Source organism: Ranitomeya imitator, chromosome 3 (assembly GCF_032444005.1).
Source record: "Ranitomeya imitator isolate aRanImi1 chromosome 3, aRanImi1.pri, whole genome shotgun sequence".
Lineage (NCBI taxonomy): Eukaryota > Metazoa > Chordata > Amphibia > Anura > Dendrobatidae > Ranitomeya > Ranitomeya imitator.
In genome coordinates this window covers 321,380,250-321,668,607 of record NC_091284.1, presented here as the reverse complement: position 1 = coordinate 321,668,607, position 288,358 = coordinate 321,380,250, and the positions used below count along the sequence as shown (strand labels likewise).

General features: G+C 44.8%; 2 protein-coding genes across 2 annotated transcripts; one reads left to right on the top strand and one right to left on the bottom strand.

Annotated features, from left to right (window-relative positions):
* Positions 1 to 67,503: 67,503 nt before the first annotated feature.
* LOC138672066 (uncharacterized) lies at positions 67,504 to 72,034 on the bottom strand. The gene is made up of 2 exons (XM_069760132.1): positions 71,023 to 72,034; positions 67,504 to 68,823 (listed from the first exon to the last, which is right to left on the bottom strand). Exons 1-2 carry the CDS (start codon positions 71,998 to 72,000, stop codon positions 68,764 to 68,766), a joined length of 1,038 nt encoding a protein of 345 aa, XP_069616233.1. The 5' UTR covers positions 72,001 to 72,034; the 3' UTR covers positions 67,504 to 68,763.
* Positions 72,035 to 88,370: 16,336 nt separating this feature from the next.
* Positions 88,371 to 231,741, top strand: DNAJC8 (DnaJ heat shock protein family (Hsp40) member C8). The gene is made up of 9 exons (XM_069756649.1): positions 88,371 to 88,651; positions 105,738 to 105,839; positions 125,621 to 125,677; positions 144,088 to 144,154; positions 146,538 to 146,632; positions 167,932 to 168,003; positions 189,748 to 189,839; positions 190,205 to 190,280; positions 230,489 to 231,741. Exons 1-9 carry the CDS (start codon positions 88,577 to 88,579, stop codon positions 230,609 to 230,611), a joined length of 759 nt encoding a protein of 252 aa, XP_069612750.1. The 5' UTR covers positions 88,371 to 88,576; the 3' UTR covers positions 230,612 to 231,741.
* Positions 231,742 to 288,358: the final 56,617 nt, after the last annotated feature.

Sequence of the window (288,358 nt, the reverse complement as noted above, 5' to 3'; positions counted from 1 at the left end):
CAGAAGCTGCAGTACCACTTTCCTCCACAAACGGAAGATCCCAGAGAGAATCAGCCGAAGTACCACTTGTGACCACAGGAGTGAACTCTGCCACAGAATTCACAACAAATATCACCATTACACACTGAAAGGAAAACCACTGGGTAAATCTGACAGGGAGAAGGACTTGGGGATCCTAGTTAATGATAAACTTACCTGGAGCAGCCAATGCCAGGCAGCAGCTGCCAAGGCAAACAGGATCATGGGGTGCATTAAAATAGGTCTGGATACACATGATGAGAGCATTATACTGCCTCTGTACAAATCCCTAGTTAGACCGCACATGGGGTACTGTGTCCAGTTTGGGGCACCGGTGCTCAGGAAGGATATAATGGAACTAGAGAGAGTACAAAGGAGGGCAACAAAATTAATAAAGGGGATGGGAGAACTACAATACCCAGATAGATTAGCGAAACTAGGATTATTTAGTCTAGAAAAAAGACGACTGAGGGGCGATCTAATAACCATGTATAAGTATATAAGGGGACAATACAAATATCTCGCTGAGGATCTGTTTATACCAAGGAAGGTGACGGGCACAAGGGGGTATTCTTTGCGTCTGGAGGAGAGAAGGTTTTTCCACCAACATAGAAGAGGATTCTTTACTGTTAGGGCAGTGAGAATCTGGAATTGCTTGCCTGAGGAGGTGGTGATGGCAAACTCAGTCGGGTTCAAGAGAGACCTGGATGTCTTCCTGGAGCAGAACAGTATTGTATCATACAATTATTAGGTTCTGTAGAAGGACGTAGATATGGGGATTTATTATGATGGAATATGGGCTGAACTGGATGGACAAATGTCTTTTTTCGGCCTTACTATGTTAACAAGATCAAAGATGCCTATCGGACTGTACCGTGCCATCTGTTAGTACGTCTACCACTTCCAGAATTGGTACCACATTAATAAGCTTCACTGGGTGAGTCTTACATGACTCTGCCTAATAAGCTGACTACCCCTTCTTTCTGTGTACCCCCTTTTTTAGGCTAAGAAAGCTAGAAAATCCAAACACAAAGAATGTGCCTTGTGCTCGCAGCCCCTTCCTGACACCTACATTAAAAGACTGTGTCAGAAGTGTATCAGCCTGACTTTAGAGGAGGAATCATCTGTAAGGTCCGCTGATATACGGTCAATGATAAGAGCTTCAGTCCCTATAACGCTCAAACAAACCTAAGAAACATAGGTCCATAGCAAGGAGTGTCTCCAGCTCCACTTCCGGTAGTGACCAAGTTAGGTCCTCTCGTTCTTTCCATTCATCGTCATCATCTGATGAGGAAGGACGATCCTGTTTCCCCATAGAGAGCATTCATAACCTAGTGAAAGCGGTTAGAAATACCATGGTGATTTCAGATGCAAAAGAAACCGGGACTACGCAGGAGATCATGTTTGTGGGCCTCTTGCAAAAAAAAAGAGATGAGCATTCCCAGTTATTGCAGCGGTGAAAGATTTGGTCAGAAATGAGTGGGACAAACAAGGAAAGCGAGGGTTCCTCCCTTCATCTTCCAAGAGATTATATCCCTTTGATGATGAAGATTTGACAACTTGGTCTAAAGTTCCCAAGGTAGATGCTGCGCTAGCTATGACCTCTAAACATGCTTTCCTACCCGTAGGAGACTCGAGGGTTCTATCTGACCCTGAAGAGAACAATATAACCCAACGTAGGATCTCAAAAATAATAATACAAATATAATAAAGTAATGCAATAAAAATGCCTTTATTACATATTATTTGGCAAACGGTAGCCCTAGTACAATGTGCCCATACTTGGAAAATATAGAATTACAACAGGACAATAATAGTTTAAAAATGTGTACGTGTTATTATAAAATATAATACAATTAAATATAAGATCATATGTGAGCATCAGGAGAAAAATATGCGGGAGTCAGAGATTTTGAGTGCTGTCTAAATATGTCCTAGTAGAGGTCCCGGGAGACCAGGAGGTAAGGGGATTTTATTCCCCTTTGTTCCTGGTCTCCAAGCCAATTGGTTCTTATAGAACCTTCATTAATTTGAAGAGATTAAATACCTTCCTTCGATTTCACACCTTCAAGATGGAGTCTATAAGATCGGCTATTAAACTTTTATTTCCCAGATGCTTCATGACTGTCCTGGACCTGAAGGATGCCTATCAACATCATACATGTCAAGTTCCAGCAGTACCTCAGAATGGCAGCCATCATGGGGAGGTCATGTCCAACATTTCCAGTTCATAGCGATGCCATTTGGTCTTTCCATGGCTCCTTGTATATGCACAAAGTTGATATTGGAGGTGATGGCTTATTTGCGTCTGCGGGACACACTTATTATTCCATACTTGGATGATTTCTTGATAGTAGGGAAATCTGCCTCCCAATGTAGGGGTCACCTTGCTAACATGATTTCATCCTTACAGGCGTTAGGCTGGATAATCAACCTGGACAAATCCAGACTGGTCCCGGTAACTCTTCAGTCCTTCCTGGGGTCTACACCTAGATTCAGTAAGTCTCCTCCCTTGCTTAATAATAAGTAGGGTTAGGTCAGCATTTGATAACCTTCATGTGTCCCTGAAAGATGCTATGTCTGTCTTGGGGTCCCTTACATCCTGCATTCCAGCTGTCCAATGGGCCCAATTTCATACTAGGTGTCTGCAGCAAGAAATCCTCTGTGCGGAAGAGCGACTGCAGGGTCACCTCAAAGGCAGAATGACTGTCATTAGCAGAAATAGACTCCCTGTCCTGGTGGTTAGATCGGGATAATCTTTCTAGGGGGGTTCCATGGGTAGTGAGACCTTCTAGGATAGTTACTACTGATGCTTGTCCCGATGGATGGGGGCTCATTTGGGTGATGACTTGGCCTAGGGGCAGTGGTCCATAGAAGAAGCTGATGACTCCTCAAACTTAAGGGAATTAAAGGCAATCGGTGATGCGACACATCACTTTCTCCCACAGCTGCGGGGGGTCTCATATGAGGATTCTGTCAATACCACATCAGTCACATATATAAATCGGCAAGGCAGAACTTGATCAAAGGCTCTGATGTCTACTGCTGTGGAGATCCTCGAACTGGCTGATGCCCATCTCATATCCCTCTGCCCTTCACACCAGGGGAATGGACAATCTCAAAGCAGACTTCCTCAGTAGCCATATGTTACATCAAGGAGAATGGGTTCTCAGTAGCCAAATATTCAGGAAGATAGTGGAATTGTGGGGGCTTCTAGAGATAGACCTGTTCGCCACCAGAGCCCACAGACCGGTCCAAAAGTTTGCCTCCCTAAACAGAGCAGATCAGCTGGAGATGGTCGACTCCCTCGAGTCCCCTTGGCAGTTCAGTCTAGCCTGTGCGTTCCCTCCATAATGTGCTTCCATTAGTCATCAAGAAGATCAGGGAGGAAAGAGCAAGGGTGATCCTCATAGCTCCTTTCTGGTCTAAGAGACCTTGGTTTTCATGGCTCATTTATGTCCATATTGGACCCTTGGATCCAACCATCAGATCCAGGCCTGCTCTCTCAGGGTCCATTTCATTATCCTCAGGCGAAAGGTCTACACTTGATGGTGTGGAACTTGAGGCAGCTTTTGAGGTTAAGGGGGTTTCTGACAACCTGATCAACACTCTTCTCCAAAGTAGAAAGGAATCCGCAACAAAGATATACAGTAGGATGTGGAGAAAATTCCTTGAGTTCCATACCAGTCCCTTCTCTAGTGAGGTACCAATTTCTGCAATCCTTGTGTTTCTGCAGAAGGGTCGAGAGCTGGGTCTTTCTAACCGAAAGGTTAGAAATCAACTTTAGGAGCCCTATATAGTTACAATATTGGCAGGGCTAGATGGGTTTCATGAATTATTACAGCATGTGAGCGTAGCAACCCTGTACATATTGTTTACCTCCTTGGGTCCTGAACTTGGTGCTTGATGCCCTGACAGGTCCCTCCATTTGAACCTTTAGAGTCTGCTTCTTTAAAATACATATCGTTAAAGACCACGCTGTTAGTGCATTAATATCAGCTAGAAGGATTAGTGACATAAAGGCTCTATCTATAGATCCTCCTTTCCTTTTTAGTTTTTCCTGATAGGATAGTGCTGAAACCAGACTGTCACGGCGCCTGGGTATCAATGCTGCAGGGGAAGCTGCACACAGCAGCTGAGTAAGACGCCAAGTTACTAACCTAAACCCACGGTACCTTTGACATGAAACAGAGTGTACAGGAAATGAACAGGACCTTAGACCATGTGACAGAGTGGGAGGAGGTAAGGGGGTGGAGCCAGACATCGGGGAAACAAAAGGGACAAGCACTAAAGAATACTCAAACAAGCAGAGGTCGTAGCTAGCCAGGAGATTACGAGGTACCAAAACGGAGAGATGGGCTAGTCAGAAGCAAAGCCAGAGTTCAGTAACCCAGGAACACAAACAGTAAAGCACGGAAAGCAAGATAACACTATGCAAGCCGGACACACACTCCAGAAGTCACGTATGCAGAAACAGAATCTATAGCTGACAGAGAAACCAGGTTAGGAGCAAGTATAAATACCCCTCCTATTTTGGAAGAGGCTAGCAACATTATCCCTGAGAGTACAGGACATTAACCATGTCCTGACCATGACAGTACCCCCCTTAATGGGGGGCCACTGGACCCCAGGCTTCTCAGGGTATCGTGCATGAAAAGCCCGCACCAGTCAATCAGCATGCACAGAACTGGCTGCAACCCATGACCTATCCTCAATAGAATACCCCTTCCAAAGTATTAGGTACTGAAGCCTTCGATGCACCCATTGTGAATCAATGATGCGCCCTACCTCGTACTCCAGCCTCTACCAATACTGGCGGAACATTAGATGAGGAATCTTCTCTAACCGTCCCCACAGGTTTTAATATGGACCTATGGAAGACATTAGAAATTTTGAAAGAGGTTGGCAACTGTAACCTATAGGCCACCTGGTTGATCACCTCAATAATCTTGTGTGGACCTATAAACCTGGGCCCAACTTCATAGAGGGATTCTTAAGTTTGATGTTACAGGTAGACAGTCACACCTTCTCCCCCATAGTTAGTGTGAGAACTAACCTCCTCCTGTCCGCAAAAGGTTTGTGCCTCTTTTGGGCTTCGGAGATGTTCGCCTGAACCTCCCTCCAAAGGGTTCTTAACTATTGCACCAAACCCTTGGCACCAGGGCAACCAGAATCCATGTGGGAAAATTCTCCAAACTGCGGAACAAACCCATAATTGACCTGAAAGGGAGATTTGCCAGTAAACTAATTAATATGACAATTGAACGCAAATTCAGCCATGGGTAAAACCTCACACCAGTCCTCCTGTCTGGAAGAGGCCAGGCTTCTCAAAATTTGTTCCAACGACTGGTTGGTGCATTCAGTCTGTCCGTTAGATTCCGGGTGATAAGCAGAGGAGAATGACAACGTAACCCCCAACTTCTTACAAAAAGCACTCCAAAACCTGGCCACAAATTGCACACTTTATTCACTTCATGTAGAAGCAGAGGATAAAAACATCAGCACAATAAGGATAAGAACACTATCTATCTACGCGTTTCAGGTGGCAAAGCACCCTTAATCATGATATCTGATTAAGGGTGCTTTGCCACCTGAAATGCGTAGATAGATAGTGTTCTTATCCTTATTGTGCTGATGTTTTTATCCTCTGCTTCTACATGAAGTGAATAAAGTACCAAGTTTTTACTTTTCACTGTCTCGTTGAGCTGGATATTCTTTTTTTGCTTTTTGGATTCCCCACGCCTTGACACAGCGTTTCCGTGCTCCGAGTTGAACTGTTACTATGGTGAGCTGGATTTTCTTTTTCGTCACAAATTGCACACCCCTGTCAGATACCACATTCCCAGGGACCCCATGAAACCGAACCATATGTTGAATAAACAAGCAAGATACGGTTGCAGCAGAAGGTAACGCAGGTAACGGCACAAAATGGGCTTGCTTCAAAAACCTATCAACCACAACCCAAACTACAGAGTTGCCCTTGGAAGATGGAAGATTAGTGCTAAAGTCCATGGACAGGTGTGTCCAGGGTTTATCCGGAATTGGCAAAGGTACCAATTCCCCAGCCGCCCGGACCAGAGAGCTCTTAGAACGAGCACACACCCCACAAGAATTCACAAACTTATTGATATCATTACCTATAGAAGGCCACCAAAAGTTCCTAGCTACTGCCCCCGGGTAGCTGCAATCCCAGGGTGTGCACTCAACACAGAGTCATGAAATTCTTGCAGAAGTGTGAGATGGAAATGATTAGGTACAAACAGATTACCTTGGGGTTTATTCCTGGGAGCTTGTGCTTGTGCATCCAAAATCTCCCTCTGTAACTCAGATGAGACTTCAGCCACAACCACAACCACTCCAAGTTGAAGAATGAAGGAAAGAGGTTCTTGAGGGGACACATTTTTAGACCCTGGTCGGAACGTAATGGTAAAATGAAACCAAGAAAAAAAAAGTGCCCACCGAGCCTGTCTGGGGGTCAATCTCTTAGCGGACTCAATATAGGCCAAATTTTTATGATCAGTGATGACCGTAACGGGATGAACAGCCCCCTCCAGAAAATGCCTCCATTCTTCGAAGGCCAATTTAATTGCTAACAATTCCCTGTTGCCGACATCATAATTTCTCTCGGCTGAAGAGAATTTTTTAGAGAAAAAGGCACAGGGTTTAAGGTTAGTAAGGGTGGACGGGCCCTGAGACAACACTGCTACCACCCCCACCTCCGAAGCGTCGACCTCCACAATAAACGGTCTCAATGTCAGAAAGGAATTTTTGCGGACACGGACCAATTTTTTACATCCGCCCCTTTGAGTGTGAGGTCCGTCAAGGGTTTCACCACCTGCGAAAACCCTTTAATGAATTTTCTATAATAATTAGCAAAGCCCAGAAATCGTTGCAACCCCTTCAGGTCATGAGGTTGCACCCAATCAGAAATGGCCTGAACCTTCCCAGGATCCATGTTGAATCCCTCCCCTAATACAATTAATTCCAGAAAAGACAGTTCTTGCATAAAGAACGAGCACTTCTCCAGCTTAGCATATAAATGGTTCTCCCTGAGTCTCACAAGAACCTAATGAAGATGGTGTAAGTGTGACTGACTGTCCTCAGAGTATATCAAGATGTCATCCAGGTAAATGACAACATAACGCCCAATCAGGTCAGAAAAAACATCATTAATGAAACTCTGGAAAACAGCAGGAGTGTTGGTGAGACCCGAAGGGCATGACCAAATTTTCAAACAAGCCCTCGGTCATCAGAAATGCTGTTTTCCATTCATCTTCCTTTTGGATCTTTATCAGGTTAATAAGCCCCTCGTAAGTCAAGCTTGGAAAACCATTTGGCCCCAGTGAGTTGATTACATAAATCAGGAATCAGAGGAAGAGGATAGGTGTTTTTTACAGTAATGTTATTTAGTTCTCGAAAGTCAAGGCACGGTTGCAAACCACCATCTTTTTTCTTGACAAAGAAAAACCCCACTTCAACGGGTGAGACAGAGGGCCGAATATGCCCCTTGCGGAGGCTCTCTGTGATGTACTCTTTCATAGATTGGCACTCAGGCCCAGACAAATTGTACAGACGAGCCTTGGATTATTTGGCTCACGGGATTAAATCAATTGCACAATCACCGGGTCGATGTGGTGGAAGCGCCTCAGCCTCACTTTCGGAAAACTTGTCTTCGAAGTCTTTCAGGTACTCTGGAATACCCTCCAGACCAACAGATGACACAGATACAGACTTAATTGGGTTAACAAGAGGTCCCAGGTTAAAACTCGGACCATTACCCTTACATCTCCATTGAGTGATCTCCCCCGCCACCCAATCAATGACAGGATTGTGGCGTTGCAGCCAGGGCATTCCCAGTACCAGTCCTGCAGGTAGATTATTCATCACAAAGCAACTTAATTTTTCCACGTGAGTGGAACCCACTTTCAGAGAAAAAACATCAGTCCTGAAACAAATTCCATCCCGGGTAAGAGGGGATGAATCAACAGCCACAACTTTAACAGGGTGTTTCAACCTGACTGTCCCTATCTTATTACGAGTCACAACTTGGATATCAATCAAATTAATAGAAGAACCACAGTCAACAAAGGCGGTGGTCACCACAGGACCGCCTGCAAGTTCCAATTCCACTTGAAGCACAATTTTGGCAAGTGAGAAAACATGTACCTGGGAGTCTGGACAAGCTCCTCGATTGTTGCCCCGACTCAGTCGTTTCTCAGACAGTTTCACAGAAGGGAAGGATGGACAGTTCTTTTTCCAATGTCCATAGGCTCCACAGTAAAAGCATAATTGATTGTCTCTACTGCGCCTCCTCTCTTTCTCCATAACAGAGACTGACCCAATCTCCATGGGCTCGGATGCAGGTGCAGCGTCACACAATTTGGAAAACAAGGAAGTCTCTTGCTGCATCACTCCTCTACGGAGTCTCCGGTCTATTCGAACTGCCTGTGTCATGGCGTCCTCCAGGGCAGGGGTGTCAAACTGCATTCCTCAAGGGCCGCAAACAGGTCATGTTTTCCGGATTTCCTTGTATTGCACAAGTGATAATTTAATCACCTGCATAGAGAATGATTCGAGCACCTTGTGCAATGCTAAGGAAATCTTGAAGACATGCACGGTTTACGGCCCTCAAGGAATGCAGTTTGACACCCCTGCTCCAGGGTATCAGGAGGAGGATGAATTGCCAGAGTATCCTTCAGACGGTCAAACAGACCCATGTGGGACAACCCCCTCAGGACTGCATCTGTTATGACCTGGTGGTCAGGACAACAATGGACCTGGTGGTTAAGAGCACACGGAATGACCTGATAGTTACTGATAATAAAGGACGAGCTCTGGGACGTGGGAACTCTGCTGACCGCAATCCCTAATCCTATCAACCACACTAGAAATAGCCGTGGATTGCTCCTAACGCTCCCTATGCAACTCGGCACAGCCTAAGGAACTAGCTAGCCCTAAAGATAGAAAAATAAAGCCTACCTTGCCTCAGAGAAATTCCCCAAAGGAAAAGGCAGCCCCCCACATATAATGACTGTGAGTAAAGATGAAAATACAAACACAGAGATGAAATAGATTAAGCAAAGTGAGGCCCGACTTACTGAACAGACTGAGGATAGGAAAGGTAGCTTTGCGGTCAGCACAAAAACCTACAAAAAGACCACGCAGAGGGCGCAAAAAGACCCTCCGCACCGACTCACGGTGCGGAGGCACTCCCTCTGCGTCCCAGAGCTTCCAGCAAGCAAGACAACAATCAAATAGCAAGCTGGACAGAAAAATAGCAAACCAGAGAAAAACAAGCAGTCACTTAGCTTCTGCTGGGAAGACAGGTCATAAGAACGATCCAGGAGTGAACTAGACCAATACTGGAACATTGACAGGTGGCATGGAGCAAAGATCTAAGTGGAGTTAAATAGAGCAGCCAGCTAACGAATTAACCTCGTCACCTGTGGAAGGAAACTCAGAAACACCCACAGCCACCAGAGAAAGTCCATGGACAGAACCAGCCGAAGTACCATTCATGACCACAGGAGGGAGCCCGACAACAGAATTCACAGCAGTACCCCCCCCCTTGAGGAGGGGTCAATGAACCCTCACCAGAGCCCCCAGGCCGACCAGGACGAGCCAAATGAAAGGCACGAACCAGATCGGCAGCATGAACATCAGAGGCAAAAACCTAGGAATTATCTTCCTGACCATAACCCTTCCACTTGACCAGGTACTGGAGTTTCCATCTCGAAATACGAGAATCCAAAATCTTCTCCACCACATACTCCAACTCCCCCTCAACCAACACCGGGGCAGGAGGATCAACGGATGGAACCACAGGCACCACGTATCTCCGCAACAACAACCTATGGAACACATTATGGATGGCAAAAGAAGCAGGAAGGGCCAAACGAAATGACACAGGATTGATAACCTCAGAAATCTTATACGGACCAATGAAACGAGGCTTAAACTTAGGAGAGGAAACCTTCATAGGAACATAAAGAGACGACAACCAAACCAAATCCCCAACACGAAGTCGGGGACCCACACAACGCCGGCGGTTAGCGAAACGTTGTGCCTTCTCCTGGGACAATGTCAAATTGTCCACCACATGAGTCCAAATCTGCTGCAACCTATCCACCACAGTATCTACACCAGGACAGTCCGAAGACTCAACCTGCCCTGAAGAGAAACGCGGATGGAAACCAGAATTGCAGAAAAACGGTGAAACCAAAGTAGCCGAGCTGGCCCGATTATTAAGGGCGAACTCAGCCAACGGCAAAAAGGACACCCAATCATCCTGATCAGCAGAAACAAAGCATCTCAGATATGTTTCCAAAGTCTGATTAGTTCGTTTGGTTTGGCCATTTGTCTGAAGATGGAAAGCCGAGGAAAAAGACAAATCAATGCCCATCCTAGCACAAAAAGATCGCCAAAACCTCGAAACAAACTGGGAACCTCTGTCAGAAACGATATTCTCCGGGATACCATGTAAATGAACCACATGCTGGAAAAATAATGGCACCAAATCAGAGGAGGAAGGCAATTTAGACAAAGGTACCAAATGGACCATCTTAGAAAAGCGATCACAAACCACCCAAATGACCGACATCTTTTGAGAGACGGGGAGATCCGAAATAAAATCCATAGAAATATGCGTCCAGGGCCTCTTCGGGACCGGCAAGGGCAAAAGCAACCCACTGGCACGAGAACAGCAGGGCTTAGCCCGAGCACAAGTCCCACAGGACTGCACAAAAGAACGCACATCCCGTGACAAAGACGGCCACCAAAAGGATCTAGCCACCAAAGATTCCAGGATGCCCAGCCAACACTGAACAATGAATCTCAGAGATAACTCTACTAGTCCATCTATCAGGGACAAACTGTTTCTCTGCTGGGCAACGGTCAGGTCCATCAGCCTGAAATTTTTGCAGCACCCGCCGCAAATCAGGGGAGATGGCAGACAAAATTACCCCCTCTTTGAAAATACCCGCCGGCTCAGGAACACCCGGAGAGTCAGGCACAAAACTCCTTGACAGGGCATCAGCCTTCACATTCTTAGAGCCCGGAAGGTACGAAACCACAAAATCAAAAGGGGAGAAAAATAATGACCATCGAGCCTGTCTCGGATTCAACCGTTTGGCAGACTCAAGATAAGTCAAATTCTTGTGATCTGTCAAGACCACCACGCGATGCTTGGCTCCTTCAAGCCAATGACGCCACTCCTCGAATGCCCACATCATGGCCAACAACTCTCGATTACCAACATCATAATTGCGCTCAGCAGGCGAAAACTTTCTTGAAAAGAAAGCACATGGCTTCATCACCGAGCCATCAGAACTTCTTTGCGACAAAACAGCCCCAGCTCCAATCTCAGAAGCATCAACCTCAAGCTGAAACGGGAGCGAAACATCTGGCTGGCACAACACAGGGGCAGAAGAAAAACGAAGCTTCAACTCCTGAAAAGCCTCTACAGCTGCAGAAGACCAATTGACCACATCAGCACCCTTCTTGGTCAAATCAGTCAACGGTTTAGCAACACTAGAAAAATTAGCGATGAAGCGACGATAAAAATTAGCAAAGCCCAGGAACTTTTGCAGGCTCTTCACAGATGTCGGCTGAGTCCAATCGTAAATGGCTTGGACTTTAACAGGGTCCATCTCGATAGTAGAAGGGGAAAAAATGAACCCCAAAAATGAAACCTTCTGAACTCCAAAGAGACACTTTGACCCCTTCACAAACAAGGAATTCGCACGAAGGACCTGGAACACCATTCTGACCTGCTTCACATGAGACTCCCAATCATCCGAAAAGACCAAAATATCATCCAAATACACAATCAGGAATTTATCCAGGTACTCTCGGAAGATGTCATGCATAAAGGACTGAAATACTGATGGAGCATTGGAAAGCCCGAATGGCATAACCAGGTACTCAAAATGGCCCTCGGGCGTATTAAATGCTGTTTTCCATTCATCGCCTTGTTTAATACGCACAAGATTATACGCCCCTCGAAGATCTATCTTGGTGAACCAACTAGCCCCTTTAATACGAGCAAACAAATCAGACAGCAACGGCAAAGGATACTGAAATTTGACTGTAATTTTATTGAGAAGGCGGTAATCAATACAAGGTCTCAAAGAACCATCCTTCTTGGCCACAAAAAAGAACCCTGCTCCTAACGGTGATGACGACGGGCGAATATGGCCTTTCTCCAAGGATTCCTTTATATAACTGCGTATAGCGGCGTGTTCTGGCACAGATAAATTGAACAATCGGCCCTTAGGAAACTTACTACCAGGAATCAAATTAATTGCACAATCGCAATCCCTATGAGGAGGTAGGGCACTGGCTTTGGGCTCATCAAATACATCCCGATAATCCGACAAAAACTCTGGAACTTCAGAAGGAGTGGAAGACGAAATAGACAAAAATGGAACATCACCATGTACCCCCTGGCAACCCCAGCTGGACACAGACATAGATTTCCAGTCCAATACTGGATTATGAACCTGTAGCCATGGCAACCCCAAAACGACCACATCATGCAGATTATGCAACACCAGAAAGCGGATATCCTCCTGATGTGCAGGAGCCATGCACATGGTCAATTGGGTCCAGTACTGAAGCTTATTCTTGGCCAAAGGCGTAGCATCAATTCCTCTCAATGGAATAGGATACTGCAAGGGCTCCAAGATAAAACCACAGCGCCTAGCATACTCCAAGTCCATCAAATTCAGGACAGCGCCTGAATCCACAAATGCCATAACAGAATAGGATGACAAAGAACAAATCAGAGTAACGGACAATAGAAATTTAGACTGTACCGTACCAATGGTGTCAGACCTAGCGAACCGCTTAGTGCGCTTAGGACAATCGGAGATAGCATGAGTGGAATCACCACAGTAAAAACATAGCCCATTCCGACGTCTGTGTTCTTGCCGTTCAGCTCTGGTCAAAGTCCTATCACATTGCATAGGCTCAGGCCCATGCTCAGATAGTACCGCCAAATGGTGCACAGTTTTACACTCACGCAAGCGTCGATCGATCTGAATGGCCAAAGACATAGACTCATTCAGACCAGCAGGCATGGGAAATCCCACCATGACATCCTTAAGGGCTTCAGAGAGACCCTTTCTGAAGATTGCTGCCAGTGCACATTCATTCCACTGAGTGAGCACAGACCACTTTCTAAACTTCTGACAATATATCTCCGCTTCATCCTGACCCTGACACAGAGCCAGCAAGATTTTCTCTGCCTGATCCACTGAATTAGGTTCGTCATAAAGCAATCCAAGCGCCAGGAAAAACGCATCAACATCACGCAATGCCGGATCTCCTGGCGCAAGGGAAAATGCCCAGTCTTGAGGGTCACCACGTAACAAAGAAATAATGATCTTTACTTGTTGAACAGGGTCACCTGAGGAGCGAGGTTTCAAGGCAAGAAACAATTTACAATTATTTTTGAAATTCAAGAACTTAGATCTATCACCAAAAAACAAATCAGGAATTGGAATCCTAGGCTCTGACATTGGATTCTGAACCACAAAATCTTGAATGTTTTGTACACTTATAGTGAGATTATCCATCAAAGAGGACAGACCTTGAATGTCCATGTCTACACCTGTGTTCTGAACCACCCAGATGTAAAGGGGAAAAGAGAGACAAAACACACTGCAAAGAAAAAAAAATGGTCTCAGAACTTCTCTTATCCCTCTATTGAGATGCATTAGTACTTTGGGCCACCTGTAGTGTTATGACCTGGTGGTCAGGACAACAATGGACCTGGTGGTTAAGAGCACACGGAATGACCTGATAGTTACTGATAATAAAGGACGAGCTCTTGGACGTGGGAACTCTGCTGACCGCAATCCCTAATCCTATCAACCACACTTGAAATAGCCGTGGATTGCTCCTAACGCTCCTTATGCAACTCAGCACAGCCTAAGGAACTAGCTAGCCCTAAAGATAGAAAAATAAAGCCTACCTTGCCTCAGAGAAATTCCCCAAAGGAAAAGGCAGCCCCCCACATATAATGACTGTGAGTAAAGATGAAAATGCAAACACAGAGATGAAATAGATTAAGCAAAGTGAGGCCCGACTTACTGAACAGACTGAGGATAGGAAAGGTAGCTTTGCGGTCAGCACAAAAACCTACAAAAAGACCACGCAGAGGGCGCAAAAAGACCCTCCGCACCGACTCACGGTGCGGAGGCGCTCCCTCTGCGTCCCAGAGCTTCCAGCAAGCAAGACAACAATCAAATAGCAAGCTGGACAGAAAAATAGCAAACCAGAGAAAAACAAGCAGTCACTTAGCTTCTGCTGGGAAGACAGGTCACAAGAACGATCCAGGAGTGAACTAAACCAATACTGGAACATTGACAGGTGGCATGGAGCAAAGATCTAAGTGGAGTTAAATTGAGCAGCCAGCTAACGAATTAACCTCGTCACCTGTGGAAGGAAACTCAGAAACACCCACAGCCACCAGAGAAAGTCCATGGACAGAACCAGCCGAAGTACCATTCATGACCACAGGAGGGAGCCCGACAACAGAATTCACAACATGCATCATTCCACAAAATTTCGGCTGCCAGCGCCTAAACTCTGAGCAGAACCATTCAGCGGAGTTCTTCCCTTGTGTCAAACTCATTACCATATCCTCTGCCAAACGCACTCTATCAGGTTTATCATAAATAAGCCCCAGGGACTCAAAAAACAGGTTCACAGACATGCATTCAGGAGCAGAGGGAGAGAGAGAAAAAACCTATGCCTGTGGTGGCCCCCTTAATAAAGACATAACTACCCCCACCCTCTGTCTTTCATTTCCCGAGGCCCGGCGATGCAATTCAAGAAATAACCTGCATCCCTCCCTAAAGACCCTGAACAACTTTTTATCCCCAGAAAAAGTATTGGGTAACTTTACAGGTGGTTCGGGGTCCACCAGGGATACATCAGTGGGGTCCCCTCCCAGGACCGCAATGGAGCAGACATCTGTAAAGCACCTGCCACATCTGTTATGTTTGCTAATGACAGGTGTTATGAAGGCAATCCAGAAACACAGTGTGCTTAGCGATCAGAGCGCACACAGTGATCTGACAAATACCCAAAAATACAAGAACGAGCTCTAAGACGTGGAAACTCTGTAGACTGCACACCTGATCCTATCCTAAACACAACTAAAAGCGGCTGTGGATTGCGCCTAACAACTACCTAGGCAACTCGGCACAGCCTAAGAAACTAGCTAGCCTGAAGATAGAAAAATAGGCCTGACTTGCCCCAGAGAAATTCCCCAAAGGAAAAGGCAGCCCCCCACATATAATGACTGTGAGTAAGATGAAAAGACAAAACGTAGGGATGAAATAGATTCAGCAAAGTGGGGCCCGATATTCTAGGACAGAGCGAGGACAGTAAAGCGAACTTTGCAGTCTACAAAAAACCCTAAAGCAAAACCACGCAAAGGGGGCAAAAAAAAACCCACCGTGCCGAACTAACGGCACGGCGGTACACCCTTTGCGTCTCAGAGCTTCCAGCAAAACAAATGACAAGCTGGACAGAAAAAAAGCAACAACAAAAAACAAAAAGCACTTAGCTATACAGAGCAGCAGGTCACAGGAACAATCAGGAGAAGCTCAGATCCAACACTGAAACATTGACAAGGAGCAAGGATAGCAGCATCAGGCGGAGTTAAGTAATGAAGCAGTTAACGAGCTCACCAGAACACCTGAGGGAGGAAGCTCAGAAGCTGCAGTACCACTTGTGACCACAGGAGTGAATTCAGCCACAGAATTCACAGCAGTACCCCCCCCTTGAGTAGGGGTCACCGAACCCTCACCAGAGCCCCCAGGCCGACCAGGATGAGCCGCATGAAAGGCACGAACAAGATCGGAAGCATGAACATCAGAGGCAAAAACCCAGGAATTATCTTCCTGAGCATAACCCTTCCATTTAACCAGATACTGGAGTTTCCGTCTAGAAACACGAGAATCCAAAATCTTCTCCACAATATACTCCAATTCCCCCTCCACCAAAACCGGGGCAGGAGGCTCAACAGATGGAACCATAGGTGCCACGTATCTCCGCAACAACGACCTATGGAATACATTATGTATGGAAAAGGAGTCTGGGAGGGTCAAACGAAAAGACACAGGATTGAGAACCTCAGAAATCCTATACGGACCAATAAAACGAGGTTTAAATTTAGGAGAGGAAACCTTCATAGGAATATGACGAGAAGATAACCAAACCAGATCCCCAACACGAAGTCGGGGACCCACACGGCGTCTGCGATTAGCGAAAAGTTGAGCTTTCTCCTGGGACAAGATCAAATTGTCCACTACCTGAGTCCAGATCTGCTGCAACCTATCCACCACAGAATCCACACCAGGACAGTCCGAAGACTCAACCTGTCCTGAAGAGAAACGAGGATGGAACCCAGAATTGCAAAAAAAATGGAGAAACCAAGGTAGCCGAGCTGGCCCGATTATTAAGGGCGAACTCAGCCAACGGCAAAAAGGACACCCAATCATCCTGGTCTGCAGAAACAAAACATCTCAGATATGTTTCCAAGGTCTGATTGGTTCGTTCGGTCTGGCCATTAGTCTGAGGATGGAAAGCCGAGGAAAAGGATAGGTCAATGCCCATCCTACCACAAAAGGCTCGCCAAAACCTTGAAACAAACTGGGAACCTCTGTCAGAAACAATATTCTCAGGAATGCCATGCAACCGAACCACATGCTGAAAGAACAAAGGTACCAAATCAGAGGAGGAAGGCAATTTAGCCAAGGGCACCAGGTGGACCATTTTAGAAAAGCGATCACAGACCACCCAAATGACTGACATCTTTTGAGAAACGGGAAGGTCAGAAATGAAATCCATCGAAATATGTGTCCAAGGCCTCTTTGGGACCGGCAAGGGCAAAAGCAACCCACTGGCACGAGAACAGCAGGGCTTAGCCCTAGCACAAATCCCACAGGACTGCACAAAAGTACGTACATCCCGTGACAGAGATGGCCACCAGAAGGATCTAGCCACTAACTCTCTGGTACCAAAGATTCCAGGATGACCAGCCAACACCGAACAATGAAGTTCAGAGATAAGTTTATTAGTCCACCTATCAGGGACGAACAGTTTCTCTGCTGGACAACGATCAGGTTTATTCGCCTGAAATTTTTGCAGCACCCGCCGCAAATCAGGGGAGATGGCAGACACAATGACTCCTTCCTTGAGGATACCCGCTGGCTCAGATAAACCCGGAGAGTCGGGCACAAAACTCCTAGACAGAGCATCCGCCTTCACATTTTTAGAGCCCGGAAGGTACGAAATCACAAAGTCGAAGCGGGCAAAAAATAACGACCAACGGGCCTGTCTAGGATTCAAGCGCTTGGCAGACTCGAGATAAGTCAAGTTCTTATGATCAGTCAATACCACCACGCGATGCTTAGCTCCTTCAAGCCAATGACGCCACTCCTCGAATGCCCACTTCATGGCCAGCAACTCTCGATTGCCCACATCATAATTACGCTCAGCGGGCGAAAACTTCCTGGAAAAGAAAGCACATGGTTTCATCACTGAGCAATCAGAACCTCTCTGTGACAAAACCGCCCCTGCTCCAATCTCAGAAGCATCAACCTCGACCTGGAACGGAAGAGAAACATCTGGCTGACACAACACAGGGGCAGAACAAAAACGACGCTTCAACTCCTGAAAAGCTTCCACAGCAGCAGAAGACCAATTAACCAAATCAGCACCCTTCTTGGTCAAATCGGTCAATGGTTTGGCAATGCTAGAAAAATTACAGATGAAGCGACGATAAAAATTAGCAAAGCCCAGGAACTTTTGCAGACTTTTCAGAGATGTCGGCTGAATCCAATCCTGGATGGCTTGGACCTTAACTGGATCCATCTCGATAGTAGAAGGGGTAAAGATGAACCCCAAAAATGAAACTTTCTGCACACCGAAGAGACACTTTGATCCCTTCACAAACAAAGAGTTAGCACGCAGGACCTGAAAAACCATTCTGACCTGCATCACATGAGACTCCCAATCATCTGAGAAGATCAAAATGTCATCCAAGTAAACAATCAGGAATTTATCCAGATACTCACGGAAGATGTCATGCATAAAAGACTGAAACACAGATGGAGCATTGGCAAGTCCGAACGGCATCACTAGATACTCAAAATGACCCTCGGGCGTATTGAATGCAGTTTTCCATTCATCTCCTTGCCTGATTCTCACCAGATTATACGCACCACGAAGATCTATCTTAGTGAACCAACTAGCCCCCTTAATCCGAGCAAACAAGTCAGATAACAATGGCAAGGGATACTGAAATTTAACAGTGATCTTATTAAGAAGGCGGTAATCAATACACGGTCTCAGCGAACCATCCTTCTTGGCTACAAAGAAGAACCCTGCTCCCAGTGGTGATGACGATGGGCGAATATGTCCCTTCTCCAGGGATTCCTTCACATAACTGCGCATAGCGGCGTGTTCGGGCACGGATAAATTAAATAATCGACCTTTAGGGAATTTACTACCAGGAATCAAATTGATAGCACAATCACAATCCCTATGCGGAGGTAGAGCATCGGACTTGGGCTCTTCAAATACATCCTGATAATCAGACAAGAACTCTGGGACCTCAGAAGGGGTGGATGACGAAATCGACAAAAATGGAACATCACCATGTACCCCCTGACAACCCCAGCTGGATACCGACATGGAATTCCAATCCAATACTGGATTATGGGTTTGTAGCCATGGCAACCCCAACACGACCACATCATGCAGATTATGCAACACCAGAAAGCGAATAACTTCCTGATGTGCAGGAGCCATGCACATGGTCAGCTGGGCCCAGTATTGAGGTTTATTCTTGGCCAAAGGTGTAGCATCAATTCCTCTCAATGGAATAGGACACCGCAAAGGCTCCAAGAAAAACCCACAACGTTTAGCATAATCCAAATCCATCAGATTCAGGGCAGCGCCCGAATCCACAAACGCCATGACAGAAAACGACGACAAAGAGCATATCAAGGTAATGGACAGAAGGAATTTGGACTGTACAGTACCAATGACGGCAGACCTAGCGGACCGCTTAGTGCGCTTAGGACAATCAGAAATAGCATGAGTGGAATCACCACAGTAGAAACACAGACCATTCAGACGTCTGTATTCCTGCCGTTCAACTCTAGTCATAGTCCTATCGCACTGCATAGGCTCAGGTTTAACCTCAGGCAGTACCGCCAAATGGTGCACAGATTTACGCTCGCGCAAGCGTCGACCGATCTGAATGGCCAAAGACAAAGACTCATTCAAACCAGCAGGCATAGGAAATCCCACCATGACATCCTTAAGAGCCTCAGAGAGACCCTTTCTGAACAAAGCTGCCAGCGCAGATTCATTCCACTGAGTGAGTACTGACCATTTCCTAAATTTCTGACAATATACTTCTATATCATCCTGACCCTGGCACAAAGCCAGCAAATTTTTCTCAGCCTGATCCACTGAATTAAGCTCATCGTACAGCAATCCAAGCGCCAGGAAAAACGCATCGACACTACTCAATGCAGGGTCTCCTGGCGCAAGAGAAAATGCCCAGTCTTGAGGGTCGCCGCGCAAAAAAGAAATAATAATCAAAACCTGTTGAATAGGATTACCAGAAGAATGAGGTTTCAAGGCCAGAAATAGCTTACAATTATTTTTGAAACTTAGAAACTTAGTTCTATCTCCAAAAAACAAATCAGGAATAGGAATTCTTGGTTCTAACATAGATTTCTGATCAATAGTATCTTGAATTTTTTGTACATTTATAACGAGATTATCCATTGAAGAGCACAGACCCTGAATATCCATGTCCACACCTGTGTCCAGAATCACCCAAATGTCTAGGGGAAAAAAAAAGTGAACACAGAGCAGAAAAAAAAAAAAAATGATGTCAGAACTTTTTCTTTCCCTCTATTGAGAATCATTAGTTGGGCTCCTTGTACTGTTATGTTTGCTAATGACAGGTGTTATGAAGGCAATCCAGAAACACAGTGTGCTTAGCGATCAGAGCGCACACAGTGATCTGACAAATACCCAAAAATACAAGAACGAGCTCTGAGACGTGGAAACTCTGTAGACTGCACACCTGATCCTATCCTAAACACAACTAAAAGCGGCTGTGGATTGCGCCTAACAACTACCTAGGCAACTCGGCACAGCCTAAGAAACTAGCTAGCCTGAAGATAGAAAAATAGGCCTGACTTGCCCCAGAGAAATTCCCCAAAGGAAAAGGCAGCCCCCCACATATAATGACTGTGAGTAAGATGAAAAGACAAAACGTAGGGATGAAATAGATTCAGCAAAGTGGGGCCCGATATTCTAGGACAGAGCGAGGACAGTAAAGCGAACTTTGCAGTCTACAAAAAACCCTAAAGCAAAACCACGCAAAGGGGGCAAAAAAAAACCCACCGTGCCGAACTAACGGCACGGCGGTACACCCTTTGCGTCTCAGAGCTTCCAGCAAAACAAAAGACAAGCTGGACAGAAAAAAAGCAACAAAAAAAAACAAAAAGCACTTAGCTATACAGAGCAGCAGGTCACAGGAACAATCAGGAGAAGCTCAGATCCAACACTGAAACATTGACAAGGAGCAAGGATAGCAGCATCAGGCGGAGTTAAGTAATGAAGCAGTTAACGAGCTCACCAGAACACCTGAGGGAGGAAGCTCAGAAGCTGCAGTACCACTTGTGACCACAGGAGTGAATTCAGCCACAGAATTCACAACACACATCGCTCTGCACCTGCTGGTGCGAGTGGACCAGGGCTTGCTTTTCCATAGACAGCTTCTGCAACATCTGGGAGAGCTCATTAATCTGCCCCGTGAGAACCTGTACAGGATCCATGGCATACCAACACCCCTCCCACCAGGGAAAAAGACTGTGTGGTCAGCTATAATGTCACGGCGCCCGGCTATCAATGCTGCAGGGAAGCTTCACACAGCAGCTGAGCAAGACGCCAAGTTACTAACCTGAACCTACGGGACCTTTGACATGAAACAGAGTGTACAGGTAATGAACAGGACCTTAGACCATGTGACAGAGTGGGAGGAGGTAAGGGGGCGGAGCCAGACACCAGGGAAACAAAAGGGGCAAGCACTAAAGAATAATCAAACAAGCAGAGGTCGTAGCCAGGAGATTATGAGGTACCAAAACGGAGTGACGGGATAGTCAGAAGCAAAGCCAGAGTTCAGTAAGCCAGGAACACAAACAGTAAAGCACGGAAAGCAAAATAACATTATGCAAGCTGGACACACACTCCAGAAGTCATGCATACAGACAGAAACAGAATCTACAGCTGACAGAGAAACCAGGCTAGGCCCTCCTATTTTGGAAAAGAGGCTGGCAACAAATGTCCTGAGAGCACAGGACATTAACCATGTCCTGACCATGACACAGACCCTTCCTACTTTCAAAAGGTAGTTGCCAAACTTCACAGATTTTTCTTCCCTCCTTTTTTGATAACCCTTCTGCTCCTGAGGAAGAGAAATCCCACACTTTAGATGTGAGAAGAGCTGTCCTGCATTATATAGACAGAACTTGTCTGTCAGGAACAAGAGGTATTTTGTTGTGTACTATCATGCACACTGAGCTCTGCTACCTCTAAGAGCGGAGAACACACGCTGCGGGCTATTCCAACCCCCTCTTCTCTCACTCTGCCTGCTTGTCTGTGTGTGGAAAAGAATGTTTATTGCCCCCTGCAAATAGCAGTCTCCGGGAAGTCAGCTCATTTCTCCCTCCTCCCATCTAGTACTAGTTGAAACTGGTATCGACCCTTTCAAAAGACACGAGTTTCTTTGTTCGATTAAAGTTACATATTGTGGCACCGATTTGGGCTGGAACTATACGAATTACATATTCCAGATGTCCATTGGTAGGCTTATCACCGACTCAAAGCGCGAGCAGCTAGGTGCAATGAGTGCAAAGTGCAGATTTCTCCTTAAGCAGTTCATGTAATGGCTCTGTATTTACACTTAAAAGAATGCCCCTGACGTGGGGAACATCATAAGCATCGTGTAGTACTTACACAAGGTTCACACAGCGAGATATGTGTAAAAGATGGTTTTTATATTGTAAGTAAGAGGAGGTTACAGCTTCTAAGTGATGTCGCTACAAGGGGGAATGCCTGGGATTTGGGCTAGAATAACTTGCTGAGCCCACATTCCAGCAGTGTCTTTTACCAGGGGATTCAGCCAGGACAGGCTGTGCAATCTGAGAAGAAACTCCATGTGCACTGCTATAGACCGGTGCAGAGACTAGGTACCCAAGCCATAAAGTGCAAAATGAAAAGAAGTCTCGCACTCAACTTAAGTATATTTTGTAGATTTATTGCTGGAAGTAGCACCAGAAACGTTTCAGCCCTGCAGTGGGCTTTCATCAGTCACGTGCTAATGCCAATTAGTTTGTGGCAAAGAGTCCTTATGCATTTAGGATGCAGACCTGAATCAGGTGCAGAAGATGTCCCCTTACTGGGATAATAATAGTAGATGAGAGGTAGATGTAGTTTTTAATGGGGAGTTACTTAGAGATATATATAGAGATGGCAGGAGGAGATCACCTCATATGGCCAAACATGAGACCCGGGCTGTAGAGAAGCCGCTGGAGTATTAGGATTGTCCTCTCAGAGGCGGAGTCCACCGTTCGTCTAGCGGTGGACTCCGCATCTGAGAGGACAATCCTAATACCCCAGCGGCTTCTCTACAGCCCGGGTCTCATGTTTGGCCATATGAGGTGATCACTTCCTGCCATCTCTATATATATCTCTAAGTAACTCCCCATTAAAAACTACATCTACCTCTCATCTACTATTATTATCCCAGTAAGGGGACATCTTCTGCACCTGATTCAGGTCTGCATCCTAAATGCATAAGGACTCTTTGCCACAAACTAATTGGCATTAGCACGTGACTGATGAAAGCCCACTGCAGGGCTGAAACGTTTCTGGTGCTACTTCCAGCAATAAATCTACAAAATATACTTAAGTTGAGTGCGAGACTTCTTTTCATTTTGCACTTTTAGGCTGTGCAATCTGACCTGAGAATAAGTGGGGAAGGTCCCCTCCCCCCAGCTAGCACACGGCACCATTGAATGATATAAAAGAATCGTAAGTCAATTTTCACTGTTAATCCCTTCTAATTTGTAATTGTAATGTACACAAGAATTCGTATTTATATCTTTTAATATTTTTGTAAATACTGCCTACCTGTTTTATGGAGTAAGATATATAATTTTACTAGCTTGTCTCTCCTGCTCTATACGACTGTGGGTCCTCTGAGGTGAATTACACTACTGATTTGGGTTGGCTCCGGACACATCAGAGCTGATGGCAGCATACTTTGTTCTGTGCGATTGGGAATCTCTGTAGCGACGGTGGCGTGGATAATTATTGTTCCCACCCGAGTGGGATTAGTTACATAGCCCTCGCTGTAGCGTGTCCAATAGCCAGTACATAGCAGGCAGCCTTTCTGGCAACTAATTACCCTAGGTGCAGTACCTAGTCCAAACCGGAACTGGGAAGTGGGATATGGATAAATCCCCTTCAGAAGGAACCAGGGTACCCAAACAACCCTGGTTCATGACAAATTGGTGTGAGTAATGGGGACGATCAAGATATCCTCCCCGGGATCCCTGGCATATATGCTGGGATCCGTGACATGTTGTGGGTAGCACGGTGTGAACCGTGACATTGTCCCTGGAGGCTGAGTAGGACACTGTGTCCCTTCAGGGCCATAGGAAGGGGTTTGGAGTCACAAAGAGCATTTTATCATGATGAGATGCAATCTGTCTGGCCTACTCAGCGAAAGGTGAAAATCCCTGGGAAAGAGTGAGGGCCCATTCAGCATGGGCCTCTTTTTATCTGTAGGTTTCCTGTTCCCATGTTCGGGTCCCCTCTCTCAAGTGGGTGCTGTCGTGGACTTGAGAAAACACAATTACCAGTAAATAATCTAGTTTACTCGGCGCTTTACGCTGAGCACTTACTGTACTTTGGGGTTTCCATCTAAATCTCTGAGTGATGTGATTCAGATGAAACCCCCAAGGAATCCATTCCCTATAATGAGGCTGCAGAGTTACACTGGACTCCGTCTGGCCTCTGTTCAGCGGTGTCCTTTTCAGAGGTGCACAAAACTGGTGAATTCCACTTTTATGTATGACTAAAAAGACGGACACCGCCGTATCATAGGTCTTATGGCGTCCACAGTGCCTCCATCTGCCTCATAGGGATTTTCAGGCACATTACATTTTTTGATCGCTTTCTTTTCCAATTTTTCAGAGGCAAAATGAACAAACACTAGCAGGAATTTTTTTTTTTGCATGGTTTTTTTCAATGCCGTTCCGCATGTGGTAAAATTCATAAGGCAGCTTTATTCTTTGGATCAGTTCGATTACAGAGATACAATTATTTATTTATTTTTTGTGTGTGTTTTGGCACTTTTACGCAAAAAAACTTTTATAGAAAATGTTTTTTTTGCATCACTTTATTCTGAGAGCTATACCTTTTTGTATAAATCATTTTTATTGGTCATTGCTAGGGTTGAGCGAAACGGGTCGAACATTTTCAAAAGTCGCCGACTTTTGACAAAGTCGGGTTTCATGAAACCCGATCCGACCCCTGTGCGGGGTCGGCCATGCGGTACGCGACTTTCGCGCCAAAGTCGCGTTTCAATGACGCGAAAAGCGCCATTTCTCAGCCAATGAAGGTAAACGCAGAGTGTGGGCAGCGTGATGACATAGGTCCTGGTCCCCACCATCTTAGAGAAGGGCATTGCAGTGATTGGCTTGCTGTCCGCGGCGTCACAGGGGCTATAAAGGGGCGTTCCCGCCGACCGCCATGTTACTGCTGCTGATCTGAGCCTAGGGAGAGGTTGCTGCCGCTTCGTCAGAAGCAGGGATAGCGTTAGGCAGGGTCCATTAACCACCAAACCGCTTGTGCTGTAGCGATTTCCACTGCCCAACACCACCTTCGGTGTGCAGGGACAGTGGAAGCTACATTTTTTTTTTTTTTTCCCCTCAGCGCTGTAGCTCATTGGGCTGCCCTAGAAGGCTCCCTGATAGCTGCATTGCTGTGTGTACGCCGCTGTGCAAACCAACTGCTTTTTTCAAAGCACAAATCCTCTTGTTCCTTCCTTTCTGCACAGCTATCTTGTTTGTTTGTCCACACTTTTTATTTAATTTGTGCATCAGTCCACTCCTTATTGCTGCCTGCCATACCTGGCTGAGATTACTGCAGGGAGATAGTAATTGAAGGACAGTTCCTTTTTTTTTTTTTTTTTTGTGGGAGATTAAGATTGGCATTTCTGCTAGAGTGCCATCCCTGTCTGTGTCATCTCTCACTCAGTGGGCCATAGAAAGCCTATTTATTTTTTTGCTTGATTTGGGTTCTAAAATCTACCTGAAAAAATCACTACATCAATCAGTGGGAGAAAAATATTGGCCTCAGGGCTTGTGTGCCACTCCTTACTCCTGTGTGTGCCATCTCTCAGTGGGCCATAGAAAGCCTATTTATTTTTTTGCTTGATTTGGGTTACAAAATCTACCTGAAAAAATCAATAAATCAATCAGTGGGAGATTAATATTGGCCTTTGGGCTTGTGTGCCAGTCCTAAGCGTGCCATCTCTCTCTCTCAGATAGTGGGCCATAGAAAGCCTATTTATTATTTTTTTTATTGGGTTTATAAATTTTCCCTGGAAAAAAAAAAAAAAAGTGGGAGATTACTATTGGCCTCTGGGCTTGTGTGCCAGTCCTGAGCGTGCCATCTCTCTCACAAATAGTGGGCCATAGAAAGCCTATTTATTTTTTTGGTTGATTTGGGTTCTAAATTCTACCTGAAAAAATCAATAAATCAATCAGTGGGAGATAAATATTGGCCTCTGGGCTTGTGTGCCACTCCTGACTCCTGTGTGCGTCCTCTCTCACTCAGTGGGCCCTAGAAAGCCTATTTTTTGTTTTATTTGTTTTCTAAATTCTCCCTGAAAAAATCATTTTATTTTATTTGGTTTCTAAATTATTCCTGAAAAAAATCATTTTTATTTTTTTTTTTCTAAAGTCTCCCTGAAAAAAACAAAAAAAAAACAAATCAGTGGGAGATTAATATTGCCCTTTCGGCTTGTGTGCCAGTCTTGACTCCTGGGTGTGCCATCTCTCTCTCTCCAATTGTGGGCCATAGAAAGCCTATTAATTTTTTTGCTTGATTTGGGTTCCAAAATCTACCTGAAAAAATCACTAAATCAATCAGTGGGAGATAAATATTGGCCTCTGGGCTTGTGTGCCACTCCTGACTCCTGTGTGCGTCCTCTCTCACTCAGTGGGCCCTAGAAAGCCTATTTTTTGTTTTATTTGTTTTCTAAATTCTCCCTGAAAAAATCATTTTATTTTATTTGGTTTCTAAATTATTCCTGAAAAACATCATTTTTTTTGTATTTTTTTTTTCTAATCTCTCCCTGAAAAAAAAAACAAAAAACAAATCAGTGGGAGATTAATATTGCCCTTTCTGCTTGTGTGCCAGTCTTGACTCCTGGGTGTGCCATCTCTCTCTCTCCAATTGTGGGCCATAGAAAGCCTATTAATTTTTTTGCTTGATTTGGGTTCCAAAATCTACCTGAAAAAATCACTTAATCAATCAGTGCGAGATAAATATTGGCCTCTGGGCTTGTGTGCCACTCCTGACTCCTGTGTGCGTCCTCTCTCACTCAGTGGGCCCTAGAAAGCCTATTTTTTGTTTTAATTGTTTTCTAAATTCTCCCTGAAAAAATCATTTTATTTTATTTGGTTTCTAAATTATTCCTGAAAAAAATCATTTTTTTTGTATTTTTTTTTTCTAAAGTCTCCCTGAAAAAAAAAAAAAAATCAAATCAGTGGGAGATTAATATTGCCCTTTCTGCTTGTGTGCCAGTCTTGACTCCTGGGTGTGCCATCTCTCTCTCTCCAATTGTGGGCCATAGAAAGCCTATTAATTTTTTTGCTTGATTTGGGTTCCAAAATCTACCTGAAAAAAATCACTAAATCAATCAGTGGGAGATAAATATTGGCCTCTGGGCTTGTGTGCCACTCCTGACTCCTGTGTGCGTCTTCTCTCACTCAGTGGGCCCTAGAAAGCCTATTTTTTGTTTTATTTGTTTTCTAAATTCTCCCTGAAAAAATCATTTTATTTTATTTGGTTTCTAAATTATTCCTGAAAAAAATCATTTTTTTTGTATTTTTTTTTTCTAAAGTCTCCCTGAAAAAAAAACAAAAAACAAATCAGCGGGAGATTAATATTGCCCTTTCTGCTTGTGTGCCAGTCTTGACTCCTGGGTGTGCCATCTCTCTCTCTCCAATTGTGGGCCATAGAAAGCCTATTAATTTTTTTGCTTGATTTGGGTTCCAAAATCTACCTGAAAAAATCACTTAATCAATCAGTGGGAGATAAATATTGGCCTCTGGGCTTGTGTGCCACTCCTGACTCCTGTGTGCGTCCTCTCTCACTCAGTGGGCCCTAGAAAGCCTATTTTTTTGTTTTATTTGTTTTCTAAATTCTCCCTGAAAAAATCATTTTATTTTATTTGGTTTCTAAATTATTCCTGAAAAACATAATTTTTTTTGTATTTTTTTTTCTAAAGTCTCCCTGAAAAAAAAACAAAAAACAAATCAGTGGGAGATTAATATTGCCCTTTCTGCTTGTGTGCCAGTCTTGACTCCTGGGTGTGCCATCTCTCTCTCTCCAATTGTGGGCCATAGAAAGCCTATTAATTTTTTTGCTTGATTTGGGTTCAAAAATCTACCTGAAAAAATCACTTAATCAATCAGTGGGAGATAAATATTGGCCTCTGGGCTTGTGTGCCACTCCTGACTCCTGTGTGCGTCCTCTCTCACTCAGTGGGCCCTAGAAAGCCTATTTTTTGTTTTATTTGTTTTCTAAATTCTCCCTGAAAAAATCATTTTATTTTATTTGGTTTCTAAATTATTCCTGAAAAAATTCATTTTTTTTGTATTTTTTTTTTCTAAAGTCTCCCTGAAAAAAAAAAAAAAATCAAATCAGTGGGAGATTAATATTGCCCTTTCTGCTTGTGTGCCAGTCTTGACTCCTGGGTGTGCCATCTCTCTCTCTCCAATTGTGGGCCATAGAAAGCCTATTAATTTTTTTGCTTGATTTGGGTTCCAAAATCTACCTGAAAAAATCACTTAATCAATCAGTGGGAGATAAATATTGGCCTCTGGGCTTGTGTGCCACTCCTGACTCCTGTGTGCGTCCTCTCTCACTCAGTGGGCCCTAGAAAGCCTATTTTTTGTTTTATTTGTTTTCTAAATTCTCCCTGAAAAAATCATTTTATTTTATTTGGTTTCTAAATTATTCCTGAAAAAAATCATTTTTTTTGTATTTTTTTTTTCTAAAGTCTCCCTGAAAAAAAAAAAAAAATCAAATCAGTGGGAGATTAATATTGCCCTTTCTGCTTGCGTGCCAGTCTTGACTCCTGGGTGTGCCATCTCTCTCTCTCCAATTGTGGGCCATAGAAAGCCTATTAATTTTTTTGCTTGATTTGGGTTCCAAAATCTACCTGAAAAAATCACTAAATCAATCAGTGGGAGATAAATATTGGCCTCTGGGCTTGTGTGCCACTCCTGACTCCTGTGTGCGTCCTCTCTCACTCAGTGGGCCCTACAAAGCCTATTTTTTTTTAATTTGTTTTCTAAATTCTCCCTGAAACAATCATTTTATTTTATTTTGTTTCTAAATTCTTCCTGAAAAATTCATTTTTTTGTATTTTTTTTTTCTAAAGTCTCCCTGAAAAAAAAAAAAAAATCAAATCAGTGGGAGATTAATATTGCCCTTTCTGCTTGTGTGCCAGTCTTGACTCCTGGGTGTGCCATCTCTCTCTCTCCAATTGTGGGCCATAGAAAGCCTCTTAATTTTTTTGCTTGATTTGGGTTCCAAAATCTACCTGAAAAAATCACTAAATCAATCAGTGGGAGATAAATATTGGCCTCTGGGCTTGTGTGCCACTCCTGACTCCTGTGTGCGTCCTCTCTCACTCACTGGGCCCTAGAAAGGCTATTTTATGTTTTATTTGTTTTCTAAATTCTCCCTGAAAAAATCATTTCATTTTATTTGGTTTATAAATCCTTCCTTAAAAAATCTTTTTTTTTTTTTTTCTAAAGTCTCCTTTTTAAAAAAAAAACACAAATCAGTGGGAGATTAATATTTACATTTGCGCTTCAGTGACAGTCCTGCGTGTGTGGCATCTCTCTCATTTGTTGCCACCAACAACAGAGTGTGTAACATTGTGCCTGATTTTCGTTGTGGTCTCACCCACCTGTAAAGGGGTAGCTAAATCATACTGACGTTATAGCTCACCGTGTAAGTTGTGTGACTGCAACAAATACCGTTAGTTTGGTAACGTTTTTAAAACAATGAGGAAGTCTGGTGGAAGAGGTCGTGGCCGGGGGCGTTCATTGTCAGCTGGTAATGAGGGTAGTGGAAGTGGTGGAGCATCAGGTGGTCGTGGGAAAAAAAATATTGCACCTAAGTCTGGAGCTGTGGAGCCAGGTTCGTCGTCTGGCTACACAAGGCCTCGAACGCTCCCTTTTCTGGGAGTAGGAAAACCGCTTTTAAAGCCGGAGCAGCAAGAGCAAGTTTTGGCTTATCTTGCTGACTCAGCCTCTAGCTCTTTTGCCTCCTCTCGTGAAACTGGTAAAAGTAAAAGCAGCGCGTCGTTAGTGGATGTTCACGGTCAGGGACAAGTCGCTTCCTTGTCCTCTTCAGCAAAAACAACAACAGAGAAGAATGCAGCAGGCGACACAACGGGTTACTCCATGGAGCTCTTTACACATACCGTCCCTGGCTTAGAAAGTGAAGCAGTTAACAGTCCATGCCCATTACAAGTTGAATCTGACACGGAGTGCACTGATGCACAGCCACAGCCAGACTACTATGCTGGTCCTTTGACTCAGACCACAACATTGCCCTCGCAGGGTGCTGATCAAGAATCAGACCCTGATGAGACTATGTTGCCCCATCACGAACGCTATACCACCGACCGACAAGGTGACACAGACGAAGTTGCACACGAGCTACAAGAAGAGGTAATAGATGACCCAGTTCTTGACCCCGATTGGCAGCCATTGGGGGAACAGGGTGCAGGCGGCAGCAGTTCTGAAGCGGAGGAGGAGGGGCCGCAGCAGGCATCAACATCGCAACAGGTTCCATCTGCCGGGCCCGTATCTTGCCCAAAACGCGTGGCAAAGTCAAAACCTGTTGGAGGACAGCGTGGCCATCCGGTTAAAGCTCAGTCTGCAATGCCTGAAAAGGTATCCGATGCTAGAAAGAGTGCAGTCTGGCATTTTTTTAAACAACATCCAATTGATCAGCGCGAAGTCATCTGTCAAAAATGTTCAACTACCTTAAGCAGAGGGCAGAATCTGAAAAGTCTCAATACAAGTTGCATGCATAGACATTTAACCACCATGCATTTGCAAGCTTGGACTAACTACCAAACGTCCCTTAAGGTTGTAGCACCCTCGGCCAATGAAGCTAGTCATCAACGCAACATCCCTTCCGGCAGTGTAGGGCCACCATTTTCTGCACCACCTGCAGTATCTGTGCAGGTTTCTTTGCCAGGCCAAAGAAGTCAGGGTCAGGGAATCACCAGTTTCGTAGTAGGAAACACTGCATCTAGGGCACCGGCGGCAACAATACCATCTCCCACCGTCTCTCAGTCTGCCATGTCCACCGGCACCCCCGCTAGTTCCACGATCTCCAGCTCTCCAGTCCAGCTCACCCTACATGAGACTATGGTTAGAAAAAGGAAGTACTTAGCCTCGCATCCGCGTACACAGGGTTTGAACGCCCACATAGCTAGACTAATCTCGTTAGAGATGATGCCCTACCGGTTAGTTGAAAGCGAAGCTTTCAAAGCCCTGATGGACTACGCTGTACCACGCTACGAGCTACCCAGTCGACACTTTTTTCCAGAAAAGCCATCCCAGCCCTCCACCAGCATGTTAAAGAGCGCATCGTCCATGCACTCAGGCAATCTGTGAGCACAAAGGTGCACCTGACAACAGATGCATGGACCAGTAGGCATGGCCAGGGACGTTACGTGTCCATCACGGCACACTGGGTAAATGTGGTGGATGCAGGGTCCACAGGGGACAGCAAGTTTGGGACAGTTCTGCCTAGCCCACGTCTAGGAAACAGTTGGCTGTAGCCATTCGCACCCCCTCCTCCTCCTCGTCCTCCTGCAGAAGCGAGACCTCGTCCACAGACCGCAGTCGCACAACCACTCCATCCGCAGCTGCCACTGTTGCACACCAGGTCTCCCATTATGGGGCAGCTACTGGCAAACGTCAGCAGGCTGTATTGGCTATGAAGTGTTTGGGCGACAACAGACACACCGCTGAAGTTCTGTCCGAGTTCTTGCAGAAAGAAACGCAGTCGTGGCTGGGCACTGTAGATCTTGAGGCAGGCAAGGTAGTGAGTGATAACGGAAGGAATTTCATGGCTGCCATCTCCATTTCCCAACTGAAACACATTCCTTGCCTGGCTCACACCTTAAACCTGGTGGTGCAGTGCTTCCTGAAAAGTTATCCGGGGTTATCCGACCTGCTCCTCAAAGTGCGTGGACTTTGCTCACATATCCGCCGTTCGCCCGTACACTCCAGCTGTATGCAGACCTATCAGCGTTCTTTGAACCTTCCCCAGCATCGCCTAATCATAGACGTTGCAACAAGGTGGAACTCAACACTGCACATGCTTCAGAGACTGTGTGAACAGAGGCGGGCTGTTATGTTTTTGTGGGAGGATACACATACACGGGCAGGCAGTAGGATGGCAGACATGGAGTTGTCAGGTGTGCAGTGGTCGAAGATTCAAGACATGTGTCAAGTCCTTCAGTGTTTTGAGGAATGCACACGGCTGGTTAGTGCAGACAACGCCATAATAAGCATGAGCATCCCCCTAATGCGTCTGCTGATGCAAAGTTTGACGCACATAAAGGATCAGGCGTCTGCAGCTGAGGAAGAGGAAAGCCTTGATGACAGTCAGCCATTGTCTGGCCAGGGCAGTGTACAGGACGAGGTAGCGGGCGAAGAGGAGGAGGAGGACGAGGAGGATGATGGGGATGATTATATTTTTAATGAGGAAGCTTTTCCGGGGCCAGTGGAAATTGTTGGCGCGGCAAGGCCGGGTTCTGGTTTTTGGAGGGACACAAGTGACGTGGATTTGCCTGAAACTGCCCCTCAACCAAGCACAACCACAGATTTGAGAACTGGAACTTTGGCCCACATGGCGGATTATGCCTTACGTATCCTCAAAAGGGACACACGCATAACAAAAATGATGAACGATGACGATTACTGGTTGGCCTGCCTCCTTGATCCTCGCTATAAAGGCAAATTGCAAAATATAATGCCACATGAGAACTTGGAACTAATATTAGCAACCAAACAATCAACTCTTGTTGACCGTTTGCTTCTGGCATTCCCTGCACACAGCGCCCGTGATCGTTCTAACACGAGCTGCAGGGGCCAGCAGACCAGAGGTGTTAGAGGGGCAGAAATCAGAAGTGTCGTTGGCCAGAGGGGTTTTCTGACCAGGTTGTGGAGTGATTTTGCTATGACTGCAGACAGGACAGGTACTGCAGCATCAATTCAAAGTGACAGGAGACAACATTTATCCAGTATGGTTACTAACTATTTTTCATCCCTTATCGACGTTCTCCCTCAACCGTCATTCCCATTTGATTACTGGGCATCAAAATTAGACACCTGGCCAGAATTGGCAGAATATGCATTGCAGGAGCTTGCTTGCCCGGCAGCTAGTGTCCTATCAGAAAGAGTATTCAGTGCTGCAGGTTCAATACTAACAGAAAAAAGGACTCGTCTGGCTACCCAAAATGTAGATGATCTAACCTTCATTAAAATGAACCACAACTGGATTTCGAAATCTTTTGCCCCACCTTGCCCGGCTGACACCTAGCTTTCCTATGTAAAGGTCTTGCCTGTGGACTATTCTGAACGACTTTTCCAATCTCGTAATTTGCAGCACCTGATTGTCCAGCATCCGACATGTTAACACCTCCCTAAATGGCCAAAGTCCCCACACGGGGCTGTGGTATCGCCACTTGGCGCCAGCACCCGTGAGAGTACTGTTTGTCTGAAGAGGTGGGTGTGCCCGCTTTTGGTCGACGGCACTGCCACTAGGTCCCTCATAGTACAATAAAGTGTCTGGCAGTGGTGGTGCGCACCCAACGTCAGACACACCGTTGTAATATGAGGGGCCCTGGGCCTGTACCGCCGGCCACAAGACAGTCCCCCCCCCAGGTCAAACAGTGCTCTACCACTTGCAAAATTTTCTCTCACAGCTCCACCAATGTTTAGTCTATGCGCTGACATCCTTCAATGCCTGGCACTGTCAATACCATTGTATTGACATTTTTCTTATGTTAGGCCTTCGAAGCCTGTCTGCGGTCACTCCTTCCACTAGGCCTCCACTGACCTGTCTACTGCTGCCCGGGTTCCCCTGGAACCAATTTTAAATTACCTACAGCCAGCCCAATTTATTATGTTAGGGCTTTGAAGCCTGTCTGCGGTCCCTCCTTCCACTAGGCCTCCACTGACCTGTCTACTGCTGCCCGGGTTCCCCTGGAACCAATTTTAAATTGCCTACAGCCAGCCCAATTTATTATGTTAGGGCTTCGAAGCCTGTCTGCGGTCCCTCCTTCCACTAGGCCTCCACTGACCTGTCTACTGCTGCCCGGGTTCCCCTGGAACCAATTTTAAACTGCCTACAGCCAGCCCAATTTATTATGTTAGGGCTTCGAAGCCTGTCTGCGGTCCCTCCTTCCACTAGGCCTCCACTGACCTGTCTACTGCTGCCCGGGTTCCCCTGGAACCAATTTTAAATTGCCTACAGCCAGCCCAATTTATTATGTTAGGGCTTCGAAGCCTGTCTGCGGTCCCTCCTTCCACTAGGCCTCCACTGACCTGTCTACTGCTGCCCGGGTTCCCCTGGAACCAATTTTAAATTGCCTACAGCCAGCCCAATTTATTATGTTAGGGCTTCGAAGCCTGTTTGCGGTCCCTCCTTCCACTAGGCCTCCACTGACCTGTCTACTGCTGCCCGGGTTCCCCTGGAACCAATTTTAAATTGCCTACAGCCAGCCCAATTTATTATGTTAGGGCTTCGAAGCCTGTCTGCGGTCCCTCCTTCCACTAGGCCTCCACTGACCTGTCTACTGCTGCCCGTGTACCCCTTGAACCAACATCAGAAAATATAAAAATAAGTATTTTGCTTATAAAAAAGAAAATACTGGAGAGATATCAAATGTAGACATTTTAACATTAAAAACAAACACATACAACAAAAATCTGGTACAGTACTAAAAATGGCCACCAGCTACAATAACTTTCTCCTGCAAGTAGTTAACTGAAAGTTTTTTTCAATTTAAAACACAGATATGGCATCCACCGAGTGTTGTCCTGTCGCGTCTTCTTTATATTATTGCCAAGAAGATGCAAAACAATGAAAATAATAAAATCATTATTTACCAAAAAAATAGAGTAAGTCAAAACCACATTGCAAATAAACATTCATTACAAATAAAGAAGCAGGGCGCGTCCGAGGGTGAGTATATACCTAATAAGAATATAATCACCCTCGGACGCGCCCTGCTTCTTTCCGACAGCCTTCCTTCCTAAGAATCAGCCCTTCCGTGGTGTAGAGAGAGGGTGTGTTACACTCCAAGGTGTTCCCCAGGTTGCCTTTCCTGAGCTTCGATCTTCATGCTCTCGTTTAGTAGTTGTCGGAAAGTAGGCTGCATTAGGCCTACAAAATGGGTATGGGGTGGAGAGAGATGGTGTGTTACACTCCAAGGTGTTCTCCAGGTTTCCTCGCCATTGCTTCGATCTTCCGACTCTCGTTTAGTAGTTGTAGAAAACTACACTGCATTAGGCCTACAAAATGGGTATCGGGTGGAGAGAGATGGTGTGTTACACTCCAAGGTGTTCCCCAGGTTGCCTTGCCATTGCTTCGGTCTTCCGACTCTCGTTTAGTAGTTGTAGAAAACTACACTGCATTAGGCCTACAAAATGGGTATCGGGTGGAGAGAGATGGTGTGTTACACTCCAAGGTGTTCCCCAGGTTGCCTTGCCATTGCTTCGGTCTTCCGACTCTCGTTTAGTAGTTGTAGAAAACTACACAGCATTAGGCCTACAAAATGGGTATGGGGTGGAGAGAGATGGTGTGTTACACTCCAAGGTGTTCTCCAGGTTTCCTCGCCATTGCTTCGATCTTCCGACTCTCGTTTAGTAGTTGTAGAAAACTACACTGCATTAGGCCTACAAAATGGGTATCGGGTGGAGAGAGATGGTGTGTTACACTCCAAGGTGTTCCCCAGGTTGCCTTGCCATTGCTTCGGTCTTCCGACTCTCGTTTAGTAGTTGTAGAAAACTACACTGCATTAGGCCTACAAAATGGGTATGGGGTGGAGAGAGATGGTGTGTTACACTCCAATGTGTTCTCCAGGTTTCCTCGCCATTGCTTCGATCTTCCGACTCTCATTTAGTAGTTGTAGAAAACTACACTGCATTAGGCCTACAAAATGGGTATCGGGTGGAGAGAGATGGTGTGTTACACTCCAAGGTGTTCCCCAGGTTGCCTTGCCATTGCTTCGGTCTTCCGACTCTCGTTTAGTAGTTGTAGAAAACTACACTGCATTAGGCCTACAAAATGGGTATCGGTTGGAGAGAGATGGTGTGTTACACTCCAAGGTGTTCCCCAGGTTGCCTTGCCATTGCTTCGGTCTTCCGACTCTCGTTTAGTAGTTGTAGAAAACTACACAGCATTAGGCCTACAAAATGGGTATGGGGTGGAGAGAGATGGTGTGTTACACTCCAAGGTGTTCTCCAGGTTTCCTCGCCATTGCTTCGATCTTCCGACTCTCGTTTAGTAGTTGTAGAAAACTACACTGCATTAGGCCTACAAAATGGGTATCGGGTGGAGAGAGATGGTGTGTTACACTCCAAGGTGTTCCCCAGGTTGCCTTGCCATTGCTTCGGTCTTCCGACTCTCGTTTAGTAGTTGTAGAAAACTACACTGCATTAGGCCTACAAAATGGGTATCGGGTGGAGAGAGATGGTGTGTTACACTCCAAGGTGTTCCCCAGGTTGCCTTGCCATTGCTTCGGTCTTCCGACTCTCGTTTAGTAGTTGTAGAAAACTACATAGCATTAGGCCTACAAAATGGGTATGGGGTGGAGAGAGATGGTGTGTTACACTCCAAGGTGTTCTCCAGGTTTCCTCGCCATTGCTTCGATCTTCCGACTCTCGTTTAGTAGTTGTAGAAAACTACACTGCATTAGGCCTACAAAATGGGTATCGGGTGGAGAGAGATGGTGTGTTACACTCCAAGGTGTTCCCCAGGTTGCCTTGCCATTGCTTCGGTCTTCCGACTCTCGTTTAGTAGTTGTAGAAAACTACACAGCATTAGGCCTACAAAATGGGTATGGGGTGGAGAGAGATGGTGTGTTCCACTCCAAGGTGTTCTCCAGGTTGCCTTTCCTGAGCTTCTATCTTCAGGCTCTCATTAAATTGTGGTTAAATGGAACAACTGCATTTGGCGTACTAGTTGGTTTGGGGCCTACTAACAGTGTCTGCCGCTCCTTGCTGTTCTCCTGGTTTCCTGTCCTGAAATTCCGTTTTCAGGCGCTCGTTAAGTAGTTGTTAATGTTAGACTGCATTTGGCCTACTAGTTGGGTTGGGGCCTACTATCGGTGTCTGCCAATCCTTGCTGTTCTCCTCCACTGAACAAAGCTGTGCCGCCTGTTTACTACGGTTGCCAATTTTGAACTGCATTTCGACTACTTACTGATTTGGGCCTACTCTCTGTGTCAGCCTCTCATTCCAGTTGTCCTCCACTGCAATGCCCCCTGGTTATTCCTGTGTTACCAATTTTGAACTGCATTTAGCCCACTTTATTATTTGGGCCTATATCTGTGTTTCCTCCTCATCCTGCCCATTGCCCAGCCAGTGATAGATGAGTCTGCTGGTACATTGACCCATAACGCAACATTCCCCGTGCACGCTACACAACAACATTGTGACCCTGCTGAAAGTCAGGTCCCCCTTCCCGCATACCATACCACCTTACACGGGGACAAAGAGGAAGGTGCAGATGAAAGTGCAGGTTCCTTCATCAGGTTGGGGGAGGAATACTAGTTGGCGACGTCACTGGCACAGGGCCTCTCATAGTACGCAAAAGTGTTGCTGCCGGTGGGAGGCGCCCCCGCCGTGCAAACACACCGCTGTACTTTGAGGGGCCCTGTGCCAGTGCCAATGCCAACGAGTGGGCCCCCCCTGCTTGCTCAGGTTCACAGCACTTGCAAAGTTGAAATACTTACCTCTCCCTGCTCCACTGCCGTGACGTGGTCCAGATTTCCTGGGCCCACTAATTACTTGAACCAGCCCTACCCACCACAACTTTAGCCAAATGACCCCCAATTTCAAATGCCCTCCAATTATTATAAGGTAAATTACGCTTGACAAGCTTCATTAAGAAGAATGGATGGTTTTGACATTAAAATGGGCACTCTAGGTGTTTTCCTGGCCCCCACTCACTGCCGACTATGCTGCCCCATTGACTTGCATTGGGTTTCGTGTTTCGGTCGATCCCGACTTTACGTCATAATCGGCCGATTTCACTCGACCCGACTTTTGAGATAGTCGGGTTTCGCGAAACCCGGCTCGACTCTAAAAAGGTCAAGGTCGCTCAACTCTAGTCATTGCAATAAAGAGTAAAGGTAAACAATACAAACTAGTAAATCAGTGCAATGATAAACAATGGTTACAAGTAAGTCAAGTAAGGCATTGTGACAACGTTTAGGTCTTGTAATTCAACTTTCTGGTAAATAATGTTGTTGGTTATCCCAAAATTATGAGTAGTTAATAATAAAAAACAGCTGGGATAGTAGATAGCCATTATTACATTTCTTTGTAATCATTTGACAGTATAATATATGTTCAAACTGGGTAAGAGGAAGACACACAAAGTAAGATAAGGGAAAGAAAGAGGGGTAGAAAGAAGGAGAGGAGTGGATGGGGGAGTAGGGAATGTGGGAAAAAAGTGTGGCTGCCAACCCGCTCCAGCGGCCAGAGCGCAGGTCGAGAAACGGCTCGAGAGTGCACGCGAATGTGTTACATAATGCATTAAGTTCTGGAAATCCAGCGATCTAATTCAGAGGTTTCCCTAAAAGCAATCCAGGGAGCCCATGTGTTGTAGGTTTTTTCCGCATTACCTGTAGACTGATTTATCAGCTGCTCCATTCTATAAATGTCATTAAGTTCTGCCACAAATTCCGCACGGGAAGGGAATTTTTCTTGTTTCCAAAAACGTGGGATTAGATTCCTGACTGCAGTAAGAAAGTGTCTGAGGATGCCCCTCTTGAACCTAGATATCGACAGGTTACACAAAGACAACAATGCTAGACTTGCTGAGGGTTGGATCTGTGTGATAGAGATCCTATTATGAAGTTCAAAGACGGCCAACCACAAATCCTTTATGGGGGGGCAGTCCCACCAGATATGCATGTAAGAGCCTATCTCCTTTAGACATCTCCAGCAGGTGTCAGAAGTCGTGGGGAACACCGCATGCACCATGGAGGGGCATCTATACCATCTTGCTAGAATCTTATAGCTCCTCTCCTGTGATACCGCGCATAATGACGATCTGAACGAGAAGAGAAGAATTTTTCCCCTATCTTCAGATGACAAGGGTCTTCCCAGATCACCCTCCCATTTCGAGAAAAACATTGGCCAACCCTGCAGCGGAGCCCTCCACTCTTGGAAGATTTTATATAGCAGCGAGACAGTATGGTCCGGGGGGCTTGCTGATATGCAAAGCATCTCAAAGGGAGTTAGCGGCCTGCTGATATTGGTTTGTTTAGAGATTGAGTGGATATAACTTCTTAGTTGTTCATAGAAGAACCAATCAACAGAGTGTGATTCCTCTTCTGGGAATAGTTCCCGAAGGGATTTCATCCCAGTTTCTTTTAAGTAGTCGTGGATGATGGGTTTGGAATCCTTTCTCTTATTTAGATATGTCTCTCTATTCAGCCCCGCCGGAAAAGCAGAATTGTCATAGATTGGAATTAAGGGGCCTGGGAGAGTTGTGATCTGAAGGTCTTTGTTTCGGTATTTAATAAGAAGCAATATGTTTCGTGTGAGGAAGGGTATGTAGATGCCTGGCCCTACCCCCTTGCCTCCTGTCCAAAGAACAACTTGGGAGTCGCATCCGTTAAGATCGTTTTCTAGGTTTACCCACTTTTTGCTATTTTTACTGTGATAAAGGTCTAGGATACAAATTCCCATTGATGCATAACTATAAATCGCGAGATCCGGGAGACCCAATCCACCTGTCAGTTTAGATCTACTTAATGTTGTATATGAAATACGTGCCCGATTATGAGACCAAATAAAACGAGTAATTATTTGTTTGAGGCGGGAAAAGAAGGAAGCTGGTAGGTATAGGGGAATTGTTTGAAAAAAATATAAGAGACGAGGTAGGAGGTCCATCTTAACTGCATTGATCCTACCCAGCCAGGACAATTGGAGCCTGTGCCACCTCTCCAAGTCCGAGTTTGTTTTCTGTAGAATTGGCGCAAAGTTGGTTTCAAACAGTTTAGACGTTTTGCTTGTAATTTTGATACCTAAATATGTAAGGGAATCAAAGCGCCATTTAAATGGGAAAGTCTTCCTTAATTGATCCGCCAAGGGGAGTTGGAGTGAAATGTTTAGGATTTCGGATTTATGGGAATTCATTTTGAAGTTTCTTAGGAGGCCAAATTTATGTAGTTCCGAAATAATGTTTGGTAGGCTCGTAGAGGGGGACGTAATATATAGGAGAATGTCATCTGCAAAAAGTGCTAGCTTATGTTCTTCAGAACGTAGTTTTATACCCTTAATTGATGAGTTGTTTCTCAAGGCTACAGCTAAATGCTCCATTGTTAGGATATATAAGAGGGGAGAGAGTGGGCACCCCTGCCTTGTACCATTTCTGACCGGGAACATATCTGATAGTGTGCCGTTTACCTTGACCTGAGCACTAGGAGAAGAATACAAGGCGGAGATCCTACGCAGCATATTTTCTTTTAGGCCAATTTCCTCTAGGGTCTGAGAAATAAATTCCCAATGGACCCGGTCAAAGGCCTTTTCAGCATCAATTGACATGATGCACAGGGGCACATGAAGAAAAGGACAGCACCACAGCAATTGTGAAAAGACAGCTCCAAAGTTTATTCTGCCATCTGCAACGTTTCGGTCCGTGGACCTTTTTCAAGCTTTCTTCATGTGCTTCTGGATTTACCTACTGGGATGGATCCCCTGGTGAGGACGTGCACTCTGCTGTCCATAGAGACATTGCCATTATAGGGTGCGGCTTTACTATTTATATTTGATGATGCACAGGGGGTCCCCCTCTCTGCCCGCTCTGTCAATTAGAGAGATAGTTCGGATTGTGTTGTCTCTCGCCTCTCGCCCTGGAACGAAGCCCACCTGGTCCTGGTTTATTAGTTTTGGTAAAAGGGGGCATAATCTATTGGCTAACATTTTTGCATATATTTTAATATCCAAGTTTATTAAAGAGATCGGGCGGTAATTATCGCACGTAGAAGGGTCCTTGCCAGGCTTAGGGAGAACTGTTATGTGAGCGATGAGTGCCTGTGTAGGGAAAGAGCCCCCAAGAGAGACAAAATTACAAGCCTTCAGAAATATTGGACTAAGCAGAGTGTTGAACGACTTGTAGAAGCCTGCCGAGAACCCATCAGGGCCCGGGCTCTTGCCTTGTTTCAAGGCGCTAATGGTTTCCGATACCTCCTCCACTGAGAATTCCTTTTCAAGATCAAGTAGATCACCTTCAGGCAGAGTGGGTAGTTTATGTTCCTGTAAATATGATTTGATTTTATTACGGAGAGAATGTAGTGGAGCCTCTTTATAGTGTCCCGCTATGTTATATAGAGATTTGTAGTATTCGCTGAAGTTGGAAAGAATATCTCTGGTATTAAACACTTTCTTCCCCTCTTTGTTTTTAATAAAAGGAATGTAGGTATTGGGATTACGTTGATTAAGGGCTCTGGCCAAGAGTCTACCACTTTTATTGCCGAGCTGATAGAAGCGGCTCTTGAGTCTTTCTCTGAGGCATTTGGATTTTTGGTCTATTATAGATAACAATTTTTGTCTGGCCGAGGAGAGCCTAGCAAATGTGCTGGCCTCAAGGTCTCGTTTATGTTTGTTTTCTAATTGGTGGATTTGTTCTGTTAAGCTAAGTATTTCCGCCGCTCTTTCTTTTTTCAACCTAGCGCCATGAAAGATGAGGACGCCTCTTATTACACTTTTCAAAGCTTCCCATTTTATAGTGGGGGACGTGGTGTCTTCCTCGTGGTCAGTCAGGAAATCTGTGATTGTTTGATCAATCTTGGATTTACATATGGGATCTTGTAGCAAGTTTTCATTCAGACGCCAGGAGAAACCTGGTCTCGAGGCAGAATGAAGTGAGATTGTTAGGTATATAGGAGCGTGATCTGACCACAGTATCGACCCCACGTCCGCCTTTACCTGCATGTTGAGCAACTTATGTGAAACGAAAAAATAATCTATTCTACTGTAAGTGTTATGTATTTTTGAGAAAAAGCTATAGTCCTTAGTTGTTGGGTTAAGAACCCTCCAGACATCTACCAGTCTCATGCTGCGCAGCTGGGATCTTATTTTGTTAATAGAAGATGTAGAATATGAAGACTTACCCGAAGAGACATCCACCGCAGGGTTCATAGGAATATTAAAGTCGCCCCCAAGTATCACAGGAGAGGAACCAGCAAACTCCTCGAGACGTCTTTTGCAATCGGCTCCAAACTTCTGCTGCCCTTGGTTTGGGAAATATACGTTAGCTATTACAAGTTTATGAGCTGCCCATGTGATAAGTAGGAAGATATATCTACCATTTTTATCGATTAGTGAGTCCAAGATCTCAGGCATAAAGGATTTGTGGAAGGCTATTGAGACACCCTTTGACTTTGAAAATGGATTTGTGCTGTGATACCATTTGGGGTAATTTTTCGTGATAGAATGTGGCACCACACCAGTTTTGAAATGTGTCTCTTGAAGCAGTAGCACAGAGACCCGTTGTTTGTGACTATCAAATAGGACCCGCCTTCTTTTTTCTGGGATATTTAGCCCCTTCACTTTAAAGGAGCAAAATTTAATTTCATCCATTATCAAATACTTTTACGCCATCTCGCGACACCACGCGCTCCATCCGCCGAAACAAACGACAGCCAAGTGTAGTAGGGAAAAAACACTGGGAGGGAGGGGAGAAAGACAGGGTTTGACGCACCCAATCTGACTTTGCATCTGTGTAGTTAGGGCAAAATAAAGGAGAAGAATAATTCTCCCCTCCTTCCCTCGCCCGTGCACCTTTAGTGGAGAAGGGAAGCCAAGGGGAACACCTGCCCCCCCACCCCCCCGCGAACTTGTTAGGTCCCATGAACAAAAACTTGCAAACGTGTAAAATCTATTTAAGCATAACAATAACCCTTGCATAAGCAAGATGTCCCGCGTGCCATCAGAGAACAATAAGAGAGAAAAAAAAAGAAAGAAAAAAAAAGGGGGGGGAAACGAAAACACTGATGACAAGCAAGACACCACGCGCTCAAATGTCCAGGGATTAAGACTAAACCTCCAAGGCGAACCCACAGTGAAACCATCCGCCCCATCAGGAGATTCAATCAATTAACAATAAGTATCCATGGGACCACTCAACTGCAGCAGAGTGTCTAAATACATTGCAGCAATGAGTAGAGGCTAATTAAAACTAGAGAAAAAAAAATGGGAACAAAAGAAAAGAACTTCATGGAGGATCAGAGGAGCCTTCATTGGTGTGTCGATTCTTGGAACGGGGGACCTTGAGCCACCTTGGAGGAGCATCTGGGAGTGTTGGAGTTAGAGGCCAGTCTGGAAGATCTATTAGTGGAAGTTCAAATGTGCCTAGGAAGTTAGCCAGGTCCCCGATCCGGCGAAAGTATGCGCTTTTGCCACCTTTGGATGCAGTTAGTTGGAATGGGAACCCCCACCTGTAGGGGATATCTCTTTCCTTGAGAGCCGCCAGCAAGGGTTTCAAGGCTTTGCGCAGGAATAGGGTGCGTCTGGATAGATCTGACAGGAGTAGTATTGGTTGGCCTTCAAACTGGAGAGATCCCTTTTTCCTAGAAGCTATCATGATGGCCTCCTTAATTCTAAAGTAGTGCACCCTGCAGATGACATCTCTAGGGCGTGACTCAGACGTGGGTTTAGGACCAAGAGATCTATGAATCCTGTCGAACTCAATGGCGTTGTCTTCGTGATCGCCGAGAATGTCCAGGAATATTTTCTGGACTGTGCGGTCTAAATCCTGAGGACTGACGGATTCTGGGAGGCCACGTATACGGATATTGTTACGCCTGTTGCGGTTTTCCAGGTCTTCAAGGCCAGATGACATTTCCTCCAGTTTCATGGTATGATCCATTAAGATTTCTCTGTGAGCCTGGAGTTCTTGTGAGATATCTTCTTGAGTCTTTTCCACGTCCTCTATACGCGATGTGAATTCCATCTGCAGATTATGTATCTCCTTTTTATACGAGTTCTCAAGTCTGCACGCAAAGCTTTCTAGATCTGTTTTGGTTGGGAGAGCTTTAATATATTTACTCAGCTCAGCTATATTCATGTCCTCAGGTAGGTCTTTGTCTCCATTACTATTGTCTGCTGATTTTTTAGGAGAGATATGTGAAGACTGAGGCTCTTTGGAGGAGGAACCATTTTTATGCGGGGTTTGCGACATTGTTGATCTGGTATTCCTTGTTTGGAGTGGCTGGTTTAAAAACCGTTCCATGTCCTCTAGAGAAGGCTCCTTGTGTAAGCTTGTGGGTTGTCCAGAAATCCTTTTAGTTTTACCCATGTATGACTGCTGCTATGAATTGCCCGTGATAGTGTTCAGGGGAACATGGGGGTGCAGTGATCACCCCATTAGGCTCAGCCCCCCATCAGCAAGCCCCCTCCGAGGTGCATTTAATTACGATCTTAGGGTTAGTGGGGCATGTACAATGTTCTGAGCCAGGAAGGGGGAACCTCTGGATGCTATAATCGATCCCAACACTAGGTGTCACCAGAGGTCTAGATTTGTAGAATGCAGGCTTACTGGGTAATATGCTGGTAGTCTGTGTTTCCAATATTAATGTAAGAAAGGCACAATGACAGCCCCGTATAGAGCAATGGCAGGGTGACTGCACCGCTTCTGCAGCAAGGCTGGTGAGCAGGACAGTATGCTGGCGTGCCGAGAGTCTTAGGTATGCTTTGCAAAAAAGAAAAAAAAGAGCATGAACCGCACATCCCAAAATCATACGTTGATCTAAAGCCGCTAGGCAAAAATTAATATAACTGAATATGAGGTTTTCAGTTTAACATTCTGATCAGACTGTATGAAGCCCACTGCCCCTTCACGGCAAACCTCGTAGTGGGTCCTATCGCCCTCTTCAGTGAGAGCCAAAATGGGCTAGACCCCTTACTTTGCAGTCTCACTGCAGCATGGGTGCTGTGGGGCAACAGGCCGTCCGCCCTGCTGGTGCATGGCCGCTGTGGCGGTGGGCGCCGCACGGCTCCGCTCCGTTAGGGCGATAGGACCCACTACGAGGTTTGCCGTGAAGGGGCAGTGGGCTTCACACAGTCTGATCAGAATGTTAAACTGAAAACCTCATATTCAGTTATATTAATTTTTGCCTAGGGGCTTTAGATCAACGTATGATTTTGGGATGTGCGGTTCATGCTCTTTTTTTTCTTTTTTGCAAGGCATGTTCTAGTCTTCTTCTTGGACCAGCACTCCTCCCATTTGGCTCAGGTGATTTTAATTAGCAGGAGACTGCAAAGTAAGGGGTCTAGCCCATTTTGGCTCTCACTGAAGAGCTGGAGGAAGGTGAGTTTAAGTGCTCCTTTCATTTTGGTGTTGGTGCTGTGTGGCGGCCATTGTTGCTGTGGCTTTGTGCTGGTGGGGCGGCGCGGTCTGGAGTCTTGGGGACTCAGTCTTGCAGCATGGGTGCTGTGGGGCAACAGGCCGTCCGCCCTGCTGGTGCATGGCCGCTGTGGCGGTGGGCGCCGCACGGCTCCGCTCCGTTAGGGCGATAGGACCCACTACGAGGTTTGCCGTGAAGGGGCAGTGGGCTTCATACAGTCTGATCAGAATGTTAAACTGAAAACCTCATATTCAGTTATATTAATTTTTGCCTAGGGGCTTTAGATCAACGTATGATTTTGGGATGTGCGGTTCATGCTCTTTTTTTTTCTTTTTTGCAGAGAGAGTCTTAGGTATGCCCGCACTATGATGGTGTTTCTCTGTAAGGGGATCTGTCCCCAAGATGGCGTCCACCCTCCCACTGGCGGGAAAACGACCAGCACAGGGAACACAATGGCGGGCGTCCCGGGGGGTCTCCTGTCCCACCTGTACCAGTCCTACCTTGGTCGCCTTTCTCCTAGGTGAGGTGTGGTCTGCGCACTCTTCAGGGTCTTCCCTGCAGGAGCTGCAGCTGAGCGCGCCTGCGATGCTCTCCTCTCGGGTGCCGCGGGAGGTCCAAGGGCGGGAGGGCCTCTCTCTCACCACCCCTTTAGCTCTGCGGGGGGTCCGCAGTCTTCTCACTGCCGCCTCGCACCTTACTATGTGCCGTCTGCCGGACTTCCCTTTGCCGTCTGCGGTACCTGAGGAGTCCTTGCTGTGCCGGCCTGTTTCTGGTGCGGCTGTGCTGCAGGGCCGCTCTGTGCCTGAGGGTCCGGTGTGCCGGCTCCTCGCCGTGGGAGATCGCCGGCCAGGGGTCCCCCTTGATCCAGGTGTATTGCCAGGTAATAACTGGTGGTCCGTTCTTGGTTAAGGTCTGGGGAAAGACCTATATCTCCTCTTTGCTGGAGGAGATCTCCACCATGCGTCCTTCTTCTCCAGCAGCTGGACACGCCCCCGAGAGCTATACCTTTTTAATTTTTCTGCGGATGAAGCTGTGTAGCAGCTTGTTTTTTTGCGAGAAAAGATGACGTTTTCAGCATTAGAATTTTTACTTACATTCGTCTTTTTGATGTTTATTCCACTTTTTGTTCAGTATGATGAAAATGCATAATTTTTTGCCCTTTTGTGTTCACTGGTCAGGTTGTTCCAAACGTGGCAATCAGAGGCATAGCTAGGGTTTTGGTTCAGGGGTGGCGAAGCTTCTGAGTGGGCCCCTAAGGCCGGTTTCACACGTCAGTGGCTCCGGTACATGAGGTGAGTTTCCTCACGTACCGGAGACACTGACTCACGTAGACACATTAAAATCAATGTGTCTCTGCACGTCAGCGTGTTTTCACGGACCGTGTGTCCGTTTGGAAAACACGGAGACATGTCAGTGTTCGTGGGAGCGCACGTATTACACGGACCCATTAAAGTCAATGGGTCCGTGTAAAACACGTACCGCACACGGATGTTGTCCGTGTGCAGTCCGTGTGCCGTGCAGGAGACAGCGCTACTGTAAGCGCTGTCCCCCCCGCGTGTGGTGCTGAAGCCCCATTCATTTCTTCTCTCCAGCAACGTTCGCTGGAAAGAAGGAATGAATAATCTTTTTTTTATTTTTGTTTTTAAACTAAAGTTGCCGGTAATCTGCCCCCTCCCACCCCCTGTGCGCCCGCCCGCTGGCATTAAAATACTTACCCAGCTCCCTCGGCGCTTGCATCCTCTCAGCGTCGCTGCTTGTCCTGTATGAGCGATCACGTGGTGCCGCAAATTACAGTGATGAATATGCGGCTCCACCTCCCATAGGGGTGGAGCCGCATATTCATTACTGTAATAAGGGTAACATAGTAACATAGTAACATAGTTAGTAAGGCCAAAAAAAGACATTTGTCCATCCAGTTCAGCCTATATTCCATCATAATAAATCCCCAGATTTACGTCCTTCTACAGAACCTAATAATTGCATGATACAATATTGTTCTGCTCCAGGAAGACATCCAGGCCTCTCTTGAACCCCTCGACTGAGTTCGCCATCACCACCTCCTCAGGCAAGCAATTCCAGATTCTCACTGCCCTAACAGTAAAGAATCCTCTTCTATGTTGGTGGAAAAACCTTCTCTCCTCCAGACGTAAAGAATGCCCCCTTGTGCCCGTCACCTTCCTTGGTATAAACAGATCCTCAGCGAGATATTTGTATTGTCCCCTTATATACTTATACATGGTTATTAGATCGCCCCTCAGTCGTCTTTTTTCTAGACTAAATAATCCTAATTTCGCTAATCTATCTAGGTATTGTAGTTCTCCCATCCCCTTTATTAATTTTGTTGCCCTCCTTTGTACTCTCTCTAGTTCCATTATATCCTTCCTGAGCACCGGTGCCCAAAACTGGACACAGTACTCCATGTGCGGTCTAACTAGGGATTTGTACAGAGGCAGTATAATGCTCTCATCATGTGTATCCAGACCTCTTTTAATGCACCCTATGATCCTGTTTGCCTTGGCAGCTGCTGCCTGGCACTGGCTGCTCCAGGTAAGTTTATCATTAACTAGGATCCCCAAGTCCTTCTCCCTGTCAGATTTACCCAGTGGTTTCCCGTTCAGTGTGTAATGGTGATATTGATTCCTTCTTCCCATGTGTATAACCTTACATTTATCATTGTTAAACCTCATCTGCCACCTTTCAGCCCAAGTTTCCAACCTATCCAGATCCATCTGTAGCAGAATACTATCTGCTCTTGTATTAACTGCTTTACATAGTTTTGTATCATCTGCAAATATCGATATTTTACTGTGTAAACCTTCTACCAGATCATTAATGAATATGTTGAAGAGAACAGGTCCCAATACCGACCCCTGAGGTACCCCACTGGTCACAGCGACCAAGTTAGAGACTATACCATTTATCACCACCCTCTGCTTTCTATCACTAAGCCAGTTACTAACCCATTTACACACATTTTCCCCCAGACCAAGCATTCTCATTTTGTGTACCAACCTCTTGTGCGGCACGGTATCAAACGCTTTGGAAAAATCGAGATATACCACGTCCAATGACTCACCGTTGTCCAGCCTATAGCTTACCTCTTCATAAAAACTGATTAGATTGGTTTGACAGGAGCGATTTCTCATAAACCCATGCTGATATGGAGTTAAACAGTTATTCTCATTGAGATAATCCAGAATAACATCCCTCAGAAACCCTTCAAATATTTTACCAACAATAGAGGTTAGACTTACTGGCCTATAATTTCCAGGTTCACTTTTAGAGCCCTTTTTGAATATTGGCACCACATTTGCTATGCGCCAGTCCTGCGGAACAGACCCCGTCGCTATAGAGTCCCTAAAAATAAGAAATAATGGTTTAACTATTACATTACTTAGTTCTCATAGTACTCGTGGGTGTATGCCATCCGGACCCAGAGATTTATCTATTTTGATCTTATTTAGCCGGTTTCGCACCTCTTCTTGGGTTAGATTGGTGACCCTTAATATAGGGTTTTCATTGTTTCTTGGTATTTCAACTAGCATTTCATTTTCCGCCGTGAATACCGTGGAGAAGAAGGTGTTTAATATGTTAGCTTTTTCCTCGTCATCTACAACCATTCTTTCCTCACTATTTTTTAAGGGGCCTACATTTTCAGTTTTTATTCTTTTACTATTGATATAGTTGAAGAACAGTTTGGGATTAGTTTTACTCTCCTTAGCAATGTGCTTCTCTGTTTCCTTTTTGGCAGCTTTAATTAGTTTTTTAGATAAAGTATTTTTCTCCCTATAGTTTTTTAGAGCTTCAATGGTGCCATCCTGCTTTAGTAGTGCAAATGCTTTCTTTTTACTGTTAATTGCCTGTTTTACTTCTTTGTTTAGCCACATTGGGTTTTTCCTATTTCTAGTCCTTTTATTCCCACAAGGTATAAACCGCTTACAGTGCCTATTTAGGATGTTCTTAAACATTTTCCATTTAATATCTGTATTCTTATTTCTGAGGATATTGTCCCAGTCTACCAGATTAAGGGCATCTCTAAACTGCTCAAACTTTGCCTTCCTAAAGTTCAGTGTTTTTGTGACTCCCTGACAAGTCCCCCTAGTGAAAGACAGGTGAAACTGTACAATATTGTGGTCGCTATTTCCTAGATGCCCGACCACCTGCAGATTTGTTATTCTGTCAGGTCTATTAGATAGTATTAGGTCTAAAAGTGCTGCTCCTCTGGTTGGATTCTGCACCAATTGTGAAAGATAATTTTTCTTGGTTATTAGCAGAAACCTGTTGCCTTTATGGGTTTCACAGGTTTCTGTTTCCCAGTTAATATCCGGGTAGTTAAAGTCCCCCATAACCAGGACCTCATTATGGGTTGCAGCTTCATCTATCTGCTTTAGAAGTAGACTTTCCATGGTTTCTGTTATATTTGGGGGTTTGTAACAGACCCCAATGAGAATTTTGTTACCATTTTTCCCTCCATGAATTTCGACCCATATGGACTCGACATCCTCATTCCCTTCGCTAATATCCTCCCTTAAAGTGGACTTTAGACAAGACTTAACATAGAGACAAACTCCTCCTCCTCTCCGATTTTTACGATCCTTTCTAAACAGACTGTAACCCTGTAAGTTAACTGCCCAGTCATAGCTTTCATCTAACCATGTCTCGGTTATTCCCACTATGTCAAAGTTACCTGTAGATATTTCTGCTTCTAGTTCTTCCATCTTGTTTGTCAGGCTTCTGGCGTTTGCGAGCATGCAGTTTAGAGGATTTTGTTTTGTTCCAATCTCCTCGCTGTGGATTGTTTTAGAAATGTTTTTACCTCCCTTCTGAGTATGTTTTCCTGGGTCTTCTTTGTTCGAGTCTAATGTTTTTATTCCCGTCCCCTCTTCTTCTAGTTTAACGCCCTCCTGATGAGTGTAGCAAGTCTTCTGGCGAATGTGTGTTTCCCAGGTTTGTTGAGGTGTAGTCCGTCTCTGGCGAGGAGTCTATCGTACAAGTAATTCACACCGTGGTCCAGAAATCCGAATCCTTGTTGTCTGCACCATCGTCTTAGCCAGTTGTTCGCATCAAGGATCCTGTTCCATCTCATGGTGCCATGCCCGTCTACTGGAAGGATAGAAGAAAAAACTACCTGTGCATCCAGTTCCTTTACTTTCTTCCCCAACTCTTCAAAGTCCTTGCAGATTGTCGGTAGGTCCTTCCTTGCCGTGTCATTGGTGCCAACATGTATCAGAAGAAATGGGTGGACGTCCTTGGAGCTGAAGAGCTTTGGTATCCTATCGATCACATCCTTGATCATCGCACCTGGAAGGCAGCATACTTCTCTTGCGGTTATGTCCGGTCTGCAGATGGCTGCTTCTGTGCCTCTCAGTAGTGAGTCTCCCACCACCACCACTCTTCGTTGCTTCTTGGCTGTACTTTTTGCTGTCACTTGTTGCTGTGTGCCCTTTTCTTTTTTGCTTGCTGGTATTGCTTCATCCTTAGGTGTGCCATCTTCATCCTCTACAAAGATTTGATATCGGTTCTTCAGTTGTGTGGTTGGTGATTTCTCCATGGTCTTCTTGCTTCTTTTGGTCACATGCTTCCACTCATCTGCTTTTGGAGGTTCTCTGACACTTTTTTTAACCTTCTGTGACCAGTAGAGATGCTTCTGTTCTGTCTAGGAAGTCTTCATTTTCTTTGATGAGTTTCAAAGTTGCTATTCTTTCTTCCAGACCCTGCACCTTTTCTTCTAAAAGGGCCACTAGTCTACACTTCTGACAGGTGAAATTGGATTCTTCTTCTGGTCGATCTGTGAACATGTAGCACATGCTGCAGCTCACCATGTAGGTTGTCACATCTGCCATGTTGCTCCTAGATCCTGCTGACTTGCTGTGTGTTTTCCTTCTTGTGTAATCTACTCAGCCAAGCTTTCTTGCAATAATGTCCTACAGGCGCCGTAAGGCGCGCGGTTTGGTGATGCTTTCCAAGCAGCTGGTCCCGGCTGTACCCAACGATCTTCTTGCTTAGGGAGACTCTTCGCTTTTCCCAGAAGGCACCTGGAATATGCAAATTATCCTCCTCAAGCTTGAATCCCTGGGTAACTTTAGTTAAAAAAAAAAAAATAAATTAAAAAAATTCATTCCTTCTTTCCAGCGAACGCTGCTGGAGAGAAGAAATGAATGGAGCTTCAGCACCAGATGCAGGGGAGAGCGCTTAACTGTAGCGCTGTCTCCTGCACGGTGCGTGTGGTACCCAGTCGGCACACGGATGCCGCACGTGTGCCACACTGATGTGCCACACTGATGTGCCACGTGAGCACACGGACACGGATAATTCCGGTACCGGAATTATCTGGACGTGTGAGACTGGCCTAACCAGGTAACCTTGATTACAATTCGTGGAGGAGAACCAACATAGATATTACCACCATATGGTCAGTGGTAAATACAGTCCTACAGAACTTCTAAGAGATCACAGCACAGTTACAGATAATGTCTTACCGCTTATGTTTTCTGATGGAATCGTTCACTTTTCCCGTCTTTTCCATCTGGCCCAGACCGACATGACAACTTCTTCCAGCCAGGACTCGTCTGCAGAGAATACAACAAAGACATTTCACTTCTCACATTCCAGCCTCACCACCATCTACAGTATTCCCAACCTGCACAAACTCCTCATCCTGCTGATACCCCAATACCGAGTCGCTGCTGCAGTATGTCACTATTACTACACCTGATACCCCAATGCTGAGCCTCTGCCGTATGTGTCCCTATTACTGCACCTGATATCCCAATACTGAGCAGCTGCTGCCGCATGTGTCCCTATTACTGCACCTGATATCCCAATACTGAGCTGCTGCTGCCGTATGTGTCCGTATTACTGCACCTGATACCCCAATACTGAGCCGCTGCTGCCGTATGTGTCCCTATTACTGCACCTGCTGTGTAAATTCTAAAGCACCCACTCTATAATATAGTAATGCCAGGTGCAAGTGCCCTAGAAAACACTGCCCATATTTTGCCCCCTAGAAAGTAATATTGCCCTGTGTGCCCCTTTGATAGTCACAGTAACCCGAGTTCCCCTATAACAATAATGTTCCGAGTCTCCCCTAGTACAGCTCCCCTATACACAGTATGATGCTCCCTCACTGTATAGTACCAACACGGTATACTGACCCCTTAGTAGACTCCAAACTGTTTGGCTCCAACACTGTATGATGGCCCTTTCACTGTACTCCCCACACTGTATGATGGCCCCATAGATAACCTCCATATAGTATAATGTGCCAGATAGTCCAAGACAGTACCCCTATAGGCAGACCCTGTAGTATAAGGCAGTAACCCTATAGGCAGACCCTGTGGTATAAGACAGCCCCACCATAGGCAGATCCTGTAGTGTATAAGGCAGCAGCCCCCCCATAGGCAGATCCTGTAGTGTATAAGGCAGCAGCCCCCCCATAGTCAGATCCTGTAATGTATAAGGCAGCACCCCCCCATAGTCAGATCCTGTAAAGTATAAGGCAACCCCCCATTGTCAGATCCTGTAGTGCATTAGGCAGCACCCCCCCATAGTCAGATCCTGTAGTGCATTAGGCAGATCCTGTAGTGTATTAGGCAGCACCCCCATAGTCAGATCCTGTAGTGTATTAGGCAGCAGCACCCCCATAGTCAGATCCTGTAGTGTATAAGGCAGCAGCCCCCCATAGTCAGATCCTGTAGTGTATTAGGCAGCATCCCCCCATAGTCAGATCCTGTAGTGTATTAGGCAGCATCCCCCCATAGTCAGATCTTGTAGTGTATTAGGCAGATCCTGCAGTGTATTAGGCAGCAGCCCCCCATTGTCAGATCCTGTAGTGTATTAGGCAGATCCTGTAGCGTATTAGGCAGGCCCCCCCCCATAGTCAGATCCTGTAGTGTATTAGGCAGCAGCCACCCCATAGTCAGATCCTGTAGTGTATTAGGCAGCAGCCACCCCGCAGTCAGATCCTGTAGTGTATTAGGCAGCACACCCCATAGTCAGATCCTGTAGTGTATTAGGCAGCACCCCACATAGTCAGATCTTGTAGTGTATTACGCAGCACCCCCCATAGGCAGATCCTGTAGTGTATTAGGCAGCACCCCCCATAGTCAGATCCTGTAGTGTATTAGGCAGCAGTCCCCCCCATAGTCAGATCCTGTAGTGTATTAGGCAGCAGCCCCCCATAGTCAGATCCTGTAGTGTATAAGGCAGCAGCCCCCCCATAGTCAGATCCTGTAGTGTATAAGGCAGCAGCCCCCCCATAGTCAGATCCTGTAGTGTATTAGGCAGCACCCCCACAAAGTCAGATCCTGTAGTGTATTAGGCAGCAGCCCCCTCAGAGTCAGATCCTGTAGTGTATTAGGCAGCACCCCCCCCCATAGTCAGATCCTGTAGTGTATTCGGCAGCACCCCCCATAGTCAGATCCTGTGGTGTATTAGGCAGCACCCCCCCCATAGTCAGATCCTGTAGTGTATTAGGCAGCAGCCCCCCCATAGTCAGATCCTGTAGTGTATTAGGCAGATCCTGTAGAATTAGGCGGCACCCCACCATAGACAGATCCTGTAGTGTATAAGGCAGCAGCCCCCCCATAGGCAGATCCTGTAGTGTATAAGGCAGCAGCCCCCCCATAGTCAGATCCTGTAATGTATAAGGCAGCAACCCCCCATAGTCAGATCCTGTAAAGTATAAGGCAACCCCCCATTGTCAGATCCTCTAGTGTATTAGGCAGCACCCCCCCATAGTCAGATCCTGTAGTGTATTCGGCAGCAGCCCCCCCCCATAGTCAGATCCTGTTGTGTATTAGGCAGCAGCCCCCTCATAGGCAGATCCTGTAGTGTATTAGGCAGCACCCATAAAAAAACTCAATACTCGCCTCTCTTCCTCCTTGTTCCAGCGGCGCTTCCTGCTCCCACTCTTGTCCTGACAGCGGGCGCAGGGCCGTGACGTCACCGCGCCCACTGTCAGTGTTGGCGTCTGCGAGTGACGTCAGACACTGACATGGGGATGATGGGGGAAGAAGCGCAGCACTACTTCCATCATCAATGCGGTGAGCTGTATTGGCTAGTTGCTGATACAGCTCACCATGCGATGACGGCGGGAGTCCACTGCTAGCATCGGGCCCCCGCCTGCTCAGGGACCCCATAGCGGCAGAGCAGGGAGATTGATTCTCCCTGCTCTGCCGCAGAATGTAACTGCATCGGCGCGCACAAGCGTAGCTCCGGGTGGGCCCATCAGAGCGCTGGGCCCGGGGAGATGGCCACCTCTGACGCCCCCCCCCCCCCACTCCCCCCTCCGGTAGCTACGCTACTAGTGGCAATACAAAATTCCTTCTTTTTTTCAGAAAAATATTTGAGTATAATTTTTTTTTTTAACTAAGTCCCTGTATGGCAGGGGTGTGGGATTCTTTTCTGCGAAGGGCCATATAGACATTTATACCATCCTTCGGGAGCCGTACAAACTCCACCCATAAAGTGCATCCTGACTCTGGCACTGGTTTCAGGACATAATTTTTCATTGCATGCCCTTTAATGTTCAGTAGTGAACACTGCGTCTGTGTGCTAACAGAGCAAGAAGAAATTAATGAGCTGGTTGTAATCAAAATACACCTCCCTGCCCAAGAATGCGGTCCCTGATAATCTGCTCGGGTGGGGGGGGGGGGGCTGATAAAAGGTCGTAGAGGGCCATAAATGGCCCTGGGGCATGAAGTTCCCTACCCCTGCTCTTTGGGATTCTCACTTTCTGCAGACTAATTTCATTTCTAATGCATTGCAATAGATTGGATTTAATTTGCTAGAACACTGTACAGGGGTCAGATTTTGTTTTTCTTGGCGACTTCCACAAAAAAAAATTCTGAAGAAGTGTTGGTGTGGTAGGTAGGTGATGTTAAAGGAGATAATGGAGCAACCTGCTTGTGAATACTGGGAACCAAGGTTTCCCAGCAGAACAAAATAGAACACTGACTCCATGAGTTTTGCACCTTCTTCAGAATAGTGCTTTGGTGACCACTCTTCCCCAGGTATGTGACACATGTTCAGGATTCTACATGATGTAACTATCCCATCCCACCTTTTGTTGCTTTACCGTATAATTCTGATGATCACCTCTATTTGCAGTTTCTTTCAATAGATAAAAGATATCAACATGGGCAATCTGAGAGTACTAAAATGTACTGCTCAAAGACTTTCTACCATTGCCAGAATTAAATTCTTAGTGAAATAAGTCTATGGTCACACAGGTTTTTTACTTTGAATTTTGCTTCCTTTCTGAAGAGGTAGAAAATAAAAGTGAATGTTCCTTCTTTGACTTATATTTTGATGTAAATTGCTCCAAATTAAACACTGTCAAAGTAAAAAAAAATTCAAGAAAACAGACTAAATTAATTACCGATAATTTAATTTTCCAGCACCCTTGACAGAACCACCTGAGAAAGGAGATCCACCTTTAAGACAGGAAATGTACAGCATAAAAGGATGCCGCCTCTCCACCACATCAGTTATTTACAGAGCATGAGAGGACACCACTTGATAGTTATGTACACCATTGAAAAAAAAAAGATTATTTTTTTCTTCTAAACACTGAATCCAACACAACAAAGGAAACAAAGTGACCACCCATTACCAGTGACTGGAAGGAATATACAGGTGCTGTAATAGGTTCTGTAAAATTCCATTATTGGTGAATAATTTCTCTTCCTATCACCCATGCATGACAGAACCACCTAAGATGCAGTAGTGTTCAAAATAATAGCAGTCCAATAGGACTATCCAGATTAATCACTGTTTTTGGTATAAATTATATTACCTCATGTCAAACAATTTACCAGTTGGTGCAATAGATTCTTCTTCTCTTAGCAAGAAGTCCCTGCTCAGTCCAATTATAAAAAAAAAAAAAAAGACATGTACTAAAGCGGGTACAATTTGCCAAAGAACACATCAACTGACCTACAAAGAAATAGAGAAACATTGTGAGAATTGATGAAAGTAAAATTGTTCTTTTTGGGGCTAAGGGCTGCAGACAGTTCGGCAAACAACCCCCGAAACTCTGCATCCAAGCCACAGTACACTCTGAAGAAAGTGAAACATGGTGGTGCAAGCATCATGATATGTTCATGTTTCTCTTACTATAGTGCTTACCTATTTACCGCGTTCCAGGGCTCATGGACCAGTTTTCATTTATTAAATTACTTGAAGAGGTTATGTTGCCTTACGCTGAAGAGGATATGCCTTTTGAAATGGGTGTTTTTGTAAGAAGAGGGACCGGACCGGGGGTACCTTTCTTGCCGGGACTGTCACCTTTGTTGTCTGGGGGAAAGCTTAGAAACCTGGACCGACCTTTGCACTTGACAACAGGGGGCATAGCTAGATTAAGGCCTCCGGAGCAGAGAGCACCCACACAGACCATTGTGACTTCTGCACCTCTGGAAGTATTGATGATAGATTATCTGACAAAAGGTCCGGCCCATCAGGGATATGAGCATTGTCTAGTAATGATGGACCATTTCACTAAGTTCGCCGTTGTGACTCCGACACGTGACCAAACTGCCAAATCCGCAGCACATACCATCTGCAAGAATTTAATTCAAGTGTACAGCTGCCCGAAGAGAATCCACTCCGATCAAGGCACCTGTTCTAGGATGAGTGATGGAAGAACTGCATCGCCTGTACCAGATTAAAAATTCTCGGATGCCGCCTTACCACCCTCAGGGAAAAGGAGCCTGTGAGCGGTTCAGCCGGACTCTTATCCACATGTTAAGGACATCAGAGGAAGACCAAAAGGCCCAGTGGCCTGAATTTGTAGCTGAGTTAGTGTGGGTGTATTAGCAACAGAGTACACCGCACCACTGGGTGCACTCCATATACTCTGCTGTTCAGCCAGCTGGGAAGAGAGATTACCGAACTGGAGTTGGACCCAGAGGACTACCCACGCATGGGGGTGTCCACCTGGGTCCGAGAACATCATCATAGTCTGCAGACATTACATCGCCTGGTGCAGACCAAGTTTCAGGAACTTGAGCATCCAGAGACAGCTCCTCTGCGAGGGACAGCTCTCCAAGCTGGGGACTGAGTGTTTGTCTGAGATAAGCATCCTAGGGACAAACTGCAGTACCAGTGGGAAAAAAACCTGTATCAAGTGAAGCGGAGAATCAGTTCGGAAGAGCCTGTCTATGAAATCCAACCTGAAGGGGATGAAAATGCCCCCCCTCGAGTAGTTCACCGGAATATGCTATGTCCCTGTTTGTCGAGGGATCCTGACCAAATTGAAGAGGGGAAAAGTGCTCCTGAAACGTTCCCTCCGGCCGTTACTGTTTGCGAAGAAGAGTTGCCTGATCTGCCGCCTGTAAATCCAGAAGAGGCACAAGTTCCTGAGGTTCCTGAAGTGCTAGCTCTGGTGGAAATGGGCACGACCCCACCCTCGTCTGTTCAGCCCGACTCAACTACCCAACCTGATTCGACTAATCCTTCTGACTTAAGGTGCTCCAAATGGGCCACAGCCGGGAAACCCCCCAGCAACTCCAAGAACTCTCGCCTGTGGAATGGTGAGCAAAAAGAGAGGGGGAGTGTAAGAGGGACCGGACCGGGGGTACCTTTCTTGCGCCGAGTCCAGAACTTTCGGGACTGTCACCTTTGTTGTCTGGGGGAAAGCTTAGAAACCCGGACCGACCTTTGCACTCGACAGCAGGAGGCGTAGCTAGACTAAAATGGGCAGAGCACACGAAAAGAGTCAGACTTGGCGGGAGCACGCAGCGTGCAGCAAGGAAAGTTTGATGCTCCGTCCTCAGCACCATGACAGCACAGGTCCGTTCTATCTGACCCCTGTGGCCACTTACAGAGAATGTGAACGGGGAACTGCCTATGACCCGTTAGCTCCAGTCGCACAAGACACTCAACACTGTGGGTCAGTAAATATCGCATGCGTGGTGCCTAAGAAATACCAGGTGACTCACCGAGAACTGTTCCCTCTCTCACCCGCATACTTCTGCCAAGCTTTGTTCAGCTCCGGCAGTATCAGAGGCTGTGCTCCACTCTGCAACCCGAATCCCAGACCCAGGTCTCCGTGCAAGACATCGAGGACTCTTCGTCACCACCAGGAACCGGATCATCAACGCCTGTAGGACGACACCGGATTCCACACGTGCTAACTGCGTTGGCACCACCGTTTGAGCCTAAAGGTACCGTCACATTAAGTGATGCTCCAGTGATATAGACAACGATCCGACCTAAACTAGATCGCTGGAGCGTCGCTATTAGGTTGCTGTAGAGATGTCAAACACAGCAACTCCAGAACGATGCAGGAGCGATCCAGTGACGTACTTATCGTTCTCGCTGGTTGTTAGCTCTGTGAAAAAACATTGCAGGCATCATTGCTTTTGCTGTCAAACATGACGAATCACGCCGACCTGACGACCAAATAAAGTTCTGGACTTTCAGCTACGACCAGCGATGTCACAGCAGGATCCTGATCGCTGCTGCGTGTCAAACACAACGAGATCGCTATCCAGGACGCTGCAACGTCACAGATCGTTGTCGTTCTCATTGTAAAGTTGCTCAGTGTGAAGGTACCTTAAGACTCTGCAGTCAGGAAGACGTCAGACTGATAAGTTGATCTTAATGAACAGTTTTTATACTATTTGCCCTCATTACCTCCCTCGGTATACCTTTTGTACTCATACCACCTGCCATACCCCTGCCTCTCCTTTGCCCTCCCTGCGTGGAGTATTTCCGTTCAAGTAAAAATTAACGTTAACCCTTGTTCTGCCTCCTGTCCGTTACTGCATCCCGCAACATGCTCACATTTCAACAAGACAACGACCCTAAACACACCAGTAAACGAGCAAAATCTTGGATCCAGTCCAACAAAATTGAGGTTATGGAGTGGCCAGTCCGATCCCTGGACCTTAATCCAAAAGAACATGTCACGATTCACCCCATGACCGTCACCCCCACGTCACAGATTGGGGTGACTTTAGGCCAACAGACGGCTATCACATGTGCAAGGGGCTTATCTTAGTTATCCCTCTACTGCTACAATGTGATGGAAAAACTCACACAAGGCTATTGACCTCTTAGTTTACAGCAGGGGCTTATTTTAGGTATCCCACTGCTCTGCAATATACCACGAACTGCAGGGATTTATGTATATCCCGCTTACAGTTCCACTTGAAACTTGCAGCTCTCTGGTGCCCCCCTTACTCTCAGGTCAGATTAGGTACTGCAACTAGAGTAATTAGTCGCCAGAAAGGCTGCCTGCTATGTACTGGCTATTGGGCACGCTGCAGCGAGGCAATTTAACTACTCCCACTCAGGCAGGCACAATAATTATCAACGCCGCAGTCGCTACAATGACTCCCAACTACCCAGTACAAACGTATGCTGCCACCAGCTTCGATTAAACAGGTCCGAAGCTAACCCAAAACAGTAGCGTAATTCCCTTCAGAAGACTTAGGGTACGTTTTAGAACAGGAAGAACGAATCTAGTATTAAATATTATACTCCATCAAAGGTTTCAGGCAGTGTTTATAAACAGTTATATAAAGATGTTACAATATGAGACAATTGAAAATATGTTCAAGGTAATTATAAAAATAACAGAGGTTAAATGAGAAATCAACACTTACATGTGTTCAGAGCATTGCAGGCAACCAGGCTAGTTGGTGGAGTTTGCAACTGTCCTAGTGCATTAGGACTCTGGTTAGGGACAGCTCTTCAAGTCAGGCTCACAGTCTGTCTGCTGGAGCCTAACTGCTGGGGGCTGGCAAAAACTTATAAACCGCAGCCTGTGACATCACCAACAGGGCTGGCTTACCCAGACCCTCCTCTCTATTCAGTTTAACTAAATTTAACCTAAATTTGTCTAATACTTGTAACTCCGCTACAGAACATGTAATAGTCATAACAAACCCAGCATTCATCTCGTATTAACATTGGCATTCTGAGATCAAATATGTCCTATTTGTGATGCATAATTACAGAGAAATCCCTACTTTTTACCTGATGGAATAAGAAGCTCCTGCTTACAGTGGCAGACCGATCCGCCGATGGACATTAGCAATATGTATTTATTATTCTCTTAGCCCAAGTCGTTGGCCCAGAATCTTATAATATTAGAACAAAGACTCTCATGGATTTTGGAGCCATCTATACCAGTTTCAGTTAGTGTGTTGTGAATTCTGTTATCGAACTCCCTCCTGTGGTCATGAATGGTACTTCAGTGAGTTCTGTTCATGGACTCCCTCTGGTGGCTGTGAGTGGAGCTGCTGCTTCTGAGGTTCCTTCCACAGGTGACGTAGTTTATTCTTTGGCTGGCTGCTCTATTTAACTCCACTCAGATCGTTACTCCATGCCAGCTGTCAATGTTCTTGTACTGGTTCAGTTCGCTCTTGGATCTTTCGGGTGACCTGTCTACTCCAGCAGAAGCTAAGTCCCTGCTAGTTTATCATTTGTTCTTTGTTTTCTTGTCCAGCTTGCTATCATGATTTTGCCTTGCTAGCTGGAAGCTCTGGGATGCAGAGTGGCACCTCCGTACCGTGAGTCGGTGCGGAGGTCTTTTTGCACACTCTGCGTGGTCTTTTGTAGTTTTTTGTGCTGACCGCAAAGATACCTTTCCTATCCTCAGTCTGTTTAGTAAGTCTGGCCTCCCTTTGCTGAAACTTGTTTCATTCCTGTGTTTGTGACTTTCATCTTAACTCACAGTCAATATATGTGGGGGGCTGCCTTTTCCTTTGGGGAATTTCTCTGAGGCAGGTAGGCTTTATTTTCTATCTCTAGGGCTAGTTAGCTCTTAGGCTGTGAAGAGGCGTCTAGGCCAAGCTAGGTACACTCCACGGCTATTTCTAGTGTGTGTGATAGGATTAGGGGTTGCGGTCAGCAGAGCTCCCACTTCCCAGAGCTTGTTCTGTGTTAGTTTAACCATCAGGTCGTTCCAGGTGCTCCTAACCACCAGGTCCATAACACTAGTGCAGTTGGGAGGGGGACGAGTAACTTGGTTTGAGCCAGAAATTTATGGCCAGGACAATAAAACCGCCTTCTACCATACATTCCGAAGCACACAGAGAAGCAAAGAGAGCCAAAGAGAGAAGGGGGTGGGGGTTTAGCCCACAGCATGGGATGAAGGGCAAAGCTACAACATCATATTATATTTCATACAATATCGTGACACCTCCCCCTTTTGGTCTGCGCTACGGAGGTAGAACCCCTCGGTATGCCTCCATGCGCACCTCAGTAGGTTCCTCCTGGCGGGACAGTCCAGTTGCATTTCCATGCTCCCTGCCCGTTTTGTGTTCAATGGTGAAGTAAAACTGCTGAAGGGCAAGGCTCCAGCATAGCAACCTGCCGTTGGTTCCACACATGGCGTTTAGCCAGCGCACAGGGTTGTGGTCGGTCACCACGGTGAAGGTGCGACCGTACAAGTAGGGCTGCAAGCGTTGCAGGGCCCAGACTATGGCCAGGCACTCCTTCTCGATGGTGGAGTAGGCCAATTCCCTCGGCAAAAGTTTCCAGCTCAGGTACAACACGGGGTGCTCTTGGTCCTCCGAGTCAACCTGGCTGAGTACAGCACTGAGGGCAAACTCACTGGCATCAGTCTGTACCAAGAACGGTCGACTGCTGTCGATTGCTTTCAACACAGGGGTGTTGCACAGTGCTGTTTTCAACGACTGGAAGGCCCCCCTCACAGCCGTCGGTCCAGTTGATGATGTGGGGTAGCTTCTTCCTGGTGAGGTCTGTCAAGGGTTTTGCCAGGCTACTATAGTGCTGTACGAAGCGCATATAGTACCCTGCAGTGCCTAGGAAGGACATCTCCTGTTTTTTGGTCCAGGGAGTGGGCCAGTTCACGATCGCGCCCACTATCTCAGGCTCTGGCTTTAGGCTGCCTCCGCCTACCCGGTGCCCCAGATAGTGGACCTCCCTCATGCCCATCTGGCTTTTTCCCGGCTTGATAGTCCTGCTCGGTCAATTCGCCTGAGCACCTCCTCGAGATGCTGCAGGTGTTCCTCCCAGGAGGGACTGAAGATGGCAATGTCATCCAAGTACGCCACTGCGTACTTCTCCAGTCCCTGAAGCAGGTTGACCATTCGCTGGAAAGTGGCTGGGGCATTCTTCATGTCGAAGGGCATGACCGTGGACTCGTACAGTCCAAAGGGTGTGATAAAGGCAGACTTCTCCTGCGCCTCGGGGCTCAGGGGAATCTGCCAGTATCGTCGACTAAGATCCATTATTGTCAGGTATTTTGCACCAGCTAACCTCTCAAGCAGCTCCTCGATGCGCGGCATTGGGTGCGCGTCAGAGGTTGAGCCCCCTGTAGTCGACGCAGAACCGGGTGGTCCGGTCCTTCTTTGGCATGAGAACTACAGGTGAGGCCCACGCACTCTTTGACCGTCGAATCACCCCCAGCTGTAACATTTCATCGATCTCCTGGTGCATAACCTGCTGCACCTGGTCAGAGATTCAATAGGGTGTTCGCCGTAGTGGGGCGTAATTCCCGGTGTCCACCTCGTGGACTGCTAACTCAGTCCTCCCAGGTCAGTTGGAGAACACGACCCGGAAGGGTTCCAGTGTGGTTTGCAACTGCAACCGCTGGGGTTCAGTTAACGAGGCGCTTACCTCCACGTCCTCGATGGACCCACCGGCCTTGGCTTGGGCCAACATGTCCAGGAGGGTGTCTTCCTCCCCGTCTTTGGGTAAGCTGCAGACCGGTAGGACGAAAGGTTCACGTTCGTGATGAGCCTTCATCATGTTGACGTGAAAGGCCTTTCGCCTACCCCGAGCGTGGTCAAGCGTGGTTGAGCTGTTGGTGGACGACGTACGGGCCCTCCCATGCTGCCTGAAGCTTATCCTTTGGTACGGGGACCAGCACCCACACCTTTTGACCCATGTGGTAGGTCCGCTCCCGGGCGTTCTGGTCGTACCAGTGCTTCTGGACAGCCTGAGCCTGCGTCATGTTGTCATGCACCAACTGCGTCAAGGTCTGCATCTTGTCACGGAAGCGCATGACATACTCCACTATGGACACTTCAGAAGGGTTCGGCTCCTCTTCCCAGGATTCTCTTACCAACCCAAGGGGTCCCCGGACTCGCCTGCCGTACAGGAGCTCGAAGGGGGAGAACTCTGTCGAGGCCTGCGGAACCTCTCGGTAAGCGAATAGCAGGTGTGTGGGGTACCGCTCCCAGTTGCGCCCTTGGGTCTCAACCAGCATTCGTAGCATCTGTTTGAGGGTACTATTGAAGCGTTCACACAAGCCATTGATCTGTGGGTGATACGCACTCGATACCAGGTGCTTCACCTGCATTCTCTTACAGAGAGCCTCCATTAAGCGAGACATAAATTGGGTCCCTTGATCAGTAAGCATCTCTGGGAAATCCTACACGTGAAAAGATGGCCAACAGGGCATCCGCCACCTTATCTGCCCTAGTTGACGACAGAGCTACTGCCTCTGGGTACCGGGTAGCGTAGTCTACCACAGTAAGGATGTATTGCTTTCCAGAGCTGCTGGAGACGGCCAGCGGGCCCACAATGTCCACCGCAATTCTCTGGAAAGGCTCCTCTATCACTGGTAAAGGGATCAGGGGAGCCTTAAGAGCAGGCCCCGCCTTCCCCACTCGTTGACAGGTGATACAGGAGCGGCAGTAGTTTGGCACATCTATCCCCATCTTAGGCCAATAGAAGTGTTGAGACAGCCGGGCCTTAGTTTTGCTGATCCCCAAGTGTCCAGCTAGCGGGATCTCATGGGCAATCCGTCACAACTTACCCCGGAAATGCTGCGGGGCGACCAGCTGTAATTCCCTCAACCACTCCTTTTGCGATTTTCCGTTCTCTGGTCAGATGAGACAAAAGTAGAGCTTTTTGGGCAAAAGCATCAACATAGAGTTTACAGGAGAAATAAAGAGGCAAAGAAAAGAACACGGTCCCTACAGTCAAACATGGCGGAGGTTCCCTGATGTTTTGGGGTTGCTTTGCTGCCTCTGGCACTGGACTGCTTGACCGTGTGCATGGCATTATGAAGTCTGAAGACTACCAACAAATTTTGCAGCATAATGTAGGGCCCAGTGTGAGAAAGCTGGGTCTCCCTCAGAGGTCATCGGTCTTCCAGCAGGACAATGACCCAAAACACACTTCAAAAAGCACTAGAAAATGGTTTGAGAGAAAGCACTGGAGACTTCTAAGGTGGTCAGCAATGAGTCCAGACCTGAATCCCATAGAACACCTGTGGAGAGATCTAAAAATGGCAGTTTGGAGAAGGCACCCTTCAAATATCAGGGACCTGGAGCAGTTTGCCAAAGAAGAATGGTCTAAAATTCCAGCAGAGCATTGTAAGAAACCCATTGATGGTTACCGGAAGCGGTTGGTCGCAGCTATTTTGGCTAGAGGTTGTGCAACCAAGTATTAGGCCGGCGTCACACACAGCGTAAAACAATACGGTCCGTATATTACGGCCGTAATACGCTGAAAAGTCCCAAAAAAAGTGGTCCGTAGCTCCTCTGTAGGCAGGGTGTGTCAGCGTTTTTTGCGCATGGCATCCTCCGTATGTAATCCATATGGCATCCGTACTGCGTGTTTTTATCGCAGGCTTGCAAAACCAACATACCGCTATAGAAGTGATCCATGTGTCCCAAAAAGAAAAGAAAATATATATATACTGTCTATATATATATATATATATATGTCAGTAGACACATATATTAGAGAGAAAAGCCGGTAATTCAGTGCGGTGTACAGTAAAATCACACTGGCAGCTTACAGTAGAATAGGTAGAATAAATGTGTACACATAGAATAGGTATATATATATATATATATATATATATATATATATATATATATACAGTGGGGCAAAAAAGTATTTAGTCAGTCAGCAATAGTTTAAGTTCCACCACTTAAAAAGATGAGAGGCGTCTGTAATTTACATCATAGGTAGACCTCAACTATGGGAGACAAACTGAGAAAAAAAAATCCAGAAAATCACATTGTCTGTTTTTTTAACAATTTATTTGCATATTATGGTGGAAAATAAGTATTTGGTCAGAAACAAAATTTCATCTCAATACTTTGTAATATATCCTTTGTTGGCAATGACAGAGGTCAAACGTTTTCTGTAAGTCTTCACAAGGTTGCCACACACTGTTGTTGGTATGTTGGCCCATTCCTCCATGCAGATCTCCTCTAGAGCAGTGATGTTTTTGGCTTTTCGCTTGGCAACACGAACTTTCAACTCCCTCCAAAGGTTTTCTATAGGGTTGAGATCTGGAGACTGGCTAGGCCACTCCAGGACCTTGAAATGCTTCTTACGAAGCCACTCCTTCGTTGCCCTGGCGGTGTGCTTTGGATCATTGTCATGTTGAAAGACCCAGCCACGTTTCATCTTCAATGCCCTTGCTGATGGAAGGAGGTTTGCACTCAAAATCTCACGATACATGGCCCCATTCATTCTTTCATGTACCCGGATCAGTCGTCCTGGCCCCTTTGCAGAGAAACAGCCCCAAAGCATGATGTTTCCACCACCATGCTTTACAGTAGGTATGGTGTTTGATGGATGCAACTCAGTATTCTTTTTCCTCCAAACACGACAAGTTGTGTTTCTACCAAACAGTTCCAGTTTGGTTTCATCAGACCATAGGACATTCTCCCAAAACTCCTCTGGATCATCCAAATGCTCTCTAGCAAACTTCAGACGGGCCCGGACATGTACTGGCTTAAGCAGTGGGACACGTCTGGCACTGTAGGATCTGAGTCCATGGTGGCGTAGTGTGTTACTTATGGTAGGCTTTGTTACATTGGTCCCAGCTCTCTGCAGTTCATTCACTAGGTCCCCCGCGTGGTTCTGAGATTTTTGCTCACCGTTCTTGTGATCATTCTGACCCCACGGGGTGGGATTTTGCGTGGAGCCCCAGATCGAGGGAGATTATCAGTGGTCTTGTAGGTCTTCCATTTTCTAATTATTGCTCCCACTGTTGATTTCTTCACTCCAAGCTGGTGGGCTATTGCAGATTCAGTCTTCCCAGCCTGGTGCAGGGCTACAATTTTGTTTCTGGTGTCCTTTGACAGCTCTTTGGTCTTCACCATAGTGGAGTTTGGAGTCAGACTGTTTGAGGGTGTGCACAGGTGTCTTTTTATACTGATAACAAGTTTAAACAGGTGCCTTTACTACAGGTAATGAGTGGAGGAAAGAGGAGACTCTTAAAGAAGAAGTTACAGGTCTGTGAGAGCCAGGAATCTTGATTGTTTGTTTCTGACCAAATACTTATTTTCCACCATAATATGCAAATAAATTGTTAAAAAAACAGACAATGTGATTTTCTGGATGTTTTTTCTCAGTTTGTCTCCCATAGTTGAGGTCTACCTATGATGTAAATTATAGACGCCTCTCATCTTTTGAAGTGGTGGAACTTGCACTATTGCTGACTGACTAAATACTTTTTTGCCCCACTGTATATATATATATATATATATATATATGTCAGTGAGACACATATATGTATATATATTAATATTTATTCCAGCGCTATACAGCTTGAAAGCCGGTAATTCAATTACCGGCTTTTTCTTTCTCCTTCCTAAAACCCGACATTATTTGAGACATGGTTTACATACAGTAAACCATATACAACAAAAGACCTATAGACTATAAAAATCAGGTCCCAGAATGCTAAAGTTCACAAAATAGAAATTTATTATTGACACACAGAATAAAATATTACTTTCATCATTTATAAAGACGTGCCTCCAATCCAATAAACGGCTTTACATGACATGCGGATATATCACAATAAAAGGTATAATAGTTTTACAAGGTAACACTTATCATGATTACTTTACCTTAATCTTATAACTGATGGTTCTATATATGTACCATGAGGGGCCACTAGTGTGTATAGGGGGATCAGTTTGTACCACAGTAAATCATATATACGTAAATCAACTGAAGTTTTTGAACAGTAACCATTAGCCAAAAATCCTAATCCAAATAAACTTCCCCCATGTAGCACCTAAGTGATGCATAAGCCCAATTATGTAAGAATAGGCAACTATGGCTAACCCTCCAACACATATCAAATGGCAACAAAGCCTAAAGCAAAAATAGACATGTCTATCACAGCGTGACTACATGCCCTAATATCTATAACATCCGGAAGGTAAAATACAAATAGTATGCATAATCATGGACAAGGACCATCAGTGACCCTGCTCACAAATCATAATTACCTCCGCACATGTGTCACAGAAAGCCGGTAACCCCTACGCGCGTTTCGATATAGATCTTCGTCTGGGGGCGTGTATAAAAAGAGGAAATGAGGGTCTATTTAAATGAGACCTCAACCAATCACAATAGTGTCCATGAGCATGCGTATTGAGGTACTGGCACCGTCATTGCATCATGCGCCGATGCCCAATGACGTAGACATCACGTATCCACGTTGCCAAGCAACCAACCTGACCCACATGACCGCCGCACTCAACGCCGGCCGCCGCCGGCCCATGTGCCATGACGCAAATAACAAGCGCCTACGTTACTAAGCAGTGGATGCCGCCGACTGAACCACCATGTGACCATGCTCTACGTGGGGTACTGCAGCTATATTGTGCGCCAAAAATCATTGGTGACGTAGATAATAAGCGCCTATGTTGCTAAGTAACCGGATGGCCGCCAACTAACTAACCAAGTCACCGTAATCTGCGTAAGCGCTGAGGCAAACTGCGCTCATGGTAATTCAATGTAGATGGATATATGCACATGCGCACCAAGTGCTACTGCGTGACCAACAACTAAAGTATGTCCATCACAAATCCAGATCGATATGTGAATGGATTACACCAAGGATAAACACGATTATTCTCAAAATGTGATAATAGCTTAACTACCCATTTGAAACATAAATACTATGGTATACGACCTCCCCTAAATTAAAGACGTCTGTATTTGAATCAAGTTGTCATATATGTCTGTTTATGTACTTACATATTTTAAACCCCAGCGCCAAATGCACTGAGTGTGCGTATTAAACCATACTGAGATGAGTATAAGTCAGGGAAAACGGGCTTATTGGCGCATGTAAATACGGGAGCCCATGTAAAAGGGTCCACGCGCCCCCGGATCGACCACTCCAGCCTACCAGCCATAAGGGGTGGGGAGCCGGAGTGATACCAAGACCAGGGGCGAGAAAACCCAACATGTGGCGCACGCTGCCATGCGCACACCAGTTTCCCTGAAAGAGATAATAAGTGATGTGTACGGTTGTGAAACACATAGTGCACACTAAAACTAGTGGTACTAACCATAAAGTGCTAATGCTGATATGTATATAAGTGTCTCCAATCAGGACTATAAAACCATAAAGTCCAGGTAAGTACTATAAAAAACATACTACCATCCTTACAACCAAGGGACTAACATACAAAAAAAGTGCTATGTGCAAAAAGACATCAGACATCATAGACAACATAGACGATTTTCACGTGTCTTGTACCGTACTTTCAAAGGCGAGAATTTGTCATTATACTATGCAATTGTCGAAAAAGTCCTTTTTCTCTAAAGTTCAAAGTGCAAGGTCCTCCTTGACAAGCAGGGCAGATATAAATCAAATGTCCATTTATTTCAAGACGAGATACTCTAAAGTTCAAAACGAGATCCTCCTTGGCCGGCAGATCAGATACAGGTCAAATATTCATTCCTTTCGGTACAATGCCAGTTTAGATTCATGGACCAGATGCAAGATAGATGTCCATCCTTGCTCATGATTCAACCACCTTGATGGTATGGGGTTGAGGCTCAGTAGATGTTGAAACTATAAACTAATAATGTGAAAGACAATAAGGGTTAAAATCAACACTAAACAACAAACCCACAAATACCCATAAAAACTGTATCAGACAAGTTGAGGAACGAAAAGAGAAAATCAATTACAAGAAAGCTCCAAACCCTAAGGTTTCATTGAGACCTTGCGGAGCCATAGTGCCCAATCGGTATATCCACCGACTTTCAACTTGGGCTAGAATTCTCCCAATATCCCCACCTCTTATCCCCAAGTTGACAGCGTCTATGCCTCTCACCACTAAACCCGCGGCACTGCATGCATGATATTTTTTAAAATGCCTAGGCAGAGTTTTTAGGCTTGTTTCATCGCTTACTGCCTTAGCCCTTTCAATGTCCCTGCAGTGTTCTCTTATGCGAATTTTCAACTCACGGGTGGTGAGACCAACATATATTCTACCACAAGGGCAAGTGGCGTGATAAATGACTCCTCGGGTCGAGCAAGTGATATACTTCCTTATTTCATAATTTTTAGTCCCATCAAAATTAGTAAAGCTCTTAGTTTTGACAGTGTTTAAGCAAGCCTTGCATAGACCACATGGATAAAAACCCGCATTGGTCACTTTTTTAGATTTATTTAGTCCTGCTGGATCATAAAAACTATGGACCAAAGTGTCTGAGAGATTTTTTGATCTTCTAGCTGTTATCTGTGGCTTTTTTGGTAGAACTTTTTTTAGAATCGGATCAGTGAACAATACATCCCAATGTTTATTTATAATTTCCCGAAACTGGTGCCACTTATTATGGAATGTGGTGATCAATCTGACCTGGTCAGAATCGACTTTTTGGGTGGTATGTCCACTGTTTCCGTATAGCAAATCTGCCCTGGAACTCTTATTAGCCCTTACAAAGCCCCTTCTACTTGTTCTCCTACTATATGCTCTTTCCTGAAAGCGATCAGCAAGATCTCGTGACTGCTCAATGAAGTCATCCGAGTTGGTGCAAATTCTTTTAGCTCTCAAGAATTGTCCCACTGGAATCCCTCGGATTGTAGCCTGAGGGTGGGACGATGTTGCATGTAGGAATGCATTAGTTGCTGTGGGCTTTCTATAAAGATTTGTGTAAAGATTACCGTTTATATCAGTGCTAACACAAAGATCCAAGAATTCCACCTTGCGGCCAAACTTGAAAGTAAGTTTAACATTTACTTTGTTGTCATTTAGAAGATTCATAAATGCAGTTAAGTCTCCCACCGTACCTTCCCATATGAACCATATGTCATCAATATACCTCATCCAGCCAGAAACCTGGCTGGAATGAGGTACAGGTTCACTAACAAAAACCTCCCGTTCCCAGGCTCCGAGGAATAAATTAGCGTACGAGGGGGCGCAACTGGCCCCCATTGCCGTACCCTGTAGTTGCAAGTACGTGCTGTTTTTGAAGATAAAGATGTTATGTGTTAACGCGTATTCTAACAATTGCATAAGCAATTGGACGATATCTTTGTCCATATTGCTAGAATCCAAAAACCAACGTACAGCCTGGAGACCATCCTTATGACGTATGGAGGTGTACAGTGCCTCTACATCTGCGGTTACCATGACCGCGTTGTCATTTAACTGAATGCCCTCAATTCTACGAAGCGCTGAGTTGGTGTCCTGTATATATGACGGTAATTCGCTCACCAAAGGTTTTAAATAATGGTCGATGATTTTAGTGACCACCTCACATAAACCCCCATTACCAGATATTATTGGTCTCCCAGGTGGATCTATGGGATCTTTGTGAATTTTGGGGATTAAGTATAAAGTCGGGAGCCGTGGGTGCATATCTTTAATGATTTCCAGGAATTTCTGCGGGATAATGCCAATAGCAAAAGCATCCTCCAATATTTGAATTAGTTCTTGCTGAAAGGACTGCATGGGACTACTTGTCAGTTTACGGTAGCATTCCTTATCATTTAATAGTTTTAGGGCCTGCCTCTCGTACATAGCATTTGGCCAGATTACTATGTTACCGCCCTTGTCCGAGGGTTTGAACACCACATCGGCAAGATTGGCCAATGAATCAATTGCCTCTCTCTCGGCCCTGCTGCAGTTAGAGTCTCCATAGCCATGTTGGCACAAGTTCTCAATCTCAGTGGTTACCAATCTGGTGAAGACATCTACCGCCGGACAGAGACCGAGAGAGGGAAACCTCTTAGATTTACCTAAAAGAGATATAGGAAATTTATGGCTTACCGATGTGGTGCTATTTTCCTCGGCAAGGGCTTCCAAATTGGCCAATGCTTCTTTTTCTTGAGTACTCGGAAACATATCATCTAGCTCTGATTTGTAATGCATCCTTTTTAAAATTATTCTCCGGGAGAAAAGATGAAGGTCTTTAACCGCTACGAACGGATCTAGATGTTTAGAAGGGGAAAATGTTAAACCTTTGGCCAGAACCTGGTGTTGAACATCGGTAAGAGAATGATTAGACAAATTGATTACCTTGAAATTGTCCTCTCTATTTTTAGATGTACGTGTAAATATATCTGCCTGTCTTTTTTGGTCATTTCTCCGGGATCCAAATCTGGTGATCATATTTGGCTCCCGGTTGAGGCTAGATGTACTTGTTTCCGATGTAGATGATAATGAACTAAACGAAGGTTGTCTTTGTCTATTCGTTTCTGTATAATTCCTTTTCCATTGCCATCTAAAGACTCTATTTTCCTCATAGTCTTTTACATCTCTGTGATATTTTTTCACTTTTCTTTGACAAATTTCATTTTCCCACTTCTCCATATCATTATTAAAATCACCAGACCATGCCTCCAATGATTCTTTTTTGATCTCTTTTCTCATAGTGTCCTCCAGTTTATCCAATTCATTCTCAATTTCAGAAATAGCCTGTGTATTACTATCGATAATGATCCTAAGAAATTCAAGAGAGCATGCTGAAGCGGCACTGCTCCATCGTTTAATCAGTTTTTCATCCTTTAACTCAAAAGTCGGAAATAGCTGCACTCTCAGACCCCTGGGTACAATTTCATGTTCCACATAATTTTCCAACGCTGTTTTTGTCCACCACAATCTAGTTTTTTTATACATTACATTCTTGTACTGTCTAAACATTTCTTTATCTGATACAGATGTAACAGTATTGGATCCGGAGGCACCCCCGTTGAACATATTAGTTGCTTTCTTACGCCAAACGGATTCCCTGGCTTTGTAATCCATTGTAATAATAGGGACTCTCTGTTTAAAAACAGAATTTAAACATTTATACATTTTAGTCCAAAAAATCAAGAACACATTCCTATGTACAGATATACAACAAAAGACCTATAGACTATAAAAATCAGGTCCCAGAATGCTAAAGTTCACAAAATAGAAATTTATTATTGACACACAGAATAAAATATTACTTTCATCATTTATATAGACGTGCCTCCCATCCAATAAACGGCTTTACATGACATGCGGATATATCACAATAAAAGGTATAATAGTTTTACAAGGTAACACTTATCATGATTACTTTACCTTAATCTTATAACTGATGGTTCTATATATGTACCATGAGGGGCCACTAGTGTGTATAGGGGGATCAGTTTGTACCACAGTAAATCATATATACGTAAATCAACTGAAGTTTTTGAACAGTAACCATTAGCCAAAAATCCTAATCCAAATAAACTTCCCCCATGTAGCACCTAAGTGATGCATAAGCCCAATTATGTAAGAATAGGCAACTATGGCTATCCCTCCAACACATATCAAATGGCAACAAAGCCTAAAGCAAAAATAGACATGTCTATCACAGCGTGACTACATGCCCTAATATCTATAACATCCGGAAGGTAAAATACAAATAGTATGCATAATCATGGACAAGGACCATCAGTGACCCTGCTCACAAATCATAATTACCTCCGCACATGTGTCACAGAAAGCCGGTAACCCCTACGCGCGTTTCGATATAGATCTTCGTCTGGGGGCGTGTATAAAAAGAGGAAATGAGGGTCTATTTAAATGAGACCTCAACCAATCACAATAGTGTCCATGAGCATGCGTATTGAGGTACTGGCACCGTCATTGCATCATGCGCCGATGCCCAATGACGTAGACATCACGTATCCACGTTGCCAAGCAACCAACCTGACCCACATGACCGCCGCACTCAACGCCGGCCGCCGCCGCCGGCCCATGTGCCATGACGCAAATAACAAGCGCCTACGTTACTAAGCAGTGGATGCCGCCGACTGAACCACCATGTGACCATGCTCTACGTGGGGTACTGCAGCTATATTGTGCGCCAAAAATCATTGGTGACGTAGATAATAAGCGCCTATGTTGCTAAGTAACCGGATGGCCGCCAACTAACTAACCAAGTCACCGTAATCTGCGTAAGCGCTGAGGCAAACTGCGCTCATGGTAATTCAATGTAGATGGATATATGCACATGCGCACCAAGTGCTACTGCGTGACCAACAACTAAAGTATGTCCATCACAAATCCAGATCGATATGTGAATGGATTACACCAAGGATAAACACGATTATTCTCAAAATGTGATAATAGCTTAACTACCCATTTGAAACATAAATACTATGGTATACGACCTCCCCTAAATTAAAGACGTCTGTATTTGAATCAAGTTGTCATATATGTCTGTTTATGTACTTACATATTTTAAACCCCAGCGCCAAATGCACTGAGTGTGCGTATTAAACCATACTGAGATGAGTATAAGTCAGGGAAAACGGGCTTATTGGCGCATGTAAATACGGGAGCCCATGTAAAAGGGTCCACGCGCCCCCGGATCGACCACTCCAGCCTACCAGCCATAAGGGGTGGGGAGCCGGAGTGATACCAAGACCAGGGGCGAGAAAACCCAACATGTGGCGCACGCTGCCATGCGCACACCAGTTTCCCTGAAAGAGATAATAAGTGATGTGTACGGTTGTGAAACACATAGTGCACACTAAAACTAGTGGTACTAACCATAAAGTGCTAATGCTGATATGTATATAAGTGTCTCCAATCAGGACTATAAAACCATAAAGTCCAGGTAAGTACTATAAAAAAACATACTACCATCCTTACAACCAAGGGACTAACATACAAAAAAAGTGCTATGTGCAAAAAGACATCAGACATCATAGACGACATAGACGATTTTCACGTGTCTTGTACCGTACTTTCAAAGGCGAGAATTTGTCATTATACTATGCAATTGTCGAAAAAGTCCTTTTTCTCTAAAGTTCAAAGTGCAAGGTCCTCCTTGACAAGCAGGGCAGATATAAATCAAATGTCCATTTATTTCAAGACGAGATACTCTAAAGTTCAAAACGAGATCCTCCTTGGCCGGCAGATCAGATACAGGTCAAATATTCATTCCTTTCGGTACAATGCCAGTTTAGATTCATGGACCAGATGCAAGATAGATGTCCATCCTTGCTCATGATTCAACCACCTTGATGGTATGGGGTTGAGGCTCAGTAGATGTTGAAACTATAAACTAATAATGTGAAAGACAATAAGGGTTAAAATCAACACTAAACAACAAACCCACAAATACCCATAAAAACTGTATCAGACAAGTTGAGGAACGAAAAGAGAAAATCAATTACAAGAAAGCTCCAAACCCTAAGGTTTCATTGAGACCTTGCGGAGCCATAGTGCCCAATCGGTATATCCACCGACTTTCAACTTGGGCTAGAATTCTCCCAATATCCCCACCTCTTATCCCCAAGTTGACAGCGTCTATGCCTCTCACCACTAAACCCGCGGCACTGCATGCATGATATTTTTTAAAATGCCTAGGCAGAGTTTTTAGGCTTGTTTCATCGCTTACTGCCTTAGCCCTTTCAATGTCCCTGCAGTGTTCTCTTATGCGAATTTTCAACTCACGGGTGGTGAGACCAACATATATTCTACCACAAGGGCAAGTGGCGTGATAAATGACTCCTCGGGTCGAGCAAGTGATATACTTCCTTATTTCATAATTTTTAGTCCCATCAAAATTAGTAAAGCTCTTAGTTTTGACAGTGTTTAAGCAAGCCTTGCATAGACCACATGGATAAAAACCCGCATTGGTCACTTTTTTAGATTTATTTAGTCCTGCTGGATCATAAAAACTATGGACCAAAGTGTCTGAGAGATTTTTTGATCTTCTAGCTGTTATCTGTGGCTTTTTTGGTAGAACTTTTTTTAGAATCGGATCAGTGAACAATACATCCCAATGTTTATTTATAATTTCCCGAAACTGGTGCCACTTATTATGGAATGTGGTGATCAATCTGACCTGGTCAGAATCGACTTTTTGGGTGGTATGTCCACTGTTTCCGTATAGCAAATCTGCCCTGGAACTCTTATTAGCCCTTACAAAGCCCCTTCTAATTGTTCTCCTACTATATCCTCTTTCCTGAAAGCGATCAGCAAGATCTCGTGACTGCTCAATGAAGTCATCCGAGTTGGTGCAAATTCTTTTAGCTCTCAAGAATTGTCCCACTGGAATCCCTCGGATTGTAGCCTGAGGGTGGGACGATGTTGCATGTAGGAATGCATTAGTTGCTGTGGGCTTTCTATAAAGATTTGTGTAAAGATTACCGTTTATATCAGTGCTAACACAAAGATCCAAGAATTCCACCTTGCGGCCAAACTTGAAAGTAAGTTTAACATTTACTTTGTTGTCATTTAGAAGATTCATAAATGCAGTTAAGTCTCCCACCGTACCTTCCCATATGAACCATATGTCATCAATATACCTCATCCAGCCAGAAACCTGGCTGGAATGAGGTACAGGTTCACTAACAAAAACCTCCCGTTCCCAGGCTCCGAGGAATAAATTAGCGTACGAGGGGGCGCAACTGGCCCCCATTGCCGTACCCTGTAGTTGCAAGTACGTGCTGTTTTTGAAGATAAAGATGTTATGTGTTAACGCGTATTCTAACAATTGCATAAGCAATTGGACGATATCTTTGTCCATATTGCTAGAATCCAAAAACCAACGTACAGCCTGGAGACCATCCTTATGACGTATGGAGGTGTACAGTGCCTCTACATCTGCGGTTACCATGACCGCGTTGTCATTTAACTGAATGCCCTCAATTCTACGAAGCGCTGAGTTGGTGTCCTGTATATATGACGGTAATTCGCTCACCAAAGGTTTTAAATAATGGTCGATGATTTTAGTGACCACCTCACATAAACCCCCATTACCAGATATTATTGGTCTCCCAGGTGGATCTATGGGATCTTTGTGAATTTTGGGGATTAAGTATAAAGTCGGGAGCCGTGGGTGCATATCTTTAATGATTTCCAGGAATTTCTGCGGGATAATGCCAATAGCAAAAGCATCCTCCAATATTTGAATTAGTTCTTGCTGAAAGGACTGCATGGGACTACTTGTCAGTTTACGGTAGCATTCCTTATCATTTAATAGTTTTAGGGCCTGCCTCTCGTACATAGCATTTGGCCAGATTACTATGTTACCGCCCTTGTCCGAGGGTTTGAACACCACATCGGCAAGATTGGCCAATGAATCAATTGCCTCTCTCTCGGCCCTGCTGCAGTTAGAGTCTCCATAGCCATGTTGGCACAAGTTCTCAATCTCAGTGGTTACCAATCTGGTGATTGGTGTTTCAAATGGGTAGTTAAGCTATTATCACATTTTGAGAATAATCGTGTTTATCCTTGGTGTAATCCATTCACATATCGATCTGGATTTGTGATGGACATACTTTAGTTGTTGGTCACGCAGTAGCACTTGGTGCGCATGTGCATATATCCATCTACATTGAATTACCATGAGCGCAGTTTGCCTCAGCGCTTACGCAGATTACGGTGACTTGGTTAGTTAGTTGGCGGCCATCCGGTTACTTAGCAACATAGGCGCTTATTATCTACGTCACCAATGATTTTTGGCGCACAATATAGCTGCAGTACCCCACGTAGAGCATGGTCACATGGTGGTTCAGTCGGCGGCATCCACTGCTTAGTAACGTAGGCGCTTGTTATTTGCGTCATGGCACATGGGCACATGGGCCGGCGGCGGCGGCCGGCGTTGAGTGCGGCGGTCATGTGGGTCAGGTTGGTTGCTTGGCAACGTGGATACGTGATGTCTACGTCATTGGGCATCGGCGCATGATGCAATGACGGTGCCAGTACCTCAATACGCATGCTCATGGACACTATTGTGATTGGTTGAGGTCTCATTTAAATAGACCCTCATTTCCTCTTTTTATACACGCCCCCAGACGAAGATCTATATCGAAACGCGCGTAGGGGTTACCGGCTTTCTGTGACACATGTGCGGAGGTAATTATGATTTGTGAGCAGGGTCACTGATGGTCCTTGTCCATGATTATGCATACTATTTGTATTTTACCTTCCGGATGTTATAGATATTAGGGCATGTAGTCACGCTGTGATAGACATGTCTATTTTTGCTTTAGGCTTTGTTGCCATTTGATATGTGTTGGAGGGTTAGCCATAGTTGCCTATTCTTACATAATTGGGCTTATGCATCACTTAGGTGCTACATGGGGGAAGTTTATTTGGATTAGGATTTTTGGCTAATGGTTACTGTTCAAAAACTTCAGTTGATTTACGTATATATGATTTACTGTGGTACAAACTGATCCCCCTATACACACTAGTGGCCCCTCATGGTACATATATAGAACCATCAGTTATAAGATTAAGGTAAAGTAATCATGATAAGTGTTACCTTGTAAAACTATTATACCTTTTATTGTGATATATCCGCATGTCATGTAAAGCCGTTTATTGGATTGGAGGCACGTCTTTATAAATGATGAAAGTAATATTTTATTCTGTGTGTCAATAATAAATTTCTATTTTGTGAACTTTAGCATTCTGGGACCTGATTTTTATAGTCTATAGGTCTTTTGTTGTATATCTGTACATAGGAATGTGTTCTTGATTTTTTGGACTAAAATGTATAAATACAGTAAACCATGTCTTCTCTCCATTTTTTTTGCAGATTCCACACTACTAATGTCAGTAGTGTGTATCTGCAAAATTTGGCCGTTCTAGCTCTTAAAATAAAGGGTTAAATGGCGGAAAAAATTGGCGTGGGCTCCCGCGCAATTTTCTCCGCCAGAGTAGTAAAGCCAGTGACTGAGGGCAGATATTAATAGCCTGGAGAGGGTCCACGGTTATTGGCCCCCCCCTGGCTAAAAACACCTGCCCCCAGCCACCCCAGAAAAGGCACATCTGGAAGATGCGCCTATTCTGGCACTTGGCCACTCTCTTCCCATTCCCGTGTAGCGGTGGGATATGGGGTAATGAAGGGTTAATGCCACCTTGCTATTGTAAGGTGACATTAAGCCTAATTAATAATGGAGAGGCGTCAATTATGACACCTATCCATTATTAATCCAATTGTAGTGAAGGGTTAAATAAAACACAAACACATTATTTAAAATTATTTTAATGAAATAAAAACAATGGTTGTTGCAGTATTTTATTCAACGCCCAATCCAGTCACTGAAGACCCTCGTTCTGTGAGTAAAAAAACATAATAAACCAACAATATACTTACCCTCCGCAGATCTGTAACGTCCAACGATGTAAATCCTTCTGAAGGGGTTAAAACATTTTGCAGCAAGGAGTTCCGCTAATGCAGGCTGCTCCTCGCTGCAAAACCCCAGGGAGCTTTCTAGGTAATTTCCCACGATCTATGAACAGCCAGCAGAGGGCGCCTCACCGCAAATGAAGCTAAATATAGATCATTGATCTATTTTTAGCCTCATTCCCTGGGGTATGTGGGGGTAAACCACTTTTTGGGCGCACCGCAGAACTTAGAAGTGAAGGAGCGCCGTTTGACTTTTTCAATGCAGAATTGACTGGAATTGAGATCGGACGCCATGTCACGTTTAGAGAGCCCCTGATGTGCCTAAACAGTGGAAACTCACCACAAGTGACACCATTTTGGAAACTAGACCCCTTAAGGAACTTATCTAGATGTGTGGTGAGCACTTTGAACCCCCAAGTGCTTCACAGAAGTTTATAACGTAGAGTGGTGAAAATAAAAAATCGCTTTTGTTTACACAAAAATGATCTTTTCGCCCACAAATTCTTATTTTCACAAGGGTAACAGGAGAAATTAGACCACAAAAGTTGTTGTGCGATTTCTCCTGAATACGTCGATACCCCATATGTGAGGGTAAACCACTGTTTGGGCGCACCGCAGAGCTTGGAAGTGAAGGAGCGCCGTTTTACTTTTTCAATGTAGAATTGGCTGGAATTGAGATTGGACGCCATGTCGCGTTTGGAGAGCCTCTGATGTGCCTAAACAGTGGAAACCCCCCACAAGTGACCCCATTTTGGAAACTAGACCCCTTAAGGAACATATCTAGATGTGTGGTGAGCACTTTGAACCCCCATGTGCTTCACAGAAGTTTATAATGTAGAGCCGTGAAAATAAAAAATATTTTTTTTTCCCACAAAAAAGATTTTTTAGCCCCCAAGTTTTTATTTTCACAAGGGTAACAAGAGAAATTGGACCCCAAAAGTTGTTGTCCAATTTGTCCTGAGTATGCTGGTACCCCATATGTGGGGGTAAACCACTGTTTGGGCGCACGGCAGAGCTCGGAAGGAAGGAGCGCCTTTTTGGAATGCAGACTTTGATAGAATGGTCTGTGGGCATTATGTTGCGATTGCAGAGCCCCTGATGTACCTAAACTGTAGTAACCCCCCACAAGTGACCCCATTTTGGAAACTAGACCCCCCAAGGAACTTATCTAGATGTGTGGTGAGAACTTTGAATGCCCAAGTGCTTCACAGAAGTTTAGAATGCAGAGTCGTGAAAATAAAAAATATTTTTTTTTTCCACAAAAAAGATATTGTAGCCCCCAAGTTTTTATTTTCACAAGGGTAACAGGAGAAATTGGACTGCAATAGTTGTTGTCCAATTTATCCCGAGTACGCTGATGCGCCATATGTGGGGGTAAACCACTGTTTGGGCGCACGGCAGAGCTCGGAAGGGAAGGAGCGCCTTTTTGGAATGCAGACTTTGATAGAATGGTCTGTGGGCATTATGTTGCGATTGCAGAGCCCCTGATGTACCTAAACTGTAGTAACCCCCCACAAGTGACCCCATTTTGGAAACTAGACCCCCTAAGGAACTTATCTAGATGTGTGTTGAGAACTTTGAATGCCCAAGTGCTTCACAGAAGTTTAGAATGCAGAGTCGTGAAAATAAAAAATATTTTTTTTTTCACAAAAAAGATATTGTAGCCCCCAAGTTTTTATTTTTACAAGGGTAACAAGAGAAATTGGACCCCAGAAGTTGTTGTCCAATTTATCCCGAGTACGCTGATGCCCCACATGTGGGGGTAACCCACTGTTTGGGCGCACGGCAGAGCTCAGAAGGGAGGGAGCACCATTTGACTTTTTGAGCGCAAAATTGGCTGTCGTGTTTGGAGACCCCCTGATGTACCTAAACAGTGGAAACCCCCCAATTCTAGCTCCAACCCTAACCCCAACACACCCCTAACCCTAATCCCAACCTGATCCATAATCCTAATCACTAACCCTAACCATAATCACAACCCTTACCCCAAAACAACCCTAATGTCAACCCTAACCATAACCCTAATCAAAACCCTAAATCCAACACCCCTAATCCTAATCTCAACCCTAACCTCAAACCTAACCCTAATCCCAATACACCCCTAATCACAACCCTAACCTTAACCCTAATCCCAAACCTAACCCTAATCCCAAGCGTAACCCTAATGCCAACCCTAACCCTAATACCAACCCTAATCCAAACCCTAACCCTAATCCCAGCTCTAACCCTAACTTTAGCCCCAACCCTAGCCCTAACTTTAGCCCCAACCCTAAGGCTACTTTCACACTTGCGTCGTTTGGCATTCCGTCGCAATCCGTCGTTTTGGACAAGAAACGGATCCTGCAAATGTGCCCGCAGGATGCGTTTTTTGCCCATAGACTTGTATTGCCGACGGATCGTGACGGATGGCCACACGTCGCGTCCGTCGTGCACTGGATCAGTTGTGTTTTGGCGGACCGTCGGCACAAAAAACCGTTCAATGAAACGTTTTTTTTGTACGTCGCATCCGCCATTTCTGACCGCGCATGCGTGGCCGTAACTCCGCCCCCTCCTCCCCAGGACATAGATTGGGCAGCGGATGCGTTGAAAAACTACAGCTGCTGCCCACGTTGTGCACAATTTTCACAACGTGCGTCGGTATGTCGGGCCGACGCATTGCGACGGCCCCGTACCGACGTAAGTGTGAAAGAAGCCTAACCCTAAATTTAGCCCCAACCCTAAATTTAGCCCCAACCCTAAATTTAGCCCCAACCCTACCCCTAATTTTAGCGCCAACTGCTGTTCTCCTGCCGGCCGGCAGATGAAGACAGATGGCGGGCGCACTGCGCATGCGCCCGCCATTTTCTTCTGCCGGCGGCCAGGAGGAACAGCAAGAGGACCCAGGGACACAGGTGAGTATTGTAGGGTCCCCGAATCCCCCTATTTCTCTGTCCCCTGATGTGCGATCACATCAGAGGACAGAGAATTACACTTTACTTTTTTTTTTTTTTTTTGCGGTCGCCGGTAAACAGTTATTTACCGGCGATCGCAAAACAGGGGTCGGTAAAACCGACCCCGATCATGCTCTTTGGGGTCTCGGCTACCCCCGGCAGCCGAGACCCCAAAGATTCTCCCAGTGCTGGCCGGCGGGCGCACTGCGCCCGCCATTTTGAAGATGGCGGCGCCCACCGGGAGACACGAGGAGCATCGGGGGAGCTAGGTGAGTATTGGGGGGCCACCTGGGACCCCTTTTCTCTGTCCTCCGATGTGCGATCACATCGGAGGACAGAGAAATTAAAAAGAGATCGCGTTTTTTTTTTTTTGCGATCGCCGGTAAACGGTTAATTACCGGCGATCGCAAATGCGGGGTGGGTTAAAAACCCCCCGAATCATGTTCTCTGGGGTCTCGGCTACCCCCGGCAGCCGAGACCCCCGAGAAAATCGGCCTCTGGGGGGCGCTATTCACTTTTTCCACAGCGCCGTTAATTAACGGCGCTGTGGTTTAAGTACCCTTAGCGGCCGCCGTTAAAAGGCGTATCGGCGGTCGCTAAGGGGTTAAATCACCCCCCTTTCACCCCATTCAAAATAAAACAATAAAAAAAAATCAAACCTACACATATTTGGTATTGCCGCATTCAGAATCGCCCAATCTATCAATAAAAAAAGGATTAACCTGATCGCTAAATGGCGTAGCGAGAAAAAAATTTGAAACGCCAGAATTACGTTTTTTTGGTCGCCGCGACATTGCATTAACCCCTTTACCCCCAAGGGTGGTTTGCACGTTAATGACCAGGCCAATTTTTACAATTCTGACCACTGTCCCTTTATGAGGTTATAACTCCGAAACGCTTCAACGGATCCTGGTGATTCTGACATTGTTTTCTCGTGACATATTGTACTTCATGATAGTGGTAAAATTTCTTTGATAGTACCTGCGTTTATTTGTGAAAAAAACGGAAATTTGGCGAAAATTTTGAAAATTTCGCAATTTTCAAACTTTGAATTTTTATGCAATTAAATCACAGAGATATGTCACACAAAATACTTAATAAGTAACATTTCCCACATGTCTCCTTTACATCAGCATAATTTTGGAACCAATTTTTTTTTTTGTTAGGGAGTTATAAGGGTTAAAAGTTGACCAGCAATTTCTCATTTTTACAACACCATTTTTTTTTAGGGACCACGTCTCATTTGAAGTCATTTTGAGGGGTCTATATGATAGAAAATGCCCAAGTGTGACACCATTCTAAAAACTGCACCCCTCAAGGTGCTCAAAACCACATTCAAGAAGTTTATTAACCCTTCAGGTGTTTAATAGGAATTTTTGGAATGTTTAAATAAAAATGAACATTTAACTTTTTTACACAAAAAATTTACTTCAGCTCCAATTTGTTTTATTTTACCAAGGGTAACAGGAGAAATTGGACCCAAAAAGTTGTTGTCCAATTTGTCCTGAGTACGCCGATACCCCATATGTGGCAGTAAACCACTGTTTGGGCGCATGGGAGAGCTCGGAAGGGAAGGAGCGCAGTTTGACTTTTCAATGCAAAATTGACAGGAATTGAGATGGGACGCCATGTTGCGTTTGGAGAGCCACTGATGTGCCTAAACATTGAAACCCCCCACAAGTGACACCATTTTGGAAAGTAGACCCCCTAAGGAACTTATCTGGATGTGTGGTGAGCACTTTGACCCACCAAGTGCTTCACAGAAGTTTATAATGCAGAACCGTAAAAATAAAAAATCATATTTTTTCACAAAAATTATATTTTTGCCCCCAATTTTTTATTTTTCCAAGGGTAAGAGAAGAAATTGGACCTCAAAAGTTGTTGTCCAATTTGTCCTGAGTACGCTGATACCCCATATGTGGCAGTAAACCACTGTTTGGGCGCATGGGAGAGCTCGGAAGGGAAGGAGCGCAGTTTGACTTTTCAATGCAAAATTGACAGAAATTGAGATGGGACGCCATGTTGCGTTTGGAGAGCCACTGATGTGCCTAAACATTGAAACCCCCCACAAGTGACACCATTTTGGAAAGTAGACCCCCTAAGGAACTTATCTAGAGGTGTGGTGAGCACTTTGACCCACCAAGTGCTTCACAGAAGTTTATAATGCAGAACCGTAAAAATAAAAAATCATATTTTTTCACAAAAATTATATTTTTGCCCCCAATTTTTTATTTTTCCAAGGGTAAGAAAAGAAATTGGACCTCAAAAGTTGTTGTCCAATTTGTCCCGAGTACGCTGATACCCCATATGTGGCAGTAAACCACTGTTTGGGCGCATGGGAGAGCTCGGAAGGGAAGGAGCGCCGTTTGACTTTTCAATGCAAAATTGACAGGAATTGAGATGGGACGCCATGTTGCGTTTGGAGAGCCACTGATGTGCCTAAACATTGAAACCCCCCACAAGTGACACCATTTTGGAAAGTAGACCCCCTAAGGAACTTATCTGGATGTGTGGTGAGCACTTTGACCCACCAAGGGCTTCACAGAAGTTTATAATGCAGAGCCATAAAAATAAAACAAAATTTTTTTCCCACAAAAATTATTTTTTAGCCCCCAGTTTTGTATTTTCCCTAGGGTAACAGGAGAAATTGGACCCCAAAAGTTGTTGTCCAATTTGTCCTGAGTACGCTGATACCCCATGTGTGGGGGGGAACCACCGTTTGGGCGCATGGGAGGGTTCGGAAGGGAAGGAGCGCCATTTGGAATGCAGACTTAGATGGAATGGTCTGCAGGCGTCACATTGCGTTTGCAGAGCCCCTAATGTACCTAAACAGTAGAAACCCCCCACAAGTGACACCATTTTGGAAAGTAGACCCCCTAAGGAACTCATCTTGATGTGTTGTGAGAGCTTTGAACCCCCAAGTATTTCACTACAGTTTATAACGCAGAGCCATGCAAATAAAAAATATTTTTTTTTCCACAAAAATTATATTTTAGCCCCCAGTTTTGTATTTTTCCAAGGTTAGCAGGAGAAATTGGACCCTAAATGTTGTTGTCCAATTTGTCCTGAGTACGCTGATACCCGATATGTGGGGGGGAACCACCGTTTGGGCGCATGGGAGGGCTCGGAAGGGAAGGAGCATCATTTGGAATGCAGACTTAGATGAATTGGTCTGCAGGCGTCACATTGCGTTTGCAGAGCCCCTAATGTACCTAAACAGTAGAAACCCCCCACAAGTGACCCCATATTGGAAACTAGACCCCTCAATGAACTTATCTAGATGTGTTGTGAGAACTTTGAACCCCCAAGTGTTTCACTACAGTTTATAACGCAGAGCCGTGAAAATAAAAAATCTTTTTGTTTTCCCACAAAAATTATTTTTTAGCCCCCAGTTTTGTATTTTCCCAAGGGTAACAGGAGAAATTGGTCCACAAAAGTTGTTGTCCAATTTGTCCTGAGTACGCTGATACCCCATATGTTGGGGTAAACCCCTGTTTGGGCACACAGGAGAGCTCGGAAGGGAAGGAGCACTGTTTTACTTTTTCAACGCAGAATTGGCTGGAATTGAGATCGGACGCCATGTCGTGTTTGGAGAGCCCCTGATGTGCCGAAACAGTGGAAACCCCCCAATTATAACTGAAACCCTAATCTAAACACACCCCTAACCCTAATTCCAACGGTAACCCTAACCACACCTCTAACCCTGACACACCCCTAACCCTAATCCCAACCCTATTCCCAACTGTAAATGTAATCTAAACCCTAACCCTAACTTTAGCCCCAACCCTAAGGCCATGTTCACACAGTGCGTTTTTTACCGCGGAACCGCGGCGGTTTTGCCGCTGCGGTTCCGCAGCTGTTTTCCATGCAGGGTACAGTACACTGTACCCTATGGAAAACAGGACACACTGTGCACATGGTCCGGAAATTGTAAAAAAAAAGACGCGCTGAATAGCTCCCGGAAAAAAGAAGGAGCATGTCAATTCTTTTTCCGGAGCCGCAGCGGTTCTGCACCCATAGACCTCCATTGTGAGGTCCAAACCGCAGTAAAACCCGCAGATCAAAAATATATCTGCGGGTTTTACTGCGGTTTGATGTGCAGAACCGCTGCAGCAGGAAGTGCGGGGAGCGGGCGGAAGTGCGTGGGCGGAGTGTGGCTGCCCCCCCCGTGTTCCGATCCCGCCCCCCCGTGCTCCGATGCCCCCCCCCAGTGCTCCGATGCCCCCCCCCCAGTGCTCTGATGCCCCCCCCGTGCCCTAATCTCCCCCCCTTATACTCACCCGGCGTCCCGGTGTCCGTCCGGCCGTCTTCTCCCTGGGCGCCGCCATCTTGCAAAATGGCGGGCGCATGCGCAGTGCGCCCGCCGAATCTGCCGGCCGGCAGATTCGTTCCAAAGTGCATTTTGATCACTGAGATATAACCTATCTCAGTGATCAAAATAAAAAAATAGTAAATGACACCCCCCCCCTTTGTCACCCCCATAGGTAGGGACAATAAAAAAAATAAAGAATTTTTTTTTTTTTTTTTTTCACTAAGGTTAGAATAGGGGTAGGGGTAGGGTTAGGGGTAGGGTTAGGGGTAGGGTTAGGGTTAGGGGTAGGGTTAGGGTATTTTCAGCCATTTTAACCCTAAAAAAATTCCTAGAAAACACACAGACTCTGGCTAGAAAACTGCATCAAAAAAACGCATCAAAAAACGCATCAAAAACGGACCAAAAAAGGACCAAAAAAAGGACCTGCGTTTTCTGCCAAGAGCTGCAGTTTTTTAAAAAACAGTCAGGAAAAAAAAAGGATGGAAATCCTGAACGTGTGAACATACCCTAACTGTAGCCCCAACCCTAACCCTAGCCCTAACCCTAGCCCTAACCCTAATGGGAAAATGGAAATAAATACATTTTTTTTTATTTTTCCCTAACTAAGGGGGTGATGAAGGGGGGTTTGATTTACTTTTATAGCGAGTTTTTTAGCGGATTTTTATGATTGGCAGCCGTCACACACTGAAAGACCCTTTTTATTGCAAAAAATATTTTTTGCAATACCACATTTTGAGAGCTATAATTTTTCCATATTTTGGTCCACAGAGTCATGTGAGGTCTTGTTTTTTGCGGGACGAGTTGACGTTTTTATTGAAAACATTTTTGGGCACGTGACATTTTTTTATCGCTTTTTATTCCGATTTTTGTGAGGAAGAATGACCAAAAGCCAGCTATTCATGAATTTCTATTGGGGGAGGCGTTTATACCGTTCCGCGTTTGGTAAAATTGATAAATCAGTTTTATTCTTCGGGTCAGTACGATTACAGCGATACCTCATTTATATCATTTTTTTATGGTTTGGTGCTTTTATACGATAAAAACTATTTTACAGAAAAAATAATTATTTTTGCATCGCTTTATTCTCAGGACTATAACTTTTTTATTTTTTTGCTGATGATGCTGTATGGCGGCTCTTTTTTTGCGGGACAATATGACGCTTTCAGCGGTACCATGGTTATTTATATCAGTCCTTTTGATCGCGTGTTATTCCACTTTTTGTTCGGCGGTATGATAATAAAGCGTTTTTTGCCTCGTTTTTTTTTTTTTTTCTTACGGTGTTTACTGAAGGGGTTAACTAGTGGGACAGTTTTATAGGTCGGGTCGTTACGGACGCGGCGATACTAAATATGTGTACTTTTATTGTTTTTTTTTTATTTAGATGAAGAAATGTATTTATGGGAATAATATTTTTTTTTTTTTTCATTATTTTGGAATATTTTTTTTTATTTTTTTTTTACACATTTGGAAAATTTTTTTTTTACTTTTTTACTTTGTCCCAGGGGGGGACATCACAGATCAGTGATCTGACAGTTTGCACAGCACTCTGTCAGATCACTGATCTGACATGCAGCGCTGCAGCCTTCACAGTGCCTGCTCTAAGCAGGCTCTGTGAAGCCACCTCCCTCCCTGCAGGACCCGGATCCGCGGCCATCTTGGATCCGAGGCTCGAGCAGGGAGGGAGGTGAGGAGACCCTCGCAGCAACGCGATCACATCGCGTTGCTGCGGGGGGCTCAGGGAAGCCCGCAGGGAGCCCCCTCCCTGCGCGGTGCTTCCCTGCACCGCCGGCACATCGCGATCATCTTTGATCGCGGTGTGCCAGGGGTTAATGTGCCGGGGGCGGTCCGTGACCGCTCCTGGCACATAGTGCCGGATGTCAGCTGCGATAAGCAGCTGACACCCGGCCGCGATCGGCCGCGCTCCCCCCGTGAGCGCGGCCGATCGGCTATGACGTACTATCCCGTCCAGGGTCAGATAAGCCCAGGGCACCTCGACGGGATAGTACGTCTAAGGTCACAGAGGGGTTAAAATATAATAACGGGCGATCAAAAAAACGTATCTGCACAAAAGTATTAAAAACACCAGCTTGGCACGCAAAAAATAAGCCCTCACCCGACCCCGGATCACAAAAAATGGAGACGCTACGGGTAAAGGAAAATTGCGCAATTATATTTTTTTGTTTAGCAAAGTTTGGATTTTTTTTTACCACTTAGATAAAACATAACCTAGACATGTTTGGCGTCAATGAACTCGTAATGACCTGGAGAATCATAATGGCAGGTTAGTTTTAGCATTTAGTAAACCTAGTAAAAGAGAAATTTCACCGCACTTGGAATTTTTTTCCCGTTTTCTAGTACACGACATGCTAAAACCAATGATGTCGTTGAAAAGTACAACTTGTCCTGCAAAAACCAAGCCCATGGCTCTGGGAAGGAGGGGAGTGAAAAACGAAAACGCAAAAGCAGAAAAGGGCAAGGTCGTGAAGGGGTTAAGTATGTGGGCTGGTGGGGTTTGTGCTGACACTGCTGCTTTTCTGTCCCAGTCCGGTCCTGAGGGGGAAATAAACCGTGTAAGGGTCCACGGCTTTGTAAAAGAGGAACATGAAGTAACCTGCTGTTATAGGAGCCTAGAAGTACACCACAGCGACGTGCCGAACCCTACACACGACCGCACAGGCTTCTGGGAGCTGTAGTTGTGCTGTTCTCATTGTGTCACAGCGCCATCTGCAGGTGGGGAAGAAAGCTGCGCTGGGTCATTGCCGTTGTCCTGCGCAGTGATTGGCAGTGGAAGGCGCTCCGGGCTTCTCTCCACAGTGTCCGTACAGCTGTGGTCATCACCCGCGCTGTGCGGAAACGTCACGACATGTTGGGAACATCAGTGACCCGGAAGTGAAGATTCCGCCCACTGCACGTATTCCCCTCACTCACGCGAATCATTTCCAGGCGGCCGTGATCTCGCGAGATTTCATGCTCGGCAGTAACATGGCGGCTGATGGCCTGTCTGCAGCGGAGGATGACGCGTTTTCCACGTTTTATACAGAGGTGACGTAACGGTCGCGTTATAAGGGCGCGTGGTCTCATTTCGGGGGTGACCATGGTTACTGCACGGCCACTGTCCGTGTGTTACACAGTGAGATGCCCTGCCTGATTGTACAGGTGTAAAGCCTGCCCTGTGGGGGGGCGTCCATGATACTGGGGCACCCCTTACAATTAGTTGGGGTCCGACTGGCCTGATCTACCCTGATAAAGGCAGCGCGGCAGCCAATTTGTTTTTCCTCATTGGACTGGGGTCCCAGAGGTTGGACCACCTATAAAGTGATGGCACATCACCACCACTTTTTAATGAGGATCATTTTAAGATTATTTAAAGGGAAACTCTTTTTAATGTACACAAGAATGGTTTTGTAAATGGTGGGCAGAAATAATGGCGGCAGGCAGAAATAATGGTGGGTATTATTAATTTATATAGCACCATTGATTCCATGGTGCTGTACATGAGAAGGGGTTACATACAAGTTACAAATATCACATACAGTAAGCAAACTAACAATGACGGACTGATACAGAGGGGCGAGGACCCTGCCCTTGCGGGCTTACATTCTACAGGTTTATGGGGAAGGAGACAGTAGGTTGAGGGTTGCAGGAGCTCCGGTGTTGGTGAGGCGGTAGCTCCGGTGTTGGTGAGGCGGTAGCTCCGGTGTTGGTGAGGCGGTAGCTCCGGTGTTGGTGAGGCGGTAGCTCCGGTGTTGGTGAGGCGGCAGCAGGGTCAGTGCAGGCTTTAAGCTTTCCTGAAGAGATGGGTTTTCAGGTTTCGTCTGAAGGATCCGAATGGGGTTGATAACCGGACGTGTTGGGGCAAAGAATTCCAGAGGATGGGGATATTCTGGAGAAGTCTTGGAGGCGGTTGGATGAGGAGTGAATAAGTGTGGAGGAGAGAAGGAGGTCTTGGGAGGAGCGGAGATCACGTGAGGGAAGATATCGAGAGATTAGTTCAGAGATATATGGAGGAGACAGGTTGTGGATGGCTTTGTAGGTCAGTATTAGTAATTTGAACTGGATACGCTGAGGGAATGGGAGCCAGTGAAGAGATTTGCAGAGGGGGGAAGCAGAGGAGTAGCGAGGAGAGAGATGGATTAGTCAGGCAGCAGAGTTAAAGGGAACCTGTCACCCCGTTTTTTCAGATTGAGATAAAAATACTGTTAAATAGGGCCTGCGCTGTGCGTTACTATAGTGTATGTAGTGTACCCTAATTCCCCACCTATGCTGCGAAATACATTACCAAAGTCGCCGTTTTCGCCTGTCAATCAGGCTGGTCAGGTGGGCGTGGTGACATTGCTGTTTCTTCCCCAGCTTTCCGTTGGTGGCGTAGTGGTGTGCGCATGTCCAAGTGCCAAGTTTGCATCTCGGCTTCAGGAAAATGGCCGCCGCGATCTCCATCTGCGCACTCGCGGCATCCCGCGGCCATTTTCCTGAAGCCCCATGCAGCAGAGCACTCCATCTGCGCACGCGCGGCCTCAGGAAGATGGCCGCCCCCACTGATGACAAGGGTAATAGCGCAGATCGCGCGCTTTTTCTTCACCTGCGCGCAGTGGATTCGGAACTTGAACATGCGCACACCACTACGCCACCAACGGAAAGCTGGGGAAGAAACAGCGATGTCACCACGCCGACCTGACCAGCCTGATTGACAGGCGAAAACGGCGACTTTGGTAATGTATTTCGCAGCATAGGTGGGGAATCAGGGTACACTACATACACTATTGTAACGCACACCTCAGGCCCTATTTAACAGTATTTTTATCTCAATCTGAAAAAACGGGGTGACAGGTTCCCTTTAAGGATAGACTGGAGAGGTGCAAGGGTGTTAGCAGGGAGCTGCAGAAAAGGATGTTGCAGTAGTTAAGGCGGGAGATGATGATGGCATGCACAAGCATTTTAATAGATTGACAGTTGAGGAAAGGACGGATTCTGGAGATATTTTTGAGCTGGAGGCGACAGAAGGTGGAAAGAGCTTGGATATGCAGTTTGAAGGACAGGGCAGAGTCAATGGTTACTCCGAGGCAGCGGACCTCCGGTACGGGGGAAAGTGTGATGTTGTTAATAGTGATAGATAGGTGAGATAAGGAAGATCTATGAGATGGAGAAAAGATGATGAGTTCAGATTTGTCCACATTGAGTTTGAGGAAGCGAGAAGAGAAGAAGGAGGATATGGCTGATAGACACTCCGGGATTCTGGACAGCAGAGAGGTGACGTCTGGGCCAGAAAGGTAGATCTGAGTGTCATCAGCATAAAGGTGGTACTGGAATCCATGGGACTTTATGAGTTGTCCCAGGCCAAGTGTATAGCTTGAGAAGAGTAGGGGTCCTAGAACAGAGCCTTGGGGGACTCCAACAGAGAGAGGGTGGGATGAGGAGGTAGTGTGGGAGTGGGAGATGCTCAATGTGCGGTTGGAAAGGTACGAGGAGATCCAGGATAGGGCGAGGTCTTTGATGCCAAAGAGGTGAGGATCTGTAGTAGGAGGCAGTGGTCAACTGTGTCGAAAGCAGAGGACAGGTCTAGAAGGAGGAGTACAGAGCATTGTCCATTAGCATGGCTGTAAGTAGGTTGTTAGTGATTTTGGTCAGGGCAGTCTCAGTTGAGTGATGGGGCGGAAACCAGATTGTAGATTGTCAAAGAGCAAGTTAGATGAGAGGTGGGAGGAAAGTTCGGCATGGACGTGCTGCTCCAGGAGTTTGGATGCGAATAGGAGCAGCGATATTGGCGATAGCTGGACATAGCAGTTGGATCAATAATTGGATTTTTAAGGATAGGCGCGATTGTGGAATGTTTGAAAGCAGAAGGGAAGGTGCCAGAGGTTAGTGATAGGTTGAAGAGGTGGGTTAGGGATGGGATAAGTGTGGTGGTGGGGGAGGGGAGGAGATGGGATGGGGTCGAGCACGCAGGTTGTGAGGTGCGATTTGGAGAGGAGACAGTTAAGCCCCCCCTTCAGTGATGTTGGAGAGGGAGGTTATGGGGTTTGGGCATTGGTCTGGTATACAAAGGGGTTGTGGTGGTTGAACAATGAAGACTTGCCTTGTTTGGTTTATCTTATTTTTAAAGTGTGTGGCAAAGTCCTCAGCTAGATGAAAGAGGTTGGAGGGGGCAGTGGGGGGCGGAGGAGGGAGTTAAAGGTTTTGAATAACTGTTCGGGGTTGTAGGATAGGGAAGATACGAGGGTTGTGAAGTAGGCCTGTTTAGCAGAGGTGCGAGCAGATTTAAAAGCGAATGTTGCCTGTTTGAATGCAGTGAAGTCGTCTTGCAAGTCTGTTTTCTTCCAACGCCGCTCTGCAATCCTGGACAGTTGCTGGAGCTTTTTTAGTGGTGTTATTGTGCCAGGATTGTCTATTGATATGTCACACTCTGCCATGGATGAGAGGGGCAACCGTGTCAATAGCTGATGTGAGAGTGGCATTGTAGAAAGGTGTGGCACTGTCTGTGTCATGGAGTGAGGATATGGATGCCAGTGGTAGGATAGAACCACAAAGGACAAAAAGACAGCGCCACAATGGATGGTGAAAAATTAAAAGCTTACATTTATTCTGCCTCCTGTAGCGACGTTTCGGTCATGGTTAATGTAATTGTCTATATTTGCCCCGTATTCACATGTAAAGCGCCATGGAATAAATGGCGCTATAAAAATGTATAATAATAATAATAATAATAATAACAGACCTTTATCAAGCTCAATATACAGCGTTCTAACCACCAGTATATACACACTAGATGGTGGTCCGATTCTAACGCATCGGGTATTCTAGAATATGCATGTCCACGTAGTATATTGCCCAGTCACGTAGTATATTGCCCAGCGACGTAGTATTCAGCACAGAGCCACGTAGTATATTGCCCAGTCACGTAGTATATTGCCCAGCGACTTAGTATATTGCCCAGTTACGTAGTATATTGCTCAGCCACGTAGTATACAGCACAGAGCCACGTAGTATACAGCACAGAGCCACGTAGTATATTGCACATCGACGTAGTATATTGCCCAGCCTTGTAGTATACAGCACAGAGCCACGTAGGATATTGCCCAGTGACATACTATATTACCGAGCCAAGTATGTGACAGGTTAAAAAAATAAAAAATAAACATACTCACCTAACGATCCGAGGGCCCTTTGTAGTTGAACGTACTCACCATTCTTGTCGCTGCTCCTCAGCGTCCCGTCTCTCCGCTTCCTGGGATCCAACGGCGCTGTGCAGATGGGCGCGCGGCTGCCGCCATCTTGCGTTCCCAGGATGCTTTGCGAAATTACCCATATGACTTAGCAGTCTCGCGAGACCGCTAGGTCTTATGGGTAATTTCGCAAAGCATCGCTGGGAAAGAAAGATGGCGGCAGGCGCGAGCGGGTCAGCGGACAACGGAGGGTGAGTATAGCAGGTTTTTTGTTTTTGTACTATTTTTAACATTACTTTCTTTTACTATTGATGCCACATAGGCAGCATCAATAGTAAAAGGTTGGGGACACACAGGGTTAATAGCGGCTGTAACGGAATGCGTTACCGCCAGCATTAACCCTGTGTTAGTGGTGACCGGAGGGGAGTATGGAGCGGGCGCCGGGGACACTGACTGCGGGGAGCGGAGCGCCGGGGACACTGACTGCGGGGAGCTGAGCGCCGGGGACACTGACTGCGGGGAGCGGAGCGCCGGGGACACTGACTGCGGGGAGTATGGAGCGGCCATTTTCTTCCGGACTGTGCCCGTCGCTGATTGGTCGTGGCTGTTTTGCGGCGACCAATCAGTGACTTGGATTTCCATGATAGACAGAGGCCACGACCAATGAATATCCGTGACAGAAGGACAGACAGACGGAAGTACCCCTTAGACAATTATGTATATAGATAACCCCTCCCACCAATTACCATAGCACCAACAGGGTGTCAATACAAAAGTGAAAAAAAAATGAAAAAAACATTATAACCTTAACACACATACAAAATTATTAAAAACAGTCCCATACTCATTACCACAATGGCCCTTCATATAATAGGCAGTTAATAGCTCTGATCGCTCTTATGAGTAAACCACATCAGATTAGAGCTCCCATCCCTGGATTGTAAACAAAGAAATACCACCAATCAGTACACAGCATTATAGTCCCCATGGCGATAACCACCCCCACAGGCACGCCCTTTTAGTTCCCAAGCCAGTCACGGCAGCCGTTACACCTCAACATACAGCACACACCAGTGTGCATGTCCCCTCGCAGTGTCCAGACCGCATCCATCAAACATTGATAGGCGACATCGGTGCAGCTGTGAATCGTGAGTTCCATCATGTGCGTAGCTGAATCAGTCCTCCGGTGAGCACACAGCTGGCCAAACTGCGCATGTCCAAGTTAACTCCGGCCTGCGATCCTCAGGTGAAGACATTGCGCATGTCATCCAAAGTCCTTCCCGGTCGATGGTGTCTAAGTACCTAAAGACACTCATTGCGCATGTCCCAATCCGAAGACTCCGCACAAATCCCCCGGAGCCACAATAGCAAACTTAGTATATCACTTATTCCGGCCGTATAGCTACTGAATCGAGGGTGTGCTCAGGGTACAAAAAATCCAAAATGTTATACAAATGGAAAAAACAACCTACATATCTATATACAGTTATAAAAGAACTAAGTGGAATTCATGTAATCAGTTTGTTCAACACAATAAATGTATGTACATGCAAAAAAACATGCAACATCAGACACAACCAGAACATAGCAGAATAAATACCAAATAAATGATCATTAGGTCAAAGAGACATAAACTGACCATATATATACCAGTCTCCCATACTGATATCTGCCCAGCCTCAAGCTGCTTAGCAATTACAAACTGACAAGGGGCATAAACCTTCTACAAGTTAGATCTTCCCGTTGGGTCTGATAATAATATAATAATAATTTTTATTTATATAGCGCCAACATATTCCGCAGCGCTTTACAAATTATAGAGGGGACTTGTACAGACAATAGACATTACAGCATAACAGAAATCACAGTTCAAAATAGATACCAGGAGGAGTGAGGGCCCTGCTCGCAAGCTTACAAACTATGAGGAAAAGGGGAGACACGAGAGGTGGATGGTAACAATTGCTTTAGTTATTCGGACCAGCTATAGTGTAAGGCTCAGGTGTTCATGTAAAGCTGCATGAACCAGTATGTAGCAGTACAGACACAGAGGGCTAATACTGCATAAAGTGTATGAGAACATGATGCGAGGAACCTTTTTTTTATTTTTTTTATTATAAATAGGCCACACAGGGATCGTTAGGTTAATGCATTGAGGCGGTAGGCCAGTCTGAACAAATGAGTTTTTAGGGTACGCTTAAAACTGTGTGGATTGGGGATTAATCGTATTAACCTAGGTAGTGCATTCCAAAGAATCGGCGCAGCACGTGTAAAGTCTGATGTAAACAAAAGACGAACATATCTACATACTTCTAAAAGGATTAGATGTAATTCATATAATCAGTTTGTTCAACACAATAAATGCATGTACATGCAAAAAAAACCCGAACATATGCAACATCAGACACAACCGGAACATAGCAGAATAAATACCAAATGAAAGATCATTATGTCAAAAAGGGTCTCAAAGAGACATAATTTGACCATATATATTCCAGTCTACCATACTAATATCTGCCCAGCCTCAAGATGCTTAGCAATTACAAACTGACAAGGGCATGAACATTCTACAAGTTAGATCTTCCCATTGGGTCTGATGTAAACAACTCACAACCATAGAAGTCAATCAGTCACAAAGTAAATATAATAACAAATTCATAGGTATATAGAAAAAACATCAACTCGGGTACTTCCCACCTAAATTCCAGAGGGCAAAAAATTCTCATATGGGACAAGGTAAGTATATACATAACGCGGTGTAACACAGTACATTAGCGCTATTAACCCTGTAAGTGTGAGCAACTTTTTACTATTGATGCTGCCTATGCAGCATCAATAGTAAAAACATATGTTAAAAATACTAATAAAAAAACCCCATTATTCTCACCTTCCGGCGTCCTGCGGCAGCCTTTCCCGCTCCTCGCGACGCTCCAGTCCCAAGAATGCATTGCGGCAATGACCCAAGATGACGTAGCGGTCTCGCGAGACCGCTACATTATCACGGGTTATTGCCGCAAGGCATTACTGGGAACGGAGCATCGCTAAAGGCCTGGGCTGGATCCGGGGGCCGCCGGAAGGTAAGTATATAACTATTTTTTTATTTTAATTCTTTTTTTAACAGGAATATGGTGCCCACATTGCTATATACTATGTGGGCTGTGTTATATACTATGTGGGCTGTGTTATATACTATGTGGGCTGTGTTATATACTATGTGGGCTGTGTTATATACTATGTGGGCTGTGTTATATATCACGTGGGCTGTGTTATATACTACGTGGGCTGTGTTATATACTACGTGGGCTGTGTTATATACTACGTGGGCTGTGTTATGTACTCCGTGGGCTGTGTTATGTACTGCGTGGGCTGTGTTATGTACTGCGTGGGCTGTGTTATGTACTGCGTGGGCTGTGTTATGTACTGCGTGGGCTGTGTTATGTACTGCGTGGGCTGTGTTATGTACTGCGTGGGCTGTGTTATGTACTGCGTGGGCTGTGTTATGTACTGCGTGGGCTGTGTTATGCACTGCGTGGGCTGTGTTATGCACTGCGTGGGCTGTGTTATGCACTGCGTGGGCTGTGTTATGCACTGCGTGGGCTGTGTTATGCACTGCGTGGGCTGTGTTATGCACTGCGTGGGCTGTGTTATGCACTGCGTGGGCTGTGTTATGCACTGCGTGGGCTGTGTTATGCACTGCGTGGGCTGTGTTATGCACTGCGTGGGCTGTGTTATGCACTGCGTGGGCTGTGTTATGCACTGCGTGGGCTGTGTTATGCACTGCGTGGGCTGTGTTATGCACTGCGTGGGCTGTGTTATGCACTGCGTGGGCTGTGTTATGCACTGCGTGGGCTGTGTTATGCACTGCGTGGGCTGTGTTATGCACTGCGTGGGCTGTGTTATGCACTGCGTGGGCTGTGTTATGCACTGCGTGGGCTGTGTTATGCACTGCGTGGGCTGTGTTATGCACTGCGTGGGCTGTGTTATGCACTGCGTGGGCTGTGTTATGCACTGCGTGGGCTGTGTTATGCACTGCGTGGGCTGTGAGACTCTTTCGCCCGGGGCCCTCAAAAACCTAAAGCTCACCCTGGCTTCACTGATTGGGCGCGGCTGGCCGCGCCCAATCAGCGACACACGCAGTCTGGCTGCGAATTTGCGTGGGATTTGAACCACGCTTCGCTAATTGGTCACGCCCGGCCGGCCGAATCCCGTGTATTCATTGCTTTATTCAACCATCTTCATAAATAAACTACATACATATACTAGAATACCTGATGCGTTAGAATCGGGCCACCATCTAGTATCCACATAAAAGGTCTGACAAAGACACAATTGCAATAATGAACGAGTTTTAAATGAATATTAGCATAACTAATGTACAAGACTGATCACATGTTCTGGACTTCTGAGCATAATTTATCCGAAATGCACCAGTTGTTGTACTCATTCCTCCTTCTGAAACCTATTATGCCACAAGAAAAGGAGGCCAGATTTGTGTATTGTCATTTTTATGCTGGATAGTCCTTCTCTTTCCTCCTCTATGGCATCAATGTGTCCTATTGGGGTATATAATAATAATAATCTTTATTTTTATATAGCGCTAACATATTCCGCAGCGCTTTACAGTTTGCACACATGATCATCGCTGTCCCCGTTGGGGCTCACAATCTAAATGGGGTATATAGAAGGGTTTCTGAATTACGCAGACCCCTTATGCACATGGAAGATTGTGTAGACTGAAAACAATATTTGCAATCCCTTAGCTGCCAAAAAATCTGCAAATTTTCTTATTTGGGAATGGTGGACAGATCCTAAAATGGTGAGGGATTAAGTTTGAGGAATTTAAAGTGAACCTGACACTGCAAAAACCAACAACTTTCTATCTGCAGATTTGATTCAATCATGCTTGTCTGCTTAGGCTTCTTTCACACTTCCGTTTTTACAATATGCACAGGATCCGTCAAAATGTTGAAAAGACGCATCCTGTGCAGATTGTAAAAAAACGGGTGCACTGGGCCCCTTTTTTTGTCGGTCCCGTCAAGGCTATGTTCACCTGTTGTGTATGCGTCTTCACAGCGTTTTTCCGATGCAAAAACGCATACACAACAGAACCCAGGTTTAAAATAATTACAAAAATTTGCAATATTCTTACCTTCCGGCGTCCCACGCAGTGTTACCGATGCTCCCGGCAGCTGCCGTTCCCAGTAATGCCTTGCGTGCAATGACCTCTGATGACGTCGCGGTCATTTCGCAATGCATTACTGGGAATGCCAGCTGCCGGGAGCATCGGGAACGCTGCGCGGGACGCCAGAAGGTAAGAATATTGCGATTTAAAAAAAAAATTTTTTTTTTACTTTTAACATTATATCTTGTTACCATTGATGCTGCATAGGCAGCATCAATAGTAAAAAGAGAGAGAGGGCGAACGAGAGAGAATTTCCCTTACGGGAAATACTTCCGCGCATGCTCAGTTTTAAAAGACGGCAAGAGTCGTTGGATTCCTGCTTTTCACAGTCAGCGACAGATCCTGCGTCCATAGGCTTCAATTATAGCCAACGACGGGCAGCGCAGGATCTGTCGCTGAGCGATTTTCCGGCGTGCAGAAAAAAACGTTCTTCTGTACGTTTTCTCCGCCCGACGGACAGAAATTTTCCGACGGATCCAGTGCACGATGGATGAAACACAAGGCCATCCGTCACAATCCATCGCTAACACAAGTCTATGAGAAAAAACAGGATCTAGCAGAAACATTTGCTGGATCCTGTTTTTTCAAAAATCAACGGATTGTGACGGGAGCTCAAAGACGTAAGTGTGAAAGAGGCCTTACTGGAAACAGGGCGAACATGAAGTTATGTTCTCCCTGTAGCCACTTCCAGTCATGGGCAGTGCAGGGAGCTGTACAGTCACCAATCACTACATAAGGAGTGCACGGCACATTCAGTCTTCTGCACTTGGATTGAAAGCCTGCCCTTCACACACATTCTCTTTGTCACTCAGTGTGGTAGTGAGTGTAACTGCTCCCTGCACAGCCCCGATATTGGAAGGGAGTGACATCAGAGAGAGCATATTTCATTTCCTCTGTAGCCGCTGTTCCAGTAGGTCGGCTACTCAGCAGTTATGTGCTGTTCACCACTATAGCTGCAGGTAGCTGCTTCATTTCAGGAGGTGATGGGGATTAACCCCTTCATGACCCAGCCTATTTTGACCTTAAAGACCTTGCCGTTTTTTGCAATTCTGACCAGTGTCCCTTTATGAGGTAATAACTCAGGAACGCTTCAACGGATCCTAGCGGTTCTGAGATTGTTTTTTCGTGACATATTGGGCTTCATGTTAGTGGTAAATTTAGGTCAATAAATTCTGCGTTTATTTGTGATAAAAACGGAAATTTGGCGAAAATTTTGAAAATTTCGCAATTTTCACATTTTGAATTTTTATTCTGTTAAACCAGAGAGATATGTGACACAAAATAGTTAATAAATAACATTTCCCACATGTTTACTTTACATCAGCACAATTTTGGAAACAAAATTTTTTTTGCTAGGAAGTTATAAGGGTTAAAATTTGACCAGCGATTTGTAATTTTTACAACGAAATTTACAAAACCATTTTTTTTAGGGACCACCTCACATTTGAAGTCAGTTTGAGGGGTCTATATGGCTGAAAATACCCAAAAGTGACACCATTCTAAAAACTGCACCCCTCAAGGTACTCAAAACCACATTCAAGAAGTTTATTAACCCTTCAGGTGCTTCACAGCAGCAGAAGCAACAAGGAAGGAAAAAATGAACATTTAACTTTTTAGTCACAAAAATTATCTTTTAGCAACAATTTTTTTATTTTCCCAATGGTAAAAGGAGAAACTGAACCACGAAAGTTGTTGTCCAATTTGTCCTGAGTACGCTGATACCTCATATGTGGGGGTAAACCACTGTTTGGGCGCACGGCAGGGCTTGGAAGGGAAGGCGCGCCATTTGACTTTTTGAATCAAAAATTGGCTCCACTCTTTAGCGGACACCATGTCACGTTTGGAGAGCACCCGTGTGCCTAAAAATTGGAGCTCCCCCACAAGTGACCCCATTTTGGAAACTAGACGCCCCAAGGAACTTATCTAGATGCATAGTGAGCACTTTGAACCCCCAGGTGCTTCACAAATTGATCCGTAAAAATGAAAAAGTACTTTTTTTTTCACAAAAAAATTCTTTTAGCCTCAATTTTTTCATTTTCACATGGGCAGTAGGATAAAATGGATCATAAAATTTGTTGGGCAATTTCTCCCGAGTACGCCGATACCTCATATGTGGGGGTAAACCACTGTTTGGGCACTCGGCAGGGCTCGGAAGGGAAGGCGCGCCATTTGACTTTTTGAATGGAAAATTAGCTCCAATTGTTAGCGGACACCATGTCGCGTTTGGAGAGCCCCTGTGTGCCTAAACATTGGAGCTCCCCCACAAGTGACCCCATTTTGGAAACTAGACCCCCCAAGGAACTTATCTAGATGCACATTGAGCACTTTAAACCCCCAGGTGCTTCACAGAAGTTTATAACGCAGAGCCATGAAAATAAAAAATAATTTTTCTTTCCTCAAAAATGATTTTTTAGCCTGGAATTTCCTATTTTGCCAAGGATAATAGGAGAAATTGGACCCCAAATATTGTTGTCCAGTTTGTCCTGAGTACGCTGATACCCCATATGTGGGGGTAAACCACTGTTTGGGCGCAGGGCTCGGAAGGGATGGCATGCCATTTGGCTTTTTAAATGGAAAATTAGCTCCAATCATTAGCGGACACCATGTCACGTTTGGAGAGCCCCTGTGTGCCTAAACATTGGAGATCCCCCAGAAATGACCCAATTTTGGAAACTAGACCCCCAAAGGAACTAATCTAGATGTGTGGTGAGGACTTTGAACCCCCAAGTGCTTCACAGAAGTTTATAACGCAGAGCCATGAAAATAAAAAAAAAAAATATTTTCTCAAAAATGATCTTTTAGCCTGCAATTTTTTATTTTCCCAAGGGTAACAGGAGAAATTTGACCCCAAAAGTTGTTGTCCAGTTTCTCCTGAGTACGCTGATACCCCATATGTGGGGGTAAATCACTGTTTGGGCACATGCCGGGGCTCGGAAGTGAAGTAGTGACGTTTTGAAATGCAGACTTTGATGGAATGCTCTGTGGGCGTCACGTTGCGTTTGCAGAGCCCCTGATGTGGCTTAACAGTAGAAACCCCCCACAAGTGACCCCATTTTGGAAACTAGACCCCCAAAGGAACTTATCTAGATGTGTGGTGAGCACTTTGAACCCCCAAGTGCTTCATAGAAGTTTATAATGCAGAGCCGTGAAAATAATAAATACGTTTTCTTTTCTCAAAAATAATTATTTAGCCCAGAATTTTTTATTTTCCCAAGGGTAACAGGAGAAATTGGACCCCAATAGTTGTTGTCCAGTTTCTCCTGAGTACGCTGATACCCCATGTGTGGGGGTAAACCACTGTTTGGGCACACGTCGGGGCTCAGAAGGGAAGTAGTGACTTTTGAAATGCAGACTTTGATGGAATGGTTTGCGGGCGTCACATTGCGTTTGCAGAGCCCCTGGTGTGCCTAAACAGTAGAAACCCCCCACAAGTGACCCCATTTTAGAAACTAGACCCCCCAAGGAACTTATCTAGATATGTGGTGAGCACTTTGAACCCCCAAGTGCTTCACAGACGTTTACAACGCAGAGCCGTGAAAATAAAAAATCATTTTTCTTTCCTCAAAAATGATGTTTTAGCAATCATTTTTTTAGATTCACAAGGGTAACAGGAGAAATTGGACCCCAGTAATTGTTGCGCAGTTTATCCTGAGTACACTGATACCCCATATGTGGGGGTAAACCACTGTTTGGGCACACTTCAGGGCTCGGAAGTGAGGGAGCACCATTTGACTTTTTGAATACGAGATTGGCTGGAATCAATGGTGGCGCCGTGTTGCGTTTGGAGACCCCCTGATGTGCCTAAACAGTGGTAACTGTTGTGAATTCTGTGGCTGAATTCACTCCTGTGGTCACAAGTGGTACTGCAGCTTCTGAGCTTCCTCCCTCAGGTGTTCTGGTGAGCTCGTTAACTGCTTCATTACTTAACTCCGCCTGATGCTGCTATCCTTGCTCCTTGTCAATGTTTCAGTGTTGGATCTGAGCTTCTCCTGATTGTTCCTGTGACCTGCTGCTCTGTATAGCTAAGTGCTTTTTGCTTTTTTGTTGCTTTTTTTCTTTCCAGCTTGTCTTTTGTTTTGCTGGAAGCTCTGAGACGCAAAGGGTGTACCGCCGTGCCGTTAGTTCGGCACGGTGGTTTTTTTTTGCCCCCTTTGCGTGGTTTTGCTTTAGGGTTTTTTGTAGACTGCAAAGTTCGCTTTACTGTCCTCGCTCTGTCCTAGAATATCGGGCCCCACTTTGCTGAATCTATTTCATCCCTACGTTTTGTCTTTTCATCTTACTCACAGTCATTATATGTGGGGGGCTGCCTTTTCCTTAGGGGAATTTCTCTGGGGCAAGTCAGGCCTATTTTTCTATCTTCAGGCTAGCTAGTTTCTTAGGCTGTGCCGAGTTGCCTAGGTAGTTGTTAGGCGCAATCCACAGCCGCTTTTAGTTGTGTTTAGGATAGGATCAGGTGTGCAGTCTACAGAGTTTCCACGTCTCAGAGCTCGTTCTTGTATTTTTGGGTATTTGTCAGATCACTGTGTGCGCTCTGATCGCTAAGCACACTGTGTTTCTGGATTGCCTTCATAACACCTGTCATTAGCAAACATAACAGGTAACCCCTCAATTCTAACTCCAACACTAACCCCCCCACACCCCTAACCCTAATCCCAACTGTAGCCATAACCCTAATCACAACCCTAACCACAACCCTAATTCCAACCCTAACCCTAAGGCTATGTGCCCACGTTGCGGATTCGTGTGAGATATTTCCGCACCATTTTTGAAAAATCCGCGGGTAAAAGGCACTGCGTTTTACCTGCGGATTTTCCGCGGATTTCCAGTGTTTTTTGTGCGGATTTCACCTGCGGATTCCTATTGAGGAACAGGTGTAAAAAGCCGCGGAATCCGCACAAAGAATTGACATGCTGCGGAAAATACAACGCAGCGTTTCCGCGCGGTATTTTCTGCACCATGGGCACAGCGGATTTGGTTTTTCATGTTTACATGGCAATGTAAACCTGATGGAATACTGCTGCGAATCCGCAGCGGCCAATCCGCAGCCAAATCCGCCCCGTGTGAACATAGCCTAATTCTAAAGGTATGTGCACACGCTGCGGAAAACACTGCAGATCCGCAGCAGTTTCCCATGAGTTTACAGTTCAATGTAAACCTACGGGAAACAAAAATCGCTGTACACATTCCGCAGCATGTCACTTCTTTGTGCGGATTCCGCAGCGGTTTTACAACTGCTCAAATAGAAAATCGCAATTGTAAAACCGCAGTGAAATGCGCAGAAAAAAACGCGGTAAATCCGCCATAAATCCGCAGCGGTTTAGAACTGCGGATTTATCAAATCCGCAGCGGAAAAATCCGCAGAGGACCAGAATACGTGTGCACATACCGAAACCCTACCCCTAGCCCTAACCCTACCCCTAGCCCTAACCCTACCCCTAGCCCTAACCCTAACCCTAGCCCTACCCCTAACCCTAACCCTACCCCTAACCCTACCCCTAACCCTAACCCTATTCTAACATTGGTGGAAAAAAAAAGTAGTATTTCCAGCCATGGCCGATGATATTGCAGCATCGGCCATGGCTGGATTGTAATATTTCACCCGTTATAATGGGTGAAATATTACAAATCGCTCTGATTGGCAGTTTCACTTTCAACAGCCAATCAGAGCGATCGTAGCCACGAGGGGGTGAAGCCACCCCCCCTGGGCTAAACTACCACTCCCCCTGTCCCTGCAGATCGGGTGAAATGGGAGTTAACCCTTTCACCCGATCTGCAGGGACGCGATCTTTCTGTGACACAGCATATGCGTCACAGGTCGGATTGGCACCGACTTTCATGACGCATACGCTGTGTCACAGGTCGGGAAGGGGTTAAGAAAGAAATGGCATGCTCAAAACAATTTCATAAAATATTATTTGTTGATTAAACTTTATGTACTTAAATGGGTTGTCTCATCTGTTTGAGAATTTCCTTACTTTGGGACATAGGTTGGAGTCACAAGGGGGGAACCTTATCTGGTATCTGTAAAGAAAACACCTTTTCTGATGAGATAACTACTTTAAAGGAAATTTGTCTGAATGATCCAATTCCTCCAAAATTGTTTATATTGTCATGTTGCCTTCTGAATGATAGCACCGTGTGTTCTGTCTTCATACACGTTGATACGGTGTGTGATCCGACATATGGCATAAACCACTTCTGTCTCCCAAATAAGCAAACTGTTCTCTGTGGTCTAACTTGTTTATTGGTAAACATGAGCGCGGGAAAGCTATAAGGCTGTGTGCACACGTTGCGTTTTTTTCGCGTTTTTCTTCCCGCGTTTTTTCCCGATAAAAACGCTATAAAACCGCAAAAAAACCGCATACATTAAGCATCCCATCACTTAGAATGAATTCCGCATGTTTTGTGCACATGGTGCGTTTTTTTCCGCGAAAAAAATGCATCGTGGCAAAAAACGCAGCATGTTCATTAATTTTCCGTTTTTTTTGCGGATTTCCCACTCTAAAATGCATTGGGAAGTGTCCGGAAAAAACTGCGGCAAAAACGCGGCAAAACCGTGGCAAAAACGCATGCGGTTTTCTTGCGGATTTCTTGCAGAAAATGTCCGGAATTCTCAGGAATTTTCTGCGAGAAATCCTGAATGTGTGCACATAGCCTAAGAATACAAATGATATGGATAAGTATTGGGTAAAATAATAGCACAGCTGATACTTTACAACTAACAGAAAGGTATACAGGATGATGCAACTTCTATATAACTGCATCCAGTAGGTCACTGATCATAGGTTTCCTAAATACTAGCTGCCATACAGTAAATCACATTCTGTACAACACTATATTACAAGAACAGAAGTAACAATCTTACCGGATAAAATTAACCAGGATGTCAAGTAAATAGATGATTCCAGCACAGCACATAAGCATGTGTGTCCCAGGGGGTACACAGAAAAGTAATGGAGTCTCTCCCAGCATACCTTGGTACAATCCCACAATGCAACAGTCTAATTCTAACTAAAACACAGGTTATAAATTTAACCACCACTAGATGGTGCTATAACACAGCAAAATCAAAACACTGATACGAACCACACTGTCCTTATTAGAATGGACAGAACACCATGCATACCTTATTCTATGTTGCTCCTTGACTGAAAAATCGCCATTTTAACTCATGCAAATGAGGCTTAGGTGCTGTGGTAGGATCAAGCCTCTGCCTCCTTGGCTCTGTTCCCTGCTCAGAACCGCCTTCCTCTGCCTGACAGACGGCTCCCTGACTGTAGTCGAGCCAATTAGCAGTCAGTCATGCAAAGGAAGGTGGAGTTTGGCGGGGAATAAGGCTGGGGAGGCAGAGGCTTGGGAAGTGTTGTTGACACTCCCAGACCACTTTGCTAATTTGCATATGCTACGGTTTTTTTTATTTTTTGTGGTTAGAACACTTGAGGCTGGCACCCAATCAGCGCTGGCGTCACTGTCCCCGCCTTCTGTTGAATTGAACATGAAGACGAAGTCTGGGCTGCCACTGATCCCCGACCTCCTCTTCATGTTCGATTCATACGGAGGCGGTGACAGTGACGCCAGCTCTGATTGGGTGCCAGGTTCAAGTATCATAATAACTGCACAGGAGCCCCGGGATCACCAGTGCCGACACAGGACGGGAGTATAAGCTTTTTTACTTTATCGGGGCCAAGTGGTGGAGTATGAGAAGGGGTTCTCCAAGAAGTAGATAATTTCTTTAAGGTGAAATACAGTATATTTAATTTTTGCTTTTTCTCTTTCTTTGCGTGCACAGGTAAAGCAAATTGAAAAACGAGACTCTGTGCTTACATCAAAGCAGCAAATTGAGAGACTAACACGGCCTGGATCCTCATATTTCAACTTGAATCCCTTTGAGGTAAGCCTAATCTAGTACACATTGTTAATAAACCCTTTCTTATTAGATTTGGATAGATTGAAGCAGATATTAGATTGGGATAGATTGAAGTAGACTAGCTAACCAACCAAGTTTCTAATCTAGTGGGGAAATAAAAAAGGAGCGTTTATGCTTTTTATTAGCCTTAGGCTGTGTGCACACGTTGCGGATTTGATTGCAGATCCGCAGCCTTTTCGCAGAACGTCCCTCCTGACCGCACCACCAGGAGGTTGTCCTTCATATCTTTGATAGGGACAGGAAACACAGAAGAGGTTAAATAGCCCCTCTCCACCTCCACCCCTCAGTGTTTTTCCTGTCCCTATCAGGGACAGGCGCAGGAGAGGAGCACATACTTGAGACGTGCGAAGATTTTATTTACCTGGAAGGCTCAGGCTCCTACAGCGGGGTTGGAGCAGTGGGCAAGGGGTAAGCCCACGATACCGCGAGAGGTCCCTCAGCGGTCAGTAGAGCAGGCGCTCCCGACATCGGCCACATTCCTCCGAGGACCCTGGGCCGCAACTGCTGCGCGGGGCCCTCCGGGCGGACGTCCGCGGTGCTTGATCCGGCGATGCGGTGTGCCACTGCAGGTGGCTGGGAAGCTGCCGCTTGCCAGGTCGGTGTTTCCCTCCTGTACTGCTCCATGACACCGGAAGTCGCGCGGTGACGACTTCCGGGGGCGGTGCAGAGGATTACAGGCCGGCTGACGTTCCTGGAAGGGGCGCGGTTACTACAGAGGATCCAGTAACACAGCGTGCATTCCATGGGGCGATTGCGCTGTCAGAGCAAGCAAGGATCCAAATGAGCAGCAGCTGTGATCGGAAGGAGGACGAATCAGATGTCTTGAAGCCGGGTAAGACAGACTACTTAAGACAGACAGCTGACAGCACACACTGACCCAGTAAGATGGAGAGTGCTAGTCGTCCTGACGTGCAGTCCGAATTTCCCTTGGATCACGTGAGTGAGCTACAATAGCATCTTCCTAGCCAGGCTACATACAGATAGGACCTTCCTTTCCATATTTTCTAGGATAAGAAAACGACTAAACGGTCAAAAGGAAATCTAATAAGTGCCCATTATGCACCACAAGACTTCCAGACGCATACGACAAGAAGTTGTGCGAATCATGCATCGCCAAACTGCTCAAACAGGAGCAATCGTCCTTACTGGACAATATACGCACCATGATCAGAGAAGAGGTTCAGGCTACTATAGCTACTACTGAACCGCCCCAAGTTCCCTCCCCTAAAAGACCTAGATGGAGCATGGATCCGAGCTCTGGGGAAGGAGAAATTTCAGGCTACTCTGATCTAGACTCAGCGGAAGGTGAAGCCTCCTTTGCACTTCTTTCCGGTGATCGGAAGAGATATTTTCTTCCGAAGACACGGACACCCTGTTACAGGCAGTCCGAAACACCATGAAGGTGGAAGAATCGACAGAGCCAATGACAGTCCAAGACGAGATGTTTGGAGGACTAAGGGCCCGAAGAGACAGGGTCTTCCCCATGAATAATCACATATCAGCAATGATATTAGAAGAATGGGAAGATGTGGGGAAAAAACTTATAATCCCGAAGGACTTTAAATTCCGACTTCCCTTTAATCCTGAGGATACTTGGACGTCGGAAACGGTTCCGAAAATTGACATACCAGTAGTCAGTGTCAAAGAAAACAGCCATCCCATTTGAAGATTCCTCAGACCTTAAGGAACCGATGGACAGAAGAGCGGAGGACCTCCTTAAAAAATCATGGGAATCTTCAGCAGCAATTATGAAAGCTAATGTAGCTGCGACCTCAGTAGCAAGGTCAATGTGTATCTGGCTTGAGGAGTTGGAAACCCAAATAAAAAATAGAACTCCCCGAGAGGAAATTTTAAAATCCTTACCACTATTTAATATGGCAACAGATTTCATGGCAGATGCCTCGGCGGAGTCAGTCCATTTTGCAGCCTGGGGCAATGCATTATCTAATGCCGCAAGGCGTGCGGTATGGTTAAGATCATGGTCAGGAGACACTCAATCTAACAATAAACTTTGTTAAATCCCATTTTCTGGTCTCCATGTATTTGGCCCAGTATTGCATGATTTAATGGACAAAGCATCTGATAAGAAGGGCTTTCCAGAACAGAAACAAAAGAAAGTGCCAGTTTTTCGCAGGCCCCGATTTAATCCAAGGCAGGATTATAGTGGCAAGGGCAAAACCGGAAGATGGAGCTACCCTAAAGGAGGCAGAGGTAGAGGCTCCTTTTGCGACCGATGGACCAGGTCAGGTAAACAATGACAGCAAGCGCATTGAAGGAAGACTTCAACGGTTCATAGAAGGATGGCAGAATATTACCCAAAACCGTTGGATACTCCAAACAGTCTCTCAAGGATACAGAATAAAATTTACTCAGATACCCCCCCGAGAAGATATTGTCTGACCCGCAGCCAATCTCCCGAGGTCCATCAGAGACTCTTAGAAGACATACAAGAACTTATACGAGTAGAAGCCAGTTCCTGCACCCCTGTCGGAACAACTCCAGGGCCACTATTCCAGTCTCTTTTCTATAAAAAAGCCAGGAGGCAAGTACCGGACCATAATAAACTTAAAACCACTGAACCAGTGGGTCCTTTACAAATGCTTCAAAATGGAGACCATCAGATCTGTCATACCATTAATAAAGAAAGATTCAGTAATGTGTACAATAGATCTAAAAAGTGTATATTATCGTGTGCCCATTCATCCCCCTACACCAGAAATACCTCAGGTTTGCTATAAAAGACCGAGGGAAGATTCTTCATTTCCAATTCCAATGTCTGCCATTATGACTCTTATCAGCTCCAGGAATCTTTACAAAACTCATGGCAGAAGCGATGGCCTTTCTACTGACAAAAAATATCCTTATAGTGCCGTATTTGGACGACCTGTTGTTGGTGGCAGACTCAAGGCGGCAGATGGAACAGTGTCTAAAAGACACTGTGGCTTCTAGAAACCCTGGGATGGATAATAAACCTGAAAAAGTCGAGTCTAGAAGCAGAAATCAGGAAAACCTTCTTGGGGACATGGCCCTCATGGATACGAAACAACTCATCAAATTTCCGAGAATTCTGAGCAGTCTGGGAAGCGCTGAGCAGGTCTCAGCAACAGCTCAACAACCTTCATGTCAGAATATTCTCCGACAATTCAACTACAGTCTCCTTCATCCTACATCAAGGAGGTCCGAGACATCGTCATCTTCAAGACCTAACAGACATAATATTCTCCTTGGCAGAAGTCAACGTAAGATCCTTGACGGCGGTACATTTAAAAGGCGAAAGGAACCAAGTAGCAGATTTTCTCAGCAGGAAGAAAATCGAACCCACAGAGTGGGTCATTAAGAAGTCTTTTTACATCTTACCGATGCCTGGGGTTTCCCAGAGATAGATTTATTCGCTTCAAGGATAAAGTAAAAAACAAGACGCTTCTTTTCGCTGAATCCAGGAGACAACCCGACAGCAGTGTACGCCTTAGCCCAGGATTGGGATATGAAACTGGCATATGCCTTCCCTCCACTGCCCTTAATTCCGAGAGTTCTACAAAAGATTCAAGAGAGTCAGACGATCGTTATTCTAATAGTGCCATACTGGCCCAGGAGGAGCTGGTTCCCAGTACTGAAACGGATGGCGTTAGAAGATCCAATTCTTCTACCACTACAACGAAATCTCCTGACACAGGGCCCTCTTGTTCATCACAATCTAGAGTTCCTACGGCTTTCAGCCTGGATCCTGATAAAGAAATTCTAAAATCGAAAGGCCTCTGAGTCAGTCATATCTACCTTACAAATGAGTAGAAAGACAGTCACTTCAGCCATATATCTTAAAGTCTGGAAGAAATTCTGTTCATATTGTACAGGCCCAATACCCCTTAAACAAGAACCTGATATTCCTCAAATCTTAGATTTATTCAGTCGCCATGACAGCACTAACGAGAGAGGGGATCCGCCCTTCAGCGACAGGAAACCTACAGACATAAAAGGGCAGCACCTCTCTCTCCCGCTTCAGTTGGTTTCCTGTCCCTGACGGGACCCTGCAGACATACCTTAAGAAGAAAGGTGAAGATAGATGACTGTGCCCAGACCCGGCAAACCGGTTCAGGAGGCGGGAGCTCCCCTTCCTCGGTGTTGATCGGAGTCCTGCAGGTGTCACACCACAGAGGGCTGTGGGGGTAGGCAGCAGCAGGAAAAAGTAGCCTTCAGGGGGAGTGCTGACTTTGGGTGTCCCATCGCCGCAGGTACAGGTGCATATAATGTGGGAGGCCCTATCCTCCGGGACTATGCGGTAGCGTTCTCTTCCGGCCGGAACCGGGTGTGTAGCGCGGGTGTGGTGGCGCGGTCGGCGTTCTTGGCACAGCAGGGCGCGTTGTGAATGACGCACAGGAAAGAGGCGGGCCCTGGTGAGCGTCTGCTGGCGAGGATCGATGACGCGCGGCGCATGCGCAGTTGAGGCCGCGGCTGTAAATATGGCGGCGCCCTGTAGAGCGCCTACATTGCACCTTAGTTATATATGTTTTTTTGTGCTTCAATTTCATATAAATTATAAAACCTTTTTTGCTACTTTGACCTAATGTGAGATCGACAGCGCCATTGCATTTTTGCAAAATTTATATTTATATTAGCACTGTTGCACTTTTGTTGCACAGTTATACTAAAAAAAATCTTTTTTCGCACAAATTCATTAGCACTATTGCAAAAAATTTTGTTTGTATTGGTACACCACATATAGTAAAAGTTGGATTATTCAATTTTTTATTTTTTATATTTTATATATTTTTTATTGTGGTTGTTACACTTTATTGTATATGGTACCTTTTTATATATGTTTTGATTTTAGCTGCATTTTTGCACAATAATTTTCGTAATTTTTACTTTTTTTGTTGCACTAGGCACTTTCTTGAGTGGCGTTGATATAGTTATAAAATAATTCCCTTTATTATTGGTGAATTTCATTTTTTATTTTTTATGAATAGTGCTGGGACATATCACATTTGAGTGTAGGTTATTATTTTCTTTAATATATTATTTGGGTGTCTAATATTATTATTTGTGCTCCTATTAGCTATATTTTGTGTATATATTATTTTATTATACTTTGTATTACTTTCAATAAATATTTTTTTTAATATTGTCTTTTTTGCACTTTTTTTATTTGGGAGGATTCAGATCAAAAGTGTGCAGTATTCCGTGTGAGGGGGCGCATTTGTTTGGGTCAGTTCTAGATGAACTATTGGAGGGAGCAGGTGATAGTAAGAAATGTTTCCCTTACTTAGAGAGACCCTCCTACAGACGGGGTACTAATAGAAGATGGTTCGACCGTACAAGAACTAATAGAGAAAGGTCCAGATATGACACCAATAGGAAGAAGGGTAGAGGTTATATGTTCAACTCCTTTCGGGACAACAGAAAGCCACAATGACTGCTGGACCGGGTGGGAGGCAGGCTTTTGGCCTTCTATCCGGCTTGACAAAATATTTCCAGTAGCCCATGGGTCCTAAATATTATTGAATCAGGACTAAAGTTTGTTTTTCAGAAAATTCCTCAGGATAAATTTCTGTTAAAGGGAACCTGTCACCCCGTTTTTTTCATTATGAGCTAAAAATAGCGTTCAGTAGGGCCTGAGCTGTGCTTTACAATAGTGCCTTTATTATCCCCTGATTCCCCACCTTTGCTGCCAAAATACCTTAGTAAACTTGCCGTTTTCGGCTGTCAATCACCCCGGTCCGGTCCGATGGGCGTTGCCAAATCGCTGTTTCTCCCCCCGTTCCTCGGCGTGTCAGATATAACTCGATCTGTGAATAGCACAGATCGCGCTCATTTTTTGCAGTTGCGCAGTGCATTAGGCACTAGTGCATGCGCAGTATGTATTGCCCAACTGTTGGCAAAGTATACAATACATCATTGCGCATGCGCGGTTTTCCACTGTAACCTGTGTGCCCCGGAAGTCTGGATATGCAAATTGTGTTGTCCTGGACGCCGGTAAACTTTTATTCATCCAGAACTGCTAGCGTACGTTTTGTAACAAAATCGCCTATCTATCTATCTCTCTATCTCTTGACAGCTATCTATCTCATTCTATCTATGGTATTCCTTCTAACTTTCTTATTCCATCTTTCTATGTATTTATCTATCTCATCTATCTAAGAGCAGATTACATACAACATACACCCTACAACATACACCCTGCGACATACACCCTACAACATACACACTGTGACATACACCCTGCAATATACGACTTGCAACCTACCACATGTGACATGCAACATACTACATGTGACATGCAATATACCACATGCAACATACCACATGCGACATGCAAAACACAACATGTTATATGAAACATGCAGCAACATGCGGCATGCAACATGCGACAACATGCAACATGCAACAACATGCTACGACATGCGGCAACATGCGACGAAATGCAACATGCAACGACATGCTATATGCGGCGACATGCAACATGCGGCACCATGCAACATGCGACGACATGCTACAACATGCAACAGCATGCTACAACATGCGACATGCGACAGCATGCTACAACATGCGACACGCGACAGCATGCTACAACATGCGACAACATGGAACACGCGACGACATGCGACAACATGGAACACGCGACGACATGCGACAACATGTGACATGCAACATGCGACAACATGCAACAAGCTACGTGCGACGACATGCGAAATGTGACATGCAACATGCGACAACATGCAACAAGCTACATGCGACATGCAACATGCGACGACATGCGACATGCAACGCGCAACATGCGACATGCAACGTGCGATGACATGCAACATGCATCATGCAACAACATCGGACAGCATGCGACAACATGTGACATGCACCATACAACATGCAACATACACCATACAACACATATATACAATACATACATATAGACATACAGTACATATAACAGAGTACATACTCACCATCACTTGTCACTTTGATCGCCGAAGCCAGTGTCATCTGTAAAAAAATATTACTAAGGGTGCTGTCATGGGCCTCCGAAAAATGCGGCTACCGGTAAGTAGCTTAATGCTTTATTCGGACTCCCATGACAGCACCACAAGAGATTTACAGAGATGTAAGCCATTTTAGGGAGGGACCACAGCCTGCAGCACCCTTAACCCGAAGGTGAGATCTGAGGAACGAGGGCCCTGCTCGCAAGTTTACAATCTGAGGAAAAGGGGAGACACAAAAGGTGGATGGTACAGTGCCTTGCGAGAGTATTCAGCCCCCTGGAACGTGTCAACCTTTTCCCACATATCATACTTCAAACATAAATATACCAAATGTAAATTTTTGGTGAGGAATCAACTAGTGGAACACAATTGTGAAGTTGAACGAAATTTATTGGTTATTTAAAATTTTTGTGGAAATTCAAAAACTGAAAAGTGGGGCGTGCAATATTATTCAGCCCCTTTAACTTAATACTTTGTTGCGCCACCTTTTGTTGCGATTACAGCTGCAAGTCGCTTGGGGTATGTCTCTATCAGTTTTTTACATCGAGAGACTGAAAGTCTTGCCCATTCTTCATTGGCAAACAGCTGTAGCTCATTGAGGTTTGATGGAGATCGTTTGTGAACAGCAGTTTTCAACTCTTTCCACAGATTCTCGATTGGATTGAGGTCTGGACTTTGACTTGGCCATTCTAACACCTGGATACGTTTATTTGTGAACCATTCCATTGTAGATTTTGCTTTATGTTTGGGATCATTGTCTTGTTGGAAGCCAAATCTTCGTCCCAGTCTCAGATCTTTTGTAGACTCCAACAGGTTTTCTTCAACAATGGTCCTGTATTTGGCTCCATTCACCTTCCCATCAATTTTAACCATCTTCCCTGCCCCTGCTGAAGAAAAGCAGGCCCAAACCATGATGCTGTCACCACCATGTTTGACAGTGGGGATGGTGTGTTCAGGGTGATGAGCTGTGTTGCCTTTACGCCAAACATATCATTTGGCATTGTTGCCAAAAAATTTGATTTTGGGTTCAACTGACCAGTGCACCTTCTTCCACATGCTTGTTGTGTCTCCCAGGTGGCTTGTTGCAAACTTTAAACACTTTTTATGGATATTTTTGAGAAATGGCTTTCTTCTTGCCACTCTTCCATAAAGGCCAGATTTGTGCAGTGTACCACTGATTGTTGTCCTATGGACAGACTGTCCCACCTCAGGTGTAGATCTCTGCAGTTCATCCAGAGTGATCATGGGCCTCTTGGCTGCATCTCTGACCAGTCTTCTCCTTGTTTGAGATGAAAGTTTAGAGGGATGGCCGGGTCTTGGTAGATTTGCAGTGGTATGATACTCCTTCTATTTCAATATGATCACTTGCACAGTGCTCTTTGGCATGTTTAAAGTTTTGGAAATCATTTTGTATCCAAATCTGGATTTAAACTTATCCACAACAGCATCATGGACCTGCCTGTTGTGTTCCTTGGTCTTCATGATGCTCTCTGTGCTTCAAACAGAACCCTGAGACTATCACAGACAGGTGCATTTATACGGAGACTTGATTACACAAAGGTATCATAATTAGGCATTTAGGACAACATTGGATCATTCAGAGACTTCTGGAGTGAGTTTGTTGCACTGAAAGTAAAGGGGCCGAATAATATTGCACGCCCCACTTTTCAGTTTTTGAATTTCTACAAAAATTTAAAATAACCAATAAGTTTGTTCAACTTCACAACTGTGTTCCACTTGTTGATTCTTCACCAAAAATTTACACTTGGTATCTTTATGTTTGAAGCATGATATGTGGGAAAAGGTTGAAAAGTTCCAGGGAGCCAAATACTTTCGCAAGTGTCAAACAGAAATCAGTCCCAGGAGCGCTGAAGGAAACTCAGCCAACATATGTCGTTTGCCACAACGCGTTTCGACGGTAAACACCGTCTTCTTCAGGTGGGAGATAAACTCTCACCTGAAGAAGACGGTGTTTACCGTCGAAACGCGTTGTGGCAAACGACATATGTTGTCTGAGTTTCCCTCAGCGCTCCTGGGACTGATTTCTGTTTGACACGCACTCTTATCCTCCTTTGGAGGTATTCAGCTGGAGCTGCGGTGGTGCTCGACAACTCCCTTTTATCTCCCCTTCCCTGTGTCGATTCCTCTGCGCTCTCCTCTGACTGCTTTCACTTATCTTGCTTCTTCAAATACTTTCGCAAGGCACTGTGACAATTGGTTTCGTTGTTCGGACCAGCCAAAGTGTAAGAATCGGGTGTTCATGTAAAGCTGCATGAACCGGTTATCAGCCTAAGTATGTAATGATGCATAAAGCATGTGAGAACATGATACGAGGAACCTGGTTGCGGTAAAAATTTTGAATGGGCAACACAGGGATAGTTAGGTCAATGTGTTAAGGCGGTAGGCCAGTCTGAACAAATGCATTTTTAGGGCACGCTTAAAACTGTGGGGATTGGGGATTAATCGAATTAACCTGGGTACTGCATTCCAAAGAATTGGCGCAGCACGTGAAAAGTCGTGGAGACAGGAGTGGGAGGTTCTGATTATTGAGATCTTAACCTCAGCTCATTAGCAGAACGGAGATCACGGGTAGGGTGGTAGACTGAGACCATGGAGGAGATGTAGGGTGGTGCTGAGCCATGGAGTGCTTTATGGATGAGGGTAATAGTTTTGTACTGAATTCTGGAGTGGATGGGTAACCTGTGTAATGACTGGCACAAGGTAGAGACATCGGTATAACGATTGGTGAGGAATATGATCCTGGCTGCAGCATTCAGGATAGATTGGAGAGGGAAGAGTTTGGTAAGAGGGAGGCCGATTAGTAGAGAGTTACAATAGTCCAGACGAGAATGAATAAGGGAAACAGTGAGAGTTTTTGCAGAGTCGAAAGTAAGAAAAGGACGAATTCTAGAAATGTTTTTCAGGTGCAGATAACAAGATCGAGCCAATGATCGGATGTGGGGGTGAATGAAAGCTCGGAATCAAGTATGACCCCAAAACAGCGGGCATGTTGCTTGGAAGTAATGGTGCTTTCCTTTGTAGATATGGGCGATAGAAAAAAAGGCGTATTTCGGGCCCAATCAATGATAGAAAAATGATGGACACATATTCGGAATGTGATTTAATATAGCTTCACAACGGGGCCTCTTGCTGGAGTCTGGCAACAAGAGAACCAGAGAAATGGATTTCTCCTAAACAGAGTGGATTAGCTAGACCGACTTTAGATTCTTTAGGAAGCTAATTTTAATATAAGATGAATGGTGGGTGTGCCGTTACTCTGCTAGATTCTGAAGCCAAGTTCTGAGAATTATAGGTATCGCTAACAAATCTGTAACTCTGAGGAAAGGGGGGGGGGGAGGGTAACTCAACCCCCTTTAGTGATGTCACAAGCCTGCAAGTATAAGTCACTGCACTCATCCCTGCCTTCATTCTTGCCTGGGTCCTCACTGCAGCAGGACTCCCTGATGAACTGGGATATATGGCTCCGCCTACCAGCATGGTTAGCTGAAATGATCTAAGCAAATGTTAGTTTTATCTTCCTTTTAATTCCTGTTTTTTTTTTTTTTTTAATAATCGCTGTACATACTTTAAATTGTCTCATATTTTAAAATCTTTATATACCTTTTGTAAAACACTGCCTAATCTTTTTGGAGTTAAAGTTATAATATTTACTAGCTTTGTTTTCCTTGCTCTAAACGTACCTTAAGTCCTCTGAAGTTAATTACGCTACTAGATTGGGTTGGCTCAAACCCCTATCTGGGAGAAATCTGAGCTCGTGGCAGCGAAGTGTGTTCTGGGCTAGGTGGGTACAGCTGGCAGCAACAGAATGGGGTTTTATAAGCTATTGTCTGACTGCGGCCTGAGCATTTAGAATTCCTCGCTGCAGCGTGCCTGCTAGCCATTCCACAGTGAAGCGGCCTGTCCAGCGACTAATTATCCCAGGCGTAGTTCCCTGACTGACCTGAGGGTAAGGGGAGCGCCGGTGAGCTGCAAGTTCCGAAGCGGAACTGGAAAGCGGGATATACATAAATCCCTGCAGTTCGTGACATATTGTAGCAGCAGTGGGATAAGTAAAATAAGCCCCTGCGTTAAATTGATAGGTCAGTAGCCTTGTTTGTGTTTTCACCACATTCTAGCAGTGGAGGGATAACTAAGATAAGCCCCCCTGCACATGTGATTGCCGTGTGCTGGCCAAAGGTCACCTCCGATTCGTGACATCAGGCATAGGCACATTAGTAGAAGAAGAAAACACAAGGAGTTCAGTTTTTGACAGGTTCGGTTTCAGATAGAGGGAGCACATGATGTTAGAGACAGCGGTAAGACCGTCACTAGTATTACCCAAATCTACTGATTGTCCAATAGTGGCGGTATACAAATAGAAGAGGAGGGGGCCTAGAACCGATCTTTGTGGAACCCCAACAGTAAGGGGTAGGTGAGAGGAGGAAGAACCAGGAAAAGATACAGTGAAGGAGCGGTCAGAGAGATAGGAGGAGAACCAGGAGAGAAAGGTGTCCTTGAGGCCGATGGAGTGTAGCATAGTGCGGAGGAGCTGATGATCCACAGTGTCGAATGCTGCAGGGAGTAGTGACCATTAGATTTAGCTGTTAGTAGATCATTAGAGACTTTCACCCCTTCATGACCCAGCCTATTTTGACTTAAATGACCTGGCCATTTTTTGCAATTCTGACCAGTGTCCCTTTATGAGGTAATAACTCAGAAACTCTTCAACGGACCCTAGCAATTCTGAGATTTTTTTTTCGTGACATATTGGGCTTCATGTTAGTAGTAAATTTAGGTCGATAATTTTTGCGTTTATTTGTTAAAAAATCAGAAATTTGGCAAAAATTTTGAAAATTTCAGTTTTCAAATCTTGAATTTAAAATTCTGTGAAGCCAGAGAGTTAAGTGACACAATATAGTTAATAAATAACATTTCCCACATGTCTACTTTACAGCAGCACAATTTTGGAAACAAAAAATTTTTTTTGTTAGGAAGTTATAAGGGTTAAAATTTTACCAGCGATTTCTCATTTTTACAACAAAATTTACAAAACCATTTATTTTAGGGACCACCTCACATTTGAAGTCACTTTGAGGGGTCTGTATGGCTGAAAATACCCAAAAGTGACACCATTCTAAAAACTGCACCCCTCGAGGTACTCAAAACCACATTCAAGAAGTTTATTAACCCTTCAGGTGTTTCACAGCAACAGAAGCAACATGGAAGGAAAAATTAACATTTAACTTTTTAGTCACAAAAATGATCTTTTCCCGTCTCCCATGACAGCACACATGAGAGAGGGGATCCGCCCAGTCAGGACAGGAAACCTACTGAAATAAAAGGGCCGTACCTCTCCCTCGCTTCAGTTGGGTTTCCTGTCCTGATGGGAACCCTAGTGCTGAAATCACGGCGGTTTTGAAGACTCACCCACTCCTGTCCCGGCACTGGAAGAACAGGCAGGATGCCTGTATGCCAGCCTTCAGGTTGTGGAAGCGCCGTTCGCAGGTCCTGGGGCCTTTGCGCACGTGCGGGCGTTAGGCAGCGCAGTCTGGAGTCCTGTGGCTCTTCTGCGGCTGCCACGCCGCTCTCTGCCCCCTCTGCTGCTGCCTTCGGCCCTGGCCTAGCTTCCGGGTGCGCGGCAGGAGTTGCGCGCAGGGCACGCTGGGAATGAGCGTGCCTGCGTGACGTCACTGCTGCACGCCGGATCCAAGATGGCGGCGCCCATACACAACGCTGCCGAATCTCAGGGACCTTCTGGCGGTCTCCTGGTGGGCGCAGAGGTGGGGGAGGAGCAATGTTTTTACCGGATGAGGCGGTGAGCAGTGTGGATCACCCTTGAAAAGGGGGTGAGTCCACAGGAAGAGCGCTCAATCTACAGAGCTCCGCTATGTAGGATTGTATGGAGCAGCGCTCACATCAGTCATCACCACAGCAGCAGCAGCAGCAGCAAGAGATCTTACCAGGTGCCATGTCTGCTCACCAGCATACTAGGAGGAGAAGCGGCAGTCGTCCGGATCGAAAGTCGCAGGACTCCTCAGCTTCTAGGAGGGACGTTATCCGTACTCCAGATCAGCCTCAAAATCCGGTACCCTTGAGTGTCAGCGGTGTTGTGAATTCTGCTCTTGGGCTCCCTCCGGTGGTTATGAGTGGTAGTGCTACTGTCTTTGGATCACAGCATTTATCAGGTGTGTTCACTTTTTGCAATTTGGACTCAGCTATTTAGTCCTGCTTGATCCTTTAGTCAGTGCCAGTTGTCCATTGTTTTTGGAGGATTCACATCCCTTTTTGGTCTTTCCTGTTTGCTGTGCTTTTCATCAAAGATAAGTCCTCTTCTGTGTTCTCTGGCTCCTCTTCAGATAGCGATGTTGGGGGGCCGACCATGCTTCCTAACTGAGAATACAGATAAACTGGTAAAATCTGTAAGGGCTACAATGGGCCTTAAGGATGAGAGAGTCCAGATCGGTAGAGGACATTATGTTTGGCGGTTTGGAGGAGAAGAGGAAGTGTACCTTCCCAGTAAATACTAAAGTTAAGACCCTTATAGAAAGAGTGGAAGAAGCCTGAGAAGTCTGGTAGTCTTCCCTCAGCTTCTAAGAGACAATATCCTTTTGAGGAAAAGGATTCAGAAATATGGGATAAAGCCCCTAAAATTGATGGTGCGGTGGCTAGGTCATCTAAAAGGTCATCCCTACCCTTGGATGATTCAGGCGTCCTAAGAGACCCTTTAGATAAAAAAGCGGATGCTTTTTTAAAACATACCTGGGAAGCAGCCGCAGGAGGTCTAAAACCGGCAATAGCTGGAACATGTTGCCCGCTCCCTTATTGTTTGGCTGCAACAAATCGAGGATCAGCTGAAATCTAAAGTGCCGAGAGAAGAGGTCCTAGCCAATATAGTAATGGCACAAGGGGCGGCAGCCTTTATAGCGGATTCCTCAGCAGACTCTGTAAGGCTAGCAGCTAGGGCAGCGGGATTGTCTAACGCGGCAAGACGTGCCTTGTGGTTAAAGGGGTGCCCAGGGGACTTACCCTCAAAAAATAGACTCTGTTCCATTCCGTGTGACGGTAAATTCCTCTTTGGTCAAAAGCTGGAGGACATTTTAGAAAAAGCAGGCGACAAGAAAAAAGGTTTTCCTCGCTTTCCAGTGGATATCAGAAGGCATTATTTTCGGAGAGGAAGATTCAATAGAGGTCGCCCTCCGGGAGATAGAAGGAACTGGGACTATAGAGATAGAAAAGGATCTGGGTACATGTTTAAGGGCCCCTCCACATCCACGAAAAAGCCCTCCCAATGACGCCAAGCCAGAAGTAGGGGGAAGACTCTCTTTCTTTCTTCACGCCTGGTTAAGTATTTCCCCCAGTCATTGGGCGTTAAATGTTGTCAGCGAAGGACTAAAAATAAAATTTATTCATCCACCTCGACAGACTTTTGTGTTGACACCACGCAGAAAACTTCCAGAGGAACATCTAGCTCTGGAAACAAAGGTATTGGGGCTAGTTCTAAAAAAGGTCCTAGTAGAGGTTCCAAGGGAAGAAAAGGGAGAAGGGTTTTATTCCCCTCTCTTTTTGATACGAAAACCAGATGGCTCACTAAGGACTAATGTCAATTTAAGAAAACTCAATCGATCAGTAATTACTCCTTCAAAATGGAGTCGGTAAGCTCAGCGATAAAGATGCTTTTCCCGGACTGCTTCATGGCAGCTATAGACTTAAAAGCCACTTACTACCATGTCCCAATTCATCGGGACTATCAAAAATTTCTGAGGGTAGCAGTGTTTGTCCAAGGGCAACTCAAACACTACCAGTACGCTGCCCTTCCATTTGGTCTATCGATAGCGCCAAGAATATTTACAAAATTAATGTCAGAGGTCATGTCCTTCCTCCGTTCCCGGGACATAGTCATCGTTCCGTACCTAGACGACTGCCTTGTAATAGGCAGATCAGTGGATCACTGTCTTGCACAAATAGAAGAAGTGACTACGACCCTAGCAGTGTTAGGTTGGGAAATAAATGTCGCCAAATCGAGGTTAACACCAGAGAAAGTTCAGTCCTTCCTGGGGTTGGTTCTGGACTCCACGCGTCAACTCTGTCTCCTGCCGGAGAACAAAATATCCAAGATACAAAATCTTGTGGAACTGGCGATACATCAGCCTGTAATGACACTAAGAAAGGCGATGTCCCTGCTAGGGTCACTAACATCCTGTATTCCCACTGTAAATTGGGCACAGTTTCACCTGAGGCAATTACAGTGGGAGGTCCTGTCAACACAAAGGTTGTTAGAAGGGCGTTTGGAGGGAAAAATTCACCTCTCGATACGCGTCAGAGATTCCCTAGTCTGGTGGTCAGTAAGGGATCACTTGAGCTGAGCTCAGGGGTTCAGTGGCTAACTCCGATAGAAGACGTAATCACAACGGACGCGAGTGGTACAGGATGGGGTGCACATCTAGGGACCCTTTCCATACAGGGATCCTGGTCCCATACAGAAAAACATCAGACATCCAATATAAAAGAGTTATGGGCTGTAGAAAGGGCAGTAAGACATTTCCTTCCAATCCTTCAGGGTTGTCATACCAGAGTGATGTCCGACAATTACGCGGTAGTAGCCTATATCAATCATCAGCGGGGAACAAGGTCCCTTTCACTCATGAGGGCAACATCGGTGCTTCTTCAGTTAGCAGAATCTCACCTTCTGTCCCTTACAGCTTTGCACATAAAGGGGGTCGAAAACACGAAGGCGGACTACTTAAGTCGCAAAAAGCTAAGACAGGGAGAATGGTCGCTGAATCCCAGGGTGTTCCATCAAATAGTGCAGGCCTGGGGTGAGCCGGTAATAGACTTGTTTGCCACGCTTCACAACAGGAAGGTGGAGAGGTTCTGCTCGTTAGACCCGAGGGGGAACCCGGTTGCAGTAGATGCCCTCCGAATACCGTGGGAATTCAGCCTCGCTTACGTGTTTCCACCAATAGCATTAATTCCGGTAGTGGTAAGGAAGATCAGGATGTGGTAAGGAAGATTCCGGTAGTGGTAAGGAGGATCAGGATTTTGGCCGAAGAGACCATGGTTTTCTCTTCTAAGGCAAATGTCAGTAACCGATCCATGGATCCTACCGGAGGTTTCGGACCTGCTTACCCAGGGTCCAGTATGCCACTCTCAAGTGAAGGGCTTCCATCTGGCAGCCTGGAATTTGAGAGGGCATTACTAAGCCGACAGGGATTCTCGTCAGGGCTAATCTCCACCCTGTTTGAGAAGTAGGAAGCCGATTACATCAAGAATTTATGGTAGTACATGGAAGAGGTTTCTTGAGTTTTTAGGACAACCTTTGTCAGACGAGGCTCCTGTGGGTGCTATTTTAGAGTTTCTGCAAGCAGGCTTACAGCTGGGATTGGCTACTAATACGCTTAAAGTTCAGGTGTCAGCATTAGGAGCTTTATATCATTGTAATCTAGCCTCCAACAAGTGGGTAGCCCGTTTCATTAAATCATGCAGTAGGTCTAGACCTGTTGTAATTCAGAAAATTCCTCCCTGGGATTTAAATCTGGTGTTAGATGCCCTAACTAAAAGTCCCTTTGAGCCTTTGCAAGAGTTATCGATAAAATTTCTCACTCTAAAAACAGTGCTATTGGTAGCTTTGACATCCACACGTAGAGTGAGTGACTTACAAGCCCTGTCCGTTTGTCCTCCATACACTCAGATATATGATGACAGGGTGATTCTAAAACCAGATCCGGCTTATGTACCTAAAGTAGTTCTTAAATTTCATTGAAATCAGGAGATTGTTTTACCCTCATTTTGTGTAAATCCTAAAAATCCAGGCGAGGAGAGGTTTCACACTCTTGATGTAAGAAGATCTATGTTACAGTACATATCCGTAACTAGTCAGTGGAGGAAAGATCAGTCTCTATTTGTAGCGTTCCAGGGTAGCAGGAAAGGTCATGGGGTGTCCAAAAGTACTATTGTCAGATGGATTAGGGAGGCCATTAGCTTATTCTATGCTGCATGTGGCGTTCCGATCGCTGATGGCATCAAGGCTCACTCCACCAGGTCCGTGGCTACTTCCTGGGCTGAAAAAGCAGAGGTATCGATTGATCAGATATGTAAGGCCGCTACCTGGTCCTCACCGTCTACCTTCTTTAAACACTACCGACTGAATTTATCTTCCTCTACTGATCTTACCTTTGGTAGAAGGGTGCTGCAAGCGGTGGTCCCTCCCTAAGGTGTTCCTTTCTCCAAAAATCTCTCGTGTGCTATCATGGGAGACGGGAAAACACCAAGGTTACTTACTGGTAGCCGGTTTTTCCGTAGCCCATGACAGCACCTGTATATTCCCTCCCTTTTTTCACCCTTTGGTGTGCACTTTTAGTTGGGTGTTTTTTATTATTATTATAATGTGGTGGTAGATTACCATGTGAACTAACCAAGGGGGCCTCTCATGCTCTGAAATCCAACTGAAGCGAGGGAGAGGTACCGCCCTTTTATTTCAGTAGGTTTCCTGTCCAGACTGGACGGATCCCCTCTCTCATGTGTGCTGTCATGGGCTCCGGAAAAACCGGCTACCAGTAAGTAACCTTGGGTAAAAGGAGAAAGTGGACCCCGAGAGTTGTTATCCAATTTGTCCTGAGTACGCTGAAACCCTGTATGTTGGGGGAACCACTATTTGGGCGCACGGCAGGGCTCGGAAAGGAAGGAGCGGACACCATGTAGCGTTGGGAGAGCCCCTGTGTGCCTAAAGATTGGAGCTCCCCCCACAAGTGACCCCATTTTGGAAACTAGACCCCCCCAAGGAACTTATCTAGATGCATAGTGAGCACTTTAAACCCCCAGGTGCTTCACAAATTGATCCGTAAAAACTAAAAAGTACTTTTTTTTCACAAAAATTTTCTGTTAGCCTCAAAGCCTCAATTTTTTCATTTACACATGGGCAACAGGATAAAATGGATCCTAAAATTTGTTGGGCAATTTCTCCTGAGTGCACCTATACCGTGAGGGCAGCACGGTGGCGCAGTGGTTAGCACTGCAGCCGTGCAGCGCTGGAGTCCTGGGTTCGAATCCCACCAAGGACAACATCTGCAAAGAGTTTGTATGTTCTCTCCGTGTTTGCGTGGGTTTCCTCCGGGCACTCCGGTTTCCTCCCACATTCCAAAGACATACTGATAGGGAATTTAGATTGTGAGCCCCATTGGGGACAGCCATGATAATGAGTGTAAAGCGCTGCGGAATATGTTAGCGCTATTTAAAAATAAAGATTATTATTATTATTGCCAGTGACACAGTAAATCTATACATAGTCCACTGCACACACACACACAGCAGATTTGGTTTGAGATAGGTTTACATGGTACTGTACAACGCATGGAAAACTGCTGCGAATCCGCAGCGGCCAATCTGCTGCGGATCCGCAGCCAATTCTGCACCGTGTGCACATACCCTAATTCCAACCCTAACCCCAATTCCAACCCCAATTCCAACCCTAATTCTAACCCTAGTGGAAAAATAAAAATAAATATATATTCTTTATTTTATAATGTTCCCTACCTGTGGGGGTGATATTTACTATTTTTTTTTTTTAATTTTGATCACTGTGATAGGACCTATCACAGTGATCAAAATGTACCTCGGGAACTAATGAATCTGCCAGACCGATTCGGCGGGCGCACTATGCATGCGCCCGCCATTTTGGAAGACCGCCGGGACTCGGGAGGTACAGGGGGGTGGGATCGGACAACTGGGGGGTGGAGGACGGGGGGGGGGGGGGGGGCGGGGGGGCCGAGGACAGGACGGAGGGGAGAGGAGGGCTGACGGCGGCAGATTACCACTGTCAGTCGGTGGCAGGGGTGGATCGGGGTCTCCAGCCATGGCCGATGTTATTGCAGCATCAGCCGTGGCTGTATTGTAATATTTTACTGGTTTCATTGGTGAAATATTACAAATTATTCTGATGGGCTGTTTCACTTTCAACAGCCAATCCCCCCTGGTCTGAAGTACCACTCCCCCTGTCCCTGCAGGTCGGGTGAAATTTGAGTTAACCCTTTCACCCGATCTGCAGGAACGCCATCATTCTGTGACGCAGCATATGCATCACAGGTCGGATTGGCACCGACTTACGACGCATACGCTGTGTCACAAGTCGGGAAGGGGTTAATGAGGGCTGTTTCAGTAGTGTGTAAAGAGCGGAAACCAGATTGTAGAGGGTCTAGAAGAGAGTTATCTGAGAGATAGTGAATAAGACAGGAGAATAAGACAGGAGTGGATCACGCGTTCCAGGAGTTTAGAGATGAAGGGAAGATTAGAGACATGTCTATAGTTAGCGGCACAGTTTTGAACGAGGGATGGTTTTTTAAGTAATGGATGTATGATGGCATGCTTAAATGAGGAGGGAAAGATATCGGAAGAGAGAGAGGTTGAATATTTTTCTTAGGTGAGCGGTGACAGCAAGGGAAAGGGACTGGAGGAGATGTGACGGAATGGGGTCACTGGTGCAAGTGGTCGGGCAAGCAGATGCAAGGAGCCTGATTACTACTTCTGTGACAGGTTCAAAGTCAGAGAGTGAGCTAGCTGCAGTGGGGGAGGGAGGACAGTGCATGGTATGAGGAGTTTGGGAGAATTAGCATTACCCTGAGCATTACCGCAAACCACTATTTACACTGCTGACACGCTGTCCTGACCTTAGCAGCTACACACTCATTTTGTATGTTATGTTTTTTGTTCATTTTTATTAGCCTAATGGCTAAATGGATAAATTGCATTGCCCCTAAATTTAATAGTGTTCTCATTTTGTAGGTATTACAGATTGATCCAGAAGTGACAGATGATGAAATAAAAAAGAGATTCCGGCAGGTAAGCCATATATTTGTATCATTGTTTTTTTTTTTTTTTTTTCTTGTTTTTTTTTTTTTTTACTAACCACGTGACCTAAATGAACTTGTTTGAAAGGGCCTTAACCTCTTACCTACATATGTCTTACTGGTATGTCCAATGTTGTGTCCCTTACTTTTATGTGGCCTCGCCAATCTCCGCTCCACCAATGACTGTTAACCTGATCGGTCGATCTGTGACAGCAGCAATTAATGTGCACCAGCAGGGGGTGCTTCATTCTATGCTCCCGTTGACATACCCATGTCACAATTGTGAGGCACTGATAGTTTGTCATGACAGCCGGGGGTCTGCTGAAGCCCCCATGCCCGTCATGATGGTACTCCTGTGAAAGGCAGCCTGTACCTGTGGTATTTCTATGTCTAGGAGAAGCCACTAACAAATACAGTAAAGAGTGTGTGTGAAAAAATAAGTTTGTCACCCCACTTTCCCCCGTAAAATAAAGAAATAACCCCCCTCGCCCCAAAAGCCACATATTTGGCATAGTTGCATTCATAAAAGTCCAATCTATTAAAATCTAAAATAAATTAACACAATCAATAAACTGCATAATGAGAAAACAATTCCCACCTTCCAGTAGATCATATGTTAAAATGCGTGATGAGTGAAGTCATTTAAAACAACAACTCATCCCTCAAAAAACAAGCCCTCATATGGTGATGTGGATGGAACAATAAAAAAGTTATGGCTTTTGGAAGAAGGGGAGGAAAAAAAACACAGAAAATCGCCCTGTCTGGAAGGGGTTAGTAACTAGCCATTTTTTTGCCAGTTTGTGCTTCATTTTGCATTACAGCAGACATAATTTTAACATACGATCTATATATTTTTTCCGGCCGCTGTGCTCACAGCCAGAGCAGAGAAGCAGAGCGCCGGGGACAGACAGCGGTAGGTAAGTATGTAGTGTTTTTTTTTTTTTTACTTTAACGATGGTAACCAGGGTAAACATTGGGTTACTAAGCGCGGCCCTGCGCTTAGTAACCCGATGTTTACCCTGGTTACCAGGGGACTTCGGGATCGTTGGTCGCTGGAGAGCTGTCTGTGTGACAGCTCTCCAGCGACCAAACAGCGACGCTGCAGCGATCCGGATCGTCGTCGGTATCGCTGCAGCGTCGCTTAGTGTGACGGTACCTTTATACTTGGTTAACCTCATGCTGCCCCAACCCCCCTACTTACAATGTATGAAACTGAAAGTGAAAATGTGTTGCAAATTCTTAGTAGTAAAGCTCCTCCTCTAGACTAGATGTTTGGTGTGCGTCTTCCAAGCATCTCACAGCTGCTACTCAGAAGAGGAAGACTGTGATAAGTGGTCTGATTACTTATATGATGGTGAGAAACTGAATAAGCACGATGTTAATATTTGACAACAGTATATTTATTGTTACGAATTGGCCATTTATGAAGGAGTCGAACCTGATAAAATCCAAAAGTCTGAGTCGCAACTGTGGCTCCACAGCCCTGGTTAGCATGTGGAATTGGTCAGATCACGGAATAAATAGTGACTGCAAAGCTCAAAAATGTAGATTCTATTTTTTAATATCTCCTCTCCGATGCAGAGATATTGTCTTATAAATTTTAGATTCTAATTTGTGCTATAATCGAGGGGACGTTAACAGAGATCGTTCACAGGGTGGGTCATAAGCAAGAGGTGTCATGCAGGGAAAGAACATCACGCCCCAAGAGGTCAGAACAGGCTTTCTGCTGTGAGACCTGTAATGACAGAGTCCTCCCCTCTTTCCATATGTCGCTGTTGGCATCTACAGGCAATCCCCCTATTACCATGTAGATAAGTTCTGCAAGGCCTCTTTCACACATCCGTGTCTCTGGTACGTGTGGTGACAGTTTTCACACGTAATGGGTACTTTGACATATGGAGACACTGACACACGTAGACCCATTCAAATGAATGGGTCTGTGCACATATCTGTGTTTTCACACAGATCATGTGTCCGTGTGCCCCACACATAGTGATTTCTGTTTTTTACCGTCAGCACGGACGGCAAAACGTCCCGCACACGGAGAACACACATTGATGTCATCGACATCGGGGAAGAAGCGCTACAGTAAGCGCTGTTCCCTAGCGGCAGGTGCTGAAGACTGCTCTCATCCTTGTCCCCTGCTCTGCCGGCGATCGGCGAAAGCAGAAGAGAATGATGAGAGTTATATTTAAAGTCCGAATGATGACAGCAGGTGGGATTTTTGGGACTATCACTCCCATCATCCGACACCTGCTGCCGCTAATAACAGTGACAGCAGGAGCAGATGATCGGGGTATTCCTCAGCTACCACCTGCGATATAACTAAATTAATGATTGGAAAACCGACATGGGTTCCCCCTATTTTCTTTAACCAACCAGGCAAAACTCACAGCTGGGGGCTGCAACCCTCAGCTGTCAGCTTCAGCAAGGTTGGTTATCAACAATAGAAGGGTCCCCACTCTGTTTTTTTAATTATTTAAATAATTTTAAAAAATTGCGTGGGGTCCCCTCCATTTTTGACAACCAGCCTTGCTAAAGCTCACAGCTTGGGACTAGTATTCTCAGGCTGGTAAGGGGCCATTGATATTGGGCCCCCCCAGCCTAAAAACAGCAGCATGCAGCTGCCCAGAAAATGCGCATCCTGCGCCAGTTTTGACACTTTGCCCTGCTCTTCCCACTTGCCCTGTAGCAGTGGCAAGTGGGGTTCACTTTTGTGGGGTTGATGTCACATTTGTATTGTCAGGTGACATCAAGCCCACGGCTTAGTAATGGAGAGGTGTCTATAAGACACCTCTCCATTACTAATCCTATAATTATATGGTAAATAAAGACACCGCAAGAATAAAGCCCTTTAATTGAAAAAATGACAGACTCCTTCAATATTCTCAAATAAACCATACTTACGACCTCGCCTAATTCCACTGAAGCCCTCGATCTCCTGTAATAAAAATAAAATAAAAAAAACAATATACCATACCTGTACGTTGTCCTGTCCCACACCGTAATCCATGTCTGGGGGCTATGAATAGTTTTCAACCTGGACGGTGGCAAGATGCGACCATCCAGGCTGAGAACCACTGGTGAATGAGCTGCTGCGAGGGCAGCCTCAGTGACGTCACTGAGGCTGTGTTCCCAGCCAGCCTGAACTGCGGTGATCTCAGGACCATGGGAAAAAGTCAGTGATGAGGTAACCGCAGTTCAAGGTCAGTGTCTTCACAGCAGTTCACCGTGAGATGGGGGGACTTCAATCCCACAAATATGAACCCCACTTGCCACTGCTACAGGGCAAGTGGGAAGAACCGGGCTGAGCGCCAGAATTGGCGCATCAAATAGATGCGCCTTTTCTGGGCAGCTGCAGGCTGCTGTTTTTATGCTGGGGGGGTCCTATATTAATGGCCCGTTACTAGCCTGAGAATACCAGCCCCCAGCTGTGAGCTTTAGAAAGGCTGGTTGCCAAAAATGGGGGGGACCCCACGCCTTTTTTTAAAATTATTATTTAAATAATTAAAAATAAGGTGTGGTGACACCTCTATTCTTGATAACAAACCTTGCTGAAGCTGACAGCTGAGGGTTGCAGTCCCCAGCTGTGAGATTTGCCTGGTTAGTTAAAGAAAATAGGGGGGAACCCACGCCAGGTTTTTCATTCATTTTATTATATCGCAGGTGGCAGGTGAGGAATACCCCGATCATCCACTCCTGCTATCGCTGTTATTAGTGGCCACAGGTGTCGGATGATGGGAGTAATAGTCCCAAAAGTCCCCACCTGACTTTAATATAACTATCATCATTCTCTTCTGCTCGTGCCAAACCCCGGCAGAGCAGGGGAGAATGATGAGAGCCGTCTTCAGCACCCACCGCCGGGGAACGCTTACTGTAGCACTTCTTCCCCGATGGCCATCTGTGGGGTACTGGTGCAGCACACGGTTGCCACACGTATTTCACACACTGACACGGTTATCTCCGGTACCTGTTTTTCCGGTACTGGAAATAAACGGATTTGTGAAACCGGCCTAAGTTTGTAAATAACTTAAATTTTTTATGCAAATTGAAACAGGGCCATCAAACAAAACAAACTAATCCTTATTGTTGTTCTCTCGGGGCATCCAGTATCTTCATGGTACCATAGCGTGCTGCATTTCTGTCCTCTTCAGATCCCCGAAACAGTAGCCACTGATGTCCTGTTTAAGGCCAGGGATGCCTGTTTTGGGCGCTGGGCTTGCTGCACTCTCTTCCTTTCAATGTGCAGTCTCTTGCTGGGTCGTTGCTTCTCATTTAGAGCTGGTGATATAGCTCATTGTCTCTGCGCTTTCAGAGAAATACAGTGTGGAAAAAAGTATTTAGTCAGCCACCAATTGTGCAAGTTCTCCCACTTAAAAAGATGAGAGAGGCCTGTAATTCACATCATAGGTAGACCACAACTATGAGAGTCAAAATTAGAAAACAAATCCAGAAAATCACCTTGTCTGAATTGGCATGATTTATTTTGCAGATTATTGTGGAAAATAAGTATTTGGTCACCTAAAAGCATGCAAGGTTTCTGGCTCTCACAGACCTGTAACTTCTTCTTTAAGAGGCTCCTCTGTTCTCCCTTACTGGTAGCATTGCTGCAGGCTGGGATGAGGGGGTGCCTGATGCTGCTTTGCAAAAAAGAAAAAAAAGAAAAGGAGCATGAACTGCACATCCCAAATTCATACGTTGATCTAAAGCCGCTAGGCAAAAATTTATATAACTGAACATGAGGTTTTCAAGTTAACATTCTGATCAGACTGTATGAAGCCCACTGCCACGCCACGGCAAACCTTGTAGTGGGTCCTACCGCCCTAACAGAGCTGAGCCGTGCGGCGCCCACCGCCACAGCGGCAATGCACCAGCAGGGCAGACAGCCTGTTGCCCCACAGCACCCATGCTGCAAGACTGAGTTCCCATGACTCCAGACCGCACCGCCCCACCAGCACAAAGCCACAGCAACAATGGCCGCCACAGCACCAACACCAAAATGAAAGGAGCACTGAAACTCACCTTCCTCCAGCTCATCAGTGAGAGACAAAATGAGCTAGACCCCTTACTTTGCAGTCTCCTGCTAATTAAAATCACCTGTGTCAAATGGGAGGAGTGCTGGTCCAAGAAAAAGACTTGAACATGCTTTGCAAAAAAAAAAAAAAAAAAAGCTTGAACCGCACATCCCAAAATCATACATTGATCTAAAGCCGCTAAGCAAAAATTAATATAACTGAATATGAGGTTTTCAGTTTAACATTCTGATCAGACTGTATGAAGCCCACTGCCACGTCACAGCAAACCTCGTAGGGGCTGTGGGGCAACAGGCTGTCCGCCCTGCTGGTGCATTGCCACCGTGGCGGTGGTCGCCGCACGGCTCCGCTCCGTTAGGGCGGTAGGATCCACTACGAGGTTTGCCGTGACGTGGTAGTGGGCTTCATACAGTCTGATCAGAATGTTAAACTGAAAACCTCATATTCAGTTATATAAATTTTTGCCTAGCGGCTTTAGATCAACTTATGAATTTTAGAGGTGTGGTTCATACCCTTTTTTTTTTTTTCCTTTTTGTGCCTGATGCTGCTGCTTGTGTCTGGTGCTGCAGGGTGCCGGGCGGTGCTGCTGCGGGCTCTGCAGACATTTTATGAAAGGCCAGAGCCCCCGCAGTTCCATGGTTTCCTGTGCGGTGGACTCCGGGAAAATGGCCTTAATATCAGGTAATAAAAATACGGTAATAACATTTCCCACATGTCTACTTTACATCAGCACAATTTTTTTAAACCTTTTTTTTTTTTTTTTGTTAGGAAGTTAGAAGGGTTAAAAGTTGACCATCAATTTCTCATTTTTCCAACAAAATTTGCAAAACATTGTTTTTTTGTTTTTTAGGGACCACATCACATTTGAAGTGACTTTGAGTGGTCTATATGACAAAAAATACCCAAAAGTGACATCATTCTTAAAACTGCACCCCTCAAGGTGCTCAAAACCACATTCAATAAGTTTATTAACCCTTCAGGTGCTTCACAGGAACTGAAGCAATGTGGAAGGAAACAATGAACACAACTTTTTTTTCACAAAAAATTTACTTTAGACCCCAATTTTTTATTTTCACAAATTTGTTGTGCAATTTCTCCTTTGCACGCCGATACTACATATGTGGAAAAAAACTATGGTTTGGATACACAGCAGGGCTTGGAAGGTAAGTAGCACTGTTTCACTGTTTGAACACAAAAAAGCTTTAATCGAGAGCGGATGCCATGTTGCGCTTGGAGAGCCCTGATGTGCCTAAACAGTGGAACCCCTAACCCCCCCCCCCCCCAAAAAAAGTGACCCTATTTTAAAAACTAGACCCTCTCAAGGCACTTATTTTGATGTGTGGTGAGCACCTTGAACCCCTAGGTGCTTCACAGAAATCTAACGTGTTGAACCGTGAAAATAACAAATCATATTTTTTCCACAAAAAATGTTTATAGCCCCAATTTTTTTTCACAAGGGCAGCAGGGGAAAATGGACCTCAAAAATTGTTGTTCAATTTCTTTTTTTATGCGGTAGTTCAAATGTGGGGGAAAACTACTGTTTGGACGCACGGCAAGGCTCTGAAGTGAAGGAGTAATGTTTTGGAATGCAGACTTTGATGGAATGGTCTGCCGGCGTCCTGTTGCATTTGGACATCCCCTGATGTGCCTAAACAGTGGAAACCTCCCACAACGTACCCGATATTGAAATTGATCTAATGTTTCCTGGTATGTGAATTTTATAATGTAGCATTTTAATGTAGTAGAATATGTGAGTAGTACAGAGTGCGTCAGGTTGGCATACGTGAGTAGTGTGGTATGCATCAGTTCTGTGGTGTGCGTCAGGTTGGCATAATGCAGTTGTTTAGGTCAGAAATGAATTTAGTAGTCCTTGGAAGTGTGATGCAGTTTGAAGCATTCTTTTATACAAAGGCCATATTTGTTGGGGCAGGTGTCGCATGGATAAGTGGCGTCCTTGCGTATCTCTCTTCTATAACACACTCTGCAACTCTTTTGCGACCTTCCATTCTTTGTAGTTTGAGGGATCGCACCAGGGTAATGTTGGCCTGGTACAATACGAAAACTTTCAGTTCCAGAAGTAGCGGGACCTGCTCCTTCTTGACTTCCTAAGATTAGGACCTCTATCACTACATCCTGGAACTGGAGTTACGTACCGGTCTGGCTTGTCTCAGATTTGTTCTTCTTCAACAGAAGTAACAGCAATTTGACATTTTGTGGGTCAAAACCAGAGTTTACTTGTGACATATGTGAAGTGTACAAATCCTCAACAGAGCGGATAAAACAATACTTATCTTAAGATGGCTGCTATATCAGGGAGTGACCGTTTAAACTAGAGAAACAGATGCACTACATATTATTAAACATCATCAGATACAACAGCGCCATCTGTTGACACTGCAGTGTAGCTCCTCCAACATCTACCGTATATACTCGAGTATAAGCCGACCCGAGTATAAGCCGACCCCCCCTAATTTTGCCACAAAAAACTGGGAAAACTTATTGACTCGAGTATAAGCCTAGGGTGGAAATGCAGCATTTACCGGTGAATTTCAAAAATAAAAATAGATCATTATTTCCCCATAGCTGTGCCATATAGTGCACTGCACCGTTCATATTTCCCCATAGCTGTGCCCCATACAGTGCTCTGCACCGTTCATTTTGTCCCATAGCTCTGCCCCATACAGTGCTCTGCTCGGCACCATTCATTATTGTCCCATAGCTGTGCCCCATATATGCTCGGCACCGTTCATTATTGTCCCATAGCTGTGCCCCATATATGCTCTGCACCGTTCATTGTGCCCCATATATGCTCTGCACCGTTCATTGTGCCCCATATATGCTCTGCACCGTTCATTGTGCCCCATATATGCTCTGCACCGTTCATTGTGCCCCATATATGCTCTGCACCGTTCATTGTGCCCCATATATGCTCTGCACCGTTCATTGTGCCCCATATATGCTCTGCACCGTTCATTGTGCCCCATATATGCTTTGCACCGTTCATTGTGCCCCATATATGCTCTGCACCGTTCATTGTGCCCCATATATGCTCTGCACCGTTCATTGTGCCCCATATATGCTCTGCACCGTTCATTGTGCCCCATATATGCTCTGCACCGTTCATTGTGCCCCATATATGCTCTGCACCGTTCATTGTGCCCCATATATGCTCTGCACCGTTCATTGTGCCCCATATATGCTCTGCACCGTTCATTGTGCCCCATATATGCTCTGCACCGTTCATTGTGCCCCATATATGCTCTGCACCGTTCATTGTGCCCCATATATGCTCTGCACCGTTCATTGTGCCCCATATATGCTCTGCACCGTTCATTGTGCCCATATATGCTCTGCACCGTTCATTGTGCCCCATATATGCTCTGCACCGTTCATTGTGCCCCATATATGCTCTGCACCGTTCATTTTGTCCCATAGATGCTCCACATAAATCTGTGCCGCCGCCGCTGCTGCTGCAATTAAAAAAAAAACAAAAAACCACATACTCACCTCTCTTGCTTGCAGCTCCCGGCGCCTCCATCTTCCCGGCGTCTCTCTCCGCTCTGACTGATCAGGCAGAGGGCGCCGCGCACACTATATGCGTCATTACGCCCTCTGACCTGAACAGTCAGAGCGCAGACGCCGGGAAGATGGAGGCGCCGGGAAGATGGAGCGGCGGCTGGAACGCGGACAGGTGAATATAAAATACTTACCTAGTCCCGCCGCTCCTGACGCTGCCCCCGCCTGTCACAGCTGGTCTTCGGTGCCGCAGCTTTCTCTATCAGCGGTCACCGGCACCGCTGATTAGAGAAATGAATACGCGGCTCCACCCCTATGGGAGGTGGAGCCGCCTATTCATTTTTCTAATGAGCGGTCCCACGTGACCGCTGAAGAGGGGAAGAAGCTGCAGAACAGAAGACTGTGGGACGGCAGGGGGAGCGTCAGGATCGCTGGGACTAGGTAAGTATGCCTCAGCGCCCTCTCCCCCCTCACCCGCCGACCCTGCCGCCCACCTTGACTCGAGTATAAGCCGAGAGGGGCACTTTCAGCCCAAAAATTTGGGCTGAAAATCTCGGCTTATACTCGAGTATATACGGTAATAAGTCTGTGGCTTGTTGCATGTATTACAACATGGCCAGCACATCGTAACAGCACGAAAGCATTGTACATTGCCATCTGTACGATGTTCACTGCCAGCTTCTTGTTCCACACCTTGGTTTTTCTCATGGCATTGTACGACTAGAGGACTTTTAATCAGGGAGCAATTCTCTCCATGTTCTTGTTGTAGCCCAGTACACAGTCTGGTTTGATTACATGTGTAGTGGTACCTCATACAGCGGTGGGGGTGCTGCTATCATCATATATGGTGGTCATGAAAAGGACATCCCTCGTCGCTACATTGGGCTCTGCTCTCACCCTTTCTGAGCAGCTGCCCAATTAACGTCATAGGGAGGTCTCTCTGATTTGTTGCGGACAGCACCACATGCTGATGTGGCTCAAAGAGAGAGGGAATTGAAGAGTGGGACGCTGGCATAAAAGTTATCTACGTAGAGGTGATAACCTTGATCCAGCAGTGGGTGCACCAAATCCCACACAATTTTACCACTGCCAGGACAGGGGGGCATTCAAGGGATTCAATCTCTGTGTCCTTTTCTTCATAAACTCTAAACCTGTGGGTGTACCTTGAGGTACATTAACTAATCCTGACTATATTCAGTAAAAAATACTGAAGCAGTGGCCAATTACTACAATATATTTTTGCTGTTCCTAATCTAGTCCTATCAACAAATCTAAATAAATTTTCTCCTTCGCCTCATTGGGGGTCACAGGACTGTGGGTGTATGCTTCTGCCGCCAGGTGGCTGACACTAAGTAAACTTGAAAAAAAAGTTAGCTCCTCCTCCATCGTATACACCCTGACACTGGCTACCAGAGACTCCAGTTTATGCTTAGTATCTCAAGGAGGCACATCTCTGGGTCCTGGATTCTTTGGACCCAATTTTCAACATCTTTGGATTGAGGGGGCGACGGACCTTTTTGAGGGTCCGATCTCCCCAAACCATCAACGGGCAAGTATGTGCGAATTTTTTCCACGTATCCTTTTCCGCTACGTGGGATCCTTCACCGGACTTGGCCCTGACCACCCTGAGGTAGCTAGACTCCAGGCTGTACAGGTGCCTGTAGATGTCCGTGTGTTCCCCCCTGATTCCTACACCCCTGCTCGGCGGTGTTAGCTGGGGTGGTGGACGGTCCCTCTCCTTATCCTGGGATAATGGAGATAGGGTTCCTGCACCGTCATTTGTCTTCCCCCTCTCTGGAGTGCGGTGTGACAAAGGGGGGGCTCCTGGCATTACCTACTGCTGCGTCCTCCGGGAGAGCGGTGGCTCCTTCTCGGGTGTTGTGAGTCGGCGCTGCAGCGTGATCCGGCGCTGCGGCGTTAGGACTGCGGCACTGCAGCGTGTTCCGGCTCTGCGGCGTTGGGACTGCGGCGCTGCAGCGTTAAAAGCGGCGCTACGGCGGTATAATGCGGTGGTGCCGCTATCCCCCAGATGCTTCAGGCCTTGCTTAGCCTCCTTCGGGCGTGGGGTAGCGTCTTGCCTGGAGCCTGGGACTTCCGTTCAGCGCGCTGTGAGGCCCCGCCCCCTCCGGCACGTCACTTCCGGTCCGGCTTCTCCTCTCTCTGAAGGGGAAAAATTGAGGCCCCGGCTTCAGGCCTGCTCCAGGCCGCAGCGTTGATTGGCGGTCCCTCCCCCCTAAGGCCTGCTGTGCATATAAGACAGCGCATTTGGGCTCCGCTTCGTGCATTCAGGATCCATCACTCGTGGGGACACAGGACTGGGGTAAGTGCTTCTCCCTCCATCTGGCTGAAGCATTCTTTTTGTCCCAGTCTCTGGCCCTGGGTAGAGCTTTACGGATCACTATGTCTAGAAGGGTTAAGACTCACACGGTTCTTTTTACCGGTTGTGTAACTTGTCGTGCCCCTTTTCCGCACGCCCAAAGTAATCGCCTCTGCGAGGCCTGTGATTCTGAACGCGCCCAGGAGCCCCCCCCCTGCCAGTTCTCCAGTAGTCTCTCCGGCTCCGGTCCCTCAAGCAGATGCTGGGGCAGCTCCGCCGGAATGGGTCGCGTCCTTGTCGCAATCCATGGCATCCCTTACTGAAGCGATCAAATCTCTGTAGACCCCGGCAGTCAGGGCCGGTAGTCCACCTGTCTCGGAGAGGGCCTCAGGGTCTCAGGAGCCTTCGGCCTGCAGGGGCCGCGCTCACTCTAGACAGACGCATGGAAAGCGGATTCGCACAGCGTCGCCCAGGCTTTCAGGTGCTTCCGCATCCTGGAGTTCCGTATCTCATTCTCCTTCCCCTGCGGAAAGCGGGGAAGTTGAGACTGACTACGAGTCAGAAGGGTCCCTTAATTTTGAGAATCCTGGGTTTCAGGAGTCTGTAGATAAACTGATTGACAGCCTCAATTAGGCTTTGGGGATAGAGGACGAGCTCGCCTCATCCTCTGATCATAAGGTCTCTTTTAAGCGGGCTAAACGGGCCCATAGGGTTTTTTCCTCTCACCCTGAGTTTGAGGACCTGATTCGACGCAACCGGGAGCACCCGGACAAGCGCTTTTCAGGGCAAAGAGCTCTGAAGGCTAGGTATCCCTTTGCTTCAGAACTTTGTAGTAAATGGGCAGAAAATCCTTCTGTAGATCCTCCAGTGTCCCGTTTAGCCTCTAGCACGTTGCTATCTCTGCCTAATGGCTCATCGATTAAGGATCCTACGGATCGTCTTATAGAGAGCTTGGCTCGTTCCGTCTTTGAGGCCTCAAGTTCGGCTCTTTTTTCCTTCCTTTGCGGCAACTTGGGTTGCCAGGGCTATGATATCTTGGTCGGAGTCGTTATCAAAGGCTCTTCAAGAAGGTAATTTGTCAGCAGAATTGGCGGAAATGTCATCTCAGGTAGCACTGGCTGGTAGCTATCTGATTAACGTGTCCCTAGATGCAGCAGATTGTGCTTCTTCGGCTGCGTCTAATGCTATTGCCATCAGAAGGGCCCTTTGGTTAAGGTCCTGGCGGGCTGATTCTACCTCTAAAAAATCACTTACATCCCTACCGTATCAGGGTGGTCGTTTGTTCGGAGAGAAGCTGGATCAGCTCATTTCTGACTCCACAGGAGGGAAAAGTAAGTTTCTTCCTCAGCAGAGGGCTAGACAGCCTTTTCGTCGCCAATTTCAGGCCCGTTTTAGAACCTTTCGCAATGTTAGATGGGCCCCAGCATCAGGCTCTCCTGCGCAGGGTCGACCCAATCAGGACCGAGACGGTCGGATCTCTTATACGGCCAGCCAGGGGGGAAGAATGCGTCCCCAGTCTACTAGATCCAGAGGATCTAGGACTCAAAGATGTTCGGCTAAGTGGCTGGAGGCCTCCTCTGGGTGTCTCCAACAAAGTAGGCGGAAGTCTTTTATTTCGCCAGGTCTAGCTTCAGGTAATCCACGACCGGTGGGTTGGAGAGCTCGTATCATCAGGGTAGAAAATAGAGCTGGTTCAGCTGCCTCCTCCCCGGTTCTTCCCATCCCGTCTTCCCAGGTCCGAGTCTCTCCGTCTAAGCCTGTTCAATTCCATAGAGTCCCTTCGTATCAGTGGTGTCATTTCTCCTGTTCCAAGGGAGGAAAGGTTTCAGGGCTTTTATTCCAATCTTTTTGTAGTGCCCAAAAAGGACTGAGCAGTGAGGCCTATCATAGATCTCAAACTCTTAAACAGGTTTGTCCGTGTTCGTCACTTTCGGAGTCTCTCCGGTCAGTCATCGCCTCTCTGGAAAAGGGAGAGTTTTTGGCCTCAGTAGACATTCAGGATGCTTATCTACATATTCCCATCTTTCCGCCTCATCAAAGATTTCTCCGGTTTGCCGTAAACAATCTACACTTTCAATTCACGGCATTACCCGCGCTTAGTAACCCGATGTTTACCCTGGTTACCATCGTTAACCCCTTAGCGACCGCCGATACGCCTTTTAACGGCGGCCGCTAAGGGTACTTAAACCACAGCGCCGTTAATTAACGGCGCTGTGGAAAAAGTCCATAGCGCCCCCCAGAGGCCGATTTTCTCCGGGGTCTCGGCTGCCGAGGGTAGCCGAGACCCCAGAGAACATGATTCGGGGGTTTTTTAACCCTCCCCGCATTTGCGATCGCCGGTAATTAACCGTTTACCGGCGATCGCAAAAAAAAAAAAAAAGCGATCTCTTTTTAATTTCTCTGTCCTCCGATGTGATCGCACATCGGTGGACAGAGAAAAGGGGTCCCAGGTGGCCCCCCAATACTCACCTAGCTCCCCCGATGCTCCTCGTGTCTCCCTGTGGGCGCCGCCATCTTCAAAATGGCGGGCGCATGCGCAGTGCGCCCGCCGGCCGGCACCGGGAGAATCTTTGGGGTCTCGGCTGCCGGGGGTAGCCGAGACCCCAAAGAGCATGATCGGGGTCGGTATTACCGACCCCTGTTTTGCGATCGCCGGTAATTAACTGTTTACCGGCGACCGCAAAAAAAAAAAAAAAAAGTAAAGTGTAATTCTCTGTCCTCTGATGTGATCGCACATCAGAGGACAGAGAAATAGGGGGATTCGGGGACCCTAGCATACTCACCTAGGTCCCTGGATCCTCTTGCTGCTCCTCCTGGCCGCCGGCAGAAGAACATGCCCAGTGCGCCCGCCATCTGTCTCCATCTGCCGGCCGGCAGGAGAACAGCAGTTGGGGCTAAAATTAGGGGTAGGGTTAGGGGTAGGGTTAGGGGTAGGGGTAGGGCTAGGGTTAGGGCTAGGGTTGGGGCTAAATTTAGGGTTAGGGTTGGGGCTAAATTTAGGGTTAGGCTTCTTTCACACTTACGTCGGTACGGGGCCGTCGCAATGCGTCGGCCCGACATACCGACGCACGTTGTGAAAATTGTGCACAACGTGGGCAGCAGCTGTAGTTTTTCAACGCATCCGCTGCCCAATCTATGTCCTGGGGAGGAGGGGGCGGAGTTACGGCCACACATGAGCGGTCAGAAATGGCGGATGCGACGTACAAAAAAAACGTTTCATTGAACGTTTTTTTGTGCCGACGCTCCGCCAAAACACAACTGATCCAGTGCACGACGGACGCGACGTGTGGCCATCCGTCACGATCCGTCGGCAATACAAGTCTATGGGCAAAAAACGCATCCTGCGGGCACATTTGCAGGATCCGTTTCTTGTCCAAAACAACGGATTGCGACGGAATGCCAAACGACGCAAGTGTGAAAGTAGCCTTAGGGCTAGGGTTAGGGTTGGGGCTAAAGTTAGGGCTAGGGTTGGGGCTAAAGTTAGGGTTAGAGCTGGGATTAGGGTTAGGGTTTGGATTAGGGTTGGTATTAGGGTTAGGGTTGGCATTAGGGTTACGCTTGGGATTAGGGTTAGGTTTGGGATTAGGGTTAGGGTTGTGATTGGGGGTGTATTGGGATTAGGGTTAGGTTTGGGATTAGGGTTAAGGTTAGGGTTGGGATTAGGGGTGTATTGGGATTAGGGTTACGTTTGAGGTTATGGTTGAGATTAGGATTAGGGGTGTATTGGATTTAGGGTTTTGATTAGGGTTATGGTTAGGGTTGACATTAGGGTTGTTTTGGGGTAAGGGTTGTGATTATGGTTAGGGTTAGTGATTAGGATTATGGATCAGGTTGGGATTAGGGTTAGGGGTGTGTTGGGGTTAGGGTTGGAGCTAGAATTGGGGGGTTTCCACTGTTTAGGTACATCAGGGGGTCTCCAAACACGACAGCCAATTTTGCGCTCAAAAAGTCAAATGGTGCTCCCTCCCTTCTGAGCTCTGCCGTGCGCCCAAACAGTGGGTTACCCCCACATATGGGGCATCAGCGTACTCGGGATAAATTGGACAACAACTTCTGGGGTCCAATTTCTCTTGTTACCCTTGTGAAAATAAAAACTTGGGGGCTACAATATCTTTTTTGTGAAAAAAAAAATATTTTTTATTTTCACGACTCTGCATTCTAAACTTCTGTGAAGCACTTGGGCATTCAAAGTTCTCACCACACATCTAGATAAGTTCCTTGGGGGGTCTAGTTTCCAAAATGGGGTCACTTGTGGAGGGTTTCTACTGGTTAGGTACATCAGGGGCTCTGCAAACGCAACATAATACCCGCAGACCATTCTATCAAAGTCTGCATTCCAAAACGGCGCTCCTTCCTTCCGAGCTCTGCCGTGCGCCCAAACAGTGGTTTACCCCCACATATGGGGTACCAGCATACTCAGGACAAATTGGACAACAACTTTTGGGGTCCAATTTCTCTTGTTACCCTAGTGAAAATAAAAACTTGGGGGCTAAAAAATCTTTTTTTTTTTTTTTTTTTTAAATATTTTTTATTTTCACGGCTCTGCATTATAAACTTCTGTGAAGCACTTGGGCATTCAAGGTTCTCACCACACATCTAGATAAGTTCCATGGGGGGTCTAGTTTCCAAAATGGGGTCACTTGTGGGGGATTTCTACTGTTTAGGCACATCAGGGGCTCTCCAAACGCGACATGGCGTCCGATCTCAATTCCAGCCAATTCTACATTGAAAAAGTAAAACGGCACTCTTTCTCTTCCAAGCTCTGCGCTGCGCCCAAACAGTGGTTTATCCCCACATATTGGGTATCGATGTACTCAGGAGAAATTGCACAACAACTTTAGTGGTATAATTTCTCCTGTTACCCTTGTGAAAATAAAAATTTGTGGGCGAAAAGATCATTTTTGTGTAAACAAAAGCGATTTTTTATTTTCACGGCTCTACGTTATAAACTTCTGTGAAGCACTTGGGGGTTCAAAGTGCTCACCACACATCTAGATAAGTTCCTTAAGGGGTCTAGTTTCCAAAATGGTGTCACTTGTGGTGAGTTTCCACTGTTTAGGAACATCAGGGGCTCTCCAAATGTGACATGGCGTCCGATCTCAATTCCAGCCAATTCTGCATTGAAAAAGTCAAACGACGCTCCTTCACTTCTAAGTTCTGCGGTGCGCCCAAAAAGTGGTTTACCCCCACATATGGGGTATTGGCGTATTCAGGAGAAATTGCATAACAAAATTTATGGTTACATTTCTGTTTTTACACTTGTGAAAATAAAAAAAATGGTTCTGAATTAAGATGTTTGCAAAAAAAAGTTATATGTTCATTTTTTCCTTCCACATTGTTTCAGTTCCTGTGAAGCACGTAAAGGGTTAATAAACTTCTTGAATGTGGTTTTGAGAACCTTGAGGGGTGTAGTTTTTATGGTGTCACACTTCATTATTTTCTATCATATAGACCCCTCAAAATGACTTCAAATGTGATGTGGTCCCTAAAAAAAAATGGTGTTGTAAAAATGAGAAATTGCTGGTCAACTTTTAACCCTTATAACTCCCTAACAAAAAAAAATTTTGTTTCCAAAATTGTGCTGATGTAAAGTAGACATGTGGGAAATGTTATTTATTAACTATTTTTCGTGACATATCTCTCTGATTTAAGGGCATAAAAATACAAAGTTTGAAAATTGCAAAATTTTAAAAATTTTCGCCATATTTCCGTTTTTTTCATAAATAATCGCAAGTAATATCGAAGAAATGTTACCACTAACATGAAGTACAATATGTCACGAAAAAACAATCTCAGAATCAGCGGGATCCGTTGAAGTGTTCCAGAGTTATAACCTCATAAAGTGACAGTGGTCAGAATTGTAAAAATTGGCCTGGTCATTAAGTACCAAATTGGCTCTCACTAAGGGGTTAATGTAAAAAAACAAACACTACATACTTACCTACCGCTGTCTGTCCTCGGCGCTCTGCTTCTCTGCTCTGGCTGTGAGCACAGCGGCCGGAAAGCAGAGCGGTGACGTCACCGCTGTGCTTTCCGGCTGCCCGGCGCTCACAGTCAGAGCAGAGAAGCAGAGCGCCGGGGACAGACAGCGGTAGGTAAGTATGTAGTGTTTGTTTTTTTACTTTAACGATGGTAACCAGGGTAAACATCGGGTTACTAAGCGCAGCCCTGTGCTTAGTAACCCGATGTTTACCCTGGTTACCAGCGAAGACATCGCTGAATCGGCGTCACACACGCCGATCCAGCGATGTCTGCAGGGAGTCCAGCGACGAAATAAAGTCCTGGCCTTTCTTCCCCGACCAGCGACATCACAGCAGGGACCTGATCGCTGCTGCCTGTCACACTGGACGATATCGCTAGCGAGGACGCTGCAACGTCACGGATCGCTAGCGATATTGTCTAGTGTGACGGTACCTTTATTCGCCGTGCAATGCTCCTCTGGGAAATATAATATGCAAATTGCCTCTTCTGAGAAACTGAGGACTTGAACTCTATAGCGCCACCTGTTGGAAGTAGCGATCCTTTAAAGGGCACCTGTCACCCCGAAAATCGCGGGTGAGGTAAGCCCACCGGCATCAGGGGCTTATCTACAGCATTCTGTAATGCTGTAGATAAGCCCCCGATGTTACCTGAAAAAGGAGAAAAAGAGGTTATATTATACTCACCCAGGGGCGGTCCCGCTGCTGGTCAGGTCGGATGGGCGTCTCCGGTCCGCTGCGGCGCCTCCTATGTTCTTTCCATGACGTCCTCTTCTGATCTTCAGCCACGGCTCCGGCGCAGGCGTACTTTGCTCTGCCCTCTTGAGGGCAGAGGATAGTACTGCAGTGCGCAGGCGCCGGAAAGGTCAGAGGCCCGGCGCCTGCGCACTGCAGTACTTTGTCTGCCCTCAACAGGGCAGAGCAAAGTACGCCTGCGCCGGAGCCGTGGCTGAAGATCAGAAGAGGACGTCATGGAAAGAACATAGGAGGCGCCGGAGCGGACCGGAGACGCCCATCCGACCTGACCAGCAGCGGGACCGCCCCTGGGTGAGTATAATATAACGTCTTTTTCTCCTTTTTCAGGTAACATCGGGGGCTTATCTACAGCATTACAGAATGCTGTAGATAAGCCCCTGATGCCGGTGGGCTTACCTCACCCGCGATTTTCGGGGTGACAGGTTCCCTTTAAGTCACAATCAACCCTTTAACAAGTGAGCATGGTTGCTGATCAGTGGCTCAGCAGCTGTAGGACGCACGCACAGAGGTGCTGCAGGGGTGGGGGGGGGGGGGGGGGGGGGGGATGGGAGGAAAAAACAGATGGACAAAAAAAAGTCTTGGGAAAACAGCAGGTAAAAGTGCAGACCAGTGATGTGTCAGCTCGGGACGCATGGAGGTGTTGTATAGGGGGACTAGACGGGCAAAAAAGTCCCATTCTCAGGATCAGTGGAAATCCAATCACTGGGACAGCTATGGATGGCAGACTATGCAGAGTTTCCTAAATGGTGTTTACTGCGTGAAATTGAATTCTATTGATTTGTTTGTTATTTTCTGTTTTCAGTTATCAATTCTTGTTCATCCAGACAAAAATCAAGATGATCCTGAAAGAGCCCAGAAAGCCTTTGAAGGTAATGCTGTATTACTTTCTTTCTACCCATCAAGTATATTTCTATTTATTGTTCATTCATATATAGTCTATTTGACCACGCAGTTTTTGCATAAACAAGCCTGGTGTACACAGGGTGTTTTTTGACTGCATGATGTAATAGGCCAAGTTAACCCCTTGGCTGTCAGCCGCTTTTGGCCTTTTTTCCTCCTCTTTTCTATAGTCTGGCTCCAGGAGCTATAACTCTTTTAAATGTTTTTGGCAACAGTCAAATGAGGGCTTGTTTTTTTTCCAGGATAAGTTACATTTCTCAGTGGCAACATTTTGTGGTTCCTAGCATTTATTAACTCTTTATGGGAAGGAACATGAACAAAACAACAATTCTATCAATTCTATCATTGATCTTTATTAATCCTTTGGGAGGCTAAAAGTCAACAACAAAAAACAGCAATTCAATTTTTTTTTTCTAATTTAACAGCAGTCACCATTTAATAATGTACTTGACATGTGCTGTGGTTTAATACAATCACAGTTTTTTTTTGTGTGAACTCCCTAACTACACTATCTAACCTTCTAGATTAAAAACAAGACCAGATTTAAAGGGGTGGTGCGAAGTTAAAGTAAATTACTTTCTAAAACGAAGATATTTTCTAATATACGGTACTTGCATTGAAAAATTCCCTACCATTCCCTAACTGCAACTAACTGCTGGTCTATCATATTCCCCTTCCTGTGTGATGATTTCTTTGAGTACCCCAGTGCATGCTGGGATACTCAAACAAAGCATCATGGGGGGTTCAGGGGCTGCAGTTACTGCCGCAACTTCTGCTCCCTTATCAGTGACCCTCATTCCAGCAGTTGGGCTAGTTCCTACTGTATCCTTGCATGCACTCTGTTCTCAGCTCAGTGGTAATCAACGGCGCCCCCGCAAGTGACTCTAAAAAATAGACTATCGCTGTAGTTACGGAACGGTAGGGAATTTTTAATGCAAGTGTATTAGAAAATAGCTTGGATTTAGAAAGTAATTTTCTTTAATTTTTTTTTTTTTTTTGAGAGAGTTCACTGTGTTGTATAATTGTCATGTTAATGTTATTCTGCGTTATGAATATGTTGATGGCCCAATATTGGTGTTTTATATCGTAGGAACCCTATCTTTCATTTAATGGAACTGTTACAGCCATTTTTTTTTGCATAATGACCTGAATTTTTTTTTATTTGTAGCATTTTGAAATGCTTATAACTTTTTGATCAATTAGTTAATACTTTTGAGACCAAATCCAAAATATTAATTAGGGTATAGATTTTCATATTTCTTATTTTTTTTCTACAGCATTCACTGCATGGGTTGAAAATTGATGTGGTTTCATAGAATGATTTGTTATGAATGCAGCAAAACCAAATGTGATTTTTTTATTTTTTTATTTGTATGCAGGGAGGATATTGTTTTTTTTTTGTTTGTTTGTTTGTCTTCCTACACAGTTTTAAAGGGGAGTCCCATCTCGAAGATCCTAAAAATATTATCAATTACCGCTAATTACAAGTATAGTATAGTTCTTCTGATTAGCTATGTCGCTTACCCCATGTGCAGGGCATTGCAGTAGCTTAGAGATCCATGGTTTCAGCCACTAACGACTAACTGTCACTATGTATAAGACCCTAACCATGAATCTCTAAGCTACTATAGCGAACATATGGATATAGCAAATCAGAAGAACTATGCTACACTTTTTATTGGAGGCATTTGCTAATATTCTTACATCTGCTACACATTGGAATAGGTTTTTAGAGATGGGGAATACTCCTTTAATAGTCCGGTAAGAGGACATGGACCTGTGTTCCTCTGATTGCATAATTTTCACTGTCAGTTTTTGACAGCAAATCAGATCCTACCAGGGGCCTTGTTGCCATTGCTCCCTTTGGTGCCGATGGTTGCGATCTCCCTTTATCAGACTCCTTACATGTTGCAGTCACTACTGTTGGCAGCATATGAGATTGGCACTATGTCTGGCCTCGGCACACGCAGCAGCAGCCTGGTTGTATGTAACAGCCAGTTTCTGCTGCAGATGGCATGGGTACAACCATAATTGTACGTCTGATAGCAGGAAATTGCCTGCAATCTGGATGTATAGTTATGTCCATTTGTGGGAAGAGTTAATGAACAAGGATCATGTGCTAATGATCTGGCTAAACGTGCACTCAGAATACCCAATATCAAAACCATGTTAGTATAAAAACTGTATGAAAACTGCAATGGGCCTTGCCCTCAAATACAGTGCTTTACTGATGTGATCTTTGACAGCCATTACGCTGTAATATTGTTTTATGTTATGACTAAGTCCATTTATCCACAGCCCATTCATTCAGGTTGATCCAGCTCTTCATCTTTTCCCTTTTGCTTTTGACAGCTGTAGACAAGGCATATAAACGGTTGCTTGATGCCGAGCAGAAGAAGCGGGCACTAGATGTTATCCAGGCTGGACACGAGTATATTGAGCACATAGTAAGTCCTGTGCCATATACTTTTATTTAAATGCAAAAAGTGTATGTTCCACAAAACTTGGTATAGACAAATGGCTCTAAACCCAGGTAACCAGTTAGACCATTTAATTTGTCATTTATATTTAGTAGCAGGATAAGAACACCCATATACATCAGTAGAAAATTCAAGAAGGTAGAAATCGACAGATTTCCAGGCACATTGGATATCAGCCTCCTAAATTTTGATTCCAGAATATTTTGGATTTACTTACCGTATTTTCTGGTGTATAAGACGACTGGGCGTATAAGACGACCCCCAACTTTTCCATATAAAATATGGAATTTGGGATATGTCCGCCGTATAAGACGGGGGTCATCTTATACGCCCAGTCATCTTATACGGCGTGTGGTTCCCAGGGTCTGGAGGAGAGGAGACTCTCCTTCAGGCTCTGGGATCCATATTCATGTAAAAAATAAAGAATAAAAATAAAAAATATGGATATACTCACCCTTCCGACGAACTCTGGCTCTCGGCACTGCAAGCGTCTGCCTCCGTTCCTAAGAATGCAGTGATTGAAGGACCTTCGATGACGTCGCGGTCAGGTGAGTATGGAGTATATCCATATTTTTTATTTTTATTCTTTATTTTTTACATGAATATGGATCTCAGGGCCTGAAGGAGAGTCTCCTCTCCTTCAGACCCTGGGAACCATCCAGGATCGCTCCATGCACCCGTACCTGGCGTATAAGACGACCCCCGACTTTTGGGACAATTTGTAGGGGTTAAAAAGTCGTCTTATACGTCGGAAAATACGGTATTTCAAGTTGTCTGCCCAGTTGCTTTACAGTTCAGCAGCACACAACTGACGCTGTTTTCTGTGCACAAGTCTGACCTTAAAGGGAACCTGTCAGCAGGATTGTGCACAGTAACCTACACCGTGTCAGGTCGGTGCCGTTATACTGATTAAAATGACACCAGCATTGATGAAATCTGTCTTGTGGTTGTTGTTTAATCTTTATTTTCCCTTCCCCCATGACAGCACACCTGATAGAGGGGATCCACCCAGTCAGGACAGGATCCCTACTGAAAATAAAAGGGCGGTACCTCTCCGTCGCTTCTGTTGGGTTTCCTGTCCTGACAGGGACCCTTGTGCTGAAGAAGGCAGTTCAAGGTTTTGTCTTTTATACTCACCCACGCCTATCCCGGCACTGGAAGAACGGCCTGTATGCCGGCCTTCAGGTGGTGGAAGTTCCGTCCGCAGGTCCTGGGGCCTTGTCATACGTGCAGGCGTGGGGCAGCCCAGTCAGAGGTCCAACGACTCTTCTGTAGCTGCTGAGCCGCTCTCCCTCCTCTGCCGGCCATCCATCACTCCAGGTTAGGAGCTCCACTTCCGGGTAGCGCTGCTGGAGTCGCGTGCGAGGCACGCTGGTAATGGGTGTGCCCGCGTGATGTCGGTATGACGTGCCGGATCCAAGATGGCGGCACCCATGCTGAAAACGCCAACCGGTAGCGCAGAGTTTTTTCAAGCGTCCCGGCAGAGTGGTGGAGGAGGGAGGGGCACCGGAGGAGGCGGAGAGCGCAGTGGATCCCTCTTAAAAGAGGGGATAACCACAGAAGAGGCGCTCATGTCTAGTACTCAATATGGAAGAGTATGTGGAGCAGGAGCTCTTACCAAGTTCTAAGCCTGGTCGTAAGAGATAGGCACTGGGAGAAGCAGCTGCTCGAGTGGCAGGAGTGGCGGTCATCCCAAACAGAAGTCACAGGGCTCTTAAATATCCAGGAAGAACGTGATTTGTACCCCTGATCAGCCTCTGAATCCAGTACCCTTGATTGACAGCGGTGGTGAGTAATCTACTAGAATGTCACCCTGGTGTTAATGAGGGTAATTTTTCTCTGCTTAAATCACCAGGGGCCGAGGAATAATTAGTGTGCCCTTTGAAAAAACCCTCTGGCAGTTCATTAGCAGAAAGATCAGCAATACACCAGCCCTTAATGACACTGAGCAGGGCGATGTCACTGCTAGGCTCTCCAACATCTTGTATACCGGCAGTAAGATGGGCACAGTTTCACCTAAGGCAGCTACAGTGGGAGGTCCTGTCAGCGCAGAGATCATTGAAAGGACATTTGGAAGGAAAAGTACATCTTTCCTTGATCGTAAGAGATTTCCTAACCTGGTGGACTGTAAGAGAGCATTTGGCACCGGGAGTCCAGTGGCTATGACCTGTGTAAGATATGATAACAACCGATGCGAATGGTACGGGATGGGGAGCACATCTAAGACCACACGCAGTGCAGGGAACATGGTCTTTATAAAAAGTTCAGGGTTCAAATACAAAGGAGCTGTGGAAAAAGCCTTGAGACATGCATAAAATGCATGTAGTTGCGATCTGTAGGACCTTTCTATTTATCATGTGATTCTGATAGTGTGTGATAGGTCCATTTTTTCTATATAAGCAAGACTGAATGTGGGTTTTATATGGGCATGAATAAGATCCTGTGTGATCGAAACGCGTTGCCTATATTCATGTAACCACCTGCGCCCTGTTAACTCTGTAAGGATGTCCGTTTTAATGAAGTTGGACTAATAAAGAATTTTGCCATTTTATTGGAGCTGGAGTTTCCACGTTTTCGTATACTGCAATTGCTTGGCGTCTTGGTCTGGACGAATCTCCGTGCTCAATTATCTATGGTCTGGTTGGTGAGCTGGCTGCGGCTTATAGCCGATTTTTTTCTATTGGACATTTTCTCCCCTTGCTTTGTGGCCGCCATGCCCGAGTCATGTCGGAAAATCGAGCAGTGGTGGCTTATATCAACTGCTAGGGGGGAAAAAGATCCCGTACTCTTATGGAGGTAGCCAGCATCCTGTTTCAGTTAGCAGAACAAAACTTATCTCTCAAGGCACTTCACATAAGGGGCATCGAAAATACAAAGGCAGACTTCCTTAGTCGCAGGGAATTGAGACAGGGGGAATGGTCCCTGAACCCTCGAGTGTTCCAGCAGATAGTACAGGCCTAGGGGAAAGCCAGAGATAGACCTATTTGCCACCTTACACAACAGAAAGGTCAGGAATTTCTGCTCTCTAAATCCGTCAGAAAATCCGTTTGCGGTAGATACCCTGCACATACCCTGGAAATTTACCCTGGCCTGCGTGTTTCCCCCTATAGCAATGCCTCCAGCAGTGGTGAGGAAGATCAGAGAGGATCAAGCAAGGGTGATCCTCATTGCCCCATTTTGGCCAAGGAGACAGTTGTTCTCTCTTCTGAGGCGGATGTCGGTTTCAGATCCATGGATTTTACCAGAGATTCCGGACCTACTTACCCAGGGACCAGTATGCCTCTCTCATGTGAAGGGCTTCCATCTGACAGCATGGAATTGAGAGGGTGTTACTGAGTCGCTGGGGGTTCTCTCCAGGGCTAGGCTCCACCCTGTTGAAGAGTAGGAAGTTGATTACATCTAGAATCTATGGTAGAACATGGAGAAAATTTCTGGAATTCCTGGGTCAAAGTCAACCTTTGGGGGAGGAGGCGCCAATGGGGCCTATTCTAGTATTTCTACAGACAGGATTACAACTTGCGTTAACAACCAGTACACTCAAGGTTCAGGTTTTGGCCTTGGGCGCCTCATATAATTGCAACCTAGCATCCAATAGGTGGGTGTCAGGTTTAATAAAATCCTGTAGTAGATCTAGACCGGTTTTAGTACCCAAAATTCCTCCCTGGGATCTAACCAGAGACCCATATAAGCCCTTACAGCTGTTGTCACCAAAATTCCTCACGTTTAACCCCTTCATGACCCAGCCTATTTTGACCTTAAAGACCTTGCCGTTTTTTGCAATTCTGACCAGTGTCCCTTTATGAGGTAATAACTCAGGAACGCTTCAACGGATCCTAGCGGTTCTGAGATTGTTTTTTCGTGACATATTGGGCTTCATGTTAGTAGTAAATTTAGGTCAATAAATTCTGCGTTTATTTGTGATAAAAACAGAAATTTGGCGAAAATTTTGAAAATTTCGCAATTTTCACATTTTGATTTTTTATTCTGTTAAACCAGAGAGATATGTGACACAAAATAGTTAATAAATAACATTTCCCACATGTATACTTTACATCAGCATAATTTTGGAAACAAAATTTTTTTTTGTTAGGAAGTTATAAGGGTTAAAATTTGACCAGCGATTTGTCATTTTTACAACGAAATTTACAAAACCATTTTTTTTAGGGACCACCTCACATTTGAAGTCAGTTTGAGGGGTCTATATGGCTGAAAATACCCAAAAGTGACACCATTCTAAAAACTGCACCCCTCAAGGTACTCAAAACCACATTCAAGAAGTTTATTAACCCTTCAGGTGCTTCACAGCAGCAGAAGCAACAAGGAAGGAAAAAATTAACATTTAACTTTTTAGTCACAAAAATTATCTTTTAGCAACAATTTTAATATTTTCCCAATGGTAAAAGGAGAAACTGAACCACGAAAGTTGTTGTCCAATTTGTCCTGAGTACGCTGATACCTCATATGTGGGGGTAAACCACTGTTTGGGCTATTTTGATTTATTGCATCCCATTACTTGATTTTATCTATGTATCTTTTTGTATTCTAGTTATATGGTTCTATTAATAAATTGTTACAGTTTAGCTCTTTGTGTCCATTTTTCATTCGGGTTTTCTTTTTTTTTTGGAAGGGAAGGAGCGCCATTTGACTTTTTGAATCAAAAATTGGCTCCACTCTTTAGCGGACACCATGTCACGTTTGGAGAGCACCCGTGTGCCTAAAAATTGGAGCTCCCCCACAAGTGACCCCACTGTTTGGGCACATGGTAAGGCTCGGAAGGGAAGGAGCGCCATTTGACTTTTTGAATGAAAAATTATTTCCATCGTTAGCGGACACCATGTCGCGTTTGGATAGCTCCTGTGTGCCTAAACATTGGCGCTCCCCCACAAGTGACCCCATTTTGGAAACTAGACCCCCCAAGGAACTTATTTAGATGCCTAGTGAGCACTTTAAACCCTCAGATGCTTCACAAATTGATCTGTAAAAATGAAAAAGTACTTTTTTTTCACAAAAAAATTCTTTTCGCCTCAATTTTTTCATTTTCACATAGGCAGTAGGATAAAATGGATCATAAAATTTGTAGGGCAATTTCTCCCGAGTACGCCGATACCTCATATGTGGGGGTAAACCACTGTTTGGGCACTCGGCAGGGCTCGGAAGGGAAGGCGCGCCATTTGACTTTTTGAATGGAAAATTAGCTCCAATTGTTAGCGGACACCATGTCGCGTTTGGAGAGCCCCTGTGTGCCTAAACATTGGAGCTCCCCCACAAGTGACCCCATTTTGGAAACTAGACCCCCCAAGGAACTTATCTAGATGCACATTGAGCACTTTAAACCCCCAGGTGCTTCACAGAAGTTTATAACGCAGAGCCATGAAAATAAAAAATAATTTTTCTTTCCTCAAAAATGATTTTTTAGCCTGGAATTTCCTATTTTGCCAAGGATAATAGGAGAAATTGGACCCCAAATATTGTTGTCCAGTTTGTCCTGAGTACGCTGATACCCCATATGTGGGGGTAAACCACTGTTTGGGCGCACGGCAGGGCTCGGAAGGGATGGCATGCCATTTGGCTTTTTAAATGGAAAATTAGCTCCAATCATTAGCGGACACCATGTCACGTTTGGAGAGCCCCTGTGTGCCTAAACATTGGAGATCCCCCAGAAATGACCCAATTTTGGAAACTAGACCCCCAAAGGAACTAATCTAGATGTGTGGTGAGGACTTTGAACCCCCAAGTGCTTCACAGAAGTTTATAACGCAGAGCCATGAAAATAAAAAAAAAAATTATTTTCTCAAAAATGATCTTTTAGCCTGCAATTTTTTATTTTCCCAAGGGTAACAGGAGAAATTGGACCCCAATAGTTGTTGTCCAGTTTCTCCTGAGTACGCTGATACCCCATGTGTGGGGGTAAACCACTGTTTGGGCACACGTTGGGGCTCGGAAGTGAAGTAGTGACTTTTGAAATGCAGACTTTGATGGAATGGTCTGCGGGCGTCACATTGCGTTTGCAGAGCCCCTGGTGTGCCTAAACAGTAGAAACCCCCCACAAGTGACCCCATTTTAGAAACTAGACCCCCCAAGGAACTTATCTAGATATGTGGTGAGCACTTTGAACCCCCAAGTGCTTCACAGACGTTTACAACGCAGAGCCGTGAAAATAAAAAATCATTTTTCTTTCCTCAAAAATGATGTTTTAGCAAGCATTTTTTTAGATTCACAAGGGTAACAGGAGAAATTGGACCCCAGTAATTGTTGCGCAGTTTATCCTGAGTACACTGATACCCCATATGTGGGGGTAAACCACTGTTTGGGCACACTTCAGGGCTCGGAAGTGAGGGAGCACCATTTGACTTTTTGAATACGACATTGGCTGGAATCAATGGTGGCGACATGTTGCGTTTGGAGACCCCTGATGTGCCTAAACAGTGGTAACCCCTCAATTCTACCTCCAACACTAACCCCCCCACACCCCTAACCCTAATCCCAACTGTAGCCATAACCCTAATCACAACCCTAATTCCAACCCTAACCCTAAGGCTATGTGCCCACGTTGCAGATTCGTGTGAGATATTTCCGCACCATTTTTGAAAAATCCGCGGGTAAAAGGCACTGCGTTTTACCTGCGGATTTTCCGCGGATTTCCAGTGTTTTTTGTGCGGATTTCACCTGCGGATTCCTATTGAGGAACAGGTGTAAAAAGCCGCGGAATCCGCACAAAGAATTGACATGCTGCGGAAAATACAACGCAGCGTTTCCGCGCGGTATTTTCTGCACCATGGGCACAGCGGATTTGGTTTTTCATATGTTTACATGGTACTGTAAACCTGATGGAATACTGCTGCGAATCCGCAGCGGCCAATCCGCAGCCAAATCCGCACCGTGTGAACATAGCCTAATTCTAAAGGTATTTGCACACGCTGCGGAAAACGCTGCAGATCCGCAGCAGTTTCCCATGAGTTTACAGTTCAATGTAAACCTACGGGAAACAAAAATCGCTGTACACATGCTACGGAAACGCGGTTTACATTCCGCAGCATGTCACTTCTTTGTGCGGATTCCGCAGCGGTTTTACAACTGCTCAAATAGAAAATCGCAATTGTAAAACCGCAGTGAAATGCGCAGAAAAAAACGCGGTAAATCCGCCATAAATCCGCAGCGGTTTAGCACTGCGGATTTATCAAATCCGCAGCGGAAAAATCGGCAGAGGACCAGAATACATGTGCACATACCGAAACCCTAGCCCTACCCCTAACCCTAGCCCTACCCCTAACCCTAGCCCTAACCCTAACCCTAGCCCTACCCCTAGCCCTAACCCTACCCCTAGCCCTAACCCTAGCCCTAACCCTAACCCTAACCCTAACCCTTACCCTAGCCCTAACCCTAGCCCTAACCCTAGCCCTACCCCTAACCCTACCCCTAACCCTAACCCTAACCCTATTCTAACATTAGTGGAAAAAAAAATTTTTCTTTATTTTTTTTATTGTCCCTACCTATGGGGGTGACAAAGGGGGGGGGGGGGGGGGTCATGTATTATTTTTTTTATTTTGATCACTGAGATATAATCTATCTCAGTGATCAAAATGCACTTTGGAACGAATCTGCCGGCCGGCAGATTCGGCAGGCGCACTGCGCATGCGCCCGCCATTTTGGAAGATGGCGGCGCCCAGGGAGAAGACGGACGGGACCCCGGCTGGATCGGTAAGTATGATGGGGTGGGGGGGGACCACGGGGGGGGGGGGGGGGGGGATCGGAGCACGGGGGGGGGATCGGAGCACGGGGGGGGGAATCGGAGCGCGGCAGGCGTGGAACGGAGCACGGGGGGGCTGGAACGGAGCATGGGGGGGTGGAACGGAGCACGGGGGGGGGGGGGTGGATCTGAATGCAGGGGGGGGTGATTGGAGCACGGGGGGGTGATTGGAGCACGGGGGGAGCGGACAAGAGCACGGGGGGGAGCGGAGCACTGGATGGAGGGGAGCCGGAGCAGTGTACCGGCCAGATCGGGGGGCTGGGGGGGCGATCGGTGGGGTGGGGTGGGGGCACACTAGTATTTCCAGCCATGGCCGATGTTATTGCAGCATCGGCCATGGCTGGATTGTAATATTTCACCCGTTATAATGGGTGAAATATTACAAATCGCTCTGATTGGCAGTTTCACTTTCAACAGCCAATCAGAGCGATCGTAGCCACGAGGGGGTGAAGCCACCCCCCCTGGGCTAAACTACCACTCCCCCTGTCCCTGCAGATCGGGTGAAATGGGAGTTAACCCTTTCACCCGATCTGCAGGGACGCGATCTTTCTGTGACACAGCATATGCGTCACAGGTCGGATTGGCACCGACTTTCATGACGCATACGCTGTGTCACAGGTCGGGAAGGGGTTAAAACCGTGTTGCTAGTGGCCCTAACATCAGCCCATAGGGTGAGCGACTTACAGGCCCTCCATACACTCAGGTTTTTGAGGACAGGGTAGTTCTAAGACGAGATCCGGCCTATCTCCCCAAGGTAGTTCTTAAGTTCCATAGGAGCCAGGAGATCACCTTGCCATCATTTTGTAATAACCCTAGGAATCCAGGGCAGAAGATGTTCCATACTTTAGACGTACGAAGATCCATGTTGTGTTAAATGTCTGACTAGTCAGTGGAGGAATGATCGGTCCCTATTTGTAACCTTCCAGGGTATTAGCAAGGGTTACGGTGTATCTTAATGTACCATTGCCAGATGGATCAGGGAGGCCATTAGATTATCCTACTCTGTGAGTGTCGCTCCAGTTCCTGAAGGCAGCAATGCTCATTCCACCAGAGCCGTGGCTGCCTCCTGGGCAGAAAAGGCAGAAGTATCGATTGATCAGACATGTAAGGCCGCTACCTGGTCCTCACCATCTACCTTCTTTAAACACTACCGACTAGATCTATCCTCTTCTGACTTAACCTTTGGTAGAAGGGTGCTGCAAGCGATGGTCCCTCTCTAAGGTTTTTCATTCTCCAAAAGTCTCTCAGGTGTGCTGTCATGGGGGAAGAGAAAACACTAAGGTTACTTATCGGTAGCCGTTTTTTTCGGAACCCATGACAGCACCCATATATCTCGCTCATCACACCCCCCCCCATCCTTTTCACTCCTCTGTTGTGCACTATTTTGGGTGTTTGCTTATAATGTGGTAGCATGGGCAGCACGGTGGTGCAGTGGTTAGCACTGCAGCCTTGCAGCGCTGGGGTCCTGGGTTCTAATCCCATCCAGGACAACATCTGCAAAGAGTTTGTATGTTCTCTCCGTGTTTGCGTGGGTTTCCTCCGGGCACTCCGGTTTCCTCCCACATTCCAAAGACATACTGATAGGGATTCTAGATTGTGAGCCCCATCGGGGACAGTGATGATAATGTGTGCAAAACTGTAAAACGCTGCGGAATATGTTGGCGATATATAAAAATAAAGATGATTATTATTTTATTATTATGTGGTGATAGTTTGCCATGTGAACTAATCAGGGGGGCCTCTCATGCTCTGTAAACCAACTGAAGTGAGGGAGAGGTACCGCCCTTTTTATTTTTAGTAGGGTTCCTGTCCTGACTGGGCAGATCCCCTCTCTGTCTCCCAGGTGGTGTGCAGCCATGGGTTCCGGAAAAAACAGCTACCTGTAAGTAACCTTGGTGTTTTCAGTTAATGAGATTTTCGTGCTCCCAGGACGGCCTGTGTGGGGTCTTCATGTGGTGTTTCATGTGTATGGCTTCTGACAGGTCTGATTTCTCAGTGACCTGCACTCTAGTTTATTTAAGGAATATTCTATATATCTTGGGGGAAACAAAACCCTTCTTCAGGTGGGCGCCAGCATTTGCGCTGCAGCATGATCGCATATGTAATGAATTATATACACATTTGTTTGATTTAATCCTGAGCATCCTTTAAAAAAAAAAAAAACGTTTGAAAATGGCGCTGCCTGCGCAATTGCAGCTATCGGCGATCGCCATCTTGGAGGGGGAAATTTTATTTCTTGTTCTCTAGCAAGATGGCGCCGCCTGCGCAGTAGCAGCTATTGGCTCAGCAATAGCTGCTATTGCGCAGGTGCAGCCGGTGCCATTTTCAAACTGATTTTTTTTTTCATGCTGCATTGCAGATGCTAGAGATGGATAGATATATATTATATCATTATGTAAATTAGGGAACTGACGGATCAGTGACCTGTCAGCAGTCTTCATTATGAATACCTAAGCAGAGCACCACATGAAGACCCCCTACAGGGCACCCCGAATCACGAGCATATCATTAACTCAAAACTTAAAATAAAGATTAAACCACAACCACAAGATGGATTTCATCACCCAGGTATCATTGTAATCAGTATAACAGCGCCGACCTGACACTGTCTGTAGTTTACTGTGCACAATCCTGTTGACGGGTTCCCTTTAAAGCCTGCACAAGATTTCTGTATGGCAGATGAAGACCTCTGGCTTTATAACTGATGGCAAAACTGATTCCATGCTTTCCTATGAGAAGTTATGATCTAAAATCACTATTCCTAATGTTTAACTTCTTCGCGACATCTGCCGTACATGTACTGCGCAAGTCTGAAGCGGATGTATTGAAGGGGCTCGCTGGGTGAGGTCACCCCCACACTCTTCAGTTATTGGTTATGTTACAGCCAGGACCTGCCTCTAACACCTGCAATTGTTAACCTTTTAATTCCTCCACTGTCAAATTCTGACTGCAGCATTAATAGCGCTCCCCAATGAGGGCGAGTTATTCTACGCTGCCATCAGGGTGTCCATGATGTTATCGCAGGTCACCGATGGGTTGCTTTGACAGCATGGGGTCTGTTGAAGACCCCCATGATTGTCATATCTGAGCTCCCTTGAACACTGCCTTTATCAAGGATTCATAGTACACCTTGATTTTTGCTATATACAGCAATACTGTGCTAGATTGAAGTCTCTTAAGGGGGCTAACAAGAACAGTGAAAATTTAAAAAAAAAAGTTTGGCACACCCCTCGACCCCTATTAAAAATACAGATAATAAAAAAATACTTCCGTGTGGTATAGCCAAATATTCAGAAAAGTCTGATCTATCAAAATATAATTTCACTATCTAATCACTTTTCTAATATACTTTAATTAAAAATTCTGTTCTGCTGCTTCACTATGCGATCCAACTGTTTTATTGTTTTTTCTCTTTTATACTTGTTTTTAATTTGTTTAGTAAACAGCAACCAAAAAAAGCAATGTACACATTAATACATAACCAATATAATGCATCCAGGCTTATCGTAAAAAGAAAGAAAATTATAGGAAGACAGCAAGTCTACACAGTACAGTCATGGACAAAAATGTTGAGAATGAGACAAATATTAATTTTTCCAAAGTCTACTGCTTCATTTTTTCTAATGGCAATTTGCATATACTCCTGAATGTCAGAGTGATCAGCTTAACAGCAATTACTGTACTTGCAAAGTCAATATTTGCCCAGAAAATGAACTTTAACCCTCAAAACACATTTCAACATCATTGCAGTCCTGCCTTAAAAGGAGCAGCTAACATCGTTTTAGTGATTGATCCATTAACACAGGTGTGGGTGTTGATGAGGACAGGGCTGGCGATCAATCAGTCATGATTAAGTAAGAATGACATCACTGGACACTTTAAAAGGAGGCTGGTGCTTGGTATCATTGTTTCTCTTCAGTTAACTATGGTTATCTCTAAAGAAACACGTGCAGCCATCATTGCACTGCACAAAAATGGCCTAACAGGGAGGAGAATCGCAGCTACAAAGATTGCACCTCAGTCAACAATCTATCGCATCATCAAGAACTTCAAGGAGAGAGCTTCCATTGTTGTCAAAAAGGCTCCAGGGCGCCCAAGAAAGACCAGCAAGCGCCAGGACCGTATCTTAAAACTGTTTCAGCTGTGGGATCGGACTACCAGCAGTGCCGAGCTTGCCCAGGAATGGCAGCAGGCTGGTGTGAGTGCTTCTGCACGCACTGTGAGGCGGAGACTCTTTGAGCAAGGCCTGGTTTCAAGGAGGGCAGCAAAGAAGCCACTTCTCTCCAGAAAAAACATCAGGGACCGACTGATATTCTGCAAAAGGTACAGGGAGTGGACTGCTGAGGACTGGGGCAAAGTCATTTTCTCTGATGAATCCCCTTTTCGATTGTTTGGGACATCTGGAAAACAGCTTATTCGGAGAAGAAGAGGTGAGCGCTACCACCAGTCTTGTCTCATGCCAACTGTAAAGCATCCTGAAACCATTCAAGTGTGGGGTTGCTTCTCAGCCAAGGGAATCGGCTCACTCACAGTCTTGCCTAAAAACACAGCCATGAATAAAGAATGGTACCAGAATGTCCTCCAAGAGCAACTTTTCCCAACGGTCCAAGAGCAGTTTGGCGCCCAACAATGCCTTTTCCAGCATGATGGCGCACCTTCCCATAAAGCAAAGGTGATAACTAAATGGCTCATGGAACAAAACATAGAGATTTTGGGTCCATGGCCTGGAAACCCCCCAGATCTTAATCCCATTGAGAACTTGTGGTCAATCATCAAGAGACGGGTGGACAAACAAAAACCAACAAATTCTGGCAAAATGCAAGCATTGATTATACAAGAATGGACTGCTATCAGTCAGGATTTGGTCCAGAAGTTGATTGAGAGCATGCCAAGGAGAATTGCAGAGGTCTTGAAGAAGAAGGGTCAACACTGCAAATATTGACTTGCTGCATTAACTCATTCTAACTGTCAATATAACCTATTGGTACTCATAATATGATTGCAATGATATTTCTGTATGTGATATAAACATCAGACAAACACTAATAAAAACCAGAGGGCAGCAGATCATGTGAAAATATAATTTTGGTGTCATTCTCAAAAATTTTGGCCATGACTGTAAAATATATGCACAAACCTCAATTCCTCAAGTCCATAGTCTCCCACGAGGTTTATAGAACAATTGGGAAATAATTTTGTACAATGAGTCTATTAATTACGGTTTGTTTTTTTGGGTTATACATAACACAGAATGATAACATACAACCAACACTCTATCTTATTCTTAAGGAAGCAAAACTAAAACTACAACTACTAGCCTGCCGCCAAGAACAAATTTCCATAGTGTTAATAACCTTATGATACTATAAAGTGTGAATCGATGCAATTTTTACCACCGCTATCAAAAATAATACCAGACCACTATCTACATGCTAATATAGTAAGATGTGATGAATTCCACGTGTCCCAAATCTGATTAAATTTCCCCAAGCATGCCCTATTCTGATACAGTGTCCACTAATAGGGTATAATTGAATTTACCAGCTCAATCCAAGCTCTAAGGGTATGTGCACACGTTGCGGATTCTCTGCGGATTCGCAGCGTTTTTTGAGGGGCAGAAACGCTGCAGATCCGCAATTGATTTACAGTACAATGTAAATCAATGAGAAAAAAAAATGCTGTGCACACCTTGCAGAAAATCCGCTGCAGAAACAGTGTGGTTTATAAGAAGTAGCATGTCACTTCTTTTTTGTGAATCTGCAGTGTTTTTGTACCCATTCCATTATAGAAAACCTCAGGCTATGTGCACACGTTCAGGATTTCTTGCAGAAAATTCCTGAGAATTCCGGACATTTTCTGCAAGAAATCCGCAAGAAAACCGCATGCGTTTTTGCCGCGATTTTGCTGCGGTTTTGATGCGTTTTTGCCGCGGTTTTTCCCGGACACTTCACAATGCATTTTGGAGTGGGAAATCCGCAAAAAAAAACGGAAAATTAATGAACATGCTGCGTTTTTTTCGCGGAAAAAAAACGCATCATGTGCACAAAACATGCGGAATTCATTCTAAATGATGGGATGCTTATTGTATGCGTGTTTTTTTTGCGGTTTTATAGCGTTTTTATCGGGAAAAACCGCAACGTGTGAACACAGCCTCGGGTAAAAACCACAGCAAATCCGCAAGAAAACCGCAGCAAAAACGCACAAAAAACGCGACAAATCCGCAGGTGCGTTTTCTGCCAGGAGAGGCAGAATCCGCACCAGAAATTCCTAAGGCTAATCCGCAACGTGTGCACATAGCCTAAGGGATGGACACAAACTGCTCATCCAATGTAAGGCTAACATTTTCCTAGCCAAGAAAAGCGTCTCCCGCAAGAAAATCTTAACATGGTGTCCCCATATCTCTTCCTCCAGTACACCAAATAAGCATACTAGTGGATTAAGAGGAACGGGAGTATGTATAAGGGAGGTCAACAACGAGGTTACCTCATTCCAAAAGGATAGAATAACTGGACAGTCCCACACCGTATGTATAAAGTCTGCGTCCATCACATGGCATCTTAAACATTCTGAAGATTGATATCGTCCCATTCTGAATAACCGTAAAGGGGTTAGGTATGATTGTTGTATTATCTATAATTGGATCATTTTGTTATTTACCAATGGAGACACCTTGGTTGGAGATTCAAGAATCTCCCAATCTTCATCCTGAATATTAGGGATAAGGAGATTCCATTTTCCCCTAACTGTCAATAAAGCTGAATCGGTACCCACGGACAACATGTATGAGTACAGAGTAGAAATAAGACCCTGGGGACCCTGTGATTTTAAGATCCCTATTAAGGGGAAGGTCGATGATATTTGAGATGTACTAGTATTGCGTAAATGTGATTGAATTGCTGATCTGAGCTGTAAGTAACGAAAAAATTGGGACCTTGGGATTTGGTATTTAATTTGCATTTATTAAAAAGACATTAAAACATTGTGGTCATATAAATCTCTGACTGAGGAAACATTATGTGAGATCCAGAATTGAGTGGAGGGGTGGTTTACTAGCATCGGGAAGTGTTATTCCATAATGGCATTTCAGCTATGATGCCCTCAAAACGGATCACTTTTTTAATTTGTCTCCAAACTGATCGTGCCTGTCGAAGTAAGGGCAATAATCTAGGGGTATTAGGCTTGTCTGTTTCCAAAAACCCCAACAGGCAATCGATCTTTGCAGCATGGGCCAAATGACTTTCCGAGTTTGGAAGATAATTATCAGGCATCCACCTACTCAAAGCTTTGATTTGTCCGGCCAAATGATATAAAAAGATATCCGGTAATGCCGCTCCTTCCATTAGTTTAGACCTATGAAAGGTAGACAACTTGAGTTTAGGTCTGGCCTTCCCCCATATAAAAGACTAAATTAATGAGTTTATGTTTGAAAATAAACATTTAGGAATCAATACTGCACTATGCTGAAGGGAGTAACTGAGCTTCGGGAGCAGAATCATTTTAATCAGGTTTATATGTCCGAAGACAGATAATAGTAATTTACTCCAGATGGCAAATTTAAGCTTGGCAAGATCCAACAACAGGAGAATATTTAATTGTAAATCGAGTTCACTATATTTTGGTATATTTATTCCCAAACACTTTAAAATTAGCCACAATAGGCAGTGGGGATAATGTATCAAGGTGGTCCATTGGACCACAAGAAAGAGGCATCAAGGCGGACTTATCCCAATTTATATATAATCCCGAATATTTACTAAATTTGTCTATGATGGGACTTACATGGGATATTGTTTCTTCTATTTTATCCATAAATATTACCATGTCGTCAGCATATAAGCCGATAGTATCCAGACGGTCAGCTGTTTTAATACCCTCAATAGAAGAAGTAGATCGTATCGCTAGTACCTCGATCGGAAGAGCAAACAGGGCCGGAGAGAGGGGACATATCTGATATGTTCCTCTCGCCAAAGAGAACGGCCCCGATACAGAGTTTATGATTATTCAAGCCTTTGGCTTCATATATATATATTGTGCAAATCCATTTCTGGAATTTAGCGCAAAATGTATATTTTTATACATGTCACAGAAGAATGCAGCAGCACTCACCGATCCTGGAGTGATAACAGTCGTTTATTCAAGCATGACAGATCAAAAGCATCTTCATGGCTCAGGGGTGTGCAAGGTTACAAGGGTATGCAGGGGTCAACGACGCCCGTTTCGCGCTGAGTGTAGCGCTTCTACGGGTCAATGTCTGTTGGGAAGTGACGCTGGAAGAAATAGTTAATCAAACACCAAACTCCTCCTACCCCACGTCCCAATCAGACAACATTAAAGGGACTCTGTCACCTGAATTTGGAGGGAACAATTTTCAGCCATAGAGGCGGGGTTTTCTGGTGTTTGATTCACCTTTTCCTTACCTGCTGGCTGCATGCTGGCTGCAATATTGGATTGAAGTTCATTCTCTGTCCTCCGTAGTACATGCCTGCACAAGGTTTTTTTTAAATTGTGAAAAGTCTTTTCAGAGAGTCATTTATTATTCAACCCCTCAACCCACCAGAATTCTGTTTGGTTCCCCTAAAGTATTAAGAAGTAGTTCAGGCACAAAGAACAATGAGCTTCACATGTTTGGATTAATTATTTCTTTTTCTAGCCTTTTCTGACTATTTAAGACCTTCCCCAAACTTGTGAACAGCACTCATACATGGTCAACATGGGAAAGACAAAGGAGCATTCCAAGGCCATCAGAGACAAGATCGTGGAGGGTCACAAGGCTGGCAAGGGGTACAAAACCCTTTCCAAGGAGTTGGGCCTACCTGTCTCCTCTGTTGGGAGCATCATCCGGAAGTGGAAGGCTTATGGAACTACTGTTAGCCTTCCACGGCCTGGACAGCCTTTGAAAGTTTCCTCCCGTGCCGAGGCCAGGCTTGTCCGAAGAGTCAAGGCTAACCCAAGGACAACTAGGAAGGAGCTCCGGGAAGATCTCATGGCAGTGGGGACATTGGTTTCAGTCAATACCATAAGTAACGTACTCCACCGCAATGGTCTCCGTTCCAGACGAGCCTGTAAGGTACCTTTACTTTCAAAGCGTCATGTCAAGGCTCGTCTACAGTTTGCTCATGATCACTTGGAGGACTCTGAGACTGACTGGTTCAAGGTTCTCTGGTCTGATGAGACCAAGATCGAGATCTTTGGTGCCAACCACACACGTGACGTTTGGAGACTGGATGGCACTGCATACGACCCGAAGAATACCATCCCTACAGTCAAGCATGGTGGTGGCAGCATCATGCTGTGGGGCTGTTTCTCAGCCAAGGGGCCTGGCCATCTGGTCCGCATCCATGGGAAGATGGATAGCACGGCCAACCTGGAGATTTTGGCCAAGAACCTCCGCTCCTCCATCAAGGATCTTAAGATGGGTCGTCATTTCATCTTCCAACAAGACAACGACCCAAAGCACACAGCCAAGAAAATCAAGGCCTGGTTCAAGAGGCAAAAAATCAAGGTGTTGCAGTGGCCTAGTCAGTCTCCTGACCTTAACCCCTTACCGGCATCGGACGTACTATACCGTCCGATGCCGGCTCCCCTGCTTTGATGCAGGGCTCCGCGGTGAGCCCGCACCAAAGCCGGGACATGTCAGCTGTTTTGAACAGCTGACATGTGCCCGTAATAGGCGCGGGCAGAATCGCGATCTGCCCGCACCTATTAACTAGTTAAATGCCGCTGTCAAACGCAGACAGCGGCATTTAACTACCGCTTCCGGCCGGGCGGCCGGAAATGACGTCATCGCCGACCCCCGTCACATGTCCGGGGGTCGGCGATGAGTCTCCATTGTAGCCATAGAGGTCCTTGAGACCTCTATGGTTACTGATTGCCCGTCGCTGTGAGCGCCACCCTGTGGTCGGCGCTCACAGCACACGTGCAATTCTGCTACATAGCAGCGATCAGCAGATCGCTGCTATGTAGCAGAGCCGATCGTGCTGTGCCTGCTTCTAGCCTCCCATGGAGGCTATTGAAGCATGGCAAAAGTTAAAAAAAAAAGTTTAAAAAAATGTGAAAAAAATAAAAAAAACATAAAAGTTTAAATCACCCCCCTTTCGCCCCAATCAAAATAAATCAATAAAAAAAAATCAAATCTACGCATATTTGGTATCGCCGCGCTCAGAATTGCCCGATCTATCAAATAAAAAAAAGTATTAACCTGATCGCTAAACAGCGTAGCGGGAAAAAAACTTGAAACGCCAGAATTACGTTTTTTTGGTCGCCGCGACATTGCATTAAAATGCAATAACGGGCGATCAAAAGAACGTATCTGCACCGAAATGCTATCATTAAAAACGTCATCTCGGCACGCAAAAAATAAGCCCTCAACCGACCCCAGATCACGAAAAATGGAGACGCTACGAGTATCGGAAAATGGCGCAATTTTTTTTTTTTTTAAGCAAAGTTTGGAATTTTTTTTCACCACTTAGATAAAAAATAACCTAGTCATGTTTGGTGTCTATGAACTCGTAATGACCTGGAGAATCATAATGGCAGGTCATTTTTAGCATTTAGTGAACCTAGCAAAAAAGCCAAACAAAAAACCAATGTGGGATTGCACTTTTTTTGCAATTTCACCGCACTTGGAATTTTTTTCCCGTTTTCTAGTACACGACATGCTAAAACCAATGATGTCGTTCAAAAGTACAACTCGTCCCGCAAAAAATAAGCCCTCACATGGCCAAATTGACGGAAAAATAAAAAAGTTATGGCTCTGGGAAGGAGGGGAGCGAAAAACGAACACGGAAAAACGAAAAATCCCCCGGTCATGAAGGGGTTAACCCAATTGAAAACTTGTGGAAGGAGCTCAAGATTAAAGTCCACATGAGACACCCAAAGAACCTAGATAACTTGTAGAAGATCTGCATGGAGGAGTGGGCCAAGAGAACTCCAGAGACCTCTGCCGGCCTGATCAGGTCTTATAAAAGACGATTATTAGCTGTAATTGCAAACAAAGGTTATTCCACAAAATATTAAACCTAGGGGTTGAATAATAATTGACCCACACTTTTATGTTTAAAATTTATAAAAATTTAACTGAGCAACAAAACTTTTTGGTTTGTAAGATTTATGCATCTGTTAATAAATCCTGCCCTTGTTTGAAGGCTCTAACTTATTTGCATCTTACTAAACATGCTAAATCTGCAGGGGGTTGAATACTACTTGTAGGCATTGTGTATATATATATATATATGTGTGTGTGTATATATATATATATATATATATATATATATATATATATATATATATATATATATATATATATATATATATATATATATATATATACACACATATATATATATACACACATATATACACACACACACACACACACACATATATATATTCTTTCTCTGTTCCCAAACGTAGCAGCACCTTTATGAAATAAAAGTGTAATTTCCTAGGAACAATAAAAAAAATGGAGCAAGGCAGACCGTCTATAGCAGAGCAACAAAACAACCCAGTAGGCTCTATATCTAGCCCAGTCTGCTGCACAACTCTTTTGCAAATGTGATACAGGCTGCTGCGTTATCTATGACTTCCGTTCTAAGAACCTGGGGAAGTGAAAGTACAAAGACAGCATGTAGTTGTTTATTATAACACACTGCCAGCAAATCGTTGCAACACCAGCAGCCTTAGCTTCCAAGCAGTAGATGATAATGACAGACCTATAACAGATTTCAATATGCAGACAGGTGCTCCGCACTGTCAGCGGATCGTCACAGCACCCTCAGCTCCCAGTTACGAGCAGAGTGGAAATGAAAGTGAAAGCACTAATGCATGTGCAATTAGCAGGCGCCAAAAAACGACCAATGTCATTAATGAGGGGGCTCATTTCTCAGAGCTCACACCGCATCTTCCCCTCAATATACCTCCGTGAGACTAATGCGTCGTCCAGCCAGCCGCCCCTGATGCAGAATCTCCTGCGCTGTGCCTCCGGCTACTAAGTCGCGCAGCAGAAAATGGCCGCTGTCCTCTGCTGGCTCCGTCTCCCGTCTGGGCTCTCCCGGTACTATTCCAGCCGGAGTCACGCACCACTACTTCTCAGGAGCCGGAGGTCCCCAGGAGCCCAAGGATCCACAGCGGTGAGTCCACTTTGGGTGGTATCAATGCAGGATGTAGGACAGGTTACTGGGAGCTCTCCGAGACGTGTCCTCCTGGCTCCACTACATCGCCACTCCCCCCCCCCCCCCCCATGTGTCTTTCTTTTATACTTTGAGAACTGAAGTGCTTAATTTTTTTTTTTTACTTTCTGTTTGATGTTTTGTTTGGCAACCCAGTGCATGCTGGGATACTCAAGCCATCATCACATCATCAGAGGGCAGAGCCTGTGACAGTGACCACCCTGAAACAAACTATAATTAGTGATGCCCGTTTCATGGGCTGGACTAATCCGTGCTCTACTTAGCATGTGTCGGTTGTTATTTCTGATGTATGCTCAGTAGGAACTTTTCAGTGTATTGTTCTCAGTTCACAGTGACAATGTGCTTCCTCGCAATTACAGGGATGGAGCAGGTCTCTGCTTTTCCTGCACACCAGGTAATGTTCTTACATTACACACTGACCGTGCTCTCTATTGCTGGCTCATCACTTCTCAGAGCCAGTAAGAGAGCGCTGTCATTCTGCATATTGTGCAGTGACAAGATCCTACTGAGCATATGTCGGAATTGACAACTGACACATGCCCAATAGAGCAAGGACTAACCCAGCTCCTGAAACGGACGTCACTGATGAAGTTTTGTTTCATGGTGTGGGCAGTGACTATGAAAGTGACTGCAGCCTCTTCCCTCTGATGGCTAATTTGAGTAAACCAACATGCACTGGGGGGGTTCTCAAATTAAGCATCATCAAAACAGAAAGTAAGTAAAAAAAATTTAAAAAAAATAAAAAAGCAGCGTTTTTCAAAATATTTAGTTAAAATACTTAAGAAAAGAGATTAATTATTACATTAAATGTACATTTAGAGTTCAATTAATTGTGAGTTTTGACCACCTTTTTAACCTTTTGGCCACTGTACTGCATATGTTCAGCAGCCATGCACAAACACTATATGTTCTCAACAGTTTGACTCTGACTCATTAAATGACATAGTCATCACTATTCCATGATGTGGTCAGTTTAACATGCTAAAATTGAAAAGTTTTCTGTAATGGTTTTCCCAGCGGTACAACCCCCTTCTTCACATTCCCAGTTATACCATTGTTAAAGGAAGAGGGTCTTCCAATTTGAACTCTCCACCAAAAAGCTAATATAGAGGTACCCCAAAAAGAGGGATTCCCATTCTGAGGTTCTCAACAAAACAATGTGATACAGAACTAAATGAGTGGCTGCTCATCGCTGTTTGAAATTACAAATTACAAATTGGAGCGGTGGTCATTTAATTCCCAGGACCTCTTCTATTTAAAGGTGGTTTTCCAAAAGAGGTACACTCTTTGCCATCTGATCATGGTGATTTTTTTTCTTTCTTTTTGTTTAGGTAAAAGAAAAAAAGAAGCAATTAAAAAAAGAAGGAAAGACAATAGACGTTGAAGAAGATGACCCTGAAATTGTGAGTAGCATCAAAGGATGGCTTGGGATGAATGAATAAAGCTTCACATATGAGGTTTGCTTATGTGTGTGAAGTCTCCATTTCTCAGAAATAAAAAATTACTATTGCATGGTTATGACATGACTGACTGCTGTAAGCATTGCTGCAGTGAATACATACTGTATTTTTCGGGCTAAGACGCACCCCAAATTTTGGGGAGGAAAATAAGAAAAACAAAATTTTGATAAAATGGGGATTCATCTTAAGGCCCCTTCACATTAAGCGACGCTGCAGCGATACAGACAACGATCCGGATCGCTGCAGCGTCGCTGTTTGGTCGCTGGAGAGCTGTCACACAGACCGCTCTCCAGCGACCAACGATGCCGGTAACCAGGGTAAACATCGGGTAACTAAGCGCAGGGCCGCGCTTAGTAACCCGATGTTTACCCTGGTTACCATGCTAAAAGTAAAAAAAAACAAACACTAGATACTTACCTACCGCTGTCTGTCCTCCAGCGCTGCGCTCTGCTTCTCTGCTCTCCTCCTGTACTGTCTGGGAGCCGGAAAGCAGAGCGGTGACGTCACCGCTCTGCTTTCCGGCTCACAGACAGTACAGGAGGAGTGCAGAGCACAGCGCTGGAGGACAGACAGCGGTAGGTAAGTATGTAGTGTTTGTTTTTTTTTACTTTTAGCATGGTAACCAGGGTAAACATCGGGTTACTAAGCGCGGCCCTGCGCTTAGTTACCCGATGTTTACCCTGGTTACCAGTGAAGACATCGCTGGATCGGTGTCACACACGCCGATCCAGCGATGTCTGCAGGGAGTCCAGCGACGAAATAAAGTTCTGGACTTTGTTCAGCGACCAACGATCTCCCAGCAGGGGCCTGATCGTTGGTCGCTGTCACACATAACGATTTCATTAACGATATCGTTGCTACGTCACAAATAGCAACGATATCGTTAACAATATCGTTATGTGTGAAGGTACCTTTATAGTGTGAATTTAAGGTCTTGCCTGAGGGGTGGCGGCCATGGAGCGGCATCACAGGAGGCATGGTCCCTTGCTCAGGAAGCCAGTGGCGGCAGAAGTGGGGCAATGCTGCGGGCCCTGGGTGGGAGAAAGAGGTGCCCCATCTGTGCGATGCGAGTCCGGTGTCAGCGGTGACGCAGAGCCAAGTGCATTGCTTTCCTGGTTGAACATTTTCATGAAGCTGGAGACGGCGCTTGAGCAGACTGGGATTTTGGCCCAGCTGAGCTCTTTATCTATGCAAGCGCCGCCTCTGGAAGCCGTGGGCCCCAAAAAAGGGATTTATCTATTGGTTTCTGACTTTTGATCATTGTGATAAAGTCTATAGGGTCACAGTGATCAAAATCTCAAAATTTGTTGTGCTCCTAGATTAGGTTTATTTTTTTGTGTGTTAGGCATTCGTGCAAAATAAAATAAAGGCACACAGACCGTTTACCGCAGACCAAGAATACACCATTCTTTTCTTCTGCAGCCGATGGTAGTGGAGTCAGTCGTCACTGCTGAATCATCAGTGGCAGGGCCAAGTTTCGAAGTACCCCACCCCCTCCGTTGTATCTTGACAATGCATTTTTTCCTCAAATTCCCTTTTGTGAGCAGCCCCTGGAATAAAATTAGATGTCACCAATTTTACGCCCAATAAAGTTTTCCAAATTTTTGTTACTCGAGAAGTCCTACAATTAAATACCCACCAAACCACTTTATACTGTTTTGTTAAAGTTCAAGGAAATTGTGATGAATAAATAAATGCTCACACGACAACTGAATAAACAAAAATTAATTTACTTAATAAAAGATAATAAATATAAACAGTTACTCAAAATAGCACATAATCAATAGTCATACATTACATTAGAAAATGGTAGGGGTCAATCAGCCTGCTCTTTGTCCTCTCTCTTCCATCTGTGTGTCTCTATCCTACTGTCTGTAGCATATCTCATTTATATGTTAAAAAAAAACTATCCCTTGAATGTTATCTGAAGGCTTTGATCTGTACCATGGTATGCCAGTGTGACACCCCCTTAAGGCCAAATAAATAAGACTTCACCACCTGGCATCCCTGGCGGCTTTAAGACCTCCCGTCAACATATGTAGGCCTGAGGAAAAATCCAGTCTTGTATCTCTCTTCTTTGATCAAGACTCCTTCCTTTAAAGGTACTGTCACACATATCGTTAACGATATCGTTGCTTTTTGTGACGTAGCAACGATATCGTTAACTAAATCGTTATGCGTGACAGCGACCAACGATTAGGCCCCTGCTGGGAGATCGTTGGTCGTGGGGAATGATCAGGACCTTTTTTTGGTCGCCGATCACCCCGCTGTCATCGCTAGATCGGCGTGTGTGACGCTGATCTAGCGATGTGTTCACCTGTAACCAGGGTAAACATCGGGTTACTAAGTGCAGGGCTGCGCTTAGTAACCCGATATTTACCCTGGTTACCATTGTAAAAGTTAAAAAAAAAAAAAAAAAACACCACATACTCACATTCCGATGTCTGCCACGTCCCCTGGCGTCCACAGGGTTAAAACTGCTTTCGGAAAGAGCGTTGCTAATGCACGCGCTCCGGCCGAGAGCTTCCCTGCACTGACTGTCAGTGCCGGCCGTAAAGCAGAGCTCAGCGGTGATGTCACCGCTGTTACTGCCGGGCGGCGCTGACACAGTGCAGGGAAGCTTCTCGGCAGCAGCGCGTGCATTAGCAGCGCTCCTCCCGAAAGCAGTTTTAACCCTGTGGACGCCGGCCGGGGATGTGACAGACATCAGAATGTGAGTATGTACTGTTTTTTTTTTTTTTTTTTTTTTTCTTTCACTTTTACAATGGTAACCAGGGTAAATATCGGGTTACTAAGCGCGGCCCTGCACTTAGTAACCCGATTTTTACCCTGGTTACCCGGGTGCTGCAGGGGGACTTTGGCATCATTGAAGACTGTTTCAACCATGCCGAAGTCTTTCCCCAGATCGTTGGTCGCTGGAGAGAGCTGTCTGTGTGACAGCTCCCCAGCGACCACACAACGACTTACCAACGATCACGGCCAGGTCGTAAGGTAACCATCTGGACAATTGATATGTGGCTGAACAAGTTTCAATTAGCTTTCTGCTATACTCCTTGAAAGTACAATATATACTGTATATTATATAATAAAACCAATGAATATCTCTATCATTGATATTAATTAATTGGAGTGTTGAAATCATATTAAAAATGTATAACATACTACACAATACCTGACAATATTTCCCAAAAACCATATGCATTCATTTCTTCTCGTGGATCCACAAAAATGTCCCTGCAATAAGACCTTTTGGGCCTTACCCTCAACATGTGTTGATTAAAAAAAAAAAAAAGTAACTCTCCATTCCTATTGGGAAACGCAAGCAGTCCACAGTACCCCTGTATTTGCAGCTGTCATGACCGAGCCCATTATGAAGCCCTAAGGCTTCTTTTACACATACCGTTGTTTTGCGTCCCCAATAGATTTCTATGGGGCCGCAATAACGGACCGCAATCATTTCACGGTGCGCTATATGGCCGCAAGGGCTGTATTGCCGTGAAAAAAGATCGACACAGCCCGCAAAAAAGGCCCTAATAACGGGCCGCAAAAAACCCGGTATGTGTAAAAGAAACCTAATGTCGGTCCTTAATTTTAGTGATAGTTCCCAAGCGTCCCCAAGAAATTACCCCAACTACGATCGCCTTAACAAATTGATACCCCTCATTTCCCCCAAGGGTGGTTTGCTTGTTAATGACCGGGCCAATTTTTACAATTCTGACCACTGTCCCTTTATGAGGTTATAACTCTGGAACGCTTCAACGGATCCCGGTGATTCTGACATTGTTTTCTCCTGACGTATTGTACTTCATGATAGTGGTAAAATTTCTGTGATATTACTTGCGTTTATTTGTGAAAAAAACTGAAATTTGGCGATTAATTTTGAAAATTTTGCAATTTTACAACTTTAAATTTCCATGCCCTTAAATCAGAGGTATGTCATACAAAATATTTAATAAGTAGCATTTCCCACATGTCTTCTTTACATCAACACAATTTGTAGCCAAAAATTTTTTATTGGGAAGTTATAAGGGTTAAAGGTTGACAACGAATTCTCAATTTTACAACACCATTTTTATTTTGGGACCACATCACATTTGAAGTCACTTTGAAGGGTCTATATGACAGAATACCAAAAAGTTACACCATTCTAAACACTGTACCCCTCAAGGTGCTCAAAACCACATTTGAGACGTTTATTAACCCTTGAGGTGCTTCACAGGAATTTTTGGAATTTTAACTTTTTTTCCCAAAAAATTTATTCAGATACAATTTGTTTTATTTTACCAAGGGTAACAGGAGAAAGTGGACTCCAAACGTTGTTGTACAATTTGTTCTGAGTACGCCGATACCCAATATGTGGGGGTAAACCACTGTTTGGGCGCATGGCAGAGCTCGGAACGGAAGGAGCTCCATTTGACTTTTCAATGCAAAATTGGCTGGAATTGAGATGAGATGCCATATCTCGTTTGGAGAGCCCCTGATGTGCCTAAACAGTGGAAATTCCCCACAAGTGACACCATTTTGAAAAGTAGACCCCCTAAGGAACTTATCTAGAGGTGTGGTGAGCACTTTGGACCCCCAAGTGCTTCACAGAAGTTTATAATGTAGAGCCGTAAAAATAAAAAATCATATCTTTTTCACAAAAACGATCTTTTCACCCACAATTTTTTGACCAACATTCCCTTGTCTTAAAGGCACATGACCAGTCCATAGCACCCTAAATGAGCCCAGGAGCCCTCCGCCGCTGATCCCAGCTTATCCCAGAGTACCTAGTTCCCCTGTGTGGGCTTCGTCACTGACCGCAATCCATGGCTTCTCTGACCAAGAGATTGAATCCCTCCGTGAACCCTCTGTGGCTCGGAGTGCTCGCAGGACCGATATAGATGTTACCTCTCCTACATGGGAGCCTCCGGCTAGCAGGGCCTGCAAGTATTCTAGAAATGTACAGACGTCTATAAATGTACAGGCGTCTAGAAAACGGAAACTTCATTTCCTGATCTCCCTCACCAATGATTTGCTGAGAACAAGACTCTGAATATGGATCGGAGATTGCCTTGGATCTGGACTCGCCAGAGTTTCAGAAAAGGATGGATTTGACTATTTATATCATCAACCAATCTCTGTAGATTGACGAGGACTCCGGTTCTGCTCTAGATCACGCAGTGTCCCTCATAAGGAGACTATACTCCCTCGTAGAGCATTTGCCATTCTCCCGGACAGGGAGCGTCCGGATAAGCAATTCACTGGACAGAAGCCTCTTCAAGCGCGGTATCCTTTTTCAGCCAATGTGCAAACACGTGGGGTGTCCCCTCGACGTATACCCCCTACGACGTGGGATGCCATGCCTGGTCTGATTTTTAGGGGTGACTGATGCTTTAAAGGGCACCGATCTCCCCACACCATAAACAGACGAGCACATGGTGTGTCGCCTCCATGTATCCTCTTCTGCAGTCAGGCCTAACGCCGGACAACCAGCCCTGTGCACACGGGGACCTGAACCCTGTGGATGTACAGAGGCACCATTTTTGGTGTCCAAGCACCCCCCTCTGCATCACCACTATTTAGCAGGTGATGCACGAAGGTGGACGATCCCTCTTCACTTCCCTGTTAAGAGGATGGTGGATCGAGGTTTCATCATTTTAACTCTTCCCCGTTAAAATAGAGCGGCGATAGCAAGAGACGGATTTTTCCTGACCTGCTGGATGCAGCCGCGCATTCTTCCACTTGGCAGATTAACTGGGTATAATCTCCTGTGGTATACCTACCAGTATCCCTGCCTGATGGGTCATCAATTAAAAATACCACAGACTGTCAGTTATCAAATCTGGTTCCTTCTGTCTTGCGGCCTCGGGTTCAGCGCTCTACCCTCCCTTAGCCGCCGCATGGGTTGCTAGAGCAATGGTCTCCTTGTCGGAGACCTTAACTACTTTGATTCACAACAGTAACCTTTTTCCATATACAGTACAGCTGGCCATTCAAATCTCTTGAGCGGGAGACTGTGGTTCACGCTTCTTGGATGCGGCTAGTTGCGCGGCGCTGTCAGCAGCAAATGCCATTACACTCAGTAGGGCATTATAGCTCAGAGAATGGAAGCGTACCAGAGTGGTCGGTTATTCAGTGAGAAGATGGGAGCGTTCCCTATGCAGGAACAAAGGATCGCATGTTTCCTATAGACCCAACCGCACCTAGAGTGTTCGCAAGGGTCATGGCGGCTGTCATGTTCCTCTTGCACCCTAGGGGCGTGGTCATCCTGCCCTATCTGGTCGAGTTTCTAGCCGCTCTTCCAGCGCTGAGTCGTCTATATCTCTTGCGATACCCTCTCTCACCTGGGCTGGCAGCTAAACTTAGAAAACTTTTCCTCATTTCCAGCCCAGCAGATATCCTTTTTGAAGATGATCCTGGACATTTCCAGAAGGTTGATAATTTTTCCTTGAGACAAGGCTGTGGCCCTTCAACAGGGAGCTCGCGCAGTTGATCATTCATCCCCTCATTCCATTCGATTTGCTAGGAGAGTTCTTAGGAAAAATGGTGATGGCAATGGAAGCGGTTTCCTTCACTCCTCTTGTTTTCTGCAGGTCAAACAGGCTTTCAGAGGGTAGTCTCTGAGCTCCTTCCTCATCCAGGGGAAATCCTTTCTCCCTGTTCAATGGTTATTATTGACTACTGATGCCAGTCTTCTTCTCCCAATCATTGTTCTGGGGATCCGAACGGTACGGCTAGTTCTATAGCAGGTCCACTGTCTTCTGGCGGGTCGCCCCATCCAAATTCAATCGGATAATGCCACAGCTGTGCCATACGTCAATCATCTAGCAGGTACCCACGGTCAGGCGCCATGACAGAGGTACCTCACATTCTCTGATGGGCCGAGATCTAACATTTGGTGATCTCGGCACTACACATCCCAGGAGTAGAACTCTGGGCGGCAGATGATTGGGATTGGGCGGCAGTGATTGGGATAAATGTAAGGTCCTGCACTTGGGTAGAAGTAATAAGATGTATAATTATGTGCTTAATTCTAAAACTCTGGGCAAAACCGTCAATGAAAAAGACCTGGGTGTATGGGTAGATGACAAACTCATATTCAGTGGCCAGTGTCAGGCAGCTGCTACAAAGGCAAATAAAATAATGGGATGCATTAAAAGAGGCATAGATGCTCATGAGGAGAACATAATTTTACCTCTATACAAGTCACTAGTTCGACCACACCTAGAATACTGTGCACAGTTCTGGTCTCCGGTGTATAAGAAAGACATAGCTGAACTAGAGCGGGTACAGAGAAGAGCGACCAAGGTTATTAGAGGGCTGGGGGGTCTGCAATACCAAGATAGGTTATTACACTTGGGGCTATTTAGTTTGGAAAAACGAAGACTAAGGGGTGATCTTATTTTAATGTATAAATATGAGGGGACAGTACAAAGACCTTTCTGATGATCTTTTTAATCATAGACCTGAAACAGGGACAAGGGGGCATCCTCTGCGTTTGGAGAAAAAAAGGTTTTAAGCATAATAACAGACGCGGATTCTGTACTGTAAGAGCAGTGAGACTATGGAACTCTCTGCCGTATGATGTTGTAATGAGTGATTCATTACTTAAATTTAAGAGCGGACTGGATACCTTTCTGGAAAAGTATAATGTTACAGGGTATATATACTAGATTCCTTTATAGGGCGTTGATCCAGGGAACTAGTCTGATTGCCGTATGTGGAGTCGTGAAGGAATTTTTTTCCCCAATGTGGAGCTTACTCTTTGCCACATGGTTTTTTTTTGCCTTCCTCTGGATCAACATGTTAGGGCATGTTAGGTTAGGCTATGGGTTGAACTAGATGGACTTATAGTCTTCCTTCAACCTTAATAACTATGTAACTATGTAAGGGTCCCGCCTCAAATGAGGTGGAACTTCACCCGGAAGTCTTCCATCAGATCTGCCTTCACTGGAGCACTCCAGATGTAGATCGGATGGCGTCCAGACTGAACGCCAATGTACTTCACTTCATGGTTCAGCTTCGAGATCCAAAAGCCATCGCAGTGCATGCTCTGGTTCTTCCGTGGATCTTCTGTGCAGGAGTCAGCGCGTCACTGTGACCTCCAGTGTGTGCGCCAATAAGGTGCTCTCCCCACTTCCTCCCCACACAGTCATTGCTAGGAACCATGTGTACATGATGATGACTATGCAGGGAGGAGGCTGGGAGAGCACCTTATTGGCACGCACAAATGGAGGTCACTGGAGCTGATGTCGCCTGCCCAGAAGATCCCTGAGTGCAGTGCCCATTGAAGGGAGGATGAATTATGTATTTCTGAGGGGGCGCAAAATTCCAGACCTAGAACGATCGTTCATGGGAAGAGGTAAGTATTACAATGAGCACAGGAGGCAGGGTTTTCTTCCAAGCACTGCACGCCCCGGAGCCTGGAAGAAATCATTAACCTAAAATCAGAGTATAATATTTCTTAGCATCAAGACCATACCTGTGTAGGACTAGTTTAAAATTTCTAGTGCCTGTATGCCCATATTAATAGGTCATTTTTTCCCGGTGGGTGACAAATTCCCTTTAATATCTGCCATAACTTTTATACCTGGCCTCCTGATGATTCTACAGAAGGAGAAACACTTTGTGGCATGAGATGTAAAGACTGCCATCATGACAGAACGATACTTTTTATAACCCCTTAGTGACCGAGCCAATTTTTACAATTCTGACCAGTGTCACTTTGTGGTAATAACTCTGGAAAGCTTCAATGGATCCCACTGATTCAGAGATTGTTTTTTCGTGACATATTGTACTTCATGATAGTGGTAAGATTTCTTTGATAAGACGTTTATGCATTAAAAAAATGGAAATTTGCCAGAAATGTAGCAATTTTCAAACTTTCAATTTTTGTGCCCTTAAATGAGTCATTGCACACAAAGTACCAGATATACTCATGTATAAGCCGAGTTTTTTTTGTATTGAAAACGCGCCCCCCCTCGGCTTATACATGAGTCATTGTCCAGAAAGCCGGGAGGGGCAGGAGCTGACGGCTGTGGCTGTAACGGTGCAGCTGCTAAAGAGAAATGAATATTCATTTCTCTTATAGCGCACAGTGACAGCTGCAGCCGCCGCCTTCCAGAAGACATCATATTCACCCTCCTTCGCGCCGTTATTATTATTATTATTATTTATTGTTATAGCGCCATTTATTCCATGGCGCTGTACACGTGAGGAGGGGTATACATAATGAAAACAAGTACAATAATCTTAAACAATACAAGTCATAACTGGTACAGGAGGAATGAGGACCCTGCCCGCGAAGGCTCACAATCTACAAGTTGCAGCATCTTGTTGGTCCCGGCGCTTTGCAGCTCTTCCTGTGCTGAGCGATCACATGGCACCACTCATTAAGATAATAAATATGCACTCCACGCCTATGGGAGTGGAGACGCGTGCATATTCATTACATTAATGAGCGGTGCCACGTGATTGCTCAGCACAGGAAAAGCTGCAGGCCCCTGGACCAACGAGATGCTGCGACGGTGCGGAGGAGGGGTGAGTATGATGAGTTCTTTTTGTAATAGGAAGCATGTATACCGGGACAGGGTGAGCCACACATAAAAGGATGGGACGGGGGAAGCCATGCATACAACGATATGGGACGGGGGGGAACCACGCATACCAGGACAGGACGGGGGAGCCACGCATAGCAGGACAGCGACGGGGGAAGCCTTGCATATCAGGACAGCGATGGGGGAAGCCATGCATAGCAGAACAAGGATGAGGGATAATGCATACCCGGCTTATACTTGAGTCAATAAGCTTACCCAGTTTTCCTAGGCAAAATTAGGTGTCTCGGCTTATATTCGGGTTTTTGTTAGGAAATTATAAGAGTTAAAAGTTGACCAGGGATTTTTCATTTTTCCAACAAAATTTACAAAACCATTTTTTAGGGACCACCTCACATTTGAAGTGAGTTTGGGGGGTCGATTTAACAGAAAATACACAAGTGACACCATTCTAAAACCTCAAAGCGCACAAAACCACATTCAAGAAGTTTATTAACCCTTCAAGTGCTTCACGAGAACTAAAGCAATGTGGAACGAAAAAATTAACTTTCAACTTTTTTCACACAAAATTTAATTTAGACACAAGCTTTATTTCCACAAGGGTAACAGGAGAAAATGGACCACAAAATTTGTTGTGCAATTTCTCCTGAGTATGCCGATATCCGATACGTGAGCTAAATCCACTGTTTGAGCGCACGGCAGGAATCGATAGCGGGGCACTATGTTGCGTTTGGCGATCCCCTGATGTGCCTAATCAGTGGAAACCCCCTAATTCTAGCTCCAGCGCTAAACACAACCCTAAACGCAAAGAATGTAGAAATATATATTTATTAACTAAGGGAGTGACAAATTGGGGTTTGTTTAACTATTTTTTTTATTTTGATCACTGTAATCTCAAGTGATCAAAATGAACCAATAGGAAAAATCTCCTATTGTTGCTGGGTACAGATCTCGGTGGCGCACTGCACATGCGCCCGCCATTTTCTTCCAGGAATATGACGTGGAGGAGCGGGGACCCCATTTCTCTCTCATCTGGTATGCTACATCATACAAGGGAAGAGAGAAATGAATGGAAAATCTGACTTATTTTTTTTTTTTTTGTGATCGCTGTTATTCAATGAATAACGGCGATCACGTTACGGGATGGTAAAAACCAACCCGATTCATGTTCTCCAGGGTCTCAGCTACCCCCGGTAGTCGAGACCCTGGAGGTTTTTGGACGCTGGGGGCGCTATACACTTTTTTTTCTGAGCGCCATTAACCCCTTCATGACCCAGCCTATTTTGACCTTAAAGACCTTGCCGTTTTTTGCAATTCTAACCAGTGTCCCTTTATGAGGTAATAACTCAGGAACGCTTCAATGGATCCTAGCGGTTCTGAGATTGTTTTTTCGTGACATATTGGGCTTCATGTTAGTGGTAAATTTAGGTCAATAAATTCTGTGTTTATTTGTGATAAAAACGGAAATTTGGCGAAAATTTTGAAAATTTCGCAATTTTCACATTTTGAATTTTTATTCTGTTAAACCAGAGAGTTATGTGACACAAAATAGTTAATAAATAACATTTCCCACATGTCTACTTTACATCAGCACAATTTTGGAAACAAAATTTTTTTTTGCTAGGAAGTTATAAGGGTTAAAATTTGACCAGCGATTTCTCATTTTTACAACGAAATTTACAAAACCATTTTTTTTAGGGACCACCTCACATTTGAAGTTAGTTTGAGGGGTCTATATGGCTGAAAATACCCAAAAGTGACACCATTCTAAAAACTGCACCCCTCAAGGTGCACAAAACCACATTCAAGAAGTTTATTAACCCTTCAGGTGCTTCACAGCAGCAGAAGCAACATGGAAGGAAAAAATGAACATTTAACTTTTTAGTCACAAAAATGATTTTTCAGCAACAATTGTTTTATTTTCCCAATGGTAAAAGGAGAAACTGAACCACGAAAGTTGTTGTCCAATTTGTCCTGAGTATGCTGATAACTCATATGTGGGAGTAAACCACTGTTTGGGCGCACGGCAGGGCTTGGAAGGGAAGGAGCGCCATTTGACTTTTTGAATGAAAAATTGGCTGCACTCTTTAGCGGACACCATGTCGTGTTTGGAGAGCCCCCGTGTGCCTAAAAATTGGAGCTCCCCCACAAGTGACCCCATTTTGGAAACTAGACGCCCCAAGGAACTTATCTACATGCATAGTGAGCCCTTTAAACCCCCAGGTGCTTCACAAATTGATCCGTAAAAATGAAAAAGTACTTTTTTTTCACAAAAAAATTCTTTTAGCCTCAATTTTTTCATTTTCACATGGACAACAGGATAAAATGGATCCTAAAATTTGTTGGGCAATTTCTCCTGAGTACATTGATACCTCACATGTGGAGGTAAACCACTGTTTGGGCACATGGTAAGGCTCGGAAGGGAAGGAGCGCCATTTGACTTTTTGAATGAAAAATTATCTCCATCGTTAGCGGACACCATGTCGCGTTTGGAGAGCCCCTGTGTGCCTATGCATTGGAGCTCCCCCACAAGTGACCCCATTTTGGAAACTAGACCCCCCAAGGAACTTATCTAGATGCATACTGAGCACTTTAAACCCCCAGGTGCTTCACAGAAGTTTATAATGCAGAGCCATGAAAATAAAAAATAATTTTTCTTTTCTCAAAAATGATTTTTTAGCCTGGAATTTCCTATTTTGCCAACAACAAATGTTGTTGTCCAGTTTGTCCTGAGTACGCAGATACCCTATATGTGGGGGTAAACCACTGTTTGGGCGCACGGCAGGGCTCAGAAGGGAAGGCACGCCATTTGGCTTTTTAAATGGAAAATTAGCTCCAATCATTAGCGGACACCATGTCGCGTTTGGAGAGCCCCTGTGTGCCTAAACATTGGAGATCCCCCCACAAATGACCCCATTTTGGAAACTAGACCCCCAAAGGAACTTATCTAGATGTGTGGTGAGCACTTTGAACCCTCAAGTGCTTCACAGAAGTTTATAACGCAGAGCCATGAAAATTAAAAAAATTTTTTTCTCAAAAATGATTTTTTAGCCCGCAATTTTTTATTTTCCCAAGGGTAACAGGAGAAGTTTGACCCCAAAAGTTGTTGTTCAGTTTCTCCTGAGTACGCTGATACCCCATATGTGGGGGTAAACCACTGTTTAGGCACATGCTGGGGCTCGGAAGTGAAGTAGTGACGTTTTGAAATGCAGACTTTGATGGAATGCTCTGTGGGCGTCACGTTGGGTTTGCAGAGCCCCTGATGTGGCTAAACAGTAGAAACCCCCCACAAGTGACCCCATTTTGGAAACTAGACCCCGAAAGGAACTTATCTAGATGTGAGGTGAGCACTTTGAACCCCCAAGTGCTTCACAGAAGTTCATAACACAGAGCAGTGAAAATAATAAATACATTTTCTTTCCTCAAAAATAATTATTTAGCCCAGAATTTTTTATTTTCCCAAGGGTTACAGGAGAAATTGGACCACAAAAGTTGTTGTCCAGTTTGTCCTGAGTACGCTGATACCCCATGTGTGGGGGTAAACCACTGTTTGGGCACACGTCGGGGCTCAGAAGGGAAGTAGTGACTTTTGAAATGCAGACTTTGATGGAATGGTCTGCGGGCGTCACGTTGCGTTTGCAGAGCCCCTGGTGTGCCTAAACAGAAGAAACCCCCCGCAAGTGACCCCATTTTGGAAACTAGACCCCCAAAGGAACTTATCTAGATATGTGGTGAGCACTTTCAACCCCCAAGTGCTTTAAAGAAGTTTATAACACAGAGCCGTAAAAAATAATAAATACGTTTTCTTTCCTCAAAAATAATTATTTAGCCCAGAATTTTTTATTTTCCTAAGGGTTACAGGAGAAATTGGACCACAAAAGTTGTTGTCCAGTTTCTCCTGAGTACGCTGATACCCCATGTGTGGGGGTAAACCACTGTTTGGGCACACGTCGGGGCTCAGAAGGGAAGTAGTGACTTTTGAAATGCAGACTTTGATGGAATGGTCTGCGGACGTCACGTTGCGTTTGCAGAGCCCCTGGTGTGCCTAAACAGTAGAAACCCCCCACAAGTGACCCCATTTTAGAAACTAGACCCCGCAAGGAACTTATCTAGATATGTGGTGAGCACTTTGAACTCCCAAGTGTTTCACAGACGTTTACAACGCAGAACCGTGAAAATAAAAAATAATTTTTCTTTCCTCAAAAATGATGTTTTAGCAAGCAATTTTTTATTTTCTCAAGGGTAACAGGAGAAATTGGACCCCAGTAATTGTTGCGCAGTTTGTCCTGAGTATGCTGGTACCCCATATGTGGGGGTAAACCACTGTTTGGGCGCACGTCGGGGCTTGGAATTGAGGGAGCGCCATTTGACTTTATGAATACAAGATTGGCTGGAATCAATGGTGGCGCCATGTTGCGTTTGGAGACCCCTGATGTGCCTAAACAGTGGAAACCCCTCAATTCTACCTCCAACACTAACCCCAACACACCCCTAATCCTAATCTCAACTGTAGCCGTAACCCTAACCACAACCCTAATTCCAACCCTAACCCTAAGGCTATGTGCCCACGTTGCGGATTCGTGTGAGATTTTTCAGCATCATTTTTGAAAAATCCGCGGGTAAAAGGCGCTGCGTTTTACCTGCGGATTTACCGTGGATTTCCAGTGTTTTTTGTGCGGATTTCACCTGTGGATTCCTATTGAGGAACAGGTGTAAAACGCTGCGGAATCCGCACAAAGAATTGACATGCTGCGGAAAATACAACGCAGCATTTCCGCGTGGTATTTTCCGCACCATGGGCACAGCGGATTTGGTTTTCCATATTTTTACATGGAACTGCAAACCTGATGGAACACTGCTGCGAATCCGCAGCGGCCAATCCGCTGCAGATCCGCAGCAAAATCCGCACATAGCCTAATTCTAAAGGTATGTGCACACGCTGCGGAAAACGCTGCAGATCCGCAGCAGTTTCCCATGAGTTTACAGTTCAATGTAAACCTATGGGAAACAAAAAATCGCTGTGCACATGCTGCGGAAAAACTGCACGGAAACGCAGCGGTTTACATTCCACAGCATGTCACTTCTTTCTGCGGATTCCGCAGCGGTTTTACAACTGCTCCAAAAGAAAATCGCAGTTGTAAAACCGCAGTGAAATGCGCAGAAAAACCGCGGTAAATCCGCGATAAATCCACAGCGGTTTAGCACTGCGGATTTATCAAATCCGCAGCGGAAAAATCCGCAGAGGAACAGAATACGTGTGCACATACCGAAACCCTAACCCTACCCCTAACCCTAACCCTACCCCTACCCCTAACCCTATTCTAACCTTAGTGTAAAAAAAAATAAAATTCTTTATTTTTTTATTGTCCCTACCTATGGGGGTGACAAAGGGGGGGGGGGGGGTCATTTACTATTTTTTTTTATTTTGATCACTGAGATAGGTTATATCTCAGTGATCAAAACTCACTTTGGAACGAATCAGATTCGGCGGGCGCACTGCACATGCGCCCGCCATTTTGGAAGATGGCGGCGCTCAGGAAAGAAGACGGACGGATCCCGGGAGGTAAGTATAAGGGGGGGGGGGGAGATCAGGGCACGGGGGGAGCGTCGGAGCACGGGGGGGGGGGGGGTTGGATCGGAGCATGGGGGGGTGGATCGGAACACGGGGGGGTGGATTGGAGCACGGGGTGGGGGATCGCTGTGCAGGGGGGTGGATCGGAGCACGGGGGTGGAATCGGAGCACGAGGGGGGATCGCTGTGCGGGGGGGGTGATCGGAGTGCGGGGGGGTTTGATTGGAGCACCGGGGGAGCGGAGCACAGGACGGAGGGGAGCGGACCACAGATCGGAGGGCTGGGGGGCGATCGGTGGGGTGGGGGCACATAAGTGTTTCCAGCCATGGCCGATGATATTGCAGCATCGGCCATGGCTGGATTGTAATATTTCACCAGTTTTTTAGGTGAAATATTACAAATCGCTCTGATTGGCTGTTAAAAGTGAAACTACCAATCAGAGCGATCGTAGCCACGGGGGGTGAAGCCACCCCCCCTGGGCTAAACTACCACTCCCCCTGTCCCTGCAGGCCGGGTGAATTTGGAGTTAACCCTTTCACCCGGCCTGCAGGAACGCGATCTTTCTGTGACACAGCATATGCGTCACAGGTCGGATTGGCACCGACTTTCATGACGCATACGCTGTGTCACAGGTCGGGAAGGGGTTAAAAAGCGGCGCTGAGGAATAAGTACTCTTAACCCCTTAATCCCATTGGACGTACTATCCCATCAAGGTGACCTGGGACTTAATTCCCAGTGACGGTATAGTATGTCTAGCGTGATCAGCTGGGCTCACGGGGGGAGCGCAGCCGATCGCGGCCGGGTTTCAGCTGACTATCGCAGCTGACTTCCGGCACTATGTGCCAGGAGCGGTCACGTACTGCCCCTGGCATATTAACCCCCGACACACCAATCAAACATGATCGCAGCGTTCCGGCAGTACAGGGAAGCATCGCGCAGGGAGGGGGCTCCCTCCTGGCTTCCCTGAGACACTCAGTACAAGGTGATGTACTCACCTTGTACCGAGCATCTCCTCCCTGCAGGCCCCGGATCCAAAATGGCCGCGGGGCTGCATCCGGGTCCTGCAGGGAGGTGGCTTACCAGCGCCTGCTCAGAGCAAGCGCTGGTAAGCCTGCAGCCCTGTTTGTCAGATTGCAAAGTGTCATGATGCACCCCCCTGGGGCAATGTTATAAAGTAAAAAAATATTCACGTGTAAAAAAAAAAAAAAAAAAAAATCCTAAATAAAGAACAAAAAATAAATATTGTTCCCATAAATACATTCCTTTATCTAAATAAAAAAAAACAATAAAAGTACACATTTAGTATCGCCATGTCCGTAATGACCCGACCTATAAAACTGTCCCACTAGTTAACCCCTTCAGTGAACACCGTAAAAAAGAGGCAAAAAACAACCCTTTATCATACCGCCGAACAAAAAGTGGAATAGCACGCGATCAAAAAGACAAATATAAATAACCATGGTACCGCTGAAAATGTCATCTTGTCCCGCAAAAAACGAGCCGCCATGCCGCATCATCAGTGAAAAAATAAAAAAGTTATAGTCCTCAGAATAAAGCGATACAAAAATAATTCTTTTTTCTATAAAATAATTTTTATCGTATAAAAGCGCCAAAACATAAAAAAAATCTAAATGAGGTATTGCTGTAATCGTACTGACCCGAAGAATAAAACTGCTTTATCCATTTTACCAATTGCGGAACGGTATAAACGCCCCCCGTCCCCCCTTCCCAAAAAAAAAAAGAAATTCATGAATAGCTGGTTTTTGGTCATACTGCCTCACAAAAAGCAGAATAAAAAGCGATCAAAAAAAGTCACGTGCGCAAAAATGTTACCAATAAAAACGTCAACTCGTCCTGCAAAAAACAAGACCTCACATGGCTCTGTGGACCAAAATATGGAAAGATTATAGGTTTCAAAATGTGGTAACGTAAAAAAATATTTTTTGCAATAAAAATCATCTTTTAGTGTGTGACAGCTGCCAATCATAAAAATCTGCTAATAAAAACCCGCTATAAAAGTAAATCAAACCCTCCTTCATCACCCCCTTAGTTAGGGAAAAATAAAAAAAATTAAAAAAATGTATTTATTTCCATTTTCCCGTTTGGGCTAGGGTTAGGGTTGGGGCTAGGGTTAGGGTTTGGATTACATTTACTATTGGGGTGTGTTAGGGGTGTGTCAGGGTTAGAGGTGTGGTTAAGGTTATGGTTGGGATTAGGGTTAGGGGTGTGGTTAGGGTTGGAGTTAGGGGTGTGGTTGGGATTAGGGGTGTGTTTGCATTAGGGTTTCAGTTATAATTGGGGGGTTTCCACTGTTTAGGCACATCAGGGGCTCTCCAAACGCGACATGGTGTCCGATCTCAATTCCAGCCAATTCTTCGTTGAAAAAGTAAAACAGTGCTCCTTCCCTTCCGAGCTCTCCCGTGCACCCAAACAGGGGTTTACCCCAACATATGGGGTATCAGCGTACTCAGGACAATTTGGACAACAATTTCTGGGGTCCAATTTCTCTTGTTACCCTTGGAAAAATAAAATTTTGGGGGGGTTAAAAAAACATTTTTGTGGGACAAAAATTTATTTTTTATTTTCACGGCTCTGCGTTATAAACTGTAGTGAAATACTTGGAGGTTCAAAGTTCTCACAACACATCTAGATAAGTTCCTTGGGGGTCTAGGTTCCAATATGGGGTCACTTGTGGGGAGTTTCTACTGTTTAGGTACATCAGGGGCTCTGCAAATGCAATGTGACGCCTGCAGACCAATCCATCTAAGTCTGCATTTCAAATGGTGCTCCTTCCCTTCCGAGCTCTGCCATGCGCCCAAATGGTGGTCCCCCCCCTCCACATATGGGGTATCAGCGTACTCAGGACAAATTGAACAACAACTTTTGTGGGCCAATTTCTCCTGTTACCCTTGGGAAAATACAAAACTGGGTGTTAAAGATAATTTTTGTGGAAAAAAAATTATTTTTAATTTTCACGGCTCTGCGTTATATACTGTAGTGAAACACTTGGAATTCAAAGCTCTCACAACACATCTAGATAAGATCCTTAGGGGGTCTACTTTCCAAAATGGTGTCACTTGTGGGGGGTTTCAATGTTTAGGCACTTTAGGGGCTCCCCAACGCAACATGGCTTCCGAGCTCTGCCATGCACCCAAACAGTGGTTTACCCCCACATGTGGGGTATCAGCGTACTTGGGACAAATTGCACAACGTTTGGGGTACAATTTCTTCTGGTAACCTTGGGAAAATAAAAAATTGAGGTTGAAAAGTTCATTTTTGTGAAAAAATATTATATTTTATTTTTACGGCTCTACATTATAAACTTCTGTAAAGCACTTGGTGTTTCAAAGTGCTCTCAACATATCTAGATAAGTTCCTTAGGGGGTCTACTTTCCAAAATGGTGTCACTTGTGGGGGGTTTCAATGTTTAGTCACATCAGAGGCTCTCCAAACGCAACATGGCATCCCATCTCAATTCCAGCCAATTTTGCATTGAAAAGTCAAACGGCGCTCCTTCCCTTCCGAGCTCTGCCATGCGCCCAAACAGTGGTTAACCCCCACATATGGGGTATCCGGGTACTCAGGACAAATTGTACAACAACTTTTGGAATCCATTTTCTCCTGTTACCCTTGATAAAATAAAACAAATTGGAGCTGAAGTAAAGTTTTTGTGAAAAAAAGTTAAATGTTCATTTTTATTTAAACATTCCAAAAATTACTGTGAAACACCTGAAGAGTTAATAAACTTTTGAATGTGGTTTTGTGCACCTTGAGGGGTGCAGTTTTTAGAATCAAAATGACTTCAAATGTGACGTGGTCCCTAAAAAAAAATGGTGTTGTAAAATTGAGAAATTGCTGGTCAACTTTTAACCCTTATAATTCCCTAACAAAAAAAAATTTGTTTTGAAAATTGTGCTGATGTAAAGTAGACATGTGGGAAATATTACTTATTAAGTATTTTGTTTGACATATCTCTGAATTTTTGTGCCCTTAAATCACAAAGTTGAAAAAGAGCGAAATTTCCTAAATTTTCGCCAAATTTGTTTTTTTTTTTCCAAAATCAAGGCAGGTAATATCAAAGAAATTTTACCACTATCATGAAGTACAATATGTCTCGAGAAAACAGTGTCAGAATCACCGGGATCCGTTGAAGCGTTCCAGAGTTATAACCTCATAAAGGGACAGTGGTCAGAATTGGAAAAATTGGCTCGGTCATTAACGTGCAAACCACCCTCGGGGCTTAAGGGGTTAATTGTCACCGCTAAAAGGCGTATCGGCAGTCATTAAGGGGTTACTAACATATTTTCTATATCAAGTGTGCTTGTATTATCATGGGAATATGATTTTACTTTGTCTAGATTAGAATTGATTTACCTTAGCATCAATGGAACATTAGGGCAAGCCAGCATGGAACAGGGGCGCCAAATGTTGCATCATTACCGTGGCATCTTCTGCTGCTAGGCAGAAAGAATCTAGTGGGCATCATAATAATGTGATATTATGTAATGTAAAGAGATGTTATTTAATCTTTTGTTAATCTGTCAGTTCATGCGTTTGTGTATTGTGTGTATATACAGCTCTGGCAAAAATTAACCACCACTCACCACTACAAATCCCTGTCATGGCCAGCCCAATCTCCAGACCTGAACCCCATTGAAAACCTCTGGAATGTAATCAAGAGGAAGTTGGATAGTCACAAGCCATCAAACAAAGAACAACTGCTTAATATTTTGTACCAGGAGTGGCATAAGGTCACCCAAAAGCAGTGTGACAGACTGGTGGAAAGCATGGCAAGACGCATTAAAGCTGTGATTAAAAATGATGGTTATTCCACAAAATATTGATTTCTGAACTCTTCCTGAGTTAAAACATTAGTATTGTTGTTTCTAAATGATTATGAACTTGTTTTCTTTGCATTATTTGAGGTCTGAAAGCACTGATTTTTATTTTTTATTTTTGACCATTTTTCTTTGTCAGAAAAAAAATACAAAATTTATTGCTTGAAAATTCGGAGACATGTCAGTAGTTTATAGAATAAAAAAACAATTTACATTTTACTCAAAAATATACCTATAAACAGAAAAATCAGACAAACTGAACATTTTGCAGTGGTCTCTTAATTTTTGCCAGAGCTGTATATTTATATGTTTGTAGAAATTATAGCCCCATCAATCATGATACAATTAGGATACACATATACAGTATGTAAGCATTTTTGTAAGCGGTGTTCATTTTAGAGCTCCTCACTGTACACTAGGGTCTGTATGTGCATTTTTTAGAAATCAAGCAATATATGCTTTTTTAATGGATGTATGTGCACTAATCTAGTTGGAATAGATTGTCATATTTGCAGAGACTGTGTTGTGTGTCCCATCAATTATGATATAATTAGGATATTTTATATATATATATGTATATATATATATACACATTTCTTTAAGCTCCTCACTGTGCACTAGGGTTTATAGGGCAGTTTTTCAGAAAATTACAATAAATGTAATGTTTTAAAAATGAACTGTAGCTTACTCAACCCTTTGGTAAAATAATCTTTTCTATATGTTCGAATCTATTCCAAATCGAGAAAAATTTGTGTTCCAAAATTCAAATTGTGCCCCTTCTGTTCTAAGCCTGCCGTTTGTTCAAACAGAACCTTTTGTCTACACGTGGGGTATTGCTGCACTTGTAAGAAAGTGGGTAACAAACTGTGGGGTCAACATTTTGATATTGAGTCTTGCAAAAGTGAAAACAATGGGGCTAAAGCAGAGATTTACAGCGGTATTTAACATGTTAACAGCCGCGGGTGGATCACAATTCCACCTGTGGCTGTTAGGGGCAAATGACTGATCAGCTGTCATGTGCCTGAAAAGATGCGGGCTAAGCACTGAACCCCACATCAAAGAGGGAAAAGCGACCTATGATGTACATCATAGGTCCGTAAAAAGGTTAAGGGATGAAAAGTGTAAAGTTGGAAAATTGCGGAATATGCCATTTTTTGCAAGAATATTAATATTTTCATAAACCTATCTAAATCGTATCGACATAAATTTACTACTAACATGAAGTACAGGGCATCATGAAAACAATCTCAGAATCAGGGCTGTGGACTCAGGAAGCCAAACCACCGACTGAACATGTACATAACTTGCAGCACAGATTCATCTCCACTTGCATCAGGAGCAGGAAAGACATTTATAGGACATTTTATAACTTTCCCAAATTATTATGGAAAAACTTACAGCACATCCTTCACTGTACTACTGTATCCAATTTTATTATATATATTCTAGGAGTCAGCTCATTTTATACTGACTCTGACTCCACCAAAATAGACACCGACTGCGACTCCACTGCCCTGCTCAGAATCACTGGGAACTGTTAAGCGTTATAACCACATAAAGTGACACTGGTCAGATTTCTAAAATTTGGCATGGTCATTAAGGTCAAAATTGTCTCTCAAAAAAGGGTTAAAAGCCACTTGTCTGCATCTTTAGTGGGAGTTTGACATTAATGAACTTGAGTGCGTGGATGATGTATGGCAAACTAAGACGCATTGTTGAATAAGGGCTTTTTTTGCTTTAAGTTTAAACAGGCTGTATACAAACAAACCATGAAGCTTTTTGCAGAGCTGGAAATTAAAAGGAAAGAAAGAGAAGCCAAAGAAATGCATGAAAGGTTTGTATGCAGAAGTTTGTTTGTGAATGTGCAGTTTGGCAGATTGTTACAGTGCCCGAACGGCTATAGTATCTAGTCCTTCAGCCATCAATTTGGGTTCTCAATTTGAGTATCCATTTCTGAGCCCTCGCCAAACAGTGATAACACATGGCCACAGTACATGTAGGTGGCTGTCGCTAAGGGGTTAAAGTAGCCATTGTTCAGGGATTGTTACAAAACATATCATCTATCATATATCCACCAATATAATATTGCCAATTTCCATTATTTTTTTTTCCTTTTTTAAATTAAAAATCGACAGTTCATTAATCTATACAATGGCCTTTAATTATGGAAATGATGGCTGTTTTTTATTTCAATTTCAGGAAAAGGCAGCGAGAGGAAGAAATAGAAACTCAGGAAAAGGCTAAACGTGAAAGGGAGTGGCAGAAAAACTTTGAGGTGTGTCCTATATATATAATGAACAAGCTTCATGGAATGACCAAAAGATTTTGCTAGTGTTAAACTGGCCTTACATTGGTGGTTTTGGATTGTACTTGTTCGCAGATAGCTTACTTTACATGTAATAACCATACTCTGGGACCACTGGTGATAGCAATTACGCTAAAGTGACTAAGAGTGAATTTTGCCGCCGATTTCCAGCATCGTGAAAAAGTGACTGAAATGAAACAGATTGTCTAAGGCTAAAGGTACCGTTACACTAAACGACTTACCAACGATCACGACCAGCGATACGACCTGGCCGTGATCGTTGGTAAGTCGTTGTGTGGTTGCTGGGGAGCTGTCACACAGACAGCTCTCTCCAGCGACCAACGATCAGGGGAACGACTTCGGCATCGTTGAAACTGTCTTCAACGATGCCGAAGTCCCCGGGTAACCAGGGTAAACATCGGGTTACTAAGTGCAGGGCCGCGCTTAGTAACCCGATATTTACCCTAGTTACCACTGTAAAAGTAAAAAAAAAAACACTACATACTTACATTCCGATGTCTGTCACGTCCCCCGCCGTCAGCTTCCCGCACTGACTGTGTCAGTGGCGCCGACCGTAAAGCAGAGCACAGCGGTGACGTCACCGCTGTGCTCTGCTTTACGGCCGGCGCTGACAGTCAGTGCAGGGAAGCTGACGGCGGGGGGCGTGATAGACATCGGAATGTAAGTATGTAGTGTTTTGTTTTTTGTTTTTTACTTTTACAATGGTAACCAGGGTAAATATCGGGTTACTAAGCGCGGCCCTGCGCTTAGTAACCCGATATTTACCCTGGTTACAAGTGAACACATCGCTGGATCGGCGTCACACACGCCGATCCAGCGATGACAGCGGGTGATCAGCGACCAAAAAAAGGTCCTGATCATTCCCCAGCGACCAACGATCTCCCAGCAGAAGCCTGATCATTGGTCGCTGTCACACATAAGGAGATCGTTAGCAAGATCGTTGCTACGTCACAAAAAGCGTGACGTTGCAACGATATCGTTAATGATATCGTTATGTGTGAAGGTACCTTAAGTTCCCACCGCATCTCTGTTGAACTATCGGGATATAGTCAACTAGCAGACTTTAGTGGGCAAAAAGAAGCCATTCTGTTAATTGTTTGGCGAGAATAGATCAGGAGCTTGCAGTTAAATAGAGCTGCTAGAGAGTCAAAACAACCAGACACACAGTTCTCATATGAAATGACTGGCCCTCCTTTTCCCATTTTCAGCGTAGAATATCTCCAAGTGATCAGTCAAGTCAACAACAGTGAATCCTCCACTCTTTGACTCCTCTATTTTTCCTGTCTTTGTTTGGGGTCTATTGAATGACCAAAGAGGGGGCAAGTGTTCCCATAGCCCTAGAACAAGACCGATCACCCTTTTCCTTTCAGAGACTGTTTTTGGCCATTTTGCAACTTCGTCAACTTGCACTCCTTCTAGCAGGAAGCAAAGAACAAATCTTTTTTTGTTGCCAAGTCCTAGCCATCCTGGATCTAGTATCATGAGTCCTCCAAACAAGACACCAACTGGACCACTTATAGTTGAAGGAGAGCCCTACTTGTATGTTCTTGTGCCTGACTTTCCCACATCTGCAGGAGTTCGCAAGGTAGTTTTTTTTCAGGCTACAAGATCGAATTTTCAAGCATTCCCCTTTATCTTTTATTTTCCCTCCAAGTTCATTTTTAAAAATTAATTTCAATGAATGTTTCCCCTTAACCAGTCTCCTTTCAAAGGCTTCAGCCTTTTGAAAAGAGTAACTGTAACTTTTTCCGATAGTGGCCTCTGCTGTCTTCGGCCATATATTGCTGAAGCCATCTGCAGCGTCTAACCCACAGTGGCCAGATGTTCCAGCATAGTGGATGGGATTTCAAGAAATCCCATGTCCACTATGCATGCATCAGCACCCGCGGCTTCCCTGCTGAGACGGACATGTGGTGCGTCTCTCCAGACCGCAGCATGTATATTTATTTTGCGGAGACACTCAGTGGTGATTCCGCACGGTTCAATGAACACATGCTGAATGACCTGTGTTCAAAAGCCAGCAGCGCTTTGGATGCAGCGTACATGTGCTGCGTCCTAAGCGCTGCCTAATACTGACTTTGGGAACATTCCAAGCCTGTTTTGCATATGACTTTCCTACTAAATTTCTCATGACTGAAACAAAAACTTGCTGACAGGTTACTTTTAGACCTCATTCTGATGTTAGTGATTTTTCTTGCACACCAAAAGCTGAATTACTTTAAATCAGTGTTTTGGATTAGATTTTAAGCAGTGTTTTGTGAATGTGTCTGCTTTTACCATCAGAGAATAATCTTTACCCTTTTTTTGTTGTATGAAAAAAAACAGGAGGTTTCTCCTATCAAACATTTATTGAAAAATATCTGTGAAAAGCACAAAACTTGTATGTGAAAAAACTAACGTACATCTCAATGTGCCCTTAGGCAAGATGAGTTATGAGGAATTTAGGAGAAGGAGACTTAAGTGGAAAAAGCTAATTTCTTTGATAAGATATATTACAACGTTTCCTATGCCTTTTAATATTATTAGTGCAATTAAATATATCTATGGGCAGCATTTTTACAATTCTGGGTTCATCACATGACCAGGACAGAAAATATGATGAGATGAGGAATTTATGCAGAAAGTACATTATTATTATCATTATTATTATACATTCTTATAGCACCATTTATTCCATGGCGCTTAATATGTGAACGGGGCAAATATAGACAAGTACAATAAACATGAGTAAAACAAGGCACACACAAGTAGGGGAGGAGAGAGGACCCTGCACACGAGGGCTCACAGTCTACAGGGGATGGGTGAGGATACACTAGGAGAGGGTAGAGTTGGTTATGCGGCGGTTCAGCAGACAGAGGATCCCTGCAGGTTGTACGCTTGTCGGAAGAGGTGGGTCTTCGGGTTCCTTTTGAAGGTTTCCATGGTAGCGAGAGCCTGGTGCGTTGGGGTAGAGTTCCAGAGTATAGGGGAAGCGCGGCCAAAGTCTTGGCTGTGGTTGTGGGAGGAAGAGATGAGAGAGGAGTAGAGAAGGAGATCATGAGACGATCGAAGGTTGCGTGTAGGTAGGTACCAGGAGACCATGTCACATGTATGGAGGAGACAGGTTGTGAATGGCTTTGTATGTCATTGTTAGAGTTTTGAACTGTAGCCTCTGGGCAATAGGAAACCAATGAAGGGCCTGGCAGAGAGGAGAGGCTGGGGAATAACGGGGAGACAGGTGGATTAGTCGGGCAGCAGAGTTTTGGATGGATTGGAGTGGTGTCAGAGTGCTAGAGGGGAGGCCAGAGAGTAGGAGGTTGCAGTAGTCTAGGCGGGAGATAAGGGCATGTACTAGTGTTTTTGTGGTTTCAAGGAATGCACGGATCCGGGAAATGTTTTTGATATGGAATCGGCAGGAGGAGGCAAGGGCTTGGATATGTGGCTTGAAAGAGAGGGTAGATTCAAGGATCACCCCAAGGCACCGGGGGACCAAGGAAAGTGAGCAGCCATTGACACTGGATAGGTCGGGTGGAGGGGTAGAGTGAGGTGGGGGAAAGATGATGAATTCTTTTGTTCATGTTCAGCTTTAAAAAGCGAGCAGAAAAGAAAGATAAAATAGCAGACGTACATTGTGGGATTTTGGTCAGTAAGGAAGTGAGGTCAGGTCCAGATAGGTAGATCCGCATGTTATCCGTGTAGAGATGATATTGTAAACCGTGGGATTCTATGAGCTGTCCCAGGCCGAAGGTGTAGATGGAGAATAGTAGGGGTCCTAGAGCTGAGCCTTGGGGAACACTGACAGACAGGGGACAAGATGAGGAGGTGGTGTGGGAGACCCTGAATGTCTGGTCTGCTAGATATGATGAGATCCATGATAGGGCCAAGTCTGTGATGCAAAGAGATGAGAGAATCTGTAACAGGAGGGAGTGGTCCACAGTGTCAAAGGCAGAAAACAGGTCCAGGAGGAGGAGGACAAAGTAGTGTCACTTGCTCTTGGCGGTTAGTAGGTCATTGGTCACTTTAGTTAGGGCAGTTTCAGTTGAGTGATGTGATCAGAAGCCAGATTGTAACCGTTCAAAGAGGGAGCAGGAGGAGAGGTGGGCGGACAGTTCAAGATGGACATGCTGTTCCAGTAGTTTTGAGGCATAAGGGAGAAGGGATATCGGGCAATAGCTGGACACAGAGGATGGGTCGAGGGAGGGTTTTTTTTGAGGATAGGTGTGATTGATGCATGTTTGAAGGATGAGGGGAAGACACCGTTTGTGAGAGATTGAAGAGTTGTGTTAGGGTTGGGATGAAGACTTTGACGAGGTTAGGGATGAGGTGGGATGGGAGCGGGTCAAGCGTGCAAGTGGTGAGATGTGATCTTGACAGAAGGGTGGAGTTCTGATCGTTATGGTGGAGATGCTGGCTTTGGAACAACGGGGCTGAGAAGTCAGGAGGAAGGGGCATTGGGGGCTGCGGGCCAAAGCCTTGTCTGATGTTATCGATCTTCTGCTTAAAGAAAGAAGCAAAGTCTTCAGCAGAAATGAGAGGGAGGAGGTGCTGGGGGACGGAGTAGAGAATTGAAAGTGTTGAAGAGCTGTTTAGGGTTGTGAGTCAGGGAGGATATGAGAGATGAGAAGTAGGTTTGTTTTGCAGCAGTGCGAGTGGACTTGAAGCTGGTGAGGAACTGCTTGTATGCGATAAGGTGCTCAGCAGAACAGATCTCTTGCATCTCCGCTCAGCAAACCTGGAAGCCCGTCTCAGTTCTTTGGTCAGCCAGGGCTGCCTGATTGTACGAGTGTTGCTATGCGTGAGGGGGGCGGCCAAATCAAGTGTAGCTGTTATTGTGGTGTTACAAAAAGTGGCAGCAGCATCTGTGTCATGGAAGGAAGCTATGTCTGTAAGAGGGAGAAGGGACTCCCAGAGTGAGTGTAAATTGAGGTGTTTGAGATTTCTGTGAGGGTGAGTAACATAGTAACATAGTAACATAGTTAGTAAGGCCGAAAAAAGACATTTGTCCATCCAGTTCAGCCTATATTCCATCATAATAAATCCCCAGATCTACGTCCTTCTACAGAACCTAATAATTGTATGATACAATATTGTTCTGCTCCAGGAAGACATCCAGGCCTCTCTTGAACCCCTCGACTGAGTTCGCCATCACCACCTCCTCAGGCAAGCAATTCCAGATTCTCACTGCCCTAACAGTAAAGAATCCTCTTCTATGTTGGTGGAAAAACCTTCTCTCCTCCAGACGCAAAGAATGCCCCCTTGTGCCCGTCACCTTCCTTGGTATAAACAGATCCTCAGCGAGATATTTGTATTGTCCCCTTATATACTTATACATGGTTATTAGATCGCCCCTCAGTCGTCTTTTTTCTAGACTAAATAATCCTAATTTCGCTAATCTATCTGGGTATTGTAGTTCTCCCATCCCCTTTATTAATTTTGTTGCCCTCCTTTGTACTCTCTCTAGTTCCATTATATCCTTCCTGAGCACCGGTGCCCAAAACTGGACACAGTACTCCATGTGCGGTCTAACTAGGGATTTGTACAGAGGCAGTATAATGCTCTCATCATGTGTATCCAGACCTCTTTTAATGCACCCCATGATCCTGTTTGCCTTGGCAGCTGCTGCCTGGCACTGGCTGCTCCAGGTAAGTTTATCATTAACTAGGATCCCCAAGTCCTTCTCCCTGTCAGATTTACCCAGTGGTTTCCCGTTCAGTGTGTAATGGTGATATTGATTCCCTCTTCCCATGTGTATAACCTTACATTTATCATTGTTAAACCTCATCTGCCACCTTTCAGCCCAAGTTTCCAACTTATCCAGATCCATCTGTAGCAGAATACTATCTTCTCTTGTATTAACTGCTTTACATAGTTTTGTATCATCTGCAAATATCGATATTTTACTGTGTAAACCTTCTACCAGATCATTAATGAATATGTTGAAGAGAACAGGTCCCAATACTGACCCCTGCGGTACCCCACTGGTCACAGCGACCCAGTTAGAGACTATACCATTTATAACCACCCTCTGCTTTCTATCACTAAGCCAGTTACTAACCCATTTACACACATTTTCCCCCAGACCAAGCATTCTCATTTTGTGTACCAACCTCTTGTGCGGCACGGTATCAAACGCTTTGGAAAATTTGTGGAGTGGGGGTTGTGCACTAGGAGAGGAGAGGGAAGAAAATGTCAGTAGGTTGTGGTCATTCAGGGGGAGGGGTGAGTTAGTGAGGTGAAGACGTTCATTCAGGGAGTCTCCTATGTGATGCCTCCCTATAAGATGCGGTTGGAACCATGGGACCTTAATTTGGTCCTCCTGGAGTCTTGCAGGAAGCTCCTTTTGAACCTCTGCAGGACGTTTCCCTGTCTTTTCTTTCATGGAAAGTTGCCTTCCTGGTTGCGGTCACATCCATCCGACGAGTCTCAGAACTGGCGGCTTTGTCTTGCCAAGTTCCTTTCCTCACTTTTCATCAAGATAAGGTGGTTTTGAGAACATCCCCGTCTTTTCTGCCGAAAGTTGTCTCATCTTTCCACCTCAATGAGGAAATTGTCTTGCCTTCACTTTGTCCAGCACCAGTACATCGCACCGAGAAGGCTCTTCACACACTGGACTTGGTGAGAGCCCTTAGGAGATACATCTCGAGGACGGCGTCTTTCCGCAGGCCAGATGCCCTGTTTGTGCTCCCGGAAGGGTCGAGGAAAGGTCTAGCCGCTTCCAAAGCTACAACAGCCAAGTGGATTCGTTCAGCTGTCCAGGAGTCCTACCGAGTCAGAGGTCTGTTGTGAATTCTGCTCTTGGGCTCCCTCCAGTGGTTGTAGGTGGGAATGCAGTTGTCTCTGAGTCGCAGTCCTGGCCAGGTGTATCTGCTGATTGCAATGCTGACTGGGATATTTAGGTGTGCAGGATTCATTAGCCCTTGCCAGTTGTCAATGTTCCTTGTGAAGTGTTGGATCACTTTCTGGCTTCTCCTGCTTGCTGCCAAATTCAGCAAAGATAAGTGTTTGGTTTTTTGGTGTCTGCGGCACACTGCTGTGTGCTTGTTTTTGTTTGTATTCCTGCTCTGATAGTAGGATTCACTGGAGTTGCAGATTTACGCTCCTACATCTTTAGTTAGATGTAGGAAGTTTTTGTATATTCTGCTGTGGATATTTTTGAAGGGTTTTAATACTGACTGCACAGAACTCTGTCCTATCCTGTCCTATCTAGCTAGAGTGGCCTTCTGTGCTAAATCCTGTTTTTCTGCCTGTGTGTGTATTTTCCTCTCCGACTCACCGCCAATATTTGTGGGGGGCTGTCTATCCTTTGGGGATCTGCTCTGAGGCAAGATAGTATTCCTATTTCAATCTTTAGGGGTATTTAGTCCTCCGGCTGTGACGAGGTGTCTAGGTTTGTTAGGTACACTCCACGGCTACTTCTAGTTGCGGTGTTAAGTTCAGGATTGCGGTCAGTATAGTGACCACCTTCTCCAGTGAATGTTCTCATGCTGCTCCAAGGTCACCGGATCATAACAGAGGTCACTCCGTCCCAGCAGTGATTAAGGCTCATTCTACTCGGTCAGTGGGTGCGTCTTGGGCCATCCGGCGCCAAGCATCGGCAGCACAAGTCTGCAGAGCTGCGACTTGGTCCAGCCTGCATACGTTTACGAAACATTACCATATCCATTCTCAGGCCTCGGCATATGCGTCCGTCGACAGATGAATTTTGCAGGCGGCAGTGCCGCATCTGTGACTTGTGGGTACAAGGAGCAATTGCAGTGGATTGTTTCCGACCCAGGGACTGCTTTATGACGTCCCATGGTCCTGTGTCCCCCAAGCGTAGGAGAAATAGGGATTTTTGTGTACTCACCATAAAATCCTTTTCTCCGAGCCAATCATTGGGGGACACAGCACCCACCCTGTTAGCCTATTGGCTTTGGTTTTTCTGTGTTGACTTGGTTTTGACATAGTTCATTCTTATTAAATGTTAACCTCCTACTGCATTGTTACCGAACTGGTTCACTTAGAGCCAGCGTGAGGGCGTATACTGCAGGGGAGGAGCTATTCTTATTTGTTAACTTAGTGTCCTCCTAGTGGCAGCAGCATAACACCCATGGTCCTGTGTCCCCTTGGAGAAAAGGATTTTACGATGAGTACACAAAAATCCCTATTTTAACCGCAGATAACTCTAGATTTGTTTTTTTCCATGCCAAAGCTATGGCTTATTTGGCTGCCAGGAATATAAATGTAATGAGGGCTTGAGTGTGTTTAGGGATGTTGGGGATACGTTTGTTGAGTAAAGCCTCCCAAGGGTTTTTTTTAGGTTTATGTTCGTTATTGAGAAGACCAGGTGATATATTGTAATCCAAAATCTACGTACAATCGGGCATAGCCACCATATATGGAACATATCTCCTGTGGAATTGCACCCTCTAAAGCAATTTAGAGAGTAGTTAGCGACTGTCTTAGCCACTCTGGCTGGGGTCAGGTACCACCTGGTCAACACCTTATAATTAGTTTCCAGCATAAGGGTATTTAATATTCCTCCAGTACAGGAGGACCAAATTTGAATCAGTTAGAGTGGAACCAATATCAGACTCCAGCGAGAAGTGTAGTTTAAACAGCGCCTATGTGAGAGGGAGTTGACATATGAGTAGAGAAGTGATATAATGCCTGGTGGGTGTGGATTTTGATGGCATCTTTGTTCAAAGGGAGTAAAGGTATAGGGAGGGGTAGAATTTTTTAGTAATGAATTGACAACGTTTTTAAGTTGCAAATAACGAAATACCTCTCCATGGGGGAAATGGTATTTTTCTCTCAGGACCACGAATGGAATAATCCCATCGACGTTGAAGAGATGGTGGACTCTGGTTATCCCTGCAGCGACCCATAAACGGAAGTTCCTAAGGGACTCTATACCTGGGGGAACTGGAGATTGCCCCAAAGGGGGTGAGGGGCAAGAATGATGAGATTAGCTGCGAGGAATATTTCAGCGAATCCCAAATCTTAAGAGAGTGCGCTATAATAGGATTCAAGATGTGCCTACGCTGAGCTGGGAGAATCCATAATAATGCATCGAGGGTACCTGAGTGACGTTCAGGGGCCTCTAGAGAAAGCCACAGAGGAGGTTCAGAATAGGCATGGTATTGGGTCAATTGACCTAATTGGGCTGCTTGGTAATATTTACAAAGGTTGAGATCCCCCAAACCCCCCTTTAAACGATGACGATAGAGGGTAGCTCTATTAACCCTGGGGAAGCCACCCCTCCAGATAAAAAGTGTCGACTAGTCATTGGGCTATTTTGAGGTAGTATGAAGGGACAGGGACTGGCAAAACTCGAAATAAAGTAATTTGAGGAGAATAGTCATCTTCAATACACGCACACGGCCGAGCCAGGAGAAATGTAACTTCTCCCATGACTGGAGTAGCAAACGAAGTTTGCGGAGCATGTGAGCATAATTGGCTGCAAAAAGGGAGTCTAAATTGGCTCTCAATTTCACTCCTAGGTAATCCAGGTGGTTAGTAGCCCATTGAAACGGAAAGTCATGTTGGAGCTGTGAAACAATAGTTGGAGGAAGGGATATATTCATGGCGTATGATTTTGAATGATTAACCTGTAAACCAGAGATATGTTCAAAATTACTAAGGGCTTGAAGCAGGGCCGGCAAGGATGTCTGTGGCGTTGATAACAGAAGTAGCATGTCATCTGCAAACATAAAGAGTTTGTGGGAAACTGACGCTATTTCTACACCTTGTATATTAGAATTGAGTCGGAGGTGAATAGCTAATGGTTCAAATGCCAAAAGGAATAGTAAGGGCGATAGGGGACATCCTTGTCGAGTACCTCTACCAATGGGGAAGAGTGCAGAGGAGAAGCCATTATAATGTACGTAAGCTGATGGGGAGCTGTAAAGAGCATGAATCCATGAAAGAAAGTAGTCGGGAAACTTCCACTTCTGCAAGACTGCAAACAGATAAGGCCAAGAAATAGTCAAAGGCTATTTTAATATCCAGCGACAATAACATGCTTGATAGGTTGCTCTGTTTGCAGCGGTGCAGTAGATTGGAGACTCTCCGTATATTATCTGAGGCTTGTCTACAATGAACAAAGCCTACTTGATCTCTGTGTATTAGAGTTCCCAGGCCTGAGTTCAAGCGCTGAGATATAATTTTAGCCAGTATCTTAAGGTCTAGGTTAATAAGGGATATTGGTCTATAGTTAGACCTGAGTAAGTGATCAGAGTTTGGTTTTGGTATCATGGATATTGCAGCCATTAAAGAGGCTCCCCCTGGTTTGTTACCATCCCTTAAAGAGTTAAAGTAGTTAGTGAGGTGAGGAACTAGAACCGATGCGTATTTTTTATAGTAAAGGGCCGTAAATCCATCGGGACCTTTTTTTTAAAATTAATTTTCAGCTGTTGAATAGCTATTTCTATTTCACTAGGAGTGATGGCTTGATTTAGGAGTTCAATCATGGTAGAACTAAGGGCAGGAAGAGGAATAGAATCTAAAAAGGTATCCAACATTTCTGAATTTATAGTGGTAGAGACGTTATATAACTTCCTAAGCTTTTGCTGAAACAAATGAGTAATCTGTTGTAGATTGGATGTAATGCCCGAAGCTGTACGCAAAGGTATGGGGGGGACGGGGTAGGGGTAGGCATTTTAAACGGCAAGCTAGGTTTGAATTATTCTTATTATTAAGGGCGTAGTAGCGTTGTTGTGACCAGCGTATGGCACGGTCTGCGTTCTCAGAAAGACAGAGGTCAAGTTCTGTACGAGCATGGGAAAGGTCTTGGTAAGTAGCAGGTGAGGGTGAGTTCTTCATCCCGGACTCCAAAACTAATACCTTGCTATCTAATTCAGCTACCTTTGCACATCTGTCTTTTTTCTTGCGAGAGGCCTCTTGAATACAGAAGCCTCTTAGCACTACCTTATTAGCTTCCCATAGGGAAATTGGCGAGGAAGCTGATTATTTATTTGTCCTTGAATCAACAATCATCAAGGTGATTTTTCAATCTTTGAGCGATTTCAGGGTAAGAGAGCAATGAATCATTTAGAGTCCAGTTGAATGAGCGGGGTCGTGGGTGAAGTGTAGAGCATGTAAATTGGATTGGAGAGTTATCCAACCAGGGAGTAGATTGAATACAAATATTTGACACATTTGGAATAAAGGGTGGATGAACAAAAATTTGGTAAATTCTGGTGTACACTAATTGGCGTGGGCCTATTGGTTCATTTTGATCACTGTGATAAACCCAATCACAGTGATCAAAATAAAAAGAAATAGTAAATCAAACCCCCCTTGATCACTCCCTTAGTTAGGTAAAAATAATAAAATAAATGGATTTCCATTTTTCCCATTAAGGTTGGGCTAGGGTTGGGGTTGGAGCTAGGCTTATGGTTGGGGCTAGAGCTAGGGTAAGGTTAGTGTTGGGGTTAGGGTTATGTTGGGGTTAGGGTTATGGTTATGGTTAGGGTTGGGATTATGGTTAGGGGTGTGTTGGGGTTAGGGTTGGAGTTTGAATTGGGGGGCTTCCACTGTTTAGGTACATCAGGGGGTCTCCAAACGCGACATGGCACCCACCATTGCCATGCGCCCAAACAGTGGCTTTCCCCCACATACGGGGTATCTGCATACTCAGGAGAAATTGCACAACAAATGTTGTCATCCATTTTTTCCTGATACCGTTGTAAAAAGAAAAAAATTTGGTTCCAAAGTAATTTTTTTGTGAAAAAAGTAAAAAGTTATTTTTTTTCTTCCACATTGCTTTAGTTCTCTTGAAGCATCTGAAGAGTTAATAAACTTCTTGAATGTGGTTTCTTAAGGGTGGCAGTTTTTAGAATGGTATCACTTTTGGGTATTTTCTGTTATATTGACCCCCCAAACTCACTTCAACTGTGAGGTGGTCCCTAAAAAAAATGGTTTTGCAAATTTTGTTCGAAAAATTAGAAATCGCTGGTCAACTTTTTAAGCCTTATAATGTCCTAACAAAAAAAAAATTGTTTCCAAAATTGTGCTGATGTAAACTGAGAAATGTTATTTATTAACTAATTTTTGTGACACCACTCTCTGATTTAACCCCTTTCTGTCATTGAATGTACTATTCCGTCCATGTGGGGTGGGCCTAAATTACCACGGACAAAATAGTACGTCCAGGGCGATCGGCTGCGCTAACGGGGGAGCGCAGCCGGGTGTCAGCTGCCTATCGCAGCTGACATCGGGCGCTGTGTGCCAGGTGCGGTCACGGACCGCCCCCGGCACATTAACCCCGACACACCACGATCAAACATGATCGCGGTGTGCCGGCGGTATAGGGAAGCATCACGCAGGGAGGGGGCTCCCTGCGGGCTACCCTGAGACCTTCGCAGCAACGCGATGTGATCGTGTTGCTGCGAGAGTCTCCTTACCTCCCTCCCTGTAGCAGGCCCGGATCCAAGATGGCCGCGGCATCCGGGTCCTGCAGGGAGGGAGGTGGCTTACCAAGTGCCTGCTCAGAGCAGGCGCTTGTTAAGCCTGCATAGCTCTCAGACAGATCAGTGATCTGACAGAGTGCTGTGCAAACTGTGATCTGTGATGTCCCCCCCTGGAACAAAGTAAAAAAGTTAAAAAAAAATTTCCACATGTGTAAAAAAATAAAAATAAAAAAAAATTCCTAAATAAAGAAAAAATATATATTATTCCCATAAATACAGCCCTTGGTGGGTGAAAGTGCTCACCACACATCTAGATAAGTTCCTTAGGGGGTCTACTTTCCAAAATGGTGTCACTTGTGGGGGGTTTCAATGTTTAGGCACATCAGTGGCTCTCCAAACGCAACATGGCGTCCCATCTCAATTCCAGTAAATTTTGCATTGAAAAGTCAAATGGCGCTCATTCGCTTCCGAGCTCTGTCATGCGCTCAAGCAGTGGTTTACCTCCACATATGGGGTATCTGCGTACTCAGGACAAATTGGAGCTGAACTAAATTTTTTGTGAAAAAAAGTTAAATGTTAATTTTTATTTAAACATTCCAAAAATTCCTGTAAAACACCTGAAGGGTTAATAAACTTCTTGAATGTGGTTTTGAGCACCTTGAGGGGTGCATTTTTTAGAATGGTGTCACACTTGGGTATTTTCTATCATATAGACCAGGGGTCCCCAACTCCAGTCCTCAAGGCCCACCAACAGGTCATGTTTTCAGGATTTCCTTTGCATTGCACAGGTGATGCAATTATTACCTGGGCAAGACTAAGGAAATCCTGAAAACATGACATGTTGGTGGGCCTTGAGGACTGGAGTTGGGGACCCCTGATATAGACCCCTCAAAATGACTTCAAATGAGATGTGGTCCCTAAAATAAAATGGTGGTCAACTTTTAACCCTTATAACTCCCTAGCAAAAAAAAATTTTGGTTCCAAAATTGTGCTGATGTAAAGTAGACATGTGGGAAATGTTACTTATTAAGTATTTTGTGTGACCTATCTCTGTGATTTAATTGCATAAAAATTCAAAGTTGGAAAATTGCGAAAATTGCGAAATTTTCGCCAAATTTCCGTTTTTTTCACAAATAAACGCAGGTAATATCAAAGAAATTTTACCACTATCATGAAGTACAATATGTCACGAAAAAACCTTGTCAGAATCACCGGGATCCCTTGAAGTGTTCCAGAGTTATAACCTCATAAAGGGACAGTGGTCAGAATTGTAAAAATTGGCCCGGTCCTTAACGTTCAAACCACCCTTGGGGGTAAAGGGGTTAAATTAAGTTTTTTAAAATTGCAAAATTTTCAAAATTTTTGCCAAATTTCCATTTTTTTTTTTTTAAATAAATAGAAGTTATATTGAAGAAATTTTACCACTAATATGAAGTACAATATGTTACGAAAAAACATTCTCCGAATCAGTGGGATACATTGAAGCATTCCAGAGCTATAACCTCATAAAGTGACAGTGGTCAGAATTGTAAAAATTGGCCTGGTCATTAAGTAACAAATTGTCAGTCACTAAAGGGTTAAAAGCATATATATTTCTCTATTGCTTCATTGGGGACACAGGAAACCATGGGTATATGCTGCTTCCACTAGGAGGCTGACACTATGCACAAAAAAATAGCTCCTCCTCTGCAGTGTACACCCCACCAACTGGTACTAGGTTAAACAGTTTAGCTTGATGTCCATAGGAGGTGGACACGGGTCTTTTACTAGACCCATATCTACCTCCGTGTTCGTCGTTTCTTTTCAGATGGATCTTCTTACTCTGGAGGGATACAGTGTGAATAGTCACAACTGTACTCCCACTTAGAGACTAAGTATTGCTCGTCCTGCCACCCCGTATCCTCATATTTATATCCGGCAGGACCCTAACCCCTAACACAGAAGATTGTTTAGGTGATCATTGGTCCTGTCCCCGTCTCCTACCCACTCGCCCACCAGAGCCTATCGGTTTCAGGAGGCATGGTTGTCCCATATTCCCAAGAGGCTCGGACGTCGAATGAAGGTCTGGATGGAGATGTACATCTCCCTTTTCTTCTCTGCCAGGTGCCCTGAGGTGTCAGGAGAGAAGATCCGGAAAAAGAAGATAAAGAAGAAGAAGAAAAACAAAAGGATGAAGATAATGAAAAGATGAATGAAGATGACAGAAGAATATGGAGGAGTTTTACTGCCCCCCTATCCCCCTAGTTTTTTATTGTTAGAGGGTTTGTAGTTAGAGGGGCCTTCCTTTTCCCCTAACTTTTATTCAGAGTCTGTAGTCTAACAGGGTTTGTAGTAGAGGGGCCTTCCTTTTAGGTATAGACCGTTTTGGTCTGTAAGGGGCCTATTTTTCTCCTTCATTCTGGGTTACCTGACAGGCAGTCCGTGCCTCTGCACCACCCTCCCCTTTCTCTGGGGCATCAGTTACAAATTTAGGCCCCGGCTTCAGCACGACCTAACTCCAGCATTTAGCTCTGCCCACTTCTCGGCATCTTCAGGTGGGCTTTTTCTCCTGCCCGTTGATAGCATGCCCTCTCCTACGGTTTCTGGCAGTTATCTCCGCCCCTTCATCTTGGACATGCAGGTGTCCTGGGAGTCGCTGTCTCTCCTTGTTTGCGGCGATTAGCTCTGCCCACTTATTGGCGGTTAGCTCCCCCCTACTTTCGGCCTCGCCGAGCTGGTTTTTGAAGTAACGCCCTCTCTTCTCTCCTTCTGTGTGCGCTTTCTCCTTGCGGGCCCTCCTTTTCCTCCCTGCGGTCGCCATTTGCCGGCATCAGGTCCCAGAAGGTGGCTTCTCTGCAAGGAACTCTCTCATGTCCTCCTTGATTATCCTGCAGCCCTGGTTGTCTCCTGTAGCCCTCTACAGTCTGGAAGCAGACCTCAGGACCTGCATCTTCCTGTGAGTAACTCTGCTCTGCAGACTGACGCTCTCTTCTGCAATCTTCTTTTGTCCCCTAACCTTCTGGCATTAGTTAGTGGGTCTACTTCTCATCATGCCTAACCCTAAAGGAGAGCGCTCCCGCCCTCCTGCCTCTTCTTCTACTTCCTCTGCTCTTGTCAGACACTTTGTTTCCACCATAGGTAATTGCAAACTCATGATGGAAGACAGAAGAGGATGCCCGGGCCTGGTTCGGAAGGATTTGGGCAGGTGCTAGTCTGCTGCTTCCATCACCAGGTGCCGGTAGTTGCCTCGGGGCCTTGCATATCCATGCCCCTCCTGAGCAAAGCATGGCCACAGCCCTTGAGGCAAATGCCCGGGTGAAAATAGAGCCTTGGAGGGAGTGCACCCTTCCTGATGCCGAAAATACCCACAGGTCCTCGGAAGCCACAGTTTGTGCCCTCCCTGTTGACATACAGTGGCTATGCAGCTCGTGAGGCATATCGGTGCCCGGGCAAAATAAGACCCCTCGGGGGTTATATACAGTAACACCCTGTTGAGCACAAGGCGCAGTTCCCCCCCCCCCCTCCATTGACAGTACCTGCTAGGAATGGAGCGGTGTATGGAAGGGGCAGCACTGTGAGGCATCATGGCTCTGGAAGGTGAGTGCCGCGCTGCCTCCCTGAGGCTCCGACCCCACATCAGTCACATCCCCCGTTTATTGTGGGTTTCCTCAGCCGGTACTGTGTGACCAGAAGTGAGGAGGAATGCGCGTATGTAGGAGAGCGCATCGCGGCACGGAACCCCGGTGGTAGACGAAGCACAGTACTGACGAAGGGGGACGGATGCGCGGATGCTCACACAGAACAGTGCGCAGGCGCAGTGCGCACCGGAAGTGGTTGCCAGGTGCCCGCTCAGGCATAGTTACACTGCGCAAGCGTCACGCTGGGCGGCCAGCAATGGCAGGATCAACCAGGTGATTGATTGCATCTGTGCGCAGCGGAAGTGGTTGCCGGCTGCGCGCATAGACCTAATCACAGGGCTCAGGCGTCGGAACGCTAAGCAGCCATTAGAGGCAGAATCAACCAGGTGATTCATTTAAAAAATAAAAAAAAAGGGAGGCAACGCGATTATTTATAGGCGGTCAGAAGTACTGTCAGGTGTCACTAACCAGTCCAGGTTGAATGTGACTGCTCTTGTTCCGTGGCAGTTAGCAGGATAGAGATTTTTTCACAGGAACATTTACAGCCACAGCTAGAGGTGCAGGTGAGGCGGTCTCGCTCAAGTGAGAAGATACGCCATGGCAGCAGTGAAAGCCACTTGGGCAGCGTGCGGGCGGATCACCATACCAAGGAGGGATCTTTGGTCTTACTGGAAGACATTGAGAAAACCAGTCAACCTCCGGATCCGGTACCCGTACTTTTAAGCATCCAAGTGGTGAGTGAACTTCGAGAAAGTCCAGCACGCTAATGTCTGTTCTTTTCTCCTCTCTTGTCTCCATCTCTCCCCTCTTTTCTTACATACATTCGGGGGGGGGGGGGGTTTGGAGTATAGGAGGTCCCCAAGAAGTATAAGTCAAAAACTAAAAATAAGGAATGTCCCTTATGCAAAAATCCTTTAAAAGCGTCCTGAAGTAAAAATCTGTGTTAGGATTGTATTAGCAAAACAGTGGCAGAGGAAACACCCTCCTTTACGGAGAACCTAAGATCTCTAATCCAGTCAGAAGTCTGTAGGTCTGTAAAAGCGTTACAGACAATCGACACAGATACCAGATCTAGGGACAGATCTAGCCCCTCAGTAGCATCTCAATGGGACTCTTCGGAATCTGAAGAAGACTCGGATAGATTCCATTATTCAGAAAGTAGCACAGATGAGGAAGATACATTCCCAGTAGAGGCTACAGACAAGCTTATAAAAGCTGTCCGTTCTACCATGGGACTGGTAGAGGAGAAAGCAAAAAAGACGGCCCAAGAACTCATGTTCAGTGGTTTGCAAAAGAAAAAGCGAAGATCCTTCCCTATTAACGAACAGCTAAAGGGACTTATTAGCAGGGAATGGCAAAAAACTGAGAAGTCTCAGACAATTAACTCCCTAAAGAGGAGATACCCTTTTGAGGAACAGGCATCCTCATCTTGGGATAGAGCTCCAAAAATTGATGTAGCGATTTCAAAAGTCGCCAGGAAAACTTCCCTGCCATTCGAGGATCTCGGTTCTCTGAAAGAACCTCTGGACAGGCAGACGGACAGTTGCCTGAAAACATCCTGGGAAGCTGCGGCGGGGGCACTAAGACTGGCTATCGCGGTTACTTGTGTAGCTAGATCCCTAAAAATATGGGTAGATAACCTGGAGGATCAATTAGAGCAAAAGGTCCCCAGAGACCCTGTTCTAAAAGCAATACCAGCCATAAGAGCAGCAGCAGTGTTTCTAGCTGAGGCTTCAGCGGATTCAGCTTAAACTGGCCACAAAATCAGCAGCATTAACCAATACAGGATGCCGTGCGTTATGACTTAAGTGCTGGCCAGGGGACACACAAGCAAACATGAAACTTTGCTCTCTGCCATGTGAGGGGAATTTCCTGTTTTGGAAAAAGCCGGCCACAAAAAGATTTTCCTAAAACGGCCATTTCAGATATTTCGGCGCTCCTTTGACAGGGGCCGAAAGTTCAGAAGGCAGCAGTATAGAGAACAAGACCGAAGCAACTTTGACAAGCGATCCAGGGGAGGGAAAGGCTTCTATTTTGGCAAGCCCTCTAAAGACGCCAAGAAACCCTCCCAGTGACGGTCCTTCTCAGGTGGGAGGGAGGCTCTCTCACTTTCTCCCAGCCTGGGAAAGGATCTCATCCAGTGCTTGGATCTGACAAATTGTAGGTTCAGGCCTGAAGTTAAAGTTCCACCACTGGGGCGTGTCCTAGCTGGCCATGTGAGTGGAAGCAGGGAAGAGTGCTCCTGCTGCCAGAAGGACAAAAATCCTGCTTTAACCCCGATTTTCGGGTAAACTCACCTAAATCCGGCTGGCTGAAGGTCCGGAGAGTGCAGCGGTGCGGAGCGGCGGGTCCGGAGTCGGCAGTGATGACCAGGAGGCGGCAGAAAGACGCTGGCACCAGCGATGCAGGAGCCGGCCAAAATGGTGCCGATGCTAGGGAGGACGCCGAGAAGGAGAACGCCGCATGTCAGCGGCGCATGGAGGTGGCCACAAAGCTGCAGCAGTATGCCAGAGTGGAGGCTGCTGAGGAGGCAGAACCAGGATCTGGAGCTGGAGCTGACCAGGAGGAGGAGGAAGCAAGCAAGGCTGAGCAGCATGAGGTACAGAGTGGGAAGGAGAGAGGCAGCATGGCTGGGGCTAGTGGGGGACCTGGAGCCATATCACAGGGAGAGGAGCCGACTCTTAGAGATGTTATCACACTGATCTCTTCATGTCAGCAATCCCTGAACTCCTTGTCCCAGCAGATGCAGGAAGTTAAAGGGGACACGGCACAGATTAATGCGGCTCTGCAGAAAATGGACAAACGTATAGGAGTGGTGGAGGAGAGGGTGAGCACGGCAGAAGATCACATAGTGAAATTACAAAAAGCTGAAAAGAAGTTCGCCCAAGCAATAGCCGAGCTCGCTGCCAAAAATGAGGATCTGGAAAATAGATCCAGAAGAAATAATATACGTATAGTGGGGCTGCCTGAAAAGACTGAGGGGAGAAATCCCACTGAGTTTGTGGAGAACTGGCTGTTGGAGAAGATTGGGAGCACAGAGTTGACAAGTCTTTGCTGTTGAACGTGCTCATAGGGTCCCGCCGCAGCCCCCTGCCCCAGGAGCGAATCCCCGTACCATGCTTGCTAAAATACTGAACTACAGAGACATTATCCTCTGAAAGGCTAGAGAGATGGAGGATCTGACGGCTGGAGGTCAGAAAATCGCCATTTATCCGGATTATTCCGCTGCGGTTCAGAAACAGCGGATGAAGTTTACTGGAGTCAAGAGGCGACTGAGGGAGCTGGGAGTGCAGTATTCAGTGATGTTTCCCGCCAAGCTGAGACTGGTGGCTTTTAATAAGACCCACTTTTTCCTGACACCGGAGGACGCTACCCAGTGGCTTGATACTCATGAGAAAAAACTTAAGGGAATGGGCGACTGACATTTCGGCGAGATCCAGTTGGGATTTGTTTTCTCTGTCGATAGAGGAGAGTTCTGCGCTCGTTAGCAATGGTTAAAGAGTTGAGCAACTGTTGGGGGTTTTGCTGGGCCATATTGAAGGACTGGCCGGAGGGGACAGTACCAACTACTAAGTACGGGGGAGGAGGGTTATGCTGGGTACTGTGAACTGGTTTGGTACTTTTTCTCTATGTTAATATAAGTTGAAATGTTAAGATACAATAAAGTGAAAGTTGGGGGGGAAATTGTGATTGCTATGGCAGCGGGACGCGAAAGGAGAGGGTTAGGTAAGGGAGAGTGTTCGCAGTGGGCAGTGGAGCCCCACTCTTGCTGAGAGGAAGAATGCGTTATATTGGGGGGGGTTAGGGGGCCAAGTTGGGAGGGGGCAGGGGGGGTGGGAGGGTTGGGGCAGCTCATACTTGGGAAATTGGATACTTTAAGAAATGATGAGCCACATTATGGGAGATTGTATTAAAATATTGAGTTGGAATGTGAGAGGTCTGGCGGATAAAACACGGCGGGCGGCAAGTCTGCAGTATGTCCGAGAACAGAAGGTCTCAATGATATGTCTGCTGGAGACACATTTAGTGCGGGAGAGGGTAAACGTATTGAATAGGTGCTGGATACAGAGGGCGTATCATTCTACTTTCTCGACGTACTCTAGGGGTGTGTCTGTGTTAATACCTGCGGGGGTGCAGTATGAGGAGGTAGCGGTAAAAGAGGGTGTGGATGGTCAGTATGTGGTGGTGAAATGTAAAATAAATGGAGTGTTGATGTGTATAGCGGCAATGTATATTCCGCCCCCATACTCAAGTAAGAAGATAAGAGAGGTACTGGAGAGGGTAGAGCGTTGGGGACCGTTACCATCTCTAATTATTGGCGACCTTAATATCTGTGATGACTTTTGGGACAAAAACAAAAATCCCCAGAATAGAACAGGGGGACATATCACTACGTTTGGGACCTATGTCCGGGAAGTAGGTATGATTGATTTATGGAGAGTTAGACATATTGGGGAAAGGATGTACTCATGCTACTCGCCAGCTCATGGTGCTTTGTCTAGGATTGACTTGGCACTGGGTAACTGTTTACTGGACACGATGGTAGAGGGGAGGTGAGATATTTGCCTAGGGCTCTTTCAAACCATAGTCCAGTTGAGGTGGAATTTCAGCCGGTGGGGACACGGATCGGGAGCAGGAAGGAGTGGAAGATTCACCCTAATTGGCTACACAGTATGGACTTGGAAAAGATAAAGAAGGAGTTGGTGGAATTTTTTGAGATCAACGAGGGAAGTGTAGATGTTCTTACTGTGTGGGAAGCCATGAAGGCGTACTTGAGGGGACTGCTGTTCAGGGATATTAGCAGGTGTAAGAGGAAATCGAGAGAGACAGAGAGGTTGGCGGTTGAAGGGCTGAGGATAGCCGAAGATGAGATGGTAATGGCGGGTACTCCGGAAGCTGGGAGGAGGCTAAAGGCAGCTCAGAGTCAGTTGGAGGAGGTATTGCTCGGTAAGGCTGAAAGGAAGAGGGAATTCATGAATCTGGCTTTTTACCAAGAGGGCGAATCTGTGGGTCATTTGCTATCGATGGTGGCTTCTGCCCAGAGAAACACTTCCTTTGTTCATTCTTTGGTATCGGGGAGCGGTGTGGCTGTCTCTGAGACTTCAGAGATTTTGGACATTTTTGCGGATTTTTATGCGGACCTATATTCCTCTCAGGTAGATGGGTCGGTGGAGGACACGGTGGCGTTCCTTGAGGAATTGGAGCTCCCAAGGCTGAGTGACATAGAGAAGATTTGGAAGCTCCCATCACGGAGGAGGAGTTGGGTCGGGCACTGCAGTCTATGGCTAATGGGAAGGCACCTGGCGTAGATGGATTTCCTGCTGAAATTTATAAAAACTTTGGGGAAGTGCTCATCCCTAAATTAAGGGTACTTCTGGAGGAGGCTAGGAGTGGCGGTCGTCTACCGGCATCTATGCGGGAGGCCATAATAGTGGTGATTCCTAAGGAGGGGAAGAACCCGACACAGCCGGATTCATATCGGCCAATCTCCTTGCTTACTACAGACGTTAAACTTCTGGCTAAGGTGTTGGCAATGAGGTTGACAAGTGTTATTTCCGGCCTGGTGCACTCAGACCAGTCCGGCTTTATGCCTGATCGGTCCACTGCGATCAACTTACGAAGGCTGTATATGAATTTGCAACTCAGATCCGACAACTGTAGCCAGAGAGTTATTGCATCTTTAGACGCTCATAAGGCGTTCGATAGTGTGGAGTGGGGATATCTCTGGCAGGTGCTCCGGAGTATGGGGTTTGGACCGCAGTTCATATCCTGGATTCGACTGATGTACTCGATGCCGATGGCTAGGGTTAGGGTAAATGGGGAGTTATCACGGACCATACAACTGGCTAGAGGGACGAGACATGGGTGTCCGCTCTCTCCTCTTTTGTTTGCTCTGGCTGTGGAACCACTGGCTGCTAAGATTCGACGGTCTGATGAGGTGACTGGGTTTAAATATGGGATGATTGAAGAAAGGGTGGCGTTGTATGCGGATGACATTCTGCTATTTCTGGCTGACCCGGGTACGTCCTTGGAGGGAGCCATTGGGATTATTGAGCGTTTCGGATCGGTGTCGGGACTGAGGATAAACTGGAGTAAGTCTGTCTTGTTTAAGGTGGATGATGATGGTGGGGAGCCACTGGAGGATGGGCGACTGGAGGTGACTAGCCAATTTAAGTACCTTGGAATATGGGTATCTATGCCTGTTACTGACTATATATATAGAAATCTGACTCCAATCTTAGGTGTTCTTAAAGCGAAAGCGGATGCTTGGCTTAAACTGCATTTATCTGTGGTAGGTAGGGTGAATCTTATTAAAATGATTTTGATGCCAAAAATACTGTATATTCTTCATAATGCGCCAGTTTGGATACCACGCGGGAGATTTAGACAGATTAACTCTCTGTTCAGGAATTTGATATGGGGGAGACAGCATCCGCGTATCAAACTGGAGACACTTCAGATGGGGGACTGGCACTGCCTAACCCTGAAATATATTTTCTTGCAGCCCAGAGTCAGCATTTAAAAGGCTGGGCGCATGAAGGGTCATCTGGGGCGGTACAGCGGCTGATGGAAGTGGTGACAAAAAGAAGGCCAGTGGTACAATGTTTGGAGGATGGATCCCTGGGGGCTCTGGGGAAATTATACCCGACTGTGTTGTTGATACGCAGGCTGTGGGGTAGGCTGAGACATATACGGGGGGTCACGGATTTGACTAGATTCTCACCGCTATGGCATAACAGCAACTTACAGGAGTTTGAGGCACTGGGGGTACTGACAGAATGGCAAGTCAAAGGGATTCAATACGTGTATCAAATAATTGAGCGAGGTGAATTGAAATCATTTTCCCAATTACAGGCGGAATTTGGTCTTGGGACTGTGGGGGAATTTCAGTATTTGCGGATGAGGCATGCTTTTGGAGCTCAGAGTAGAAACGGAGGTATTGGAATTCAGAGGGATGTAGTACTGGAGTATGTGTGTAATGAAGGGACTACTGGGGGGGTCATATCTACTTTGTATAAAGATCTGTTGCACACTTTCCTATTGGGGTTTCCAATAATGGCGAGAGCTAAGTGGGAGAGGGATCTGGGTCCAATGGAGAATGAGACTTGGGAGTCGGTGCTAGAATGGGTCCCACGATTGTCACTGAGCGAACCGTATAGACTGTCACAGCTCTATGTGATACACAGGGTTTATAAGTCACCGATGGTGCTATATAAGGCTGGTTTGCGTGATGATTCTGAATGCCCGAGGTGTAAAACTGCAGATGCTGATATACTCCATATGATGTGGACGTGTCCGAGACTGGCTGCTTTTTGGGTGGTAGTTTTGAGTCGTATGGAAGGTGCGTATGGATGTAAGGTGCCAAGGGATCCTATAGTGTGCTTGTTGGGATGTGTGGATGAGATTGGAGTGGATAATAACCTGAAGATAGCTATTGCCAGATTGTTATACATGGCTAGGAAGGTAATAGCTCGAAATTGGATTAGGGAAGAACCGCCGTCAAGAGGAGAGTTCCTCCAGTATGTGAAGCAGGGCCTGACACTGGAAAAGGGGTTTTATAAAAAAAAAAGAGGGAAAATCGAAATGTTCAATAAAATGTGGTCTCCGTGGATTGCTATGGGATAGGGGTATTATAGAGGGAGAGTTAATTAAGGTTCCTAATTAATGGTAATGTTAAATGTGGCTTATATTATTGGCCGAGGGATTAGATAGTATATTGGTCTAATGATGGAAGTGCTAACCAAGGTGAGCTGCTTTGTTGGGTGGGGTTGGGGGGTGGTGGGATTGAAGGGGAATGTTTGAAGTGGGGGGAAAAAAGCTTTGTATTGAAAATAAGAATGTAACATATCATTTATCTTGTTATTCTTAATAAAAATTTATTTGAATAAAAAAAAAAAAGTTCCACCACTGGCCTCCAAGAAGATACATGCAGACTCCAAATCACAAGAGAAGCAAAAGAGTCTGGAAGGAGAAGTAATATCGCTCTTAGACAAACATCTCCTGGAAGAAGTTCCGGTAGAGGAAAGAATGGAACGGTTTTAGTCCCCCCTTTTTCTTATAAAGAAACCGGACAATTCTTGGAGAACAATCATAAATTTGAAAGGCCTCAACAGGTATCTAATAATTCAAAATGGAGACGATAAGATCAACAGTGAAACTCCTATATCCTCAGTGTTACATGTGAGTCCTAGACCTAAAGGACGCTTATTACCACGTTCCGATCAGACAACAAGATTGCAGGTTTATCAGGGTGGCTGTTCAGATGGGGTCTCAGTTACGTCACTTTCAGTACAGGGCTTTGCCCTTTGGGATAGCAATAGCCCCACGAGTATTTACAAAATTGATTGCAGAGGTCAGAGAGAAAGATACTCTGATAATACCTTATTTAGACGACTTCCTGATAGTGGGAAAAAAAATTTCTCGCTGTCAAGAGCAGGTCAGAATAGTGATAGACACACTACAGATGCTAGGTTGGCAGCTGAACCTCAAAAAATCCAAGCTGGAGCCAGCTATGGTCCAGAATTTCTTGGGGATAACTGTGGACTCGATGGCGCAGGAGTGTCGCCTCCCAGAGGAGAAAGAAGAAAAAAATCAAACAAATAATTGTAACAACAATAAAAAAGCCGGAAATGACTTTACGAAGAGCCATGTCTGTGTTAGGGTCCCTAACCTCCTGCATACCAGCAGTAAAGTGGGGCCCAGTTCCTTGCAAGAGAACTGCAATGGTGTGTGCTGCTGAACGACCTGGAACTGCAGGGGCAGTTAGAGCAGAAGCTCACCCTCCCGGTCTCTATACTCCAATCACTCAGATGGTGGTTACAGATAGTCATCTCCGAGAGGAGTCCCCTGGACATGCACAGCCTCCAAAGTAGTCACAACGGACGCCAGTCCTTGGGGGTGGGGAGCTCACCTAGACACACTGTGGATCCAGGATCCCTGGGCTCAGGAGGAAAAAATCTATCCTCAAACGATTGGGAACTCCTAGCAATTAGTGGTGAGCGAATATACTCGATACTTGAGATTTCTCGAGCATGCTCAAGGGTCCTCCAAGTATTTTTTAGTTCTCGGAGATTTAGTTTTTATTGCCGCAGCTGAATGATTTACATCTGTTAGCCAGCTTAAGTACATGTGAGGGTTGCCTGGTTGCTAGGGAAACCCCACATGTACTTATGACAGCTTATGATAGCTTTGACAGAAAGCCCCTTTGAGCCATTAAATGCAACGACAGATAAGATACTAACATTAAAACAGCCTTGTTAGTGGCACTTACATCGGCCCGTAGGGTTGGAGATTTACACGCGTTGTCAGCTGACCCAACCCCCCCTCCCCCTACACGCAAGTTATGGACGATAGAGTTGTATTAAAATTAGATCCAGCATATCTCGATTCCATAGGGCTCAGGATATAACCCTACCCTCTTTTTGTCCTAACCCTAGCAACGAGAAAGAGGAGAGGCTCCATTGCCTAGATGTCAGGAGATGTATCCTACAGTATTTATAGGTGACAAAATCCTGGAGGAGACAGAGGGCTTTATTTGTTTCATTTCAAGGGTCAAGAAACTGGACTCTCACCGGGCCTCTAATAGGAGAAACGTGGTCCAGAGCTTTATTGTGGCGGTCAACCTGACATTTAACATTAAGGATGCCGCTACAAAACCCGCAGAAGAGGCGGTTTCGTTAAGATGGCCTAGACTAGCTCCTAAGGTCTTTGCCCCTCATAGAGAATTTGAGGAGGTACTTTCCAAGGAACGGGACAGCCCAACCAACTGCTTTCAAAGAGTGAAGCACCTTGGCATCCTATATCCCTTCTCCCCGGAAATCACTGCTAACTGGACCACTTCTCCAACTGTGGTCCCTCCGGTTTCCAGACTGTCCACCAATACAGTCCTTCGTCTTCCGGATGGATCATCTCTCAAGGACACCAATGACAGTCTCAGAGTCCTTTGCAAGGTTAGCCTTTGAAGCGGCCGCCGCTACATTGTGCCCTGCTTTTGCCTCCACCTGAGCGGCAAAGTCGATAACGACATGGGCTAATCATCTGTCAGGGCATTCTTTCTGGAGCCCGACCGGAGGAATTGGCCGACCTCACGGACCAAATTGCTCATGCAGGGAAGTACATGGCATCCGCCTCCCTGGACTCTGCTGATTGTGCTGCTCGGGCGTCCAGCAATATAGTGGCCATCCGAAGGACCATTTGGCTTAAAGCGTGACAGGCGGACTTATCCACAAAGAAGTCCCTTACCAACTTGCCTTTCCAGGGTTCCCATGTGTTTGGCTAGAAGTTGGACCAAATTATTAGGAGGCCACGGGAGGGGATGGGTTCTCTCCTTCCTCAGGCCAAACTTCGCCGGTCTCCTTTGTCACGTGAATATCAGTACTTTCAACGTTTCCCCTCTACGGAGGAGTTCTCCCACCAGGAGAAGCCACAGGCTCACCAGATTAGGAAAATGGTTTCCTTTAAATCCTGCTCCGGGCGTTTCCGTGACACGAAGGGTAGATCCCCAGGATCAGTCCTGGTAGATTTTCCTCTGTGTGACTTGTCGTGGATCTAAGATTACTGAACGGAGGAGTCGGTCTTTGTTTTTTCAGGATGGAGTCTCTTCGTTCAGTAATTGCTTCCTGAGAACCGCAGCAGTTTTTGTTCCATGGAAGGCTTTATTCATGTTCTTGTCTTTTCAGGGCATCAGAGATTCCTGCGTTTTGCGATGGGCGGCTCCATTTTCAATTTGTCACCTCCCCTTTTGGGCTCTCGACCTCTCCCAGAGTCTTTGCAGAGACTCTGCCAGTGGTTTTTGTACATTCTGCGGATTATTCCCTTCCTTTAGTCCAGCTCGGACTCATCCTCCGTAGCGTTCTCTCATCCGGTTTCCTGGTCAGGGTGATGTGCGTATATCCGGCTAAGGCCTCCCATGCCCCCCTTTTCGGAACACTGACTCGTGTGTATGAGGATTTCCGGCCTCCAGCTAAACGATTGCTTGCTGGATCCGGACGGCAATGGTGGCTTACCGGGTCAGAGCAGAGCGCCTTCTCCTGGGTTTAAGGCACACTCTACCCCGGACAGGGGCGCCTCCTGGCGGTACACATAGGACCTCCGCCCTTCAGCTCTGCAGAGCGATAATTGGTCCTCCATGCCTACGCTTCGGCAGATGCCAGCTTAGGTAGAAAGACCTTGCAAGCGGCAGTGGTGAGGTCTTCGACCTGAATAGAGTTTTCTGCTGTTCCCTCCCCTTGGGTTCTGCTTTGGGACATCCCATGGTTTCCTGTGTCCACCAATGAAGCGATGGAGAAAACAGGATTTTTTGGCTACTCACTGTAAAATCTGTTTCTCAGAGCCTTTTTTGGGGAACACAGCACCCTCCCAAGTTTTTAGCAGCTCAATTTACTGTATTCTATTGTTACAGTTTGAGTTTGTGTTTTTCTTTCTCTTTTATTTGTTGCTTCCCCTACTGCTTTCTCACTAACTGATTAACCTAGTTTCGGTCGGTGTGGTGTAGACTGCAGAGGAGGAGCTAACTTTTTTGTGCGTTGTGTCAGCCTCCTAGTGGTAGCAGCATACACCTATGGTTTCCTGTGTTCCTCCAATAAAGGCTCCGAGACACATATTTTATAGTGAGTAGTCAAAAAATCCTGTTTTGTTGAATCCAGAAAACCTCAGTTACGGGTGACCACTCTTTTGTATTTTCCAAATGGATTTGGGCTTTTGAAGATCTGAAAAATAAATTACCGTATATTCTCGAGTATAAGCCGAGATTTTCAGCCCACTTTTTTGGGCTGAAAGTCCCCCTCTCGGCTTATACTCGAGTCATATACCCGGGGGTCGGCAGGTGAGGGGGAGCTGGGGCTATGTAGTTATACTTACCTGCTGCGGCGCGGTCCCTGCAGTCCCTGGCTTCCCCGGCGCTGCAGATTCTTCCTGTACTGAGTGGTCACATGGCACCGCTCATTACAGAAATGAATAGGCGGCTCCACCTCCCATAGGGGAGGAGCCGCATATTCATTGCTGTAAATGATCGGTAACTGTGACCGCTCAATTACAGGAAGAAGCTGCAGCCCCGGGGAAGCCAGGGACTGCAGGGACCGCGCCGCAGCAGGTAAGTATACGGGGAGCGCAGCGCTGCGCTATATTTACCTGCTCCTCGCTCCGGTGCGGCTCCGTCTGCAGCGTCCTCTAGCAGTGACGCTCAGGTTAGAGGGCGCGGTGACGTACTCAGTGCACGCCCTCTGCTGAGCGTCAGTGCTGGAGACGGAGCCGCACGAGGAGCAGGTAAATATTGAAAGCGCCGGCACCCTGAGCAAGAGAGGTGAGTATGTGATTTTTTTTTTTTATGGCAGCACCAGCAGCAGCATTCTATATGTCACAGCATTATATAAGGAGCATCTATGGGGCCATAAAGAACGGTGCAGAGCATTATATATGGCACAGCATTATATAAGGAGCATCTATGGGGCCAAAAAGTACGGTGCAGAGCATTATATATGGCACAGCTTTATAAGGAGCATCTATGGGGAAATAATGAACGGTGCAGAGCAATATACCGTATATGGGGCACAGCTTTATAAGGAGCATCTATGGGGCCATAATGAACGGTGCAGAGCAATATATATATGGCACAGCTTTATAAGGAGCATCTATGAGGCCATAATGAACGGTGCAGAGCATTATATGTGGCACAGTTGTATATGGAGCATCTATGGGGCAATAATGAACGGTATGGAGCATCTATTTTTATTTTTGAAATTTACGAGTAGCTACTGCATTTTCCACCCTAGGCTTATACTCGAGTCAATAAGTTTTCCCAGTTTTTTGTGGCAAAATTAGGGGGGTCGGCTTATACTCGGGTCGGCTTATACTCGAGTATATACGGTAACTGTGACAAATGTGAATAAAAAGAGAAAATCATAGGGTTGATTTTATGGGGTATCTCTGTGTGCACCTTTTTTCAAAACAAGTCATAGAAGGCCCATTTCAGACATCTATGCTCAATTATGCCAATGTTTCTGAAATTTAGGAAAAGATCTAGAGAAACTCGAACAACGTTCCAAAATCATGTGATCAATCAGACACAAAAAATGAATCCAGAGCCAGTAACATTTGTCTCTTGAGTGACAAACTGCTAGTCATGGAATTAATCAATTTTCCAAGAATAGGTATTCCGTAATCATTGTCTGCCTATTTATGTACTTTTATCACTGCATAAGTACACTTACCTGTCGACTCAAATGTAAGGCTATGTGCACACGTTGCGGATTTTTCTGCGCTGCTTTTATGAAATCCGCAGGTAAACCGCACTGCGGCTAACCCGCGGATTTACCACGGTTTTTGTGCAGATTCCACCTGCGGATTCCTATTGAGGAGCAGGTGTAAACTGCTGCGAAATCTGCACAAAGAATTGATATGCTGCGGAAAAAACACTGCTGCGTTTCCGTGCGTTTTTTTCCGCAGCATGTGCACTGCGGATTTTGTTTTCCATATGTTTACATGGTACTGTACAACGCATGGAAAACAGCTGCAGATCTGCAGCGTCAAATCCTCTGCGGATCCGCAGCAAAATCCGCAACGTGTAAACATAGCCTAAAGGATGACATTGTATATGTTTGTCATGTTGTCAAACATCCTGGCCAGAAATAGTTTGAACCACTTAAAGTATGTTTCTTCTCCCCAATGACATTTGGAAAAAAGCTTGCAAAAGTCAACAAGCTAAAATATGTCTAAAGAAAGCCCTAAGGCCTCTTTCACACTTCAGTTGTTTGGCGTCAGTCACTACCGACATAGTGACAGATTGACGGATCCGTCACAATTGTTGAGAAAACGGTTCTAACGGATCCGTTTTTTTGACGGATCAGTTACTTGGGGGTTGTCTGGGAAAAGTATCTACTTTTTGGAGCATGCGCAATTGAAAAAACGGATTGGGGCGACGGATCCGCCGAAAAAACGGTTGCGGCGGATCCGTCGCCCATAGGCGGCCATTCTATGGAATGGCGGACGCGACGGATACGTCGCGATCCGCCATTTCAGCGTTGACAAAAAACTTTTCAATGTCCGTCTATTTTCAGAAAACGTCCGCCAAATTTCGACGGATCCGTCGCATGGCAGATGGAACGGACGACCATCCGTTACAATCCGTTGCTAATGCAAGTCTATGTGAAAATAACGGATCCGTCAAAAAATTGACGGATCCGTTATTTGAGGAAAATGGCGGTTTTAGACTGACGCCAAACAACTGAAGTGTGAAAGAGTCCTTAGGCTTTATTCTCACCTACATTTTTTTCTGTCTTTTGTTTGTTAAGGAAAGAAACAGGGCGGAAGTTTAACCCCTTCATGACCCAGCCTATTTTGACCTTAATGACCTGGCCGTTTTTTGCAATTCTGACCAGTGTCCCTTTATGAGGTAATAACTCAGGAATGCTTCAACGGATCCTAGCGATTTTGAGATTGTTTTTTCAAAACATACTGGGCTTCATGTTAGTGGTAAATTTAGGTCAATAATTTTTGCGTTTATTTGTAAAAAATCGGAAATTTGGCGAAAATTTCGCAATTTTGAATTTTTATTCTGTTAAACCAGAGAGTTATGTGACACAAAATAGTAAATAAATAACATTTCCCACATATCTACTTTACATCAGCACAATTTTGGAAAAAAAAATTTGTTGTTAGAAAGTCATAAGGGTTCAAAGTTAATCAGCAATTTCTCATTTTTTCAGCTAAATTTACAAAACCATTTTTTTTTTTCATGACCACATGACATTTGAAGTCCCTTTGAGGGGCCTACATGACAGAAAACACCCAAAAGTGACACCATTCCAAAACTGCGCCCATCAAGCTACTCAAAACTACATTCAAGAAGATTATTAACCCTTCAGGTGCTTCACAGGAACTAAAGCAACGTGAAAGGAAAAATGGACATTTTACTTTTTCCAACAAAAATGTTCTTTTAGTCTCAATTTTTTCATTTTCACATGGGCAACAGGATAAAATGGATCCAAAAATTTGTTGGGCAATTTCTTCTGAGTACACAAATACCTCACGTGGTCATAAACCACTGTTTGAGCGCACGGCAGGGCTCGGAAGGGAAGGAGCTCCATTTGACTTTTTGGATGGAAAATTCGCTCCAATCGTTGGAGGACACTGTCACGTATGGAGAGCACCTGTGTAACTAAACATTGGAGCTCCCCCACAAGTGACCACATTTTGGAAACTAGACTCCCCCCCCCCCCCCCCCCCCCCCAAGGAACTTATCTAGATGTGCGGTGAGAACGTTGAGCTCCCAGGTGTTTCACTAAAGTTTATAGCGCCCGGGCATGATGATAAAAAAAAATCATATTTTTTCCACAAAAATTATCTTTTAGTCCCCAATTTTTTATTTTCCCAAGGGTAGCAGGAAAAATCAGACCCCAAAAGTTGTTGTCCAATTTGTTCTGAGTACACTGATAACCCATATGTGGGAGAAAACTACTGTATGGGCACACGTCGGGGCTCGGAAGGAAAGTAGTGACGTTTTGGAATGCAGACTTTGATGGAATGGTCTGCGGGTGTTGTGTTGCGTTTGGAGAGCCCCTGATGTGTCTAAACAGTGGAAACCCCCCAATTCTAACCCCCAACACACCCCTAGCCCCAACCCTAACCACAAACCTAACCCTATCACACCCCTAACCCTAATCCCAACCCTAACTTTAGCCCCAACCCTAACCCTAATTTTAGCCCCAGTTCTAACTTTAGCCCAACTCACTTTAGCCCTACTCTAACCCTAATGGGAAAACTGGGGTGGGAGGGGGCAATCGGCGGGGCAGTGGGCGATCACAAGGGCAGGGGGGGTGATCACTGGGGCGGGAGGGTGATCACCGGGGGCAGGAGGGGGTTGTCATGCGTGGGGGGGATCTGAGGACATGCAGCAGCAGGTGGAGATGGAGCCAGCAGCAGGGGGGTGATCAGGGGGGCAGGAGGTGATCGGGGTGATCACTGGTGCGGGGGTGATCACCAAGGGGGCAGGAGGGGGCTGTCAGGCACGGGGGGGCTGAGGAGATGCAGCAGCAGATGGAGGCGGAGATGGAGCCAGCAGCAGCAGGGGGGTGATAGGGGGGACACGAGGAGATCGGGGTGATCACTGGGGGGCAGGAAAGGGCTGATTGGCACAGGGGGGCTGAGGAGATGCAGCAGCAGATGGAGGCAGAAATGGAGCCGGTGATCACCGGGCAGGGGGGAGGGAGTGGAGGCCGAGGGGGTGGAATCGGATGGGGGGCGGAGGACAGCAGAGGGGAGTACCGGATGGCAGCAGTGGCGGTGATCGCGGTCAGTCAGTGGCAGGGTAGCAAGCAGGCACGTAGCTCTTCGGCTTCCAGGGACAGGATGAAGCTGAAAAGCGATGGCAACCATAGTTTACCGAGCCCCTCCACATCCGATTGCAGAGATAGCGTCACATGGACGCTAGCTCCAATCAGATCTGGGGGGGTGACAAAGTGGTCACCAGAAATGATCGTATCCACAGGGGTGCAAAGCCACCCCTCCTGGGCTCAAATACAAGTCACCCTGTACCTGCAGGTCGGGTGACATTTGAGTCACCCGACATGCAGGAACGCGATCCTGACTGGATGCGAAATTGGCGTCACAGGTCTGATTGGCACCCACTTTCATGACACCTACGTGGCGTTACAGGTCGGGAAGGCTATTCCGTAATCATTGAATCTGCCTATTTATGTGCTTTTATCACTGCATAAGTAAGTACACTTACCTGTCGACTCAATTGTAAATGATGACATTGTATATGTTTGTCATGGTGTCAATCCTGGCCAGAAATAGTTTTAATCACTTAAAATATGTTTCTTCTCCCCAACGACATTTGGAAAAAAGCTTGCAAAAGTCAACGCTACAAGCTGTCTGAAGAAAGCCTAAGGCTCTATTCACACCTACATTTTTTTTCTGTCTTTTGAAAGAAACAGGACGGAAATTTAACCCCTTAATGATCGCCGATAATCTTTTTAACGGCGGTAGTTAAGAGTACTTAATGGCGCTGTGGAAAAAGTGTATAGCACCCCCCAGAGTTGCATTTTCTCCGGGGTCTCGGCTGCTGGGGGTAGCCGAGACCCCAGAGAACATGGTTCGGGTCGGTTTTACCGACCCTCGAGTTGCAATCGCTGTTATTAACCGTATAACGGTGATCGCAAAAAAAAACACGATTTGCCATTTAATTTCTCTGTCCTCCAATGTGATTGCACATTAGAGGACAGAGAAATAGGGTCTCCGATCCTCTTCCGGTGTCCCTGGGTCCTCCTGCTTCTGCGCATGGCCGCTGGCGTCTTCTTCCGGTAAGAAAATGGCGGGTGTATGCGCAGTGCGCCTGCCGAGATCTGCTAGCTAGCTAGAAGATTTTTCCTATTGGTTCATTTTGGTCACTGTGATAGACCCTATCACAGTGATCAAAATAAATAAAATAGTAAATAACCCCCCTCTTTATACATAGTAACATAGTTATTAAAATTGAAGGAAGTCCATCTAGTTCAACCCATAGCCTAACCTAACATGCCCTAACATGTTGATCCAGAGGAAGGCAAAAAAAACCAATGTGGCAAAGAGTAAGCTCCACATTGGGGAAAAAAATTCCTTCCCGTCTCCACATGCGGCAATCAGACAAGTTCCCTGGATCAACACCCTATCAAGGAATCTAGTATATATAACCTGTAACATTATACTTTTCAAGAAAGGCATCCAGTCCCCTCTTAAATTTAAGTAATCGATCACTCATTACAACATCATATGGCAGAGAGATCCATAGTCTCGCTGCTCTTACAGTAAAGAATCTGCGTCTCTTATTATGCTTAAACCTTCTTTCCTCTAGACGTAGAGGATGCCCCCTTGTCCCTGTCTCAGGTCTGTGATTAAAAAGATCATCAGAAAGGTCTTTGTACTGTCCCCTCATATATTTATACATTAACATAAGATCAACCCTTAGCCTTCGTTTTTCCAAACTAAATAGCCCCAAGTGTAATAACCTATCTTGGCATTGCAGACTCCCCAGTCCTCTAATAACCTTGGTCGCTCTTCTCTGCACCCACTCTAGTTCAGCTATGTCTTTCTTATACACTGGAGACAAGAACTGTACACAGTATTCTAAGTGTGGTCACACAAGTGACTTGTATAGAGGTAAAATGATGTTCTCTTCATGAGCATCTATGCCTCTTTTAATGCATCCCATTATTTTATTTGCCTTTGTAGCAGCTGCCTGACACTGGCCACTAAATATGAGTTTGTCATCCACCCCTACTCCCATGTCTTTTTCATTGACGGTTTTGCCCAGAGTTTTAGAATTAAGCACATAGTTATACATCTTATTACATCTACCCAAGTGCATGCCCTTACATTTATCCCCATTAAAGCTCATTTGCCATTTATCAGCCCAAGCTTCTACTTTACATAAATCATCCTGTAATATAAAATTGTCCTCCTCTGTATTGATTACCCTGCAGAGTTTAGTGTCATCTGCAAATATTGAAATTCTGCTCTGTATGCTCCCTACAAGGTCATTAATAAATGTTAAAAAGAAGAGGGCCCAATACTGACCCTTGTGGTACCCCACTGCTAACCGCGACCCAGTCCGAGTGTGCTCCATTAATAACCACCCTTTGTTTCCTATCCCTGAGCCAGCTCTTAACCCACTTACACATTTTTTCCCCTATCCCTATTATTCTCATTTTATGTATCAACCTTTTGTGTGGCACCGTATCAAAAGTTTTGGAAAAGTCCATATACACTACATTCACTGGGTTCCCTTGGTCCAGTCTGGAACTTACCTCTTCATAGAAATTGATCAGATTTGTCTGACATGAACGGTCCCTAGTAAACCCGTGCTGATACTGGTCATGAGGTTATTCCTCTTCAGATACTCCAGTATAGCATCCCTTAGAATGCCCTCCAGGATTTTACCCATAGTAGAGGTTAAGCTTACTGGCCTATAATTTCCGAGTTCAATTTTTGTCCCCTTTTTGAATATTGGCACCACATTTCCTATACGCCAGTCCTGTGGTACAGACCCTGTTATTATGGAGTCTTTAAAGATTAAAAATAATGGTCTATCAATGACTGTACTTAGTTCCTGCAGTACTCGAGGGTGTATCCCATCCGGACCCGGAGATTTGTCAATTTTAGTGATTTTTAGACGCCACCGTACTTACTGCTGGGTTAGGCTACTTTCACACTAGCGTTTTCTGCAATCAGTCACAATGTGTTGTTTTGCAGAAAAAACGCATCCTGCAAAAGTGCTTGCAGGATGCGTGTTTTCCCCATAGACTTGTATTGACTACGCATTTGCGACGGATTGCCACACGTCGCATCCATCGAGCGACGGATGCGTCGTGCTTTGGCGGACCGTCGGGAGCAAAAAACGCTACATGTAACGTTTTTTGCTCCTAACGGACCGCTTTTTCCGATGGCGCATGCGCGGCCGGAACTCCGCCCCCACCTCCCCGCACCTTACAATGGGGCAGCGGATGCGCCGGAGAAATGCATCCGCTGCCTCCATTGTGCAATGCGCTAAACGCTAGCGTCGGAATCTCTCCCCGACGCATTGCGACGGGGAGATTCCGACGCTAGTGTGAAAGAAGCCTTAAGCAGGTGACATTTAATGGAGAATTTTTGTTATCACTGATCATATTGTCAGCCATGGAATTTTCTTGTATAAATACTGATGGAAAAAAAGTAATTTAGCATATTGGCTTTTTCCTCATCCTCATCCACCATTTCACCCAGACTATTTTTAAGGGGGCCAACACTATCATTTTTTAGTTTCTTACTATTTACGTAGTTAAAGAATATTTTGGGATTATTTTTACTCTCTCTGGCAATGAGTCTCTCTGTTTCAATCTTTGCTGCCTCGATTTGCTTTTTACAGAATTTATTTAATTTTCTGTATTTATTTAATGCCTCATCACCACCTACTTCCTTTAATTCTCTAAATGCTTTCTTTTTGTCACTTATTGCGTCCCTTACAGCTCTATTTAGCCATATTGGTTTCCTCCCATTTCTAGTATGTTTATTCCCATACAGTATATACTGTGCACAGGTCTTATCCAGGATGCTAATAAACGTCTCCCATTTTCTTTGTGTATTTTTATGTCTCAGGATTTCGTCCCAGTTAATTGCACCAAGATCATCTCTCATCCGTTGGAAATTTGGCCTCCTGAAGTTTAGGGTCCTTGTAACCCCTCTGCTACACATCTTATTAAAGGATATATGAAAACTTATTATTTTGTGATCACTATTCCCCAAGTTACCCCCAACCCTTATATTTGATATGCGGTCTGGCCTGTTGGTTAATATTAGGTCTAGCAGTGCCCCCCTTCTTGTTGGGTCCTGAACCAGTTGTGAAAGGTAGTTGTCTCTCATAGTTGTCAAAAACTGATTACCTTTGCTGGAACTGCAGGTTTCTGTTCCCCAATCTATTTCAGGGTAGTTGGAAGTCCCCCATAATAATGACTTCCCCTTGAGTCGCAGCTTCATCTATTTGCTTTATGAGGATATTCTCCATTGCTTCCATTATTTTTGGAGACTTATAACAAACCCCTATCAGTAATTTATTATTTTTCCCCCCTCCCCTTATCACCTCCTTAGTTAGGGAAAAATAATAAAATAAAGAAAATGCATTTCCATTTCCCCATTAGGGTTACAGTTGGGCTAAAGTTAGGGTTGGGGCTAAAATTAGGGTTTAGTGTATGTTTCCACGTTAAGGATTCATTCAGGATTTGCTGCGGATTGGACGCTGCGCACATCCGCAGCGTCCAATCCACAGCATCCAGATGTTACAGCATAGTGGAGGGGATTTTATGAAATCCCGTCTCCACTATGCTTGCAGGGCCACATCTGGTGGCCCTGCATAACCGGACGTGCGACTCGTCTTTCCAGACGCTCCGTCTCCGCAAGATAAATAACAGTCTATGAATACGATGCGGTGATTCTGCATGTGTTCAATGAACACATCCGGAATCACCGCGCGTGCAACAAAGGGTGGCGCTTTGGGCGGAGCGAGGTATCCGCTGCATCCAAAGAGCATAGTTTATGCCCGTGGAAACGTACCCTTAGTGTTGAGGCTAAAGTTAGGGTTAGAGTTGGTTAGGGTTGAGATTAGGGTTGGGATTAGAGTTAAAGTTGGGATTAGGGTTAGGTTTTTTGGTTAGGGGTGTGTTGGGTTAGGGTTTGTGTTAGGGTTGGGATTAGTGGGATTAGAGTTAGGGTTGGAATTAGGGTAGGTTTGTGGTTAGTGTTAGGGGTGTGTTGGGGTTAGGGTTGGGATTAGTGGGATTAGAGTTAGGGTTGGGTTAGGGGTGTGTTGGGATTAGGATTTGGATTAGGGTTGGGATTAGTGGGATTAGAGTTATGGTTGGGATTAGGGTTAGGTTTGTGGTTACGGGTGTGTTGGAATTAGGGTTGGGATTAGAGTTAGGGTTGGGATTAGGGTTAGGGGTGTGTTAGGATTAGGGTTAGGGGTGTGTTGGGGTTAGGGTTGGAGTTAGAATTGGGGGGGTTTCCACTGTTTAGGTATATCAGGTGTCTCCAAACACGGCACATGGCGCCACCATTGATTCCAGTCAATTTTGCTTTCAAAAAGTCAAATGGAGCTCCCTCCCTTCTGAGCTCTGCCATGCGCCCATTCAGTGGGTTACCCTCACATATGGGATATCGGCGTACTCAGGACAAATTGGACAACTTTTGGGGTCCTGTTTCTACTGTTACCCTTGGGAAAATATAAAATTGCGGGCTAAAAAAATCATTTTTGTGGAAAAAAATACAATTTTTTATTTTCCCAGCTCTACGTTATAAGTTTCCAAAATGGTGTCACTTGTGGGGGGTTTCCATTGTTTAGGCACATCAGGGGCTCTCCAAACGCGAACGGCGTCCCATCTCAATTCCAGCCAATTCTGCGTTGAAGAAGTCAAATGGCTCTCCTCTTTCAAGCTCTGCCGTGCGCCCAAACAGTGATTTACCCCCACATATGGGGGTACTCAGGACAAATTGCACAACAAATTTTGTGGTTCAATATTCTCTTTTTACACTTGTGAAAAGAAAAAAATTGGTTGTGAAGTAAAATGTTTGCAAAAAAAAAAAAAAGGTAAATGTTAATTTTTTTCTTCCACATTGCTTCAGTTCCTGTGAAGCACGTAAAGGGTTAATAAACTTCTTGAATGTGGTTATGAGCGCCTCTTTTGGGTATTTTCTGTCATGTACACCCCTCAGTGACTTTAAATGTGAAATGGTCCCTAAAATAAAAAAATGGTTTTGTGAATTTTGTTGTAACCCTTATAACTTCCTAACAATGCAAAAAGAATTGTTTCCAAAATTGTGCTGATGTAAAGTAGACATGTGGGAAATGTTATTTATTAACTATTTTGTGTGACACAACTCTCTGATTTAAGGTTACAAAAATTAAGTTTTTTAACCCCTTTCTGACCTCGGACGGGATAGTACGTCCGAGGTCAGATCCCCTGCTTTGATGCAGGGCTCCGCGGTGGGCCCGCATCAAAGCCGGGACATGTCAGCTGTTTTGAACAGCTGATATGTGCCCGTAATAGGCGCGGGCAGAATCGCGATCTGCCCGCACCTATTAACTAGTTAAATGCCGCTGTCAATCGCAGACAGCGGCATTTAACTACCATTTCCGGCCGGGCGGCCGGCAATGACGTCATCGCCGACCCCCGTCACATGATCGGGGGTCGGCGATGCTTCAGAATAGTAACAATAGAGGTCCTTGAGACCTCTATGGTTACTGATCCTCGGCAGCTGTGAGCGCCACCTTGTGGTCGGCGCTCACAGCACACCTGCAATTCTGCTACATAGCAGCGATCATCAGATCGCTGCTATGTAGCAGAGCCGATCGTGCTGTGCCTGCTTCTAGCCTCCCATGGAGGCTATTGAAGCATGGCAAAAGTAAAAAAAAAAAAAAAAAAAGTTAAAAAAAATGTGAAAAAAATAAAAAAAAATAAGTTTAAATCACCCCCCTTTCGCCCCAATCAAAATAAATGAATAAAAAAAAAATCAAATCTACACATATTTGGTATCACCGCGCTCAGAATCGCCCGATCTATCAATTAAAAAAAAGCATTAACCTGGTCACTAAACGGCGTAGCGAGAAAAAAATGCGAAACGCCAGAATTACTTTTTTGGTCGCCGCGACATTGCATTAAAATGCAATAACGGGCGATCAAAAGAACGTATCAGCACCAAAATGCTATCATTAAAAACGTCATCTCGGCACGCAAAAAATAAGCCCTCAAACGACCCCAGATCATGAAAAATGGAGACGCTACGGGTATCGGAAAATGGCGCAATTTTTTTTTATTTTTTATTTTTTTTAGCAAAGTTTGGAAAAAAAATTTCACCACTTAGGTAAAAAATAACCTAGTCATGTTAGGTGTCTATGAACTCGTACTGACCTGGAGAATCATAATGGCAGGTCAGTTTTAGCATTTAGTGAACCTAGCAAAAAAGCCAGACAAAAAACAAGTGTGGGATTGCACTTTTTTTGCAATTTCACCGCACTTGGAATTTTTTTCCCATTTTCTAGTACACGACATGCAAAAACCAATGATGTCGTTCAAAAGTACAACTCGTCCCGCAAAAAATAAGCCCTCACATGGCGAAATTGACGGAAAAATAAAAAAGTTATGGCTCTGAGAAGGAGAGGAGTGAAAAACGAAAAATCCCAAGGTCATGAAGGGGTTAAAATTGCAAAATTTTAAAAAATGTTGCCAAACTTCCATATTTTTTTTTCAGAAATAAATACAAGTTATATTGAAGAAATTTTACCACTAATATGAATTACAATATCTTACGAAAAACCATCTCAAAATCAGCAAATCCGTTGAAGCGTTCCAGAGTTATTACCTCATAAAGTGACAGTGGTCAGAATTGTAAAAATTGGCCTGGTCATTAAGCTGCAAATTGGCTCTGTCACTAAGGGGTTAAAGAGAAACGGACTCGTGTGTGGAATACAGATCACTTTAATTATAAACCCAACAAAAGCGGAACAACCCATTTTCTATAATGGGCTCAGTCTTGTTTCCAATATCTCAAAGAAAAAAAAAGTCAAAAGATCCTTACCAATTGCCACTGTGGCTGAGAGTAATTTGTTCTGTTACCATTTGCTTGTTCATCTTTGAATGCTAATATTCCTTATCTTTATTTTTAGGAAAGCAGAGACGGGCGTGTTGACAGTTGGAGAAATTTCCAACAACACAAGAAAGGCAAAAAGGAAAACAAAGCACGGACATTTTTAAAACCACCAAAAGTGAAAATGGAGCAGAGAGAGTGATTTCCCCACAGAAGGACATTTATCACTTCATTATAAACTTCATTTTACAAGCATCATTTTCATCCATTATTTTTTTTTTTATCTCTTTTACTGATGGATTGCATCTATCTATCTATCCTATATCGTTATCTTTGTTTTGAACTTTTTATGCTTTTATTTTTTTTTCCTTTCCTTCCTGTTGAAGAAAAAGCTATAATTTAATGTTTTGTATACGAGTTTAGTTCATCTGATCATATTACACATGTGACAAGCAGAATGCCCAGTTAGGTAAGCAGCATCCTCAAGCACGGTATTGAGATTTCTAAGTTTCTATTCATTTGAGGAGCAATCCATGACCATGAAGAGTCATTGATATGTGTCCAGGTATCTTCATTAAATGCTAGCTTGCTAGATTCCTCCAGGAGCTGCTGTCTTGTACATGATCGATACATAGCTTCTGTCTTATTTCTTTGTAGGTAACGAGAGGAGAAGCTTTTCTGTATACCTGATGCAATGCTAGTCATTAACTCAAAAGTGATTTACCTTTGTAACCCATTGTCAACCTGTGAAGAGCTGCAGAATGTTATTTAGTAACCGCCTTTTTAATTTTCTGTTTTCTAACCAAATAGCACCCATGAACATAAGAAACCTTTTAACATATCTTTTCTAAGAAATTGGCTTCTTTCCACTCTTAGATTACTGTTTCACTCTCAATTCATGGGTGGAATCTGTATTTAGTGAAGACATTTTTTTCCGTTACGGAGATAGGAGATGGCAGCTGGTGTTTTTAAATGGAGGATTGAGGAGCTAGAGGCAGACAAAAATGTGCTGCTACAGGTTCTCCTAAAACAGTGTTATCCAAACAGTTTTACGACCATGAACTGCCCTTTCCTATCTCAGTAATACACCAGAAAGTCTTCACTGAAGACTGATTTGACCTGTGAATTGAGAATGAAATATCAGTCCTTCAGGAGAAAAAAATAGATTTCTCGAAGTTATGTTACAAAGTTTCTTCTTTTCACTTGAAATTTTTAAAAGAAAAATTAAAAAGACTGTTACTCTTTAAATACTTGAGTTGGGAGCCAGGTTATTAATCGTGACATTAGATGTGTGTAATGTGTGTTATACTAATAAATTGTGACATGATACTATGGGCTTGCTGTTCAAATTTGATTCTGTATTATTTCCCTTTGACTTAAAGTGAGAGAATTTTTGAACTTGGCATAAAATCTTTTTTTATCTTTATTGGGGGAATTCAGGAAGTCATGGGGTGTATGGTGCTGCCACCAGGGGGCTGACACTGAGAATTACCATCTAAGTAATAAAGTTGGCTCCTGGTCAGCAGGCTACACCCGCCTGCTCGCATTAAGCTATTTAGTTAGGGAGCAAAGCAGTAAGAGAAGCCAAACAAACTACGAGGAACACACACCAGGACAACAAGAAAAAAAGGCCTGTGCTGTGTCCCCCAATGAAGGCTATGAGAAATGGGTTTTACGTTGTGTCCAAAAATCCTATTTTTCCCCTACACCCTGATGGCAGTGCAAAGAGAGAGAAGATCTGTTCCCAAAAATGGGAAGCATCCAGAATAAAAAGGTGGATCCTCTTCATATGGCTCAGTGTGGTTTCCTGACCCTGTGGGATACCTACTCTTCTTTTTTTTGTGCTTTACTTAAATGGGAAATTTCGCAGGAGGTGTTACCGCCGGAGATGGAGCAATCCGGCTAGATGACCAGGACTTTTCTCTCCAAACCTTGCTTTCCAAGTATTTGCCTGGAGTGGTAGGGGTGCCACTCTACTCCTGGCCCGCTGCTTCCAGGTTTGGAAAACATGACCAATTGTAACATGGCATGCTGGCGCGTGTACTCGCCAGGTCACCTGCCCAGCCGCTTTCGGGTCTGGAAAGTGGGACCAGATGTGATGCAGCATGCCTACTGCACATAATTGATGGGTCACCTGGTCTGTGAGCTTACTTCCGCTTGGAAAAGTTCTCACATTGCTGGCATTAAAGGGATATTGCCAGTTTCATCGGAAGTAGTACCTCTGGATGCCTGTCTGGCACCTCTTCATGATTGCATCTGGATATAGATTTTTTTTTTTCAGCTGGATTCCAACAGGGCCAGCAATGCCTAGTAGTGACCCAGAAGATGACCCTTATCCTCCTAGCATGGTGGTTCCACCACAAACGATGGGGTAAGTACCATACCATTATTCACTTTCAGATTGTGTTTTATTTGTAAGTTCTATAGGATACCCCCAGGAAGGCTCTATCAAAAAAGTAAAAACAAGGAATGTTTCTTGTACAGAGGTAAATTTCTTAATTCTAAGAGGCTTTGTTGCACCTGTAAATAGAACATGGTATAAGAGAAGTCTCTTTCCTTTTTTTAAGAGACTAACACTAATTAAAGATGAAGTTAAAAATACTAATAAAAAAAAGTGAAATACTGATGTCCCTTTTTCTAACAGACGTAATACACTGCTCAAAAAAATAAAGGGAACACTAAAATCCCACATTCTAGATATCACTGAATGAAATATTCCAGTTGTAAATCTTAATTACATAGTGGAATGTGTTGAGAACAATAAAACCGAAAAATGATCAACGTAAATCACAACTAATATCCCACGGAGGTCTGGAGTTGGAATGATTCTCAAAATCAAAGTGGAAAATGAAGTTATAGGCTGATCCAACTTCAGTGGAAATGCCTCAAGACAAGGAAATGATGCTCAGTAGTGTGTGGCCTCCACATGCCTGTATGACCTCCCTACAATGCCTGGACATGCTCCTGATGAGGCGGCAGATGGTCTCCTGAGGGATATCCTCCCAGACCTGGACTAAAGCATCCGCCAACTCCTGGACAGTCTGTGGTGCAACGTGACGTTGGTGGATGGTGCGAGACAGATGTCCCAGATGTGTTCAATTGGATTCAGGTCTGGGGAACGGGCGGACCAGTCCATAGCTTCAATGCCTTCAGCTTTCAGGAACTGCTGACACACTCCAGCCACATGAGGTCTGGCATTGTCTTGCATTAGGAGGAACCCAGGACCAACCGCATCAACATTTGGTCTCACAAAGGGTCTGAGGATCTCATCTCGGTACCTAATGGCAGTCTGGCTACCTCTGGCAAACACATGGGGGGCTGTGCGGCCCTCCAAAGAAATGCCACCCCACACCATTAATGACCCACTGCCAAAATCGGTCATGCTGAAGGATGTTGAAGGCAGCAGATCGCTCTCTACGGCGTCTCCAGACTCTGTCACGTCTGTCACATGTGCTCAGTGTGAACCTGCTTTCATCTTTGAAGAGTACAGGATGCCAGTGGCAAATTTGCCAATCTTGGTGTTCTGTGGCAAATGCCATGCATCCTGCACTGTGTTGGGCTCTGAGCACAACCCCATCTGTGGACATCAGGCACTCACACCATCCTCTTGGAGTTGGTTTCTAACCGTTTGTGCAGACACATGTACATTTGTGGCCTGCTGGAGGTCATTTTGCAGGGCTCTGGCAGTGCTCCTCCTGTTCCTCCTTGCACAAAGGCTGAAGTAGCAGACGTGCTGCTGGATTGTTGCCCTCCTACGGCCCCCTCCACGACTCCTGGTGTACTGGCCTGTCTCCTGGTAGCGACACTACGCTGACAGACACAGCAAACTTTGTCACCGCTCGCATTGATGTGCTATCCTGGATGAGCTGCACTACCTGAGCCACGTGTGGGTTGTAGAGTCCGTTTCATGCTACCACGAGTGTGAAAGCACAACCAACATTCAAAAGTGACCAAAACATCAGCCAGAAAGCATTGGTACTGAGAGGTGATCTGTGGTCCCCACCTGAAGAACCACTCCTTTATTGAGTGTGTCTTAATAATTGCCAATCATTTCCATATGCTGTCTATTCCATTTGCACAACAGCATGTGAAATTGATTGTCAATCAGTGTTGCTTCCTAAGTGGACAGTTTTAGTTCACAGAAATTTTATTTACTTGGAGTTATATTCTGTGTTCCCTTAATTTTTTTGAACAGTGTATATTATCTGATTATAGTTCTGCAGAGAAGTTGGAGGACAGCAGAGAATTATTCAGTGATTGCTCTTCTATTCTACCTCTGACAAGGGTTGTGAGGGTCCACATTTTTTCTCTCACCCATGACCACACCATGGAGATGCATCAAGGACAGGAAACATACAGGATAAAAGGGTGGTAACTCTCCCTCGCATTCATTGGTTTCCCTTTCTTCCAGTTGTTTTCCTGTTAACTGAAGAAAAGAAGATGAGGAGTCTTCTCAGTACAAGAATAGTCTGTTGCATTTTTAAAGTAACCATCCTCGCAGAATGATCAATTCTCTTCCTTTCAGTCAGCTGATTAGAGTTAGGCATATTGTTTCATGTGAAGACAGAGTAGATAAAAGGTTGGATGACCTGTGCCATAAATTTAGACCTAGGGGTTATCCAAATACAGAAATTCGGAGATACAAACAGATGGCGACAACACTCGAACAAGAGGATCTCTTGAGGACTGTTTGCTACGACTTTCTGTCCCCATAAAAGTACCATCAGGACTTCGTTATAGTGTTCCTGTGTAGAGAAGTGGTGGAATAGACTGAAACTCCTTAAGAAAGAAGAGCTGAGGTGGATTTAGGAGTTTGGAAAGCCTTCAGTCAAGGGGTCTAAATGTGGAGTTTAATTTACATAGTTGTCTTCCTTAATCTCTGACTCTGCAGTTTTAGTCAGTATATGTTTAACTTTATCTCTGGTTTACTCTGCTCTAAAACTCCCCTCCTGACAATGTTTAATGATGATTATGGCTATATATTGTGTATAGAGCTTGGATTTGTTCTTATTTTTGTCTTTCCTCTTTTCCCCCTCTCTTTCTCCCCCTTTCTCTTTTGTTTTTTTTTATTTCCCTCCACCTTTTTCCTGCCCGTTTTTCCCCTTTCATCTGTGATTATTCATCTATATATTATTCAGGTTTTGCTTTCTGTTGTCATGGAGAGGAGATCTGAGCCAGGATTGGCTGGTCTCATGAGGTGCATCAGTTACTCTGTATGATTGCCGGTCATGTCAGTGCCACCTTGTTGTCGGAGATAAATTTTCCTGATATGACGCCTGCTGTCTGCGCGTGCTCGGCGGGTCTGCGTGTCACTGAAGTTGCAGTGATCTCGCTGCTTCTCTGACGTATGCAGCTGCCCACCCATACTTGTGCCACGTGACAGGTGGTTACCGTAGCATCGGGAAACACAGATACCTGATTGGAGGGAGGTAGACACACCTACATCACATAATAGATCCTAAAGCTCACAATCCTTTCAAGTTCTTTGCATGCATTTTGTATGTTGTATGTGAATCATGGGGAGTAGGGATCCTATTATATATGTATATGTGATTGGTGGGGAATAATCATGACAGCATTGATGCTCCTTTTTGGTTGGGTATCAAAATTCTTAAATGGTGTAGAATCATAATTTATATATATTGTTCACTTGCTCTTTAGATGATGTCCAATTTATCTGTATAGAGATGTGGGATACTGTGCTTTTGTACTGTGATAAGAGTTTGATATTTTCTGTATTGAGGGGCGGACCAAGATGGTGATTGCGTTTTGTTTGTGAACCACACTTTATAAACCCCTCCCTTTTTGTATTATTGTATACACTTGATAAAAAAACTGTAATAGGTCGAAATGTTGTAATTTTAACAATAGCAGAGTACATTTAATCTTTTTTAATTGAACTACCCTGGACTGGATGCTGTCAACTTTAATCATAGTCCACGGGGTCTGGACAGGGAACAAAAAAGTACGTTCATCGAACATGAAGGAGTTATTAGCAGTGGAGCAGGCTATGGGAAAGCTCTTACTGTCCCTTCAAAGTCACTATGTAAGAATCCTCTCAATCAGATAGCGGTGGCCTATATAAATCATCAATTGGGAACCTGGTCCGGGCCTTTGATGGAGGTAGCAAGGCACATTTTCAGGTAGTAGAGGACTATCTCCTGTCACAAACAGCTCTCCACATAAATGGAAAAGAAAATTGCAGAGCAGTTTTTATGAGCCAAAATCACTTAAGACCAGGAGAACTGGTGTTAAATCAGTTTTCAACCAGATTGTGAGTGTTTGGGCCTCCTGGACATAGACATGTATGTGAACAAACCGAACAGGAGAGTGACAGATTTTTGTTCCCTAGACTCCATGGGGAGTCCTCGGGTAGTGGATTCCTTGGGATTACAATCTGGCCTATGCAGTTTCCCAAGTCATTCTAATCCCAGCAGTCCTGAGGAAGATCAGAGAGGACAGAGCAAGGGTTATACTAATTAGCCCATTCTGGGCCAGAAGGTAGTAGTTTTCCTGGTAACCAACCAATTCTTGGGTGCTTCCGGAAATTCAGGATATTCTCGTCCAGGGGCTTGTCCACTATCCCCAAGTAGCCAGTCTGCAGTTGATAGCATGGAATTTGAGAGTGCATTATTGAGGGTCAAATTATTTTCTCCTAATTCGGTTTCTATCCTACTTCAGAGACAGCTGTAACCACTAAAATTTATGGTAAGACCTACAGAAAATTTCTAACCACCTCCGAGGCAAAAGTGGAAGAAAGAGTACCAATTATTCCCATTTCAGATTTTTTATAAAAGGGTCTAGAACGGGGTTTTTCTACCAGTATCCTTGAGGTCCAGGTTTCAGTACTGGGAGATTTATATAATTATGACCTGACAGGTATTCGCTGGATTTCTCATTTTATTAGGGCCTCTTCTAGATCTAGACCCACTATTATTACAAATTTTCCCTTGTGGGATTTGAATTTGGTCAGCACAGACTGATTCTCCATTTGAACCCTTACAGTCAAAATCACTCAAGATCCTCTCCTTCAAAATGGTTATCCTAGTTGCCTTAACTTCAGTTCCCAGGATTAGCGACATTCATGCCCTGTCAGCAGGCCCCCCTTTCACACAGATCCTGGAAGATGGTCTTGTTTTAAAATGATTCCATCTGCCCAAGGTAGCTTTCCGTTTCCAGAGGTCTCAGGAGATACTCCTTTCATAATTTTGTTTCATCCAAAATAAATTCTAAAGAGGAAAAGCTTCATACATTGAACATAAGGAGATGTCTAACTAAGTACCTGCCAGTTACACAGGCCTGGAGAAATAGGATAGGTTCCCTTTCTTGGAGCTAAGAAGGGACTTAAAGGGAACCTGTCAACAGGATTCTAATTGTGTTTGTGATGTCTAAAAAAAAATTGCTATGATACTCTTTTATGCTGCTATGTATATATGTTTATACATTGTCCTATTTGTATATATGTCATGTAATAGACATGGTTGCTTAGGGAAAGTGCAGTACCTTAACTGGGACACTAGATTGGGCACAAGAGTGTACAGTCATGGCCAAAAGTATTAATACCCCTGCAATTCTGTCAGATAATACTCATTTTCTTCCTGAAAATGATTACAGTCACAAATTCTTTGGTATTATTATCTTCATTTAATTTGTCTTAAATGAAAAAACACAAAAAGAATTGTCATTAAGCCAAATTGGATATAATTCCACACCAAACATAAAAAAGGGGGTCGACAAAAGTATTGGCACTGTTCGAAAAATCATGTGATGCTTCTCTAATTTGTGTAATTAACAGCACCTGTAACTTACCTGTGGCACCTAACAGGTGTTGGCAATAACTAAATCACACTTGCAGCCAGTTGACATGGATTAAAGTTGACTCAACCTCTGTCCTGTGTCCTTGTGTGTACCACATTGAGCATGGAGAAAAGAAAGAAGACCAAAGAACTGTCTGAGGACTTGAGAAACCAAATTGTGAGGAATCATGAGCAATCTCAAGGCTACAAGTCCATCTCCAAAGACCTGAATGTTCCTGTGTCTACCGTGTGCAGTGTCATCAAGAAGTTTAAAGACCATGGCACTGTGGCTAACCTCCCTAGATGTGGATTTAAAAGAAAAATTGACAAGAGATTTCAACGCAAGATTGTGCGGATGTTGGATAAAGAACCTCGACTAACATCCAAACAAGTTCAAGCTGCCCTGCAGTCCGAGGATACAACAGTGTCAACCCGTACTATCCGTCGGCATCTGAATGAAAAGGGACTGTATGGTAGGAGACCCAGGAAGACCCCACTTCTTACCCCGAGACATAAAAAAGCCAGGCTGGAGTTTGCCAAAACTTACATGAAAAAGCCTAAAACGTTTTGGAAGAATGTTCTCTGGTCAGATGAGACAAAAGTAGAGCTTTTTGGGCAAAGGCATCAGCATAGAGTTTACAGGAGAAAAAAAGAGGCATTCAAAGAAAAGAACACGGTCCCTACAGTCAAACATGGCTGAGGTTCCCTGATGTTTTGGGGTTGCTTTGCTGCCTCTGGCACTGGACTGCTTGACCGTGTGCATGGCATTATGAAGTCTGAAGACTACCAACAAATTTTGCAGCATAACGTAGGGCCCAGTGTGTGAAAGCTGGGTCTCCCTCAGAGGTCATGGGTCTTCCAGCAGGACAATGACCCAAAACACACTTCAAAAAGCACTAGAAAATGGTTTGAGAGAAAGCACTGGAGACTTCTAAGGTGGCCAGCAATAAGTCCAGACCTGAATCCCATAGAACACCTGTGGAGAGATCTAAAAATGGCAGTTTGGAGAAGGCACCCTTCAAATATCAGGGACCTGGAGCAGTTTGCCAAAGAAGAATGGTCTAAAATTCCAGCAGAGCATTGTAAGAAACTCATTGGTGATGGTTACCGGAAATGGTTGGTCGCAGTTATTTTGGCTAAAGGTTGTGCAACCAAGTATTAGGCTGAGGGTGCCAATACTTTTGTCTGGCCCATTTTTGGAGTTTTGTGTGAAAAGATCAATGTTTTGCTCTTTGCTTCATTCTCTTTTGTTTTTTCATTTAAGACAAATTAAATGAAGATAATAATACCAAAGAATTTGTGATTGCAATCATTTTCAGGAAGAAACTGAGTATTATCTGACAGAATTGCAGGGGTGTCAATACTATTGGCCATGACTGTACATAGTAAATTGTAGGAGGGGTCTGCTGCAGTTAAGATAGGGAAGACTTCCTGATTTGGGTCAGAAGGACCCGGGTACCCCAGACGGTCCACAAGGGTTTAAGTGCCCAGGGCAATAGCAGTGACCAAACAAAGTTCGATGTGAGGAGCCCGGCCATCCACAGCATTGGGCCTGAGCAGCAGTAGTCAGTACTACAGCAGGAAAGGAGAATCAAGACAGAAGCAGTGACAGGACGGGGACACAGGTAGCTCCATGATGTGGCAGCTTAATGCTTGGGCAGACGCCCTCAGTACCGGGGTGAAACGGCTGAGGGAACACTCAGAAGCGGTGAGCTTGGAACAGGAGTACGCTGCGTCACCCACCACGAAATACAGTACAGAGGGGCAGGTCGCTCGCCAAGTGGCAATTGTCTTCAGGGACAGAAATTCACTGGTCTGGTGCGAAACAGACTAAGGAAGGACTAACCGTAGGAGAGCTGAGTTGGGAGGATGCTGACGAATAGTGTGGCACGGTCCGACCTGGGTGTGTGCTATGTCACAGGAAGGAAAGTGCAGGTAGAGAAGCAAAGATGTGTAATGCGAATCCTGTTGAAAATGCTTTGAAGAATCTGGATGTGCTGTGCAAGGAAAACAGTTAAGTTGTTTATTTGAAACTTGAAATGGACTGTCTCAATCTTTATAACCCCGTCTATGGGACCTCGACTTCGCAGAAAGTGGAGTCACAGGTATGCAGAGTAATGGACATTGTTTTCATGGGATGGAAGGCCAGGGCACAGATGCCCCGGTATCCTCAGCCATGACTATGGCCCTGGCCCTCTCTCACATGTGCACAGTAGCCTACAGACAGTGCCAGGTCGATGCCGTTATACTGATTAAAATGATACATTGGTTGATTAAATCCGTCTTATGGTTGTTCTTTAATCTTTATTTTCAGTTTTGTGTTAATGAAATTCTTGTGCCCTAAAGCTGGGTTGGGGTATGTGGTGTTCTGATTATATATTCATAATGCAGACTGATGACAGGTCACTGATCCCTCAGTGACCTGCCCCCTAGTTTGCATAATGAATATATGTATATACTTAAAACCCTTCTGCAGACAGATCCCGGCTGTGGCACCTGCTCTGCAGCAAAATTGCATGTTTTGTGTGCCATTAATACATTTTATTTTCAGGTTATTCAGCTAAAGGAAAAAAAAAAATCTATTTGAAAATGGCGCCAACCGCGCCTGCTCAGTAGCAGCTATTAGTGTCTGCTGCTGTGATCCGATAGCTGGTACTGCGCAGGTGTCGGTGGAGCCATCTTACTGGAGAAGAAGAAAAAATTCCTCAGAGATGGTGCCGCCTGCGCAGTAGCAGCTCGGAGGTAGCCGAAAGCTGCTAATGCACAAGCGCGGGCGGCACCATCTTGGAGGAGGTGTTTTTTTCTTCTCCAGTAAGATGGGGCTGCGCAGTAGCAATTCGGAGATAGCTGACCTGTCAGCAGTCTGCATTATGAATATAAAATCAGAGCACCACATACACCAACCTCGCCTTAGGGCACGAGAATCTCATTAACATAAAACTGAAAATAAATATTAAAGAACAACCATAAGATGGATTTCATCAACCAAGGTATCATTTTAATCAGTATAAAGGCGCGGACCTGACACTGTAGTGCACAATTCTGCTGACAGGTTCCCTTTTGAAGGTTCAAAATGTACATTAGCTAGATGGATTTTGGAGACCATCAGTTTAGCCTACTCAGCGAGTGGGAATCTATTCTAGAAGGGTTAAAGGCTCCACGAGCGGTGGCAACCTCCTGGGTGGAAAGATAGGATATTTAATGAATTTTCTATAAGCGCTATAGGTTGGATCTGGCCTCCTCCTCTGATCTCGCCTTTCTGAGAAGAGTTCTGCAGGGCGTGGTCCCTCCCTGAATACTTATTCTCTGTAATTCTCTCTGTGATGCTGTCATGGGTGAGCAAAAAAGGCGTAATTAGTTACCAGTAATGGGATTTTTCAGAACACATAACAGCACTCTTTTATTCCCTCCCGTCACTTTTGGATGAGCATGCCGTTGGTTTTGGGTGTTAAATCACGCAGTGCTTAAGGCATTATGCTGTTGCTATTTGAATTGTTGAAATAACCATTGTGTAACAACTCTGCTGGCATCACGGTATGGCCTCTCATCTCTCACACTATCTTACCCACTACTCCAGGCCATGATGTGATTTCTGTTTCTTGCCAGCTCCATATTCTGTTCCTCTGCTCTCTGCATGCTTCCTGGCTGTGTGCATAGGGGGGCAGCGCCTGAACTCACTGGCTCTTATAGGAATCAGGTGCACCTGTCTAATCTGTTCCTGACCAATTACCAAGAGGCCTCCAGTATTTAGTGCAGCTCCACCCAGTGGACTGGGCCTGTGCAATGTTAGCTCAGTTTGTGCTTAGCTTCTGAGTTTGCCAGGCCTTGCTCTGTGTTACTCCCTCTCCAGAGGCTTTTTGCCTTGATCTTGTTTTCCGCCCTCCAGGAGGCAGAATATCCTGTTCCCTGTGTCTTTGTTCTTGTTTCTTGTCTTGTTCCATTTCCTTGTCTGAACTTAGTCTTATCTCGGTCTCCTTGTCTGTGACTTCCTTCCCTGTTGTGTCTTTCCTTGTGTTCTCAGTCTGCTTATGCTCCGCACTCCTGCGGCTCTGCCTTCTCTGTACCTTTGTGGCTTTACCTCTGCTCCGCACTCGTGCGGTTCTGCTCCGTTCTACTCTGCTTAGCTTCTGCTGCTGCAGTAATCTCTTGCTGCAGCTCCTCTCCGCATTCCTTGCCGTTCTACTCTGCTTTGCTGCTGCAGAAATCTCTTGCTGCAGCTCCTCTCCACATTCCTTGCGGTTCTGCTCTGCTTAGCTTTTGTGTCTACGCTATCTCTTGCTGCTTTTCCGCTCCTATCTGCAGCCTTGCACTTCTCTTCCTGTGTGAACAGGTCCCAACCTGTTCCTTAATTCTCCTTTCCTTCTGGCTTGTTTCTGTACCTGCATCTCCTGTGTGAACAGGTCCCAACCTGTTCCTTCATACTGCTTTCCTTTCTGCTTGTTTCCATACCTGCACCTCCAGTGTGAACAGGTCTCTACCTGTTCCTTCATACACCACACCAACCAGCCCTGTGTTCTCTGCCGTGCCTGCCAGCCCCGTGTTCTCTGCCATGCCTGCCAGCCCCGTGTTCTCTGCCGTGCCTGCCAGCCCCGTGTTCTCTGCCGTGCCTGCCAGCCCCGTGTTCTCTGCCGTGTCTCTGCCAACCCTGTCTCAGCCGTGCCAGCCTACTCATCTGAGTTTCAGTCGTGCTCTTCTGCCAGTCCTGCCTGATGCCCGCACCTGTCCTAGTGTTCCTGTTCTCTAAGTGGGATCAGCAGCCACAGCCAGACACCACCCTGGAGTAAGCACCTGGCAGCTGCCTGCTGCACAAGCCTGACCTCACCATCAGAGGCTCCAGCGAAAACCCAGGCAGCTGTCATAGTCATGCACCTTCCAGGGTAGTCAGGTTTGTGGTACAGTGGGGCCTCAAACCCCCGAGCTCACGCCCACCAGTCGGGGCGTGAGCGTGACACGCCCTTTTATCCTGTAGGTTTCCTGTTCTTGAAGGGCGGATGCCCTCTGGTGCTGTCATGGGTTCTGAAAAATCCCATTACCGGTAAGTAATTATGTCTTTCGTTATTTAAAACTATTAAATATATAGTAAGCCCCCCCCCCCTTTGCAGCTGTAACAGCCTAAACTCTCCCAAGAAAACTTTTCTTCAATATTTTAGTGGTTGTTTTGTAGAAGTGTTTGTTCTTCCAGTACAGCATTTGTGAGGTCAAACACTGATATTAGACAAAAGGGTCTGGCTCACAATCTCCAATCTAGGTAATCTCAAATATGTTTCATGGGGTTAAGGTCATAGGTCTGTCCTGGCCAGTCATGTTCTTCCACGCTGATCTCACAAAACTATGTATTTATGCAATTGGACTCAATTATTCTGACCAGAAAGAGCCTTCCCTAAACTATTTCCACAAAGTTGGCTTTTATTTAGTTTTTTGAATGTCTTGGTATGCTGAAGCATTAAGATTTCCCTTCATTGAATTTGAGTCCTATGCCAACCCCGAAAATCCACCCCATAGCATTATCCCTCTTGCACCAAACTTGATGATTGGCACACAGAAAATAGGCAGGTAACATTCTTTCAGCTTCTGTCAAGCCTACTCCATAAGCTGTGATGTAGAAATACTTGGCACTCGTATAGGTGTATTGAAGAACTTATTTATTGAGTGAAGAATTTCCAGAAATAAATTAGTCGTTTTGGTCAATACCTGACCTTCATCATTCATCTGGATAGAGGAGATCTGTGTGGCAGCGTGCTGTGTGGGAGTCTGCAGTGTCCACTGCTTACTCCATAAGACTGCCAAAGAGGTGTGATTCATCACCCCAGAACACTTTTCCCACTGCTCCAGAGTCCTGTGATGCGTGGCATCTTACTTGGTGATGAAGGGCTTACATGCAGTTGCTTACCCATGGAAATCCATACCGTGAAGGTCCCGATATTTATGCTAATGTTAATGCCGGAGAAGTTTTGGAGTTCTGGAGTCAGCAGCATGTTGGTGACTTTTATATGTTCTACAACCCAGCACTTGGTGACCCCGCTTTATATCTTTGCATCAGCTGGAGTTGCACTAACAATTGATCGTGGAAAATTCAGGGGGGAAGAGGAGACATTTAACTTATTACAACAGTGGAATTATTTTACAGTACTACATTCAAATTCAGAGAGCTTTTTAATTCAACACATTCTTTCAAAAATGTCTGTGAAGGCAGACTGCATGGTCGGGAGCAGGATTGTATATGATGTAATGCGACTGAATGAAAAAGTTGAATTCAATGATTAACCCCTACTGCTTCGAGGGAGCTGCGTTCTCCCAGAGAATTATAAGTCAGCTCTCATAGAGCTAACACCCTGCAGCAACGCCCACAATCACTGATGTTTAAAACCTCTGATGCATCTATCAATAGTGACAGCGACAACGAGGAGCATTGCAGAGGGGTGAGCTCCCTGTCTGCTTCCATCTATCCCACATCCCTTTCCTTGTTTTCCCTACTGCATACAGGGCTTCAGTCTAATACTTGGACTTAGAGTAAAGGGGCTTTTTGGACTCTGGGTATGGGAACTTTTGGTTCCGATTATCAGGTCTGTTTGTCTGAGTTTTTCCCCCTTATCTCTTTCCCTACGACTGCTTTGATGCATTCTTCTTCTCATTGTTTTGGTACATCTATGTTAGATCTGTAAGTTTTCATTCTCTGGAGTTTTTCTGGAGTGGGCAGGCACTTTGTGCCGGGACAAACTTTGGTCCTTTTTCTGGGCCTATATGGTACTGTGATATTGGTGGGGATATACAGGTATATTGTTTTTCCTATTTTGGCTTGGATACTAAATGCCATAAAATTGATTGTAGGAGCTATATTATGTTACATCCTATTTAATTGCACTTTATCATTGTTTTTTTGGGGGAATTCGGATGTGGGATGTCATTTCCCCTATATCAGGCTATGACTTAGTTATAGGCCTGTGTTGCATGTTGCACTTTTAAATGTTTTTAATCTTTTGTGTGTGAATTGCCTGAGATATGTATTTTGTATTTTCTGATACTTACCAATAGAAATTATATGTTTTATACATGTTAAGGTGCTCCCGTACATATGGGCATGATCTTTTCTTTTTTCTTTGGTTGTCCTCTGTCTGCTTCCATCGGCACAACATGGGGATTTCATCTGTCATGTCACTCGGAGATTTAGGTGGAAACCCCAAAGTAAGTGCTCAGCATAGAGCACCAGATAAAAGTTATTCTAGCACTTAGGGGCTACTGTGTTCTAACTGAACTCAGGAGAAATTGCACAAAAATTTTGGAGTCTGTTTTCTCCTGTTACCTTTTTGAAAATACAAAATTTGGAGTAGAAATTATTTTTGTGGGAAAAATATGATTTCTTCATTTTTAGCACCTGGGGTTTCAAGGTGCTCACTAAACATCTAGATACTGTAAGTTCCTTGAGGGGTCTAGTTTACAAAATTGTGTCACATGAGTGGGATTTCCACTGTTTAGGCACATCAGGAGCTCTCCAGACGCGACTTGGCGACCGCTAATCATTCCAGCAAATATTACATTGAAAAAGTCAAATGGCGCTTCTTCCCTTCTGAGCCCTGTCGTGTGCCCAAACAGTGGTTTTCCCCATGTATGGGGTATCTGCATGTTCAGGATAAATTGCACAACAAATTTGATGGTCTATTTTCTTCTGCTACCCTTGTGAAAGAAAAAAAAAATTGGGTCTAAAGTAAAATTTTGGGGGGAAAAAAGTTAAATGTTTATTTTTCCTTCCACATTCCATTAATTTCTGTGAAGGATTACTAAACTTCCTGAATGTGGTTTTGAGCACCTTGAGGGGTGCAGTTTTTAGAATGTTGTCACTTTTGGGTATTTTCTGTTATATACTCCCCTTAGTCACGTCAATGTGATGTGGACCTTAAGGCCGGTTTCACACGTCAGTGGCTGCGGTACGTGAGATGACAGTTTCCTCACGTACCAGAGCCACTGACACATGTAGACACATAAAAATCAATGCATCTGTTAAGATGTCATTGATTTTTTGCGGACCGTGTCTCCGTGTGCCAAACACGGAGACATGGCAGTGTTCGTGGGAGCGCACGTATTACACGGACCCATTAAAGTCAATGGGTCCGTGTAAAACATGTACCGCACACGGACATTGTCCGTGTGCAGTCCGTGTGCCGTGCAGGAGACAGCGCTACATTAAGCGCTGTCCCCCCACTGGTGCTGAAGCCGCGATTCATATGTTCCCTGCAGCAGCGTTTGCTGCAGGTAAGATATGAATAATAGTGTTTAAAATAAACATCTATGTGGCCCCCGCCCTCCCACCCCCTGTGCGCCCCCGCTGTTCTGAAAATACTCACCTGGCTCTCCCGTTGGCTGTCGCTGCTTCCTCTCCTGGCCGCATCTGTTCCTGTATGCGGTCACGTGGGGCCGCCGATTACAGTAATGAATATGCGGCACCTCCCATAGGGGCGGATTTTTCCGGTACCGGAATTATCTGGACGTGTGAGACTGCCCTCAAGGTGTGTGACATTTATTTTTTTAAATGTGGAGACTCCAAGTTGGGTCTCCATCTGGTGGGTTGCCTGTGTAAGTAGGGCTCCCAAATAAATAACAAAAAATAAGAAATAAATATTTTTCCAATAAATACACTTGTTTCTGTAAAAAAAACAAACCCCAAAACAAAAACATACACACATTTGGTATCGCCGCATCTGTAACAACCCACTCTATTAAAATTGTGAACTAGTTAATGCCTTCAGTGAAAACCGTACAAAAAAAAAGAGGCAAAAAGAATGCTTTATCATCATACCGATTAACAAAAAGTGCAAAAAAAACGATCAAAAAGACAAACGTAAATAAAAATGGTACTGCTGAAAATGCCACCTTGCCCCGCAAAAAAACAAGCCATAATACAGCTTCATCAGCAGAAAAATAAGAAGTTACAGTGGGGAAAAAAAGTATTTAGTCAGCCTGGCTGACTAAATACTAATTTCCCCCACTGTCTCAGAATAAAGCGATGCAAAAATAATTATTTTTTCTTTAAAATAGTTTTTATTGACTAAAAAGAGCCAAAACATAAAAAAGCTATACATTGGGTATCACTGTAATCGTACTGACCCGAATATTAAAGCTGCCTTACCAATTTTTCCACAAGCGGAACTGTATAAAAACAAAAAGCAATTCCTAAATTGCTGTTTTTTGTTTGTCTCCCAAAAATCAGAATAAAAAGAGATAAAAAAATGTCATGTGCCCAAAATGGTAGCAATAAAAACATCAGCTTTTTGCACAAAAATCAAGCCATAACATGACTGTCAGCCTGAAATATGGAATAATTATAACACTCAAAATGTAACATACATAGTAACATAGTAACATAGTTAGTAAGGCCGAAAAAAGACATTTGTCCATCCAGTTCAGCCTATATTCCATCATAATAAATACCCAGATCTACGTCCTTCTACAGAACCTAATAATTGTATGATACAATATTGTTCTGCTCCAGGAAGACATCCAGGCCTCTCTTGAACCCCTCGACTGAGTTCGCCATCACCACCTCCTCAGGCAAGCAATTCCAGATTCTCACTGCCCTAACAGTAAAGAATCCTCTTCTATGTTGGTGGAAAAACCTTCTCTCCTCCAGACGCAAAGAATGCCCCCTTGTGCCCGTCACCTTCCTTGGTATAAACAGATCCTCAGCGAGATATTTGTATTGTCCCCTTATATACTTATACATGGTTATTAGATCGCCCCTCAGTCGTCTTTTTTCTAGACTAAATAATCCTAATTTCGCTAATCTATCTGGGTATTGTAGTTCTCCCATCCCCTTTATTAATTTTGTTGCCCTCCTTTGTACTCTCTCTAGTTCCATTATATCCTTCCTGAGCACCGGTGCCCAAAACTGGACACAGTACTCCATGTGCGGTCTAACTAGGGATTTGTACAGAGGCAGTATAATGCTCTCATCATGTGTATCCAGACCTCTTTTAATGCACCCCATGATCCTGTTTGCCTTGGCAGCTGCTGCCTGGCACTGGCTGCTCCAGGTAAGTTTATCATTAACTAGGATCCCCAAGTCCTTCTCCCTGTCAGATTTACCCAGTGGTTTCCCGTTCAGTGTGTAATGGTGATATTGATTCCCTCTTCCCATGTGTATAACCTTACATTTATCATTGTTAAACCTCATCTGCCACCTTTCAGCCCAAGTTTCCAACTTATCCAGATCCATCTGTAGCAGAATACTATCTTCTCTTGTATTAACTGCTTTACATAGTTTTGTATCATCTGCAAATATCGATATTTTACTGTGTAAACCTTCTACCAGATCATTAATGAATATGTTGAAGAGAACAGGTCCCAATACTGACCCCTGCGGTACCCCACTGGTCACAGCGACCCAGTTAGAGACTATACCATTTATAACCACCCTCTGCTTTCTATCACTAAGCCAGTTACTAACCCATTTACACACATTTTCCCCCAGACCAAGCATTCTCATTTTGTGTACCAACCTCTTGTGCGGCACGGTATCAAACGCTTTGGAAAAATCGAGATATACCACGTCCAATGACTCACCGTGGTCCAGTCTATAGCTTACCTCTTCATAAAAACTGATTAGATTGGTTTGACAGGAGCGATTTCTCATAAACCCATGCTGATATGGAGTTAAACAGTTATTCTCATTGAGATAATCCAGAATAACATCCCTCAGAAACCCTTCAAATATTTTACCAACAATAGAGGTTAGACTTACTGGCCTATAATTTCCAGGTTCACTTTTAGAGCCCTTTTTGAATATTGGCACCACATTTGCTATGCGCCAGTCCTGCGGAACAGACCCTGTCGCTATAGAGTCACTAAAAATAAGAAATAATGGTTTATCTATTACATTACTTAGTTCTCTTAGTACTCGTGGGTGTATGCCATCCGGACCCGGAGATTTATCTATTTTAATCTTATTTAGCCGGTTTCGCACCTCTTCTTGGGTTAGATTGGTGACTCTTAATATAGGGTTTTCATTGTTTCTTGGGATTTCACCTAGCATTTCATTTTCCACCGTGAATACCGTGGAGAAGAAGGTGTTTAATATGTTAGCTTTTTCCTCGTCATCTACAACCATTCTTTCCTCACTATTTTTTAAGGGGCCTACATTTTCAGTTTTTATTCTTTTACTATTGATATAGTTGAAGAACAGTTTGGGATTAGTTTTACTCTCCTTAGCAATGTGCTTCTCTGTTTCCTTTTTGGCAGCTTTAATTAGTTTTTTAGATAAAGTATTTTTCTCCCTATAGTTTTTTAGAGCTTCAATGGTGCCATCCTGCTTTAGTAGTGCAAATGCTTTCTTTTTACTGTTAATTGCCTGTCTTACTTCTTTGTTTAGCCACATTGGGTTTTTCCTATTTCTAGTCCTTTTATTCCCACAAGGTATAAACCGCTTACACTGCCTATTTAGGATGTTCTTAAACATTTCCCATTTATTATCTGTATTCTTATTTCTGAGGATATTGTCCCAGTCTACCAGATTAAGGGCATCTCTAAGCTGGTCAAACTTTGCCTTCCTAAAGTTCAGTGTTTTTGTGACTCCCTGACAAGTCCCCCTAGTGAAAGACAGGTGAAACTGTACAATATTGTGGTCGCTATTTCCTAGATGCCCGACCACCTGCAGATTTGTTATTCTGTAAGGTCTATTAGATAGTATTAGGTCTAAAAGTGCTGCTCCTCTGGTTGGATTCTGCACCAATTGTGAAAGATAATTTTTCTTGGTTATTAGCAGAAACCTGTTGCCTTTATGGGTTTCACAGGTTTCTGTTTCCCAGTTAATATCCGGGTAGTTAAAGTCCCCCATAACCAGGACCTCATTATGGGTTGCAGCTTCATCTATCTGCTTTAGAAGTAGACTTTCCATGCTTTCTGTTATATTTGGGGGTTTGTAACAGACCCCAATGAGAATTTTGTTACCATTTTTCCCTCCATGAATTTCAACCCATATGGACTCGACATCCTCATTCCCTTCGCTAATATCCTCCCTTAAAGTGGACTTTAGACAAGACTTTACATAGAGACAAACCCCTCCTCCTCTCCGATTTTTACGATCCTTTCTAAACAGACTGTAACCCTGTAAGTTAACTGCCCAGTCATAGCTTTCATCTAACCATGTCTCGGTTATTCCCACTATGTCAAAGTTACCTGTAGATATTTCTGCTTCTAGTTCTTCCATCTTGTTTGTCAGGCTTCTGGCGTTTGCGAGCATGCAGTTTAGAGGATTTTGTTTTGTTCCAATCTCCTCGCTGTGGATTGTTTTAGAAATGTTCTTACCTCCCTTCTGAGTATGTTTTCCTGGGTCGTCTTTGTTCGAGTCTAATATGTGGTGATGGAAAAACTAGTTTTCGTAATAAAAAGCGTTTAGTGTGTGCTGACAGCAGCCAAACATAAAAACCCAATCTAAATCTGGTATTGCTGTAATCGCACCGACCGAAAGAATAAAGTCGCCTAATCATTTATAATGCATGGCGTAAAAAAATCAAAAAAAATTTTCACCTGCTGTGGTGTTTTTTTTTTTTCATTCTGCCTTTTTTTGCAGTAAGGCGCACATTTATCTTGCGCTTAGCGCTTACACCTGGGTTTCCGTGTAAATCTCTGAAATACATGATTCAGATGGATGCCTTGACAAGATTCCCTATATTGAGGCAGATGGAAGCACTGTGGACCCCATATGACTTGTGATCCGGCGGTGTCCGTCATTTCAGGATTGCATAAAAGTGCCGTTAGCCACAGTTTTGTGCACTTCGGAAAATGACATCGCTGAACAGAGGCGAGACGGTGTCCAGAGTAACTCTGCTGCCTCATTATAGTGAATGGATCGCTCGGGGGTTTCATGTGAATCATGTCACTCTGAGATTTAGATGGAAACCACAAAGTACAGTTGTGCTCAAAAGTTTACATACCCCGGCAGAATTTTTGTTGTTTTCGCCTTTTTTCAGAGAATATGAATGATAACAACAAAACTTTTTCTCCACTCATGGTTAGTCGTTGGGTGAAGCCATTTATTACCAAACTACTGTGTTTTCTCTTTTTAAATCACAATGACAACCCAAAACATCCAAATGACCCTGATCAAAAGTTCACATACCCTATTTCTTAATACCATGTACTGCCCCCTCTGTTATGTTTGCTAATGACAGGTGTTATGAAGGCAATCCAGAAACACAGTGTGCTTAGCGATCAGAGCGCACACAGTGATCTGACAAATACCCAAAAATACAAGAACGAGCTCTGAGACGTGGAAACTCTGTAGACTGCACACCTGATCCTATCCTAAACACAACTAAAAGCGGCTGTGGATTGCGCCTAACAACTACCTAGGCAACTCGGCACAGCCTAAGAAACTAGCTAGCCTGAAGATAGAAAAATAGGCCTGACTTGCCCCAGAGAAATTCCCCAAAGGAAAAGGCAGCCCCCCACATATAATGACTGTGAGTAAGATGAAAAGACAAAACGTAGGGATGAAATAGATTCAGCAAAGTGGGGCCCGATATTCTAGGACAGAGCGAGGACAGTAAAGCGAACTTTGCAGTCTACAAAAAACCCTAAAGCAAAACCACGCAAAGGGGGCAAAAAAAAACCACCGTGCCGAACTAACGGCACGGCGGTACACCCTTTGCGTCTCAGAGCTTCCAGCAAAACAAAAGACAAGCTGGACAGAAAAAAAGCAACAAAAAGCAAAAAGCACTTAGCTATACAGAGCAGCAGGTCACAGGAACAATCAGGAGAAGCTCAGATCCAACACTGAAACATTGACAAGGAGCAAGGATAGCAGCATCAGGCGGAGTTAAGTAATGAAGCATTTAACGAGCTCACCAGAACACCTGAGGGAGGAAGCTCAGAAGCTGCAGTACCACTTGTGACCACAGGAGTGAATTCAGCCACAGAATTCACAACAGTACCCCCCCCCTTGAGGAGGGGTCACCGAACCCTCACCAGAGCCCCCAGGCCGACCAGGATGAGCCGCATGAAAGGCACGAACAAGATCGGAAGCATGAACATCAGAGGCAAAAACCCAAGAATTATCTTCCTGAGCATAACCCTTCCATTTAACCAGATACTGGAGTTTCCGTCTAGAAACACGAGAATCCAAAATCTTCTCCACAATATACTCCAATTCCCCCTCCACCAAAACCGGGGCAGGAGGCTCAACAGATGGAACCATAGGTGCCACGTATCTCCGCAACAACGACCTATGGAATACATTATGTATGGAAAAGGAGTCTGGGAGGGTCAAACGAAAAGACACAGGATTGAGAACCTCAGAAATCCTATACGGACCAATAAAACGAGGTTTAAATTTAGGAGAGGAAACCTTCATAGGAATATGACGAGAAGATAACCAAACCAGATCCCCAACACGAAGTCGGGGACCCACACGGCGTCTGCGATTAGCGAAAAGTTGAGCTTTCTCCTGGGACAAGATCAAATTGTCCACTACCTGAGTCCAGATCTGCTGCAACCTATCCACCACAGAATCCACACCAGGACAGTCCGAAGACTCAACCTGTCCTGAAGAGAAACGAGGATGGAACCCAGAATTGCAAAAAAATGGAGAAACCAAGGTAGCCGAGCTGGCCCGATTATTAAGGGCGAACTCAGCCAACGGCAAAAAGGACACCCAATCATCCTGGTCTGCAGAAACAAAACATCTCAGATATGTTTCCAAGGTCTGATTGGTTCGTTCGGTCTGGCCATTAGTCTGAGGATGGAAAGCCGAGGAAAAGGATAGGTCAATGCCCATCCTACCACAAAAGGCTCGCCAAAACCTTGAAACAAACTGGGAACCTCTGTCAGAAACAATATTCTCAGGAATGCCATGCAACCGAACCACATGCTGAAAGAACAAAGGTACCAAATCAGAGGAGGAAGGCAATTTAGCCAAGGGCACCAGATGGACCATTTTAGAAAAGCGATCACAGACCACCCAAATGACTGACATCTTTTGAGAAATGGGAAGGTCAGAAATGAAATCCATCGAAATGTGTCCAAGGCCTCTTTGGGACCGGCAAGGGCAAAAGCAACCCACTGGCACGAGAACAGCAGGGCTTAGCCCTAGCACAAATCCCACAGGACTGCACAAAAGTACGTACATCCCGTGACAGAGATGGCCACCAGAAGGATCTAGCCACTAACTCTCTGGTACCAAAGATTCCAGGATGACCAGCCAACACCGAACAATGAAGTTCAGAGATAAGCTTATTAGTCCACCTATCAGGGACGAACAGTTTCTCTGCTGGACAACGATCAGGTTTATTCGCCTGAAATTTTTGCAGCACCCGCCGCAAATCAGGGGAGATGGCAGACACAATGACTCCTTCCTTGAGGATACCCGCTGGCTCAGATAAACCCGGAGAGTCGGGCACAAAACTCCTAGACAGAGCATCCGCCTTCACATTTTTAGAGCCCGGAAGGTACGAAATCACAAAGTCGAAGCGGGCAAAAAATAACGACCAACGGGCCTGTCTAGGATTCAAGCGCTTGGCAGACTCGAGATAAGTTAAGTTCTTATGATCAGTCAATACCACCACGCGATGCTTAGCTCCTTCAAGCCAATGACGCCACTCCTCGAATGCCCACTTCATGGCCAGCAACTCTCGATTGCCCACATCATAATTACGCTCAGCGGGCGAAAACTTCCTGGAAAAGAAAGCACATGGTTTCATCACTGAGCAGTCAGAACCTCTCTGTGACAAAACCGCCCCTGCTCCAATCTCAGAAGCATCAACCTCGACCTGGAACGGAAGAGAAACATCTGGCTGACACAACACAGGGGCAGAACAAAAACGACGCTTCAACTCCTGAAAAGCTTCCACAGCAGCAGAAGACCAATTAACCAAATCAGCACCCTTCTTGGTCAAATCGGTCAATGGTTTGGCAATGCTAGAAAAATTACAGATGAAGCGACGATAAAAATTAGCAAAGCCCAGGAACTTTTGCAGACTTTTCAGAGATGTCGGGTGAATCCAATCCTGGATGGCTTGGACCTTAACTGGATCCATCTCGATAATAGAAGGGGTAAAGATGAACCCCAAAAATGAAACTTTCTGCACACCGAAGAGACACTTTGATCCCTTCACAAACAAAGAGTTAGCACGCAGGACCTGAAAAACCATTCTGACCTGCTTCACATGAGACTCCCAATCATCTGAGAAGATCAAAATGTCATCCAAGTAAACAATCAGGAATTTATCCAGATACTCACGGAAGATGTCATGCATAAAAGACTGAAACACAGATGGAGCATTGGCAAGTCCGAACGGCATCACTAGATACTCAAAATGACCCTCAGGCGTATTGAATGCAGTTTTCCATTCATCTCCTTGCCTGATTCTCACCAGATTATACGCACCACGAAGATCTATCTTAGTGAACCAACTAGCCCCCTTAATCCGAGCAAACAAGTCAGATAACAATGGCAAGGGATACTGAAATTTAACAGTGATCTTATTAAGAAGGCGGTAATCAATACACGGTCTCAGCGAACCATCCTTCTTGGCTACAAAGAAGAACCCTGCTCCCAGTGGTGATGACGATGGGCGAATATGTCCCTTCTCCAGGGATTCCTTCACATAACTGCGCATAGCGGCGTGTTCGGGCACGGATAAATTAAATAATCGACCTTTAGGGAATTTACTACCAGGAATCAAATTGATAGCACAATCAGAAAACGACGACAAAGAGCATATCAAGGTAATGGACAGAAGGAATTTGGACTGTACAGTACCAATGACGGCAGACCTAGCGGACCGCCTAGTGCGCTTAGGACAATCAGAAATAGCATGAGTGGAATCACCACAGTAGAAACACAGACCATTCAGACGTCTGTATTCCTGCCGTTCAACTCTAGTCATAGTCCTATCGCACTGCATAGGCTCAGGTTTAACCTCAGGCAGTACCGCCAAATGGTGCACAGATTTACGCTCGCGCAAGCGTCGACCGATCTGAATGGCCAAAGACAAAGACTCATTCAAACCAGCAGGCATAGGAAATCCCACCATGACATCCTTAAGAGCCTCAGAGAGACCCTTTCTGAACAAAGCTGCCAGCGCAGATTCATTCCACTGAGTGAGTACTGACCATTTCCTAAATTTCTGACAATATACTTCTATATCATCCTGACCCTGGCACAAAGCCAGCAAATTTTTCTTAGCCTGATCCACTGAATTAGGCTCATCGTACAGCAATCCGAGCGCCAGGAAAAACGCATCGACACTACTCAATGCAGGGTCTCCTGGCGCAAGAGAAAATGCCCAGTCTTGAGGGTCGCCGCGCAAAAAAGAAATAATAATCAAAACCTGTTGAATAGGATTACCAGAAGAATGAGGTTTCAAGGCCAGAAATAGCTTACAATTATTTTTGAAACTTAGAAACTTAGTTCTATCTCCAAAAAACAAATCAGGAATAGGAATTCTTGGTTCTAACATAGATTTCTGATCAATAGTATCTTGAATTTTTTGCACATTTATAACGAGATTATCCATTGAAGAGCACAGACCCTGAATATCCATGTCCACACCTGTGTCCAGAATCACCCAAATGTCTAGGGGAAAAAAAAAAGTGAACACAGAGCAGAAAAAAAAAAAAAAAAGTCAGAACTTTTTCTTTCCCTCTATTGAGAATCATTAGTTTGGCTCCTTGTACTGTTATGTTTGCTAATGACAGGTGTTATGAAGGCAATCCAGAAACACAGTGTGCTTAGCGATCAGAGCGCACACAGTGATCTGACAAATACCCAAAAATACAAGAACGAGCTCTGAGACGTGGAAACTCTGTAGACTGCACACCTGATCCTATCCTAAACACAACTAAAAGCGGCTGTGGATTGCGCCTAACAACTACCTAGGCAACTCGGCACAGCCTAAGAAACTAGCTAGCCTGAAGATAGAAAAATAGGCCTGACTTGCCCCAGAGAAATTCCCCAAAGGAAAAGGCAGCCCCCCACATATAATGACTGAGTAAGATGAAAAGACAAAACGTAGGGATGAAATAGATTCAGCAAAGTGGGGCCCGATATTCTAGGACAGAGCGAGGACAGTAAAGCGAACTTTGCAGTCTACAAAAAACCCTAAAGCAAAACCACGCAAAGGGGGCAAAAAAAAACCACCGTGCCGAACTAACGGCACGGCGGTACACCCTTTGCGTCTCAGAGCTTCCAGCAAAACAAAAGACAAGCTGGACAGAAAAAAAGCAACAAAAAGCAAAAAGCACTTAGCTATACAGAGCAGCAGGTCACAGGAACAATCAGGAGAAGCTCAGATCCAACACTGAAACATTGACAAGGAGCAAGGATAGCAGCATCAGGCGGAGTTAAGTAATGAAGCATTTAACGAGCTCACCAGAACACCTGAGGGAGGAAGCTCAGAAGCTGCAGTACCACTTGTGACCACAGGAGTGAATTCAGCCACAGAATTCACAACACCCCTCTAACATCAATAACAGCTTGAAGTCTTTTGTGGTAGTTGTGGATGAGGTTCTTTATTTTCTCAGATGGTAAAGCTGCCCAAAAAAGCCTCAACTTCCTGTAAATTCCTCGGCTGTTTAGCATGAACTGCGCACTTGAGATCTCCCCAGAGCGGCTCAATGATACTGAGGTCAGGAGACTGAGATGGTCACTCCAGAACCTTCACTTTGTTCTGCTGTAGCCAATGACAGGTCGACTTGGCCTTGTGTTTTGGATCGTTTTCATGTTGAAACATCCAAATACGTCCCATGCACAGCTTCCTGGCTGATAATTGCAAATTTGCTTCCAGTATTTGCTGATAACGTGCTGCATTCATCTATCCTTCAACTTTGACCTAGTTTCCTGTGCCTTTGTAGGTAACACATCCCCAAAACATCAGCGATTCACCTCCGTGCTTTACAGTAGGAATGGTGTTCCTTTCATCATAGGCCTTGTTGACCTCTCTCCAAACGTAACATTTATGACTGCGGTCAAAAAGTTCAATTTTGGTCTCATCACTCCAAATTACCTTGTTCCAGAAATTTTGAGGCTTGTCTCTGTGCTGTTTTGCATATTGTAGGCATACTTTGTGGCATTTGCACAGTAATGACTTCTTCTGGCGAATCGACCATGCAGCCCATTTTTCTTCAAGTGCCTCCTTATTCTGCATCTTGAAACAGCCATGCAGCTAGTTTTCAGAGAGTCCAGTATTTCAGCTGATGTTAATTGTGGGTTTTTCTTTGCATCCCAGAACAATTTTCCTGGCAGCAGCGGACAAAATTTTTGTTGGTCTACTTGACCGTGGTTTTGTTTTTACAGAGCAAGTTTGAGTGCTGCTGACTGGCATCATCAATTCCTTGGATATCTTTTTGTATCCCTTTCCTGTTTTATACAATTTTTGTGAAAGAAAAGAAAATATTTATTTTTTCCTTCCACATTCAAAAAATTTCTGTGAAGCACCTGAAGGGTTAATAAACTTCTTGAATGTGGTTTTGAGAACCTTGAGGGGTGCAGTTTTTAGAATGGTGTCACTTTTGGGTATTTTCTGTCATATAGGCCCCTCACAGTCACTTCAAATGTGAGGTGGTCCCTAAAAAAATATGGTTTTGCTAATTTTATTGTAAAAATTAGAAATTGCTGGTCAACTTTTAATCCTTATAACGTCCTAACAAAATAAATTGTTTCAAAAATTGTGCTGATGTAAAGTAGACATGTGGGAAATGTTATTTATTAACTATTTTGTGTGACATAACTCTACTTTAAGGGCATAAAAATTAAGTTTTTGAAAATTTCCATTTTTTTCACAAACAAACGCAAGTCATATGAAATAAATGTTACCAATATTATGAAGTACAATGTCACAAGAAAACATCCTCAGAATCAGTGGGATCCGTTGAAGCTTTCCAGATTTATGACCTCATAAAGTGACACTGGTCAAAATTGTAAAAATTGGCCCTTGTCAGGAAGGTGAAAACAGGCTTTGTGGCGAAGGGGTTAAAGCATACAGATAATTGAGCTGTTTAACAACAATTGCATAAGACAGAGTTTATATTTTTTCAAGAAAACAACGTGCAAAAGTGCATTCATAGTTCATACATATAGAAAACCAATAAAGTGCAGTGCCATACATATAAATAAAACATAATAGAAAATCAACCATTAATTGATAATTTAATAGTAGCTGTACATTATTAATCACTGTCATTCGTTGCATACAGGTACACACCAAAATCGGTGTCCTGTTAGTCTCATTGCGCATGTCAGGAAAAAAAAGGGGAAGGAGAGACTGCATACCAGTAAGTAAGCATCATCTCGCGCATGCATGGGAGGCATTCTATACTGCCGGCGCCATCTTGAGTCTAGGCAACAAAAGGCTCATTATACTGCACATGACAAGGGGAGGGTGATTACATGCACAGTAGTGGGCGTTGGCGCTGGGAATGTGGATTATCTTCTGCACATGCACGGGCCATCTTTAGTGGATGCAAAAGGCGATAGTCTATACATATGGCAGATGAGGTTGAAATCTTCTCAAGGGCTCAAAGTAGTAGGCTCAGACAGAATAACCTTATTATAAGAATAATACTTATTTTGTTACAACTGCAGGGAAATAAATCTCTTTGGGCAACAGAGTAAATTAAATACACTGAGGTTTTTTTTTTTACAAGTAAACCCAATTTTTATTTCTAGTGGAAACTAGTGGAACACCTCCCTCATTAGCTGGGTCTGGTAACCCACTATGTAAGGAGGAGGGGGGGGGGAGCATGTGCCCTGTGAGGGGGCATAGATCTGAACCCTAATGCCAATTGGATATAAAGCTCCTTTTCTGCCACACATATCCATAAGACTTAATAACCTCAGGGAATAGTGCCCATATGAAATCCAATTTTATAGCATATCGCAGCGGAAAAAATTTGGGGGGGAAAATGAAAAAGATTTTTAATAAAAAAAAATATAAGGAATGCGCTGTAATGATTTACAAAAAAAATGGTAAATAATTACTATATATTCAGATCTTGCAGGTCCTCGTGAATGGGATAAGTCATGATCCATGATTCTTGAACATATTCATATCAGATAATCTGAAAATAGGAGAGAAAGAAAAAGATAAAGTAATTTCATCCTTGTTGCTGTATTCCACAAAAAGGGAAGAGGGATGCCATACAGAAATACACCAAGATTAAAGAACTGTATTATAAAATCCACTTTTAGCCTATAAAGTCTCAACTTATTTAATTTCTGTATCCACTGAAGCTCCCTAATTTTTAATAACTTAACCCTATCACCTCCCCGTCTTAGCGGTGGTATTGGGTCTATGATAAGGAATTTGAGATTTTTCTCAATGTGACCCTATTCACAAAATGGCAAAGAAGAAAAAGAAACATGCTACAATGCAGGGATCACTGTTAGTGTAGAAGGGAAGTGTCCCAAAATGTACATCTTTATATAGAGATGTGTATAGTGATACTGTGTGTATATATATATATATATATATAATTCCCCCACATGTATGCAGAAGCCCCTCCTCCAGGATGCTGCCCTGCCATGTGCTAGAAAAACAGGTTTAATCAGGATTGAGGGGATGTATCTTAGTGGACAATACACACCTGGGGCTGGACATACCTCTTTTTAGCTGGACATAAATAGATAATACATGTGCCATCTTGTCCATCTCTTGCTTCCTGGACAACAACATGACCACATGGCTGAGTGTAATCTTACTAGGCTCAGTACTCCAGTTTATGAACCCCACATACCTCAATAGAGTTCTAGGGAGAGTCCCCCTTTAATAACTATATTTTAGTTATTTCTGTTGTGTAACTCGTCCTTTAACATTTTGGCGAGCTACAGCCCACTGTTTAGATTTTGTTTTTAATGTTTTGCTGTGTGAATTTCTGGTCATCGTCTGTGAACTGATCAGGCCAGAGGGACGTGGACAGATTACATTAAAGAAGTTGTCCACTACTATAACTTTTTTATTTTCATAAATCTTGCTATTATGTGCCACTGAAAACATCCACTGTGTTTATGTTAGCAATATTACCTTTTATCATGCTGTAGCATAACATCCTCAGTGCTGGATCCAGCTCTCATGGGGTTAATCGACAACTTCCTTTCTCCTGACTTATTGTGCTCTAATACTACCAGTTCCATGATGCATTGCACTGGCCTGTAAGCTAGCACCTAGTACACCCACTCCAAAACACACCCAAACCCCTCCCTTGATCTTCAAAAAGATTTGTGATGTAATTTCTGTCCAACCTCCTTGTCACGATATGGTATGAAATATCATATAAGTAGCTTCTCTTGCTCAAGGCTGTGGGCTAACAAGCCCCCCCTTCCCTTTCACTCAGCCAAGAGCTGCTTTGCCAATGTACTGGGGGGAGTTTTATGGCCGAAAGGTATTTACGACCGGCATTTCCTGCCGTGTAAGCTCTTGTCCAGCTATAAGTGAACTAGAAACTTCTAGGATTCATGAAAGTAATTTGTTTTTTTGTAAGATATTATGCACAATGTTTACGTTACGAACACGAAAATATATATCCTTGGTCGCACTCGGTGGACCTACCCATCGCTCGAAACACGGGCTTCTAACTCCATCTGGTAAAGAAGTAGGGATTTCTCGGTAAATATGTATCACAGACAGGACTTATTTGATCTCATTAGAATGCCCACGTTAATCCGAGATGATTGCTGGGTTTGTTATGACTATGACATGTTTTGTAGCGAAGTTATAGAAAGTAGATAAATTTAAGAATGGAAGTACTCAGAATGTAGAGAGAGGAGGGTCTGGATAAGCCAGCCTTTCTGTGATGCCACAGGCTGAACCTATAACTGTCTGCCAAGATCCCCAGCTCAGTCTTCTTGATTTCTTGTCTTCTCCTGGAAGAGCCCTGCGCACGTCCAATGAGCTGGGACGTATGGTTGCCTGCCATGCTTTGAACATGTGAGTGTTACCTTTTCTCATTTAATCCCTGTTTATTTCACAATTACCCTTGTACATATTTGCAATTGTCTCATTTGTAACCTCTTTGTAGAATATTTTGATAAAGCACTGCCTAAATTTTGTGGGGTATATTATTTCATGCCAGTTCTTTCTCCATGCTCTATAAACCGTACCCTAAGTCTTCTGAAGGGAAATACACTACTGTGTTGGGTTAGCTTCGGACCCGTTTATTCGAAGCTGGTGGCAGCATACATTCTGTACTGGGTAGTTGAGTGGCGTTGTAGCGACTGCGGCGTTGATAATTATTGATCCTGCCTAAGTGGGAGTAGCTTATCGCGTCGCTGCAGCGTGCCCAATAGCCAGTACATAGCAGGCAGCCTTTCTGGCGACTAATTACCCAGGGCGCCAGAGAGCTGCAAGGTTTAAGTGGGACTGTAAGCGGGATATACATAAATCCCTGCAGTTCGTGGTATATTAAAAAGCAGTGGGATACCTAGAATAAGCCCCTGCTGTAGCCTAAGAGGTCAATAGCCTTGTGTGTGTTTTTTTTTTCACCACATTGTGGAGTGGAGGGATAACTAAGATAAGCCCCCTTGCACATGTGATAGCCGTCTGTTGGCCTAAAGTCACCCCGACCCGTGACGTAGGGGTGACGGTCACGGTGTGAATCGTGACAAATTGGTGGCAGCGGTCAGGTAATCCTGACACTCCTCTTTTACATTTGTCCAACCCACACTCCATTACACACAGATAGATAGATAGATAGATAGATACATGCAGAGATATATCTATATCTATTTCCATAGATATGTCACTCCCCTTCTTTCCAAAGCCATAATTTTTCCATCAATATGGCCATGTGAGGGCTTATTTTTTGCAGGACAAGTTGTACTTTTGAACGATACCATTGGTTTTACCATCTCGTGAAACCGAAAACAGGAGAAAAATTCAAATGCGATGAAATTGCAAAAAAAGTGCAATCCCACACTTGTTTTTTGCTTGGCTTTTTTGCTAGGTTCACTAAATGCTAAAACTGACCGGACATTATGATTCTCCAGGTCATTATGAGTTCATAGACACCAAACATGTCTAGGTTCTTTTTTATCTAAGTGGTAAAAAAAATAAAAACTTAGCTAAAAAAAAATAAATAAAATAATTGCGCTATTTTCCGATACCCATAGCGTCTCCATTTTTCGTGATCTAGGGTTGGGTGAGGGCAAATTTTTTGCATGCCAAGCTGACATTTTTAATTATACTACTTTTGTGCAGATACGTTCTTTTGATCGTCCGTTATTGCATTTTAATACAATGTCACGACGACCAAAAAAAATCATTTTGGCATTCGATTTTTTCTCACTACGCCGTTTAGCGATCAGGTTAATTCTTTTTTTTATTGAAAACAGCTGACATGTTGCGGCTTTGAAGTGGGCTCACCGCCAGAGCCCACCTCAAAGTGGGGGATACTGCCAGCTGACGTACTATTCCGTCAGCTAGCAGAAAGGGGTTAATGAACAATGTTTCAGTTAAAAAAAAAAATGAAAGAAAAAATGGCGTGGGCTCCCGCCCAATTTTCTGTGCCAAAGGGGGAAAGCCGACTGCCGGGGGTCAATATTTGTAGCCTGGGAAGGGGGTAATACCCATGGCCCCCTCTCAGGCTATGAATATCAGCCCGCAGCTGTCTGTATAGCCTTTACTGGCTAGTAAAATAAGGGAACCCCCCAAAAAATGATGTAGGGTCCCCCTATATTTTATAGCCAGTAAGGCTATGCAGACAGCTGCGGGCTGATATTCATAGTCTAGAGAGGGGCCATGGATATTTGCACCCCCCCCCCCGGCTACAAATACCAGCCCACAGCTCCCCATAAATGGCGCATCTGTAAGATTCACCAATTCTAGCACTTAGCCCCTCTCTTCCCACTCCCCTGTAGCAGTGGGATATGGGGTAATAAGAGGTTAATGTCACCTTGCTATTGTAAGGTGACATTAAGCCTGTTTAATATTGGAGAGGCCTCAAAATAAAACTCCTATCCATTATTAATCCTAGAGTAGTGAAAAAGTAAAAAAAGAGACAGCCAGAAAAAGTATTTTAATGTTCTTAATTTCACTATACTTACCATACTCGATCGCCTGCAAAAAGTAAAAATAATAAACTTACCGTATACTACCTTTCTGCCGTAGTCCAATTAATAACGAATTTCCCACGACGATTTCCCCTATAGAAGAGAGACATCGGGTGATGTCACTGCTCTATAAGACTCCAGTGACACACTGACAGGAGACAATGGCTCCTGCAGTGCATCACTGAAGAGGTTAACTGAGTTCAGATGCTCTCACTTTATGGCAAAGCTGTGTGGGAATTTTCCCACACAGCAGTGCCACAAGTGAGAGTAGAGACTATTTCTCACAGCGGCGGAGGAATACAGTGCGGAAGGATACCTTCAGTCATTGTATTGCCAGAGCCCATGGAGAACGGTCGCATCAGTTGATGTGGATGCTCTCCACGGGAGATTGTCGTGGGACACTCGTATTAATTGGATATCTGCGGATCAAGGAGTATATTGTTTGTTTATTTTAATATTTTTTATAGGTGAGCAATGACTTCGGGGATCAAGGTGATGGTATGTACTCTGTTGTATGTACTGTATGTCTATATGTCTGTATTGTATGTCTGTCTGTACTGCATGTCTATGTCTGTACTGTATGTCTATGTGTACTGTATGTCTGTACTGTATGTCTATATGTCTGTATGTTGTATGTCCTGTATGTATGTTGTATGTCTATATGTACAGTACAGACCAAAAGTTTGGACACACCTTCTCATTCAAAGATTTTTCTGTATTTTCATGCCTATGAAAATTGTACATTCACACTGAAGGCATCAAAACTATGAATTAACACATGTGGAATTATATACTTATCAGAAAAGTGTGAAACAACTGAAATTATGTCTTATATTCTAGGTTCTTCAAAGTAGCCACCTTTTGCTTTGATTACTGCTTTGCAAACTCTTGGCATTCTCTTGATGAGCTTCAAGAGGTAGTCACCGGAAATGGTCTTCCAACAGTCTTGAAGGAGTTCCCAGAGATGCTTAGCACTTGTTTGCCCTTTTGCCTTCACTCTGCGGTCCACCTCACCCCAAACCATCTCGATTTGGTTCAGGTCTGGTGACTGTGGAGGCCAGGTCATCTGGCGTAGCACCCCATCACACTCCTTCTTGGTCAAATAGCCATTACACAGCCTGGAGGTGTGTTTGGGGTCATTGTCATGTTGAAAAATAAATGATGGTCCAACTAAACGCAAACCGGATGGAATAGCATGCCTCTGCAAGATGCTGTGGTAGCCATGCTGGTTCAGTATGCCTTCAATTTGAATAAATCCCCAACAGTGTCACCAGCAAAGCACCCCCACACCATCACACCTCCTCCTCCATGCTTCACGGTGGGAACCAGACATGTAGAGTCCATCCGTTCACCTTTTCTGCATCGCACAAAAACACGGCCGTTGGAACCAAAGATCTAAAATTTGGACAATCAAAGATCAAAGCACAGATTTCCACTGGTCTAATATCCATTCCTTGTGTTCTTCCTGTATGTACGTACCGTATGTATTATGTACTGTATATGTGTTTTTCTTTTTTTTTCATTCAACACATTAGCCAGATAATGGGACTACTACTGTTCCATCATTGGCTAATGTGTCACTCACTGTCACTGTAGCAGGCATAGCCGGATGGGACTTGTAGTCCCATCGGATGATTCCTGCACATAGAGACACACACCAATGACCCCTCCGCAAGAAGCAGACCCCAGCACCACCCGCAGATCCCAGCACCGCTAGCACACCCCAGCACCGCAGAACCCAGCACCGCCAGCAGACCCACCGCACAGACCCCCTGCGCCGCCAGCAGATCCCAGCACCGCCAGCAGACCACCCCGCCCGCACATCCCAGCACAGCCCCGCAGACCCCAGCACTGCCCACAGCCAAGTCACTCTTGATGAGTGACCACTGTCTGTGGAGGCTGGGTCACTCCTGCTGATGACGTCACGTCAATTTCTGGAAATTGACTTGACGTCGGCGGAAATTAACGGCGGCCTGGGGGGTCACGTGACCCGGACTCAGCCGCCGGCATAGCGCCGCTCACAGGCTAAACTGCATCAGAAGGTATTTACAAAATTCATTGGGGGCCCCGGGGGGATACATTTGGGGGTTAATTGCAAGTAGTGGACAACCCCATTAATACAGGGTGAACTGTTGTGTAATTCTGTGCGTTTAGTGAACTGATAGTTTAGACGGGTGGCGCAGATTTTCAATATGAGCTATACACGGAACAAAATCTATAGCAGAGAACCCAATCTTCTGATTTTTGACATTTTTCCTTTGCTTGGTAATCTTTGAGAGTTTGGGGTGATCTTTACCAGTCCATTCATCCAAAGAGTCATAGTCGTTCTCAAGGTAAAAGTCCAGCTGGTCAGGAAAAGGTGTTCCAGAGGCAAAAGGACCTTTTCAAGCAGCAGAGAAGGGACAAGAAAGACGACCAAGATGGCTTCAGGAAGAGTGAGTATGGACTTATCGACCCTTAAAAGATTAGCAAAGCACAGTAATTTTCACCCAGTAACCCCAACTATACCCAAATCTGCAGAATTGCTGTGGTCTGCCCTATTGGAACAAGCATGTGGGCATGATAGCATGTGCAATGACAGACGGTCGGTCTTGAATAAGTCAAGTAGACTACTGCAGATGTTCATATATAGCTAGAGAAATATAACAAAAGACTCTATCACCGTTTCTACCACAGAAAAATACAAAATATTAGCAAGAGAAAATGTGGTTTTAAAAACATAACTTTTACTAGTTAGTCTTCTAAAAAGAGGTCATTACCTCCATAAAAACAGTGTGACTCCAAACCATCACACAAATCCGATATCTCTGTTTGGGGAATATAGTCCAAATCTCGAGTCTGTCAGAGATAAGAATATATATATATATATATATATATATATATATATATATATATATATATATATATATAGTTATATAGTTTTCACCTCAGATATACCCTGTGAACAAATATAGAACCCAGGACCCCACCTGGGAGATTCCACTTGGGTTCTTTCTTGTTTATATTATTCACAAATATCTTATGTCAAAAAAACAGTCTGCCATATATTATTTTATGCGTAATATAAAAAGATAAAAAGAACAATCTCACCAATTTCAGCATCGTCGGATGTGTCGTTTTCATTTGGACGATAGGGCTCACGTCGAGGTTTATGTCTGTTTTGAGGGCCCTTTGGGGGCGCATCTTAAAAAAGAGGTGAGAGAAAAAATTTTAAAAGATGAGTACGTGGAAATATTTTTGCTGCTCCCTTTGGAAAAATTTAACCTGGATAAGGGGAAGAAAGAGGACAGTAAGAAGGAGGAGGAGAAACGTAGGTGGCGTTTGATTCCTCAGACTTTCATAAATTGGCTGCAGGCGTTTGCTATTTTGGCGAGCGTAATTGGGCCTGTTTTGTTACATGGACTCTATTGGGGAGGCGTGGCTGAAGTACGACGAGCAATTCCGGCAGCAGAAAGCTATATGTCCGACTCTTCGATGGAACCAAAAAGATATTGAGTGATGGCGCAGTATAAGTTTGGTCATTCCTTTCAGGGGGGGCCGGTAGTTCGGGTCAAAGCAGTCAGTCCAGTTCGGCCGGGGCGTCAGGACAGTCCAGTCAGTCGGGGGGTCATAAAGCGGGTTTATGTTGGCAGTTCAATGATGGGCAGTGCAGGTTTGGAGTTAACTGCAAATTTAAGCATTTGTGTTCCCACTGCAGCGGCTCTTCTCACGGGGCCTCAAAATGCTTCAAGAAAGCGAAGTCGAAGTCAGGGGCCGGGAATTCCCATGGGGGCGACGCCGGTGAGGCTGGAAAGGATGGTCCCTTATCTAAATAGGTACCCAAAGAAGGAAGCAGCGGTTTTGTTACATCATGGTTTTCGGGATGGTTTTGTAATTCCTGGGCCTCCCTTTGTGGTTCCTCAGGTACTTAAAAATTTGCAGTCGGCGGTGTTACACGGGGAGGTGGTGTCGGAGAAGTTGAAGAAGGAGGTGGCATTGGGTCATATGGCCGGCCCCTTTTTGTCCCCTCCATTTGTGGATCTGGTTGTTTCCCCGCTTGGTGTGGTCCCCAAGAAGGAAGCGGGTAAATTTCGTTTGGTTCACCATTTGTCTTATCCACGTGGCTTGTCGGTTAACGACGGTATTGCGCCTGAGCTTTGCTAGGTGGTTTACGCGTCATTTGATGAGGTTATTGCGTTGGTCTGCAAGTTCGGTAAAGGGGCCCTGTTGGCCAAAACAGATATTGAGGAGGCGTTTCGGTTGCTACCGGTTCATCCCGATAGTGTTAGACTTTTGGGTTGTTTTTGGAAGGGGGGGTTTTACGTGGACAGATGTTTGCCCATGGGTTGTTCCCTCTCGTGCGCTTTGTTTGAGATGTTCAGTTCTTTCTTAGAATGGGTGGTAAAAGATGTTGCAGATTGTGATTCAGTTATACACTATCTGGATGATTTCCTGTGTGTAGGCCCGGCTGGGTCGGATCGTTATTGGCTTTTGCGGGCTGTTGAATGGGTGTCTGAGCGGTTTGGGGTTCCCCTAGCCCCTGGAAAGATGGAAGGCCCAAGTACATGTTTGAGTTTCTTGGGCATTGCCATCAATACGGTGGGGTTTGAGTTCAGGCTGCCTGTGGACAAGATAGAGGGGTTGCGCAAAGATTTGGCCTGGGCGCAGCGTTTGAAGAAATTGACTTTGCGGGATTTGCAATCGTTGCTTGGAAAACTCAATTTTGCTTGTCGGGTAATGCCGATGGGGAGAGTGTTTTCCAGGAGATTGGCGAGTGCTACGGCCGGTGTTCGTGCACCGCATCATTTTGTTCGTTTGTCAGCGGAGCTGAAAGAAGACTTGGTGGTTTGGAGTACCTTTATGGGATCTTATAATTGTCGTTCGTTGTTGATGGAGAAGGTGGCTGACAATGACTCTCTGGATTTGTTTACGGACGCTGCGGGTGGCAATTGTTTTGGAGCATACTTAAGGGGCAGTGGTGTGCGGCACCCTGGCCTGCTGAGTGGATTTCATCGGCGCTGGTCCGTAACATCGCGTTATTGGAAATCTTTCCTATCTTGGTGTCGGTTCATTTGTGGAAGCAGGAATTCCGTAAAAGGGCGCATTCGTTTTAACTGTGATAATATGGGGGTGGTGTGTGCAGTGAATGGACTTACAGCTTCGTCACCGCCCATGGTGTGGGTTCTCCGGCGATTGGTTATATCCTGTCTGGAGTTGAATTCACAGGTTACGGCGACTTATGTGCCTGGGGCGCGTAATTCAATAGCTGACTCTCTTTCTCCTTTCCAGTTCGAGCGTTTTCGGTCCTTGGCTCCGGAAGCAGAGACCGTCTGTTTGGATTGCCCTGCGGACCTTTGGCTTGTGGCATTCGGGACACCGAAGATTTCATTAAGTCGTCGTTGGCTCCTAAAACATGGGAGGCTTATCAGGTGGTTTGGTTGTCTTGGGAAGGGGTGTTGGCATCTTGCCCGGGTGTAGGCGGTTCCGATGAACGGGTGGGTGTTTTGTTGTCCTGGCTGAGTCGTGGGTTTTCGGAAGGTTGGTTGTGGACGAAGGTATCGCGCTTGCTGGCGGCTCTGGCGTTTGGTTTTAAGTTGAGGGGTCAGCATGATTTGTCCAAAGTGTTTTTGGTGAGGCAGGCGGTAAAAGGTTTCCGTAGACAATATGGTAGGTTGGTTGCGCGGTGTCCCGTGTCTTTTGTGATGTTGGAGCGGTTGAGTGAGGTGTTGGGGGCTTGTTGTGGGTCGGTTTTTGAGCATCGTCTGTTCAGTTTGGCTTTTTCTTTTGCATTTTTTGGTGCAATGAGAATCGGTGAGCTGGTATCCCCTAACAAGAAAGTGATGGGGGGAATTTTGGTGCGGGATGTACTCTTGTCAGAAGGGCGTGTGGAGTTTTGGTTACGTCGAAGACTGACCAGGTAGGACAAGGTAGGAAGGTTGAGCTGGGTTCGGTCACCGCTTCGTGTATGTGCCCAGTTAGTTGTTTAAAAGATTTTTGGGGGCTTGTGCCTCACAGGGCGGGATTGTTACTTTGTCATGAGGATGGTTCCTCTTTGTCGCGGTATCAGTTTCACATGGTTTTCAAGAAGGCGCTTAATGCATTGGGGTTGGATGATTCGCGTTTTACTCCTCATTCATTCCGGATTGGGGTGGCAATGGAAGCGGTCGCTGGAGGTTTGGATTCGGAAGCTATCAAGCGTATTGGCAGATGGAAGTCGAATAGATACCGCAGCTATGTTAGGTGTTAAATGGGGTGTGATCGGGTCATCTGGCGACGTCGTTTGTTCTAGTTACCTTTAGGTTTTAGCTGTGGGATTTGAATGTTTGTGTTTGTATTTTTCAGGTTCCTTGCCGCTATTGGTGTGGATTTTCGGCCATTCCTATGTACACTGGGGAGCCCGGCGAGCTGATGTACGGTCGGAGGGTAGACAACTTGGTTTCGATCGGTCAGTGGCGGTGGTCCGGTGGATTGGTTTTAGGGGTATGGCCTGGAACAGGGTATTAAAGGAAATTCATGCTGCGGTAATTTTGGATAAGTCGCCAGATATCTTGGTGTTACACGTGGGAGGTAATGATTTGGGGATGCGCCCCTTTAGAGAATAATTAAGGACATAAAGCAGGAATTGTTGCGGTTGTGGCTTTTATATCCTATATTATCGGTGGCTTGGTCGGAGATTGTACCGCGGAAACGTTGGAGAAATATGCGGTCATTGGATAAAATCAACAAGGCCAGGATAAAAGTTAACCGAGCCATGTCTGCTTTTGTGTCCAGGAATGGTGCTGTTGCAGTGAGGCATTTTGAATTGGAGAAGGGGGATGGGGCGTTCTGGCTGGCAGACGGAGTGCATTTGAATGCGGTTGATTTTTGGGCGCTTGGGCTGCAGGAAGGTGTGGAGAAGGCCATAGCGTTTCGTTGTGGTGGGGTCTCGGGTATTTGAGGGTTCAAAGTCCCTTGTTTTGGTGGCTGGGTGGAGTCCTTGGAGTTGGTGGAAATTGGGTTGGGGGATCCATTGGCTTATGGCTCCTCTGTATTTAGTGTTAAACTTGTTTTGGATCTAGTGACTTGGGGTGGTCGGTTCCCCGGGAATTTTAGCGTGAACAGTGAACCCGCTGGGGTTTTGGTGCTCCCGAGCCAGGTGGTAACGGCTGGGAGTAATTTGATTTTGATAACGTTCACGCTATGCTGTGTTTTCATCACCAGATTCCTGGGAGCTCCAAGGACTCCTCCTAGTTTAAAGTTATTGGATGTATATTTCATCTATGTTTTGTTTATGTTAAATAAAAAGGCTGCTGTGGCCGATATTATTCCAAAGAAATTGTGGTACGTAGTCTTTATTTGAGGTCAAGGACATGCGGCATGGGGAAGGTCATCGGTGGGTGGGGGTTGGTTAGCTTCCCTTACCCCAACTGCTCAACATTACCAGGGTCATGTACTATTACAGTATGTGGATGACCTCCTTCTCTGCTGCCCGGACCAGATGTCCTTGCTGTGGTTTTTGGCAGGAAAGGGTTGCAAAGTCTCACGTGACAAACTACTGTATTGCAAACAAAAGGTGACATTTTTAGGCCACAATATTACTAAAGGTATAAGACTCCTGATTAAAGAAAGAAAACACACAGTGCTGACACAACAGCATAGAGGGAAACAGAGACCGATAGCTTACTTCTCAGCACAATTAGACCCAGTGATTAGATGGTCTCCTACGTGTGTCTGTGCTGTTAGAGCTGCTGTATTACTGCTAGGCATGTGAGATCACACTGAGTTTTCCTTTGACAATTTGCACCCCACATGACATTAATGCCATACTCATACAAGTTCAACCAAAACACCTGTCTCTGTTTAGACAGCTGAGACTTGAATGTGCTCTAATACTAATTCCTGAATACGTCACCCTCAAAAGATATAATGTTCTGAATCCAGCCACTCATCTGCCTGTGGATTCAGAAAAGGGGGAATTGGTGACAGCGTTGGCAGGTGAAAAAGAGTACTTTGACATGACGCACGAACATGACTACATAGGAACTGATGAGTTAGGAGACAGTGGGTTTTACATAGGTTCATGGGAAAAAAAACACCCTGTTCCTAAGGCCGGTTTCACACGTCAGTGGCTCCGGTACGTGAGGTGACAGTTTCCTCACATACCGGAGACACTGACTCACGTAGACACATTGAAATCAATGTGTCTCTCCACATGTCGGCGTGTTTTCACAGACCGTGTGTCCATGTGCAAAACACGGAGACATGTCAGTGTTCGTGGGAGCGCACGGATTACACGAACCCATTAAAGTCAATGGGTCCGTGTAAAACACGTACTGCACACGGACGCTGTCCGTGTGCAGTCCGTGTGCCATGCAGGAGACAGTGCTACAGTAAGCGCTGTCCCCCCACATGGTGCTGAAGCCGCCATTCATATCTTCTCTCCAGCAGCGTTCGCTGGAGAGAAGATATGAATAATCCTTTTTTTTTTTCTCGTGTTTAAAATAAAGATCCCTGTCCCCACCCCCCTCCCACCCCCTGTGCGCCCTCCCGCTGTTAATAAAATACTCACCCGGCTCCCTCGCAGTGTCCTGTCCTCGCCGCACCTTCTCCTGTATGAGCGGTCACGTGGTGCTGCCGATTAGTCATGAATATGCGGCTCCACCTCCCATAGGGGTGGAGCTGCATATTCATCACTGTAATGGGTACCACCAATGGGTCACATTCAGCGACGCTCCAGCGATATAGACAACGATCCGACCTAAACTAGATCGCTGGAGCGTCGCTGTTTAGGTCGCTGTAGAGACGTCAAATACAGCAACTCCAGAACGATGCAGGAGCGATCCAGTGACGTACTTATCATTCTCACTGGTTGTCAGCTCCATGAAAAAACATTGCAGGCACGCTGCTGCGTGTCAAACACAACAAGATCGCTATCCAGGAAGCTGCAACGTCACGGATCGTTGTCGTTCTCGTTGTAAAGTTGCTCAGTGTGAAGGTACCTTTAATGTGGTGCATAAACATGAGTAAAGGTACCTTCACACTGAGCAACTTTACAACGAGAACGTGTTTGACACGCAGCAGCGATCAGGATCCTGCTGTGACATCGCTGGTCGGAGCTGAAAGTCCAGAACTTTATTTGGTCGTCAGGTCGGCGTGATTCGTCATGTTTGACAGCAAAAGCAACGATGCCTGCAATGTTTTTTCATGGAGCTAACAACCAGTGAGAACGATAAGTACGTCGCTGGATCGCTCCTGCACCGTTCTGGAGTTGCTGTATTTGAAGTCTCTACAGCGACCTAAACAGCGACGCTCCAGCGATCTAGTTTAGGTAAGATCTTTGTCTATATCGCTGGAGCGTCGCTAAATGTGACGGTACCTTAACCCTAGGATGAGGCACGGAGGGTTGGAAGGAGGGGGGCATGACCGGGGCAGGTAGCCAGTGACCAGGTGATTGGGGATTTTGGGAAAAGGCAGGGAGAACAACAAGGAAGGAGGGGGGAGGAAGTAAAGGATTGACAAAAGGGGAAGTGACATAGGGGAAGTGACCTAGGCACGGGGGAGAAGGAGGGAGATCAGGGGGAAAAAAGGACGCAGGGAGGAGCCGTAACCCTCTTTCACTCCCAGGACAGCCGGACAACAAGCCAACACAAGCCTCAAAAGCAAGCAAGAAGACTTCTGGTAAGACACTGGACAGCAAGCAAGATACCTCACCTCCTGGAGATACAAGTGGAAAGACATTACAGAAATCCTCAGACAACTACTCCCCTCATCATTTCACATACACAATCCTTCAAACAAACAAATAAAACAGGAAGCATGTCTGCTGCTTTAGGGAATATAATATTGAGGACATCATTATGAGGGATGTGGGTACATTTACCTTATACACCAGGTACTGCTGCAGTATCTGATCCTAGGATCATTATATCCTAGGAGGTCTTTGTCCGCTCATGTGTCCCTGTGGCATGGCTGCAGACACGGGTACATATCTACTATATAAAGCTGAATGTGTGTGTGTGTGTGTGTGTGTGTGTATGTCCGGGATTGGCATCTGCACCGTCGCAGCTACAGCCACAAAATTTTGCACAGTCACACGTCTGGACCCCGAGAGCGTCATAGGCTATATTGTGAGGCGAAATTTTAACCCCGCGCGTTCCAATTCACCAAACAATTTTGCCCCTATCTACATAATGGGGAAAAAGTGAAAGGAAAAGTGTTGGAAGCGTCGCAGCTACAGCAACAAAATTTTGCACAGTCTGGACAGCAAGCAAGATACCTCACCTCCTGGAGATACAAGTGGAAAGACATTACAGAAATCCTCAGACAACTACTCCCCTCATCATATCACATACACAATCCTTCAAACAAACAAATAAAACAGGAAGCATGTCTGCTGCTTTAGGGAATATAATATTGGGGACATCATTATGAGGGATGTGGGTACATTTACCTTATACACCAGGTACTGCTGCAGTATCTGATCCTAGGATCATTATATCCTAGGAGGTCTTTGTCCGCTCATGTGTCCCTGTGGCATGGCTGCAGACACGGGTACATATCTAATATATAAAGCTGAATATGTGTGTGTGTGTGTATGTATGTATGTCCGGGATTGGCATCTGCACCGTCGCAGTTACAGCCAAACAATTTTGCCCCTATCTACATAATGGGGAAAAAAGTGAAAGGAAAAGTGTTGGAGGCGTCGCAGCTACAGCCACAAAATTTTGCACAGTCACACGTCTGGACCCTGAGAGCGTCATAGACTATGTTGTGAGGCGAAATTTTAACCCCGCACTTTCCAATTCACCAAACAATTTTGCCCCTATCTACATAATGGGGAAAAGTGAAAGGAAAAGTGTTGGAGGCAAATTGACAGCTGCCAGATGTGAACAAGGGGGACTTAAAGAGTGAGAGCGATGGCGCCAAAGAGTATATACCGTACAGTTGCTAAGGTGGGGCCCTGACATGGGATACTCTCCACACACGGGGATATGAACACACACATAAAATGCGCCACACACTACCACGTGCTTGAACACATATTACCCTCAGCGCAGATTTCACCACACATACACCAACCTCGCCACATAAAAGTCGAAACACAAAAGTCGCCGCTCAAAACTCGCCACGCGCAAAACTCGCCACATGCAAAAACTAGGCTCACACAAAACTCGCCACAAGTGCAAAACTCACCTCATGGAAAACTCGCCACACGCTAAACTTGCACATGTGGAAAAATTGCCACATGCACAGAAGTTGCAACACATGCAAAAGTTGCCTCACACAAAACTTGCACATACTCAAAAGGCACCACACATAAAACTCGCCACGCGCAAAACTCGCCATGCGCAAAACTTGCTGCACACAACTTGCTACACTAACCTGTCACATGCAACTCGACACACAAAAAGTTTCTACACGCATGTTGCCACACAAAATTCATCTCACAAAAGTCGCTACATGCATGTCGCCACACGCAACTCAACACACACAACTTGACAAACGAAACTCGCCTTAAAACACACACAAGTCTGGTATTATCCTCCAAAAATAAAAATCTGATTAATAAGCAGACAAACTACAAGAGCAACAAATGTACCATATAGGAAATACGGCAGCTGTCAGTCACATGACCTGTCTATTATGTGTAAGCTAATATATACTGCCAGGGGGAGGGCTTCCTGTTGGCTGGGGATTTACCAGGCTGCCAATTTAGCTTACAAATACTGAGGTAAAAATACTGAGCAAAAAACGTGTGAACGAGGACTAATACAGGAGGAGATGGCACACAGGTATATACTATATACAGGGGAGATGACACACAGATATATACTATATACAGGAGAGATAACACACAGGTATATACTATATAGAGGAGGAGATGACATACAGGTACATACTATATACAGGAGGAGATGACATACAGGTATATACTATATACAGGAGGAGATGACACACAGGTATATACTATATACAGGAGCAGATGACCTACAGGTATATACTATATACAGGAGGAGATGACATACAGGTATATGCTATATATAGAAGATGACATACAGGTATATACTATATACAGGAGGAGATGACACACAGATATATACTATATACAGGGGAGATGACACACAGGTATATACTATATATAAGAGGATATGACATACAGGTATATACTATATATAGAATATGACATACAGGTATATACTATATATAGGAGGAGATGACATACAGGTATATACTACATACAGGGGAGATGACACACAGCAGGTATATACTATATACAGGGGAGATGACATACAGGTATATACTATATACAGGAGATGACATACAGGTGTATACTATATATAAGGGAGATGGCAAACATGTATATACTGAGGTGAAAATGAGAGGTGTGAGGTGAAAATGAAAAGGTGTGAGTGCAAAATGAGAGGAGTGAGGGAAAATAGTCGAGTGATCGGAAAATGACAGATGTGAGGTCGAAATGACAAGTGTTAGGGGGGAATGAGAGGAGTGAGGGAGAAAATGAGAGGTGTGAGGGAGAAAATGAGAGATGTGAGGGGGAAAATGAAAGATGTGATTGGGAAAATGAGAGGCGTGATGGGAAAATAAGAGAAGTGAGGTGCTATAACTAACCACAGATATTTACTATGCCCAGGCAACGCCGAGCTCTTCAGCTAGTCTACTATATAAAGCTGAATGTGTGTGTGTGTGTGTGTGTATGTCCGGGATTGGCATCTGCACCGTCGCAGCTACAGCCACAAAATTTTGCACAGTCACACGTCTGGACCCCGAGAGCGTCATAGGCTATATTGTGAGGCGAAATTTTAACCCCGTGCGTTCCAATTCACCAAACAATTTTGCCCCTATCTACATAATGGGGAAAAAAGTGAAAGGAAAAGTGTTGGAAGCGTCGCAGCTACAGCAACAAAATTTTGCACAGTCACACGTCTATGTGTATGTGTGAGCTAATATATACTGCCAGGGGGAGGGCTTCCTGTTGGCTGGGGATTTATCAGGCTGCCAATTTAGCTTACAAATACTGAGGTAAAAATACTGACCAAATAACGTGTGAACGAGGTCTAATACAGGAGATTACACAGGTATATACTATATAGAGGAGGAGATGACATATAGGTACATATATATATACAGGAGGAGATGACATACAGGTATATACTATATACAGGAGGAGATGACATACAGGTATATGCTATATATAGAAGATGACATGCAGGTATATACTATATGCAGGAGGAGATGACACTCAGATATATACTATATACAGGGGAGGTGACACACAGGTATATACTATATACAGGAGGAGATGACATACAGGTATATGCTATATATAGAAGATGACATGCAGGTATATACTATATGCAGGAGGAGATGACACTCAGATATATACTATATACAGGGGAGATGACACACAGGTATATACTATATACAGGAGGAGATGACATACAGGTATATACTATATATAGAAGGAGATGACATTCAGGTATATACTATATATAGGGGAGATGACATACAGGTATATACTATATACAGGGGAGATGACATACAGGTATATACTATATACAGGAGATGACATACAGATGTATACTATATATAAGGGAGATGACAAACATGTATATACTGAGGTGATGAGGTGAAAATGAGAGGTGTGAGGTGAAAATGAAAAGGTGTGAATGCAAAATGAGAGGAGTGAGGAAAAATAGTGGAGTGATCAGAAATTGACAGATGTGAGGTTGAAATGACAAGTGTTAGGGGGGAATGAGAGGAGTGAGGGAGAAAATGAGAGGTGTGAGGGAGAAAATGAGAGATGTGAGGGGGAAAATGAAAGATGTGATTGGGAAAATGAGAGGCGTGATGGGAAAATAAGAGAAGTGAGGTGCTATAACTAACCACAGATATTTACTATGCCCAGGCAATGCTGGGCTCTTCTACCTGCTGTGTGTCATCTCCCCTATATATAGTATATACCTGAATGTCATCTCCTTCTATATATAGTATATACCTGTATGTCATCTCCTCCTGTATATAGTATATATATGTATGTCATCTCCAATGTATATAGTATATATCTGTGTGTCATCTCCTCCTGTATATAGTATATACCTGCATGTCATCTTCTATATATAACATATACCTGTATGTCATCTCCTCCTGTATATAGTATATACCTGTAGGTCATCTGCTCCTGTATATAGTATATACCTGTGTGTCATCTCCTCCTGTATATAGTATATACCTGTGTGTCATCTCCTCCTGTATTAGACCATTTTTCCGCGTGTGCAAGTTTTGCGTGTGGCAAGTTTTTCATGAGGAGAATTTTGCACTTGTGGCGAGTTTTGCAAGAGCCTAGTTTTTGCATGTGGCGAGTTCTGCGCGTGGCGACTTTTGAGTGGCGACTTTTGTGTTTTGACTTTTATGTGGCGAGGTTGGTGTATTTGTGGTGAAATGTGTGCTGAGGGTAATATGTGTTCAAGCACGTGGTAGTGTGTGGCGCATTTTGTGTGTGTTCATATCCCCGTGTGTGGTGAGTATCCCATGTCGAGGCCCCACCTTAGCAACTGTACGGTATATACTCTTTGGCGCCATCGCTCTCATTCTTTAAGTCCCCCTTGTTCACATCTGGCAGCTGTCAATTTGCCTCCTACACTTTTCCTTTCATTTTTTCCCATTATGTAGATAGGGGCAAAATTGTTTGGTGAATTGGAAAGCGCGGGGTTAAAATTTCACCTCACAACATAGCCTATGACGCTCTCGGGGTCCAGACGTGTGACTGTGCAAAATTTTGTTGCTGTAGCTGCGACGCTTCCAACACTTTTCCTTTCACTTTTTCCCCATTATGTAGATAGGGGCAAAATTGTTTGGTGAATTGGAACGCGCGGGGTTAAAATTTCACCTCACAACGAAGCCTATGACGCTCTCAGGGTCCCGACGTGTGACTGTGCAAAATTTTGTTTCTGTTGCTGCGACGCCTCCAACACTTTTCCTTTCACTTTTTTCCCCATTATGTAGACAGGGGCAAAATTGTTTGGTGAATTGGAAAGCGCGGGGTTAATATTTCACCTCACAACATAGCCTATGACGCTCTCGGGGTCCAGATGTGTGACTGTGCAAAATTTTGTGGCTGTAGCTGCAACGGTGCAGATGCCAATCCCGGACATACACACACACACACACATTCAGCTTTATATAGTAGATTTATATACTGCCATTAATTTCATGGTGCAAAGGGGTTACATCAATATCACTCTCTATTAATATCCTTATTTATTATTATATATCATAGACACTGGGTATAATATATGATGGTATATACATATTGCTGTAGGATTCATGGCGGATATATCGATATTACATTATCCAGATATTTATTGATCATACATGGCCGATTGTGGGACACGGTATGTATGTATATGTGTGTGTGTATATGTATATATATATATATATATATATATAAATATGTATATGTGTTCTATGTGTGTGTATGTATGTGTATATATATATGTATACACACATGCTAGCCACCTTAGGGAGAGACCCAAGTTGGGCTAAATGTAGCGGGACGAAAGAGACCGAAAAGCCCTCTACTTAAAGGAAATACATAGTGGATGCTTTCCTGAAACGGAAAGTACTTGCAAGCAGCATAATACAAAGAATAGCTGGTTTACCCAGAATCCTTTGCAGTAGGCGGAGCTATGCAAATCATCTCTTTCCACCCCAGTCTAATCCACAGCGCTTGGAACCGCCAAGCGTGCAATGCTGCGGATTAGTTTCTAAATTTACACAGCCAACCAATTCCTACCTGTGGACACGTGTTTCGGGCTTTAGGCCCTCATCAGCACAGGGCTGGAATTGGTTGGCTGTATGGAGTGGGGCTCGGTGAGCAAGCGATACACACATGCTAGCCACCTTAGGGAGAGACCCAAGTTGGGCTAAATGTAGCGGGACGAAAGAGACCGAAAAGCCCTCTACTTAAAGGAAATACATAGTGGATGCTTTCCTGAAACGGAAAGTACTTGCAAGCAGCATAATACAAAGAATAGCTGGTTTACCCAGAATCCTTTGCAGTAGGCGGAGCTATGCAAATCATCTCTTTCCACCCCAGTCTAATCCACAGCGCTTGGAACCGCCAAGCGTGCAATGCTGCGGATTAGTTTCTAAATTTACACAGCCAACCAATTCCTACCTGTGGACACGTGTTTCGGGCTTTAGGCCCTCATCAGCACAGGGCTGGAATTGGTTGGCTGTATGGAGTGGGGCTCGGTGAGCAAGCGATACACACATGCTAGCCACCTTAGGGAGAGACCCAAGTTGGGCTAAATGTAGCGGGACGAAAGAGACCGAAAAGCCCTCTACTTAAAGGAAATACATAGTGGATGCTTTCCTGAAACGGAAAGTACTTGCAAGCAGCATAATACAAAGAATAGCTGGTTTACCCAGAATCCTTTGCAGTAGGCGGAGCTATGCAAATCATCTCTTTCCACCCCAGTCTAATCCACAGCGCTTGGAACCGCCAAGCGTGCAATGCTGCGGATTAGTTTCTAAATTTACACAGCCAACCAATTCCTACCTGTGGACACGTGTTTCGGGCTTTAGGCCCTCATCAGCACAGGGCTGGAATTGGTTGGCTGTATGGAGTGGGGCTCGGTGAGCAAGCGATACACACATGCTAGCCACCTTAGGGAGAGACCCAAGTTGGGCTAAATGTAGCGGGACGAAAGAGACCGAAAAGCCCTCTACTTAAAGGAAATACATAGTGGATGCTTTCCTGAAACGGAAAGTACTTGCAAGCAGCATAATACAAAGAATAGCTGGTTTACCCAGAATCCTTTGCAGTAGGTGGAGCTATGCAAATCATCTCTTTCCACCCCAGTCTAATCCACAGCGCTTGGAACCGCCAAGCGTGCAATGCTGCGGATTAGTTTCTAAATTTACACAGCCAACCAATTCCTACCTGTGGACACGTGTTTCGGGCTTTAGGCCCTCATCAGCACAGGGCTGGAATTGGTTGGCTGTATGGAGTGGGGCTCGGTGAGCAAGCGATACACACATGCTAGCCACCTTAGGGAGAGACCCAAGTTGGGCTAAATGTAGCGGGACGAAAGAGACCGAAAAGCCCTCTACTTAAAGGAAATACATAGTGGATGCTTTCCTGAAACGGAAAGTACTTGCAAGCAGCATAATACAAAGAATAGCTGGTTTACCCAGAATCCTTTGCAGTAGGCGGAGCTATGCAAATCATCTCCTTCCACCCCAGTCTAATCCACAGCGCTTGGAACCGCCAAGCGTGCAATGCTGCGGATTAGTTTCTAAATTTACACAGCCAACCAATTCCTACCTGTGGACACGTGTTTCGGGCTTTAGGCCCTCATCAGCACAGGGCTGGAATTGGTTGGCTGTATGGAGTGGGGCTCGGTGAGCAAGCGATACACACATGCTAGCCACCTTAGGGAGAGACCCAAGTTGGGCTAAATGTAGCGGGACGAAAGAGACCGAAAAGCCCTCTACTTAAAGGAAATACATAGTGGATGCTTTCCTGAAACGGAAAGTACTTGCAAGCAGCATAATACAAAGAATAGCTGTATTCTTTGTATTATGCTGCTTGCAAGTACTTTCCGTTTCAGGAAAGCATCCACTATATATATGTATATGCTTTTGTATAGTACGTGTGGCGGATCTACAGATATTTTGCATGATTCATTGCTGATATATCAGATTCAGTATAGTGTATGGCATATAGTCATGTATATACTACAACCATCTTAACACCATTACTGGAGAGACTTAATAATAATAATAATAATAAAAATGGTCCTTGTTTTTGTGTCGCGCTGGCATGTCTGCGGCGCTTTGCAGTTTCCACACATTGTCATTGCTGTCCCCATTGGGGCGCACAATCTAAATAGTATATCTGGCACTTCCTCTATAGGTATAGTCAGACCCTGAAAGTATAGTGCTACCCGGGGATATACATTATATATCTGTACTCCGGAAGCTCAGTATATATGGCTATACACCTCTTGGGTCATTATAAGCCTGAATAGGGCTGTCTCCTGCATATATGACGGCATTTAGTTTTTTATATTGTGCCAGGCTTGAGGGCTCCCCGTAGTGGTGCTGCATTGTCATTACCGTGGGTTAGTAGTCATGCTATATACCATTTGCTTATATACATTGCCTATGATGGTGCATAGGTTGCGGGGAAGAGTTTACCTAGAGCCTTACCCGTATATACGTAATCACATAATATAAAGAATAAGATGGGTGTGTACTTGTTTAAAAAAAAAAGGCTTGGTGTTTAATGGGTATAGCCTGCGCTGCAACCAAGAGGCAGAGCCATAAACACACATGCCGGCATTACTGAGGGCAGGTAGAGCCATGGATATAACAGTGCTGGCTATTACTAAGGGCTAGCAGAGACAGAAACACAACAGTGTAGGCCATAACTTAGGGCAGGCAGAGCCATGAGTGGTGCCTTTATCATATATGAATTACCGTAATTACCATAATTTAAGTAATATATATGAATTACCGTAATTTAAGTAATATAGTGGGTGAGGAATTAGTCAACACAGGACACAGGTGACTAATGGGTATAGTCTGATGTTATGGACTGTTATATTGACCAACTCTTGTTTCTTTAGCTCTGTCTCCTGCACAAGCAGTAATCCAGTGCAATAAACTGAAGAGCAGAATACCTAATTGGGGTGACCTTCAGTCCGGGGGAGTGACTAAAGAAAAAAGTGATCAAGTGCATTAATACAATGGGCAGCACGGTGGCGCAGTGGTTAGCACAGCAACCTTGCAGCGCTGGAGTCCTGGGTTCATACCCCACCAAGGACAACATCTGCAAAGAGTTTGTATGTTCTCTCCGTGTTTGCGTGGGTTTCCTCCCACATTCCAAAGACATACTGATAGGGAATTTAGATTGTGAGCCCCATCGGGGACAGCAATGATAATGTGTGCAACCTGTAAAGCGCTGCGGAATATGTTAGTGCTATATAAAAATAAAGATTATTATTATTAACACAATAGGCCTATTCCCAGTGCCCTCCAGCCAGGGAAAGCAGCTAAGATGGGAGCAGTTTCAGACATTGGGCCCTGGAAGCAGAAGAAGAGGGCCAACCCTGCACTCTCGGACTCTGGAGGGTGGCATCAAGGCTGCCAAGCCACTGATCAAAGAGATAGAAAGGGGGCGCTATATGAGTAGGTGCTCAGGAGAAAAACATGAAAATATCAGAAAAGAACTCCGGCACACAAATGAAGGTTCCAAATGAATAATAAAGTCTATTTATAATCTCAGTATTCTATGTTTCAAAAAATAAACTCAAAAATAGACTCCGCTCACGGTGACAAAATGAGTATATCAGGTATCAATTTCATATCAGGTATCAATTTCAACGTTTCGCTGGCTATGAGCCTTTATCAAGATATACCTGTATCTGTAATGATATAAATAATAATCAAAATCTGAATGCACATATCATATAACGAAAAATAAAATAACATAGAAATTATATAACAATAATCAACCAAAAATAGCCCTGACTATCTTCAGGGTATATTCCATCCATATAACGTAGTGTGTATAAATCTGTATATCTAAAGAAGTTATACAAGGCGGAGGTCAAACACCAAACACATCTGTCAGATAACCTGCGTACAAAATCAACCAAATGGTATACAGTGTTTACTGAAAAAATCTGTATACAAAACATGTGAATACTACAAGACATAATGTGATAGAACAAGTATTTTGAATGCATGGGCACATGCTGCTGGTTTAGTGGGTAGCAGAATGATTGAAAAAACATAGGCAGAGGCATAGAGTTAAACAGACCCCAACCGCAATATCAGGTCCATAAGAGGACAGAAAAACCTCAAATAGTAGGTGTCGTACCTTATGATAAGCAAATATCCGGGTGATAGATGTCCGTAGTGCGGTATAGTGAAGCCGCATGTTAGTGCTCTTATATGCGCCGTGGACCTGCGGTGAAAGAAGAACTTCCGGGTGACCGAAAGGTTGAGGTGCCCAGTGCACAGGCGCAAGTGTTCGTGAAGAGCCAAGTGATGTCTGAAAGAACCGAGTCACTTAGGACACAGGAGCGCATGCGTAGTTAGCGGGGATCCGTGCCTGCCTGCTGCAAAAAAACAGAGAATGAGAATAGTCATATAGCCGGCATGTTAATGTATAAATTCGGTAAAATGGGCATAAAGCAAGAAGAAGAAGAGGAGAAAATAAAAATATATAAAGAATGGAAGGTGAAAAAGAAAAAGGACCTACATACGAGTAACAACCTGTCTCAATAGCATCACTAACAATAAACATTAACCATAGTATTAGAATCCATGAAATGGGAGCCCTAATGAATCATAGACCCATCGACCACTAATGTATGACTTCGTATTCCCTATTTAGTCCCAATGGGGAGAGTGTTTGCAACTTATGAATCCAATATGCCTCACATATCTTGAGTTTACTAACCCTATCACCTCCTCTTCTGGATACAGGAATCCAGTCTATATCTTGATATCTAAGTTGTGTGACAGAGTGTTTGTGTTGAGAAAAGTGGGCAGGAATTGGTAACAAGTTGCGTGAGTATCTAATAGTGGATTTGTGCTGAGAAATGCGGTCCCGGATATGCTGGGTGGTCTCACCAACATGACCGAGACCGCAAGGGCACTTGATGAGGTACACCACATATGTGGAATCACACGTAAAATGTCCTTTGATAGGGAACCTCCGCCCAGTACGTGGATGTGTGAAAGAGTCCCCCTTAGTGATGTTAGAACATTGCAAACAACTCAAACAAGGGAAAGTCCCATTCAGTGTGGTACTAAAAACCCTCTGTTGTGCCACGGATTTAGCCAACCCAGCATCAGCTCTCACAAGGTAATTCCTTATGTTGTCTGATCTCTTATTGCAAATCATTGGTCTTGTATTAAAATCAAGAACATGAGGATAGGAGCAGGGTCGGACTGGGATTAAATTCAGCCCTGGATAGGAGTTCTGTAGAATATTCCAGTGCTTAAATATACATTGATGAATACGTTGCTTAAAAGGATGAAAAGTATTCACAAAGGCTATTTTAGGGGTCATATGTGAACCAGATGTAGGCATAGGTACGTTTTCAGCCAAATCTGAAGTGGTGGGCGGATAACCCCTGTCCTGGAATTTCCTGTCCATTTCCTTATTTCTGTGACAGCGGGTGATTGGATTGGAGTCTATCTTCTTTATCCTATCATGTTGGGACTTGGGCAACGCCCTTTTAACATGTTGTGGATGGCTACTTGTATACAGAAGTAAACTATTTCTGTCAGTTGGTTTTACATACAGTCATGGCCAAAAGTATTGACACCCCTGCAATTCTGTAAGATAATACTCAGTTTCTTCCTGAAAATGATTGCAAACACAAATTATTTGGTATCATTATCTTCATTTAACTTGTCTTAAATGAAAAAACACAAAATAGAATGAAGCAAAAAGCAAAACATTGATTATTTCACACAAAACTCCAAAAATGGGCCAGACAAAAGTATTGGCACCCTCAGCCTAATACTTGGTTGCACAACCTTTAGCGAAAATAACTGCGACCAACCGCTTCCGGTAACCATCAATGAGTTTCTTACAATGCTCTGCTGGAATTTTAGACCATTCTTCTTTGACAAACTGCTCCAGGTCCCTGATATTTGAAGGGTGCCTTATCCAAACTGCCAATTTTAGATCACTCCACAGGTGTTCTATGGGATTCAGGTCTGGACTCATTGCTGGCCACCTTAGAAGTGCTTTCTCTCTGTTAAATATTACCGTAATTGAATCATTCTGAACTGAGCATTGTTTATTGCTGACACTATCAAAAGCTATTTCTGTGTATGTAGCTCAGAGTATAAGTTAACACCATATACAGGGAACACATGATCTGTGTTGGACATATATAAACGTCTCTTAGGAGGGTGTGGGGGCTTTTTGTCACGTGGGACGGTCACCTCCCTTCCTACATTTCATTCTCCATGGACGTCCAACAAGGAAGGAACAACAGCTGATAACGGAAGCCATGATGACCTTCAAACTTCACACAGACAGACTGTTTTATCATTCAGGACCTTGGGAAAGATGAGTAACAAGAGAAGCGCTGATATTTACACATGGACACTCTCTTCATAACTGTTTCATCTACTTTTATGTTTTTGCTGCAATGGTGGATAATTCAATAAACCACTATACTTCTCATCAGAATACCATGACATTTTTCTTTTAAGAATAACGCACCTGGTTAAGTCTTGATTAAATATTTTTGCGCAGTAACGATTTTTAACATTGGTCAAGCCAGCCAGTTTTGATTTTTTTTGTGCTATTTTTGCGTGAATTTCCTTCTTCTTGCACACGGGGGAAGACAGATGAGTTCCGCTAGATTGTGCAAGTATTCAGGAATTCCACTTCAAATCTTCAAGTCACAAAGATCTCATACAAGAACCTACGAATTACGGAGACTTTAACAGGTGTCAGATGGATTGACAAGCACTGGATGTGCTGAAGATAGCCGTGCTGAAGTCCGGAGCCCAGCGTTGTAAAAGCAAAGGGACTACAAGCTGAGACATTTCAAGGTAAGACAAATGGATTTGATTAATTCATATGCTAAATCAAGTCAGATAGAATTTGTAAGTTTGTACAGATCTAGCTTAGAAATATTTTGGGTCTCTTTATTTGCAGAATGCAGAATTGCGAATTTGAAGTTAGATTCTAAGCTAGTATCTAGGAAAAAAGAAAAAGAGCAACTGAAAAATATTTTACATATGGTTTATGTATTTAACGAGTTTGTTACAAAGAAGTTAAAAAAAGACAGTGTAGAAAGAATTTCTAAGGAAACTAATGATGTTCCCAAGATTGACTGTAATGGGAAGAGTGAGGAAGATGTTACACACGTATCTGTGATGACGATGACCACCCAAAGTGACATTGACTTTGTGACACAAGATGAAAAACAAGATGGAGGAAGCGTAGGAGAAACTGACAAAGATGATCTACGAGGGACAGATGTACCATTGCCCTTAAAAATAGACGACTCAGAGGCCCAGCTCCAACCTAATTCTAGAAAAATCTTGCTAAAATTATGCAAAACCATTCCTGCATATGATGACAAAATCCATGTGTGCAGAAATTCAGAGATATTTGAGAGTTTTGCTGATAAGTTTGATTTGACTAATGTGCAGAGAAATCAATTGTTTAACATTTGGATTCCGGGAAATTTTATCAGGAGATTTTCATTAAAAAGGCAGAATGAGGAGTTCCATGAAGACATGACTGATGTAGAAAGATTAAAAATTTTGATTTTCTGTGGATTAAACGAAAATTATCCAGATCTTGATATTCTTCTAAAATTGAAGATTGGCTGGAAAGAATGTACTTTTACTTTTATGGCCATTTTTGAAAGGATTTATAAATTGGTCTGTACGAATTTGAATCAACAATCCATGATAAATTGTTTTGTAAACAAGTTTAAATTCTTAAATCCTGCATCTCGTGTAATTGCTTCACAGAAAGATTCTTTATACGAATGTGCCCAATCCCTTGATTTTTCTAGAAAACATGAGAATCTTGAAAGGAAAACAAATTTTACTAAGTTTTTGAAACCAGGCAGAATTCAATCTTATCAAAAGCCAAAATCAAAATCTCCAAAACTGACCCAAAATCAAATCTATGAAGTACGAAGAAAATTACATATTTGCTACAAACCCTATGAAACGATTCAGGAGTCTATTAAAGTTCCTCTGAAAGGGTTAAAAGCTGAAGGCTCAGATCTCTCTGTAAAGATGGCGGAAATTGACAGATGGAAGCAGGTGTGCAACAGCATAGGGAGCGAGCTGAACACTCCGTTTTCACAGCTCATAAGACTAAAGATGGCAGTTTTAGGTTTTCAACAAATTATCAACAGAGAGGTAAATTTTGGGATAGGGATTGGCTAAAAATGTAATTATATTATATGATGAGTTATACAATGTATTATTTATTAATATTTAATTTATTTTATTTCAATATAATTCTGCAGTTACATATATTAATATAATATACAGTAAATACTGTAGCATATTTGTATAAGTAGAGATTATATTAGCTGTATTTTTATATGTATAGTGAAATAATTAAAATTTACTCCAGTAAAAAATATTTAGAATTACAATTAAATACATTTATTAAATATATACATATGTATAAGATATTTAAATTATTTTGTTTTTAAATAAATATGAAATTAACCTTTATCTTTTATTTTCCCTTAGAATTTTTCTTTCAAAGCAAGGATTGAACAAAAAAATACCTGTTTCATGAATTTATATCCTATTCACACAGGAAGTTATATTAACTGCATGATTTTTATATATATATTTAACACTTAAAAATAAATAATATATCTAATAACCTAAAAATGTGTGCACTACATGTAAGTTTTTCTGTAACATTATGTTTTTTCCACTGCATGGTGCATGACGTGACAGCTGTGAGTTAAAGATATCATATAGCCTTGTTTTTTAGTTTTAGGAATTTTCCTCAGCCTTTACTTGCAAATGGATTCCTGTACCGAAATAGCGTTGGAACATTCAACTCGGGTTTCTTGTAAATGGATGAATCCTTTCTATAGGTTAAAACATAGTGTTAGATAATATTTGGGGAATATTCAAAGGAATATTAGAATACTAAATTTAATAGATTACAATGCGCATTGATTGATAATTAGGATACAATATTTTGGGTTAATATACATGTTTTTTTTCCTTTGTATGTGAAATATGTATTGTGAACGTCTATGTGTGTGTCACAGTTTGAGTGACAGATGACGGATGAGAGCAGCTGCTGAGTGAACTTGACATATGAGAGTGAAAGAACCTAATGCTAAGTGTGTAATGTAAGAGTGACCAGAGCGTGGTATGTGGAATGTGGAATGTGTATGCACAGTTTGTCAGAGGCCTTATGATTCATGGTATGTTGAAAAAAAAAAAAAAAGATATATTTAAATATTATTATGCAACATATATTTCTTTAGTGATTATTTTTTAATAAGTGCAATCACACATCAATATGGTTTATGAAGAAACTACATTTAGATTAATTTTTCCAAATTATAATTTTATGATATTCAGTGTTTTTTTTTTTAGTTAT

Coding starts and splice junctions, on each gene's coding strand:
- LOC138672066 (XM_069760132.1), bottom strand. CDS start 72,000: ATGGATTACAAAGCCAGGGAATCCGTTTGGCGTAAGAAAGCAACTAAT. Junction 68,824..71,022: donor AGGAAAATAGCACCACATCG/GTAAGCCATAAA, acceptor TCACATTATTAG/TTTATAGTTTCAACATCTAC.
- DNAJC8 (XM_069756649.1), top strand. CDS start 88,577: ATGCTCGGCAGTAACATGGCGGCTGATGGCCTGTCTGCAGCGGAGGAT. Junction 125,678..144,087: donor TAAAAAAGAGATTCCGGCAG/GTAAGCCATATA, acceptor TTCTGTTTTCAG/TTATCAATTCTTGTTCATCC. Junction 146,633..167,931: donor ACGAGTATATTGAGCACATA/GTAAGTCCTGTG, acceptor CTTTTTGTTTAG/GTAAAAGAAAAAAAGAAGCA.